Here is a 221,603-nt window from a genome sequence, read left to right on the forward strand (position 1 = left end):
AACCATAACACATACTCTCATCGTCTACCGCAATAATTACATAGGAGGAAGAGAATTAACGGCTCCTTTATAAGCCATTTAGCTGCAGGCATACGGGTTATATAGAGGCAGACAAGAGAAGATATAAAAAAAAATTATATTAAAATTAATCAACCGAAGAGGAATGGATTTCTACATGAGACGGCAACATTGCATCAGAAATTGCGCTGAGGCAGTTTTTTCTTCACCAATCACAAACAGTGCTGAAAGGTATGGCCATTCTAGTTGCATCACCATATCTACGTTTGTGATTCTTAGACTGACAGGTTAAATAAAGTTACAGAACAATGAATTGGATTTAAAAATTGCATTGCCCAATTACGCAAATTAGACAATGACAATTGACATGTTCTTCAAACATGGCTGCAACACCGCGTATATAATAGCTAATAAAAAACGGACCTTTTAAAACTCTTAATTGGTGAAGCAGACAGACATGTGCACTTTCTAATGGGCTGGCTGGAGGCCCACATGTACTGGCTATTGACAAGCCCATCAAAATCATTCCGCTTGATAAAAAAATAATTTGCTTGATTACCGGTTTTTTTGGCGATATGCGGGAGGAAAGTATTTTGTATAAAGAATGCCCGTCATTCAATTAAAATGATCGAAAAATCAATGCGTATGATGAGGGTGGTTATAATAAAATACAAAAAATGTTTACGTGTGAATAATGTTGACCCTGCGTTGTTGCCACTTTTACAATTTTTCAGTTAATCTAACTCGATGATACTAATGTTTCGGTCGAAATTGAAAAACCACATTGAGGAAGTCCGAAAAGGCCAATCTTAGATCGGCCACTGAAATCGTCGAATCACGTTCCGCTTGACATACCATCTTCTGCATTTAGACTGGTTGTTGTGACTGGAAACCATGACGCAAACCATTTCGGAATGGGTTAGGCCGAAAAAGTCTGGTTGGCATTGTTTCGTGTAATATCATAATTTCTTATTTCCTCTAGCGCATCACGGTTTATTATACCGATAATTAGAGGGTCAGTTAAATGACAGTTTAACTTTAATGATAAACGAATCTTTAGACTAGGTTTACTTAATTTATACAGTACAACCCTGATGTGGTAAGAAAAGAGAACCATGACAAATCAATGAGTCGAACAAAAATGGCAAGAAATCTTGAGTCTTGTTCAATTACGTCACATCCTCTTTGACAGATCGACAAATGTCACTTACAAAGTTTATTAGTATCTTTTCTAATGGTTTCCAATGTATAATTTTTGAAAGAATGTGTTAGACTAATAGGCCGTAAAGTCGTCCACCATTGAATCCAAAATCTACCTGAAAAATCTCGATGCAAAATATTGGGTTACCCAAAATGCACTTGTTCGTCTGCCCATCAAAACGGGATTGTTTGCCTTTGCCCAAATTGGCTACAAAAAACTTTCTGATGAGGGTGAGATTGGCTTATCTATTTGACGTGAAATTTCAGATATAACGGTACTAAGAAAGGGGCGATTTTGAACCGTTCCGCATAGCGGTACCACTTTAGATACCGAAGGACGCAATCAGTTCGCAACTCTTCTCTAATGGGTTCCTGGTTCCGTGGGAAAGTTTTTTTTCGCTCATCGTAATAATTAGAAAAGGGTTCGTATAGCGGATATTTTACCCTTCTAACGGTACCATAATGATTTGTGAGGGTTGCGAAATCGAAACCGGCTAATAATGATTCTTAAGGGTGTTTAATCGTTGGGCGTAAACACAACTTAAAAAAAATGTGTTTGATATTTGTATTTTAATAATAAAGTCAGTTTCTTCCTATTGTATAACTATAGCACGTACAACCAGTCCAGAGTTACCATTTACTGCATTGCTAAGTTTCTCCTAATCTGTCAAATGTTAAACAAATAGCTGGAGCATGGTTGGTTCGTAATTTGTGAATCACAATAACCTAACCTAACCCAACCTCAAATAATTTTATTAGGTTTTTTCAGTCCATCGATACCAAATAACTTCTCCAATACCCACAAAAATCGCAACAACCATTGCCAAACCATAAATCAACCACAATTTCCGTCCAATAAAGTAACCAGCAATATACGAGATATGTTGGTGGTTTTCATTCAGTTTGATGGGTTTCAGAATCAAATCAGCTTCACCCAACAACCCTAACCCAGTATTGATTTTATCATAGTAAACATTACCATAATTAATTACGAATGAATTTAATGAGGGCATTAAGGGCTCAACCAACTGGTAGTAGCACATTTCCTTTGAATGTCTAACCGTGTAGAGCGTAAAAGTGTTCTTCCTGCATATTATCGCCCTTGGGGTGCAATTAACCATTACGTCCCATTCGTAAGTGAATTCGTCCGGTCCGAATGGTACAGTTTCCATTCGTTTAACAATTTTGTGGTACTCCGGATGGTTCTTTAGGGCGTCTGTAGCTAGAGCTACTATACCGGGTCGGGCAAAAATTTGAGTAGTAGTTTTAGCAAAGTCGTTAAGGGTTTTGACACGTTCCAGTGAGAATTGAGCAGTATATCTAGAGAAAATTTGCAATCCCGCCAAAGTATTGGTAAAAAATGCCCCTACTAGAACTGTTGCATAGAAAATTCGGAAACACTTCAGTCGGTAGGTTCTGATTGGTTTGAATGTGAAAATCATTACAAAAACCAATGCAATTTCGCTTAAGGTTAATCGACTGAAAGTTTTAAAGTAGACGAAAACTGCGATAGAAAAAACAGTGACTAGAATCGCAACCATTCTAAGGTAAAATCTGGTTTGGTGGGTTGCGTAGCTTTTAGGTATTATAATAATGACGTCATCGCGCCAAAATGGATAGGTGTAGTCAACCTACAAACTCAAAATGCAAACTTTTATCAAAACTGTTTAAAAGTGACTCACCAGATGTCGTTTTAAGTTTAAAATTTGTGTGTTGACCACCATTTCTGCTTCTCCTCTGATCACTTGTCCTATGGCTCCTGTCATGTCATTTTCATCCCCGAAAGTGTGTCCATCTTTGGGGGTTGTAAACTCGTACGGTATTTGTAGATATTTAAACAGTAAAGTAATAATTTCAACATTAATTCCTGAGTACAAATCTCCATTTTTCACCACCATGGCGCTTTCAAACAACGTCAAGCAAAAGGTTTTGTTGGTCTGTTTGGTTTGTGGGGGAATTAATTGAAGTCTTGCATAATCAGGGTTGTTCACCAGTTTGGTTTGGTAAAATTTCGATACAGTCATTAAACCTGTTAAATTGTCAGTAGACAACACAGTGTAACTCCTCCATCTTTTAAGGTAATACGGTTCAGTTAAATTGACTATTAATACAGGAATTTGACAAAAACTGATCGCCTTTAACAGGTAATTAAATTCACCGTTTGTTATCGAGTTTGGAGTAGGTAAAATCAGTGCCAAACCTTGAGTTTTCAGTGTCAACTCCATGCAATTATTCACTGTGGTACGTGGAAGAGTTGTTGGTGCAATTTTAGCTGCTACAGAATTTTGAAAGCAAAAAATCAGCACTAGTGGTGTAAACATGTTGAAAGTGAATGCAACATCACCTTCTAAACCCGATAGTATATGAGATGTAATTACCACCAGACATAGGGATGTGACAAAACAGTTCGGATATATCAGTGTATTTCCTTCACAGGTTTCAGACAAACTAATAGAAAGTATCGATACATTGCCCCCTCCGTATGAAGCAGTTTAACACCCAAGTTAATTATGACAATTTATACCATAAATCATAGATTCTGTGAGTTTATGGTTTCAAAAGCAGCTGCAAACTGAAAAAATGATTAATTTTCAAGAACTGTATCGTACGAACGTTATTCTGAACTGTACTAAAATAAAAACACTAATTTAGGCATTTACTTATTTACTGAAAATACAACTTAAACAAAATTTCACTAATAAAAGCTAGAATCGACAAACTAATCCCCACAACATAGAATATCCATGGTAACTTTTCACCTGGTTTCGTCATACCGTATGGTTCAAAATCGTTTTTCAATTTCCCTTTCAAAGAGGGTGAGTTCTTAGTATAATTGGCCACCAAACCTCCTTCAATAATTCTGGAAAGAGCCTCGTTGAACTTGTCCAGAAATGGCGAACGATAACTCAAGACATAAGTACTTAAACTGGGAACTATAGCCTCTGGTACTATATCAAAACAGAACTCTTTATTTTGCAAGTAACTTCGTTCTTTAAAGTACTCGGCAGTACTATAATGGCAAATGATAGCGTGAACACTACAGTTTACGATTATTTTCCTTATGGTTCTACTGCTTTCTTGTTCACTTTGGGCTGTTTGGATACGTGACAAGATTAAACTTGACTCATCTAGGTTCTGCAATGACTGATTTAAAACTCCAATTATAGTGGGGATCGAGAATATTTTGTAGTCAGTTTGGGCGAACTGTTTGATGCTTTTCACACCCAAATTGCAGGAATGTAAAGCCGACGCTGATATAATTTGTATATTAAACAATGTGTAACCGTAAAAAGCAACGACCATCATACTCGCATAAATTATGCGGAAATACCTTCTTTGAAACTCTTTTATAGGCTTTCCAGTGCAAATTAGTACGAAAATTATCAGAGTTTCGATAAAGGACTTTTTGTTTTGTCCAGTTTTATTAATGTACACGTACAGAGACACGATGATTGTGGTAGAAAATACGGACGAATACTTGGTAAAGTAGAAGAGACGGGACGTCGTTTGTTTCACTGGAATTAGTACCACCAGGTCGTTTCTGTGGTAAGGGTAAGTGTATTCAACCTAAAAGAGAGTTTAGTTAAGTTAATTTTACTTTTAGTAAAATCTGTAGGACGCTACTGTACTGTCAGAAACGTCAAATAAAACACCCTCTAGAGTGACACTGAGATTTTTTTAAAAGAAAATCACTTTAATACAAAGTTATTCAAGTGAGTAACCATTATTCATTACTAATCATATTTTACAATTTTTTTGGTTTAAAAGTAACAAATTTACACCAAAAAGTTGACAAGCGTCAAAACAAAAGTCAATGAAATGACAAAGTGGTGCTGGATGGGTCAAAAACTCTTCTAATTTAACCAGAATATACTTACAACATTGTCCGTTATAATTTCGGTGCGAAAAGCTCTAGAGTTTAAAGCCATTTGAGCTTCTCCCCTAGCAACGGCACCGTAAACACCAGAATACTCCCCCACGACACTTCCGTAGGTCATTCCGTCACTTGGTGCTCTGTAAACGTACGGAAACCCAGTGCAACCAATCAAAATTTTCACAACAATAGCGTCTTTTCCATAAAACTCTTTCCCACTTTTGATGGCGTTGGCTGCTGGAAAAGCGGCCACCGTAAAGTAATCATTCTCGAATATCAGTTTATCTATGGAGTTTGAAAAGATTTGACTACAATTCAGATGGAGTTTTTGGATTTTGCGCAAGTCTCTACGGTCAATTGGTATGTAAGTTACTGGGTCTGCTTCTCCTGTCTCGTTGATAAACAGAAATGACACTATCGGAAGTAGGTTGTATCTGGTTAGACCTGTGGTCGAAGTTTTCATTCTGAAAAAGTTGATAACTTTTTCGAAATTGATCCGTGAAGCTCGGTTGTAGTTGGTGAAAAGGATTTTGTCACCAGTTCTAAAGCTGCCGCTACCATTTCCCATCAAATTAATGTGAAACTTGCTCTTTGACAAGAAAAACACTTTAGACTCTCGCGCTAAAGTACTAGCACGTAGTGGTCCAACAGGGAACCATGTAAAACCGCGTTTATTCGCTTCGAAATCGTTGTAATTATACACGGGGACATTCACTTTATAGATGGCCTGAAGTATAAAGTCAAACGGTTGATTACCATCTGGTTCGTGCAGAATCACCCAAGACCAAACAGGTTGAGACTGACTGAAATGCCTCAAACATGAATGAAAAGCTGACAAGTTGATACTTAAGGAACCGGGAAGGGCAAATTCTAATTTACAGTCAACTGACCCAACATAAAGTACAAACAACCCAAAAAGAATCATTGTTACTATGTGGAGCATAAAAGGCAGTTGGAAACATTTCGTGAGCAATATTTATTGAAATGTTGTGTTTTTCTAATACTCAGTCAATTTACAATAGTTAAATGGTAAATGGATGTTGAACAAAGAGGTCATATATTATAATTAATTGACGGAATAAAATAAGGTATTAGGTTAAATCCACATGTGCAGTATTTGCGTAAATTACAGAATGGTTTGTAGTTTTTTGACCAAACTGTGATGATAAATTGAGGCCCTTTAAAAAAATATATTTTGTAAAATATAGAATTCCACTTCCTTGCCGTTTTAATTATACAAAGGAATCCATATGCCACTTTGCGGTAATGATAGCTTCATAGACAATTCTCCACAATTGTCTATTCCATTAAAAGCAAAGTTCGCACGAAACGCCACCCAGTGGCGTATCCAGGTAAAAATTCACTGCAACAATGCACACAGTAGCTTCCACTCTTTTATTCTCAAACAATAGTAGAGTACGACACTGTCTATTAACAGGGAGTAGTAGTGAATCGAGCCGATATCGATTTGAAATTACGGTAATTTTGTATGAAAAGCCAATGCGCATTACTAATTAAATATTAACGATGCGCAATATCCAGAACGCGCGTTTTATATACAAACACAAAACCGATAAAAGAGTTCGCATATAATGAGAACTGTTTACTTAATAATTGTAAATTACCATTTATCAGTGTCGTCCTTTATTATTACGTCAAAACTGTCATTTGTCAAATATTCAGTTATTAAAATGCTGTCAAACAAAAATACAATGATCAGAATGTTAAACTTGACAGTTTTGGCTACGTTTGTTTTGAGTTTTGATGAAACGAGTCACGATGATGTATTTATACAAAATCTGAATGTGACCAACTGTCAAATTAGTCTTTTTTTCTCTAACGTTTAGCGCTTTTTGTCATATTTCTTCATTTTGTACGTGATTTCTTAAATGTATTTTCAGATATCAACCTAGGTCATTGACACTTGTTCATCATTAATTTATGGCTGACTTTTAATAGTTATTGCAAACAATCGGTTCGTATACTTTTAAGCAATAAGGCCTTTGTCTATTTGATTTACGTTGAGCATGCCTGGCAGACCAATTTTTTCCCTATAAAACTTTAATATGCCATTAATTCCTCCTCCTCATCTAAACTTCGCGTTCTATTCTAGTTTTACGATCTCATACAGGTGAACCTTTAGGAAAAAATTAAGAAAAAGAGGGTGAGAATCTACGGGGTTTTTTTGAGACACCTGCAGTCCTTTTTAGCCTTTTCTTAATACGAGTACGTTGTTTTGACTACTGTTTTGCCGGTTTTTCGGTCCCAATTACCGTCAAAATTAATACGTTCACCTGCTGATTGCGTCTGAACTTCACACAATGTCAATCTAGCTTTAAAGGATAAAAAAAGCTTGAAAGACATATGTTCTTAAGACAGTTTGGCATCAGGTGCCCTTTTTCCCATAACCCTTTCGGCCTAGATCCTTAATGAACCGAGAAGGAAAAAGGGTTCGCACAGATTGCCCATCGACCAAAAGATGCGCTTTTGTAGGGCTGCAGGTAAATTAGGGAAGATGAAAAAATAATGGGGTTAATTGGTTCGTCGTTGGTCTGCCACATGTGGAGCATTTGCCAAGGGGGCGATCAAATGTAAAAATGATTGTGTTTTTTTTGGTTCAAATCTTTAAATACTGTTACAGGAAATATGACACTGGCAGATGGTCATTGAGGGGCCCAGTTAAATGCACTAATGTTGTTGAGATCTAATAACAGAAAAAAAAAAATCTAGTAGGTAATACCAGGACCGCAATTTCTAGTCAATATTTAGCATTATAACTGGACATTTCGTGATTTGCGTCATTTTTACTTTACCTATAAAACGATCAACATATGCCATTAGGAAATGATATATGATTTCTTGCCTGAATTTACGATGGCTATTATATTGATTATCCATTAGACGGAAATGACCATTTCTAGCCGCGATAATGCACTAGCGAAACATCCAAGTGAAAAAATAATTTTATTTACTAGGTTGGTGTGCGTTTATTTACTTAAAATTTTACAAGAGTACTTTGTTGTTTTATAGCTTTATGGAACGGATTTTGTCACTTCTCGTTCACGACAGTTCAAAATAGGTTCAAAGCAAACAGCTAAACCACATAACTGTAAAAATATCACTCATTAACCTATAAAATACAATTCAGTTGTTTTTCACCAATTTCTAATCTTTTAAGATTATTTTTCTAGTTTTATAGCTTAATCGGATATATTTGGCAAATGTCACAACTGTCAAAATACTACTCATAAAGCTATAAAGTGCAATTCAGTTAATTTTTACACATGCACATGTTTTCATTCAAGTTGTTGTTTTATGAACTAAATTTTGACAATATGTGGAAACAGTAACTGTCAAACAAAATTAACGTCAAAAGAGAAACTATCGTATATCAAAACTAAAGACAGCTGTCATGTTTAATTTTGCTCAGGTTTCTAGGGGTATTTTTTTGGTGATATTGTTTCTGAAGGATTTATTCTGGGGGAAAAATATTAACCAGGCATATAATTGAGGTTTTTAGGTCTGACACTTCCTATTCGAAACCACACTTTTTGGGATAGTTTGAGTTCATGAGAAACGCTCTATACCTTTACAACCTGTGGTAGACAGTATACTAAAGTTTTGCATTCAACTTTGGTGTAGACAACAGTTTTCCAGACCGGTTTTCTCAGTTTTTTTCATAAAAACTGTCTTGACAAAAAAAACACAAGTTTTGGGCTACATTTTGAAGTTGAAACGAACTACCTAACTATCACAGGAACCAAGATAGGAGCTGTCAAATGGTGACATATTTAACAATCTTGTTCACTTGAACTACTCTATTTCCGATCAAATGTTTCGGTTATTTGTAAATTGGGAAATAAAATTGTGATTAGTTAAAACCAGGTCAAAATTATGGGCTATATTTTGACGTTTGAGCAAACTGTCAGGAACTGTCAACTAAGGACATCTGTCATATTTAAAAAAACAGAAGTGGCACATTCAACGGTGTGAATTTGCAGTGCTGCCAGTTGCACTTTTCCCCGCTTTACAATTCAAATAAATTTTTAACGAAAAATCGGCGTTTCGAGGTATTTGAAAATAGGACGGACAACCTACAATTTTCCCGTTTTAAATATTTACTCCTGTGCCAATCGCTGATAACAAAGTGGTTTTCCCCTTTTTGATGATTACTGGCCGCTAGTAATCATATAAAAAAAAAAGTTCTTAGAATTTTCCAACACTGAACGTATCTATATTTAATCGACTGTTATAAGTATAGTATAGAGATTAAGTTTGTAGCTCCCCTTTTATAAAAGCGACTATAAGGATGATGTTATCTTTTCCCACTGGAAGTACCGGAGGCGTTTTCGCAAAACGGACCGGAAGTTGCAGGCTATAAAGGCGACATAACATCCGGTATTTTGTGTATAATTTTTATTTCTCTGTCTCTGTTTCTAATAATCATTTATCTTGCTATCAGTGGTTGTCATGAAGCAACTTTCAAAATTTGTCTTTGTCACGTGATAAGTTGTTGTAAAATTCTTCTTTTTCAAAATATCAGACTGTTTTAGTATTACATTTCCTGATCAAACTATTGCTAGACAAAAACCTAATAAAATGCAATTTTACCTGGGCTCAAATTTTTTTCCCCCACATCTTGGCTTGAAAAAAATATATTTGAAACGAAAGGGTTAACGTTAGGCGGCCTGGTACTGAAAAGGAACCAGACAGCCGTATGTATATGCGTGTTTTTTTGAGCCTGGGAACCCGGCGAAAACGCCATCCGCCCTCGTTTAGGCGTTTTCTTTATGCCCATATAACTTATCGGGTTGAAATTTCTTAAGATAAAATTGTACAGGAACGTACTCGAATAATTTGGTTGACAAACCGATCCGTGTATTTATGACTCCATGTTAGGGATGTCAAATTAAATTGATTGCACCAATTAGGTTGGATGAATCAACTGGTTAAAACGGGCCTCAAATTATATAATGACGTGAGTTCGACCCTGTCAATCTACCCTTTGAAGCACTTGTTTCGTTGCAGCCGTCAGGGTCAGGGCCTTTTCGATGGTTCCCCTCTCCGCCCTCACTTTGCCACCCCCCACCATTGAAATGGGTAGGCAACCCAGACGGTCTCCACATTTGTATACACTTGCGACTAGGTAAATTCCTAGACATTTTTTGTTTATTGCGTAAAAGAGACTTTTTGGGTTCAGTGCACCCTACAAGGTTCCTAAGGATGATTGAAAATTAAGTTTTTTCTGAATTGTAGTCTAATGAAGTGCATTAGTTCAGTTTTATGTTTTACTTGCTCTCTTGTCACTGGTTTTCTTTGTTTTTCATTTAGTTATGTAAAACAATTTTGAAATTATTTGCATTTTTTGATTGTGATCGATTTGACAACGTCGCAAACTAATCTACCGGCTAGTTAAACAGAATAGGCGCGAACCGGCTCGGCTCAATGTATTTCTACTTGAGCCCAGGTCACTGGACTTTTCGAGGCCATTCTCCACATCTCCGAATCAACTTTACCATACTGAAAACCCCCGACGATTTTTCGGAGCCCTGGCGGAAGTTTAAAAAGGGCATAATAAACAACATTGTTGCGCCTTTTCGGATCGTGAGTCGTGAATACAAACAATGTTTGAGTTGAAAGGATTGAATAAAAATAGAAGTTTCTTGACAAGTGCCTTTTTTAACATTTTTTCCCCGAGGAACCAAATCTTGTACATTTAGTAACAATCCTGAAAGTTAACTTTCTAACTCTCCTCATGTTGACTGGACGAAGAGAAAACAATGATAAACCAATGCTTTAGACAAAGATGGCAAACAAGTGACATGTGTTTGTCTGCTTTTGACAATTATTAACAATCAGATAGCTTGATAAGGGATCATGTAAGCACACAGCGAATGACGTCACTTCCGCTCTCATGGTAGACTGACAGATGTCATTTATGAAACTTTTGGCCATTTTCGCCTTAACTGCAATAGTTCTCTATTTAACAACTTATTTATTTTAAATGAAACACCCTGTATACAGGTGTGGGAAACTAAAACTGACCAGAGGAAAAGCGTGTAACTAACAGAGGAACATAGATAATTACATGCACGAAACAAAGACAAAAAACCTAATAAAATATCTGGTAGGCAAAAACTTCAGGGCAATGTTGCCAGAAGCATATTAGCCTATTATTGGCACTAAGTTTTTAAACAAATTTACACAGAAACCGAACTAAACATTTATCGCAAGTGCGTTATCAAAATAAATACAAATTTCTCTGTCAGTTACATGGTTTATCTATGGCCAGTTTTAGTTTTACCACAGAGGTTTAAGACACTTCTGAATAGCACAACTTTAAAAACATAGTCCTAGAGGCATCTGGCAGTTAAAACAGTTCTGGGAAAGTTTCAGTAGCATTTAGGCGTCTACAAAACTTTTAAAATGTTCCTAGAGGCCTCGGATAATTTAAAACAGTTCTGGGAAAGTTTAAGACAGTTGTAGGAGAACACTGAAACTTTTTAGAAAATTCTCAATAGCATTTAGAGGTCTTTGGCACATTCAAAACGGTCATAGAGGCCTCTGACAATTTAAAATAAGTCTGGAAAGGTTTAAAACACTTTTAGAGGCCTCTGGCAGTTTGAAACTGTTCTGGGAAAGTTTTAGACAGTTGAAGAGAGCTCTGAAATTTTTTAGAAGATTCTCAATAACATTTAGAGGTCTATGGAACTTTCCAAATGGTCCTAGAGGCCTCTGACAAATTTAAAACAAATATGGGAAGGTTTTAGGCACTTTTAGAGGTCTCTGGCACTATTTAGAAGGTTCCCAATAGCATCTTCAGGTCTATGGAACTATCAAAATGGTCCTAAAGGCCTCTGGCAGTTTAAAACTGTTCTGGGAAAGTTTAAGATAGTTGAAGAGAGCTCTGAAATTTTTTAGAAGATTCTCAATAGCATTTAGAGGTCTTTGGCACCTTCAAAACGGTCATAGAGGCCTCTAACAAATTAAAATACGTCTGGAATGGTTTAAAACACTTTTAGAGGCCTCTGGCACTATTTAGAAGGTTCTCAATAGCATTTAGAGGTCTTTGGAACTTCCAAAACAGTCCTAGAGGCCTCTGACAATTTGAAACAGTTCTGGAAAAACTGTATACATGCTATACAAAAAAACAATAGATTAATTGTAATCATTTGGGCTATTTAATATCCTTAAGCTAGATTTTTTCACTGCGATGTAATGTTATCTGGCTCTAATTTAATGAAGCTACGTGGATGTCCCCCCGAAACTATACAAACCGGAGAAAATTTTAATTATAGCCCCGTTTTATTTTTAATTGGATGACAAAAAGACTCCTGAGGTTGACGGCTGCGAGACACTTTATGGCCCAATAAAACTTTTGTTTAGCAAATTCTGAGTCGATTTTTATTTCTTTTTCACAGGTAACCAGTTTAATAATTATTTATCGAAGGATTTACGATGCAGGAAATTAAAAACAAATGTATAGCCGCCGAGTGAAACACATATTTCAAATTTGCGTTATATAGCAATAATGTGGTAATCGGTGAGTGTTTTTATGCGAGATGATGATAATGGTTTGTGTCAACAGAACAAAAGTAGGACAATGCCAAACTGCTTAAAAATAATTGTAAATTTGACTAGGTTACTGTACATTCGGTTGGCATATGCTACAAACCCTTCTCACCAGCAAAAAAAAAACCGTAATTTATTTTAGTGCAACCCTTATCTAGTAGTTTTTCTAGTGTCCAAGATGGACGAAAAAAACGGCCCTTAGGATACCGGTAGGACAAGTTATCATACAATGCATCAGGCCTAACGGATTGCGCTTTATTCGCATTGATAGCAACAAGTTTCTCAGCTATGAATGCACTTTTATAACGAACTCTACGAAACAATGCAAACTTTTTAGCCCTTCCAGGTAACCTAATTCGCAGCCCGAAATTCCCAACCTTTTTTTTTAAACAGTTCTTAGGTGTCATTGTTGTTTTATTTGCATATCATCAAGGTACGAATTTAGTGCCGTACCAACAACCCTAAAAGGGTTTTATTCCCATCATTAAATGTTACGTAAATCGTTTCTTCTATCTCTAAATAATAATTAGAGATAGTTGGCTTGGTAAATAATATAGTTATTTGTTTTGTCATTGTTATTTTGCTGTAAATTTAGGCCACCGATACTGATAAAGTCTAAACTGCCATTGTGTCGAATATTAGCGTTACACAAGTGATTTTCGAAAAAGTCGACGCTTAGACGTTGCAAAGATAAGCGATAATCAAGGAATTATGTACCGAAAATAAGGTCAATAAACTCATAATTTGTTGGACTTTTTCCAAATCGATATCAATTTATTAACAAAATTATGATCTGTTCATTTAATGTACTGTGTATTTAGTATTAATATTATTAATTGCTAGTAAATAGTGCAAACAAAACCTATTAAAAATGGAGAAACTAAAATATTTCACAGTCACAACCACACAGTACCTACATAAACAAGGAAAAATTGTCAGGACATTTTCTCTAAAATAGCCAATAAAACCACAAATAACCAATAAAACCACAAATTCATTATCAATTTTTGTCGTTTGTTATAATAATTTATTCGGGGGTAATAAGTGCATTTAATTTTTCCGGAAAAATTCGGAAAAACGAGTTTCTAAGTAATTTGTTTTAACAAATAGCATGAGTGAGAGTGGTTTTAAAAATCATCCGAGTCGAAGACGAGTCAAAATGTCAAAACTTTATAGTACCAATACACAAGAACAAAAATATCACATGACATGCGGAGCTGATTAATATGTCAGTTATTCTCGTTTTTTTTTTAACTTTTGTAATGTTGATTGACATAATTGTATAAGTCAACATAGTCTAAGAATAATTCAGGTTGGCCTTGATAGAAAATGGAGGTCTAAATGCGAAATTTAAGCAAACCAGAGCACCTCTGGCACAGATCATTGAACCGGGTCCCATTTAAAAGCCAACCGAATGCAACATTGCCGGTTTCCGCTTCTATTTTTGCAGCTGTTTGTGTTTCTTGTGTATTTCCACGGTGTACACGTTGTTGCTATTTCACTTTCACTGGTGCGGATAGACGTGCGAAACCTATTAAAGTCACCCCCGCCCGCCCCTCTGTACGCACACACGGTCCTGTTTGAGTCCATATGACGACAAACTTCCACCCCGAAAACGGGAAAAAAGAGAAATTGCTGAAATTGATACCGTTACTAGAGGGGGTGGATTTTTTTGGGCCCTAAAAAATTTGGTAATTTAATATTTAGTTAGTGTCATTATTAATATAGTAAAAATCAAAGTAAAATGGGGATGACGTAACATTGTCCTTTTTGTTGAAAATTGTAGGGTTAAGGTTGAGGTATTCAAAGCTGTGTCAAAACAGAAACTCAATACCAAAATCTAACTTTACCTGGACAAACACTTTTTTGTAGACATCTAAAATTACACCCTTACCAGGGGTAGTTTCTGATGTGTTTTTGTTTTGTAATAATTATGATTCTATGCGTGTTTTATTTAATTTTTTTGGGAAAACTGTTAAATTATGGTTATTATTCGAAATTTGTGAACCCAAGTCAAACAATAACAAACACGCACAATCGAAAATTAAAATAATGACATAATCGAGAAAAAAGCCAGGCCCCCTTTTTAAAACGTGTAAAGTGCCTTCGGATATGTGGCCAATCCGAATGGAGGCTATCAAACCGCCAAATTTACTGCCCATGTTAATAAAAGGAATTATACGGAAAAAAACCCACCAAACAGGTCTTATAGGCCCATGCCAGCCAGTTTGAAATGGTCAAAAACCTCATCTCTTTAGCGCCTTAGGGATGCTGTTATGTTGAATTTATCGAAGAGGAAATTGTTAGTTTTTACTGAAAAGCGTTTAAAATGAAAACCCTTTGTTAGCCACTCACCTGTCTGTAGAAAATCTAGGTAAATTATATGGTATAGTGCAGGTGAACCAGATTATGCATGTAAATTCCAAACCGTTTCAAGGTGTCCTGATAGACAAATTCCATCAGCAGATGGTTGGTTCTAAAAGCTTCTTGATTAAATTTTTCTTACACACTTTCTGGTCATAATTGAAAACAGTATTACATTTCCTACCCTCAATATGTTGCAGGGACCCTTAATAGGGCATATACCATTTCCTATACCAAATGGCGCACCATTTGCCTATCGAAAAAGTGACGCTTGACCTAGATTCAGCGGTTCAAACGTAAATAATATTAAATTTTATATTGGTAGGGCCGAAAAAAGGGTTTCCTTTTTTTACCTATCTTTGGGTTTCGATTAAGGCAAATTTGACCCAGCCAACAACCCTTTTAAAGGTAAAGGGCCGTCTGGCATTTTAGAACAGCAGGTGGGGGTTCTTTTGTTTCTAGGTAGTACTACTGACACAGTCTCGAATTTTTTTGTTTCATCCTCAGTTGATCAGTTAAGCCAATAATGATGAGTAAAATTCGTTCGGTTAATCTTCTTTTCACCAGACAGTTATCACGTGACTGTCCGAATTGTCCACAATAGAGTGTCATCTGATGCAAATTTAATTTTCTGTTCAAACTAAGCATCTCAAATGTCCGTTTCCCCATTACATTATCTCGGACGAAGAAGTTTCATCTGTCAAAGTTAAAATTGAAAACATTTGGTTAAAAAAAAATAGTCACGTGACCTTAATGAATACAGTTTTGAAATTGGAAATTTTGTGGGGCATCAAATTAAATATGACAAAGTTCAAATTCAGTAAAACAGTCAGGTGGCCCTGAAAAAATTAAATTTGACACTGTCAAAGTTCAAATGTCAAGAAGATACAAAAATTGATGTTCCAAAAATAGTCAAAACAGTTACGTGATCGTAATAAATACAGATTTAAATTGGAAAATTATCTGGGACGTCAAATTGAAAAAAATTTAATTTAAAATTATTAAGCAGTCACGTGGTCCCAAGTAATGCAGTTTTGTACTTGAAAATGTTGCGGCACGACAAATTTAAACTGTCAAAATTCAAATCACGTGACCCTAGAAAAAAAATTGAATTTGCAAATGTCGAAGATCAAGTAATGGTAATGAGATAAAAGTGAGTTAAAATAGTAGTAACTAACTTAAGTTGTTAACAAATGTTTTAAAAATCTTCTCATTTGACAATTGACAACAGCCGGTGCAATAATATGCACCAGGTATTTTTACAATCCCATCCCTAATCACAAGTCAGAGGCACCGTTGACAATGACATTAACTGGTTTATAATGACAGTTACTTCTGTCAGTAATGGTAGGTCCATCAAATAAGGTCGAAACATTTTTTCTTGTAATTTGAACTATGTACCTAAAAAAGTGGCTAAATCTCGTTGAAACTAATTTGGCAACGCCGTCTAATTGAATCTAATTGTACTGTTTAAAATTAAAAAAATACGCCAACAAGGTGCATATTTGCTTGTCATTAATCTTAACTATATGGGCAAATTCCATTAGAATACCAAACAGTTTCAAGCCAATTTCAACTTTACATACATCCAATAATTCACGAATTAAATGTGAAAAATTATCATCTTGAAACATCTATTTAGTGTACATCAATACAATACAATTACATCATCAATTAAAGTTAACTAAAATAATAAGGAATGCTGTGACTTATATGGTAGTAAGCCAGTAGTAAACATCAACCTTCGATAGCTCAGTTGGTAGAGCGGTGGACTGTAGTGGAATAAAACGACGGACATCCATAGGTCGCTGGTTCAAATCCGGCTCGAAGGAGACTTTTTTTATTTTTTTTTTTGTATTGTAGGGTATTCATATTAACTTGCTCGTGTTTGAGTCGTTAGTCTACTAACGCCCATTAAAAACAATATTATGATATTTTTTTTAAAATTTTTGAAAACTATCAAAACGTGGAATTTAAACTACCCCATTAATTTCATACACGTTTATAGTGTTTATTTGGTTATGAATTTAGTATGCGTTACACAAAAGAGCAGGTAGAAATGTCCTTTTATTTAGACTTTTAGACGGGGTTATTGTTCCACCCCTGCTCTTTTCTCAGGGTTCAGGGTTAACGACCCCTTAGGCTAATCTTGTCCGCGTTGAATCCGCTCCACCTAAATTATACCCAGATAATCCAAATATTTAAGTCAAAATGCTATTTTTGAAAATTGACGCTATTCTTCTGTAACCAAACTAAAAATATTTTAAGGACTGAAAGGGTTAATAAGGTCAGTTTTAAGTGGAACCTTAACTGATAAAAACTGAAAGCTTTTTTATAAGCATTTGATAGGAAACATCAGGCTCTTTCTCCCTTATTGAGTCAGGACATAAAACAGACGGACATAATCACTTATTACCATCATAATACCCTTACTGTGTGTGGTTCTAACGCCTTTTTAACCTTTGTTAATAAGGATATTTGCAAATCATCTTCAGTAAAATACGTTTACGTTTAAAAATTTTAACTGTTGAGTGTTTCAAAGTTCAATGGCCATGATATCAATAACATGTTTATTAAAACAGAATGAATGATATTGCTAATTAAATGTCAAATGTTTAATCTGGAACTTATTTATTAAAGATATTTATACATAATGTAAAGATTCTATAAATTGCATTGAGTATACAAAAGTTTGCCCAGACGAAAAAATATTTTCGTATAGAGTCAAAGCAAATAACGAACCCAAAACGAAGAGGATGTATCTTGGGTTGATAAACAGAAGATAAAAATGATATCTGGCAAAAATGCACACGTAAAATACTTTGCCTGTCTCTGGTTTAAAATGTTGTTGACCTACCTGATATATCATTGAAAGAAATCCATTGGCGTAGTTTTGAAGTTTTTACGCACAACAAAATGTGCTTTACGTGAAAGAGTTAAAAAAATGAAGGTGGGCTTTATGGTGGTATTTCTATTACACAATGAAACTAAAGGGCTTTATGCATTCTGGTAAAAAAAATAAAGCCTGGCCAAAGGGCTCAAGCTACCGCATTCCCTTTTCAAGAAAGTTAAATGCCCGATTCGTTTTGGTTTTTATTCAACTTTATTGGTTGGCTGCCAATAAACAGACCGTTTAGGGGCTATTTACGGTTGTAAAATTGCGAAGGGCCTATTCGGTTATCGGTCGTCCCTACAATAACAATAAGGGTCTCGGAATTGGCGAACCCTTTCGGTGTTTTTTTTTTCACTGTCGTAAACTCAGGAAAAGGGTAAATTGCGTCTTGTTGCCAATAAATGCGTATTTTTTAAGGTTTTTTTTTATTATAAGGTTACTGGAAAAGGGTTAGGTTTACCCTTTTTTTTTGGTTGCGATGGACACAGTTTATTAGTCCCGACAAAGTACCAGCAGTTTTATGACCAACTAAAATTTGGTTTATGTTAGGTAAATTGCACTGTCAATATATCAGTCAAAATGACAGTCAAAACTAAAGGGGTTGTATGGTAAGATCACAAGGGTAGTAGTGTTTGTAATTTGTGATTGGTTAAGAAAGCAATATGCTGAAAGCTACTTTTTTGACCAATTACAAATTATTCACTATGCTGAATATGTAGATTAGCAGCAGTTAAAGTTAAATAAAATGTTGGCGTTAGTGTTTACCCCATTTCAAGACTTAGACAAATCTGACCAAAAGGTAGGTAGGGCTACTACAGCTTTAAGGTATAATTACAAATAGAAGAAACAATTGACATTCTAATATTAAGCCATATGGCTGCACTATCAATTATAATCAAAATGATGGTAAATCTTCATGGACGCATTTTTCGATGGAACTCAAAACTGCGGAACTGTGCTCGTCAACCGGATTGGTCCAAATTCGAGTCGCTAACATATTTGACAGATCAAATATCTTTTAACTTATTATTTGAAGCTCAAAATACATCCAGATAAATCCTTTGTGATTGCAAATGTACCAATTAAAAATGTCAGTCCGTCATTTCCATTCGGACTTGGGACGATTAGTCAAAAATTGCAGAATTTGGAGTTTCCGTTGAAAAATGTGTTTATGAGGACTTACATGGTTTGTGATTTCGGATCCAAACGCATCATGTTCCAAAAGTCACGTGACTTTCGTGTGAGTTTGTAATCATGTTGTCATGTGATTTTTTTCATGTGATTCGAAATCGTGAGTAGAATGAATACTGGAGCTGCATTTAAAATACAGGGTAAATCGATGAGAATTAAACAAATCTAGTAAACTAGCCGACTTACAAAATGGCAAGAATACAGCTGTGCTGTAGTACTAAAAGCTAATTTTTTCCAAGTTTATTAATAATTTAACTTTTTCTACTGTTATTCATAATATGTGATTAATAGCAAAGGATTATGTCCATTGTAGACAATCAAATTTTGTTTGTCACTGTTTTTTGATTAAAAATTAAAAAAAAAACTTGTGGTACAGAGTGGTCAAACAAAGGTTTGATGGCTGTATCTCAAAACTACAAAATAATGTCTTAGAAGGTTTCTTGTATGGTTGATCGTCCTTTTCAATAGCTTTAAAAAAAACAAAAGCATTACGAAATTTTCAGATTTAAAATATTGACTATGTAGTGTTTTAAGGTCAAAAGTGGCTTAAATCAAATCGACACCATAACGTGATTTAGTCTTAGTATGGAGATTAATGGCAAACAAAAATCACTCCTATTGGTGCCAAGGGTGGCTAAAATAAACTAAGTGGAGATTACAAAAAGTAAAAAGTCTAGATATGGAACTTTTTTCCACATTTGATTCTAACATTTTTCAAAATTTTGCATTTTTGAGATACAGACGCTTACCTCGCTAAATTGACCAACCTGTACAGCAGTAACACCAACACTCTATATGCAACAGTTACACTTTAAAATCACCATTAAAATTTGAAGGGATGCTGGGTAAATGGAACCAAAAAAAAAAATTGAACATCGATCAACAAGCCAGCAGGAACGCTACGAAGCAACGGGATGACTGTGTCGCTAGATCCTGCGGATCGCGAATGTGTCTTTGGTGCACGGTAGTACGTTCGCAAATTTTGCTTCGGGTTACCTCGGGATTTTGCACACGATCATCGTAGCAAGTCGTACCAACGCAAACATGAATGGTACCCCCGCGCCCACCCCCCTTTTCCGTAATTATTGTTGCGTATGGTCAGGGCAACGACAAAACCGATGATGTATCTATTCTGCGCCACGGCCAATGTCCTTAGGGTAGGTCGCTAACATAGCGGTATTTCGCGTGCGATTTTCGCGGAAGGAACTCGATCTCGGCCGGATCGCGATGTCTGCTGCGAACAGCTCACGTTGTGCCGTACCGGAATCATGTGAAACGCCACTTTAAATCAGTAAGTTTCCAACTAATTTGCACGTGCGAATCCAAACTTAATGACTACACTAACCTAAAGTACTCCACATTGAACATTGAAGAATCAAGTGTGTGTCAAGTCTGGATATCTCGGTGGCCAGTTAAAAAAAAAACTTTTTTGATGTTCTTTAGTAACTTTCCAAATTCTTTTTTTAGAACTTATTTTGCCATTACTTGCTTTGACTTTTACGTCAAAAGTCAAGTAATCTCAAGTCTGGAAAACTCGGTGATCAATCAGTAGCACGCCCTCTATTCTCCACAAAAAATGATGAAGATTCTGCTCTTAAAGTGATTTTTTATTAAAAGCAATTATTGAAGCATCTTTTATCTTAAAGTTGCTTCCCCTATACAGGGTGGTCCTCCGGGAACTGTATCGATCGATTATGTGCAAAGTAGGTACACATAAGAGAAATCTGAAAATTTGTTCAAAGTCGATATGGGTCGTTCATCTAAAATATTTTCAATATTCGGTTATACTATTCTACGACCAATTCTAAACATATTTCCTGTATCCGTTTTTGAAATATTCAATGTAAAAGTGGACATTTGCAATACTACCTAAAACAGTTTTGTAATTTTTGCATATCGTACATCGGTTTTTGGTCGGTTTTTGTGTTTAAAAACGTCAAACATAATGATACAGGGTAATCAAAAGTTGGATTCAAAAAAATAAATTTTAAAAAGTGCAAAAAGTGAAGTCTTTTAAATGGAGCACACCTTTTTCATAATTTTATCTTGTTCCTCGTCTAAAATTAAGTTTAAAACTTCTCTTCGCACTTTTTAAAATTGATTTTTGACCACCCAAAAATGTAATAATATATGGAAATTGGTACCTACTTCAGGTATAACCGGAAGTGCCTCCATCTTGAAAATATTTTTTTCTCAAAACAACAGAAAAATCGATTTTCGAAAATGTTTTATTTTGGTTATTTGAGGTTGTTCTAGCTCAAACGTACTACTTGATCTAAAGAACTTAGCAAATAGAGTGTTAGAGAATGACAAATTACTAACATGTTGGACACAATCACAAACTAAGACCAGTACTGTGATTTACGCAAATATTGCACATTAGTGGAAAAAAGACAAAACCAATCACCTAATGTAAACTGGTTGAAGGTCTCCCTTGTAAAAAAATGCATTATATTCAAATTTGTTTGCAAAAAACAAACCAATAACGACCCAATAAAAAAATTGACAACAAAAGAAAACAAAGTCCAACGGGAAATGGTATTTCTAGTCCCTTGACCTTTGGCTCGACACAAAATCTGCTACTTTATGTTTATATCCAGAGGCGTAACGTGATAATTCTGCACATTCAACATTACTCAAACAAATAAGTTTAACATTTAATTTATCACACTAACACCGGTGTAAATGTTCACTTTTAATGGAGTTGATGGTCGCCTTAACAACGTAATTTTCCTTTCAATATAATCGATTAATGTCGAAGGATATACGTGAACGTCTATGTGCAATGCGTGTGTAAACAATTGTGCAGTAAATACGCGTACGTGAAGACAACAATAATAGAGATAAGAGTTCAATAGATCTATTGAACAACGGTTAGAAAGTGAATTTTTGAAAAAAATTGCTTAACTAAATATTAATATTTAACAAATCACTTCTGCACTTTGTATTAAAGATTTAATTAAGAATTAGCTTTTTTTGTGAAGATGTCAGAAATTTTAAAAACCTGGACAAGGTCTTCAAAAGTTTACAACACTCTAAAGGAGCAACCTTGAGTAACTTTGGACAAAAGCTTCAGAAACTTGTGGTAAACCAATTGAGTGCTTTAGAATCTTCATCACTAAAGCGTACAGCTCTCTTTGATTAGGGCCTCAGAGAGAAAAAGCTCTCATAGAAACAAAGGTCTTTAGAACCATGGTAAATTTAGACTGCTCTTCTAAATGTCACTTTACACTTGATCATAAGTCACATGATTTCTGTTAGGTTTTGCTGTAGCTGTGTGAACTAGTGAACCAATGAGAAAGCGAGTATATTTAAGACCAATTAAATGCGTTTTATCGTTTCGTAACCTTTTCCAGTCATAATGCGTTGATAGTCTGTGACCTTTGGTGATGAAAATGCAGTCGCGATCAAATTTAAGTGTACTGAAACTCTCCGGGTTCGCCTTCAACTAATCCGAATTCAACATGGCATTAATCAAACATTAGATAAACCGTTTTCGACACCATATAAACGAGGTTTTAGAGCTTTGCTAAAGCACTAGAGGAAGCATCCTTCGAACTGTTTATTGTTTGATTAGCTCCATCCTTGATGCACCGAGACAAACAACCATATCTTCTGGATTTTTAAAAATTACAAGGATGCCAACCATCGCGCGAAATCATGATTGTACTTTAATATAGTTGCAAAACCAGTTTATAGCAAAATGTCGCGCAGATATCGTCTCTATGTTGAGTTGTCGTGATTATTTTTTTGTGATTTTCCAGTTATCCACCAGGTAACACACGTACTAATCACATGACCCAATTTTGCTGCCAGGACTTTCAGTGTCATTAATATTACAAAAAGAAACTTAGGTCCTTAATAATACGGTCTCCAAAAAATGCTCATCCACCCACTACTATCGTTTTGTGCGTGTCTAATACCAACTTAATAGGAATATACAATTAAAAACGGAAAAAAGGGGGCCAAATATTGCGTTCTTACGCACATTTCGCCCTCACTCACCACCCCTTATAAAACCGGACAGCCAATTTTAATAGTGCTGATTAGGATGATAAGAAACGGTTCACCCAGTTTGGTCCCCCTCATTTTTTTTGCCCGTTTTTACTATATTTAAACACGCAAAAAAGGAAAGTTTAGTCACTTTGATCCCTACGTGAAATCAAAAAAATATTTAGAAACATTTTTGAAGACTATATAGAAATTGCTTAGATTCATTTCAAAATTAAGTTATTCTTCTGTCCAAATTTTCAAAGTCACGAGATTGTTTCAATATTTTAGTACTACTACGACCACGTGACTTTTTTAAAATTTGATTTTTCTAGTTTATGTCAAGGTCACGTGATTTTCATTTGTAATTTTTTAGACGGTGTTTCAAGCTGATTTACACTGTTTCAGGTTTTTTGTTTGATTTCTAGTTTTTCTGAGTGAACTTAACTGTTTGAAAATGTTTTTAAATTTCAGGATATTTCAAGTTTGGATTTAGGTTTTGTCACAGTCACGTCATTGTGTCAAAATTTTAGTACTACATCACTAAATTTACAGTTTTCACGACCACGTGACTGAAGATTTTTGAATTTATCAAAATTAATGTTAACTTAAGAATTGTTTTTGATAATGATAATACTTAATCTGATCGATTTCCTCCAATAGGCTAAGAAATAATCCAAACTTGCCAATGTTTATTTATCGTATTATCTAAGCATTGAACTTTCATCGTGCCGGATTTACTCGACTCCATTAAAAAGAGGCACAATTCACGAATTCGGTGACTTTTAAAGCCCCCGAGATGAAAACATGCGAGGGTCCGAAAAATTGCTTGCCTGTACAAATTATGATTTATTTTTGATCGTTTACTAAAGTAAAAGGGTCATAAAATGATCTGAAATGTTTTTCCGTTAGTTGATACATACTGTATATTGCCTAAAAGTGAAAACCACGCCCATGGCGTGCGGGTGTAATCCACAAACTGGAAATTACGCCAACTTCTTGTTACAGGTGAATTATTGAGGGCATTTTTGCGTAGTAGGAAGGCAGTCGCAGGAATATTGTGATTATCGACGTAGGTCTCATTTATATTTCATAAATCGGTATAGGAAAGTACATTTTCCAGACGTTAAAAGGGTATTTTTTTGACGTCGATGCGGAGCAATTGGGGTTAATAGCTGTCGAGGGTTATTTTTAGAGTTTCAGGTATTTTTCAATGAAATTAGTTGACCAAGATTGGAAATAAGTAAAGTTATAATAAACTGTTTTCATTGATAGATTCGTTCGTCTGTACATACTTTCGATTTAAAGTGGGCAACCCTCGTAACGCAATAAGCAAATTAAACCCTAGAAAAAGGAAAAAGAAGAGCACACACACACGTGCCAATCAATAACCACGTGAAATACAAATTACTCCTATTTTGGGGCCGATTGCTACAAGCTTTTTAAAAGGTGTCCGTGGGCGGTTTGTATGTATCGTCCACTAGAATGATAATATTTTTGTATATTTTGTATTGATTTCTGGAAAATGGGCGAAAATTAACCACTTGCTTATTAGAAAAGATGGGGGAACTAAATTTACGTATGCCATTAGTGTCGTTATTTATTAAACACCATTGAAAGTGGCAGCATTATATATTTTGTTAATTACATACCACTCTAATAATTTTAGATCATTTTGTATAAAGTGTTAGTTACGTTTTTTGTCAAATTATTTTTTTTTTGTAAAAAAGAATTAGACTTCCTGTCATGTATCTGTCAAAATTACTACTATGTTGAACTCACTGAATTTTTGGTTGTTTAATTTACATTTGACAACAACTTTAATTATGAAACCATATACGGTCTGTTTAACCGTAACCAATCCAGGTAAATTATTATATTCATTGTTTTTATGCTAGGGGGCTGATTGGCTGGACGTGTAGACGTTGACAGCGTTGACATATCCAGTGACGTTACAAACCAAGAACTAGCAAGTGCTTAGATAGGTTGCAGATGTTCAGAAGCGGATTTATATAAGAATTAACTGCCAGACTTTATGTTACTTTTCTCTCTAGTATACTAAATATTGCAGAGTTACCAATCAAATCAATCACATTGCTCTGAGCAGTAATGTCACCTTCTTTAAAATTAATTATATTAAAGTAAAATTGCCGAATAACCTGGTAAATAATTGATGAGCTGCCAATTAATGCGCATTACTAATTTAGACCAGTTTTTTTCTTCCAACTGAACTGCACGCTGACCAGATTTTAATCCACTCGACTTCTCGCATAAATCTAAATTTTAACATTGTATTGTATAGTAATTTAAATTGCTAAACATCTCTGGCGCGCGCCTTTAAACTATTCAGAAAAGGGTTGAATACTGTGGCGGTCACTAAAATTGCTAATTTTTATATTGTTGTTATTATAGTGTGATGAGAGAAGCGTGTCAAGCATACTGAAGGGGGTAAAGTTGACCCTCAATTTTATCCTTAAGTGTGTCACTGAGAAATCTGTTATTGTTATCAGTAACATAAGGTCTGTTTGCAGAGGCAATCTCTGACTGGTTTCCAACTCAGAAACAGTAAATGTCAAGTTTCATTGGTTTGATTCTCACGTGACTATGACGTTTTTGGACTTGGGATGTAACAGATCTTCAAGGTTCTTTTTGTCACTCTCAGTTTTTGACAGTTAACAGATACACCGTTGCCAAATTAATCTAGATTCTTCCGTGACGTTCAATTATGAGTACGTTTAAAATAAATATTTCAACTTAATAGGGTGGGTTGGTAAAATTGCCAAATTACCGTCCGGTAAATAATTGATGAGCTTAAAGCTATTGCGCATTTGCCACACATCCGGACCGTGGAAAGTTCAGCCCCCGCAAGGATAAATCGCCAATAATGGAAGATTTGGAGAAGGGTTTCGGCGCATGCCGTTACACCCTTCGACATTTTGAAAACCAATTTTTTTCACCGTAATGCGTAGCAAACTATTTTTGTTTGTATTTTTGTCTGCCTTTTGAGGGCATCACTTTTAAATTATCGCCTCTAATAACCGTATAGGGAAATTAATATAATAAACCGCCGAACTCGAAAGAAGTCGAGGAATAATAATGAAGCTGCGAGGTCTTGTACCCCATCCTACGCTCGGATTTAATAACATTTGAATTTCCTTCTATCTACCTATCGGCTTTTTTTTATTGAACCGTGGAGCCCATAATTATTCAGGTTTGTTTATTAGACAGATCGGAATTTTTGGTTAAGAAACCCTTTTATAAATCACCCATTTAAGACCACTAAACCAATTATTAATAAATGCACCCTTGTTTGGTCAACGATTAAGGGGTCATCTCCCCAAAACAGTCAAATCACGTGGCAAAGTTCAAGGGTTGACCATGGTCATTTAAATTGTATATCGCGAATTTTTGCATAATGAAGGGCGCGTGACGCACATAAAAAATTACACAATCTCCAGGAAGGGGGTCGTTTTTAAGGGATGCTGTTCAATTCACACTATGTTAATAGTTAAGGGGTATTTTAATACGAAAAAAGGGTCAAGAGCGAGTGTAATACATTTTTTTCGTAGAATTAGTCCTTGATAGGCTTTACACAGTTATAAAGAATTTTTTAGTTTATTTCAGGAAACCGCACGCTATTGGCGTTTGCTTTCGTGTTTCACAATGTCCTTCTTTATGCATTTTTAATAGATAATCACTGAAAATGACTACGGAAATAGGGAGTTGTTTCACTGAACCAGCTCATTTCATCATAAGCAAAAAGCTAACTTAGTACAAAATTGTTTTTAAACTTTGTTCAAAGTTGGCAAGTGGTTGGCGGTTGATGACACTTGGACTAGCAAAATATAAGGTAATAAAGGGCAACAATGTTTCAATAGCACCCTAACAATTCCATTAGCTAAACATGGACGTTCAGTATTGACGCCATACGGACATGCTTTCGTCATTATCGCAAAATAATATAAAATGACCATTGTCCGATGTTCTAAAAAAGAAAAATAGAACAAACGGGGTCATATTATTCTAGCATTTAATTACTTACTTTTATCATTTATATTTGGTTCATTTATATTCAGAATAGGAATCTTTTTTTTTAAGCCATTATCAACTTGAATACTGTTTTTAATACATACAGGGTTAGCCACCCAAATCGTTCATTAAAAGTTTATTAGTATCCAATATTAATAGAAATTTGATGCATATACTATAACTTGCTTATTTTAATTGGAACACCCTGTATGTTATTGTATTTCTGAATAGACCTGATTTCTATCATTTGGTAATATTTTTAATTCATTTCAAAATCAGTAAAAAAATTGTCAAATTTTCTAATATGACCACGCAGTAGATCTAAAAAAGTTAAGACAAGAACATGCAAGCCGTTTTGCTCTAGCTTATTCAGATCAGGAGGTATGACACTTTAAAAACTAAAAATGTCATTTTTCAAACGTCAATATTTTGCAATCAAAATCAATAAAAAATATTTGAAATCGATAGGACTATTCAAAAATTCAATAATATAGAGGGTGTTCCATATAGAACGCATCGAATTAATCTTACTTCCAAAATTTGAAATTTCTATAAATATTTCGTCCTGATAAACTTTTAATAAACGGTTTAGTTGGCTAACCCTGTAGACTGTAGCCAATCCAGGTAAATTATTATATTCGTTTCCTTTATGCTAAAGCGCTGATAGGATCGATGTGTAGACGTTGACATATAAAGTGACATTACAGACAAAGAACTGAAAAGTGGCTAGATGGGAATTGTTGCAGAAATATTGTTAGTTGCAATTTTTTTGAGATTTGCCTGTGACGGGTCAGGTACACCAAAAAACTTATCCGAAGTACAGTATCATGCAAGTTCGATTTTCAAATTTACTTTGCTGATCCAATCGGAATTAGACGATCATTGTTTCGGATATACAGAGGATTTTTGGATATTAGCTGTCATTTAAGTTAACAAAAAACTGAAAACGGCCACTTACAGGGTTTTTTACGTAGATCCCATAAGCGTAGTAGCTTTTAGTCTAAAGGGTCTAATTTTGAAGTTGGTAACGGAAGTATGCTGATTTCAGTGACATAGTTTTGTATACTATTTTCTAAAATATTAATAAAAACTATATTTTCCTAACCTAACCTAACCTAACCCTCTATCTACTACTTTTTGCTCTGGTACTCCGTAAAACTTAAGGAAAGTGGCCAACCTGTACAGTAGTTGCGTAAATCAGTGGATAGAGTTATGATTTTGGTGGCTTTCAGCTGCTGCAATAAACTACCAGCATGGCCATTCTAGTTGCATCATTATATCTACGTTGGCAACATGACTGACAGATTAAATGACGTTACAGAACAATGAATTGGACTTAAAAGTTGCCTGGATGTGTCTTGCCATCAAAAGCCATAAGGTGACTCATTTAATTTGACGATGCAAATAAATTGGCTACATAATTTGTTGCTAAGCGACTGGTAGCATATAAAAAGGGAAACGGGAGACTCGTTCCGCAAGACTAAACGCGCCGGATCATCGCGGCGCAGACAAAAATGCAACCGCTACCAGTACTATATACGTATAATGGGTAAAGTTGCCCTAGACCTAAACACTGATGATGGGAGACGGAAAGCGCGATATCGCTAAAAAAAGACGAAAGTCGGCCTACGCACTCAACTTACGCACTATAACGCCCCACCATTCGGCTACCCCCATGAAACATTGCCAGATTTACCAAAAAAGAAAACACCATAATGTAGTGTATTTGGCAGGTTACAGCAGTTTTCTGTGTAAAAATTTGGTATAAATGTCTGGTTAATAATTTTAAATTAATCAATAAACTAGTTATCTGTGTTTGGTTATATTTAGGGATAATTACACTCTTGAAAGTAGTTAAAACCCATTAAGATAAACAAAACTACAGCGAAAGTTTGGCAACGTTGCCCTCGTACCGCGCCACCCCCCCGTCATGGTAGGCCATCGTTTTTCGAAACGTTTCGGACGTTTTGACGAAAAACTTATGCGTGCAGTGCAATAGTGCGTTGCGTGCGTCCGCGGAAGAAAAACGCATATTATTCGCCTTCCGTCGACTTTGACTTTTATTTTGCTGACTGTGTGAATCAGGCTTTAAATTCACCACAATCGACCAATAAAGAGACGCGGCTAGTTCGTTTTTCTATGGTACTTTTCAAATTTTTCTCTCAATTTATCGAGGAAACAAATGGATTTTGATTGTGCACTTTGATCGAGTCCGCAATTAAGTGCAATTTTTTTCGCAAATGTAAGTTTTTTTTAATTTTTTTATTTTGTTATCATTTTTGTTGGTTCAAAATTTTTTATTTTTAAGTGGAAAGAGATTTACAACTAGACCCTTACACGGTAGTAGAGCGGTTATTGCTCCCATTTTAAAGTCAAGCAGTATCATAAATCACTTGTCAAAATTCGCAAAGCAAATAGGCAAATTCTAGAAGCCCTTTTTACCCAAATTACGCCCCTTTTGTAGGCCTATTAGGACCGGCTATTGTTATTCTAAAACCTGCTGAGGTAGTGAAACCAATACCCATTAACCGTTCGCAATTTGACCATCACCTGGTTTTGACACCTTACCGGTACCCAAATTGGCTACTTTCTAATAAATTTATAATGTACAGGGTGGGCCAGTATCGTTGAAGGATAAAAAAGTTTTATATTAAAATTTGCGTAAAGGCACTGTGGGTGTGATTTGTCAAAAAAGAAGTACAATTTTGATTTTTTTTTCTTTAGATTTAAATATTGCTAGTAAAACATTTTGACAACACTGTAAGATTTGAGTCAGACTGAAATTTCTTGTTAAGTCCCCCAGGTCTTTTTAATGACTTCTTCAGCGAGTTTAACTGCAAATTGCTGTGGGTTTATATTTTTAGAAATCAGTGTTCTTCAAGAAGTTGCCAACTCTTGCTTTAGTTCTGAAGTTTATTATCTCAATCTCTAAAAGTGACCAAACAAAATGCCTAATTTTAGTAAAAAACCCATTCAGAGATTCCTTTCTGTCGATTTTATTATCTTTTAGACACAATAACCATCACCCACCCATAAAACATCCCTTTTCTAAGGTTGCGGAAAAGCCCTTAATACCTGGTGATAATACCGAAAAAGAAACGGTGATAAAAATCATCCGACCGCAAATTCTTGTTGTCCTTCTCTCACCCCGTAGATAAAGAGATGACGGGTCAGGTAAATTCCGCGGGGTAAAATAGAAAAGCGAGGGGCGGGGGGATGAACGTTTTTGGCCAATAGCGAGGGGCGTAGCCACCGAACGGGACACTTTCAAGGGGTTGTTTTTCGATTGACAGCGGATGCCGCGCATAGTAAAAAGATAGTTCTCTATAAGTGCGGTTCGTAGATGAGCAAAAAGGTTTTTGCGTGTTAGTTTTTTTTTTTAATTTCTGTTTGTCTAGTGATTTTTGTATTTTTTTTTTTTGGACTCAAAGGTTAGTGGTTTTTATGTAAATAAATTGAATCAAATTTAGTATAGGAAACTGTTGCGCTCCTACTAATAAAACAACTTAAAACTTTAGAATTGTTTCAATTGTGGTGTTAATTTGATTTCTTTAAGAAATTTCTTTTCTTATATAATAATATCTTTGTATCTATATTCTAAAAAAAACTTTGAAGATTTCTGGAAAGCCAATGTTGCCAAACTACACTTGTGATAAAAGTAAATTTAATTTATAAGGTTTTTGACAAAAACTTTGTTCCGCGAATAGCCACATCATTAGGGACACTAATTCGTATAGTCAATGCCAAACAACTTTTCCCGTTTACGCGATAAACAATCACAAACGAACAATTAATTATAACAAAATGGGATAGCACTAATAGGACTGGAAACGTTTTCGCAACAATCTACGTCTTTTTGTAAATTGAAAAAAAATTAGTTCTAATTAAAAAGCGATTTAGTTTTGGGTGATTGTTCTTCCTGCATGATAAAAACGATATCGGATCGCTGCTATTATTCTTAGGAGTAAATATTTTCAATAACTCTTGAACACAAACAACTGAATTTACCACATCCATGGCAGACCGCAAACAAATATTATTTGCTGAGGCAAAATTTGCACTCGGATTAAGGGTTTACTATCTTTATGAGATATTTAGGGTAAACTATGCCAAAACATGATTGAATTGTAAATTTAGCTATTTTGTAGAAAGAGTGTACCAGATACAAAATGGCCCAGTCGCAACAGTACTGCCTTAGATGGAACAACCACCGGACCAATTTACTGTCGGTATTTGATGAACTTTTACAAAATGAATCATTCACTGACGTCACTTTGGCCTGTGAGGGTGGTACCCCCATCAAGGCACACCGAATGGTGCTGGCAGCCTGTTCACCATATTTCCAAGTAGGTTTTTTTAGTACCAAAGTGATTTAGATACTAATGGGTGGTTTTCAGAATATTTTCACAGATTTGCCATGCAAACACCCTGTAGTGGTGCTTAAGGATGTAAAGTACTCAGAAATTAAGGCCATACTTGAATATATGTACCGGGGAGAGGTCAATGTGGCTCAAGATCAACTTGCAGCCTTGCTCAAAGTGGCCGAGGCCCTGAAAGTTAAAGGCTTAGTGGAGGAAAACCGGTATGTGATCTCTTAAACCCTTGCAATTTCATTGGTTCTGACATGGATTGGTTTTCAGGGCATGTAAAACAGAAAAAGAGGAACCGATGCCTTTAGACCATTCGCCATCTTCATTATCAAATAACTCGAATTCCCACATGAACCATAATACGGTGCATAGTAGCAGCAGTGGTGGATCCCCACCTCATTCTACCAACTCTATGTATAAGAATCCTTACAGTCCTTACGACCGTAAAAGTCAGGACAATCATAGAATGAATTTGCCTATATGGGCAGTACCTGGCCTACCTTTACCTCCTCACACTGCAGCTGTAAGTTTTTGTTATTTTTAAGTGAGGTTATTGTAATGTAACCAAAAAATTCTTTTTTCTTTAGCTTCCGAGCCAGAGTCATCCACATGCTGCCGTAACAGCAGCCGCGGCAATGTTAAGCAGCGCCTACGAAGCTGTCAACTCGGACATGTCCCCCTTAAAACGAAAAAAACTGAGCAGTCTGTTGATGCAAAGAGACACGCCAATTTTGAGGACGGTTTTAGGCCAAGGCCAATCAGAATCGCCTCAACCTGTCAGTTTAGTGTGCCATCCGGACAGTGCCGATATGTCCGCCAGTGAGGATAGGATTGTTAAGGTTAGTAATGTAAACAGATTGATTTTTTTTTGTACATGCACTCTGTGGCAACATTTCAAAAAATTTAATCTCACGTTCTTAGTTGGCCACCTGGTACATCCATTTTTAATCATATTTAACATTTTCAAAAATAATCTTTCATACCAATTTCTTGGTCAGTCTATAGAAATAAATTGATTTTTTGCAGCAGTTGAAGAATGAACCTTTAGAAGATGCGCAGTCACCCTACACGAACTTTACCGAAAGAATGAACGATGAAGAAGAAAAATCAAAACTGGCAATTCCGTCCTCCTCTCCCCAATCGTACACCCACGACATCCGGACCAGCGTCACTTCCGGCATAGCCACCTATGTGCCATCCCAGAAACCAGAATGGAAAAGATACAAACAATACACCAGAGAACACATAATGTCGGCTATTGAAGCAGTGAGAAACGGCATGTCAGCTCTACAAGCAGCTAGAAAGTATAATGTCCCATCGAGGACTCTGTACGACAAAGTGAAAAAAATGGGGATTACTACCAGCAGACCGTTTAAACGTGGCAGCAACGGACGATCCGCTTGTTTCCCGTACAGCTCCAACTCCCCCTTTGGTGGTCACGTGTCCGAAAACGAAGAGACAATGAACAACAACACCGCCATGTTGGAAGCCAGCACCTTTTTGCAACAGGCCTTGGATCGAGGTGGTGATGAACGGGAAGCATTGGCGGCCATGGCGGCGGCTGCAGCCGCCCACGCTGTGGCTTCCGGGCATTCAACCAGTCCCAATAATATGCAGGCGCGTAGTCCAAGCCCCAGTCCTACTATGTTGAAATATATGAGGCACAGCAGCCTCACGCCTTCACCAGCACCTGGTAGCGACCATCACAGCGACCAAACGAACGGGAGTTCGGAACGCGACCGAGAAGAGGACGAAGACCAAGTGGAAGACTTGTCCGTTAACCGAAAACATGACGTTATGGAGTCACGTGTCATTATGCCTCCAATGAATCAAGTGTCTGCCATCATAAAAAAAGAAGAAATGATGTCTGATAGCATTAAGGATATGAGAATCCTGGAAATGCGAGTGGAAGGTGATGGGAACTAGCTTCACTCTAAATAGGTAACTTTTGTGAATATTGATTTCAATCAACCGTGCAATATAAAATGATGGAATTCTGTGGTGGTTGACGACCCGTACTCACTTTTTAGCTTTAGGTTACTTAAAAAAAAACACATTTCTTGTCTAAAGAAACCGTATACGTAGTTGTATTAAGTTTCCAAAACGTAACTGAGTGCCTGTTTGTTGTAGTTTTTAAATCAAAGTTAATTGATCGCACTGTATGAGGACCAAATGCTCACCAAGTTTTGCTACAATAGTTCCTCTTTAGGAAACTGCAACTCATAAGACTGATAGATGTATATAATATGATTTTTATTTTATGAGACTGATGATTTTGTTTTTAAATGCATTATAATATGGAGAATGATGGGAGGAGATTAGGTCTGAATACTTTGACGAGATGTTATTATTATTATTACTATTATATTAACCGGATGGTGTTCAGTTTGTTAATTTTTATACTAAAAAAAAACCGTTGAATTCAAATTAAAACAGCGAGAGATGAGAGCGCCCTCTCTCGCTACAGTTATTAAGTTATCAGCTGTTTTACATGAAATTCAGGTACCAAAAGCTTTAATCTGGTTTTATGACTTTGACACTACTATATTATATAATTATTATTAATAAAAGCAATGATCGGCTTAAAGCCACTGCATTACAATGTTTGTACATAACATTTTTTGAGTAACAGTTAAAAAAAAAATACCAATGGAAATTTACTTTTTAAATATTTTTCGAACAGAAAATCTAGACAATGTATTATACAGAAATCTATTAATAAGAAAACAAAACTGTACATTTTAATATGAATGTGATTAAAAGTAAGAAATATAATTTTTTAAGTGGTAAAATACGGTTTTGGGGATAGATTTAGTAGAAAATGGTTTAAGCAACAAATATTGTTTAGGATATAGTTACTAGTTACAGACTAGACACTGAAAGTTGCTAATGCACTTAAACACACACTGGAACTAGTATGCATGTGGATGTGCTCAATTCTACAATAAATGCTCATCTAAACCAGATTTCAACAAAAATCAGACTGGATTGAATTGTTTTATAAGTACTATAATTAAAACAGCGGTATCGTGGACCAATGTAGATTATAATATGCAAGTTTGTGCCTTTTCACCTTTATAAAAAATATCTATACTATATTAAATGTTGGGAACATTCCAGTAGACGTATTAAATGTTGAAAAACACTGTTTGACTGCAATAATACATTTTTTTGATTGGACGCCTCTTTTTATTGGGTAGTTTATTAACTGTAACTTTTTGCCATTTAAGTTAAGACTGATTATTATATTATTATTTGTTATATATATTGTTGTCAAGTATTTTTAAAGCTTGTTATAATTTATAGAGAGATCTCTTCATTTACTAACCATCATATCTGTTTTTTTTTTTAACTTTCATTTTGTAAAGGAGTTTAAAAACGGTTTTATAATATATTAAGTTTCTATACATAAACTCCTCTAAAAACTACCTCATACACTAGTTTTAGTCGTTTTGTTTACCGATTTGTACATATACAGGGTGTTATACCTTTCAGACTATCCAGTAATTTTTCTTCTTTTATAGGTCGAATAATAATAACAAACCTTACTATTACATATTTGTGATTATTGCCAGTTACCCCCCCAGTTACTTTCAATAGTTTGTCATATTTTACCATATAACCCGAACCAGTTTAGTTATTTAACCAAAATGTAAACATTTATATACTTTACTGATAGTGTCCTTAAGGTTTTATGCACCATGCACAAGTATGTAAAGCATATTTTGCTGATGTAAGTGGATTATAATAAAAATCGTATATTTTAGTGTTTTTTTTTTGAATCTTACCAAAAATAAAGTTAGGGCTCGTCCACTAAAAAACATTTTTTGCGATAATTTATAGAATCACAACAAAATTCTATACCTATTTAAAAACGAAACATTTTGCTGCTAAAACCTTTAGCAAAAACCATACTTATTTGAGACACCATGTATAAGTGACTTAGAAAAATCCTGGTTTTTTATCTCTTCTCTTTATGACGAGTTGAGTGAGACAGACTATGTGTACGTACGTCTAATATGAATTCATCACACGTCAAAGACAGCAGTGACAGCACAGTTGTAGGTTATGTTCTGTAACTTGTCACAAAGATCCTGGTGGGATTTATTTATAAGCTTTTAATAAAATTACTAACGATGTAATATGTGATATTAAAATATAATCCGTAATAACAGAATAGCTAATAAAATTTAGTTTATTTACATTTTAATACTGCAGTGCATTTAAAATTTTAATTATTTTAAAACATTATAGCGCCACCTACCCGAACCATCTAGTACTCAAATTCCTCATATCTCCGCATCGACTTAAATCATTAAGTTAGCTCGTTATTTACAGATGGCGCTTCATCGGCAAATCATGTCACCCGGCACCGTGACGTCACCGATCATCCGATTTTCAAAGTGACACTTGATTCGCCAATAAATGTGAGCTGATTCTGGTTATTTAAAAATACGAAAAAAAGGAGTAGAAAAAGTGCCACAAATTGGGACACTAAAGACTAAAGTGCGTGGAAACGTCGCGGTGAAATGGCCGACAACGACGGCGATCTCAATCCCCCAGGGGATTACAATGTTATGCCAGATTTGGGCGAATTTGATGGTAAGAAAGTTTGTTTATATTATTTGTTTACTGTGATTTTTTGGTTGTTTATTATTCTGTTTGTACTTGTTTCATTCACTTACGTTTAACTTTACCCTACGTGTACAATAGTGGTCTGGAACAAGTTCTGATAGTATGTATAAGTCACTTTAGACTGAGGTCTTCCGGACATTATGAAGCCCTTTAATTTACCTTGTAATAGATTGTTTGAGAACTTAAATATTAAAATCTCTATCCTTCAAGGTCCATAGTTAAATCAGTTTGCTAAAATATGTGTGTTTGAATTGTAGAGATTTTAGCAAGAGACTTGTTTGAAGAAGGTCTTCTTCCAAACATGGAAGAACTCACCAGTCTACCCATGGATTTTGACTTGGATGGAATCCAACATGGGGCCTTCTTAGATCCAAACACTTTATCACCCAATGACAGTGCTTATCAGAGTGACTTTGCTGACAATTTCACAACATTCTCAACTGATGTATCCACCAATTACCAGCCAACTTTACAACCATCCCCAACCTATTTTCAACCTCCTGTTAAACTGGAGACCCAAGTGAAACTTCCTCAAGTTTCCAGTCAGCCTCAGACAGTTCTAATTTCTTCTGCTACAGTTCCACAAAGCAACTCCAGAGTAGTTTACACTACTCTACCCATTCAAACAAATCCGCCCATTATAGTGCGTCAGAGTGCAATCAGCAAGAAGAAGCAGAGCACCAAACAGACCAATAAATCTCCAGTAGTAGTGCAGAAAATTGGGGATCAAATTACGCCAGTAGTGCTACAGGTGCTTATTAGAAAACTTTAAACACCCAATTTGCTAATTTATTTGTTTAATTAAGGCAAAATTAATATCAACTGAAACAGTCACTCCAACTCAGACTGTTATGTACACAACCACCACATCACCATCAAACTTGCATACTTTGCTTAGCACACCCCAAATTTTTACAACAGCAACGTTGCCAGTTGTGGTTGATTCTGAAAATAAAGTAAGTTTGAAAATTCCTAACAGTTTTTACACCAATCGCAAACTACCATTACTAATCAAAATTTAGGTGGCAATAAATCGAATGCCTCAAGGAAAAGAGGTAAAAGTGAAAGAAGTTAAACGTAGCGCCCACAACGCGATTGAAAGGAAATATAGGACCAGCATAAATGATAAAATCATTGAACTGAAAAATATTGTGGTTGGGGAAGAGGCTAAAGTAAGACTTCTGTTATAAAACACTACAAAACTGCAATTCGTAAAACTTTTAGCTGAACAAATCGGCAATTTTGCGTAAAACAATCGATTACATTCGCTTTTTACAAAACTCCAACGCTCGCCTTAAAGATGAGAACATGGCTTTGAAAATGTCAGCTTCAAGCAACACTCTCAAAAGTCTCCTCACCAATACGATTAAGTACGGACCTGAAGATACTCCACCTCATTCTGATATTTCATCTGAACATTCGCTTCCTTCTAGTCCTGAATATGTGACAAACGTCAAAGATGAGAGTGACGATGAGGTCGGTTGTTAATTTCAAACTTTAATTACGGTGATAATGTTGATTGGTTTATCAGGTGGTACCAATATCTAGAGGAATGTTGGATCATTCCAGATTGACGTTGTGCATGTTTATGTTGGCTATGGTTGCCTTCAATCCTTTTGGTTTGGCTTTGAATAAAATTTCTTCTACAGACAGCAGCAGCATACCAGGAGGAAGAACCATTCTAGGATGTAATTTAAAAAAAAAAATTAACTTGTGATTAATTGTTTAAAGCTGTAAATTTTAGGGAGCGAGCAGCAAACTGTATCATTCTCTCCTTCATCTTTGGTGTTATGGTGTTTGAACATTTTCATTCTTTGCTTCTGTTTGATTAAATTGTTTGTTTACGGCGATCCAATTATATCACCCAAATCTAAAGAAGCCCAGAAATACTGGATACATCGTAAACAAGCTGATATTTACCTTCTGGAGGTTGTTCAAAAACGTTTAAGAAGAAGTAATAATATTAAAATAAAATTTTATAGGGTGATAAAGTGAGGGCAAAACAAGAGCTATTGCGGGCATTACAAGCCTACGGAATTACACTGCCTACCAGTCGGTTGGAGTTGTTTTTCTGTTTTTGTTGGCAATTGTTTCGACAATTATTGCACCGATTGTGGATCGGCCGTTATTTGTCTAGGCAAACTGGAGGTCTGTTTATTGATGGGTAAAACTGCTATAATTAGCTTTATTTAATTAGTAGACTTATTCCTGATATTTCAGAATAACGAGGTTCGAGTGTCAAACATCCTGCAAAGAACTCGCCCTGGTATTTAATGATTTGCACAAGGTGCAATTGATGCAAGGGCCCGAGGAAGCTTGTCATTTGTTTGGTTTGACCACGTCTTTAAACGCTCTTAATTTGGCCGAAGCAGCCAAAGTCCGTATCAAACCCATGGACATGATTGATATTTATATAGGCGTGGCTTTACGTATTAAAGCGAGTTTACCTGGATTTCTTCATATTGTTACCAAGTAATAAAATTAGTAAATATTTTACAACGTGTAGCCGGTCAAAGGTTGTGTGAAAAACAAAGTTTTCATTCAACATTTCCGTAAATCTTAGCACAGGGGCAATTTTTGATTGGTCAGAAAACCACAGCTTTCAGCTCGCCAATCAGAAACTACCAACTGTGCTGCAACTGCTGATTTTAACTGGCTTATTTTGGTATTTTTTTGCAGGTATTACTTGGGTTTGGCCAAACTAGCGTCAATAAACTCTTGCGATCCTATTCCCTTGAGATTAAAATGGTTGTTCACCCCTTACGGTTATAAATTTATATTATCCTTCAAATTTGTTAAACAGTATAAATCCAGGAATTTACCGTTCACTAAATTAGGTGATAATGTGGACCCTTTGATCCAGTTAATGAAGGTACTAGTTATACAGGGTGAGTGTATAAATGGTTAGTGATAAAAGCCTTCACTAACCATCCAAAACACTCTCCCTAGTATATTTGGATTTGTACTTTGACCAGTACACTTTAACTAGATCTACCATGAGCATCTTCTGGAAAAAGCCTTGTCAATTCTGGTGGCCCCCGGTCAAAAAAGCGAGCTCAACCAAGACAAAAAAACTGACTTAAACGACGCTCTTACTTATTTAGAATTGCTCAACGATAACACAACAGTGGACGCTATCACTGTCTTTAAAACTGGGGCTGTTTGTACGTACTGACCATATTTAACTAGCAAAAATTGATTAATTCATTTTCGGTAGCTTACAAAGACTACGTGGCCGAATGGTGGGGCACTTTCGTAGCTATAGCCTGCTACTGGCTACTGCAGGAAGAGGACAAAGCCGAAACTTTATACCGGAAATTGGAAAACATTCCGGAAGTTTTGAGTTCCTTGAACGATCCCTTGCCTAAAGCTGTTTTAGCCGCTTTTATGGCTAGACGAAACTATTTAACCGCTAACAACAATCAAAGTACGTCCAAAAAACGAATCCAATGGCAATGCGACTATGCTAGTCAGTTTTTGGCCGACAGCCTCACTTACAGCAGTTGCAAGCGCGAGGACAGCCTAATTTTGGTGAGAAAGTGTGTTATTTTATTAAATCTCAACATTGTCCGTTTTGTGTCCATTTATCTTGGTGCATTGTAGTTGCATTGTACGTTTTGATATGGAGTGCAGTGTTTCTTCAGTGCAAACAAGATTTTTGGAATTACCTGCCAATGATTTTTTTATTTAGGTTTGTAGTATTTGCATAAATTTTAGCACTGTTGGTATATAGTTGGTGACTGGTCAAGAAAGAGCAGCAAAGTGAACGCTGCTTTTTTTGACCACAAACTTCTTGAAGGCGGCTATAAGAATTTATAAAGTTACCATTCATATCTCGGAAACTAATGACGATAGATTTTTTCTAATTACGTCATCGTGTTTTACGTAAAAAAGTGCCTTAATAATGTCGTAGTTTCAAAACTCTCTTTGGCTTTGTTAAAGATGGTTTAAAATGCAGCCTCTGACGTTTTCCCAATTTTCCGGAAAACGGAGAAAGATAATTTAATTTGGAAAACGGAAATAAGTTTCACATAAAATTCTCTAAAACTTTCCCCATTTAACCGACTCTGTAGCTCTTACGGTTACAGAGATTCCAATACATGTAGAACCAATTTGGGACACACTGTATATAGGTGTGCTGAGATTTAGGCAAATGTACTAACATTGAGTTTTTTAATCTGATTGAACTTTTTGTGTAGTTATCACAATTGGTAATCTGCGATTGGTTGTTGGAAACCAAAACTTCTTTATGGGAGGACAGTGTAAGTGAATCTTCCAATTTACCGGCCTCCAATAGCTGCCTCACTTCCTTTAACAAGGATTTGGCTTCACTCAAATTGTTGGCTCAACATTTACCAGTGAGTGATACTTATTTTAATAAATACCTGTATACACCATGCTTTTTACTGTAGTTTGCACTGTCCCGTGTATTTTTATATGAAGCTACTCTACGATTAATGGCCGGTGCGGCCCCAGGTCGAACCCAGCAATTATTAGACCGAAGTTTGAGACACAGACACGGAAAAAGTTCGATTATTTGCGGAAAAGGTGAGATTACAAGAATCAAACCGAACTTCAGCTTTAACACTGTTTTAAAGGGGATAAAAACAACCAAGAAATGGGTAGTGATAGACAACACGCCACTGCACTATACATGGCTTGTAAACACCTTCCCGGTCAGTTACTCTCCACCCCTGGTGAGAGAGTGGGAATGTTGATGGAGGCGGCTAAAACGCTGGAACGTATTGGTGATCAAAAACAGCTGCAAGATTGTTATAAGTTGATGAAAACTTTGGGAACGAACGCTGTAATAACTAATTAAGTTTATTACTGAAACCTAGCTTCAGTGTTGTATATATTATTTTATTTAAATCACATTTTTTATAAATTTGTTTTCCACATAGACACTTTTTTTAAAAGTTATAAAAACAATGTTAATTGTAATATTATTTATTTTGAATTAATCAACTTTGCTGAAATAATCTGTTATGCGTTTCTTTGACTGACTTAATGTTTCGTGTTTTGTTTTGCTTTCCTCTACCACCACGACTTCTTCTAAAGGTGGATCAACTACATCTGGTTTTTTAACTGTAACATACTGGTCGATAATATCAAAAACGCTTTTAGGTTTGGAATCCGTTTTCTCTTCTACATCCATGTTTGATTGGTTTCCGTTTCCGTCCAACATGTCGAATATCCGGCCGATATCCGTTTTAGGTAATTTATCTTGGATGTTATGGCTCTTAGTTTTTTGAGTAGAAAGTCTGACGTAAACTCGTTTTTTAGGCGATTCCGGTTGACTTGAAGCTATCACATCCTCTGATGATGCTGTGGAAGATTGAGACGGAGTTTCATCCACCTCCATACTAGATTCTTCCTGGTTAGACTTTACAGTCTGTAATTTTGGCTAGAAATCACTTAATTAAACATTGGCAAGATGATAACCTGAACTAACCTTTTTCCTTGAAGCTGTGTTGAAAAAGTCACTTATAGTAGGCTGTTTTTTACTGTCGAAATACGCCTGTTGGATAAAAGAGTACAGCCGATCTTCTTCCAGATTTCTTATGCCAAATTGGCACAGAAACCTCCACAGTTGCACTACAAATCGCATTCAAAAATAAACTTTATGGTTATTGTTAGAGACAAACCTATAGTGATTTTGTTTTGTCCTAAGAATAAGTGAAGATTATAGAAACTATCCATCAACTCATCATCACCAAACGAAAAATAAACCAAGTCCCTACCACTTGCGCTGCAAGCCATCAGTTGGATTAAGGTTTTGAGTTGTTTGCTACCCTGAAAGGCACCACAACCCCAATTTCCTGTTGCCACGGGGGCCAAGTTGGTTTTTTCTCGGCTACTAAAGCCAACATAAGCCTGTAAGAGATGTTATGTAATAATGTTACTTGTTAATAAGACGGTAATGGTACCTTGTTTAGTTCGCGCAACATTAAAGATGAATGAAACTGATCTTTCGATTTACTGAAATGAGTCGCGTCTATGACGCAAATTGTTGTTTTTTTTCTGCCGTAAGGGTCGTAAGGAGTGGCGTCTTCATGGTCACCAGCCCACTCAAACGAGTCTCCATATCCTGTATACTTATTGTATCTTTCAGCTCCTGTAAAATGTTCATTTTTTTGTCTAAAATAATGTACTAAAACTCTCTCTTATACCAGTAATGATAACCGCTTCTCCATTCCCTAGTTGCTCTACAAATAATCGACTCACGATTAATTCCGGACATATCACAAATCTAATTTCTTCCTGAACACAACCGTAACGTAATACTCCACCGCCGATATTCCTACAATATGACAGACTTGCTGTTTTAAGTCCACTTAAAATTAACCAGTCCACATAAATAGCTACCTATTTGCAAAATCCACCTGCAAAAAACCGAGTCCATTGTCTTCAATGGTACCCTCGCTGGTAATATGTACCTTCGTGTTGCCTAAATTCGTTTCTAAATTGTCCCATCTGGGCATGTTTGCTCGCGGAATCATTTTCCGTTCAAAAGTTATTACACCCACGGGATCTAAAAAGAGGAATATTGTATTGTGAAAATTCTACTGGGTTGGGCCTTGTAAAATAACCGGCTACATAATAAACCAATAAAAAAGTTGAAATTAGGGTCCTATCGACCCAAATCCATTCAGAAACTGTAAACTCCATAAAACATGAAAATCTAGTTTAAGGTCAGGTAGACGCTAAAAGTATACTTTTGTCAGTAGTAAAAGAACGTTACTACAGTAAACTACTGAACTTATTTTTACTCTAAACATGCGGCAAAAGACGTTGTGCGTGATTTTTACTGTTTTACTTGTACAAAGTAGTGTATCACTGGAATTTGACTGGATAGACCAGCAAGTTAAAGACCAGTTAACAGAGGAAGTAACGACGAGTCGGTGTATTTGTGTTCCCTATTATCAGTGTAAAGATTCCTTTGAACTGGCCGGCAAAGACAATGTGAAAACAAAAAACCTTGTGAATTTGGATGAAAATTTCAATCGGTGCACCGGCTATTTGGAAGTGTGTTGTCGAGTGGAATGCGGCATGCAAGGAAACGTGTTTACATCCACTTTCGTAAACCGAGTGGCCCAAAATCGTATACTAGGAAACGTAGAATCGGCTGATTTTGCCGAATTTCCATGGATGTTGGGCATTAGGAAAGGAATGAAGTATCGGTGTGGTGGTTCTCTAATACATCCAAAGGTAAATATTTTTTTGCTATTTATAAACAACTTTACAATCATCAGTTTCAAAAATACATTTTTATTTCTAGGTCGCTTTAACAGCCGCTCATTGCGTATATTCCAAAGGTGAATATACGGTAAGAGCAGGCGAATGGCACTGGAACCACACCAAAGAACCGCTACCGCACCAAGACAGACAAGTAGAAAGCATCAAAATCCATCCCCAATTCAACTCTGAACAACTAAGCAACGACATCGCTCTTTTGGTGCTCAGTCATGCTTTTCTGCTAACTGACAATGTTGGAATTGTTTGCCTACCACCCAGACATCTACACTTGGACACCAAAAGATGTAAAACGTCAGGATGGGGTAAGAACTCCCCTAACGGGCAATACCAACCATTGCTGAAGAAACTTGAACTTCCGATAGTCCCAAGACAAAAGTGTGTGAATACTTTACGTAAAACGACCAGTTTGGGGCCCTGGTTTACTTTACATGAAAGTTTTATGTGCGCTGGTGGAGAACATTTGCGAGATACTTGTAGAGGCGACGGGGGAAGTCCCTTAATTTGTCCGGTTTTTGGACAAACTGGACGGTATGAACAGGTGGGGATTGTGTCATGGGGTATTAAGTGTGGGACTGTACCGAATGTACCAGGAGTGTATGTAAATGTATTGTTATTTTTAGACTGGATTGACTTGGAAATGATTAAGCTTAATTTAAATATTGAGGTTTATAAGTACAACTAAAGTTGCAGTGAGTAAACGGGCTGAAACAGACTTACCATTTTGTGTGACTCTCCTAAAGTAGTTACAAATACTCTTCAGTTTTTCACAAACGCATTGTTTGCGATTTGGTCTTTGAAATGCTGAGAATAAGCTAAAATTACACTTTTATTAGGCACACAAAATGCTGTTATTTATGGAAAAACAAACCTAACAAAATTCACGCCTGGGTAACTCATGGCCGTATTTTTCTTCCATGGAAACGTGCACAAAAAAGCGTTGGCCAAAAGACTGGATACTTGCAACTGAGACATGCTTAAAGACCTATTGTGATTTTGTTTTAATAGAGGTATACCACAGGGTAACAGCTCTGGCAGTCTTAAAGCCAAAGCAATGATTTTCGGCAATAAATGTGCAAAAAAATGAACTGACTCTTCTCTATCCATTTCCTGCAACTCATCTGACGGTAACGACTGTTCAGAAGAAATTAAACGGTCGTACCTCGCTTAAAAAATACTTTAAAGCATCAAACTTAGGAAGATTGCTGTTGTAACTATTGATGGCAGATTCAAACTCTTCAAATGTGTTTATAGGGTGTGATAAAGCTTCTCTAATCATTTTCCATCTTTCTTTAATTAAGTCCGAGTGGTTCTGGGCAAAATAAAGTAACAAAATTATGATAAATTACATCATAAGAAAAAATTACATATAATTTTTTTGTCACCAATTTATTGTAAACTTACTAAATTACGGACGTCATGCATATTTATACAGATAGTCATACAGACATAATAGTGCAAATCTTACCTCCTGGACACAAAACAAATTTTTGTCACTGTAAGGCATTCGAACATGATCATTGTCCCATAAAAAGACATCCTTAGACTTGTGCGGTCTTGGTGGACTATTTAATGAAACAGGCAAGTCGTGCAATACCCAATGATATTTGGAAGGTACCAAAGGGGTGACGGCAAACGACCAAGGGCCCTTTCCCTTACATAAATCGTTTAGACTGGTACCTCTCCACTTTTGAGTGTCAGTGCGATTTTCCGTAGCACTTTCTTCCATTGTTCGATTTCAGTTTTTCCTTAAAACAAATAAATATTAGACTGAATAGAACTGTTTACATGTTAATCACTGAATTATTACAATCACTATTACTAATGAATTAATTTAGTTTGTTTTTGTTTTGATTTAGTTTTTATAGGTTAGGTTGTTGCTGACATTGACGTAAAATTAATTCAACAGAAGAAAAGAACACATGTAAGCAACATAACCTCAGTGACTTTGAGGTTAGGTTAAATCTTGGTTGTTTTGATTTTTACCCTTTTTTATTTTTTTGATATTATGTATTATTTACAATGAAATAATGCTACAAAAGTAAAAATGGGTCTTAGTGAAACTGTGCTACTATTTTTTTATGTTGTGTCAATATTCCTTTTCACCTTTTTCCTGCAACACACCCTAACATTAACTGAGTGCTTCTATAATTTAATTAACAATAATGAGGATCTCCTAGTATTTGACTATATAGTGGGTAAGTAAACTGCTTTTTAGCATGCTTTTATTTAATACAACATAGTTGGAGGAGGATCAGCAGGTGCTATATTAGCCAACAGGCTGTCTAGTAATAATAAAAATAAAGTTCTCCTCTTGGAAGCTGGGAGAGACATTGCAGACTTTTTGCATGTACCGTCTATGGGGCTGTTGCTGCAGCCAACCTCGTACAATTGGGGATACAAAACTGAACCCCAAGTAAATGCTTGCAAAGCATTTAAGAATAATGTAAGACTTTTGGTTGCAAAATTAAACAATGTGTTTTGAGTGTTTGATTAGGTGTGTTTATGGCCTATGGGTAAGGTTTTGGGTGGTACTGGAATGCTGAATAACATGCTGTATGTACGTGGACATAAGGATGATTTTGATGAGTGGTTTAAAGACAATGAGGATTACAACTATTTGGATATTTTGAACTATTTTAAGAAGCTAGAGGCAAATTATGAAAACCAAACATATGGTTGCTGTTACACATTTTAAATTTCTGGTTAGTACAGCATGATATTTTAGAACTAAACAAACCAATATATGTGAGGGATTTGGTCTTTAAGACTGAGTTGCAAAATGTTGTACTGAATGCTGCTTCCAGTATGGGGTACAACACTTTTGATACTGACTTGAACTGTAATTTAGGTACTCAATTAGCTGGTTACCAAAATTGTGTCTTGCATGTTTAAGTTTGTATAGGTTTTAGCAAGCCAAAGGCCAACCTTTATAAAGGCCAAAGATGGACAGGGGCAAACTATATTAAAAAACATCCACATAGCAATTTAGAAGTGAAAACTAACAGTTTTGTGGATCAGGTATGAACTATTGAATTAAAGTGTTTAACTCTGTTTATTAGGTAGTTTTAGAGTCAAATTTTGAGGCAAAAGGTATAACCTACACATATTATGGTCATAAATACACAGCATTTGCAAATAAAGGAGTAATATTAGCTGCAGGAGTTATAGGGTCTCCTAAAATATTGATGCTTTCTGGTATAGGTCCTAAGGAACATTTAGCTTCTCTGGGTATTTCTACAGTTGCTGATCTTCCTGTAGGTGATAATCTGCAAGATCATGTAACTACAGGTGTGCAGTTTGTGATCTTACTGTACTCATTTTTAAGCTCTGTTGCTTTGAAGGGTTTGATCTAATATTACTTAACCACACACTAAATACTGGAATACAGTCTATGCTTTCAATTTCTTCAGTGTGGAGTTATTTTAGTCAGGGCTCTGGCCCTTGGACTACTACAGGATGTGATGCTATGGCCTTTTTCAAAATCAAACAAAACATTACAGAATTTCAGTCCAATAGGCCTGACATACAATTTATGGTGATGCCTGTAGGGATTACTGAAGATAAAGGTCATTATTTACGACACCTTATTGGTAAGACTTAAAACATTAAACCACCCTCAATTTTATTCAGAGATGTGTTTAGGAGTATCAGATATAATATGGACAAAATATTATTCCAAAATCAACCAAACAGCATTAACCATTTTACCGGTCCTCTTGCACCCAAATAGTAGGGGGTACATGCGGTTGCAGGGTAAAAACCCACATTTACCACCTTTAATTAACCCCCAATACCTGTCTGACTATAATGATGTGGATTTACTTATTAACGGAATTAAACTGGTTAAGGAGTTAGTGGAGACTGAAGAGTTTCGCGCTTTTGGTGCTCAATTTAACACTATACACTTCCCTGGTAACAAAATTCACTTTATCTGATGTGATTGTCTAGAACTAGTTTTATTCAGGGTGCGAACAGTATATGTTCAACACTAAACCATACTGGGAATGTTATCTGAAGTATGTAAGTTTTTCTGCTTACCACCCAGTGGGGACATGCAAAATAGGGTCTGCAAAAGACCCTACTACTGTAGTAGATTTCAATTTTAAGGTTTGTGGTTTTATAATAAGCATCTAAGCGAATCACAGCATTGTTCATAGTTTGTGATTGGTCAAGAAAAAGCTGTTTTTTGACACTCACACAGATGCTGGACATGCGGAATTACTTAACCACGAATGTATACATTTACAGGTGAAAGGAATGAACAAATTGTATGTTGTGGATGGTTCAGTGTTGCCAACTTTACCAAGTGGTAATTCAAACGGTCCTATATTAATGTTGGCTGAAATGGCTGCTGATTTGATTAGTAAAGAGGACTATTTAGGTGGCAAAAAGTGTTCAAAGTTTGATATACTAGTTCCTAGAGTCATATGTTAAAAAGTGTATTATTCAATATTATTTGATTTGTTATAAAGTTTCTTTTCAAATTAAGGCAAACAAAAATGCACTAAAAGTCTTTTAATAATAGATATATTAACATCATCAGGAATTTTATTTATGGGCATGACGCAGATACAGAGGCATTAACTGATGAGGACATAATATTTGTTTTATTATCACAGGGCCGGAATTATTCAAATTTAACGACGAAAATAATCAGTATTTTCCACTTAATTTATTTACACATAAAATAATCTCCTGTTACAACCCTTCATATATTAATATAGCTCTCCTTAACTTCTTAGTATTGGAATTCTAATTTTCACTAGGCAACCTGTTGATGATTTATTTACGCCTTGGGCACGCTGAATTTAGGCAGGCAAAGACCGAATTTGCTTTCGATTCCCGAGAAAATTGGTACCGATACCGAGTATCCTCCTATGTGGTCAGGATTCGATTGTGCTTTGTCTCCTGCTATTGACGGCACTTTGAATTCCGAACCCGAGGGTCGACTGCAAGTAAACCCCATGTAAAGTAATTTTTAGAGGTGTTTTAAACCAATTTACCTTCCACCAAAGTCAACATAGAGTACCCGTTGTAGGACTTCATAAGTTAGTAAAGTTACACCAAATTGTGGGGACGACCTGAATACACGAGCTGGAAACTTTTTGTTTAGTACCTTGTAAAAGTTTTTTCAAACTGAATGCTGACCAATTGATCCTTTCCAGAAAGCTCTAAATCCTTCTTCAGCGTAAATTTTTCTGGTTGCGTCCAGTACGCCACTGTACGTAGTTTGTCCCGCTCTGGCCACCACTTGTAAACGAGTTTTGATGACGTCAGCAGGGGTTACTAAAGAGGCCGCAGGTACACCAGCGATAGCTCCGGCAAGTAAAAGGGTTAAGGGATGATTGTAACCACTCTCATCCGCTAGACTGTTGATAAAATTGTTTTCAAAAAAGTTGATTAGGATTTTTTTTTTCTACGAACCTGGATTTAGTGTGCGCATACGCAGGAAAGTAAATAGCGCTGAATGGTACATCTCTGAGCAGACAAGCCCTGGCTCCTTTGTACAACCCGAACAACCCTAATTCCTTAACTACAGACCAGGCTCGGACTTTGGCGCCACCAGCAATTTCACCCGCTACTTGTAACCGAATTTTTACGATTTCCAACGGATTCGTAAAGATTACTTGTGACCCGCCAGCCTAAAGAACTCATTAACTGTCAGAAGTTATTGAGAAAAATGTTAAAAACTTACACACGATCCAGATAAAATTTCTCCATAAAGAGGAATGGCACCATTTTTGTCTGTAAATTTATCCCTAACAAAATCGTTGACCTATACAAACCACACAAGTTGAAAAAAATATTTTTTTAGGTAACGTTCAGAAACTTACAGTTAACTTAATGGCTTTTTCGGGTGCCACTCCCAATAATTGCGGCACCAGCCCTCGGTACAGACCGAACACGCCCTCGTGTCTGATAACTTTTTTGAAACAATCGAAACTGTTACGGTACATCAGTTCGCCGATAAAGGAACCGGTACGTTGGTTTTGCATTCGAGTTTTTACTAAATCGATCGGATATACTGCGGTGGCCCCAACAGCTACAAAAATGAGTTAAAACTATTATTTTAAGAAGTAATAAAGAAGAGTAAGAGACTGATTTTTTTAATGAATGCATTTGACCCAAGCTAGTGATTTGTACAAAAAAACTAAACATGAAAACAACTCATAGTAACTAACTAACTAACTAACACTTTAAGTGGCAGCAAAACCTTACACGTAATACGTTATTTCATCACCTGCACATGCAAAAATAACGTTGCTGTCCGTCAACGGACGGTGCCATATACTGATATGGCTCCGTTTTTCTGTGCAAGTGAGCGGAGATCCTTTTATTTTTATGGTTTCGATCCTATCCGTCTTTTTGACGGTACGGTCCGGAACGTGCCGTGACGTATCTTTACGGGCTATAACGTGTACGTTATACGCAACCCGCAAACAGGTTTCTGTCAATCAACGTTTTATGATTCATGTCATTTTTCTAACCAAACATGGAATATAATCAGATTTCAAATTGCACTTTAGATTTACAAAAGAGTTAGATTTACATTTGGCAAGGGAAGTTTATGGGCAAAACCCATATGAAGACCTTAAGAGATGGGAGAGCCATAGAGCTCTTTTCTTATTACTATATTATTTTCATTATTCAAGTGCATAAGCAGCAAATCATCCAAGTCGTCTTCATTTAACAGATGTCCTGACTTATAAAGTGTAAGATGAAATTTAAAACGAACTTAAAGTCAGTTTTAAGATAAACGCAAAATCTTTAAATACGTACGTCATCTTGATTATAACGTATTATGTCTGCCTGTCACTTAAAGTGTCTATTGAGTGAGCTCTTAAACTTCTAGAATGATTTCATTTGATTATTAAAAATTGTTTGTTTTTTCAAGACTTGAAATGAAATCTAGTTACACTGCATCCCAAAAACCCACACCTGTTTAGTTAGTGCTGATGTCAAATAATGAAAGTGTTACACACAACACCAACAAAACTCTTACTTACTTACCTCCGGCTACTGAACCTAACGTGAAACGATAACTACTCTCAAGTATTTGAATTAGTACACCCCTCTCCTCTGGACTCTAAAATTATGCAAAGGCAAAAAAACCTATCTTAACTTTCTGCTTTAATTCCATTCGTCGATTTGTATCAATTTTAAAGTTTTGACTAAAGAAAAACTTACTGAAACAGCGTGAATTTCCGCCAATCTGTTGGTAATCTGCTTAAAATACTGTTCAGGAGCGATGGCATAGAGATCATTGTACACGATACGCCTAAAAACAGGAAAAAATAATTTGTAAAGAGGTAATATTCAAAGCAGGTTCGTAGAACGAACCCTTCAGGAGGATAATCCTCTCTGTGCAAACATCTACGTTTTCCCCAACAAAAAGAGCAGCGTAAAAACACAAACAAGAACGCAATAGGTAAGTGAATTTCAAAATAAAGGTTAGGTGTAAGCCAAACTAAGAGCTAGGAAGTAAGAAAGTTGAACTGTACCCAGTTTGATGTAGGACGTCCACCAAATGGAAGAGTATGTCAACTTCCAAAGGCGTCATCTGGGACATGGCCTGTGCGGAATGCATAAACTCTTCCTTACTAACTTCCTGAGCACGATGACCGTTAGTCACGTTGAGGTAGATACGTTTCACTAACTCCATATTATTGAGCAGTGTATTGAAGGCTATAAAATAGGGAAAACTAACTCGTCTGCCTTGAGTTTCCCCTTGAACAGCCTGTCAAGAGCGCACAATCAAAAAACCAGTCAAAATATAAAAAAAAACGAGTTAATAATACCTCAATCAAATGAGATTGCACTTCTTTGGTGAGCAAGTGGCTCTTGATGCTGACCATGATGTCCTGAAAATCCAAAACAGAAATAAAACCAGAACCGTCTTTGTCGGCTCGCCTAAAACCTTCAATGGCGTACTCCTCGTGGAAATCGTGTAAGAATTGGCTGAACTCGTTGTACGAAACTAAACGCTGTTTATTTTTACCGAAGTATAATTGTAAGAAAGGGGAATCCATGTTGAAGGGGATGCGTTGGTGGAGTTCGGTTTTTTTCATTACCTCCACGAATTCCTCTAAAATTCACCACAATTTATTAAACTTGCTTGCTTGAACAAATGACTTAACATGCATTGACTCTGATGGTATATCAAAGCATTGTTCGTAGTTTCTGATTGGAATTGTGAAACTACAAACAGTGCTACAATTTAAGCAAATATTACCAGGAGCTTAAATTATGCTCAAAAATTATTAAGGTTTTAATCCCTTAGCCCTATAAAATTCAATATGTACCACCAAGGGCACTAAGACATTTGAAAACAAGGAAAATAATAATAAAGTTTGCAGCACAGGTAAAATTTGGCAACCAACACTGAAAAATGTCTCAAAAGTAAAAGTACAACATTGTGTTTGTTTGTACCGGTCAAAAGTAAAACTTGACCTAGTTGTGACCTTTCCAAGGTTACCTACAGAAGGTAAACAAAAAAAAACTTACGGAAGCTGACCATGCCATTGCCATTGGTGTCGAACAGCTGAAAAGCCGTTTTGTACAGGGCGTCCGGGAAACATAACAGACCTTCGAAAGCTTGAAATTCCGAATAGGAAATTAGGCCATCTTTGCTGGTGTCCACGATCCCCGTTAAAAGTCTTGCGGTGTCCTGGTTGTAGTCTTTCTCCTCCAGCAATCCCAGATAGTTGACGATAAAGTCATGGGCGGTCATAAACTTTTCGCCGTTTTTCTCTACGGTGGCGTATTTGTTGAACACATCGGACAGTTGGGCGGCATTGGCCCTTTTTAGGTATCCGCCACCCTGTAAATCACAGATTTACTTAAACAAAATCGAACCAGACACTTTCACAGACCTCTAGGATCGGTACGTTATTTGTGGCCATGTTACACTTGGAATGCGAGAGGAAAAAACTGACAAAAATCAAGTTCGGGTATTTTTTTGGGAAAAACAATTCGAAAATCGCGACCCGTGCGTTGCTTACATCACGTTATTTTCGTAGTTGGAGAGTTTAAAATAGCACTAAGGTTGTTCGCATAACGCTGAAAAATAAACTACGCCAGCAATGTATCGCGGATTGGGTAAAATGGGTGCAAACATAAGTGAACAGTATAAAATTGTAAAACGTCATTATTAGTTGAATCAAATGAAGGTGACAGAACGCACAAAAGGTGATAAAACCAAAAAGAAAACACAATACAGGTGAGTCAATGCTTTTTGTGTCATCATAGTATTTTGCTGTTTTTTCTAAAAAGTCTCTCAAAAATTCCAGTGTTATATGTGTATTGTAATAATTTTAGAGTTGGTTTGTTAATGATAACAATTCCGCAAATCCACATGTTAAACATTTGCGCAAATCTTAAGACAGTGGGTAGTTTGTGATTGGTCAAAAAAAAAACAGCTTTCAGCTGGCTGCCTTTTCTTGACCAATCACAAACGACGAACAGTGCTGTGGCTTTTTGAGAAAAAAGTTTTCATATGTTACAAATTAGAGAACATTACAGCTTAATATGATTAATGACAAATTACACTGTCCTTCATAAATTGAACAAATCTTGGATGTACTGTAGCTAGACAAGCAGAATTTATAACAAACTATCCACCGCCTAACATTTCATATAAATCTACCATCATTATAACAACTTTATTGTAACAATTAGACTGTAATTCTCACCGTATTTGCGCGTGACAATGGACTCATATTACGGCACCGTTAAAAGGATCAAACCCAACAAAATCACAGGACCAATTAAAAAAATGCAATTTTTACTGTTTTCCCTTACACACACACAACTTATCTGTCACGTTTTACATGCTTGGAAACAGTGTAAGTGCAAAACGAAAAAGTGAATCGCTGGAGGATTAAAATTCCCAGTTATCAATGATCGTCATTAAGGTTACGCAATGAATTTAACGTTCTTGTTTGCCACACGAAATTATTTTTAAATTTGCCATATCTATTTGCCACAATGTTTTGTTGTGCTTGCCTGTGATAATGTGATTAGAGTATTATTTGCTTAAAACCAATTTTGGTTAAAAAAAAAAAATTGTACAAATTGTAGAGTAGTAAATGGTATTTTAATTGTATCTAACCATCAACATCCATCTTTATTACAAACAGATTCAATTGAATTGAAATATACAGGGTGTTCAAAGCAAAAAAATTGTTTTGTTGTTCTCAAGCATTTTATAATAGAACTTTACTAAAATTTAAAGCTCTATTTGGCTTGAAGTTCTAAGGTTGCCATTAGAGATTATCGACCCCCTTTTTCTACACTACCACAGGTCTCAAGTAATTATCATTATTTAAATTTTTCTAACAGCCCTAAAGTTACTAATTTTAGCAATTCTCAGTATCTGAATTCTTGAAAAACTACAAATTGCCACCTTTACAGACATTTTGAACCTTTTTACTAGTTTTGTTGACAGGAGCCTTTCTTAAAATCTTGGACACTTTTATTATACTTTTAGGCTTACCTCTTGACATGACGCAGTCCAAACAGACAAAACCTTGTCCATTGTACTAATAAAGTGTTAAAGGGTTCCCACTACGCCAATTAAACTACAAAAAAATTATGTTTTTGTTAAAAAATCGGTTTACGTGTATTGACGTTGGAACGTGATTTTGGGTTTGGATAACCGAAGGCCGGAAAGACAAATTTTATTGTCTTTCGAATTGATTTTGAAGTAAAAAGTGTTTTTTGGTAAAAAAAAGTGTTTTTAATTTTTTTTAGTGACCTTTTTTTCTATTTTAGGTTATGTCAAATGTCAGGGTGGGGACGTAACGTCAACAGACGTCAACTGGATGCAGAATGGTTGCGTGACCGTCAAAACAAAAGCACACGTGACTATACTTATGTTAATGCTTTTGATATCACGTGACACGGATTCATCTAAGTGGTAGGCAACACACAATACATATGTATCACAACAGGGTGTTAAAACCGCCGATTTTTAAATTATGGTACTGATGATGGTTATTTTGATATTTTTAGTAGTACACCTGACTGAATTAAGTAAACTGTATTTTATTCACTTACTAGTTCTTCATTAAAAATAGTGTAAATGTATGATTGTATATACTTATGTAACCAGGCCGCGGTGGTGGTACACGAAAGTTTTCACTACATTTGCTATATTTTACAAATTGCATAATACTGGTAGTACTATTAAATGCAGCTAGATACAACGGCGGAAATCGAAAGTGCGCGTTTGCAACTGATAACTTTATAGGTTGCAGTATCGTTTGCCTTCGCCGTGTCTTACACCCGGTTTACCTCAATGCAAACTGTACAAAAATGTTTTTAACGTTTTTAACACTTAATTTATTATTATAAAGCTAAAATAAAAATGAGTTTGCGTTCAATTTTAGCTTGGATATGCGCGCTTTCTGTATTCGATTTAGTGGTACCGGAAACGATTATATCATCCGAAAGTACCTACAGCGAGCCGAATACACGGTCCCAAATGAAGATCCTGGTGGATATGTTTGATCAGCACCAATGGGGAAATCGGTTAGCAGACTTAAGCAATGAAAATTGCAGAAAAGACATGGAAACTTATGTAGGAAGCTTGGAAAGTAACACAACGTTATGGGCTGCTAAAAGTAAGTAAAACAGTTTTCTTTTCTGGTTTTAATATGTAAAACACGCCAACTTAGAAAGTGATTGTTGTATATATGTCTGTATAAATTTGCAAAAAAAGTTAATATAGGGCTCAAGGCTGAATGACTGGTGTTCTAGTAATGAGAGCTATAAGAGCAAGATGAAAAAATTGCATGTTATAATAGTAAATGCAATTTATTCGTCAAAATGGGTTTTTGCTTGTTTATACAATTTTCTGTATGAGAATGTTTTATGATACAAAAAGTAAATCAAATAAACTATCGGGGGTTAGTGGCTTAGTCGCTCATCGAATTTTATAACAAACAAAATCAATTTTTGGAAAGTATTGATTGAAACAGTTAATTTAGCTAAGATAGTGATGAAGCAAAAGTTACCTTAATTTTAATTGGTCACTTCCTTACTGGTTTTACCGGAAGTTACGCCACCTGCCAATTTTTATAGGCAAGTTTATTATCGTTAATTTGCAATTTTCAGTATTTTTAAAAAGTTTCTTATAATAATCGCCCACTCAGCTGAATTATTCCTACAATATTATCAATTAATTAATAGATTTAATTAAAAATTTCAAGTTATAACATAAAAACTGTATTGAAAATAATATAAGGAACCGTTTAATGCACGCATTGAGAATTCCTAGCCTCAGCAATTACGTAATGGTCAAGTGCTGGTTTACTTTTGCACCGTGAATCGTAATTATTTGCGCGATATATAGAAAGTAAGTTCAAACAGGTTTTTGAAGAAACGAAGAAATTAAGTTTATTAGGTAATTCCTATTATTTTGTGGGGTTGTCACACTTGTACTTTGAATACACTTAAAACCCTAAAAAATGGTATTTTTGTTCAAATGTTTGTCTAACAGTTATTTCTTTCAGTGTATGATGCATCAGGACGTTACAACGGCCATTTTTTCTTCGGTAACGATTTCTGGTTGGGATCCTCCAGTTTATGTTCGGAACTTCAGGACCCTAAAATCAACTCGGAAATTCCGCCATTTTTTGCGGGATATTTTGTCGCTAAAGTGGGAATCAACTTTACTGCCTCAGTAATATTTTAACAATTACACTAATAAATGCACTAAAATTGTTCTTTCAGGCCAGGGAAATATATTTAGGTCTTTGCCTACCAAAATCCTGCACCAACGAAGATGTCAGCAAAATGCTGATTAAGGAACCTGGCCAAATTTTTTTGGTGAACATTATCAACGTTCGGACAGTACCAGGCAGTTACCAGCTACTGCAGGATCCCAAGTTTCAAATAATCAGGTTTGTGTGCTTTGTATATGTTGAAACAAAAGTCAATTATGCAAATATTACAAGGATTTTGTCGAACATATGCATTTTAGCTCCATTTACATACTTAAATTCTATTTGCTTTGTAAGGTTGATTGTGACATCAAAGTGCAACTGAAACTTACAAGACACGCACTTAAGTACGCAAGAGATAATTTGGTTGGACTGTTTTATCTGTTTTAATTGAAAATTGCATTTCTTTGTATAGTCATCAACGAAAAGGTATAGAGAGAAATGCTTGGAACTAAATTTTTGATTTTGAAACTTTAGACTAGTTAGGAGGTGAACATACCACCTAACTCTTGAGCCAGAGGGAAGGGGAGGTTTTGACAGTCTCACATTCCGGTTTTTTGTTTATATCTCGGAAACTTTGTATTCTACCGACATGACCACTCTGTACAAAATAAAAGCTGATTAAATTTACTACGTTTCATTCAGTCAATTCGATATCTTTTATAGTTTTCGAGATATTCGCTCTTGAATATCTGTAAGCCTTTCTAGAGCGGATATTTTGAAAACTATTCAAGATACCAAAAAACTTATTCAGCTTTCATTTTGTTAGAGTGGTAATTTCAAAAATACTGACTGAAATGGCGTTTCATTGCATTTCTGACTTTGCTTAATTTTCAAAAGGATTCATCACAGTTTGAGTTAAGTAAGAGTAGTTAATTGAAAAATTCTATACGTCCCTGGATTTTATGGTAAATTTACCGTACCGTAACCCCAGATTTTACTATTTAGAGACAGTACTGACTAAAATTGTGTTTTACTAGATTTTAACTGACCCTTTTCCATTTTTGATGGTAATGATCATAGTTTCAGTACAGTAAGGTTTGTTTATGGAAAAAATACAGTACGTCTCTAGATTTTAAGGCCAATTTACTGGTTACTCAGCAAATTTCAGTGCCGTAATCCCCAGATTTCAAAAATACTAACTGAATTGACCTTTCATTGCAATTCTCCTCCAGATTTCGAAAAAAGTCAAAAATTGTGTTTATACGTTTTTTGATCATTTAGATTAATACCAACATTTTGTTTCCTGTACTAATTTTTTCTGTAACTACTGTAGTATTTCTGCTCTGATTACCATATCCATCATATTTGTGGCATCGGTGGTTGAAGTGTTAATCAAACGAAAATCAACCACAACAGACCTGGAAACTGAACATTCTGTGAGCAAAGAAAGGATAATTACCAAGGATGACAACCCTAAAAACAAAAACAGTAACACTGATAGCATGAGTGTTTGTAAAAGTTTTCAAATATTACTTTTAATAGGTTTCTTCTTAAAAGCTTTACTGGCTTTCTCTGTCATTTCCAACGGGAATAACATTCTAACCATCAATACTGGATCTAAGGATGTTATTAGTTGCTTACACGGTTTGAGGGTGTTATCCATAGGCTGGATTATTCTAGTACATTCTTACTTGCAAGTGTTTGGTGTGGCTCGAAACAAATACGTGCGCACTATTACAGAACGGAATTTTATGTACCAAACCATTGCAAACGGTACTTTTTCAGTGGATACGTTTTTCTTTATCAGGTTTGTTTGAAATATTAGATTTAAGTAAGTTTAACCGCCAATTTTCAGTGGTTTACTGATGACTTTGGGATTTTTTAAAAGCGAAACTCCATTAACCCAGAATTCGTCGGACAAGGCTCGGATACGTGGGTTTTGGAGTACTTGCGCTAAATTTGGCGTTATGCTTACTTACAGGTTTATGAGACTCACTCCAGTGTACTTATTTGTGCTCGGAGTCAATGAAATTGTTATGAGATATATTCACAAGTGAGTTTTAGTGTTAAATGGGTATTAAGCCAGAGTTAGTGGAGTTTTTTTAGTACTTCAGTGTTTACACCTGCGATTGTGGATCACGTGACTTGTGAGCAGTTTTGGTGGAGAAACGCCCTGTATATCAACAATTTCTACCCTAGAGCACAAATGTGTATGTTGTGGTCTTGGTATATAGCGAATGATACCCAGTTTTTTGTTGTTGCTTCTGTGATTCTGCTTGTGGCCATACGGTGAGATTTACCAAGTAAACAGGTAAACAAACGTAAAAGGTTGTGTTTTTAGAAGTGCTAAACACTTGAAATATGCTGGGATTTCTATCGTAGTTATTCTGGTTGCTTCCTGGCTTTCCACCTTTGTCATAGCCGTGAAATTTAACTACATTGCACGGGTGCAAGAGCCTTTTGCATTGTTTGATGAACTGTATGATAAGCCTTGGATGAGAATAGGGCCTTATTTAATTGGCATGATCATAGGTGTGTCAAACTTACTTTAAAATCAAGCTAAAATAAACAGAGTAAATCCTATAGGCTATACCCTATTCAAACTAAAAGGAAAGGTCATTCTTACGTTACCCGTAGTTGTGATTGGATGGACTCTATCCTTGACTTGTTTGGCAGCCTTAGTGTACGGTTTAGGTAAACAAGGACTGGTTGTACCAGCCTCAGCCTTCTACGTAAGACTTATTCAAAACGTAAGGAAAACTTAAATTACCATTAATCTATATAGGTTGCCTTAGGGCATACAGCTTGGGCTTTATCCCTAAGCTGGATTACCATAGCTTGCAGTAGCGGTTATGGTGGACCGTTTAACGCGTTTTTCAGTTGTAAGTTCTTCTTACCTTTAAGCAAACTTACCTACGTCGCTTACCTCGTCCATCCAGTTTTGATGTTTCTTACCAGTTTTTCGTTGGATGGACCGTTTCAGATTCACAATCTAATCACGGTATTGATTTACATTTACACGTAAATTACTCCAGTACCAATCACTTTACGGTTTTAGGTGGTAATGTTTTTTGGGAACGCAGTTTTGTCTTTCATCATTGCGTTTGTGGTTTCTTTGCTGTTTGAAGCGCCCGCCATAAATTTGATGAAACTGATTTTTTCAAGTCGTTAATGTTTTGTTTTTTTTATATTTAATATGAATACTCTTGGAAAAATTGTTTGGTTTTATTTTGTCTTGAGCTTACCTAGTCGTTCAGGCTTAGATAGCAACCAGGAGAAAAAATAGTTTCTGACAGCGCAAAAATTGGTATTAAAAGGAAAATGAGTGGTAAACTTTAGTTTGAAAATGCTCTCTAATATCTTAATTTTCATATTTCTACAGAGTGCTGGTTTTTCTAAAATTGAAGGTTAAATTGGGGCAATTTTAAGTTCAATAAAATGCCGCTTTAAAAACCCCATCAATATTTTCAATGACACTCAAAAAAAAATAAAAATTCCATATTAGATTTTTACATTTTTAAATTAGATTTCTACAATATCAAAAAAATTACACATTTTTTTGTTTTAATAAAGTCGTTTTCAAACCAATAATCACGTGACACCGTCAAATGATTGTTGCGTAACGTTATTTTTATAACGCTCTTTTTACTCTTTCCTGGTTTCAACAATCAAATTTAATAAAAATAGACTTACTGGACCATTTGCAGTCATTCTAGTTAAAACGTTGAAATGAAATGACACCTTTATCGCACAAAAACTAATTTAAATTAAGTTTAGACTGTGAAACTTTAAATAGAACGCACCAAAGTGAAAATCAGGGTCTAAACTTGCCGTAAATTAAACTGGAAAAATCAAAATATACTATATTTTATAAATAATGCCTTGAACATTGATTAGGTCAGAGAGTGCTCGGTATCATTATCTGACAGTTTGTCACATGATCATTCTGTTGCAAATGACAAATAAAATCACGTGTACTAGTGTCATTTGACCTAACAAACGACATTTTATTGAACTCCAAATTGCGCAACCTTTCTTTGTATCTTTTCAGAGTGTAATTACAGAGTGTTGTCTATTGCCTAAAAATAATACTCACATAGGAATAAGTAGCCTTCAAAATCTGTTCAAATAAAAGAAAATTTAAAAAACAATATCAATATTGAACTTTTATCCAAATTACCGCAATAACTGACTGCAAAGACATCACACCAAAACCACCAATTGTATAACAAAGAGGTTTCTGAGCTCTTCTCATTACCAACAGCATCATTGACTTAATTTGGGGCGATTGCTCGTGCCAATTGCTCTCCCAAATAGCCATGCTAATGTTTACACTCTAAAATTGGTTACGTTTACTACTATAATGCTATTTTATCGAAAAAACCTACTTCGAAAATTAGTTCATTTCCTGAGTGATAGTAGACAAACAATCGAATCATAACGGTTGTAATAAAAGTGAATACAGTTAAGAAGGAAATGAAGGTCATGTCATTCTGCAAATCGCAATTATTTACTAATATTGTATGTTTGTTTTATATGGTACTCACAGGCGAAGTTTGCACCAACAGAGCTGCAATCTGAAATGAACTTTGTAGAAAATCAAAAACCGTATAAGTACTCATACACTCATTGATCCCATCTACATATCTATAAAAGCTTTGTTTTACACAATTTTCTTAATCTTAAATGTTACTTTTTTACTGTATGATTTTTTTGTGTTTTTTGATGCACTCCCTAAACACAACAAAAGCACTGATATACTCATTGCAATTACTCTGCCTCATATATTCGACTTTGTAACGTCCAAAATTTCGGAGAACATGTTGCAACTTCTTCAACTGAGCAACTGGGTATCTATACATGTTGAACATTAAAATGTGAAGGTAAGTAACGTACAAAGCCCCAATTAGCAAGTCAAACAATTGTAAAACGTAGACAATCTAGAAATAAACATTTTACAAGATTGAAACTACCTTAAAGTACACTGTACCCAGTAATATTCCATTTTGTCAAAAGGAAACCAGGAGTCCACAATTAAAGGCCTTAAAGCCTGAGTGGTATTTCCAATTTGAATTATATCTGGTTTACTCATCATGGGGAACAAAACGTACTGGAATAAAGTAAGATACACAGGAGCAGCATACCAATTGGATATGCTGTCACTACTTTTAATGAATTTATCCTCAATTTCTCTAGTCTATGGAGATATAATGAATTAATCAAATACAATTGCCTGGAAACTCACTTTGTCGTCTTCCAGAAAATCATTGTGCTTTTCTTCATCAATAATGGACTGAATCAAGTCGTTCACCATTTTGTTAAACCTCATCACCAATTGTCTGACTGCTGTTGATGTAAAAACCATTACAACACATATATTGGCGCAAATTTCGTCCAATTTTAATTCATCAGCAGTGCATTGTAGGTACAATTCAATATATTCAGTGATTATAAAGCCACTAAACCAGAAATGTAGAAAAACTGAGTACCAGCGATACAAAGTTTGACGTAGATGGTTGTGTTGGAACATAAACTGCCAAGGAAACACGCCAATTATTGACGAGTAAATTATGGCTACACGAAGATTTTTGCATTGTGGATAAGCCTAAAAAAGTTTTTGATAGAAAATTGTCTGAAATGTTTCAGATACTACTTACAGCCATCCTGAATGTACCTGCTTGACTGACTGATATTATAATTAAAAACTGCAAAGATCGAACGATCGCCAAAAGTGTAATTTTTTATTTATTGCAGCCGTGATTGCAGGAATTCAATTATTTACCAACTAATAACAGAGTGTAGACAATTTGCAAACATGCACTAGTTATTGAATTCAGCTAATTTTAACCATATTTTATAAACAGAAGGACAAAATAAAATCTCAAAAAAGATGAAACACGATTTAATGCTACTGTGTCAATATAGACAAAAGAAGTAATAATATACAATTTGTACAAATGTTAAATTTATATAAAACAAACACACTTTAGATTATAATTATATAAAACTACAATTATTTTAGAAGTTTGAGTTTTAACACACACACACTCAGAATGAAATAAAAATAGTTCTTAAAATCGAAAGGTAGATGAAGCTTTAGCTAGTATATATTTGGTATTAAGAAGCTTTTTGTGAAGTCGTTTCGGACAGTACAAAATAAAAAAATACCTTTTTGGTGTCCTCTTTACACATGTCCTGAAAAAGCACTATATACACAAATGCACTGCACTAAGTAAGTACAATCGATTGAGCGTCCCTGTAGTACAGTTATTGAAGAATATTCACCTGAAATGAAACCAAATTTTATTTTTGTATTACTATTTTTAGTTAGCAAAACAAGTTAGTTGAGTAAGTTAACACTAAACCTACCAGAAAAACAATCAAACAAACAACAAAAACAATCCACGTGTGTTAAATGGCTGAAGCGGACACGGACATTGCCACGTTTTGTTCTGAGTACTCTTCATACTCCTCTTCACCACCTTCCGGTTCTTCATAGTCATCCAAACCTTCCTCTGTAGGATCTTCCTCACCCTCAATATCTCGATTGTTAGGTGGAGGAACAGGGGCAGAGGAGGGTTTGTTTAGATCCTAATTTAGAGTTAGTGTTTAGCTGGTTAGTAAAGGCAACCACACTGGGTACTCCTCTGTCTCAGGAAAAGTAGCAGTGACGACATTAGGTCTGTTCGTAGAGAGAATCTCCAACTAGTAATCAGAAAATTAAATACATTCATTGGCCACAAATCAGAAAACGTCATAGACAACTTGACATTTACTGTTTCTGAGTTGGAAACCAGTTAGGGATTGCCTCTGCAAACAGACCTATTAACTGTGACATGTGTGATATCAGATAACACATAGTCAAATTATGGTCGTAAAGCTCAGTAATAGAAAAGGAATGACAATTATTACGTCACTGCCACTAGTCCTGAGACGAACTTTACATACTTTTGGAGGTCTCCAACCACAACCGGGTAAGGGCAACCCATCAGGCCCTAAGGGACAAGGGGCGTCCAATCCAGGCACTCCCTGATCGCCCTTATCTCCTTTGTCTCCTTTTCTACCCCTTTTGCCTAGGGGCCCCTATACACAACCATTTTCAGAACGTTACCCTGATAAATTAACAAGAAAACTTACAGAATCGCCTTTGTATCCTTTATCACCTTTAGGACCCTGTAAATTTAATTTTTTAAATTTTTTGTTGTACAATGTATTAAAGACATGCTAATTTGTGAGGGAAGAAGCGTTAGTCTTGTGCGCTAAAATGTTAGTAGTACCTCAACACCAGGAATTCCGTCAGTTCCCTAAAAGAAAACAACTTGTTAGTGTTAACTAATGGGGTTATATAAATACTAACTTTGTAACAAACACACAACTGAATAAAAACATTGGTAATGTATACTCACTGGTAGTCCAGGATCTCCTCTTTCTCCTTTAGTACCAGGTTCTCCTTGTGCACCCTGACGTGCGCATTAAAGAACAATCATATAGGTCGTTACTAATTGTTCATCAATTTTACAGCAAAAAATCTATACATTTTAGTTAATAGCTACAAACATCTAGTTAGATGTTTTTGCTACTTCTGAGACTGTTTTTTTAAATATTTATAGATTTTTTGTTTAAATCATTATACTCACTTTCATACCATCCAAACCGGGCGGTCCCTGTGAAGAAAAATATCTAAGAAACAATGTGCGAAAGTGTGAGCCTGTAAAACTAGGATGAATGATGGATGGATGCCAAAATGCTCAACATTTTCACTTTCAACTCAATGTGTGTATCAAAACCATGCAGCGGTTTCATCTGAACACTTGTTGCGGGAAATTTATAAACTAGAAATTAAACGTTTTTAGAGTGAGGTTAGAGATGATAATAAGCAAATGGCAAAGTTCCGCACATGCACATACATTTATTTATGGATTTTTCTTTAATACAACTGGCTCTTATATGCTAAAATAATATTTCGAAATGTACATTCAGTTTGGTCATGAATATATCCGATAACTATTACAGCTGGTACTTTACAAAACTGGACGAAATCGTTTAAGTTTAATAACAATTCACTTTCCTTAGGTTGTATCAAAAACTATGGGAAACATGCTTCTTTACATCAATTACAGAAAGAATCAATTTTCCCCCATCAAATCCGTTTGTTCGGTTCACACAGTTTTACTTACAAGTTTTATTAATACTATAAAAATCAGTCACGTAGAATCGTTATTATTATTAGTTTTAACTCTAACTGTATATTAATTACAAATTCTAGCCTAGTATGAAACACCTAAAAATGTTAACTTTTATTATACATTTTTTTTTGTCGTAACGTGTCCAATAGTTAAAATACTGTACTCGGTTTATTTAAGTACAAGTACGGGACGCAAACTGTTAATGGCATTAAGTAAATGTAGTGACGTTGGTTTGGTAACTACAAATTTATACAACTGAACAAGTAATAAATACACTTACATTTACGGATAACAGTAACAATACCCAATATTGTTATGCAATTTTTACAGAATTGTGGTGTATGTGTTGTGTAGAGTAAGTTTAACAAAAAAAATCCCAGAAGATCCCGGTTTTACCAGCTTCTGTTACTGTCCTCCTAAAATATTCTCGTATTTCGGTCATGCATCTTGATATTGGCAGTCGGGGTTCAAACAATCACTTAACAAAATGTCAGGGCTGTATCACTCGCACAGTATAACGTATATAAGGTCCGTTTCGGATTATTTTTTTAATGTTAACTGGGGTTGTTAATATTTGTTAAGTCACTGCATTGGAAAACCCTGCTCTAGTCCAAGTTATAGTATAGTTTCCTTACCGTTTGGCCCGGTTTTCCGTAATCACCCTGCCTACCGCTTTCACCTCTCAAACCCATAGGACCCTTAAAAAAATACAAAATAAACAAAAATTATGATTTTTGCGTTAAAACACAGTTAATTTATTTAATCTGGCTCAGTCAAGTCGTTCAGTTGCAAGAATTGTTTTAAATTACCAGAAATCTCTAGGGCCATTTTTAAAGTGACAGCGATTTCTAAATGTTACTGACAACCTTCTAAAAAGTGTCACAAGCGTTTTAAACCGCTCCAGAGCTGTTTTACATTGTCAGAGGTCTCTAGGACCGTTTTGAATGTGCTCAAAGTCCTCTAAATGCTACTGAGAACTTTCTGAAAACTTCCAGAGCCTACTACAACTGTCTTAAACTTTACCAGGACTGTTTTAAATTGCCAGAGGCCTTTGGGACCATTTTGACAGTTTTATAGATCTCTAAATACTATTGAAAACACTCTAAAAGTGCCAGAAGCCTCTAACCTTAAATAAATAAACCAATTATTAGTGAATATTATTGGTAGTAACTATCTGGTAAATAATGTTTAAATTTGTACTTACAGGAAGACCCATTGGTCCGGCGTCACCTTTTGCACCTTTTTCTCCCTGAAAATTATTATGAAAAATTACGCAAGTAATGACAAAAGACCTAATTTAAAGAATTAAAAATGTGTACAAGATAAAGTTTTTTACTATCAAAAACTTACCGGTTCTCCTTTGATTCCATCCATACCCCTGTCGCCTTTAATTCCTGGAGGTCCTTGCAGTCCTGGCGTTCCGGCTGGACCTGGAGGTCCTGGAGGTCCCATCAGCTTAAAAATGATATTTAGACGTTGAGTTTAAAAGCAAACAATACACAAAAATCCTCATTACCGGTTCTCCAGCCGATATCACTTCTCCAGTGGCGTCACCCTGGAACAGTGTAAGAAAAGTACAAAAAGGATGTTGTTAACACTAAATTTGATTGTGACGTTTGAAGCAGGGTCTAAGTTGGAGTAAAAGGTGTAATTTACTTACTTGTCGTCTCCTGAGCTTTTTGTATTTCTGCATAAAAAAAAGGTTTTACTGCATTGAATGCCAAATTAAAGAAACACTTACCGATTCTCCTTTGTCGCCTTTTTCACCTTTTTGACCTGGATAACCCGGTGGTCCTGGCAGACCTGGAGGACCCATCAAACCAGGAGGACCAATGTCGCCATATTCACCTTTCTCTCCCTTAGGTCCTATCAGACCCTAAATTAAAACCCCGATTAGTCTTTATTGTTAGTTATTGTAAGGTTAACGTACAGGTAAACCCGGTGGTCCTTGTGGTCCCGGTTCTCCATTGACTCCACCTAATCCGGTTGGACCTGCAGGACCAACATCGCCCTTCGGACCTGACAAACACAATATCGCATGTCAGATACTTTTCAAAGACATCAAAAACCTGTTACCCAACAAATTAAACCGAGTAAGCATGAATTATTAGAATTTTAGTTAGTAGATCAACCGCAACCTGGTCAATGATGTGTTTTAGTTCTTTTTTTACCTGGAAGACCCATTAAACCCCAATCTCCCCGATCTCCTTTTTGACCAGGGACCCCTGGATCCCCCTTTTCTCCGGGGTCGCCTTTCGACAATGATCCGTCTTGACCCTAAGCAAACGACTACGTCAGGTTTTGTATATAGCTTCATATCAAAGTGCACTCAGGTCGTTTTCAGTGTGTCAAAGGACTTTTTTACGTCCATTAACACACCAACAACTTCCATATATTAGTGTGAACACTGTGTATAAAACAAAATAAAAAAGGTGGATTAATAACAACAAAAATAACATTTACACTATTATATACAAATAAGTACAAATTAAAGTGAAAACAACTCCACCACAGTAATAATTAAGCACAGCTATCTACAATAATTAGAACAACGTGTATATCTACAAAGTGGCGTGATAAATTAAATCGCGTTTTGCAATAAACGGTATATCATACACCCTCAAATTATGACTGCAAAACATAAAATTATATACAATGTGACTCTAGACAATAAATAATAAAATTATCAGCAGCTGATTTAAAACTTTTGCGTTCCTAAATAAATATACATTATTATAAAGAAGAAGCCAGCGTGTGTTTGTATAATATGCAAATGAAAGCAAAATAGCATATATTCGAAGCCCCGATGAAATTTTATACCGGAAGCGAAGCGAAGCACGAAAAGCAACATCTAAACCAAATAAAGGCCAATCATGCGCATTCTAATCAAGTAAACATGCTGAAGATATCCAAACCAATTCCCAAAATGATATGAAGCTATATGCAAATGAGGTATGTCAGTTTGTTAGGTTCGGAAGTTTTTTTGAACTGATCCAGTGATTAAATTGTGTTTGATGGCACTATTAAATTATTAATAAGAATTTTAGGTCTTTTTATAATGTAATTTATTAGCACTTCTCCGAATTTTAGTCAAACTGTGAACCAGTTCAAAAATCTTTAGTTGGGTCATAGAAAGAAAAACATGGGTCCAAGTACGTTACCCGTTTACCCCGTTTCCCTCGGGCGCCTTTGTCTCCGGGGGGTCCAGGCGGTCCCACCGGTCCCGATTCACCTTTCTCACCTTATTCGACAAAATCGCGGATAACAAACTGAAAAATGCGTGAAAAAAATGTGCAACCAATACCTCGCGGACCTGGTGGTCCCGGCGGTCCCTCGATCAACGACGTGGCGATATTATCCCCGGAGATTGTTGTCGTCAGGCCTCGTTCGCCCTTATCTCCTCTGTCGCCCTAAAATGAAACTCGCTGGATATATTTGCATTTCAAAGGGAGCAATTAGAGCGGGGAAAACGTTTCACGACCCCAGCTTTGGCTATACAGGGTAATTCAAATTCGACCCTCACCATTGGGATCTCAGAAACCATAAGAGATATGAGAAAGTTTAAATTGGGGCAAAGTTGCGCAATTTAAAGCTCAACCAAATGCTGTTTTAAAAATTTTGATTTTCCGAGTACTTCCGAAGATATCCGAAAAAAACTGAAAATTTGATTTTTTGTTTTTATTTATTTCTAACCTTATTTGAAGAGATATCCCAAAACTAAAAGCATCTTTTCATTGCCACTTTTTCTTAGCTATTCGATGATGGATTCAAATTTGCCACACGACGTTTCGTTTTCTGTCAGTCATCATCAACTTTCTTTTTTCTTATGGGAGCCATATTGGATTTTTAGACCATCAAATAGTACGTTTTATTCTGATTTTAGTGATGTATAATAACTTATGATTTGCTTCATAAATAACAAAATAATTCAATAAAAACTATTTTTACTTTAGTTATTGGCTTTGAGTTAATGGGCCGTTTTAAAAAATGTCATTATTTGACAGTACTTGTCAAACACGATAATTCGGACGATCATTAGAGCTTTTAGAGATTTTTACCTTAGTTAGCTTTGAGTTAATGAGACGTTTTATGAAGATTACTTGGTAGTACTTGTCACACGCAATTGGCCTGAACATACTTAGTCACAAAGGTGTACAGGTGACTTAAAGCTTAGGCCACTCGCTACGCTTGTGGACCTAGTTGTTCTTTTCGTGAATAAAAAATGGTTTAAGTCACTTGCTGTATAAATAACTATAAACTTGCACTTAACATTATAAAAAATTGAAATTTGGCAAAAAATGAAGTTCCTAAAATGATGATCTTTCTCTTGGAAACATAAATAAGCCTTTTAAGTTAGAGATAATGCTAACAAATCTCTTTTTCTGATTAACCGAAATAGTTCAGCAATGCTTGTATAATAATAACATTTTCTGCGGGGATTTCTTTTCTAGATACATTTTTGACTATGATTGACGCTCTAATGATCGTCCGAATTATCGTGTTTGACAAGTACTGTCAAATAATGACATTTTTTAAAACGGCCCATTAACTCAAAGCCAATAACTAAAGTAAAAATAGTTTTTATTGAATTATTTTGTTATTTATGAAGCAAATCATAAGTTATTATACATCACTAAAATCAGAATAAAACGTACTATTTGATGGTCTAAAAATCCAATATGGCTCCCATAAGAAAAAAGAAAGTTGATGATGACTGACAGAAAACGAAACGTCGTGTGGCAAATTTGAATCCATCATCGAATAGCTAAGAAAAAGTGGCAATGAAAAGATGCTTTTAGTTTTGGGATATCTCTTCAAATAAGGTTAGAAATAAATAAAAACAAAAAATCAAATTTTCAGTTTTTTTCGGATATCTTCGGAAGTACTCGGAAAATCAAAATTTTTAAAACAGCATTTGGTTGAGCTTTAAATTGCGCAACTTTGCCCCAATTTAAACTTTCTCATATCTCTTATGGTTTCTGAGATCCCAATGGTGAGGGTCGAATTTGAATTACCCTGTATAGGATACACACTAATTAAGTTTTTTTTTGGTAAGGAAAATTCACTTTACTGAATGTTTTAAGAATAGTTGTTGGTGTTCACCTTTAGTCCAGGTGCACCATCCATTCCAGGTCGACCTGGTGGGCCGATCGGCCCTGGATCTCCTTTTTCACCAGCTGGTCCGGGCTCGCCGGGCATTCCTTGTCGACCTTCGTGACCCGTTGATCCTTCAGGACCTATTGGTCCGGGAGGTCCCGGCGGTCCCGGTTCTCCTGGTTCACCCTAAACACAATATGATTTTCAATTAAGACTTTTGTATTTATTATTTAGCTGACAAACCTAGTTTTTTGTATTGTTTTTAAAATACTAATAATAAATTATGTATGTAGAAACATGCTTTGAAATTAACCCATTTATGTAATTAAACTTTTCTCAACCCTTTAAATTTTTTTGAAAAATAAAAAATTAATTTGAGGTCCTTTGGTATGAATATACCCTTTGCTGTGCATTAGAACCCTTCTGGGACAAAACAAAAATTTGCACTTTTGACCAAAAATTGCAGTTTTTATTTCAACTCCTATCAATTTCACTAACCTGCCATTAGAAAGAACTTGGAAACCCTACAAAATGAGCTAAAACTGGTACCTCTAGCTCTTTACGTTTCCAAGATATTAAATTTAAAAAAGTACCTAGTTTATTTCTGTTATATTTACCATTTACCTAAAAGATTAAACATCAGAAGCATTTCCTGAAACCCTTTGAAAAGTTTAAAAAAACAACTTAGATTTATCAGCTAAATAAAATAAACAATTAAAATTCAGCATTATAGTAAGAAGTCATGCGTTTTAAATACGACAAACACGCATGCAATATTCATGCTGACAGTATTTAGAAAAAATAAACTAAATTTATCACTCTATATATTAGTATTAAATACTTATCACTCTAAATATATCCCCTTGAAAACGAAAGCTTGTTATAATAGTCATGTTGGTTTTTTTTGCTTGGTGAAAGAAAAAAGTGAAAACAGGTTCTACAGAAAGTAAGAGAGAGTAAGCGGTGAAGCATGAGTACTAAAGTCTAACTCACTTTTAGCGTAATGATAGTTTCCCCGGTTATGTTATGGCCCCTTTCCTGAAGCCCCTAAAAAGGACACTAATCATAAATTAAACACAAAAACAACGAAAAACATAAACTACCAAAAGTGCAGTATAAAAAATGAGACACAGTTCCCACATCAATATAAACATGCCCTAGCTACAGAGACGTAAAAAAAATAGACTACATTAGACGTGTACACCAAATCTACGACACTGAGGTGTGCTGTCGTTACCTTGACAGCTACAATTTCAGCATAGCCCAAGCTTCCGCCACGTAAGGTCGTCACTGACCTTTTAAAGCCCTAAATAAAGAAAAACATATATTTTCGAAGACTTTTTGGTGTCAACAAGTATAGCCAAGCTAAACGATAGCTACAAACTAGAATAAGTAAAAAACTAAAGCTAAAACAGAATGCAACCAAAATTGTAAAATTCTAACTGAAATCGGTTTGAAAAGTTACTCACCCGTCCAGGCGGCTTTAAAAATCAAAAATTTTGAGAATAATAAGCCAAGTTTAAAGGGTAATTTTTGTGTTACAATTTGGAGAACATAAAAGCTACGATTTTACTTGATCAAACTAGTTTTAAGTCATACGACCAGGGTGAAGGCAAATAACTCGTAGTGTCATTGATTATTAAACAAAAACTAGTGACATTTTTACTGCATTTTTATTTAAAACTTACCTTTACTGCTTGCATTACGTCAATTCCGGCGCTTCCAGGCTGTCCCCGTTGACCTTTCTCTCCAGGTTCTCCCTTTTCCCCTTTTGGCCCGTCCAGTCCTATAGGACCCTATATAAAATATGAATTATTATTTCCCCTCAATGAAACCCTTACAAGATAAAGTGTTAGATGGGTCTCTTTAATATGAATTGTTAATATGGATGATCGGAGTATTTATACAGTCCCTAAGTTCATATAGGGCAAATGGAGTGACGTGTAGTGGTAAATTACAATTACACGAGTAATATACATAACTTATGGTTAATCAAACGTATGAACTTAGAGGCCGTAACCACACTAAATTATTCCTCGGTATATATACACGGAGGTTCAAATTAAGTTTTAATAGCAAGCGGCCTTTCGATTAATTACAAGGGTTGGTTAGCGCTAATTGCACACACTAATAATTTAAAAGTTAAATTTTTTATTTTCCTAATACACAACGGAATGACAGGACTTATTGTAGAAGTTGCTGAACGAGAGATAAATTGAGTATCAAGAACGATAATAACAAAAATGTTGTTTGATGTTCTGGCCCAATTAAAGGTAAAAAATCAACAGGCCGTTTTAAAAGCGTTTCCACCAATCTGCCCTTAAGGCCCTAATCCCACCACCGACAAGTGACTTTCCGCTTCCGCCACCAACAAAAAAAAGCGACAAAACAAATGAAAATCAACAGACCGGAAATCCCGGAAATCCACGAACCCCCGTCGGACCCTGCAACAGACATATTTCATTAAGTCCATTTTTCTTACTTTGTCCAGGATTTGTACGAATGATTTAATCCTCGCACGGCTAACACGATTAACGGTTCCAAAAAAACGGGATTATCTGGATACGAACAACCAAAGGCCCGAGCTTATAAACAAGCATAAACGGGACTTAACATGTAAAAGTATCCTCGTTTTGAACGTGTATAAATGGAGGCTGAAAGCCAGATTAAATTTCTAGTTGTGACTACTTTCTGGACAGGGCAGGCTTTGGGGGTGGTTAATACCGGCTTTAACTTTGAAATCAATGTACAAGCATGTTTTAGTAAAACAGTCACCTTTATGGAAATTGTAGCATTCAGATGCGACTTTTATACTTCAGAATTACATCGGTGGAGTATAGAGGTCGCTCCTGTATTAAAAAGGCACGATGACTCAATTTCTACAAAATGCTTACACAAAGATGAAATGATAAAATCATGCGGGATCCTCAAATATTAATTTGATCTACGGATTAAAGCACAACATATGAACGAGCAACGACTTCGAGGAAAGAGAGACTCCAAACCGCTCAAGACGTCCAAACTTTGGGGGGGACCGTGTGTTAAACTAAATCGGACAGATTTATTATCAACAGTCTGGGGTGAAATTTCCCCCCTTTCCAAGAGTTCGTATTAGTGCCTCAGTTTAACTTTCGTATTATAACTAACACCCAAAAAACCACGATGCCTCTTACCCTCAAGCCCACTTCTCCTTTTTGACCCTTGTCACCCTGTAATATTAATTGAGACCGGGGTTAATTATTTATGGCAGGAACCTGCTAATCTAGACTAAAGTAATTAATATTAAAATTATTTGTGCGGCTGACCATTTAGGCCGGAATGTGTATTAAGTATTTTTCGTCGTGATTTATAGATTAAACTGAGTGAACGCACCAAAAAATTACATAAAAAACTAGAACTAATGAAATGAGTGAGTTTAATGGACACTTCAACAGTCTTCCGTTCTTCTTTTATCAGTTTGTCGTTTTTTTTTGTAATTTCTGGACCATCAGGAAGCTCAATCATTTCATTCTTCCGCTCTTCTTTTGAAAAGTTTAGGCACTTAGTCAGCTCAATCACTTCAACCGTTTCTTCTACTTTTCTCTTGAAAATTTTCCAAATTTGACTCATTTCACATAACGTAGCTTAGTCTGAATATTTGTAGTACTGAAAAGAGTTTGTATTTTATTTATATATATTTTTTAGTAATTTACAGGACTTTGAAAATGCGTTAAAAATTCAAGTTAAAAGTTCAGTTTATAACTTAAAAGTCAAATTAGCAGAGTGCAATGTTGCCAAATAACACGTTTTATAGCACGATACGAAAACTTTCTTATTTCACTCGACAAAAAGTAATTTAATATCAATTTGACATGATGCCTTTAGTTTAGTTTTATTGTTAGAGACTTAAAAACTGATAGAAATAAAGACCACTTTATATGGTTCTAATTTACTTTACAAACTGGCAACTCAAAAGCAGACCTAGAAAGGCCCTGATGATAGAAGTAGCTCCTGGGGGTCTATTTTTGACCAAACGCAACTTTAGAAACGAATGAAAATTATACGCAAATTTGCGAAGAAGCTTGTGACAACACGCAACTCAAAAATCAAGTCAAGTCAAAAATTTACCCCCTGGCTAGCTAATTGGTTAAAAATCGTCTACGTCATATCTGCTGGGCGTATTATGTTATAATGCAATTAAATTTTTGTTGTTAGAATTAGTATTTCTAAAAATAAAAAAAAGTATTTCATATTTTTTTGTGTTCTACTAAAATGTGGAATGAGCCCATTAGCCAGCACAACCATTTCAACTCATTCTTCTATTCTTCTCTTGAAAATTTTGGGCTGTTTGGACTGAGCCAACTCAGTCATTTCAATACATTCGTCCGCTCTTCTACTTGTCAATTGAAAAATTTGAACAACTACAGCTAGTATATTTACTTTACCGCCCGTTGCCCTGAGACTCCTGACAGGCCGTAAAAATAATCAAAAGCCCTAGGGCGTAAAATATCTGTTTCAGCCATGGAAACCTAGGCGTAAATAAACATTACAGCGACATTTGTGCGTAAAATATTTTACTCCACGACCTCTCCAAAAATCCCTCTGTCTCAACTTAAAAAAATCACCCTGTAAAGTTTTTTAACTTCAACATAGTGTTGTTGAAGCTGTTCTCTCTCTAGAAAAATCTTGTTTAGCTACTTAAGAAAATTAAGAAGTTTTCGTCAATCTTGCTAGAGATGATTCAAGAAATGATGAAAGTATTGCCAACAGTGACCCAATTAACCTTTAATTATTTTCAAAATTTTCTTCCAGTCGGTATTCAAATAAAAATAGTTGTAACAATATTTTCACTTACAAAATCTGTAGTAGTAACAGAAATTAAACAACTGGGCAACACTGAGCACAATACAAACATTAGTACAGAAGTGAAAACGACAAGATTAATAATAAAACAAATAAATAAAAAAATAAAATAAAAATATGTACCGGAAAACCGTGCTTTCCTGCCGCACCCGGGGGGCCCTAAGAAAAAAACGAAACAAAATTAAAACTAAAAAAAAAAAACCAAAACAAGTTTGCGATTAATGGTTATTAGTTTTACCTGAGGTCCTGGTTCTCCTGGGTCTCCTTTTTTGCCCTTTTTTCCTCGTTTACCCTGAGGGCCGGGAGGCCCAGCCGGTCCTGGAGGACCTGCAAAAAAAAGGACACTCGTCAATACATTTACCGGAGAATCTGTAACAGTTTTCCTCAATCAAATCAAGTTTCCCAAAAGCACTGAACCGCCTAAGACGAATGCCTGACTCTAATTGAGCAATTGTCAAACATTGTACCATCTCTCCGTTAGAATTGCTTTAGCAAAACACAAACAAAGATAAATTGAATCGCACGTAGGAAAACGAGCGTTTATAAGACCCTCGAAAACGCTTTGTTCTATCCCCTCATAAACACGAAGGAAGCCGCGACCGGAGGGGAAAAACGATTCTCATCTCCTTTTCACTGACTGTGAAATTTCCATAAGGTGATTATTGTCTAATTTTGACCTCGTAACCTCGTATACGTTCTGAAACTATTAGTTTATTCGGATTGGCGTAAACGAAAGGGAAACGTGCATTAAGGGATGGTCGGATAACGATCGTTTGTTGCAACGAATGACATCCACTAGGGAGGAAAAGTCGGTCTGGGGGGAATTTATGGTAATCTATGGCTTGCAGCCAAAAGGAAACCGGGAAAATTGTCCTTTGAGTTTGTAAATTGAAGCAGTTCGATTTTATTGTAGATAACTATTTCAGCTACATTTAGTGTCTATCTGTAAGGTGATAATTCTTTCAGACGTGAAGCCCTTTTGTAAACAAACGAAATCCTTACTAATACGTCTCTGTCATCGTCTAATCGTTTATATTGTTTCCGCCTTTTCCTGTTCCTTTTCCGTACCCACATCCACACCGTAAAATGGAAAGGGAAAGCGGCCCTTATCTGCTGACTGAAACGATAATACAACAAATTTTATAACGCCCTTTTTTGATTTTTCCGGTTCGAATGGGAGTTTCTCTTTAACTGACATTTTATTGAGACCGGATAAATTTCGTAGAGGGTGCCCTATTGAAATTTCCTCTCGCCTGTCGATCCTAAACATCTGACCTGGTGAAAATGTTAAATGTCACTTGACTTTCTGGGATATCGATCTGATAAAATGCAATTTCCATCAAAGCCTTTGAAATAAATTAATTCGTTTCTAGTCAGCGAATCGTACAAAAACCCAACACAGAAAGAAGTAGAGCTCGAATCAGATGAGAAAAGGCCACCGCATCATCAATGACGCAGTTTTTAAAACTATTTCTTTCTCCTTCTACAGTTGCCGTCGCATTAGATATAATCAGAGGCGTCCTATTAAAATATTCCCGAAAATATATTGTTAAGCGGTCAAAAAGCCACTTGGCAACGTAGTACGGTTTTTACTTGGACACAATTAAAACAGATGCGGCAGCGGCCAGGGACATTTGGACCTTTTTATATGCTTTTACTAGCCGGCACTCTAAACGGTGTTGCCAAGTTTAAAAAAATGTAGTGGCGGACAGGGAGACTTAGGGGGTTAGGTTAGGTTCCGTTTTAGTCTGGTGTTTTGGTTGTATTGTTGATGGTCGCAGTTGAAGTTCACATAGTGTTATGAATAAAAAACGTTATTTTGTCAAAATGTCTTTCAAAAAGGTTGGAAAGAAAGGTGTTATCATATACAGCCAAGGCCGTGAAATCGTCAGTAACGTCTTACAATTTATGAAGAAAGAAGCAGAAGGAGTTTCCATTCCTTTGAAAAACTTGTTGTCTTTTATTTTCTTTATTAAAAACGACGAAAATGTTTCATTTTACTGATAAAATAATAGCACGCCACTGACTGGCTGCAACAACTTGGAAAGTAACGAGAGCAGCAATATTTAAAGCGAGACGTACAGAGATCGTGACATCATCGTTTGATGACGCCTGTGGCCTTTTCTTAGCTGATTCGAGCTCTAAATCTTGAAAGCTCGCAAAATTGAAATCTGGATTATGTTCCATTAATAATTCCCGAGAAGCGAAAGGCTTAACAAGGTTATAACGATGCGCTTACTGCCTGATTACTCTTCATCAGTCAGTTTGCCAAATTCATGGCAAAGAGGGTGAATATTAAACGTTTGCATAGGAGGGTAACTTTAGGTTATTGGAAAGTTTTAAAATCAAGATTAAATTGGTTTTAGTGGAATTAATTACATTTTAACCAGAATAAATTTGTATGTCAACTTGTGTTCTTGTGATGAATGAAATCGAATGCCAAAGCCTAGAAGGACTGCTAGAAGAAACTTGTGTTTGTAATATTGCCAGATGTTGCTTGTAGGTGCATCAAACTAGCACTTTTGCGGTAACAAACAAGTTCTAGCTGACTTTGCTTTTAAAACAGTCTTGTACTTAAAAGATTTATTATGCGTCCCCTTAAAACCGAACAAGCTGTGTTTTACGATAACACCTCGATAGATTTTATGGCTCTAAAACACACACACGGCTGTGTGTTAATGTCTTCATTTTCAGACAATTGGTTACTTTACATAGTTCGACCCACACCGTGTCTGGTACCCGACGAGATTTCCTCAAGGGATGGTGGGATTGGTACCGACGACGTCGCGCTTTTAATCCCCACGTGATGTTTGTGAAGGAATTAATGAGCTCTGGCAACGCCGCAAATAGACACCCAAAATATATATCTTTTATCTCTCCGCCCCGCTCTATTATGTGGTTTAAAGTGGGCCCCATAAAGGCCCATTAAATGGGGAAGATTAATACGGTTAAATTTTTGCTTCCGGCAATGTGTGCTTTTGACAAATATAGTGCGGAACGGCAACTTCCATGTTTTTTCTCTCATTTTCAACTATAAATTTACGGCAGAAGCTTACGTTTTACTGTAGAACAAATAGTCAGTTTACAAGTAACATTAGTATGCAGGAGGAGAAGAGGTTTCGTATTTCGTGGCTGCAGCTTTAAGGTCGATTACCGTAATTGTGTTCGGATCGAATTAGCCTCGATTCCTGAAAGGAATCCCTTCAATGGCCGACCCCAGGGAAATTCAATTTCTAATTTAGATTTCGTCCATAGAAAGCTTTTAACCACAAAAATCAAATGTTAACAGTGAAAGTATAATGACATAGTGATCTACATGTACAGTATTTGCGTAAATCTCAGCATGGTCAAAATATTTTAGTTTTTTTATTATTCTTATTAAAAAGTTTATCAACTACTGACGTAAAATTTAAAACGAAAATGCCCAAATAGCATGTATTATTGGCAACTGCGCTTGGGTGGTCCCGGACAAATTGGTAGGTTGGTAATTCGGTGTTATTACGAGAATCGAGTATTAATTTTCAAACACACCACTAACCCATTATCTAAACCTAATGACTGTATAATGGACAATCAAGAGGATATTAAAGCCTGTAAATAACTCGTATTAATTTTGAATGGATTTTTTAAAATTGAGTTGTTACGATCCCTTTTGCGCCAATAAAGTTCGAGCTGATCCGGGTATAATGTATAGTTTAACGTCGTAATTACAAAAAGGGCCGATTTATGATTCAGTTTCAGAACAATTAAATTCCATCCTCGGGGCGGTACTCGTATCAAATCCTTTAGTCTTGGCTGATTTAGTTTGCCCGCCCGTTTAAGAAGAGTTACAGCTTTGACTAATGGCCGACATCGGAGGGGATCGCTAATTGCCTCCCGGTCTTCGAAAGGTAATAAAAATCAAGCTAAACATTTATCTCGGCCTTAAATCTTGTCGCATTTACGCTTTGACCGATGACCCACGACCAACATCCAAGAAAAAGCGAGGTAATTTTTCATCTAACGATCTGAAGACTGAGGAACAAACGGGGATAAGCATTAAGGAACAATGATTGATCTTGTGTGTTCTCATACCTTGAAATTAAGAGCCACAAAAGTGCCGGCATCACTACCAATTGCAAGTAAGTAATCCCGGACTTATATTGGAAAGATTAAGTGTTCAGATAAGGAACAGATGGTACAGAAAATGTCGCCAAAAAGCACCGCAAAGATCTTTATTCACATTCTTATCCTTGCCAGACCGGGATTATACATTGAAATGCCGTGGCTTAGTTCACGTGAACGACCCCCATTCACACCACTATTTTATCAAACGTGCATCGAATCCACGCTAGAACCGCACAAATTCCAGTTTTTTGGATTAAATAAATTTCGTTGTGAAATTGCATTTAGTTGTTTGATATTTCAACGCGCAGCACAAGAATTTAATCCTAATGGCGTTAAATTGCCTGTGAAATTGGACTCCGACCGACAATATTGAAACAAAAAAGTTAATCGTAATGAACAGCCACTAAAACGTTCACTTGTCATTGTCAACATTTCTCCATATTCTGTTTTTGAGTTTCCAAATTGATATCCAAATAGGCAACATTGTTACTATAGGAAATCGACGATAAAAAGTCTTGATTGTCTTGTAACAGACTCTCTGGCAAGCTGACAGTATATTTCTCACATATTCATGGTTTTGTAAAACATTTAAATATGAAAATCTTGCGGTTTGCATATTAGACACAAATTGTGCACGGTAACGAGATAAGTCCTAACTGTATAAGCAGTAAAGTTTGAAGTTGCACCGTATCCAATTCCAAACCATATCCAATATCAGCTCAGATATAACAACGTCAGCTACGATATTATTACTTTCTTGAGACGATAGGGCCGTTTGTATTGCGGAAAGCTTTTAGCCGCAACACACTAAAATAACTTTGTCTATAAATTCCTATCAGGACTGGAAGTTGGAACTGCTCCGTGTGTCCCGAACGTGGCATGGAAAATGACTTACAATGGATAATTTACGTCTTGGAACGTGCTTATCTTGGAAATGACACCTTACCCGGAAATGCGGAGGAAAAAGTGGTTGAAACTAGGATTTCAACGAAAAATTGGCCCCATAAAAAAGTCTTGAATATTTGCTTTCTAGAATTACTTAATGACTCTTAGAATATTTAGCAATTTTTATTTTTATGGCAAATAAACTGGATGACATTTCAAAATCTCGCTTTTTCGAAACGAACTAGGCTTGTTTTATGTTTTTTTTGCTTAAGTAAAAAACTACACTGTAACTGTACAGGGAGTCCGGATTTGACAGGAAAACTCCTTTTTTCTGGTCAAATCTTCTTTCTTATTTTAAATGGAACTCATAATCGAATATAACTTTAAAAAATGTTTATTTTTAAATTTACTACGATGTAAGTATGTCTATAGTTATTCATAACATAAAATAATAAAGTTAGGTAAATTTTTGAGAAAACGGACATTTGCAAAAAACCAAGCAAACCACTGAATCACCTCAAAAACGTGCCTTGAGAATGTTTTTGTTTCACTTCGATATTTTAATAAAAAAGTTGTGATAAGTTTTCGAAATGGACAAAATTTGAAAAACGCCCTCTAGCTCCGCAAACTGTCAATATAGGTATGGTTTTTGCCATTCATCTCTCATTCAAAAACCGACTAGATATGTACACTAGTTTAATCCTATCTAGTCGGAAAATGGGGTTTTCCTGTCAAAACACTCTAAATCCGGAAACACTGTACTATACAGGGTGAAATAGGTGCGCGTAAAAATAAATAAATTTTCCTAAAAAAATTGAAATTTATTTATTTATTATTGAATAAAGGGTCGACATTTACAAGTTCAGAAAAGTTATAAAATTTTGGTTAATTGGGGACTACTTGAAAATGTAACTTTTTTTTGTGTATTATTTTATAACTTCTTTTTAACTGATTCACCCTGTATATCTAGTTTGCTCGTTGGATTTAAGTGCACATCTGCGAATTCCTATACATATTCAGTATGATTCGATTTATCTTGGACGAAAACCCGAGAGTGGGGTAATTAGAAAAATGAGAGGAAAATTAATGGCGACCCTCGTTTCGAGCCGAATCTATCCTGCTGATGAAAATTGCTAACAGGGAACAAATTGGCTCGCCATCTCTAATGCACCCCTTGTAATTACTTGGGGGGGGGAAGAGGAATCTCTGTCGCAATTTCTATATTACCAAATGATATGTGTGTGTGTGTGTTTTGGGGGTCTGTTCTGAAGATTATACGGTCTTTGCTGCATGTTAACAAAAGTGTGCAGCCACTTTTCTATTAGTTAAAATTCAAACAGTCTTCAGTGTATTGTACGTTGTAGCCGTTTCTCGAAGTCACAATTTGCCCTTCCTCGGGTGTTTATTTGATTTCCCCGAGTAAACACCAGCTTATTCGGCTTGCTTAAGCAAATAGGGATCGTCTGCCGAGATGTCACGCCGCACAAATATTTACTCGGGTCTTGACTGCGTGGAATTTAATCGAAATTTTAAATGAAAATTTTTGCATAACGTGTATGTGTATAGACACGCACACTTGAATTTCGAAGCTACTTTTGCTCCTGTATTTGCGTTTGATCAATCTGCCGATAGTGGCGTGTTTGTTTGACTTGTACAGATGGTTCAGTGGTGATTTTACTATGGGAATCACTTTTATGTCAAAAATGAGGAAGTCCAAACTATTTCAATAAAGACTTTTTCCAGTTCGTCAGTTAAAATAACTACTTACCTATACGAAACACAGTTAATGCCATGTAAATCTAATATTTATCATTCCCCGTTTAGTAAATTGTAATTTAGACAAGACTTAAAGATGCAACAGGAGAACCGGGGAATATTTATGTCTCATTGTTTGTTTGACAACAACGATATTTATGGGGCGTTCTTATTTACATGCATAGTACGCGGACATGGTCCCTTCCCATTGAATTATCATACTTGGTGAATAGAAATCGAAAAGTGGGGCTGGAAATCAGAGATAATGGTTTCGTCCAATCCGCACCTTCGAGCGATTCATCATAACAGCTAATTAACATAGGGGAGCATGAAATGGCAGTTGTTTTACGTAATTAGTCAAAAATACGACCAGGTGGTCTGCGGTCGCATTTTTGGGTAACCGTCTTCGCGCATCGGGTACCCGGGGGGTCGCCATCGCGAACCAAACAGCGAAAAAAAACCACTCGGAGCTGGTTTAATTTATAATAACCGCCGGTTTGCGGCCAACACCCAGAAAAAGAGACGTAAGTAAGCGGTTTTTTGGTATGAAACCAATTACTAACATAACTTATTTTGATGCCAGTCATTTGTCTATTTTGATGAGTTTATTACAATAATGTAATGTAATGAATAAAATATTTATTAAACTTAAGTCTGCATGTGTAGCATCTGTGTAATTTGTAGTTTGTGATTGGTCAGAAAAAGCAACAAGCTGAAAGCTGCTTACTAAGAGAGATTTACGCAAATGCTGTCAAAATATCAAGTCCACCAACTGTCAAGTAATGTTCATAAAACATTAATTCAAACTCCATTAAGATGTTCATTAGAATTGAAATGAATCTTTCTAAATGCAAAAATAAAGTCGTTATAAGCTGTCTAAATATGCAACAAAATTTAATAATTGAAAATATTATTATTACTTACTATTATAACTAACAAACAAAATGTAACTCTAATATCGACAATTCGTCCATCAAAAGCGACTATTCATGGGGCATGTACATAGAAAAAAACTGACATATACAAAGAGATATTTATCGTTAAAGGTTAAAATATTTTTTGACCTTTTTTGTCAGCTGGCAATCTTTTACATCTATTCATCATCATTGTTATAATATTAATGAATTACGATTCGTGACGCATCGAAATATAACAATATGGGCATTGAACAAATTAACCTTCGACTACGCGTATTCTGCATTAAATGATTAACGTAGACAAAAAGTGGCCTTTTCCTTGAATGTCAATAATTTCCAATCCCCGGAGATTGTAACGTAATTATATCCAATTTGCTTGGTTTTTCTAGCATATAAACTGCTTCGTTATTTAAGTAATTACGCAATTAAATATGTTAAATAAATAGCCTCTAGTGTTCTACACTATCTGTTTACAAATTAATGTAGAGTACCTAATTAATAATGAAAGGCAAAAGTTTATTTCGATATCGGATGGCGGGGCCGCAAACGGCCTGTATAACGAGAAATGCAAATGATCTCGCAATGGTGTTTAAAAACGGGGAAAAAAGACTAAAAAAACGTCGGATTTAATGGGAGTCCTCTGAAAAAAGTCACGATTTGTTATCGCGGATATAATTGCACCTGAATTGCTTCCAATTACATATAAAACGAAGCGCATTTATTTGATTGTTAAATTATGGCCAACAGGGATGCAGTTGTCACACCTTTTAATTATCCCCTGGAATATCTTAATTAATAGAAGGACAAAAACTACAAAGTTCTTAATTACTGACGATAAAAAGTAGTTCGGATATAATAAAAGTTTTACGGTCCCGACTTCATTAAAAGAAACGCGGTTCCATTCTCCATCGGAAATAAGTTAAAAGATTCTTATCGTCTTTAGAGAGTTTGCTCCGTTGTAACTAAAACATCAAGTTTCCAAATTCCGTCGTCCTTTTAAACTGTTACTTTCCGGCTGAAATTGCACTGAGCAGAAAACACTTTCCGGGGGTAGTTTCTAAATACAAACTTCATTAAAGTGAACGATTCAAAGTGCCGATATAACGGCCTTCGAGTTAAATTTATCGCTCGGTTTGAATAACGAACTTTGTAAAATAACCAAATCAAATACTTAACTGTCCGTTCTAATTACGCTTTGTACCGCTTTTATTTTTGTAACTACCGTCTTAATAGCCGTCTAGACAGATAATGCATACCTACATATTTTGTCATTTACTATGGTGAACCTGTTCGATACGATAAAACTCAACATACAATAAGAAAAAATACCAAAACTGTTTGTTTATGGTCTAGCTTACGTGTTTTTGCGATTTTTATACAAAATAATAATAACTTTGAAAATAAGGGTTTCAAAAATGCTATAACGTCACACACAACAAAGAAAGTATTAAAATCAAGTCATTTTAACAATATTTTTGTTTATTTCATTGAAGTATTCCAGATTCAGGAAATTGTTTGAATTTATTTTTTTAAATCATTGAATAATTTTAAAATTTCTTTTAGAACACTTTAGAAAAAGGATGAAAAATACTACAAAATGATAAAAAAATCTCCTCTCTAGCTCCTCACGTTACCGAGATATTGAATCTTAAAAAAGTACTTCAAAAACACCCCTAAAACCCCTCCATTCTTTAAATTTTTTTGAAAAATTTTAAAATGCTTTTTTTGTGCTTATTTTACCTAATTTAATGTCCTTCGGTATAAATATGCCCTTTGATGTGCATTGGAACTCTTATGGAGCAAAATAAAAATTTGCCAAAATTGCACTTTTTACCAAAAATGTCATTTTTTCAATTTTTGAAAGGTTTTAACTTTTTTATTTGAACTTCTATCAACACCGCCATTAGAAAGAGAATAAAAAATACTACAAAATAAGAAAAAAATACGCCAATGTAGATCTTCACGATACCGAGATATTGAATCTTAAAAAGTACCTAAAAAACTAAGTACAAATAAGAAAAATCTCAAAATTTGGCAAACGTGCGAGAAAGAAAGATACTAAAAAAGTCATTTAAAAAAAGTAAAATGTAAAATTATGAACACACACACTGAAATTGTTGTTATTAATAACTTTCTCTTCATATTTAACTTTCTTTCTAGAGTCCGTTGCTATTTGGGTATTTGAGAAAACGGAGAAGAAATTGTTTGTTCTTAAATAATTCTTAAGAAACACCATTCAGTCATTAACTGTGGTCGCAGATAGAAAACTCCGCCCTCTATACGAAAATCCGGAAACGTGTGATTGAAATGGGAAAGTTTGAAAAATTGTCACTCACCAAAACTTCCGACCGATATTGCTGTATCAGCCGGCGGAAGTTCGGAAAGTACTAAAATTAAATTTATGTGTTAATACTGGTTATTGGTTAGTTTTTCCCTTGCGGCAACATCTGTGACTGATGTTTGCCCCAGGCGAGTTCAGCTTTGTCGACGTTTTTGCCACTTAACTTTTATATTAAATCATTACTATTTGTTCGGGTCCTAGCCCAGTCCTGGCTTTTTCATTTCAAACATTCATCAGCCGGCTCGGTGTTGACATTGTTGAAATTCCACAAAGGCAATGTTTACAGCTCTGTGACTTGAAAAAATGTAATTCCACCGTATCCTATTAGTCGAAGATAAATGTTGCGGTATCAAAGAGCGTTCCTTATTGTGTCTCGTGCTAAATCATATTGGATGAGGCGTGAAAAGACGTGAAAGTCGCATTCAATTTATTGGTGGACTAGCTAGTTTCTGAGAAGTCTTGAAGCGGAACACGTTCGGTAAATCTTCTTAAACGAGAGCAATGGGACATTTTATTCTTAGATTTTTAGCGACTCATAGTTTTTAATAATTTCCCGGGTGCCTAACTTGATCAAAAGCGAGAGGAAAAATTATTTCCGCACCAAATATGTGCCCTAAAAACGATTTTCGTCGTTATATTCACCATTTATTCGAGCAATTAAGCCAATCTAACAGGCTCTTAGCGAGTCAGAGGCGCTGCTAATTGTAAAGGGAAACGTTCCAAAACGGAAAACCATTTTCGTACTTAGCAGGAAAACGGTTGAAAGGTCTTCCTTTCCACGTTTATGAAATTAGGATGCGATAATACGACCTAGGAAAGTTCTGGACTAATAACAATGGAAACGTTTCATCTCCACTCTCATTACGAGGGCAATCAGCCTCTGGGTGTTGTTTATTTAATTCGCTCGTAAATGCGGTAACACTTTTAAGTAAAATTGAATCGTCTGTCGAAATGGGGTTATTTATGAGGGGGACAAGGTCCCGAGAGCGACATTAAATCAGGTGTGAAATTAAACCGAATTTTAACACCCGCTTTATTGCCTCGAGCCCCCGCTTTATGATCTAGGCGGTTTCAAAGGATTCCTGGGGCAATATTTCTATTTTTAAGTCCAAACACGTTTAATAGGGAAGTCGTAAAAGCCAGTACACCACTTGATTCGCTCGGGATTTACGGTTTCTTCATGGTGAAGTAAAATGGGGTATTGTTACGAAACAATTTCCTATGATCAAATGCAACTTCCTAGAAGGCAATTTCATTTTAAATCTACAGGGAAAACAAAATTCAAATAATACATTTAGACAGACAAAAAGGCAAACAGTATACGTAACACTGTTTCATTGGAAATGTCGCATTTCCTTAACACAGCATCGAGCTTAAATCAATTTGGGGCATTTCGACTAGGTGCACCACAAAGAAATCGACGACTTTGAAACCAGCTTCAAAGCAAACTTACACAAACATTGCGGATTTGTTGCCCCCCCGCGTCTTACTTTCGGAATTTCAAATATATTCAGATAAAGGAAAACGGATCGATACTAGCGTATTTTTCGTAAACACGACCATTTCCTTTCCAGTATCGTTTGATGTAGGCACACACATGTGGAACAGTGTTACAGTCTCACAGAAAAACTGAATAATTCTAATTAAAAGAAAATAAGGAAAAATGCTAATTTTTTAAATTAAAAAAACACGTTAGCGAACGCGAGGCGCACAATAAACATTCGTTTTCCCAACGTATTTTCGGTTTTAATCTCTTGGACATGTACTCTTGGTTTGAATAACGAAAACCATAAATTAAAAAAGAGCGGAGGTGATGAAGTTTTCACTTGACATTCGGGGATATTTTATAAATATGTCAAGCGAGCGGTTTACTCGCCGCAACATGATAAATCGTTAGGCGGTGAAAAATTCATTAGTTTTGGCAAAAGCCAGCCATATTTCTGGAACCAAAAAGACAACAATGCTGCATATCGGCCATCTTTAACTATTTACGATCGACCTACAAAAGTCAATTGGTTCAGATCTAACATGCGAACTTTAACGATTTCCAGTGTTTTGTTTGATTGTGGAAGAAATTGACCAATCAGAATTTCAATGTGCGGAATGTTCAACAATTTAGATGAAAGTTTATTTTTGTGACGTGAAAATGTAAAAACACCAATCAAAAGGCACTCATGTATAGGGTGTCTCAAATTCGATGGTTTTACAGGAAATCTCCAAATAAATATTGTGAATCGAACGATGGTGCTGTTGTACCTTCCACAACAGCTACTCTCGTTTCTGAGCTACAGGGAAATTTTCAAAATATGCGATGACGTAATCTGCCAAAATCATAATTTGACCAACTGTCAAATTATGCCTTTTTACGTCACATTCGCTCTGCTCGTTCCATGGAGCGTAAAAACGAACAGCGGCAACTAAAAAGGAAGTATACTACAGTAATTAGTGTCTAGAAGCGTCCTGAAAAGCAAATGTCTTCTAGAAGCTTCATAAAAAATCTGAAAGGTTTTGAAACGTTGCCAAAGGCTCTATAACATTATGGCGGACAAGTTTTAGAAGCTTCTGCAAGATCTGGAAGGTTTGGGAACGTCACCGAAAGCTCTAAAACTTCTGACTAGTTCCAGAAGCTTCATCAAACATCTGAAAGGTTTTGAAATGTTTCAGAAGACTCTAGAACGTTCTGGCAAGTTCTAGAAGTTTCTATAAAGGTCTGAAAAGTTTTAGAACGTTGCCAAAGTATCTAGAACGTTCTGGCAAGTTCTAGACGCTTTCATAAAGATGTGGGAGGGTTTGGAACTATGCGAAAGGCTTTAGAACGTTCTGCAAGCTCTAGAAGCTTCTTCAAAGATTTGAAAGTTTTTGGAACCGTTCCAAAGGGGTCTATCACGTTCTGGAAAGCTAATTAGATAATTTCACCGTTTCTAAAGCAATTATAAAGATTTTAACTCTTCACTAATTAAAAACTATTGAGATGAGAAAAACTTCCTCCGTTAATAGCTTGTCTTATTACCTTATATTAGATTTACCCAGTTGGACATTTCTCGGTATTTTTCAGGTAAATTGTCTCCTTAATAGTTTAAAACTTTTTTTTTTGGGTACGCTTATGGTAAAGGTCGTTATTTGTTCTCCCCGGAATCGACAGCTGTAGTTCTGGGGGGGTTCACTGATTGCAGACGTGATAAGAAAGCGCAATGTCCGACGAAACTTCAAAGATAACGACAAAAAGCGTTATATTGTTAGGAACTTTATTTCGACAGCCCGTCCGCGCTCTTATATCGATTGATTCGAACAGAACTAAAAACGACTTTCTCAAACTGGATTTCCGATGAAAAGAAACGGCGAGAAAAAGAATTAATTCCCGCATTTCCTAAATAGTGAAATAAATTGCCTAATTATTCGATAGCGACATGCTTTTAAAGCGAACCCCGTAGGTGTGAAACGCTCTAATCGAACACGGAGCTCGACATGAAAATTCAATATAATTATGTTAATGAACCGGGCGCATCTTGAATAATAGACAAATTCGTCCATTATGGGCCTTATAAGGATAAGGGACTTAAATAAAAGGTAAATTAGTTTAGATAAAGCCATTGACGCCCCCAAAGCACTTCAATCTCTACGACAAAAGTGCACTTAAAGCTTAAATTATCGCTAATAAACGGAGATCGTACTCATGGGACTATCTTTATGATGGCCGCCAGAAAACTCGCTGTTAAGTAATTGACTTTGTAATATACGCAACGTTAAAGGCTTAATTTTTCAGTGTTGCTAAGTTTACCTACAAGTTTTACGTGCAAATGGTGGAGCATAGTTAGCAGAGACGCAAAAATCTAGTTCAATACTACACTCTACGTTTTCTAGACCCTCTAAAATGGAAACTTAACCACGTGACTGTACAACAACTTTTCTAACTTATACAAGCTGATACAAATTTGAGAGACAGAAAACTTAGGAACCGCAAGATTAAACAATCCTAAAACCAAATAGAGATGACATCACAAATTGCAATAGTCTGTGCCAATATAAGGTCCGTTCGTATAGCGAATCTCCATCTAGTAATCAGAGAAATAGATACGTCCATTGGCCACAAGTCAGAAAACGTCATAGTCACGTGAGCATACAACCAATGAAACTTGACATTTACTGTTTCTGAGTTGGAAACCAGTCAGAGATTGCCTCTGCGAACAAACCTATAAACGTTAATAACGATCGTTGGGTTGGTAGCAATGACCGATATTGTCAGATTGTCACCACTTGTCTTACATACTAGTTGTTATTGCACTTTTTACAAATATTTGATGTTTTCAAAATAAATCCAAAAAAATTTAAAGATTTTTGACAGTATTTAAGAAAGTTTTAAGATTTTTAGAGGCGTTCAGAAAAAACTCTTCTAAAGACGTTTGAAAACTTTTTTTTAAAACATTCGGAAGATTTAGAATACTTGTAGACATCTTTTTGAGGGGTGTTTTAAAGTATTTTAAAGCCTCTGGCAATTCCAAAAGGATTCTAGAGGTCTCTAACAATTACAAAATATTTATGGAAAGTGGAAGAGACTTGGAAAAGCCGCAGCCGAAAGGGAGATTCTTAAAGTTTATAGCAAATGGAAGTCTTAAAAAGTTTTGAGAGAACATTTTCAAAACTGGTCTAGAATGAACAAAATTCCAAATTTCTGCTCTAGAAAGCCCAGAATATACAACACATGCTTCAAATTTGTAGCTTTCTTAACAACTTCTGAAAAATGAAGTATTTTAAGTTATTCTTCGTTTCCGGTTATAAACTGGCAAAAATTAATGAACAGCCACAGGTTTATAATGTCAAACTTGCTGCAGGGAAATTTTACGGTCTCTCCAATTCAACGCTAAGAAACGAACGTATCATAAGGAAATATGGGAATGCAGAATGTTTCCATATTGCCGTTTTATTACCGGGTTAGCGATATTTCAAGGGCCTTATCCGGAGTCTTGAAATGTCGCAGACAACGTACGAACGCGATATAAACGTGGAACGCGTGCATATATCACGAGTTTTGAAGACACACAACTTTGAAATTTATAGATTTCAGCAAAAAGTACCAAACTTTATGTTTTTCGTTTTGTTATTAAGTGGAAATGCTAGCAGGTTTTCTAAAACTCACTCTATATCAAGCATATTAACGACCTTTCAAGAAGATATTTCAGGACAAAGTCTTAACAATAACGTTTAAATTTAGTATGTTATAGCTAGTAAAACTTGTTTTACTCTATACTGAATAAATTTATTACCTAGTATACCAGTCTTTTTAATTTGTAACGGACTATAAATCATCAGGCATCAAGTTTTAGACAGTTTATTTTTAGTGGTGTGAAACATTTCAAGTGGAAATATTCTATTCACGAATAGGAGCACCCATTAACCGACCGCAAAAATCGATAAACGTAATTAATTCACCTATTTTCAAGGTTTGCGATGTCACTTTTTCCCCATCCAATTAATACAGGCGTTAATGTAACTTCCATACATCAAACTCCCCCTGCACGCTTTTGAATTGGGCGGAAAAACGCCAGCGTTAAGCCAAACAGAATAAAGTCGTTCGTGGCCCTTCGGGAAATACTTCTTTTGACTCCGCAATTATCCCAAGAACCCTCAGGAATGTCAACGCCACAAAAGCCGAAGAATATAAAGTCGGTGGCTCTTAATGAAACACGCACTCCAAGCTTTATAGCTTTCGCTTTATTTTCTCGTGCTGCGACAATGGCGGATAAGCCACTTTGGATTTTTTTCTTCTGGGTATCCATCTTGAGGAAGTTCAGTCGTTCGTCTTGGCTCAAGTCGGGAAAAGGTGACGGGAAACATTAAAAGTTTGCAAACCACCAGTTTGTCACATTGTTACGCATTTCAACTTTAATAATCTCAGTTTCAGTCATGACTTTTTTTTTTATATTTAAAAAGAACAAAAAATGCTAAAATAAGCTAATACAGTTAGTTTCAATAGTAATATATTAAGTGCATGTAAAATTTTTTAAAAAGATTTTTGTGATTCCATCGTTGCCGCATCTATATGAAATCAGTGACAACAAAGGATTTTTGTGTGACAACCCTAGTAACTGATGCCATTTTTCGATTCTGTTGTTTAATCTAGACAATTTTTGTTTTTATCAGTTTTTCTCTAAATGTTGTCGTTTTCGAGATATTGACTGTTAAGGCAGCAGGCAAACGGTTAAAGATAGAGCAAAATGGTTTACATGTTCCTATCTTACTTTTTTCAGATCATATGATGATATTTTCAAAAAATTTCAGACTGTCAAAAAAGAAAATCGTTTTTTTTTCGCAGTATTTTCTGCAGTATTTTTCTCATTCAGGAAACCGAAAAGTTTGCAATAAACCAGATACATACTCAAGTATCTTATAGTAGTTGAATATGAAATTGGTCCGGCATGAAAATATTATTGGTTAGAGTCGAGTCGCGAGTTGAAATTGAAGAACTCTCGAAAGTTCAGGAGCCACTTGAGCCAACCCATATGCACGCCTTATTCGAGTGCACACGCCTAAAAAACTCAAACAGAAAAGGTAACGTTTAAGGGCTATTCAACTTGGACAGTTATTCTTTAGTAGCTATTTGCATATACTAAACGTCAGCCTAATTTACGTTAAAATATAAGCCAAATTGCTGGTCATTGCGTAACTGCACCCAAACTATAGTTGGTCAGTGCATTTTTTCTAAATATCTTTCTGTATTCAGTGGACAAATCAAACCGTACATTATAATGGCAAACATCACGTTTAAAAACAAAGAACCTGAATCCGGTCACGCATTCTCCACCCAGTCTCAGTTGATTATGTTATTATGTCTAATTTCAGGTTTTGCAAAGAAAAATGTCTTACCTGGGTGGTCATTACTGTTCAGCATGTTCATATTTCAATTAAGTAATTTTATTACAGAGACTGACTGTAAGCTCTATTAAACTAGCCTTTGCCAAACCACCCTGAAGCTTCAAGCGGATTAAATGTCCCAACAGAACTGTATTCCTGTTAATTGGCTATTGAACCTGATTTCAGCAAATACCCTCGTAAATTGCCTCCATAAATTGGTTTTATTCAGTTCGGTCCATCTCTAGATATACTTTTTTTCGAACTATTTAACGTTAAACCTGATTCATAGTATACACGCCTCCGTGATCTTCAAACTAGCAGCAAAACCTGTCAAATTTAAATAAATACCGTATTGACGACGCCATTTACACGACATAACATTAAAACAGTTTGTAGTACTGGGAAATAAAGCATGGTGGCGCCTCGGAAATTTACGACCCATACAATAAACGTATATTTTCCCGGTTGCCTTCCCAAAACGAAAAAATACAGACAAATAGTGTAACGCAATGTAAATAAATAAAATTTAGTGGCTTGTGTGGGCTTGTGTTATCCTTGTGTCTTGTATACTGGTCGATGTTATTAGCATAACGCGGTTCTGGACATGCATATCTGGGAGAGTAATCTTCCAGATTTATCAGCTCGAAATTACAAAAGACGAAAAAAATAGAGCTGAAACGGTAATAAAAATGTCTGAATGTGAAATATTTAATTCACTTTGTCAATGATGGGTGTGGCTACTAAGTGGGTGGGATGTACGAACAACTAGTTTAAGGAAAAGGAGAACAAATGAGAAAGTGAAGATCAAAATAGTAATTTGCGGAGGGAGTGGCTTATTAATGATGAAGGCGTGAGTTTGTAAGAAATTAGGGAGGGGCTATAAATGCTGGTTTTGTTTCTGTTTTAAAAAATGTTTGAATATCATTTTAAAAATGGTTGAGAGTTAAAAAAATTGATCAGTTAGATTTTAAAGCGAAGCTAGTTTTAAAGAAGAATTAAGGTTTATTAAAGTCAGAAAAGATATAAGTGGAAGAATACGTTAAAAATTATTGAGCTGGTTAAATGCCAAAAATGTTTAAAAGAAGACTAACCATTTTAAAGCCACACAAATTCTAAAGAAGAATTAGGTTTTTATTATCGTTAGAAAAGAAATGGGGAAGAGTTTGTTAAAAATGATTGAGCTGGTTAATTGTCCTGAAAAAAGACTGATTGATATCGATTTTATATCCAAACAATTTTTAAAGAAGAATTAAGTTCAATTGTAATCTAAAAAAGAGCGAAAAAATGTGTTGAAATGATTAGGTTGGCTTATTGCCTAAGAATTTTAAAATACTAGAGACTACTATTAGATTTTTAAGCTAAACAAATTTTGAAGAAGTTTTAAGGTTATGGTCAGAAAAGAAGAGCGAAAAACGTGTTGAAATGAATGAGCTGGCTATTTGCCTGGCTAATACTGTATTTTAGGCAGAAAACAAGTTTCAATCTAAATATGAAATCCCTGATTATCACAGGCACTAATTGAATTAAAATTCAAAACGACTGAATGTGAATATGACAAAAAAGATTAAAAAAACTGAACATTTGAATATTTCAAATATTAGCCAATAACTAAATGGAGTTTGGCAATAAGCTGGGCCAAATCAAAAGTCCTCTGCCCTGGCAATAGAGCCGGACTTTTAAATAAAATCGCAAAAATGTTAATTGAGTTTGGAAACTTCTTAATTAAAAACTTTTGCCAACGCTAACAACAGCCCCCAAACTCAAAGCGAGTAATTTAAGATTTTAAATTATTCTTTAGACGAAATTGTCGTGTAGTTTATAACGATTAATCAATAATAATGTCTTGTCCGGCATCCCTAATTCAAATTGATGGAATTAAGTGGTGGTAATAATCAACCACCTATAACGTAAGGGCTTTTAGAGCCTTGATTGAGATGCTGTCACGGCCAGGACGAAATTTGATATTCAAACCTGAATTTTCAACTAACAACTCGGTATACATTTTCTGGCCGGGTTTACGTCACACGTTTTGCATCTCTGTCACGCTTAATTAAAATGGACAAGAAACACGTGTGTACTCGTAGGGAAAAAATTAAACTGTCGTATTATTCAAGTGAAATTTCACAGAAGACGTTCTAAATAGAGTGCTCACCTCTGATCCTCGGTCGGGGACGTTGTCAAAAAAAATTAACCAAATTATTATTAGTCGCCTACACAAATATGTGTTTTATGTCGTGTGTGTCGGCTTATTGGAGAGTGTAAATGAAGGTTTTACATGTGCCTGCACGGTTTTATCCAAATTGGTTTTTCTCCGCTAAAAAACCAAAAAAAAATAACGGCTTTATGTTTTTTCAATTGGTACGTTTTGATCCAATAAAATCCGCTTCAGCAGTGTTCAAAACGAGATTTTTAATACAATACGTTGTTTACTAGTTTTAATTAGATTAATTCAGTTCAGTTGGTTTATGTTGTTTAAACGCCAATATTGTTTTAACAGAAATGTGTTTTTTTCATTAAGAGTGTAAAATAGTGCACGTGTGCCTAAATAAGAGTAGCTGTTTTAGGCTAAACGATTAATCGTAGAGCTACGAAAAACAAAACAGGTTAGAAGAAAATTCCCAAACAATCATGCTTTTCGTTGTAATAAAATGTTAACTTACTTGTTTTTTTCCTCATTCTCTCTTAATCGGTCTTTTACTTCATATTTGCAATTTCTTTTCCATCGTTTTATCAAGGATACACCATTTCCGACTAGCGCAGTAACCACAGCCAAAGAGAACTTTATCCATTATTTATTATTTTTAATTTTACAAATAGTTATCTTGTAGCTGAACTGTTTCATGAATAAAATTATGAATCTTTTACCCTCGTTTTGAATTGAAATTTGAGTTTTTGACAGTTATCACAAGATTTACTAAAATCTATATTGATTTACTTATAACCAGTTTTGCGCCTTTCCTCTTTCTATTCCAAATGTGTGGCCCATTCTAAATTTAGGATTAATCAAACAAATATTCTGAGAATAAATTACATTTTTGCAATAAAGAGTTCCTAAACGAATAGATGTAAATTCCAACATCCGGCTGTGTAAACGTCGCTCGACACCCTTTTTACATGATAATGTGACCGCTTTGAAACTCTTTCAAAAAATTGATTATGGAGGCAATTTTACCATAAACTTCACTGTCGCTTATCCCTATAAGATGGAGTATTTAACCCTGTTTGATGCGGGAAATTTCCAGAACGTGCCAATAACTGTGTAAATCATATTCAGATTATATGCCGCAGGCGGTTGTATCAGCTTCAAAGTGCTTAGATTTTGGATCCTTTGCCCCCCAAATAAGGGCATTTGAAGCAATTCCCTAAAGAATATTCCCCACTTTCCCTTTAGCCGGTGAAATTGATTTTCGTGGCGTTGACAGTATCGTTCATTTCCAGAATAGAAAATTCACCCACCTTTTCCATTGTTCATAAATCACCTGAAACGTCAAACTTTTTAGAATGATATTCTAGTTAGAAAAGGAGTTTTCAGCGTTTATGCAAAGTTGGGATTTATCGAACCGACGTTGTTATCAAACTCTCTTTTATTATCGATTTTTGAGGTCATCCGAGATGCTTATGGCTTCTGCTAGGAGCCCAAAGAAATTAATTGAGATAACAATGTTACAAGGTAAATACAGAGTTGGTACCGTGGTAAACTCAGGCACGCTGTATAAATTTACATTTGCGTGCGACTTATCTGGCAGTGTATGTTCGTTATGTGTACTTTTGTTTCTGGCTGGTAATTACAACGTAACTGAAATAAATAGGTACGTTAAACAGTTTCCCCGCCCTTCCGGTTCAACTTTGCTTTATTCCATAATTTCTTCGGGAGCTAATTAATGAACGACACTATTTAGCAGCCGGGGTACCAAAAGTTTTTACTCTCGGTTGTCGTTTCCATTACCGAGGAGCAAATAACCAAAGTTTGCAACTTCCCCACCATCATTTTGAGATAATTTGTCGACACAATGCGCTTTTCCTTTAGAACAAACACACACAATATAGTTTGAAAAGTTTGCAATTATTTACGGAAAATTTCAATATAATTTGATGCAAAAAGATATCTTTTATAATTAATAATGCTTTTGGATGTAATAATCTCTACCTATTATTTTTAACATTCCATATTTGTAAAAAATTATTTATTAAAATAACATTGGTATTCTGTCAGTTTTCATAGAAAAATAATATAACCTCAATAAAGTCAACAAACTATGCTGTAAGATAAAAAATGGGCGTGACTAATACTGTGATGGGAGTGGTCAAAAAATGGGCGTAAAGCAGGGGTCTTCACAATAATTTAGGGGAGTAGGTTAGACTGGATCAGTCTACGATTGGTGTAAAAAGGATGGAGTAGGCGGGGATTTCAGTGAAACCCCGCCCCCCATTCATATTCACTTATATCTAAATAGTTTCTCTGATTGTATCATCAGTTGAATGGTTATTTTCTTAATCTCTCTGTGGTATTATTCAGTTGATATTCCAAACACGTTCCGCTGCGTGTTTAATATTACTCGAGAGCATTAACATTAAGACTTCTGTTCATTACTTTTTATATACATATACATATAAAATGTGTTCATAACATTTCCATTTCGTAAATAAACAAGCCGCTCTCCTCTTAAAGAGAAACGAATTTATCCTCGACGTATCGGAATTTATCCGAAAGAACCGTTTATGTTAATGGCATTAAATTTAGAGCCTACTTATATACATATTTCGAAGATCTTCGATAGTTTATGCGACCCGAAGTGCAACTTTTCAATTTTAGGAGTTGTTTGTTTACGTCCTCTCTTGTTTTATGAGGTGCAAGCGTGGCAATGTAAACTGCGCGTGAAATATCACTAAAAACGCTCTGTGTATTTTTGGAATATTAACGGTCCGGATATTGCCTCTACTAAGTCGCACTTTTTCCAATCTAAATATTATTTTTCTGTAAATTGGTTCGTATCATTTTCGATCGTAAATAACCAAAGTGAAAATCGGTTATTTTAAGAGGAATTTCAATCGCTTCCAGATGTATTGTGAAAATTAATTGGGGTTGTATGCGAAAATTGAATTTCTAATGTTTCCGGCATGGAAATAGATAGAATACAGTTTTGTATAGATTGTATTGTATTATTACAGTGAATTGTGTAGAACTGTTGCATTTTTGTATTCGAATCCAAAATTTTGTTTTGTTACGTTGTTAGTTGTTATTAAGTATTCCAAAAAATACCCCCCCATCCTTTCAATTTTTTGAAAAATAAAAAAATTTAAAGTACCTGTGTGCATTGTAACCCTCCTGGAACAAAATAAAAAAATACCAAAATTGTACTTTTTGCAATAATGTAACTTTTTTATTTGAACTCTTATAGATTTCACTCAAACGTCATTAGAAAAAGGATGAAAAATACTAATGAGCTAAAACTGGCCTCTCTGGCTCTTCATGTTACCGAGATATTGAATTTCAAAAAGTAGTAAAAAAGACCCCTAATACCCCCAATCTTTTCAATTTTTTGAAAAATAAAAAAATTTTAAGTGTTGTTTTTTACTTATTTCACCTAATTTAAGGTTCTTAATATAATATAATAAGCCCTTTGCTTTGCATTGGAACCGTTTTGGAGCAAAAAAAAAATTGAAAATTTTGACCAAAAAATGCCATTTTTCCACTTTTTGAAAGGTTTAAAATGCTTATTTCACTTAATTTGAGGTCCTTTGGTATAAATATGACCTTTGCTGTGCATTGGAACCCCTCTGAGACAAAAAAAAATTTTGCCAAAATTGCACTTTTGCCCAAAAATGGCATGATTCAAATTTTTTAAAAGTTTACAGTGCTTATTTCACCTAATTTAAACTCATTTGGTAGAATTACGCATAGGAAACTATTTAGACAGTTGGTGTTGCTTTTTGCAGCCCCTGATGCAACACATTCTGGTTGTTTTTGTCTGTGTTTAAAACCGCCCTAAATAATAAGAGTTTGATTGGAACGCAGTGAGCCGAAAAGGCTCGTTTGGTCGCCCCTGATTGCCAGGTTTGTCTGCAGGGATTAAGTGCAGTCACGCATTCAGTCTATATTCCCTCTGGGTTGCCTCTGTTGTACGGCCGATGCCATTAATAATAATGTGCAACTGTTTATTTTACTTACTTTCGTGTTCATGGCGATATAAAGCGGATTTTCTCTACAGCTGATGATCGTTATTTACCTGAAACAAAACAGGAAAGTGTCATTTCGGTTACTGTTGTTTGAAGCTAATAAGAATAGTTTTTTTTTCCAATTTCTATATAAATCGTTCTATAAAATAAGTGGGAAACCAGACACTTTAACAGCTTCAGAATCATCACATTGAAAAATATAAAAGAAGTTTGATTTATTGTTTGTGAAACGTCTCAAGGGAGTTCCAGAGCGAATTAAAATTGTTTAGGGGTTGTATTTTCCACAGTTTGCCGAGGCGGTAATCACGAAAAGTCTGTTCCATTTATTTTCATTCTTTTATTTGTTACTACTCGGAAAACGTTTTAGGTCGTATTTTTTCCCAATTTAATTTCAATGAAGCGACTAGTCACTTGACGACTGTAAAAGGATATTTATGCAAAGCTGTTGGAATTCAATTCCGGCAGGACTTTGCGTCTTCATAAATTAAAAAACGGCGGAGACAGAGAGAGGAATTCCCAATAAGTTTAGCCGGATAATCGCAGAGTTTTTTTCTCTTAATTGCGTTTGGAAATCCTCCAAGAAAATTCCTTTCCAACGTATTGCTTTCACCGATACAAATCGAAGCTGTCAAGTGTCCGCTTAAATATAAAAAATGTGAGTGAACTCGTGTATGGAAAAATTGTGCATATCACAAGAATGCAGTTAATCAAAAAGGAAACGAATTCTACAAGAGAGCAAAAGAAGAAGCGGCACCGCAGCAAAATATTCACATTTCCTCGGTAGTTAATGGATCTCTCAACCTTCTGGGATTGTCAACGTATTTGTTATTCCTTAAAACGAATTTATTACCTTGTAAATATTCAGGAGGTGTTATTTACAGATTTGAAACATCTTGCAAAGGAGACGATGTGTTTTTAGAAGCTCGGCTCTTACTCTACCACTAATTAAAGTCATCGAATGTTGAGCGGTGTGAATAAAGCTGTCTGAATTGGTAGAGATAAAAACTAATTAAATCTCAGTTTCACTGGCTGGCGAAATAATAGCTACAATTGAAATATATTCCAGACGTAAAAATAACACCTTCACACAAATCAAGGCAAACTTTATAGTTATTGCAGACGAGTGCTTCCCACATTCGGTAGAGAAACCCACATTTACGCCACTAGAACTATATTATACAACTATCTCCATATACATGCTAAAGCAACTGATTAAACAGGTATGGAATTTGAAAGTTAAAAACAAGCTTTTCTATGGTCTGGTCTTTTTAAAACTTTAACGTACTTCTTAGCGTGCCAACACTAGCAATTTACAATGTTCCAGTTAATTTAGCAGATACTTGTCCGAAACTTTAGCCATCATCCCTCCAGCTTTAAACTTTAACCAAGTTTCCTTTTAGAATTAAGTTGTTGTTGGTGGTGTTCAGTACTTTTCTTTATGAATTATTTCATCCCCTTGTTTCACTACAATATTAAGGCTGTGTTCAACAATTTAAGCGTTAATTATGTGTCAGCGTCATATCTATTTCGTGGCATTTAATTCGTATGCGTGTTGCAAAGCGATTTCTCACTCGTGAGATTGATGACTTTAATTAAATACTTTAAATATTCAGATAAATCAATCATGTGCCCGGATATCGACTTCAACGAAGACACGAACCACTGATATCTATCGGTCTCGTGATTATCATGCTTTATAGGTAACTTCTGGGAAAAAATGTTTACTGCTCTTTTGGGTTTCCTGGGTACACCGTTAATACAAACTTTCGGTTATATTCGTGCTAATAAGAAATTAAAAATAATAGAAATTAAGTTCCTATCTTAATTATGGTATTTTCACTGATTATATGACATCCTGAGGCAAAAGTCAATAGTTTATTTCAGAGAGATAACTAACACATAACGGTATTCTAAAGTTCTTTTTTCTTATGTAATGTATTCAATTTGGTTAAATGGTTGATATGAATTAGAAAAGGAGCTAAAACAGAAATCCCTCCAACCAGCTCGAATTGAATCAAACCTTTGACCAAACCAATCGAAATTAGTGACCAATTCAAACGAACCGATTGAATTTTTTGGTCAAATTTGAGTTAAAATATTTTGAGAACGAATAGTTTTAGTTTTGGTCTAGGTTCAATATTAACGTCACAAAAATACATAAAATCAAAAAATTCTTCTTTTTCAAAATATCTCAAAAACCAAAAAGTTTTCTAAATGTCATTTTATTAAGGTCGTGATTACGCATTTTTTTTTTCATTTACATCCAACCGAATATGCAACTCTGTAACTGTTTTCAAGATCCCCATAGACTTGCCCAGATTTCTCCATTTTACTTCAATTTAGTCAGTTTGACCTATCGGAAAGCGTTCTTTTGGGTTTTATCACTTTCACAGATTACCACTGAAGAAAAGATGTTTGACAAGAGATTATTCATTTGACAAATACACTAATGGCATTTTCGATTGGCAAATTTGATTTCAACATATTTCAACTCAAATTTATTCAGCAGTTTAGATTGATACTAATACTGAACTTAAGATAAATATGACTGCTACACAAACCTGCTTTGGAATACCCACTGGTATGCTTAGAAAGTGTTTAAACATAACATTAGAAGGAATGTTAATGTAAATTGTAATTACAAGAAAACAATTACCGTTTTTGTGCGGGCTTTTCAGGCTGTAATTGCTAGTAAACGGCAACATGAAACGTCGATAAATCTTGAAAACTTATTAAATCCGAGTAAAGCCATACCAGTTAGCAAACTGTTGATTTATCGTCCATGACGAAGTTGTCGTCTACTGTTACTAAAACTACTACAACAACCTGCAAGGTTTAAAGCTGCGCAACCATATTTCTATTCCGATAAATTGATTGGACGCGTCAGTTGACAAAGATAAATCGAATGGCATAATATCGGCAATGCGATACGATTAATTGGGTTGCCTAATAGCTTATTGTCTGTCTGAACTCAAGACAGCTTCTAGTCTCCAAAGGAATAATGGTCAGTGACGTGCCTCCCTTTTTGGACTTGTCATAAAAAGCACACCCACGTTCCTTGTCTTGACAACCATTTACGCTACACGAGGATAATAGTTCCAAAGAAAGTACAGAAAGCAGATGGCACACTCACCAATCCCCATTCCGTGCAGTTTAATGGCAGTTGCTTATAGCATATATCTCTCTCTCCCACATTTTGTTTGATAAACAATATAGCTTCAGTGCTTTAAAGCCACTTGCGTCTGCCCAATTATTAAAATAAACAGCGAAACCCAATACACCAACAAACATCAGAGGTTAGCTTTGAATTTCAATGACGCAGAACCGGACTGGAGCCTTTATGATGATTCGGATTGCTGTTTTATTGATTTCGTCAACGTTTCGTGTCGGCACAGTAGCAAAAGCCCTTTTGCAATTTTAATCTAACTCCCTTCGTACTAACAAGAGGACTTTTTTAGTAAAAAAGGTTGCATTACCATTTCTATAACAAAATTAAATTTCTTCTTCCTCTCTACTCCTCTTAGACTTTCTGTAGTGCGCCCTTCTTGTCCAATCCAAGTCTTGTAAAATCTATGTTATCAATTGTTCGTACCTTTTTGCAATATTTTGCTGCACACCTACATTGATTTTTATCAAAAAAACACTTTGCATTATTAATCACGTTAATGGATGAACGATGATCTCACTGCACCCTTCTCCTGTTCACGGTAACGAGGATCAAATAACCAGGGAAGGTTTGACAGTTTCTGAACCCGATCACAAGATGCTCCCATAAATATGTAAAACGATACGGCCCTAAAGGCGAGTCTCCACGTTCATTGTCGTATAATATACACACGGAATGTACGACAGCGTATTCAGGTAGCTGTAAAAGGCATTACAAAGTTGCTCTTTTACGATGCTACACTTAAATATTTCCTTTGATTTATGCTGGCCTTAGCTACGATAAATCAGCGAGACTTGCATATAAACTGGAGTGATCTTCCTGGAAACTATACAGGGATAAATACAATCGATAAATGTCCATTTGGTGCAGGCAAGGAGATAAAGTTCTTTGTTTTACGATCTAACTTTGTTCTTTGCTACACTCGTCTAGTTTCTACTTGACGTTTCAATGGCAACTTGGCCGATTTTTCACTGACTGAAAATTCTTAAGCAACATTCCCACAAGCAAATAAAAATAGTAATTATTTACTGAAGCTATTTTTTAGCGTCTTCAGGATTAATGCAGACTGGATTTGTCGACGGATTTATTGGATTCTACAAGGGAATTAGGTTTTTTTGAAGGTTATTTAAGTGTTTTCATCCATCAAGTGGGTAGACGGGAGTTTCTTAAAAAAAACCAAGCGGATGAGCTTGATGTATTGGTTCAAAAACAAATTAGTGTTTTTTATTACCGAATTAGCGAGCTAGGGATATCAATATCCCAATCAATCTATACTTAGTCGGATTCAGAGAAGTTTTTTCAGTTTGACTATAATTACATAAAATGCACCGCACTGGTTGTTTATAAAGGAAGTCAGGACCAACGACATCGATAAAGTCTTATATCGATCGATGGGTTTCGTCGTGGGACACCCTGTATACTATAAATGAAAGATGTATACACAATGCTGATGTGAAAAATTTACAAAATCAGGTAATGTCAGGGAGAAAAATGGTGTCAAAATTTGAACTGTCAGGAAACACAGTTTGAAAGGACAGTCAGGGTCACAATCGCCTGTAAAACCCACTTGTAGAGAGAAAGTGACTGTTTTAAGCACATTTTTGGAATCCTCATTAAATTTCCTATCCAATATCCTGATAAAACACTTACAATTTCCTATAAATAAACTGAAAAAACCACCACAAAATCAGGTAAAGTCAATGAGAAAAATGATCTCAAATTTTGAACTGCCAAAAACATAGTTTGAAAAGACAGTCAGGATTACAATCGCCTGTAAAACCCACTTGGAGTGAAAAAATGACAGTTTCAAACACATTTTTGGAATCTTAATTAAAATTCTGTTGTATAAATCAACTTAGAGTTCTTCTGAAGTAAAATAAAAAAAATTTGAGACCTAAAAAAGTTTTGACAAAAAATTGGTCCATTAGTGCTTAATATACTCTGTGCATTGAAACTCAACATGTGAATGTTTTGAATAAACGTTGATTTATCTGAATATCACAGGGTGTTACGTTATTTTTCGTTGCTCAACATCATAATATCAGGTTTGTAGAATTATCCGTAACATCTTTAGACATTTAATACCCCCAGCTAATTGATTCGGTAATCGAGTTTTACGGTCATTTAAATATTCTTTTGCTTGGAATTATCTCCATAAATCAAGCACTTGAGCCATTCGAGCTAAACCGGAATTAATTACCGATTTTAAAACCTAACAACCGTTAAACAAGCCACAATAGTGTTGCAATATTTCAAGTTAACGTGTGTATATACGCCACATTTTTCTAAAGTGATAGATTGATGGAATCATTGCTGTAATTACGGAGAGGGCATTCAATTTTTGAATAACGTCATGCTAATAGATACAATAGAGCAAAACCGGGACAAAGTAGATTTGAAATATGAGGAGGTTATTCCGATGACCTAGTGCAGATGACACCTGGGTGGTCGAGGCATCTAAGGCCATCCAGACAGCTGCTTTGTTCAGCAGTCCCACTAAAAAGGAAGATAACATACAGAGGGACGTGTAATGAGATGCCAGATAAAGCCAATGGAACAATACGGGCATGAAGATAACGTTTGTCATGCATGATGAGGCCGTAAGTCGGTTAATGTGTATAATTTGTGAACGTGTTCACAAACGCACTATTTGCTTCAACTTTTTCTAATAACCATCACTCTTTAACCGTCAGAAGATAACAATGGTAGGAAACTGAAAGTTATTAATATGTACTTAGTCGTGGAATTTGAAGCTTACAAATTCCTTAGGAAATATTAATGCGAGGGAATTAATCGACGTTGTAAAATTTCTGCATTACTACTTTCCTTACCTTGACGATGGTAAAATTGTAAATGCACATTGCGCATAACTCATACGTTTACGCAAATGCATAAATATTGTTTTGTCTCTTAAAGCGATTTGTCTTGTATGTATACGAGCGGCTTTTAAAGTAATACAAGACAGGTGATGGCTGTTTATCGGGCGAAAATCCAGGAATAAGCGTAGGAATTTGGATGTTTTTTGTATGTCGAAAAAGTTATTGTCACGCGGAAGAACGTATCTCCAAAAACTCAGGAGACAATAAAAAATACTCTAGACGGTTGATAAGAAAAAAATTAAAATGCAGACAGCAGTGATCCAGCCGCATTTTTATTTTTAGAAGAACGGCGTGTTACTACGTAGCATCCCCATTTACTTGGATATAAAATATGTGAAAGGAATTCATAACACCCCCTAGAGTGTCCTAATAAAGTTAAAATGCACTCTCGACAGACACTGGCTTCGTTTCGTCGTTCTTTAAGGGTGGGCCCATATCCTCCGTCTTTTAATAGCAGCCCTCACTGGGACTTTTGTACCTGTTATAACGGCTTTACGTCCGTCGACCCCATCGGATGGATAAGTAGGGCCGAACAGGATTTCTGGGTGATTTATTATAAGCCTCCTTGGGGGCACAATTAAAATTTTCCAAACGGAAATTTGTGGTCCCTTAATTATTTTCTAAGGGCACGGTTGACGAACTGTAATAGGTTCGTCATTATAATGACATTTTTCTATGACTGTTTAATAATGTGCTTATTACTCACTAGTATTGTATAGATAATATCCGCGAGTAATGAGTCTTTACTCACTGGTTTAGTCCACCCACGGACACCACTAATATATAGCGAAAATCAAAGTACAATAGAGTGACATAATTGTTAAAAGGAACATAAATGTGCTGAATGAAACGTTTCCTTCTGTCCATATTCCACCTCCAAGTCCATAGTGTTATTCCTAAACCTTGATTTTCGTTTCTATTATATTATTTCGACATATTGTGACAAATGACATTTGGCTGTTAGTTACAGCTTTATTTTTGTTCTGTTCTAAACCTGGAAACTGTCAAATTCAATCCTATAGAGGTACCAAACCACGAAACATACTTAAAAAGTAACAAAATCAGTGCGACTGGTTGAATGCATTTTATACCTTTATCAGTGCATTTTTGGCATTGGTAACATCTGGTTGTCTGTTTCTGACTTAATTTTGTCTTTTTTTATATATGACAACCGTCAAATTCCTCTCCATAACGCTGTAAAACCCCAACACACTGTTAAATACTAGAAAAATCAGTATAAACAGTATCAAAGGTATTTTATAGCACCATGACATTAGACCGTCATTTACAATTCTGTTCTAAACCTGTACACAAGTACAAACAACGATCATACTTGAAAAGTAACAAAATCAGTGTGACTTTGATTGAATGCCTTTGATACCCTCATCAGTGCATTTTTGGCATTTGGTTGTCTGTTTCTGACTTAATTTTAGTCTATTTTTAAATATGACAACGGTCAAAATCCTCTCCATAAACCACAATAGTGTAGACAGTACCAAATGTGTTTTATACCTATTTAGGTGAGTGGAATTTTGACAGATATGACATTTGGCCGTCAGTTACAATTCTGTCCTAACCCCTTGGAAGTACAAAACGACGATCATATTGGAACCCTTTTGGAGCAAAAAAAATTGAAAATTTGAAAGTGAAAAATTTTGAAAATTGAAAATTGCACTTCAAATTTTGAAAGGTGGTAACTTTTTTATTTTAACTCTAATCAATTTTGCTAAAAATAATAAAAAAAAATGTCGTTTTTTTCTGAGGATAAACTGTAATAGAACTTAAAGGGGGACTATGTATGTACCTTTCATTAATTTCGTAGCCGAGGCACTTCAAAGGTAATATAGCAAAAGGTGGGTTCAGTAGCAAAAAGCTTGATCCTCGAAAGTCTTCTAGACAAACTCATTACCGGATTCGCGTCACGATTCCAACGGCTTTGGGCTATGTCTGTTTACCAAAGTTAAACGCTTTCGGAGAAACGAGAAGTCGTTTTTATTTGCACTCATCTTGACCGGATCTTAAGGCACAACTAACGAATTTTTCCCCAGCTAATAAGCTCGGACAACAACTTATTCACAGGTTCTATTTAGACCCTCACTGGCGTGGACAAAAGGCTTCCTTTACACAAGACAATTTACAGAAAATTGTGTCCATTTTCTTGTCGATACCCTCCGTATTGTATCCCCCATCTGCTTTATCTATCAAATTTGCTTTTTGCTACTCGGTTTGTCCCTCTAAAAATCGATATCGTCATCCCCCGGGACGATTCACTTTTAATCTGATTGATTAGTTCGCTTTGTTTGCTTGTCATTCCTGATTATCCCAGGGTTTTTTTTTATAAAATTCTGTTTTATCCTGGTCTCCAATTTTACGATCTTTTTACTGTCTACGGTTGTAAGAAACCGTGGAAAATTAATAATTTCCGGGCGAGGCAGCACATTCATAATACAGCGGTGTAATGCTCGGTTTATCATAATATAAGATTCCCCCGGTCGTATTAGCATAAAATGGTAAAATCGCCATATTCCGACGCGTCCGCCAGTAAACACTCTCCAAATTACCATATATCTCCAACTTTCATGAAGTTGGCGGCAATAAACTAATAAACACGTCGCAGTGGTACCAAAACGTGCAGGTGTAAGATGCAAATAAGGCGACAGGGTTCACTTCCCGATGTTTATGGAAATTTAACCCCAAATTACGTACTGAAATTTGGAAGTTTCGATTATGCTAATTAGATGCTAATCGCGTTCATTAAACTGTTTGTCAATTAGTTATTAACCTGTCTTTCTTCATTCTATTTTGTCAATTCAAAATCTTTTATTTGATTTGTGTTACCTGATTGATGTAAATGTGTCGTTTTAGCTACTAAACAATAACAATGAATGAAGCACTTGGTTGTGCTGGCTAAATGCCCAGAAATTCTGAAAAAAAACTGATTGGTTTCCAGAAGCCAAAATATATTGTGAAAAAGTAAGCGTCAGAAAGGAAGAGTGAAAGAACGTTTTTTTAAAAAGCTCAGAAATTTTTAAAGAATACTGAATCATCTTATTGCCAAACATGTTGACATATTTGAGCTAGTTAAATGTCCGAAATTTTTGAAAGAGTACTGACCGAACCATCTTATTAACAAACATGTTTTAAAGAATAATCAAGTTTTATTAGTGTCAGAAAAGAGCTTGAGCTGGCCTAGTGCCCAAAAATGTTGAAAGAAGACTAATTGATCGACCAAGATTTTAACTTTAATCTTAATTAATACATTTTCTTAATTAAAGTAAATCAACTCATTTATGGAAATAATTCCAACCAAAACAATATTTAAATGATTGGAGGTATTAAATGTCTAAAGATATTACGGAAAATTCTATACAAACTTGATATGATGTTGAGCAACCAAAAATAACGTAAAAAAGAAACTAATAATATAACTATGCTTCTTTCGTCTACTATTTTGACTGTAAATCTACTATTTTATAGTATTTCTGCCAAAGGTTGAGTTTTATCGCGGCAATAAACGTCACGAAATTAAATACATAATTATTACATAACATAAATTTTGTCTGGGTAAAACTCGTTACCTACTCTTTTTTGGTTGTTTTCAAATTTGAAAACGCTGCTAACATAATTAATATTAATAGAAAAGCATTCTCATTACGATAATGTAAAATTCGGTTTTTTACATAAATCGATCGTCGAACTAATCAAATATTTATTTTAACAATGTAGAAATGTGTGATAAATCTAGTAAACAAACATATGAATTGAGAATTTACACTTCACTTTATTTGCTTCTAGTATTGAGTGCTTTTAGGTGGTTAATCTAACAGTATTGACTTAGTTTAACGTTAAAATTATTTTTTTTAAAAATGAAGGTTAAACTGGTAAATTGTAATAAATAAAGCTTTCATCGTGAAAATATGCTTTCAGCTGCTAATAATCATAAATCAAACTTTTTTCTTTAAATATGCGCATTAAAGATTGTCAGGGAAAACTTAACTTAAGATAACATTGTTCGAAGAGGGCCGAGCCCTATGCAGACGTTCTTTATTTCAATGTATAAACGATTAAACTCAATCAGGTGTCATTTATCATAAGGTTGAACAATACGGCTTCCTGCTACCCCAAATTGCTTATAAATCCACGGTCGGTCGTGCGTAAAGTGATAGTCTATCATTAAATGGATCTTGCCCACATATTTTCAGATTCAATCGGTATAAGCGGGTAATTGTGGCGAAAGGGGGATAAACCCAAAACTGTCGATAAATGCCTGTATCGATACAGTAGCTCATTAATTGTTGCTACTTAATTCAAGAGGAGGAGGGGATTATTTTATGAAATTTAATTGGCGTGTGTATTACACAGATTCTGTTTCAAATTCAATTTCAAAAAAGTTGAGTTTAAATCCCATAAACGTGTTTGTTTAGTCTCCGTGGTGTTTGCCGTTACAGGCAATTAGTAATAATTAGGTTTCTGACATTTTTATAATAGCTCTTGCCTGTCAATCTTAAATTACTCTTTTTTAGAGGCTTCTGGCTCCTTTAAAACAGCTGTTAACAACTTCTAGCAATTTTAAAAGAGTCTTAGAAATTTTCAGAGGCCTTTGGTACATTCAAATCATTCTTAAAGCCTTCTGCCAATCTTAAATGATTCCTGGAAGTTTTCAGAGGCTTCTGGCATTCTTAGAGGCTTCTGTCAATTTTAAATGACTTTGAAAGGTCTCCTGACAGTGCAAAAGACTCTTAAAAGCTTCTGCCAATATTAAATGACTTTTGGACAATTCAGAAGCTTCTGGAGTTTTTAAAATAGCTGTTAGAGACCTGTTTCGATACCTACAGTAGCTCATTAATTGTTGATACTTAATTTAGAGGACAAGATTTTTTTATAAAGTTTAATTGGCCTGTGTATACACAGATTTTCTTTTCAAATTGAATTTCAAAAAAGTTGAGTAAACATGTTTGTTTGGTCCCTTTGGTGTTTGTCGTTATAAAAATCCAATTAGTATTGGTAGTTATAAGTGGATTAATAAAAATCGAGATAAAAATATGATAATTTTTTTTAATTTTGAACGTCTAAAAAAGAGGGAAGTACATCTAATGCTCCAATAACTCAAAAAGTCTAAAAAATTTGGGGTGAAAGTTGGTGTAAAGACTTAAAGCAGGTAAACAATAAATGTAGTTTTTGCTCATATTTTTAGCAAGCGTATATCCAATCACTTTGAGATTTAATTTTCCCCTGTTCGATAAATCGTCAATTTTCTCCGGGTAGTACTTTCAAAAGCAATTATTCTAAAATAGGCACACCTAACACAATTACAAGAGCCTATTACAATAAAGTACGGCTAATCTTTCCGAGGCTGACACGTTCAATTATTCCGAAACACTCTCCGGACTAATGGAGATCTTTCGCCGATAAAATTCTTTCGGGCACAATTCAAAAATTAAGTTTTGTTGTTGAATAGGGTCCTGAACAATTTCTTAATTAACGTTACAACCTCTCGACTGATAGATTGAGTAAATAACGTCGTATGGGGCTGAGTTTACGACAAGATGGGCCTAACTGATACCACGAATTAACAATATATGATAATGAAGTAGATAGTCTTAACTGGGTTTTATGGTGAATTTTATCTCGTTGGAATTTTATTGTTTTACTGCAATATTTTCTGATTTAGCTCTTGACTGTTATTGAACACTACCAAGTAATGAATAATGGTCCAGACGAAAACATTAGCTGGATGTCCCTTGTTTTAATCTCGCAAACGAGTCTGTAAAGTTTCATCCAGACAGCAAACCCTTGGATTAAGCCCTGTCAGCAGAAGCTTATCGCCAATGTAGAGGCAGCGCAGTTGCTAATCCAATAAAGACTAATGACGCTAAACAGGGGCGCATCTAATTTCCAGAATATTATATTTTTCAACCCCGAAAATAAAGGTATCACTTTCACCGATTCCAATTTAAATATCCATTTAACAAAAAAAAAAATCGAAGGGCAAATCCCTAAGCCAATCGGGCGATGAGCTAGATAAACCCGGTTTCGTGGTTGGCCAATTTTATTCAAACACTTTCCAGATAAATGTAATTTGGATAAAGAATCCACCGCAGTCTGAATCGGGATATATGGCGCGATTTATCATCCTTTGACAGACGACACGAATGTTGGGGAGATCTGGATATTTTGAGTGTTTTTTTTGCTCTCTCCTCTCTCTCTCACACTCTGCCATGATTAATAGAACCTCTCTGAATATGCTCTCGAGAAGAAAAAAATGCTTTTGATATTTCTTTTTCATGGAACAATCATTTATAAACGATTGTCCCGCAATGCAACATGAAAGTTCAAATTAACCCACATAGAATAATGACCACCATCCTGCTATGTCATTTGACAGATTTATGGTGAGTAGGTGTCATATTCCATTAACAATATATTCTGTCACATTCTATCCACAGTTTAGTTGACAGGTTGATCCTGTCAGAAAAGTCGTGGAGGAGTTATAATTTGTTTGCTTCAGAAGATTACGTTTAAACATTCTTAAGTAAAAACAGATTATTAATAACGGGTGTTCAATAATTGTTATGGTCAGGTCGCCTATGAATGGCAATTGTCACAAAAAGCGTATGTCTTAGATAACGTTACAAACAATTATTATATGACAGCTGTCATTTCAAACCATATACGAACTTATAACAATAACAATAACAATTATTGAACACCCGTTACTTTTATAATAATCTGACTCTAAAATAGGTTCTGGCGGCGTTGCCAATTTCACTCAAACTTATCTCAATTAAGCGTTGACAAAGGGTCCGAACTGATTGATCTTACCTCTGTCGGTAATATTCTTCTTACTTTGTTCCGAAAATGCCGTTTAAGCACGGACCATATACGAAACTTGAGGATGAATCGCCCAAAACCGGATTCGCCAATTTGCAAGTTCCCCGTCTCAAATGCCTTTGATTGTCGCATCCGGGATGCTTCCTCTTATATTATTCCCCTTGGAACGGTCGGGACTGGAGATTGCCGCTTTAATTGCCAGCCAGTCCGTCAAGTTGTGTGTTTCCCTTAAAATTCTCCAAAGCCGGTTTTGTTTTTATTCCTAAACTTTCGAATTTCTACACGCCTTTGAGTACTGGGTGACGTCATAATAAGGGCTCATTTCCCGAGAGCCGAAACCACTTTCGCGAGTAATTTAAAAACGCCTCGCTCGACACTTTTTTAGATAAGTTTTCATTCAACTGTTAAAACATCTTCGAATGGAATTGACAACCTTATTTCCAGTCTGAGTCGGGAGTCGAGACGAACAAAAAAACAGCTCTTTACCAGAGTAAAGCAATTTAGTTTCAGTTATGGCAGTTTAACGATAAAGCCTTTGAGAATGCAGACAGCCCAGACATTAAAATGTCTGCCATTAATAGATTTTGTATGGTTTGATCAGTTCCTGTTATTGAGAGCAAATTAGATGTAAAAAAATCAGTTTAGTTGAAGTTGACTTTTCAATTGATATCAAAAGTGCATAAATTTACTAATAATTTTAATGTAGTTTGTGACTCCGTTCGTTTTCTTCCTGCATAGAGTGAACTGATCGAGTATAACGTCACAATGACGTACTTTGACAGTTGGCCAAATTGAGATTTTGTTAAAATACATCATCGTGACGTCACATTTACACTGCACGCCCGATGGAGCATCAAATCGAATACGCCTTGTATGTATGGCAACTTGCAACGCTGAATCTGTCAAATTGTGGATGTTGTCATGGCAACGCAGAAAAAAAGGTGATAGAAAAAGAATTCGAGGAGATAAACGCTACTCATGGGCCGCATTCGTAAGTTGCAAGAAAAAGCAAAGGTACGTTCACAAGACGTCAGCCGCTTAGAAGCTAGGTAAGCAGTCATAGCAAGGTAAACGTGATTGCTTACTTGACTTCTAAGCCGCTAACGGCATGTAGCCATTGACAACAAAACAAAAATGAACATCTTGGGAAATCCTAAATGCAAGTTATTGACCAATCAGAGAAGGATTTAAATGGCGGTCGATTTGAATAATAATATTCTAGATTTAGTTTCAACTAATGATTTTGGGAATTTTTTAAAGGATAGTAATAATTTTTTTTATACAGCATTCCTAAAACAGGTTTCTAACTAGTCAGTTTCAGTATTGTTTACATCTTTAAGTCTTCCTTCCTAATAAATAAACACTAATTTTCATAATTTTCTAGATTAACAAACTATACATAATAATTTTGCTTTTCTTCAAACTTTTGATTGATTATCATTAATCTACAAACTCTGGTACCAAAACCCAATTAGGTAATTACTTTAATTAATCCCGAGGATGCTGCATGGCAAAAGTGAGTAAACAGAGATAATTAAATAGTGAGATTAATCCTGAATAATATGAAAATGTACTTTGAAAATAATTGGGTAAAACTACTGAGCTCGCGCTGTCTATATTTACTAAAAGTTGCTCGTTATAAAATCCAATTAGCCGCTTTTTTTTTAAATCGCGTTTTTAGTGAACAAGATTTGTTATAATAAATGCATGCATGACCATCGACCACATTATAGACGAAGACCCCAACAGCATCAAAATTCACGAAGCGCAAAACCACCGGAATAATCTCGACCCCGTTTTAGGATGGGGCTCTCGCTCTATGTGTGTTATCCTATATCTGCTCCGTGCAAATATCCACTTTGTTTACTTTTATATCCCTATGCCCCCCCAACCCACGCATACATTAAACGTGCATGCATAAAAGGGCTTTTTTTCCACCCATTTGGCTAATGCACCTAGCAGTTTTTGTTTCTCAAAAGACAAAACGTCATGAAGAAAAACTCGATGGAAAAACTTATCAAAGTTTCCATTCTCGGGTACGGGAAAGTTTTGAAATGCAAATGCGACCGAATCGAAAAAACGTGGAGAAGACATCCGGATCGTCTCATTGTTCCGAATTAAATCGGCTTTATGGCGGGAGTTTTTCCATTGAAAAAGTTATATTGTAGTTAACTGAATTTGCTCAATGCTTAAGCCACTCTCGAAGGACTTTTTTAAGATAGAACTGCTATTTCATTCTTCCATTTGGGGATCAACTTGACGACGTTATTGAACTTCGTTTCCTTCATATTAGCGGAAAAAGTTTTCTTTAGTTCGGTCTTGAATTGTAAGTGAATATTAATGGAAGAGAAGTTTTCTTTTCATTACTGTAGCTTGGCAGAATTATGGTATTAGTCAATTATTGGATTCATCAGCTAATATTGAGTTTGCACTAATAATACAGTAATTCAAATTTATTCTTTTGATTTCTTAATAATCAGTTGATATAATAGAGTTTAAATTATGGTTTTATATGACATTATAACAGTACATCAAAAGATCTAACCGCATAATGGCGGAATGGCCTTTATATATGAGACACTAAAGACGCCGGCTCCTTGTCACAAAAGTAACCCGATAGAGTCCGATTCCGGCTCATGAATTTTGAACATTCCGGTTTTCTCTTCGCTCGGCTTCACTATTCGGACGATTTCTGGTTACCAGTGCGTAATAAAAGTCCTTCCTTTTCATTCCCCTTACGGTATATAAAAAGACCTGTAAACAGAAGTGAGGAGGATAAATTTCCTGAGGAGTTAAAATTGTGTGTCACGAAAACGCGTTCGTGTTTAGGAAAAGTTTCGTTTGAGGTTTGAAATGTTTATCGCACTTTATTTTTGGATTGCCACGCTATTGTCGTGGTCTAAATACGAATATATCGAGAGGGTTTTGTTTTGCTTCATACGTTGGCATCGGTCAAACCAGATTTTTTACACGAAAAAATGTGTTAATTTTATCTTACAATGAAATTAAAATAATTAAAAGTGTCTGGGCCTCATCACAAAAATGAAAAGTGAACATGGAGGTACAACTTACAATGTACGCCCCATGGTACGTCAGAACCGTGGACATCCAGCTAGACTTGAAGTTCACCACCCCAACTGAAAGGATCAAACAGAGCGCAGTGAAGATATTCCAAAAACCGGAAAGCAGCAAAAATCAGTTACTGCGAGAGGCAGTGAACTAGGACCCGGAGCTAGAAGCACCCCACAAACGACCCCGATACCAGCTACTGGATAACGGGTAACTATTAGTAATAAGATTTTCTTTCTGTTTCAGATAGACGACAAATCAGGACCAACCAGCCAAGAAGAGGATCGCAAATTCCTCCAAGACCTTCCCCCCGGATTGCGAGAATTCATTCTCAACATCTGGGTAGAACCTTTCCGCAGCTAACCTGGTGCTAACTAGGCTCTGGCTGCACTCCTGGTACTTTTCCCTGCTAAAGGGGGCAACTTTTACTTTTATTTTACTAAAAAAAATCGATTTTCAGTTACTAAAGAGCGGGAAAATATGTTTCAGCATCTAAACTTCCGGTTTCGAGCGTTGTGTGTTTCCCATTCCAGGAAAAACTTGTTACAAGTTGCGGAAGTAAGCAGTAAGAACGTTCGCATTATTGTTTTACCATTCATCCATATAACAAGCAGTTTAACAAGCTAATTCTCCAGTTCTACAATATTCTAATTATTAGTTAAAACGGTGATAATTATTCTTATTCTAGAATTTATTCTAGTTTTAATATTCAATTGTATTCTTGATGTAAATAAGATGATATGATAACTAAACAACATCATGTTTTTTAATAACAAAGTACTGGACTTAAAAATCAAATAATAAAAATTCAGCCTTGTGCTTTTTAGTCCCAGCACTCATCAGATATGGTATAAACGTATGGTATGCCAATGGTGCTTTTTGTGAAGCCAACCCTGAATTGTTAATCAAATATTGGTTAGTCGCATCTTTTGATCGATTGTTGAATGAAAAAGTTGTCCCAGAAACTGCCAGTTCTAAAAAATTTCGTGCTTATATAGGGTGTTCCATTTAGCACTTTTCCCGGTTTCATTTTTAGTATCTATATTAAAGGCGTTCACTCTGTATATTACGGTGATTTAGTGCGCGTTCTAGATAAAATTAATTGCAATATTTGTTGTGTTGCAGATTTATAGTTATACAACAGAGACTAAAATGAATAATTGTAATTAATGCCTTCATTAAAAATGCATTATATGAGGGACGAGGGTTTAGTTAGTTTTGGCTAGTATTGATTTTATGAAATATTGCAAAATTATAATTGTATAACATTAAATTACATTATTTTTGTTACAGATTCGTATCCGATTGCAGGGTTCCCATAATGATAATCTATCCATGAGGAATAATTCCAGGTACACCAGGTGTGGGGAATAAAAACACCTGGTGTAATACCCATTTTACGAAATCGTTTTGCAAACTTTCGTCCCAGGACTTGTGGTGTAAAATAGGGTTTAAAGTTATTTTTAGAGCTATAAATTCAAGTCCTGGTAATCAATTCTCATAATGGAATTTTACTGTTAATTGATTTTTAATAATTTATTCCCTCTCGAGAGATGTACAATGCAAATCGATGAAAATGAATGCGTCATCAATATCGCAATTGACATGGATTGCCATTCTCTCTGTGTTGGAAAATGGACAAAGAGGGCCTTAACAATCGTTGGAACTCATGCATATCCCGCACAACATCGGCTTTCGAGAGTCAATAAACTTATAGGTTCATATATTTAATAGTCTTATATCTTATATGCTGGGGTGTTGTTGTTCGAATTGCGTCTATAGATAATGTTACCGTAAGCTTGTCCATGTTAGAAAATCTGAAATTATGATCCGAGTATATGCACATTTTTTGGGACAGCATCACAATCACACTTTCGTCTCTGTATAGTTCCGAACATGACACGCAATATTACGATATTGATGCATCGATTTACATAGCCATTTATATTAAAATTGTCCCGCATAAATTTGTTGAAATTTGCATACTCTCGTTGTTGGACTTATTGTATTTACGGTGAGTATTTTTAATATCCTTTTATGAAGCCGTACATGCAGACCACCCAAAATCTAGCCTTTTGCTCGCATTGAAACGTGATACCACTCTGGCAGTTAATTACTCCGCCAACCTTATGCTATAGTATAAAAGCTGAAGTCTTCAGGACAAGGCTATACCTATTCACTTTACACTAGGCAGATTAATCAAAACGACGTGTCTTTAGTTGACAAATAAAGAATCGATATGTGTTTAGCGGTAGCTTAATGCTAAAATTACAGGGAACGTTGGATTTAACATGAGATAACTTAATTGCTATCCAGAATATTTATGACTCTCGCTGATTTATGATACGAAGATATATTGGAATTAATTTCCGCCAGTGTACGAGTCGAGAAAGGACTTAACATTTTAAAATCAACCGTAAAAAAAGTTAGTAGTTGTGTACTGTCCATCAGGTAAATATTTTACCTTCATCTTCTTTGTTGGCCCAAGTTGAAACGACACGCACACACAATAGCAAGAGTGAGACGCAAACGGCGGTAATAAAGTGTCAGGACGCGACATAGGTAGGATTTGAAACAACTCGACTTGAAATTCCTGTTGTTTGGACAGATAAAGTGGCCGTGATTTTCAATTTGAGATCGTTTCGACGATCCATCATTCCTTTCAAGCTGGAACACATTACCAGACCAGGTTCAGTTTAATTTTCTTACTGATAACGTTTGTACGAGACTGGAGCAATTATAGAAATGCTTTAAGAAACATAAAAGCTCCCATAACAGTATCTAGATTTGAAGGTAAATCAACTGTTTTTAAGTTGGAATTTTTTTGCAGATCAAAGTGTTTGAAGGCTGATATCACATATACTTTAAAATTTCAAACAATTTCAGGAGCTTTTAGAACCAATTTGCTGTTCAATAAACTTGTAGCAACTTCATATTACTTTCAATAACTATTTGACAACAAAGCATATTGAGTGTAATACAGTTATTAACACAAAACCCATGTTCATAAGGTCGTTTTTTCCTTCCGACCAATCTATATTTGGAGTTTGATTTGCTTTACGATATTCTAGTTACCGGTAAAGGAAATTGACTCATATGGGCGCTGCTAAAGGCACTTTGGCATCACTAACCTGCATGCGAATGTATAACCAAATTATCTTCAAATAAATAAACCTATAACCTACTTTCTAAACAGCAGCTAGTTTTTGTGTAAACTCAGTCATTAAATGCCACCAATCATGGGATTAAACCTAGTCAAAACCAGCTGGTTACCACGGCAGCAGCTCATTTGAGTACATTTACGTCAGAAGAAGTGAATCAGTGTAAAACTAATTTTGAACGGTGGTGATAATTAAACTTTGATTTTTAATTAATCTGTACACTGCGTTTAAAAAATTCCGACGGAGAGCTTTTTGTTAGTATCTAAGTATCGATAATTTGACTGTGACATTTTGCACCTGATCTGTCACAGTCAAATCACAACTAAGCTTAGATAAAGTTTAAGGTGGGCGCAACTCGCCATAAAAGCTCAAATAATTGTACTGATGAACCATTTACTTCTTGCAAACCTGTCAGCCATTCTGTAACCGTAACAGAAAGTTGGCAACGCAGCAATGCTAGAGGCCCAAAAAATAGTGTCTTATATAATAATCTGTTACTGTCAAAGTGATGTTGCTGCCATAAAACCAAGTTTAATGTTAAGTCCACTTCTACAACACAGTCTTCCATCTATTTCAGTTTCAGGGCAGTAAGTAGTTTGTGATTGGTCGAAGAAAGCAGCTTTCAGCTTGCTGTTTTTTTGCCCAATCACAGACTACTACCAATGCTGTGATTTACGCAAATAATACGTCAAATCTGAAAATGTAATCAAATGGATAATTTCCAACAATGAACTCACCTGCTGGACAACTACATTCAGGTTCATCCCTCTGCATGTGTTGTTGATTTTTGGACGCTAAATCCCTGATAACTCGATTTCGAATCTCGTCTACCCTTTGAAGATTGCCCCCTAAGGGCGCGTTTTCAAATAATCTCTCTTCCAAATAGAAAACCCTCTGTTCCAAACTGTTTATCTTCGATTTGAAATTCGATTCGTTCCAACTGTTATATCCACTGGTAACGACACTCACTGCACAAAGGCAACACATCACAAAATTCAGTCCGATCGACGTTGATTTCTTCTCGTCGTAGTTTTTGTTGTTTTTTGCCATTTCGGCCCCTGTTAGGGGATCCGAATCCATTTTCAAACCGCGCTTCTGATGCAGTTTTTTTTTGCCAACAATATCGCTTGTTAGTCCGTCATCGTGGCCGAAAAAGGGTGTTTGTCCTTGTAATGACCGATTTTCATCCCCCTTTATACATGTTGGCAAATCGGTTTATCTAAAGGGAGAACACGCGAGATTTCGATGTTTTGTGGAGAAGCAGCCTTAGATCGCCCTACGTCAGCGCACCGTACCGTTCGCAAGTTAACTGAAAGCTCGACGCTGTGTATGATGGTAGAGCTTTCGAGGCTTTTTTGATAGAGACACCGGCCTTTATATAAGATAGAGAGGGACGGACGGAGCTTCGTAGCGGCGAAACAAGGATAGAGCGAGAAGAGCGCGCTCAAAATTGAGAAAAATTCTCGCCTCAATCAAGGCCAATTGAGTTACTTCAATGTCGGATTGTTATCTAATATAAGATTGTTTTGAATAGTGTAATTGGTGCATGCCTTACTTAATACAGGGTGGTTTAATGGAAACTAAACTCTTTTGTAGAATTAATCAAACTTTCATTTAGATTAATTATTAATAAGTATCATTATTGTCTCGTTTTATTTAAAAAAAAGATTATTTTTGAAAATCAGTAGCTTGTAGTGTTTTAGAGATATTTTAAATTGTTCGAAACTGAATCAATTCTGTATAATATTATTTGGCTCATTATGTAATAAACATATTGCTCTACCTTTTTGTCTCACCTTTCCAAAGTTACTTAAATAGGAAAGCATATTTAAAATAACTGAAAATATATCAAAAACATGACTAAACCAACGTTAAAAAATATAGGTGACAAATCAAACTTTACTTGGAACGCCACTTAACCTCATAATAGGGCGCGTATTACTCACCCTCGTTAATTGCCCTTTACAGTTTTTTTGTAGGGCTGAATCATATCGAATCGGAAGGGTAACGAGGAAATTATTAAGTCAATATAAGTCAGGTGGAAATCGCGTGACTAGCTATCCCGTTTACTTTGAAAGGTCCTGTCCGGTTTTTGAGGTAAAATTAGTTAACCCTTTTTGTCGTTGGTTCTAAATAGAACCGGAATTTACAACCGAATCAAAAGGAAATACGATTGAAGCATGGAACCTATCACAACTATACACTTCACACACATAATATGAATTGTAAATTAGATCTCTACAAACAAACAAGAACAGAGAGGGTCATTGTATCTCTAATAAAAGCTAATTGAGGGTCGAGTATACTCATATAGAACCACACGGTTACGCTATATCGAACGCTTGATCATTGGAAACGACAGCTTAAATTGTGAATTTCCTGCCGGGCTTTTCGGTTACCTCCGCATTGTTTAAAGTTTATTTATTAGTTGATTTAGTTCTGGTGCACTAAATCCTAGTTTGCAATTTTTGCAAAAATTACCAAGTTCCCAACGTAAAGTCCCATCCGGGAATATTTACTCGGCTATTTAAATTAAAGGCAACCTTGAATAAATACGGTTGAATTTCCTTGAAAATGGCGAAAAAAAAAGAAACTGCATATTTGCATCGGTTTTGCCCGAAACTGAATCAACAAGATAAAATTGCGTTATGCAATAATTTGACAGGAAACGGCTTGTTAAATCATTTACGTCCTTGATTTGAGTTCCCATATGCATACCTACACGTATGTAGTACACACATTAAAAAGGATCAGGAACAAATATTTTTTCTGTCAAACAAGAACGTTTGGAAAGGAAGTGAATTAAAAGGGTAACCATTACTTAGGTGACAAAAATATATTTGCAATTGTTGTATTTACTTTAAAGAGTTATTTTCCGCAAGTGAAGCTTCTAGTTGCTGACGGGAAACCTAAAGAATTTTAAGAATCATTGAAATAGCTGTAACACTTCGAAGATGGCAATTTTGGAAACTTTTGAGAATTCTTGACAAATGTCACGTGACGTATTGTCGTAAATTGACAGTCGTAACTTGTTTTAGGGTCACCCTGTATACATTAATTTATCATCAAAAAAATCGTAATCAAAAATAGATATTGACGTGTCCGATCGTTTTCCCAGAAAACAAATCCCTGAATTTTAATAGAATTTATGGGTGACTTTACGGACACAGTGTATACAAAAATAAGTCTTTCTATATAATAGCAACAGGAACTCGTGTTTTATTTAATAAATGTGCTAGAATTCAGCTAATTTACATTTAAATTTACCAACTCCCGACATTCATATCTAAGGCCATTATTGCCTTTTCTTCCCGTGAAATATTCAGCCTGCAAACTTCAAAAAGCTTATTTAAAGATAACGTCTCCAGCTTTTGCACCACTCTCCCGGGTTTTCTCTTAGATGTAATTTGTTTTTAAATTTTTCAAATGCAAATTTTCCGAGCGGAGAGTAAAAAAATCATCATCAACAAGAACCAAGGCAATATTTGTGCTAAGTGTACAAAAAAAAATTAAAATAGGTTAAAACAACGTTTAAATTTCTTCCTTAATTGAGTCTGAGTTTGCCTCCTACCGAAATAACAATACTGCGGCGTTTTTGGTGTTTTACAGTTCAAATATTTAAGTGCAAACAAATGTTGTAACCGCGTTACGTAAAGAAACTGATTGGAATCGCTAGGAAACAAGTTAATATAATATTTTTCTATACTTAAATAAAATTTGTTTACAATGGCAACCCTGTAATTTAGACCAAATTCCGAATTAAATGATATGAAAAAACTGGTTTACTTAAGCATAATACATTATTATATGGCCATCATGGCGTCCAGAAATTTCTTCAATTGGTTTCCTGTAGGTGCATTAAAAATTCCATATTTACCAAACTACAGTGTGGCTTGTTTTCCGGAGAATACAAATTTAGTAGAGGAGAGCCTTATGAAGGGTTAATAAAAGAAAAATCAAAAAATTTGACAATCCTGAACTGTGATTGGTCGATAACCCAAACTTTTGCTACTGGGTTTTGTCATTCATGGGTTACATCAAGAGCATTTCAGTTTCGTTATTTTGTTGACTTTTAGGTGGATTACACTTCTATTAAAGCCCTTTGTGGTAGTGGTTTACATATTATCTTAATATTGAGAAAATTCTTATTGTTCATAAATACTCTCTCTCTCTCTCTCCAATGGCGCTACAGTCCAAATTGAGCCTTGGCCTCCTTTATCTTCCGCCTCCAACACTGTCAATCCAACGCCGCTCTCCTCCAGGTTCTGACACCTATCAAGTTTTGCGCCTCTTCTGTCATCTTTTCCGTGGTCTCCCTTTTGGTCTTCTGCCCTGCATCCTACTATTGAGGGCCCTTTTTGGTAGTCTGTTATCCGGCATTCTTACTACGTGGCCTGCCCATCGTAGCCTCTGTAGTCTGACGAAATCTGAGATAAGTGCCTCCTTGAATAGTTGGTAGATTTCATGATTATATCTTCTTCTCTATATCTCATTTTTATTTAGTGGCCCAAAGATCCGTCTTAGTATTCTTCTTTCAAACACCTCCAGTTTATTCTGTTAGTTCTTAGCCATGACCCATGTCTCGCATCCATAGCATAGTATAGGCCTGATGATGGTTTTGTATATCCTGGTTTTTGATTTTCTGTGTATGATTTTGGAGGGGAATATATGGGACTTGTTTGCCGATATTATTCGATGTTGTATCTTCGATTCCTCTGATCTTCTCGTGTTGAGTTCAACACCTAAATATGTGAAGCTCTGGACAGCATCCACGTTATCCTCTACTCTGAGGTAGTTTTCGTTTCCTCTTGTTCTTGCCTGGGTTAGTGTTTTTGTCTTTTGTGGACAGGACTTGTTTCACCGTAAAAAGCTGATCAATTGTGGATTGTCCTTGCCTGAATCCTATTTGGTATTGGCCGATAATCTCTTCGGTAATGGGTACTCAATTCAGTATTATATTGACAAAATTTTTATTAACTTGTTAAATCGATAGCAAAAAGCTTCTTTCTGATCCCAACTGGGCAACACTTAATCTTGTGCTAAAAGCCTTTTGACTATCTCTTCCTGCTCAAAACGAAAATCTCTGTATAATATTGTCACTTTTCTATGCTTTATCAGGCCGGCAAAGAGCTTTTGTAGAGCATTTATTTTTTCCAGAAAAACATTCTATGGGACAATCATGGATAAAATAAATAAAACAAACAACACTTTTTAAAAATAGTTTTGTTTGGAAACTTTAACGTAGGAATAATGACAAGATTATAATAATTAGATAATTATTGTAAATAACGCTGCTAAAATATTCGGATGTGTGCATATAAGTATAATGAATTTGTACAATTGCATTTTATAAAGGCGTTAATAATTATTAATATTAATTAGTATTAATATAGGTTTAGATTTGAAAAATTATTGCTATCCTTTATCTATTATGCTAGAGTAGTACAATAATTGCGTTCCTTAACCTTACAAACTCCCAAATCAACGCAGGTTTGAGCAAGAAGGTAACAAAAGTTGGATAATTATTAGTTTTCTTTTTCAGTATTGGATTGTCCACATGTAAATTGCGCTAGGTGCTTTATTTTTAAAGGCAACAATATATTTAGAATAAGCTTTGTAAAATTAACACTTCAGCCTTTCTATTACGGTGATACAGGTTGGTTGAAGCATCATTGTATCATTCACTGTATAAAAAACGTTCCTTGTTTGGTTATTCGTTACATTATGTATTATTATATGAAGGCTGGTGGATTATCGTTATATATGTACAAAAATTAGAGTTGTTTTGTTTTAAAGGCATAATTATCATTGTTTTTAATTATTATTGGTGCTACTGTAACAATTTCAAAAGTGCTTTTATGTACAAATAGTGTCGCAAAACAAAGTTAGTATTAATAGTGAATATGACTTGTTACAGTGTAAATATATATATTTTATTATTAGTCGTAGATTCTACTGGTAAAATTGGTTCAAATACGCATTAATAAGTAACTGCCATGATCACAGGTTTTGCTCTATACGTGCTCGAGGCGATTATACTACATTACTTTATTATAAGAAAAAGTCACTAAATTCCACACTTTTAAAACAACAAAAATTGGAATATAACCACTTTTACCTGTACAATAATTAAATCATTTACAATATAATAAGGCGAAGGTGCTATATATTATAATAATACTTGGAATGCAAAAATTGTGCCAGTGTGTAATCAGCACGCATTTAAAAATCTTGTTATTTGAATAACAGGCATAAACTATTCGAATAAACAAAACCCAAGGACAACAACAATTTAGCGTTTAAAATATAATTCAGGTACAAAATAAGCTATACATAAACAATCCCTTTTTTAAAGGGAGGGTTAACGCCATGATGGTCATATAGTATATTATAAACTCTATAAAAATCACAGTAAAGTTGCTTACTACTTAAAAAAACACAAAGAAAGTGTTAAGTAGGTTAAAATTAAGAAATTTTGTTAGCTAACAACAAAAATTAATTAGAAGTAATAAACTAGGGGAGACATTTAAATTTGTATTTTTTTTTATTTACTGCTGATTGACTAATCTCATGTTGGAACTGAACACTTGTGCAGTATTACTGCAGCAAGCTGAAAGTTGCTTTTTTGACTAATCACAATGTTTTAAAACTCAAAAAAAAAACTAATTTAAATGTCTCATTTTTTAAAAGTGCATTTTATAGTAGAACTGACTAGAATCTTGCAAATATCTACAGTTAACTCTTTATTTAAGTTGATAAGCAGCTTCATCCATGTATCCGGAAGAAGCCATTTTTCCCACAAGGTAGATAAACAGGACATTTTCCTAAATATGTACAGTGCTTCAAGAGCTACCGCGTATTGCGAACTTTGCAAAAACTTCACTTAACTGAAATACACACAAGTCCTACTAGAGGCTGATATGTACGCCTTTACTGAGATTAAGCTATCCATGTTATTACACATAAAGAGGCACTCAACTTGCAACATTACCTACTCGTGTGCGTTAGTGAAACTTTTATAGTGATAAAAAAAGAAAACGAGAAAAACCGCGAACGCTGTAGGAAAAGTAATTCTGGCTATGACGTCGATGGTTTTCGCCACTCTGATTGGATGCGGCGGCTCTTTTTTCCTCACCTGCAACACAGGGGCCTATTCAAGATAGGTTTTATTAGTGTTAGTACTGTTAGTAAACCGTAGTCCAATTAATTTAATTAAATCGAGTGATAATCGTACCTCAGCAGCTGGACAGCCATTGTTGGTGTGGGTGCACGGATTTGGTCCACAATTTGGGCAATTTCCAATTTCGTTGGGGACGGCCGTTGAATCGCGTTTTTTATCACTCTGTGAAATAACAAGAGTTAATTAAAGCCTTTTATTACGCACACGGTTCTGAAAAAGTGGTTAGAAACTCTGAAAAAAACAAAAGTTAAGTTAACCAAACCTAAAGCTACTTATGGTGTACTAAAATTAATGGTAAAATGTAGCCTAAAAGCACGCCTTAAAGAACTTATATTCCACTTTTTCCTCACTTAAATATAAACTCTTAGATTGACGACTTTAAAGCTCTAAAACACACAACTCTTACATCAGGATGAATTAACAATGCAATTTTATTATCAATATGAAAACTACAAAACCTATAGTTTTAGACCTGAAAGAATCAACTAGCCAAAAGCTAATGATTAACGAATTTTACTAAATAAGTCGTAACATGCATTTTTCCAGTTTGAAACAGAAAAACTGATGATAGAGATTTAGCATTTAATTTTTTCCATAAAATACCGAAAAGTACTGTAACTTTCTAAGTAAAAAGATTATAAAATCCAACTAACTTTTCAGGAAACACGTAAGCGTTAGTAGGCCTATTTGGATTTGTTAATAACTTTTTTGCAATTTTGCCACTTACTGGACGTTGGTTAAAATTGGGATTTTCACAGAATGCCGAATAATATTCTTGCTGGGCAGTCTCCTAACAAATAAAAATCAAAATTAGCTTTTCATTAATTTTGGAGTGTTAGAGGGTTAGTTGCAGGTTTATTTCTTTCTGTTATGAATACTTTTGTATACATTATTTATTGGTTTTATAAATTACTATAATCATGCGTTTTTTTGGTTAGGTTTAGCTGCGCATGAGCAGGACGCATGCGCATGCATATGTTAGATAATATACTGGCCGTGCATGTTTCAAAAGCCAAAACTTTGCTGAGTAATCCAGCAACCATGCTTTTTTTGGCAACAGCAAAAAAAACACATTATAAATTACTTGACAGGCAGTTAGGAAAATGACCCTAAAGATACATTTTTATAGGCGAAAAGCATGTGTGGCTTAGTTTAGTACTGAACTACTGAAAATAATCGATAAGCATGGCTGTTAGTACATGATAAGCAAAGCTTTGTTAGGTTTTCGGTATTATAAAAGCGATCTGAGGCAAAATGCTCGCGATATGACACAATATCGTTATGCGTAGGCATTTTCAACGTTCAATCAGGCTTAGTTTAGGTAAAATAAGGCTAGGCTTACCAATGGACTGGCCAGTATAATGCCTATCCTGCTCAGCACAGCCGGCAAACGCTGTAAAAGGACAAGGAACGTTCTAAACAAATGCCAAACTAGCACAAATATTAGCGCTTAGAGTTTTCTTTTAGTTCTGACTATTCAAGTTTATTACCGAAGTGGAAATTTGCTCCCATAATTTAGATGGAGAGATATTACGTGACTTTAGAAATCCATGTTTCCTATTCGTGTTTTTCGAACTTCACCTACTGCAGCTACTTGCTCCATAATAAACTAGCTTTATAAGGACAAGTTTGATGAGTTAAAATAGCTTGAAAATTACCAAAAAAAGTGAGGAATTTAATTTAAATTGTTAGTTTTTGGCATCACGACACCTTGAAATTTCAAACTAAAAGCGTAGCAGTTTATTTTCATGCTGACGCTATCATGCCACAACAAGAAAGAAGAAAAGATCACTCGACAGAAACCAGGCCATTCTAGGCTGAACACCATGTAAAACTTTTGTCTTTACTTACGAAAGTGCAAGATACATGCCCGTTATTCACTGGAGAGTGTAATGATTGCTTTACGATATTTTCACGCACACTACCACACTCGTGCGTAATTTTTACCGTGTGCGTATCAATACATATTAATGCCGGTAACGAAATCAACTAACTCACCTGAGTAAAAGGGTTTTCCCCAGGTCTATAAACGACATTGTGCAACGGTCTTTTCCGTCCCACGTAATTCACACACACAAACTCTAGCAGGGATGCGTAAATAAAACACATGCACACCCCGTCCCATACATTCATCGCCGTTAGGTTGGACACCACAGGTAGGGTGGACCGGAAACCGTTGGAGGTGGTGAAAAAGTTGAGCATCGTAGTCACCCCTAGTGAAGAAAGCACAGTTTTTTACCACAGTTAAGTTTGGCCATTACAAATCAAAAGTTACCTATCATAACTCGGGCTGGCACTGCGTTCCACTCCAACCAGAATGTTATAAACGATGACGTCACCAATATTATACCCGGTATAAATACGGTGGTGAAGTAAAAGGCTCGATCCCTCGTGAATATTAAATGTACTCGAAGGCAGCTGTAGTTTCCTGGAAAAAAAAACATCGATATAGTGAGGATAAAGTGGGTTTAAATTATAAATTTGACGGCTAACGTGGTGAGAATACAATAATCCAGAAGGTTATTATACCTAATTCAATTGTTACCAACAAAAAGTATATTTATTTTAGGGCCTAGCGATAAATGGAACAACTTTTAGCTAAACGAGGCATGGCTTACAGTCAAGTCATTAATCAAAACTGCCGCACCGCTTTTTAGATTCTTTTCAGCATCCCAAAGGGCCTCGGAGATCAGTTAATTCTTGACAAATTAGGTTAGAAGGTTTAAAAGCCGCAAATAAAAGAAATTTTCACCGTTTGAGTTGATTTTTAAAGCCCTAAAGTACTCACCTCTCCAACTCTGTTGTATAGGACATATGAGTGTCTGATTGTTGATTAGATAAGCGTTGAGGGTCGTTAAGCTTGGAGATTTTCGTAGCACGTCCTCATCGTTTTTCCACACGTAGTTTATCGATGTAATTTCATACGATACTGAAAATAAGACTGACATTAGCAATTAAACAATCTGGCATAACTGAATAATGAATAAACTTTAATAATGAAATAATCTTCCGCTCTAAAAATTTGATAATTAAGTTAAAGCAAGATTTTTAATTGAGCAAATAAACGTCTGTAATATTTAAATTTAAATTTTAAAAAAGTGTAGAGTTGTTTACTAAAACTTTAATTGCATCATCAAGGTAAACATGATCAAACACAGTTCAGATTGGTTCCAAATTCTAACTTAAGTTATTCCAAGATTTCTAACCATGAAAGTTTCTTAACTCTCCAGGCAGTTTAAAAGAAATTGAGAAGAAACTTCTAAAACTGTTACAAAACATCTTAAATAAAACATTGATTTTTGTTTCAAAACTCTGCCCCCACATCACTCTACATAAAGAAGTGTCGCGACATAAATGAATATTTTTAACGCTACTTACTGCTTTCCATCGAAAATGTACATTTAGGGTCGTCGAATGGGAAAATGTTCAAACTCCCCTGACAGGACAATATTAAGTGCCTCCTGAAAATTAAACTTAATTAATAACATGACGAAAATTAGTTTATAAAGCCGCACAAGACAAAGACAATACGTACCTCATTAAATAATTGACACTTCCATTTCGATAAATCCTTAAACTGAAATGTACTGGTATCAAAGGATCTTTAAAGTCCCCGTGCATAATAAAATAAGTATCCGGTAACCAGATATCGTCATGATGATGGATCGCGTTCAAATAGTTGTACTCGCTTTGGTTCGAATACCGCAATCTGGGGTCGTACCACTGTTGCTGGAGCAGAAACTCAACTTCGTATTTCTGCAATAAAAAAACCATTAAAACTTATTTCGACAGACTTACTACGGGAAATGCATTACTAGGAGTTACGCATAAGGGTAAATTAATGGTAATCGAGTTAAGGAAAAGCCTGCAGAGTGTCTTTTGAATTTCGCCAAGTTTCAGGACCGGATTTTATTATTCTAGGCTAGGGCACTCACCAAACTCGATTCGTCCGGAGATGCTAAACTTAATAGGAGGACGCTAACGTTGACTGTAAGAGAACCTGAAAAGAAAATGTTTTTCAATTTTAATTTGTAAATTTTCTGAAAGGCAAATGTCGTTCAATCGCTTTTATTACAGAATTTTTTTATCACATAATTTCTCTTTTTTTTATTACTCTCTCCTATAACTACAAATACAAATAACATGACTTGGAGGTAACACTGAATATTGATCAAAACTAGAAATTTAACTTCCCCAAATCCTAAGGGAGACGTGCACAATTATTAAACAGGAAGCTGTGTTGCGGAGATATGATATCCCTTATTTATAAATTATCTTCTAGAACTCGTGGAAACTGGCAAAGTGGCTGTTTTGAGATGAATTTCAAATTTTAACGTAAGCCCCTTTGTCTTCTAGTATTTCATTGTAGTTAAGTGTCGTAATTCGCAATATCATGCATACACTAGCAAAACTAATTTGGGTTGAACGGCTATTGATAATTCTATAAAACGCTTTTACAACATGGCTATAATTTGATTTATCGGCTAAAATTAAATTTCCACGCGATAGCTATCGCCAACAAATTTCACGGAACATATACTAATATTTATGAGTTTTTCGCATGGATTTTTTGGGAAAAACTAATTAATCATTCAACAATCACACTAAAGCTCATCAAGTGCAAGAGGAATGATGCATTGCACGAACACTAGTGATACAACCCAAAATAATAAGTCTGAATTAATATTAGTTTAATTCAAACTTATTGAAATTGGAGTTAAAAAACAAAAACTAGAGCTAGCAGAGAAATAAATAAAAAAATGAAAATCACGGACCCCGCTGCTTTCCGCTCTGGGGGATGTTTCGGTCATCGAAATTTGCATCCTCAGGAGATCGTAGGCCGCAGCAGAAATCCGCATCTGCAACAGCAAGGCAAGGGCTTATTTCGCGGGCCCTTTCTGTAGGGATTTTTCAGTTTTGTTAAGCTACAAGCTAAACGATTTAGATTTTCGCTTATTAAGGCCAAAAATGTTATTAGTTGAACAAACCAAAAGCAACTTATACATAATGCATGAGATTAGCACAGTGAAACAACTATAAAAACTACTAATTTCCGATGTTTTCTCTCATGTCTCATATTCGACGAAGCAAAATGCAGAATAATACCACTTAACTACCTCATTATCATAGATACAAAGCAACCGTGAAGTAGTAGACTTACCTCTAACTGGCGGCAGTAATCTTTTGTCGTACCTTGTCGCTCTCAAGAGATTATCCAGGATTTCCTTGTCGGATTTACCCTCTTCAAAGCTGAAACGTGAAAACCGCACTGGATTATACTCATAATACGTCGCGATTTTCATATTTATAAAATCCAGAAACGACAATGGGTTGTCATCTGCATACATTGAACGTTCCGGTTTTGTTTCTGTATTTTTTTGGGGGTTTCAAAAAAAATTGACAACTTACATGTCGGACAGGGCCAGGGTTTGTCTTGTCACCAGTAAAATTGCAGCCGCCCTAAGGAACATCCAAGGCTGACCCATATTAAGACATCTGAAAAAGAAGGAAAATTAAAGTAAGATTTATGAAAAAAAGAAGCAAAAAACGCATTTAAATAGTAGAAAAGAAGAATCAGTAGTAATATTTAGAACACAAACAAAGACGTATTAGTCCATAGAAGAGGACAAACAAGACAAGAAAAATAAGTGATAAAATTCATTCAGTAAAAAATAGAAATGAAAATAAAACGTAGAATTATTTTACCGGACAATTTTCACAATAATTCTTGCAGGTTTCATATCCGGAAAATACTGTTAGGAAAATGGCTGAGTATGGATTTTTGTGTGTGGTTTCACCTTGGCGATTTCCATGGGATTTGCTGACTCATAAACCAGGCCACGGCTGTATCAAATGCATTTAAACTACCCAATTAAACGCTATGTATTTGCAGTATTATAATTTAAAATTTCTTCCATTACAACCTTCTTGAGCGAAGCCCTGGTAATTATATAGGACAGTATTGACCCTTTCAATGAACTTGGGAGTAACGTGAATAGACTCTATTGATTTGCTTTGTTCGCAACTGGCGAAATGGCCGTCAGTTCAAGGGTTTAAAAAATAATGATAAAACCGACCATTGGTCACGCAAATTACATTGGTTAAAGCCTGTTAATTGGATGAGAAGTTTGAAATTTTATACTACAAGTTACACATTCATTCAAAACCTTAAAAATGCACAAAGCTTGACTAAGATATTGACGATAAATACACAATGAGCTTTTAGTGAAACAAAAGAGTTTTTTCAACAGCTCTGTCAACAAGTAGTTTCAGCTCTGAAAAGGAAAATTACACGGACGAGGTTGCTTGTACACCTTTGAAAGAGTCATTTTTACTATGCCCTTTGGGCGTGCAACTTAGTGAAAACTGGTTTCCAGCCTTAAACCAGGCTTTTTGTTTATCTATTCGCATTGCAATTGCTTTAGTCCTAGAACCGTGGGATCATTGGTTTCCCGAATAATTGCACAAAATTCCCTTGGGTAGGAAGCCATGGGCATTTAATTAATATAAGCGACGACCGCATTTTCCAGTTGTAAATTCCAAATAAGTTATGATGATAAAACCAGCAAAATTTTAATATTTAGGCTACGAATATAAATGTGCTGAAAGTCGAGAGATTTTTTTTGAAAAATTACAAAAAGAGCTAATTTTGCTTGCTTTCAATAGTCACTTTAAACGCTTTTGACGTTGTCATGGTCGATAGTTTTGCCCCATTTTCAACCTTATAAACCAATTAAATTTTTAGTAAAATAAAATTAAACGTTCAAATTTGTTACTCTACAAACCACACATAGAGGATCATTTTATGTCAAGTTTTTTATGGATGAAATTGATGTGAAACCAAATAACATCTTAACGGTGATTGCCTGCATAATTATGGTTGATGGTAAGTAAAAATCGATCTTATTGACATTAACTTTAATTTTGTTTTATCTACTCTAAGGGTAATTCAACCTGTACAGCATTTGCGTAAATCACAGTTAGTAGTTTGTGATTAGATACATGTGGACTTACAATTAGCTTTATCTTGGAGTTAGCTTAACTAGTCAATGCAAAGTTTTACATGATATAGTAAAATTTAGGCTTTTATTGTGATATCAAAATTATTTTAACCTGAACAAGGTCAACAGAAACAAAAATTTGAATATTCGATCTGTTACTCTCTGATCCCAATCAAGCTTTTGGAAAACGTATGGTTGAGTCATTACATGGCACGTTACATTTCAATTAATTATTTAGGGCAAAATAGGCGTTTTTGGGTTTAAACCACAACCCTGAACAGATATAGCTTATTAAGGTTGGTAATTGAGAATGTACTTACTAAAAGCAATTAAAATGTATTGTCTGGTTGACCTAAATTTATAAAGAAAATGAAGTGGAGGTACAACTACAATATTTACTCAATTTAGCGACGTTTTTCCTATAAATACGGACGTTGATCGATTCAGGGGGTTATAACACTGAAGGTTACAAGAAAAATAGAGTATTTATAGGTATACATAGAAATGTAACGTGTCAATATAATAGGTGCATCGAGTCATCCTGGTACCATTATTAAACCAACATGGAAAGGACCTTGGCAAATTGTTGGTTAAAGTGTGCAATTCATATGTTACTTTTTTTCGTTTTCAGTAATCAATCTTGAAAACAAAAAGGCGAGTTCAAGCTGTAAGATATTATTCTGGAACGTGCCTCGGTTACTTACAACTAAAAACGAGCAAACATTTTAGTTTTTTGACAGAAACTCACCTTTTCAGAGAGGCATTTTGCCTATGCCTTGATGGGGGATCAATGTCGATCTCTCGGACATTCCTGAAGACGAAAAATCCGGGACATTTCAATCCGGCCACATTCGTAGGGCATTTTTTCACGCCCTCCACTTTGTTCCTAGTTTACTGCCATGCAATCTGCAAAGGAAAAACCGTTTGATATATTGTTTTCCATTCATAAACTGGCTGTCGAGTGTAAAATTAAATTGTCTTCAACTCTACACGCCTATTTAGGCTAAATATAGTCAACTAGGGTGAAGTAGGCCAGCAAATAATGGCCAATCGATTTTCGTCAATCAGACACGTGTTTCATCTTTTATACTTTATTACTTACTTGGACTTACAACTTTACAACCTACACTAATCTATCAATAATGCAGTGAACCTTTGACTTTCAGTTTACTTCCAAGAAGTTACAGGTAAATTGAGTTAAAATGGTCAATTACAACATAGTATTAGCTTTAATTGTAGTGTAGCTCTTTTAGGAAAAATCGGAATTATTTATTAAATATTAGTAGCAATATGTAGCTAGTACATGGTCACGTGATAATAAGTCGTTTTGCTGATGACACCCCCAACAAAAGATTGGATAATTATCATTATTTGACAATAGGTCACATGATCCCTCTATCAACCTGGTAAATTTGAGTGATCAAGAACTGTCAAAAGAATAACAAATACTACAAACGTCTCCCTCAAACGTCATTAGAAAAAGGATGAAAAATACTACAAAATGAGCCAAAACTGGCCTCTCTAGCTCTTCATGTTACCGAGATATTGAATTTCAAAAAGTAAAGTTCTTCTTTCATATTTTTCGAAAAATGAAAAATGAAAAATGCTTTTTTTGTACTTATTTTACTTAATTTAAGGTCCTTTAGTATAAAAATGACCTTTGCTGTGCATTGGAACCTTCCTGAGTGCGTATTCTTGAAACGAAGAAAGATAATTATCAAGAGAAATATTTGTAGAATGTGACAGGAACCCACCATTGTCAGCTTCTTCTGTCACATTCTATCAACACTTCTCTTGAAAATGAGCTGAGAATAGAGAATAGGCTGCCTGGAGCAAAATAAAAAATTGCCAAAATTGCACTTATATTTGCAAAAACGCCATTTTTTCAATTTTTAAATGATGATTTTATTTATCTGCAAACAGTCATGACACGTCTGAACCTCATTATCTCTTTACCTCACCAAAGTCATGTGATTCAATCTCTGTGGAGCATCATAGTCAACAACAAGGTTTTCTCATTTAATTTTGCCATTGCGTGACTCAGTAATGTCGCATAATTACTTACCAACATTATAATATTTGTATAGAATTGCTGGTGTATTATTAGAGCACACAAAGGCCATTTACCGTCTAACCTAAATAAGGTTAAAAAGGGCGAAGGTCTTTTTCCCTTGATTTTGCAAGCACAATGAAGTAACTTTATTTGTATTCGATCCTCCTCCTTTCTTATTGATTTAGTCCAGAATTACAAGTTGGAGTGGAGTATAAAAAATTTTAACAAAATCATTTACAGTAATCACCTTAAAATGCTTCAGGGTTTTCAAGCTTTAAATTTCCCTAACAATGTGTTCGTTAAAATTGAATTAGACGGGGCAAAACTAAAAGTGAAAACGAGCAGAATCTCATCAGTAATATGTTTTTGCAGGAAACCCTTTTTGGGTTCGGTTTCGTTCCGCTGAAACTGTTGTTTCCTTTTTGTTTTCAATTAGACAAAAACATCGTAAGGGATGGAAACAGCACGCAATATTAAAGGAATCGATGGGAACGCGATCGTTTTCACGGCCTCAAGGGGGTAGCAAATACTGATTTTGTACTGGAGATAAGCGTCCAGTACCGTAAACGAATTGGTCCGATAAGAAATTGGTTACGTAAAGGGATTAGTTTTTGGGGTGTAAAATTTGTAATTGTAAGTAAAAACGAGGGTAATTTTGTAATAGATTGTGATTCCTCAAATACTGCACATGTAGACTTATCTCACATTGACTTTTGACCTCAAAAGCGAGCCAGAAAAAAGTAGGTTAAATCGTTATTCCCTCTTTTTTACACTTTCTACGTAAACACGGGGTATCCAAATACACCGTTTGTCGCCTTTATAGCCTATTAACCGTATTAATAAAACGAGAGTTCTGAAAATAACATCAGCACAGCAATATCTTATTTAAAACGATTTTTTTCTGGATAAGCGAGAAAACTCATTTTCCACCCTGCGAGATTCAAATTTCATATTTTTTCCAGATCGTTAGGATTGTGTTCATCTGTAAATAACTTCAAGGTGTTTGGGTCTTTTTTCTTAAAGGGGGGAAATATTTATTAGCCCATGGCAACTCAAACAAATAGACGTAACGTAAATAAAGCAGTCCTGTTGGATCTATTGTTGTTAGATTTTGTGTTTATACGCGGCGAAAACGTTTCACTTATGCCAAGTTTACAAAGTTGTGCGTTTTATTGAGCTTTAGAGTATATTCTTGGCTTTAAAAATAGATTTTGCCGTGTTTGTTTGTCATTTTTTGTAGTTTTGCGAGTTATTTATTTAACACAATATTGTAGTGATAAATCACGGGGCGGTTGTAATAAAGAGACGACTAATGCGGAAAAACGTGCTATGCGGCTCTTAAAAGTTATTTATATTGCTTGCCAGACCTAAATAGAGCAAGGAAAAAGATGTAGTGCCTCCCCAAAAACCAACCTTTTTGGAGGTTAATGATAATGTCAGATCGTTGGAAGCTAAAAGTGGCTAATAGTCATGAATTTGTATGGTAGTAGTATTTTCTTCTTCATCATCAAACAATTAACATAAAAAGTAAATTTTCTGAACAAACAAGGTTATTACACGAGTCTTTTAACGTATTCATAGGAGTTGGGAAAGTGGTTGGTAAAAATAGAACGGAAAACACGACAAAGCTGTCCTTGATGATGGAGAGTATTGTTTCTAAAATCATCGTTCAAACTCATGGTAAGGGTGAATTTATAGCGAAAAAGGGGGTTGGATTTGCACTATTGCATCGATTTTGCTTTTGGGGTCACGCCATGTCCCGAAATTATGACCGGAATTTAGGATTAAGTATTTATAATGTTCCTGCCCTCAATTGCCCATTATTCAAATTCCTCTATGTTTATTACGCTGTATTGTTCGACTAAATTTCACCAGTTTATTGTTATGCCTTAGATTTGCATGTCAAGAAAATTATTAGATACCGTTAGGTAAATCGATACACAGATGAAATTACAAAAGGTCATAAGTCACGTGGGCAGCGATTGCGTAAATCTCAGCATTGTTCGTGATATATGATTGATAGATCTCAAACTACTGACTGTGTTGAGATTTACGAAAATGCTGCACATGTGGACTTAACATCAGTCTCTTTAAGAACTAGGAAGAGTGATTAATATTTAGGTTGGCAATAGTGGTCAAATGTGATTGGCCACTTGGCGGTATGATTTACACAGCAGATATCATAAATGAACAGGTTATGTCAAAAACCACTGGCTTGGCCACCATTTCAATTTTCAGGTTAATCACTGTCAATCTGTTTCTTTAGCATTCTAAAGTTTCTTGTTGCATCAAAGTTGTGTTTGACTCTATATAAACTCGTTTGGAAGTGTATTGATATCATAAAAATGTGTTAGTTAAACTTTCATTAAAACTCTAAATTAATGTGTCCTTATTTTTATACACTGGCACTATACTTTATAACCTAACCTAAACATCAGCAAATTGCCAATGTCAACCAAACTTGTAAATCAACTCTGAGGAATTTTTTGGGTAACTTTTGCTTGTGTATGTCAGGCTTCTTCATTTGCTCCTCCTAGTTTAGAGGCAAACTTGACATTTGATGACAAGAAATCAGGGTTGCCAACCTAATAATAGTATTTTTGGGTTAATACTCTGTTCAAAAGCACCATTTGCATCGCAGAACTCCAGCTTAAGCATGGTCCAGACTGTGATTTTTTCAACTGTATTCTACACAGTCTGAACCACACTTAAGCTTGGCTCAAAGCACGACAATGCAAATTTCAACACAGCTTTCAGCTTGCTTCTTTCGTTTGACCAATCACATAACTACCAACAATGCTGACCTTTACGCAAATGCTACACATGTAGACTTCAAGATTGTAGAGTATGTCAAACTTATTAACTCTACAAAGTTAATTCTCTAAATATGAGTGTTAGATAACAGAAAGTTAATCTGCGTGTTCCAGTTAAACTTTTGTTATACGTTATATAACAAAATAATTTCATCCAAATCGTATATGATATTTTCAGCAATTAATTGGCAATAACGGTCCATATTTAGACTCAATACGAATATATTTTGATAAATAGGTTTTTGGTATGACGTGCTCGGAATTCTACAGAGTACATTGTATAGAAAACGTGTATATGCGAACCATTATTCAAGTTTTCTATTGCTGTTTTCCGAAAAGGTAATGCAGCAGGATCGATTATTCATTTGGGTGGCATATACGAGCTTGCCAGCTTTAATATTATATAGAGATTATGTGTGCATAACTTATAATTCTGCACGAATATTATGTGACGGTAAAATCGATTTGCATAACAACTGCCTTTGATTTTCCAGTTATTTCATCGGTTATATCAGTAAATATTGCTATTAAAAATTACGAGATGTTGTTTGGGCCATTTCCTGAATAATAAAAGGCACTGAAGTGTATATAGAAAACGTTTATTACGAATGTAAATGCTTTTTATATGTTAATTTAGAACAAGTACAAAAACACTCTGTTAACAACTCTAAATAATATTTAGCAAATTGTTCGTACTGAAGGATAAGCTGTAAAGTTAATGGAACTGTTAATAATAGCTTTCCCAAGTAGTGACTAATTATCCAGAATTTACTGAAAGCTTTGTGGTTTATACAATTTGATACGGTTATCTCTCAGGTTTAATGAAGAGATTAATGATTTTGCCTTACTTCAATAAGCTGCTCAGTATTCGGCAAATATTTTTGGCTACGTTCCCCATTATACATAATTCCCATTCGGTCAAGGTAAGTTTTAAAAATAATTTATCTATTAATATGCCTCCAACTATTGTCATTCCCATGCAACTTTCTACTACTTGTTGGTAATGGAAAACTCCGGTAATCGCTTCAATGCATATCTTTACCCACTTTTGGTCCGGGAAAAACAAGGCCGTCTCGACGGCGCCAGACATCTCTAAAACCCTCAGGCAGAAAATATTGACCGCTTTGCTATTATTTCCTATGAATATTTGCCTACTTCTAAAGTCTTGCTTTAATAAGCTTTTTCCTTAACCAGTTTTACCAGCGTAAAATTGTGCAATGAGGAAATTGTCGGCGAAGTTTGGAGGCGGCGTAAACTTTTACAACCTAAGGAAAGCATCCCCAAAGTTATACAGGACGTGCATCAACTTAATTAACATGGTAATCCAAAATGTGTTTATCTTAGAAAGTAGAAGATTAAAAAATTATTAAATAAATAAAATGTTTGTATTTTTTTAAGTTTGTTCGTACTAGTTTAATTAAAAAACTTGACTTTTTCATTTTCAGACTTCTCTAAACAACTTCTCAACTTTAGCTAAACAACAAAATCTGTGACATTTTTCAAAAAGCATTAACCAAAAAACATAAATGTGATGGACTTGACATATTAAATATTTATGGAAAACAACGCAAAAACCTAAAATCCAATTTTGTGGTACCAAACATAAGGAAACATGTTTTATTTGGCAGCCGTATAATATGCATTAGTAAATTGCTGCTATGTTTGTTTTTTTTTCTAATACTTGTCACTTTTGTTTAATTATTTTAGGATAATACATTTTCCGCTTAAAAGTTTCTCTTAATTATCGTGTTGACTTTTTGGCTGTCCTGAAACTAGAGCCCTTCTCATTATAATGTCATCAAGGGCTCGTAAACTCGGTTCAAAGTCGCTGGAGCAAAGCCAAACCCCGGATCGGAAAGCAAGTTTACGTATTTACTATCTTGTCAATTTTCGCCAATATGTTACCGTCAAAATCTGCATAGATCCTAGATACGTCACTGCTATTCTTCAGAACGAAATTCCTATTAGATATGCACACACGGGCTCAGACAAGTCCTAACTTTACTTCCACGTAAGAAACAGATTTATTTTCTTTCGTCTTGCAAAACCATCAAATTTGGACTGGAAAAATAATATCCGTTGTATGTTGGTTAGCGCAGTTAGAAAGATAATCAAAAATTGTAATTACAGTCCGTCCCAGAGCTAGTTGCGGTGACGTGATAATTGTGACCTTTCCTATTACATGTAACTAGAGTGAGATTGAAATTTGACGTCATTAACGTACGTAATTTACAAATTTTTAAATTCGTGTCATCTGATCGACATATTTAAAAAAAGAACAGCTGTCACGTGACAAACTGTCAAATAACTAACAAATAGGGCTGCGAATAGTTTGGCCGCTAAAGGACTTTAAATTTCATGTTTTTCTTTGTATATTTTCATGAATATCTCGAAAATGGTTTGAGTTAGGGGTGTGAAATTTTTGCCAGGTATACCTTACACCCCGTTGGGAGACAACTTTTAGTAAATATGACATGGGTACCCCATTGATTTTTTTGAACAATTTTTTGATTTTGAAAATTATCTTTGACTACCTGGATAGCTTTAGGTTAACGGTAGAAATGTGATGTGGAGTGTCATTTGTCAAAATGTTATTTTTTAAGGGTGCCAGTTTTGCTTACCTAGTTTCAAAGGATTTACAGATTTTCTTGTATTGAACAGTGTTTAAACTTTTTTTTGATTTTTCAGTCACAACTTGCAATCAACTAGACGAAATAATAAAAAAAACATATTTCTTACTGCATCTACATACGTTTGTGTAAAAAATGAAAACCGCTAAGACATTTTAGGCTTTCTAGTATAGAGGGCGGTGGTATTCCCCATTTTGAAATTAGTTAAAAAGGTCACTTTGATTGAACAAAATCCAATATGGCCGCTGTTAGTATAGTACTCAAAAATTCCAAATTTGAGTCAAAATTTCGTGCACTTATGTAAGTGACAAAAGACAGAAAGCACAAAGGAGAAAGTCATATTCTTCAAAGTAAAAGTGTAAAAAACACGATCAAAAATTAATTAAATATTTAATATCTTGCTTATGGTAAATTAATAAAAATTCATAGCGCTACCCTACACACATTTGTTGCTTTTTCTTGACCAATCAGAAGGTACGAGTACCAATCTCAGCACAGTAGGTGGTTTGTGATTGGTCAAAAAAAGCAGCTTTCAGCTTGCTGTTTTTTTCTGACCAATCCCAAACTACCAACCACTGTGCTGTAATTTACGCAAATATTGCACATGGACTTACCTGAACAAAGACAGTAACACTCAAATAGTTAACTTAATCAAACACAGTGACTGCAAATATGTTATCTGAAAAGACTTTGACAGATTTAAATAACTCATCAATGCCTACATACAGGCTGTGTCAAACTTACCCATTAAGAGTGGAATTTTTGACTTTTTAGAAGAAAGATAAAACAGTAAACTTTATTACAATGGATTTTATGAATAGAATCTAAATAAAGTTATTTGAAAAGCTTCTTAATTTGCATGTTTTATTAAAGTAATTAGTCTAAATTTGAAGCGCGGAGAGTTGAAAATAACCATAATGCATTTCTTGTTTGCGTGTTCTTTGTATTATTATTGGCTTTGCGCAACAACACTGCAGCATTTTATTTATACTGTGATTGGCGGACTGGATAATAAACGCCCTCCTTGATTTTTGTGTACACGTTTTAATTTTCTTTTGCAAGAAATTAAAGTATAAAAAAGTTTTTGTGATTCAGAGGGTAAAAAATTGTTTTTATTAGAGTATGGGAAAAAAACTTACCGAAAATAATTTTGAAGTTACGTCACCGACGTGGCCGCATTAGATCCAAATAGAGAAAAAGGAAACTAAATAGTCACCGGGAAATTCACTCGAAACTACGCGAGTTTTGTTGCTAAACTGTCGAAAAGTGGAAACTCGCGCCTCGATTCGCGTTCAGGGCGCAGTTCCACGCGCGTCAGCGCGGTCAACTTTGATCCTGTCTCGACTGTCCCCGCTGTTTAACTAAAGTGCTGGAGAAGAGGGGAGACTTTTTGAATTTTTGGATTTAGCACTCGCTGACTTTTTTTTGGAATTGCACCCAAAGTGTTATTTTTGACCCGACAGCGACTATTTTTAGATAATCGCAAATAATCGTTGTTCGATTAGGTAGTACCTACACGGTGAATTTAGTATACAGGATGTTTAACAACTTAATGGCTAATTGAATAAATTAGTTCTTCCAATCCAAAAAGCGGGAAGGCCTATATCAAAGGGGCAGTGAAACGTATACCCTAAAAAAACTTCATTTTCCACTTGTATCAAACTTTTGACATTTTTAAAATACACAAACCAAAAGTCACGCAAATTTTGCTGAATTATACAAGAACCTTTATATTAATGATTCCTTTGTCTATAAATACGCATAATTTGCACTTATTGGCTTATTAATTGTACTGTTATTAATTTAGTCAATACACTCTACGTGACTTGGATCGATATAGACCAATCAATCATTACACAACAGGATTCACACCTAATTAAAACTGACGTACTGGCCTTCTCAACCTTTTCGAATGGACAACAATAAAAACTATACAAATTGTATCCATTTTTAATTTCAGTCGAGCTAATAGAAAAATCCATGATTTCGCAATAATCGAGTCTTGTGGTCAATATCTGTAGACGTTATTAAGGACCGTTTACAAAATGTATTGCCAAATTTTTAAAAAATGTAGTATTTAAATCTCTTGTTTTAAATTAAAACATTTTTTTAGACCCTTTCCGGAAAAAGTAAGGGATTAACAAGGTTACACGTACAACTACTTAAGTAAAAAACTTAAACTGCGTTAAACACGGCGATCCAAATTGAAAACAAAATCATATGTTTTATCATAAATCTTAGCATGTTCAGTAATTTTAATGGAAATTAATGATATTAAATAAAGACTATTTGTTTAATAATCCAATTCATATCTCTAGAGGTTTTCACCAGTTTGAGCATTAAAGAAAGGCCTTTTACAAAATGTATTAAAAATTTTTAAAATGTGCTTTGCAATTCTCTTGTAGTTCAAATTCAACAACTTCTTTATTTCTTTTCCGGAGGAAATACGGGATTAGAAAAAATCCACTTAAAACTACCAAATTTAAGTAAAAACCTAAACTGCCTTCATACAGGGTAAACCAAACAAAAATCATACGTTTTATCGTAAATCTTAGTGTTAGGTAATTTTAATAGAAAATAATGGGATCAGAGCATTAATTTCAAAATTTGAATGAGTTAGCAGAACTGTTATTGTGTTCGGATATGAACGCTGTAGATTTGTTTTTAAAGTGTCGATTAAATTTACCGAACAAAGATACATCGTTTATTTGTATTTTGTTTTAAATGTTTTTTTTTTTGGGTCACCCTGTTTAAGTTTTTTACTTAAATTGAGTAGTTTTACTTGTAACCTTGCTAATCCCGTACTTCTTCTATCTAAAGAAATTGTTGAATTCGAAACAGAAGAATAAAAATAAAAACACTATTTAAAAATTTTGCAATAAACCTGTCTCTTTTACTACACCTCAATCACACCCTGTATACTCGGATCTGTGGCAATTTTCAAAAAGATCATTTAGATCATCAGAAAGAGAAAGAAAATACCTTTTAATCCTCAAAAAATGATTAAAATCGAGTGAATCAATTTGAAGAAATAGCCGCTCAAAAAAGACCAAACATTTTGCTGTCCCATTCTTTTTGACGAGCAGTTTAGTTCAAATTAGGCACAATGCTGATCAAAATGATAAGGTAAGTCTCTATTATATTTTTGTTTAAATGAATTCAGTGTCACTTGATCTACTTCTAAATGTCCACTTGGGATAAAGCTTTAAACTTATTCAAGTGCTTTTTAAAACATATTTTTATTCATAACATCTGAATAATTAAGACAATTGGAACGTTTCATTAATATATTCGGCAGTGTCCTTGTTGGTTATTATGGTGATGTGATCGCCACTAACCAAATGCACTTGAGGTATTTGCTTCAAATACTGTAAAAAGTTCAATACATTTGACTTTACATTCTAAAATGTTTAGAGTAAAACTCACCAAAGTTAGTTCACAGTTGTCGTACTGACTGCAATCATTGGGCCTAATCAAATGATTCACACCGTTAATTAAATTGCCGTCAGGTTTATAGTTCAAAACGTCTTGTAACCGATTTCGAAGTATCAACAAACCATCTTCAAGAGCTTGTTTGTCTTCCTGGTCACCATCGAAAGTTTTAAGCAGATGAGCAACCCGTTGCTTCCAATTTGGTTCGCTTTGCAGTTTTTTCAGAACCTGGCAAATTTATTATATTAAGTTTTCATTATAAAAATTTGTAAATTCACTACAAACTTGTGAGTCATGGCTATTGAAAACTCTCGACAGTAGATTAACCTCAAAGTCATCCTCTTTACCCAACAATTGTATCGCAGACTGCAACGAAAGTGGGGCACCATCAATTAAATACAAGTACACCTTGGCATTGTACTCCTTATCCAGGATTTTCGCAATTTCAGTGGCCAAAATTCCACCCCAAGACACCCCGGCAATGTTGAAGGGTCCTTCTTGCCAAACTTCCCGAATTTTCTACACCGAAAAATCTTTTAATACCGGTTTGAGACTTGCAGAAATCCAAACTTACAGCAACAAACTTTTCAGCCAGTTCTCGTATTGTTAAAGGCTTATTTGGTAACACCGCACAGAAGGTGGGTAGTAACAGAGACCTGGCCAATTCCTGAATTTCGTTTTCGGTGTTCAAACCGGGAATTAAGAAAAGCGGAATCAATTCCCGGATTTCTTGCGGGCCCTCCGTGATCAACTGAATCAATTCCGGGTCGTCAGGTGCGTCTTTGATTTGTTCACTCAGTTGTTCCGGAGTAGGTGGCAACATTTGAGTTAACTCTACAAATGTTAGTTTCTTAGTCCGTAACATTATGTGCTAAGTGTATTTCCACTGACGTAGTGATTTTTCAAACCAGATAAAGCTGAATAAAAACAAAGTAACTTTTTCATCCCTTGCACGCTATTTTTTACCCTCTCCTAACTTGATTTGATCGTGGCAGGGGAACAAAAATATCGCTCCAATTAAAGCGACATAAAAAATTCAAACCCGACTACTAGAATGCAAATTTTTTACAATAAAAAACCAGGTCATATTTTGAATATTAATTCAATAGCAACGAAAATCACTTACTTTTAAACAGGGCCTGAGTGCTCTCCTGTTTGGAATCGCTAACTTTGTCGTTGTTAATGAAAACGTTGTTCACTTTAAGAGCCAAAATATTATCGAGACCGGATAGGGCTTCGGTAAAGTCCGAATCTTTGGGCCATTGCACGTTGTAAGTTGAATATCCAGAGTCGGCCCTTGCTTGACATATTCCGGCCGCTTCATTGACGAAACTCACAAACAAAGCCTTGGGTGCGGCGACCCTTAAGGCTGTATCGATGTATTGTAAGGTTTTCAGGTCGCTTGATTTCAAGGTTTTCGATTGTGGCAGAGCAAAAACTGAATGTAAAGGGCCTAAGATCTGGACATCGGCTAGTAGTTCGGCCGCCCCTTCTTTTGTATGGCTTTTAATGGGAGCGAAAATAATGTCACATTCATAGTAAGTTTGAAGAAGAGACAATCTTCTGTTAATGTGGTTTTGTATGGCTTTGTTGTCTGATGATACTACCACTTTTTTGGCACCCCTCAAAATCAACCATTCTGTTATGTCGGCCCAATAATCGGCACCTCCACCTGTCGACATTAAACAAAATCTAAATTCGAAATAACCCGTTTCTGCAATAATTTCAGAACTTGCCAAACACTAAATAGGAACTCTTCTGATCGCAAATGAACTGATTGGGCCTCTTCACATTCAACTTATTCAAGGGAACGTTTTCTATGTTAAGTAGAGCTTTACCAAGATTGGTTGCCTTCTTGATGTTGCTGTCAAACAATTATTAATTAAAAACCGAAAATTAAGGGATTACAAAGAAATAACTTACTTCAGAATTTCCCCTACTTTCTGGTGGTTATAGACTATCCTCCAGATTGGAGTGACCACGTGATTCTTCAGCCCTTCATCCACCAATTGCTTCACTTCTTCTTTTATGTCAATGGTTTCGTTCGCAAAGTCCAAATTGACAGCGAAAAATGACACGTTTCTTAGGAAACAGTACATGCCGATGGTGTTGTTTTCCTCCAGATCATACTTGCCTACGTATACCAAATTAGACTTAACATAAAATGAGAATTTAAGTCAATATCACCTATATGAAGGAAGCGTCCAAAATCAGCAATACAAGCCAAAGATGATTGCAGCAAAGAGCCAGACAGGGAGTTGAGAATGACGTCGGCCCCTTTACCTTCAGTGGCTACCAAAAGTGAGGGTTCAAAGCTGCAGTTGATTGAGCTCAAAATGTTTTCTTCTCTGATCTAATCAATTACCCAGGTTAATTTAGGTTGTCATATTTGTGCTAAATACGAACCTGACGGAATTTAGTCTTGATGTATTCCTTTTGCTTGTCATTGGCCACTGAAGTGTATACGGTGCACCCAAAAGATATAGCCACAGAAATTGCCGCCAATCCGATTGGAGAGCAACCAGAGTGGATTAAAACAGTCTCACCCCGTTTTAACTCTCCCTTATAGCATAGCGCGTAATAAGCCTGCAGTTTAAGTCACTAATAACTATTGCATCAATTTTGGAAACAAATACATACACTGGTGTAGGCGTAAGGAGCAGTTGCCGCATCTTCCAAACTCCAATTCTCCGGAATTGGCCAGTTTAAAACTGGATCCAGTTCCAGAGAGCAGGAATTCTTGTTCAGTGAAGCTAATCCCATGATTCTCTTACCATTTTGGGTGCCCGAATAGTCCAAATTACCTAAAATTTTTTGTAAATTTTCTTGTTTAATCATACTTTACATACAATTTACCTAGTTCCTGGACTTTTTCCGTAGCAGGATTAATCGTTTCATCTCTCAAGTTCAACCCGATATAATTTATACGTCTGTTCTTGTCTACCGAGTTGCTAAAATGACTGACTGAAATATCCCCCTTAAACTCGACGGGAATAGGTAGATAGGCGTTCAAAATACCACCCTTAATAACCGTCAGGACTAAGTCTTTTTGGTATAGTTGCTTCAGGTCAAAGTTGGTCTGTTTGTCAAGATTAATCAAGACGCGGACGTTATCCATTTGAGGATGGGATTTGAGTTCGCTAATAAAATTAGCAAATCCTTCCAGTGGAATTAGCGATGAAGTCAGGTAGACTCTCTGATTTGTGGACGAAGCGATTTCCAGCGCGTTAGACAGTTCGGACACCCATGAAACTGAGGAACGTTTCAAATCTTTCAAAGTGAGCACATCGCCTTTGACTTGGACTGCTATGACGTCATTTTGATTTACCTTCAGATGATTTGGCTGTAAGGTTTTATATGGTGTTGAATATATTCCACTTACCCTACGTAGGATTGAGTATTTTTGAGTGTTGTAGGTAAAACTGGCCACTTCAATAATACCCGGATAACTGAGAACGTTCTTGTCACTTTGAACAATGGCAAAAGCGTGACTGGATGAAAGAACTTTAGCTAAATCTTCTTTGATTGGGGCATTGTTGATGATTAGAAGCGGATAGGCGTTTTGAACTAAAACTTGTTTGGCATCCTTTGCCGTAACGACATTCGGCTGCAAAATCCAACAAAACATTAACATGTCATGTTCAGGTATTGAAATTTGGCACGCACATGAAGTCTAGTGTATTGGGTCAAAGCCGAATTTACATATTCCATTAACGGCTTGTCGCTGGCTATTTCCGTTATCATAACGTTGGTAATATATTGGTCCACGAAATTGTCCAGCATTAGTTGTAAGGCCACACAAATTCCACTTTCCATATTCTGCAATCCTAATTAGTTTACCAACAAAGTGTCACACTAATGCACCGAAACTTACAGAAATTTCGGTATTAGTCAACGGAATATATTCGAAAGAATTGGTATAAATTTTTTTGGGCGGTCGTTCCAAAGGCTCAGCCCTCATGCCAATCAGTTGTAATCCGTCTGTCGAAAGTATTTTGGTGGAGTAGTCGTAATCAACCTTAAGGTCAGTTTTTTCTTTTGGTAGCAGTTTTAAATCAATGCAAATTTTCTGGATGGTTTTTGGAACATAGATGTCTTGGTCTACTTCACCAGACTAAAATTATACACACAAATAAAATTGTTGATCTACTAATACTACTCTCGTTAGAATTTATGTCAAACCTCTACATTCTATAAAAACTTACCTGCAAAAGTTGTTGCTGAATCATAGCTTCTAGGAACATGGTCCATCGATCATTCCATTGTATAACGCCTTGAGACCCTTCTTCAGTTAAAATGATGTTCTTGATAGTTTTAAATAGTCCGGTGTATTTATGTCCCCGATGCTGGAACTCGCTGTATATGTCGCTGTTGCTAAGTTGTACGTTGTTATTGTTGACTTCTATGTTGCTGGATGTCAGCATAAACTGATCGGTGGGTTGGGGGAAAGTCATTTTTCCGGTCACTATGATGTCTTTGTTCGAAGTGATTTCGAATTCCCCCGAACCTTTTTGTACCATACCGTGAAGGGGTACCGAACCTATGTTGGATTGCTCTATAAGTACTTGATGATTTGGGATTTAAGAGAGATCTTACCAATTTTGGGAATTGTTAACATCTTGCGGAAATGCAAGTTTTCAAACACGATTTCCTTTCGTTCAGTAGTGATATTAGCTATTAATTGATAGGCTATACCCTAGACAAACCATTTTATGATCACTAACTGGCAAGGTTGTTGTAAGTAAACGACTTACTAAATAGAAACTGACAGGTAGAATAATGTTGTCATCCAGTTGATGACCCACGCATTCCCTAAACTCTTCACTATTTAAAGTGACTTGAATATCAGCTATACTGAACAAGGAGTGAAGTTTGTCTTCTAAACCAGTCCTCCAGACTTCACTGTGATTCCAATGAGCTAAAGGAGCCAAAGATCGTGTGCCTCTGCCTACTGGATATTCCAATCTTGGATACAAATTTCCTATAGACAAATCCATACCGGCCAAGTACATTCTAAAAATATTGAATTAGTTTTAGTTTTACAGGAAATTTCTTGAAGCTTACTTTCCGAAAGCTGTTAGCAAAAACTCGGTGCCACTCTTACAACCTCTTTGAGTCAGAGGTATGCTAATACACCCTGACTTCAATGAACGCTTCAATATGGCTTGCAACAAACCGTGAGGGGCAATTTCAATCAATATGGAGTCTTTAGGGATATATTTCAACCCTTCTTCAAATAAGACAGAGCTCAGCAAATTATTGGTATGGTATTCAGCTGAAGAGTACTGAGCCAACTCGGTGTTCCACTTGTCTTCCGGATTTGAGGTGGATATCCACTTGGACGACCTTTTTACAGGATTGGGAAGAACAGCTTTCAAGTATTCGAACAATAAAGGAGCTGCAGGTTTGATGTATTGACTGTGGTAGGCAATATTGCCTACGTTCACTAGTCTGGCAAAAACTCCTTGAGCTTGTAACTCAGCAACGAATTTTTGCATATCTTCACGAGGACCAGACAGAGTGCAACTGTCCGGACCGTTATGACAGGCAACCTCAATAGTTGGAGGCAGTTTGGACTTCATAGCGTTGTAACCCAATCCTGTATGGATTTTTGCGGTAGAGTTTTAAAATAAAATTGTAGTCTGGTGAACTCACCTACAGCTGCCATCATTCCTGTTATTAACTTCGCTTCTAATGAGGCTCTACCTCGTGAGTAGGCACACATAATCATTTGCTCGTGAGAAAGACATCCGTCCGCGTATGCACATCCCAATTCACCAACAGAGTGACCGATAATTCCATCTGGTACGATTCCAAGTGATGTAAGGACGTCAGTAAGAGCAATCTAAGATTATTGAAAGTTGTAAATTTGACCTTTAACTAGACATGGTTTCCTGTTAGATCAGAAGAATATATGGTTTTGAATTACATAATTACTAATTTATCGATTTGCAAGCTGAAACTATATAACGTCCAAATCAGAAAAGTTGATAAAAATTAAAATATTGAAATCACTTGAGGTCAACTTGTGTCACTAATATTCCGTTTTTTGGTTTAATTATCATAAATTGATTCCAAAAAGGAAATGTACCTAATTTACTATTTAACGGTTTTCAGGATCAAACGTTTTGTGTTGTTCACTTTCTGATTAGCAATTAAAATTCACACCTTATTTTGTATTTACCTGCATAGCGGCAATACCGATAAAACAATTAAAGATGTTTTCAAAAATGCCCTTGTCCTGAGAAGAAATGATTTGTTTCAAATCCGACCCTTTGGCCAGCAACATATTGTGCGATTTTTCTATTGAAGCCGCAAAAACTGGAATTTTCATCAAGTCCCCCAGCATTCCGTTCCACTGGGAACCCATTCCGGAGTAAACGAACCAAATGGGACGTTTGGTACCTTGATGGTACTGCAATAAGTTTGATTAGGTTTAGTTAAAAAAAAATTGATGGTTGGAACCTCGGTTTCTTGTTTAGGCTCGTCAACCCCTAATAAAGTGTACCCACGATAAAGATGTCCCAGAATTGGTTTGGCAAACAGATCCCTGGACATTTGGGCGTACTCCAAGTCATCACTTTTGGTTTTGTACTGCAAAATTTCAACCCTTAACTTTGTGGATGAAAAAAGGATTTTAAGTGATCTTACCTGCTCTAGTATATCATTGATGCCATCTTCAGTCCTCGTTGAGGCCACCAACAATCTAGGAATGTCGATAGACGGCTGAGGCTTGATTTTCGGATTAGCTTTCAGTAGTAAATGTCCATAGTAGGTGTCTATCCCTAGACCGTTGATAGCGGCATACGTTGGGTTCCAAGGCCTATAATGACCTCATTCAGCTTCTTATAATCTTACTTACCAGTCACTTACTTATTTTTGGTAAGAACTTGCAAACGCCCTTCAACCAAGCCTTTAATTTTTGGATTAGGGGTGTCATACTGGATTGTGGCTGGGATAACACCCTGCTCCATGGCAATCAGAACCTTGGCCACTGAAAACATGGCAGCCGAGGCTTCACTGTGACCTGTATTGGTTTTCACTGATCCTATCAAAAGTGGATTTTTACGATTCTTGCAGTAGACTTCATCGATGGCTGCTAGTTCTTTTTCATCAAATGGCTGAAACAATTCAATATTATTTGGTTGTTGGTGTATAATGTAAATTTGAGCGGACTTTATGGCCACAGCCGTAAGTTTCTACAAACTCAATGTCTTCAGGACGAACTGGCAAGTCTTGGTAGAATTTCTTCATAAAGTCCACCATATTGGGTACTGACAGGTTCTGGATGTTTCCTTCGTGGTTTCCATCAAACATGGTGGCTACATTGACAATGCTGGCGTATGACCTTTTAGCTTCAGACGCTTTCTGGATGTAGAGCACCACAATTCCATCAGATCTAGTGTAGCCGTTAGCTACCAGAAATCGATATTTGGATTCAAATAACTTTAGAATTTAAACAAACTAACCATTTACGTCAAAAGCCCTGGTACTACCATCAGGTGACAGTACTCCCATATCATTATACAACCATTGAAATTCCGCGTTCAGGGCCAAATTTGCGGTACCAACAATAACGGACTCGCACTGTCCTGTTTTGATCGCTTCATACGCAAGTCGTATTACTTCAAGTCCGCTAACCCAGTTTGAGTCATAGGCGACGCTAGGGCCTAAAAATATCTCATCAAAATTTAATTTACTATTTTTAAAGGAGTTACCATTTAAGTTAAGCCAATATGAAACCCTGTTGGGCATCATAGCCCTAGAATGACCAGTAACACCAAAACCTGACACAATAGATTCCAAAAACAAATTGTCGTTTTCACCAATGGATGATCCCATGAACACTCCGATTCTTTTTCCTTTAACTTCAGTTGGATTCACCCCTAAAATATATCAAAATTGCAAAGAGGGCTTAAGAGTTGCAGCAGTAAGTACCTGCGTCAATTAAAGCCTCAAAAGTTCTTTCCAGAATCAAACGCTGCATTGGGTCCATAAAAGTACATTGTTGCCGATGAATACCAAAATAGGAGTTGTCGAAATATTCGGTCGGAACCGTGCCCACTTTATTGCTCACCCCTCTTTCACCTAAAAGGTATTATTTAAAAAGTCTCAACTTTTCTGTGTTGTCCACAAAACAACCTTGTCTCCAACGAGTGCTGACCAAATTCTTATTCTCCAGAAGATTTTTCTGGAATTGTTCAATGTTGAGAGATTCCGGAAAATATCCACCGATACCCGAAATAACCACATCGTCTTTAATCAGCTCCATTTCTTTGGGAATCATCTTGACTGTAAATTTTGAAGGTGGTTATTATAGCAACAAAACTGACTGATTTAGATGTTGCTTGTTTTAAATCAGGCCAGAATTTTTTTCTATTCAATTTCATACAAAACTTACCTGTTGGTAATAAAGCAAAGTGGTACAGCGGTAAATTTTCACAAACTGTAAATGAAAAAAAAAACATACATTAAGCACTTTATATACCAAAACGCTAATCATATGAAATTAAATTCACTTTCTTGTCTTGTTTTGAGAAGCAAACATTAGAATACAATACAAAATTTTATTTAAAACAGTTCATGAACTCTATAGCCATATACAATAGCGTTTAACAAGTTTCATTTCCTTATTTTCGTCTGTAATTCGATTTTACGAATTGTAATTTGTTTTTTTAATAGACAAAGTTTATAAGTTTCTGTTTTAAAAGACATAATTTTAAGTTTTGCTATAGATTTTTTTCTTCTTTCTTTCTATTCCTAAAAGAATTATTTTAAGAAATTTCTGGAAACATTTTTTTTTTTCAGGCTTAACTTTCATACGGAACGCACTCCAAAATTGCATGTGATCAAAGGATCTAGTTCTGTCTCTTTCTTTTTTTCACTGATAGTACAGAGGGTGAGAGACAGATATAGCGAAAGTAGTCCCGCAATAACTGGCAACGTTGTTAAATCATTGATTTTTGTTGACAGTGCGATATGGCAACAGCGCGTTCATATGTTTATAAAATAAAACGTCAAAATAGATTCTTATTGAAATTTTTTATTGTTGTAAATGTTGAAAATTTTATTAAGTGCGTTAAAATGTGAGCTTTTTAGTCAATTTCCTCGGTAAAACTGGTGTAATCGTAAATTTGCGAAGTTACTAAGATTTACTTCAGCATATTAAAACGGTGAGTTTGCCTACAGGAGTTTTCAACCCCATACGCACTTTAGTTTTTGTTACAATCAATAAGCGTTCTTTTGCCTTATTTTTGATTGTAAACAGTGGTAGATTTAATATTTAGCAACTCTTTGATATTATAAATGTATATTTACTTAAAGAGTACAAAATCCTTGTTAAGATCCTATAGGTGTATTGGTGAACCAATTTTACTGTAGTTAAATAAAGATAATGGTAAATTTATAGCTTAAAAGCATTACTTTTTGATTAGAAAACAGTGTTAAGAGATAACATTCTTTCTAGGTTCATTTGATAATGGCTTATTTGGATGACCCATACTACACTATTAAAATTAATGTTTATGTACCTGGAGATATCAGTTTATTGGATTAGTGCTTAAACACATAGTGGCCATTGATCAAAGCTTTTCAGTCCAACAATATGCTATAATTTGAATTGTTATACATTTACAGTTAGAATTTTAATTTTCATCTGAATAAGTACTAAAAAATCCTTTAATATAACTCTTTTTTAAAAGTCTTAAGTAAAGACATTCTAGAAGAGAGAAGAAGTCTAAGAAAGTATTTAAAAAAAATTGAAAAAATAATGTTATACCTAATTATAATAGTTTTTTATTAAAATTGTAATTTGTTTTAGGGAATTTTCAATTTAGGTACTAATTCACTAAAACAAGCAATTTATAGTGGTCTGGTCCTCCAGATTCTAGTTGTGGGAAGAATTGTAAAAAATGCTGGTTTATTAGGTGTTGAATTTCTCAACAAGGCAATTAATACAGCTTCACAAAATTAAAAAAGTGGGCATATCCCTTAACTACATTAGACACTATGTATTATACAGTTTGTACAGTAACTTTTGCATTAAAAAAACTATGAAATGCTAAACATCAAACTATTTTTATACAGAAATGACGTAGTCCTCTGCAATGAATATTGTGCGCAAGCTACGCAATGCCGGAGGTTCCAACAACACCTCCGGCACCGAAGCCGACCCTTCTTCAACCCACACTCAACTGGGGCTGATGCACCTTAAAAAACTCTTTCTGGAATTCATGCACCCAGCCCAACCACTCAATGATCAAGAGAAGGACGACAAGTTGTACAACATGCTGCCTCTGTTTTGTAAGGTAGGTTTCAGGTGATTTGAGTTAGTAAGTTGGGTCAATCGTAGTGATTTGTAAGGTTTTTGGAGCGAGTCCTTCAGGTGACATGAACGAAAAATTCTGGGACATACTGGCGTTCTGCCACCAGGTGTCGTTGCTGATGGTGTCGGAAATTCGGAAACGCGCTTCTAATCAGAGCACTGAAGCGGCCAGTTCAGCTATCGCAACATTTTTGGAAATTGAAAATTGCGAAGAAAGCAGTAATGGGTGGATGCTTTTGTCTACTTTGAATCTTTTAGCGGCAGGAAATGCCACTTTAATACAAGTTAGTTTATTTTTGTTTGTTAAATTGTACAGGAGGGAAATGGATGTATTGAATTGCAGGTGATGGCTGAAGTGTCTGTTCCTTCCACTTTAGTCAAATGTTTGTATATATTTTTCGATTTACCGGAAATTTCAGATTCCAATACTAAAGACTGTAACAGCGACTTTACTCCTCATGAACGCAGAATTCTTTTACAAAAAATTTTTGTTCAGGTAATTGATTCGTTTAGATTTGTGTTTACCTTACCTTGATTTGGTTGAGCAGTTGCTAGTACGCTTGTGCAGTCATCGTATAGCGGCCGAGGAACTGGCTAAAAAAGACGACTTGACCTTGTTATTTTCCGCTATTACGTCCAGCTGTCCTTCCTATAATGTTATGTGGCGAAAAAGTGCTGCCGAAGTGCTTATGACTTTATCCAGACACGGTCTGACCCCTCCTGTGGTTGGATATATTCACAGTAATTTATTTGAGCATTTAATATTCTCAGCAGCTTACTCTTACCTTATTTGACAGATAAATCGTGTGTAACGCTGTGCATAGACAATATGAAAAAAGTACCTGAACTAGCCCCTTTGGAGCTCGTCGAGATGTTTGTAACGGTGTTTTGTTTCCTAAAAGATTCCAGTGACGTTTCTTCGACGCTACTGGACGATTTTCGTCAAGCCCACGGCTACCTTTTCTTATCCGAATTTCTTCTGAGGTATTGTTTGGCTATTAGTATGTTTTGGCATAATTAATAAGTTTTTTACAGAATGGAAAACGAAAAAACAGGCGAAGCTCAGGAATCCGTGCGAAACCTAATTCTGATGGTTACGTCACTGTGTACGTGCGGTTACTTGGAACTGAAACCATCGCAAGCATCCACGGGATCGTTGTTCCAAATGCCGGGGTTTATTTTACCTCAACCTTCGGGAAGAGGCACTAGCGTGCGTAATATTCAAGCGTTTCAAGTGCTTCAAAGTACTTTCTTAAAGTCAAACTCAACATTGATTTGTTCCACGATTTTGGACGCAATCTCCAGTATTTACCATTCGGACAATTCCAATTACTTTATACTAGAAAACCAGAACACGCTGAGTCAATTCACGGAGAAAATCCACCACAAACCAGTCGAAGTTCAGAAGAAACTCTTTGAACTGATGGAATTTTTGGTGTTCAACCTCAATTTTGTTCCCTGCAAAGAACTAATTTCAATGTCGCTTTTTTTGAAGTCACACAGTTTGAACCACGTTGAGTGCAGCATGTTTTGCATGAAAACTTTATTAAACATCCTGAAACACAATGTTATTTTCAAAGATGTTTACCGCGAAGTTGGTTTGCTGGAAGTTATAGTGACTTTGCTTAGTCGTTACGCCAGTTTTTTGGAAAATAAAAAATTGGGAGCTAGTAAAGGCATGCCACCAGGACAAGAAAAATTGGGAGGACTTGTGATTGAAGGCATTATTCTTTTGCTGAATGGCAATATTGCAAATGCCACTGTTCTAAGGGAGTGCGGTGGTGCTAAATGTGTTCATGGTCTTGTACAGTATTTAGATTGCAGGTAAGTTACTTTTAAATTTTGTTTGTTTATTGTACTTTAAGGTGTGACTTGTTTTGTTCATTTGATATTGCAAATTTCAAGAAGGATAGTTGTATTCTGATACAGTTAAATGCAAGTAGTACCAGCAGAAAGAAATCTCTGTCAGGTTTTTTACAATAATTATATTTAAATAATTTTTGTTTATTTTCATTTTTTGGTTCTATAAAAAATCCGTTTTATAATCCAGATACGCGGCTTTGGGGATAATAAAGGAATTGGTGTTAAGCAGTGGCGGAGACGATGATATGAGCCAATTATTAAATACTTTACACTCCACTGCTCGTAATGATTTGTGCCTGAAAATTGACATTCTTGAAGCGCTGAAGATATGTTTGAAGGAGAGTCATAGGACAAGGACGGTGTTTCGGAAGGTAATGATTATGGTTAAAAACTGATTTGTCTTTGCAGTTAATTTTAACTTTTTAACCAAGTAAATTTGTCATTTATCTCTCTGTTATAAGAAATTCATATTTTTCAGGCGAATGGATTTATTTACGTAACCAGCGTATTAGTAGCCTTGGAAGGACGTTTCAACAAACTGGAAACCGATCCTCAAGCATTCCACTTATTATGTTTGGTCTTTCAAACCATTTGCATCGCGATGCGATTCGAGCCGGCCAACGCTAAATTTTTCTACTACGAAGTGTGCCGGACTAGTTTTTGCGACACCCTCAAACTTTTAGGGTGTTTCTCTTCCGACACTATCGATAAAATCAGTGAGAGCGACTTTGAAGCCCCTGCCAATGACCATCACGATTTGTTTCATAATTTGTTCGTGGGTTCTCCAATCAGTTTCGAGTATGTTTTTGAATTATAAATGTAGCTGGAAGATTTATGTTTTTTGGTAGAATTCCTTCAGGTATTTCACCGCCACTGGCCTACACAACTATAGTGTACCGATTGATGTACGATTTGGCTTTGGATTTGTTTGATAGAGCCAATATGAATACTGCTTTGTATGCTATTAAGTCTCCGCCACTGTCCAGGGAGTCAAGTTTGAGTCAAGGGCAGGTAAGTGGTTAACTCGATGTTTGAAGTCGTTTAGGAACAATAATATTGCTTGCAGTTGGATAATGGGACGTTAAAAAATAAAAAAGCTAACGTAAACAGTTTGAATTTCAATCCTCCATCTCCAGAACCGATAATTGTTCATCCAGGTGTGGTGATTTGTATGTTTCAGCTGTTACCATGCATACAGGTTGTTGGTGTAATATTATTAAAAGTTATTTTTTTAACAAACTTGAAATTTTAGGATAAAGACTTTGAAACCCATTTAAGCCTTCAACTCTATTTAGCAGAAGTGATTAAGTCTCTAGTTCGAACTGAGCGAAACCAACAAGTAATGTGCGATAAAAATTTCGTCAGTCATCTTCTGGAAGTGGGTTCCGCACCTCTACAAAACGAATCTCACCCCTTGCACAGCCATTTACAGTATATGCTGGAAAGATTGGCTGCTCAAGCTTTAGAATCTATTGATTTGAGGACTTTTTTAAGGTTGTACCACACTCTATAAACAGTTTTTAAAACTAAAGGGCAAGTTCCAGGTTTGGAAATCCGTTGTGTTGCCTGCCATTAGGTTCAACAGAACCTGGAGGGGGGCCGGTACCTTTAACACGAGTAAAAACCATCGTATCTATGACAACACCTAAAGATTTTCGGGCTCAAGCTTCGTACACTTCACCACCTTTTGTGGAATTTGACATGTCTGCTGAAGGGTTTGGATGTCTTTATTTGCCCAGTATTGCGCCTCAATCACTGGCTGCTCCTAGTGTAGTTTCAGGGGTTGAAAGTAGCATTTGTGGCGGAATTGGTTCAGGTAAATTTTCTTTATTTTGTGGTTCTAACTAACTAGTAAATCATTTATATGGAATTTTCAGGAGATCGTCTGTTTCCTCCTCAAACTGGCCTCAGTTACTCTACCTGGATTTGCGTCGACAAATTTTCAGATCCGCGCAAGGATCCTCATTCTGTACATCTCTTAACATTGATTCGTAACTATAATGGAGGCAAAGAAGACGTCATTTGCTTGTCTATAGTACTATCAACTCGCGATAAAGCTATTTTGGTATCCACCCGGGAAACTAGAATTCCAAATAGTAATAAACCTTCTTGTTTAAGTGAATAGTCAATCATAATCTTTAAACATTGTAGGAGATTGGGAACCAGATGGGACGGGAGAGTACGGAGCCCGAGTTTGGTATCCGGACTTACTGAAAGAAGCCCAGTGGCATCATATCGTTGTGGTATTGAATCGGGCAGTATTGAAAAACTCTTCCCTGTCTTTGTATATTGACGGACAGCAAGTGCACTCGCAAAAAATGCACTATATTTCGCAAAATCCTGGAGGGCCTGCGGTTAATTTGAACTCGGCTGCTCACGTTTACGGTTACATTGGCAGCCCACCTGCTTGGAGAAAATTCTCCAGATTGTGTTGGAAACAAGGCCCTTGCCACTTGTTCGAAGAGGTTTTGACTCCCACCACGGTTTCTCAAATCTACCAATTGGGACCGCATTACATGGGCTCGTTTTTGGCTCCCACTTTAACCGCTTGGGATCCAGTTCAGTTGGTATCAGAAGAGAAAGTTGTGTTTGGTCTTAACGCTAAAGCAGTATCACACTTAACTCTAAATAAAATCCGGAAAGTTTATAGTCGGGTTGATAACAAATCTATTGGTATGGGAGTAGATTTTCAGTTGTTCCAGATGTTTAACGAAGTTGTACTGTTTATTTACAGCTAAGCAGCTTGGGATGTCCAGTCATGAAAGCGCTACACCTATTAGAATTTTACATAACTCAGCTGGACACTTGGCAGGGTCGGCTAGGACCTTAGGCGGTGTGGTAATAGGTTATTTAGGTAAGTTACTGTTATACTGTGTTTTTTCAAAGTGACATCATCATTAGGTATGATAGTCTATATAATTATGTAGCCAATGATGTGCAGATGTTTTTTGATTTGAAAAGTTGTAACTAGTCTGATTAAAACAGCTTGTAAAGCATTTTGGTTTTTAATTTAGGTGTTCGCGTGTTCTGTCCACGACCTGTGGCTGTAACAATTGACACAATCGGAGGTTGTTCAGTTCTCTTAGGACTAATTGCAATGGCCCAAGACCAAGAAAGTCTGTATGCAGGCGTCAAGGCTCTCGTTTGCGTCGTCCGCAGCAATAAAGTATCCCAAGCCGAAATGGATCGGCGCAGAAGCTATCAGACTCTGGCGATGTTGCTGAGACGTAAACGTCACTTGCTCAACTCGCATATTTTGCATTTGGCTTTTGGATTGGTTGGAACGGTAGATAGTGGTCGCGAGTCCTCCACAATTCCGAATAAAACTGCGTTCCAAGATCTGTTGTGCGATTTGGAGGTTTGGCACGAGGCACCCGGTGATTTGTTGCGTTCCCACTTGGAACACTTGCACGAATTGGTGTTTGAGTCCAATGAGAAAAAGCACAACACGTGGGTGATGAGAGATTTGGGATTGGTTGAGAAACTGTTGCATATTACTCCCGAAGTACGGCATGCAGCCACCAGACAGGTGTTGTTCTCACTTTTGAACACTTTATTGGGTGCCCAACCTAGACCTAATGATCTTCTGTTGTTTGGACAATTTATTACTTCGACTTTACCGCGCACATCCACATTAAATGAGAAAGTGATTGAATTAAGGGAAGGTGAGGCTGAATGTGAGCAAATACTGTTAAGAAATCGGTAAGTTAATTAGGTTTCATTCAAGTAAAAGTTAATAATGGTAAACTTTTGTGGTAGGTGTTTGGCGGTTTTGCATTCTTTGGTATTTTCGAGCCGCAATCAAGTAGGGGAGGAGATCACCAAAGTGTTAGGTTTTGATTGGCTAATGTCTTTTATGCAATCGAATATACATGCAACTAGTGTACTCTGGGCCTTCAGGATTCTGGTAGCCATTTGTTCAAGCCCATTTTTAATTCTAAAGTACGTAATATACTGTTGGTCACTAGCAAATTGTATAATCAATGTTTTGTAGATTCCGTGAAGGAACGAGTAACGGTGGTTGGTTAAAATACTCAGAACAAGTGACGCACAACAAAATGGCCGTGGTTCTAGGCTGCCCGCCCCATTCTCCTGTAGCAGGGAATGGCGAATATAAATCCGATGTACTCCACATTCCGGGCTTCCAGTACTTATCCTGGTTGTTGCCTACCCATTTAGATATACCAGAAGTCTATTTCTTGTTGACCGCCCTAATGATGGGACAACCGGCAAAACTGCTTCCCGCCGAGTCCAAATTTGACCTGGACACGGTTTGGGGTTTTCTATGGGGTAGTTCCCTGAACAATCAACCTATTAACAGTGTGGTACCGAGGATAACGTTGTGCGCCGAAGCAGTAGTGGTCTTGTTAGCTATGATGAGAGCGCTGATTCATAGTGATCCCTCCACGTTGCCAGATTGGCTCCAGGATCACACCACTTCGATAGTGCAGGTGAGTTTTTAATTTAAATCTATATTATTATTTTGTAGTTGAATAAATTTGTTAAAAACATTATCAAAGTCAGAAAAAATTTTAACTTTTCATAGTTGTATAAAAACGATATAAATTGTGATTTTCTGAAACTTAAGAATATAAACTGACAGTCGCTTTTGAAAGTGTTTACCATTTAGTTTGGCTTACTGACAATTGTTTTAGGTTTTGTTTCAATTATACCACAATATGCCAGAATTTATGCCCATTTTTATGTCATCGGAGGTACTTAGTGCCCTGGCGGGCACGCTATTTCCTCTACCGCCCCATACAATTGACGATAGTGCCGAAAGCAGTGGTTTATCAACCCCCGCGGGGGATGAAGCTCCTGACATTATGATTGTTTCAAGGTCAACTACTCCCCATCCTACTCAGTTCAATTTTATGTGACAGTTTAATTTGGTTTAGGTCTCCAACTGAAGACCAACCTTTAACCAGTCACCCTTCCAGGCAGTTTGTAATCGATTTTATTCGAGTTATTGTGGTGGACTCTTTAAGTTTGGCCACTACTGGTAAAGCTTCTCCGGTTATTGATTTAGTTTTGGACGCCTACCCGGCTAATTCGAGTAACGCCCAACAAGTGGCGTATCAAACAGAGGTAGGGTGACTTTTGCATACTGCAGAAACTCAATTTTTTGTAATTATGTGTGTGAAGGTTTTGGTAACACTGATGGATCATTTGTTGGCCGCGGATATGCTGGTTGGGGATCAAGCTGCCATTCCAGTTGTACCATTGGCTAATGCGCACATTCAACATGTTGCTCCTAATGTGTTTTACTTAACTGCCCGTATTGTTGATAAACTGTGGCAAGGAGCTCTTCACAGAGATCCTCATGAAGTTTTTGATTTTATCGGTGCGTGTTTCTTAGATTATAAAGTACAGTGGCCATACTAATAATATTTTAGTGAAACTAATTGGTCAAGCAAAACGCAGAACTGGAAACTTGTCGTTGGAATGTCTTTATCACTGCCTGAACCGCAGCATTTTGTATTTACTGTCTCGTAACACCGATTCAATTGCCGATCAAATGTCCGTGTTAGAAGCTTTACACAAATTAACTACCAACAGGTCAGTTTATAAAAATGTATGAAATTCCAGCAATAACTGAATTTATTACAGACTTATTATTTTTGGGGCGGGAAACCACGAATTGGATTTTGTTGGATGTTTGAGTTATTGTCTGTTACAATTAACTGCAGACATGAGAATCGCCTTAGAAACTAATACTGTCAGTTCAGTGCCACGAACAACGTGGCATGTCAATCCTGGCCAAGACTTAGAGTCACGTGATGAACTTTTAAACGCCCACCAGGGTAAGTTAATTTATTCTTTGCCTGCACCATTTTATTTTTTACTAAGTAATTGAATTGTTTTAGGTCGTAACCTTATGGCTACAGCCGCCATCCGAGTGTGGGAGGAACTATACGTTTGTAAGAAACCGGCCATCGAAGAAGTGTTTAAAGTCACTTTGCCTTTACCCAATCCAAATGCTAAATCACCGGACTTAGTCACAGTCCGAGAGCAAATCTACGACGCTGCAGTCAAATTGTGGCTAAATTATATCGACTCGGAACGAAAAGCTGCATACAAGGTTCCTCTTTCTCGTTAACAAAGCAAATTTACTGATTTTCTAGAGTAAATCATATTTCAGGTGCCTTGGGAGTTGCATAATCAGCTGCAGTCAAAAATTCATAAAGTCACTGGAGGTTTGACTCGTTTAGCAAGCCGCACTAAAGTCCGAAAAGAAGAAACTGCCCGAGTTCGAGTAAACATTAAGAAAAAACACGCTTTAGACTGGATGCTGAATCACGTGGCGATTATCTGTGATTTGGTGGAAATGAGGCGGCAGCAACACTTAAACACTACTCAACACACCCAAAGGTTGCTTTTGTCTAAAATTTGTAGTAGTGAGGAATTAACGTGAAATGGTACGGTGTAGGTATGTGCATCAAGAATGGCTCCAAACCGAAAACGAACTAACCAGGGAAAGAGGATTGTGGGGGCCCATTGAACCATGCCATTTGGACAAATGGATGTTGGACATGACCGAAGGTCCTCATAGAATGCGAAAGAAAACAATGAGGAACGACTTGTTTTACATCCACTATCCCTATCGTTTAGAGCACGAAAAAGGTGACTTTAAACCAGAAATTTTTAAACAAAAACTACAACTTAGTTTTATTTCAGGACTATTGAAGTATAAAGTAGCAACTAGTTATCATAGCAAAGAATACTTTCAAGCCCTCCAGCAGAGACAGCACCAAGGAGTTAGTGGCCTCACTCTGGAACCCACAACAGAAAGAACGGACAGTATAAGTGAGGAATTGTCGCCAATGCCATATGCAGCCCTTCCTCACCTAACCAGGTTAACGTCGGATCCGGAGGATCAACAAGAAGACGCGGACGCCGAAGAAGAGCAACCCACACCACCTCCGGACAATCAGACTTTGTTACGCCTCTTGGAACAAAACGAGAAAGTGTCTTACATGTTCAGGTTAGTTTAATTAGCATCGTTGTAGTTGTCTACTCCCAATCGAAAAGGATGTCACTGTAACAAAACAAAAATCTGTTATTATAGTGCACACAAATTAATTTCAGTGTCTTCTTCTTGCTTGTAGAGTGGCTCGTATTCAAGGTCTGGACACCACCGAAGGACTATTACTTTTTGGTCAAGAGCATTGCTACATAGTAGACGGCTTTACTTTACTAAAAAATCGAGAAATTCGCGATATCGACAGTGTTCCTCAGAACGCCAATGAGTACGAGCCGATTTTGCCCAATCCTGGATCTCCACGTAGATCCAGGAATATGCGTCAGTGTTCCAAGTTTTCTTATGATGATATTAGAGAAGTGCATAAAAGACGGTAAGTTATAAAAGAGGTTTAGCAAGCCGGACCAACTAATTACTCATAATAAAGGTATTTACTGCAACCCATGGCGTTGGAGGTGTTTTCTGGAGATGGCCGAAATTATTTACTTGCGTTCCCTAGAAAACAAAGGAACAAAGTGTACCAAAGGTTTATGACTACAGCTACAGGGATATCGGACAGCGCCCAACAGTCTGTGGCTGGTCAAAAACGTACAGCAAATGTAGAACAGGCCACCAGTATTTTGAGTAACTTAATTGGAGAAACTAGCGTTACTCAGAGGTAATTTTGTCCTAATCACACAGTTTCTTGAAATTAAGCAATTCGGTTTTAATAGATGGGTCCGAGGTGAAATCTCCAATTTCCAGTACTTGATGTATCTTAACACTTTAGCCGGTCGGTCCTACAATGATTTAATGCAGTATCCAGTTTTTCCTTGGATTTTAGCAGACTATGATACTGAAGAACTTGACTTGACGGACCCTAATACTTTCAGAGACTTTACTCGACCTATGGGAGCGCAGAGTCCTGAAAGACTGGAACAGTTCAAGAAAAGATTCAAGGTTACTATTCAATCAATTTGTTGCAGCAAAAAAATCTCAACAACTTACTATTTAGGAATGGGACGATCCCCATGGAGAAACTCCTCCCTATCACTATGGAACCCATTATTCCAGCGCAATGATAGTTTGTTCGTATTTGGTGCGCTTGGAACCATTCACACAGCATTTTCTCAGACTTCAAGGAGGCCACTTTGACTTGGCCGATCGGATGTTCCACTCTGTTAAAGAAGCTTGGACGTCTGCTTCCAAACACAATATGGCGGACGTTAAGGAACTGATACCGGAATTTTTCTATTTGCCCGAGTTTCTCGAGAACAGTAATCAGTTTGATTTAGGGGTGAAACAAAATGGAATCGGTGAGTAATTAATAAAGACCAAATAGGCTTTTTTATTATCGAATTGTTGGTAACAGCTTTAGGAGACGTCGTCTTGCCTCCTTGGGCTAAACAGGACCCGAGGGAATTTATAAGGGCGCACAGAGAAGCGTTGGAATGTGATTACGTGTCGCAGAATTTACATCATTGGATTGACTTGATTTTTGGCTATAAACAACAAGGCCCACCAGCTGTTGAGGCTGTGAATGTGTTTCATCATCTGTTTTATGAAGGAAACGTGGATATTTACAATATTGATGATCCTTTAAAAAAGGTAGGTTGTAATAGAACATAACACAATTATTTGAAAATCTCTTTCAGAACGCCACTATCGGCTTTATTAACAATTTTGGCCAAATTCCTAAACAACTATTTAAAAAACCACATCCGTGCAAAAAAATGGGTAACAATAATCGAGCCTCGGTAATAATGGATACCGGGTCACTAGTTCAGGCGTTTATACTGCCCCAACCAGACAAACTGTTCTTTCATCACCTGGACAACTTGAGACCGTCTTTGCAGGCTATAAAAGGTTGACTAACAATTTTTTTGCTAAATATTGATGTTAAACAATGATTTATTATAGAAGTCAAAGGTCCAGTGGGACAAATTCTCCAAGTGGACAAATCCGTGTTGGCTGTGGAACAAAATAAAGTACTGATGCCCCCTACTTTTGGAAAATATGTAGCGTGGGGTTTTGCCGACCATTCCATCCGCATCGGCAATTATGAAAGTGAAAAGGCCGTTTTTGTGTCTGAAAATGTTGAACAGAACAATGGCGAAATATTGGCATGTGTTTGTCCATCTCCTAAAGTTATTGTTACTGCTGGTACTGGTTCTGTAAGTGGCTGCTTATAGTTGCAAATTGTTTAAATTTTATCTCAGTTAACTAAACTTGTGAATTTAAGATGGTATCTATTGTGTGTAGGTGGTCACTGTTTGGGGTTATGAAGCTCGTAAAAAGTCAATGACAATAAAGCACCGATTGTACGCTCATACAGACGCGGTCACATGTCTAGCTGCTAGTCCGGCTTATAACGTTATAGTGTCGGGATCACGGGATTCTACAGCCATAATTTGGGACTTGTCAAGGGGAGTTTTCGTGCGACAGCTTCGAGGTAAGCAACTTGACTTAGATCTGGTAATTCTACTGATCTATAGTAAGTTAGCTCTAAATTTTTACAATCTCTCTAGGTCATGCTGGTCCAGTAGCGGCAGTGGCCGTTAACGAATTGACAGGGGACATAGCTACATGCGCAGCAACATGGCTGCACGTGTGGAGCATAAATGGATGTGCCCTGGCCGCTGTAAACACTTGTGTAGGTCGTGCAGATCGAATGCAGCAGATTTTATGTGTTGCATTTTCTCAAGCTCATGATTGGGATTCGATGAACGTTATCATAACTGGGTCGACAGATGGCGTTACTAGAGTAAGTCTTGCTGAAGTTCCATGAATCAGTCAAATAAAATTGTTAATTTAAAATAGATGTGGTCGTTGGACTACGTTCAAGTACCGGTCGAAGACGAGCAGAAGCCTAAAGAGAGTGATAGTGAGACTGATAAAATTAGCAATGAACCTGCAAAGACAGGGCCACATCATCGCCTTGTCAAGCAAATTCATGTGTCCCAGGACGGTTCTAGAAACTTGATGAAGTCAGGCTCAGAAAGTAGTCTTTCTGGAGAGCCTGTCCCTAAATCTAGCATAGTGAGTTTTATATTTTATTGAAGCAGAAATTTTATTTAATTTTTTAACTGCAACCAGGTGGAAATGATAGTGACGTGTGAAGGAAGTCCGAAAGAATGGCAAAGAGAACAGCAAGACGAAAAGGAAACGTGCAGTGACGGCGAAGATTCTACACCTCCAGTTCCACCGGTACGGCGAAGACGTTCGAGGGTACATGGAGGTTTCAGAAGCGAAGGTAAGGGTGTATGAAATGTTCACATTAAATTATTATTCATCACTTTTTATCTGTCATCAACCTTCTTTTAGGAGGCCATAGTGCTGAAAGCAACAGCTTAGATATCGACGACGCCTCAGGCCTGCGTACAAGCAAGTCTGACACAAGCCTGACCGATTCGTTTGTCATGGTGGACAGTCAGAAAAAAAATCGTAACCCACATAATGCTTTAAGACCTGGTAAATATTTGACCAATCCAATAAAAGCTTCATAACATTGAAAATAATTTTCAGGTTTTAAATGGCAGCGACAGCTAGTTTTCCGCAGCAAGTTGACAATGCATACCGCTTACGATCGGAAAGATAACACGGAACCGGCATCTATTTCCGCTTTGGCGGTCTCAAAGTAAGTCAATTGGACATTGTAAAATCTCTTCTGAAAATAGCGACGTTTTCATTTAAGGGACCACCGAGTAATTTACGTGGGTGATACAAGAGGACGCGTATTTTCTTGGTGCGTGTCAGATACTGCAGGTCGGACGGCTGACCACTGGCTAAAAGACGAAGGAGCTGAAAATTGTGCCAGTTGTTCCGTTAAATTTACAATTTATGAGAGACGACACCATTGCAGGAATTGCGGACAGGTGAGTGCGTTTTCTTAAACTTTTCCGGTATACATTTTGCTGCTTTAAGGTGTTTTGTTCCCGTTGTTCACGTTTCGAAAGCGAAATTTCGAGACTGCGTATCTTAAAGCCTGTTAGGGTGTGTCAGACTTGCTATGCCACTCTTAAAGGCGAGCATAAGTAAACCGTAAAATTATAGTTATTATAACGGCAATGCCTCTCTCTCTGTCTTTCTGGATTAATTGTCACAATATAGTGTATCACGTTTCTTTTGCGAGATGCCGAACCGTAGTAAGAGAAACTTGATTGTGTAGATGTACAAAATATTATACAAGAAAAAATAACATATATTTTGTAGCGACCCATGATATATTATTAATTATTGATTAATCGTATATTATATAAATAGTGTACAATAATTAGCACACATTGAAATACTCACAGAGCTATATTATGAAGTTTAACCGCCGTAGATAAGTTTTAATTCTTGTTTTTTTTTCTCTAATTATTTATTAATTTTTATTTACTTTACACTTTATTGGTCTAAATTTTATTTAAGGTGAGATATTTTTATTGTTTATCGCATGTTCTAATAAAAACAGGACATGTGGATATAATTTATGACGCTAAAATTATTAACAGTCTATGATTATGTAATTCCAAACTGTATCCATCCAATTACTTCATCCTTTATTATATAAGTGCAATATTTAGTCTGGTCTGAAAATTGATAGTTCAGTCAATTTTAAATTCAGTAATTTATTAGTTTAAACGTCTATATTGAAGTAAATTGTAAATTACCCTATTACGATAAGAAATCGTTTAATTCTGAACCGGATCGTCTATAAATTCTTTAAAGTCACTAGAGAAATGTTTCCTCTACATTAGCCGCTCAGAGTTGTTAGTCTTTCTATTGAGTTTTGTGATATACTGTATTATTACTTTTGGTAATTTTATTATTGTGTTGTTAATTTGTTTTAATATACTTTTATTATACCCACCTCATAATCTTTCAATTTTGACCTCATCACTAAATCCAACGACAGCACAACCAGGGGTTACCAGACAATTTTCCTTCGGTTGCAAACGACTTAAGTAAACCCCGAATCGCATTTTTCCTCCCATTTCTTTGGATAAAGTTTGTAACGGTTCCCTGGATATTTCCCCGGTCTGTTGGTCGATGCAAATCATCTGACATCTAGTGCAAAGTCCTGCAAACTAATATTTCACCTTAAGCAGTTCCTGTGCGAGGAAAAACTACTCTTACTTTAAACGGGACGTCGTTAAAAAGAATGATGGCCAAGTCGTTTTCCGCAAAAGGCTTCGCAAAATCGACTACAAAATTCGCCCTAAATCGCAACAGGACGGATTCGACTGAGTGACACAATACGTCTTCCTGTGGGATGCGCTCCCTTAACCACCGAACGGTCGCAAGGTTTACGAGCAGATATTCCGCTTTGTTTGCCAAGGACAGGAACGTTTGCTTTCCTTAAATCATCAAATAATCGTTTGTTGAGAGAACCCAGAATTTTATTATGACGTTTTATTAGTTTGTTTTTCGGCAAGGATTGCTGCTTAAAATCGATTTCGGGACTATATCAAAATCCCTGTGATGATTTTGGGCTCTAGCTGAATACGGCAGTAAGTTCCACTAATTATTGCAATCAGAAAATTAATTAACATTAAAATTTTAACAGGGTATAATTTTATTTGCTGTTCATCACCTCCTAACTTCATTAAATATTTCACTAAAAGCAGTTATTAAAGCGAAATTATATTTTAAATATCATGCAGATTTCCATTAATGCCTGGGATTTGCTTGGATTACTTTGTAAATTAGAAAAGTCGAGTTGTTGTTGCTGAATTATTTCTCAACGGAAAGGGTCCATTAATACGTAATTAGATTTTGAAGTTCTCAGTTTCTTAGTCTTGATTAAATGCATGAATTTAAAAAAATGTTTTTTTTTAAACAGCTTTACGGATCAAACTTAACTCAAAGGTTGTAGTATAAATCGTTAGTAACTGCTTTACCAAAACTTATTTTATATTATTAGTTGTAAACTTTACTCACCTACTTTTGAATTTCGCCCTGACACACTATCGGTAAAATCGCACTGTCTCAAAAGTCTTAGGCCTGGTTTTTCTAAGTGGTCACATAACCATTCGGCTACTTTATCCCCGCAATCGTAACATTGCACCCTATCTCTGCACACTTTACTGTTACAGTAATCGTCACTCTCTTCTGGTGGATCCAAAGGAAGTGTTATTTGACTATCTACAACTCATTAATTACTATAAAGGATTTGTGGGTATTTTAAAGGTTGTAATAACCATTTATTTGTAAACGTAAAGTCCGATTATGGAAATCTAATGTCGGTTTCAGGGTGCAAAGACTTTTAATATCTTTTTGCGAGACACAAGACCCTAAAGCGTTAACGATCATCCACCGTCTGTCATATTCTAAGCCAATATTGGTCAGTTTCCAGGATTGTTTTACTTGGAAAGGTCCGCCAGATTTTACTGGATACAAATAGATTTTCGCCAGACGTCCGGTAACATTCTGTAAAATTTAAATTTTAGGTAGTAATTCACATCGACCAATAGTTAAGTCTGTAAAATATTGAAAAGCGCAAATTCCGAATCTAAATAAACAATTACATTCCGTAGTCGAATTAATAATTTAACTATAGCCAGATTGAGGCACGCATCACCGATCCTTGTTTTTAAAATGAATAACATTCATCCTGAATAAATGTTTCATTTCGACCATTTTAATTTATTACCTGACTCGTTCCCATTGAAATACAATACGTAATACTAATTAAAACGAAAAACGTACCAATTTGTGCCCGGTCAGCGGTATCGACTGCTCCTCATTCGCTGACAGTATTTTATTCGTGACAACTGGAAGGTGCAGAAAACACTTGGAAATCATTTCCAAAAACTGATCAGCATCTTCAAAGGTGGACATATATCCGAACGAAACTCGCACCGAACCAGTTGGTCTCCCATCCACCAGATCCTGTTGGTCTCCACATACGTGCCCCGCCTAAAAAACAAGCGTGTAAATCCCAAGATCAGCATAAAACTTCTGAAACAACTAAAAATGACTAACTTGTCACCGTTAGCAGGAAACTTGTGGTCGTAAAACTGAAACGACAGTAAACACTACCCTCTTTTTTCTGATTCGGTTGGCATAAAAAGTTTTTAAAAGTCGAGCGCGGAGTCTAATAATGTATGTCCGGCAACTCACGGTGAATGTTCTTTTTAGTGTGCAGTTTACGACGTCTTTAAAGTCAAAATGAGGGGCAATAGAAACGTGTAAGTACCGCGAAAGCCGCTGGCTAAGAAAGTTGTTTTGCATCGGTAAGGGTTGCTGTAATTACCCACCATTGTTGGGAACCTATTACCGGCTTTATGGGGTTCAGTTTTAGTAAAGTCTGGTGTTTTTTTTTAGAGGCTATTTAAAAAAGTGTTTCCGTTCACATACAAATTTATTCTAGTATGTATTTGTTTACTTTAATATGAGGTCATATTGGAAAGTAATAAGATATTTTACAAGTCTCGTGCCACTCAGTTTGGCGTTTTATTCCTCAAAGGGTAGCGCGTACGTGCTGTTTTCGAAAGGGCCATAAATCGCTTCGTGTAATATGGGAGGATTTGGGGAAGGATGAGGACAAGAAAATGGATGCAAATCCGATAGACCCGTGCCTGACGTATATAAGTGAACGTTTGCTCTTTGGCATATTATATCCTCTCCCTTTTTTTGTAACTTGCCTGAAAATGTTTTCTCACTTCGGCCGGGCTTAAGTGCAGAAATCTTTGGCAAGCGCCCGGGTTACAAAAACATCCGGTTCTCAGTTGAATTCTATGTAAATTTGCCATATGCAACACCTGAAATTCTTGTTTTTCTAATTTTGAAAACACAGCTTTCATTTCTTACCTCAGCGTAACCCACATAATCGCCGTTACTTCTTTTCAAGTTGAAGTTCACGATTCCTCCTTGCGTTTTCATGCTTTGATAATCAAAGTCGTGGTACAATTCTGCTAAAGGTTGTCCATTTGAGTGTTTTAAAACAGACAGCTGGCCGTAAAGGTACTGAGATAAGGTGAAAGTGTGTTTAGACACTAGTGATGGAGTGATCTGAAGACGTTTGAAAGTCTCAAAACCTTGCACCAAACTCAAAATAGACAGAAAAGGTAATGTCCCGTCTTCAAACCTGATTTAAAGCCACTTATTTTTTGTATAGTTTAAGGGTGAGGTTGTTACCGTTCGTATAAGTTTCCCCTGGGTATCATAACGTTTTCAGATGATAAAGCCATCAGAACTGTGCCTCCGCCTAAATATTTTTTCTTGAGAACACCCTCACTGGTTTTTTTAACCAGTAAAGCCCCCAAACCCGTTGGGTAACCGAATATTTTATAGAAAGAGATTGCAATATAGTCCGGCTGGAAATTTCCTCCAAGATTTAAGTCGTTTGAAGAAGCGTAACAAGCTGCGTCAAGTAGGGTGTAGAAGTTCTGACGCTCTTTAGTGTTCAAAGCTCCTTTTTGCACCTCATCAATCCACTCTAAAGCGTATTTTGTCCCTAAAACACAAACATGAGAGCATATAACGTTAATTACAAGAATTTTCCATTTTGTTGCACCATACGACAACTAGTGAACTTTCTAATTAGATTCCGCTTTGAATTTAAAACTTTCAGTAATAAAAAGCTTGTTATCTGCATGACGTATCTCTCTAACATTCCCCTCTCATACGTATAAACTAACTTTAGATGCATTATAATCAACTCCGCGAAACTAAATAGCATTTCCCAGAGCGAGTATTTCAAAAAGTGTGTTGCCCCAAACAGAGTGGATTATTAAAAGTTTGAGCGGAACCGGAAGCGATTTGAAAAATGTCGTAATATTTCAACCTCCGACAACGAGAGAGGTTCTAATTGAATCTAATTTCTAATCTCGTCTTAGATAATTAATTTCGAAAACTTACTAAAACTAGATTACCTGAGAAATTACTCTGGGCCGGATATACAAAAAGGCAATTTTCTTCGGCTTTCTCGTGCCTCCCACGGTTTTTCGAACCGGGCACAACCGATAAAATATTAAGGGCTTCGGAAACTTTTAGCTCTCTAAAATCGGGGGCCAAACTTCTCATCCCTAACACGCTCGTATGATTGTCTTCCAAGTAAACGAGCGAGCCGCCTTTAAAATCGAAACTTTCCGCCACAATCTTTAGGGATTGGGTGGCGCCGGATGTAAATATTACCGAATATTGTTCGGTTGATGTATGAAAAAACTCCAGTATTCTAGAAAACGTATATTTTGGCAATCAGTGGTCAAATTTTGATAGAGTGCGGTAATTGCAAACGATGTTTAGATTCTTATTTAAAATGACCGTTAAAAAGTAGGAGTTTTGACGTAACTTTAATGGTCCAGTAACATTGCACAGTGGGCAATTGTGGGAAACTAACTCGACATAATGTTGAAACTTTCTTTGTTGCTTTGAAATTGTTCTAAAAGCTTTTGGAATCTTTCATACTACTTGAGGAGCATTTAGAAGGTTCTGGCCCGCTTTAGAAGCATTTGGAAATCTTAGAGGGTTCTAGAAATTGTTTGGAAACTATTAGACGGTTCCAAAGGCTTTTGGAAACTTCTATGTTGCTTCAGGAGCATTTGGAAGTTTCTGTAGTGTTTTAGAAGCTTCTGAAATTTGTTTAGACTACTTCAGGAGCATTCGGACGGTTTTTGGACAGTTCAAAAAGCATCTGAAGGTTCTGCACTGCTTTAGAAGCATTTGGAAACTTAAACGGTTCTAGAAATAATTGTTGGAACGGTTTAAACTGCTCTAGAAGCTATGGAAGCTCTTAGACTATTTAAAAAAAAAATTGAGAACCTCTGGACTAGTTGAGCAGCATTTGGAATCTACTATGCTGCTTCAGAAGCACTTGAAAGCTTCTAGACACTGTTTTGAAAGCTTATGAAGTTTCTATAGTGTTTTAGAAACTTATGAAATCTTTTTAGACTACTTCAGGAGCATTTGGAAAGTTTTGGGACAGTTCAAAAAGCATCTGAAAGTTTTGGACTGCTTTAGAAGCATTTGTAAACTTAGACGGTTCTCTAAATAATGGTTGGAACCGTTTAAACTGCTCTAGAAGCATACGGAAGCTCTTAGACTATTTAAAAAAATTTTGAGATCCTCTGGACTAGTTGAGCAGCATTTGGAAGCTACTATGCTGCTTCTGGAGCACTAGAAAGCTTTTAGACACTGTTTTGAAAGCTTTTGAACTTTGTATAGTGTTATAGAAGCTTCTGAAATCATTTTAGACTACTTCAGAAGCATTTGGAAGGTTTTTGGACAGTTTAAAAAGCATTTGAAGTTTATGGACTGCTTTAGAAGCATTTGAAAACTTAGACGGTTCTAGAAATAATTGTTGGAACCGTTTAAACTGCTCTAGAAGCATATGGAAGCTCTTAGACTATTTAAAAATTTTTTGAGAGCTTCTGGACTAGTAGAACAGCATTTGGAAGCTACTATGCTGCTTCAGGAGCACTTGAAAGCTTTTAGACATTGTTTTGAAAGTTTCTATACGGTTTTAGAAGCTTCTGAAATCTTATTAGACTACTTCAAGCATTTGGTTCTTGGAGTTCTGGACTACTTCAAAGTTTGAAAAAACAAAAATTGCGATATTTGAGTTTACCTTAAATACCTAATGACAATGAATTTAATAAATTTTGGTGCTATACAAAGTAATTGCACTTTTTGCTTGAAATACAGAAAAAAGTATACCACTTGGGAAAAAGTTAACATGTAAAATTTACATTGTAAATATCGTTTCCAATTATCCCACTTGACCTTAAACATAATGTTCAATTGATTTTCTTTTAGTGTTTATGTGTCATTTCAATCGAATCATATTTAACATTTTTTATCAAAATTTAAATACAACATTCTCCATTTTTTGTTCTTAACCCTTTTGCTATTGAGATCTTGAAAACAACTGCAGAAGCTTGAGAATTCACCTGTATCTCACGATATCAATGATGTCCTGCGTAACTTCACTGGTGATATTAAGTGCATGCGGATTTCCGTAAACGTTTTTGGAAAAATCTGCAAAAATATCTTCCATCTGCTTCTCGGAGTATAACGTGGCTCCGGCATGATCCAAGTAGCATACATCTAAAAGTAGAGAAAATAAGTTTTTTATTTGTGCAAGTAGTATTTTACAAGGCAGTAAACATGTTGTTGCAATGGTATACTGCTATTGCTAATATCGTAAAATATGCCCAAATTACATACCTTGAAGTCTTCGAAACTCCTTTTTGATATTTGCTGCTTGTTCTTTAGAGTACACACTCGTCTTGCTCATTTTACAACTTTTTAATGCACCTTATTGTACTAATTGGGTTGTACTAAACTGGATCACACACATATATATGTATATCATTATTATTCAAACATTTTATAGTGCATATTTTAGATTAATTGGTTGTAGACGTAGCATTGTTATTAAACATATTATCAAAGAAGCAGTAAAATGATTAGTTTAATGACGACGCAATCGTAATCTGTTTTTACGTAGTGCGTAGGGGAAAGTGGTGTAAATTCGGTGTTTACCTTTCAAAGGGGTTGCAATTTTATGACTAATTTAACCGGCTGCTTATGAATATTAAAACGTTCGAGACAGGAGCGCTCTAAAAAAAAGGACAATTTTGAGTCTGGTTTTTGCGCTCAAAATTTTAATTGATCCCATTTATATGCGGGATCATGCATAGGCAAAAACTGCATTATGCACGGGGTGTAGAAAGGGCAAAAATGTATTTTAGCGGTTTTGCTCTAAATATAGAGTGCGGCTGAACCGAGGTGTATTTAAGGATAAAAATGTTTAGCAAAACATCTCAAAGGAAAATATTTGTTTTTGTCAGATAATGGCCTGGAATATAATTTTGAAATTTACTCTCAGATAAGTTGAAACGAACGAACTGTTGTTGTTTGTATTTCCTAACATCTTAATCTTATAGCTAACAACATAAGATTTGTAAAACGTAGTACTGTTTGTAGGTTGAGTTATGAAAGCAACAGCAACAACGATTCATCTAGGAAAATTCAAAACCTCGGAACGACAAAGTTTTCCATTTTTCCTTGTGGGAAGGGGTGTCAAAGGGTATGTAAATCTTGTCGTATAAATTCGCCTCCCAGTTACGTAGCCGAGCTTGCGAAACGGATTGCGTTCCCCCCGAGCCCGAAATAAAGCAATTTGAAAAAGGCAAGAGACTTTTGCTCTCGCACTGCACTCACTAGTTCGATAAAGTATGTACGAACTAATCAAAAGTTGTGGGAAACATTTGCGTCAGTAACACCGAATGCGACTTCTTTTTCTCGTCACCGTCTTGAATATTTTACATCGAGAAAACCGAAACGGTTTATTTAAGTACCCGGCTCCTGAATAGGAAACGTGTTTGCAATAATTTGTCAAACAGATTTTATTGGCAAAAAGTGACAAGGGTCTATTTTATTAAAAATTTTTGGTATTTCAACTGTTCGTCAAAAAAATGGGATAGCAAAATTTTTGAGCGGTTGTTTCTTCAAATTGATCACTCTATTTTAATTTTTTTTTTTTGAAGGTAAAAAAGTATTTTCTTCCTCTTTCTGATGACCTAAATAATCTTTTTGAAAGTTTTCACAGATCCCAGTATACAGTCCAACTAACTGTCCAATTACGTCAGTCACGAGGTTTCATCATCTCCCTTCTTGTTGAAGAATTCTTATGTTTTGCAACTCCCTCAACAATGTATGTTTACCATTATTGTAATTTTTGTTAACTTTACTGAAACTAAAAAGTCGTTCATTTTCATACTGTGACATTACACCTATTATCAATCCTTACAACGTGTTAGTAGTGTATATATAACTTAGTTGGCATAACTTTAAACTCGACAAACTTGCACCAACTTTAGTGTAAATACGTTCAAAGAGAGCCGAAGACGAGTATTCCCTGTAAAACACACTCATTTTAGCGTATACATGGTATTGCAAAGTTTCAGTAAAACTTGATTTCTTGCTCGCTAACTTTAGAAGGTTGGTTGGTAATTTAGTAAGTTTTAAACTTGCCGGGCATTTGTTTTATGTTTTTGCCTAGCAATATACCGTAATCCAATTTGTGTAGGTCTGCTATGCTTTGATCGGGTGTGCGAGCAAAAGAAGTCGTGAAAAAAAAACATCCGGTAGACGGCAGTTTAAATATAAATAAGACACCAAAGGAAACGCTTATTAAAGAAGATCAAAGGAGAGTCAGAAAGGATTATCAGCAATTTTCTTTTATCTCCGTTGGATTGTCTGATGTTGCAAGGAAAATGGAAATTCGAGAAGGGGGTTAGTCAAACAAGTCTACAGTAGTGCTCCATTATGCAATGAAGATTTAAATTCGTCGTTAGGAATAGTATAAGTAATGAAGTTATTTGTTTAGTAAACAGCGTAGAAAAGTTTATGACGTTTTCTTATAAAGCTCACATAAGAAAATTCTTTAGTGTATGGGACAAAACTTTGTACTGAAACTTTAACGCTACAAAAGTTGGACCATTCTTGTTACCAATCAATAGTAACATTTATCTTTTCGAATTCCGCTCGCGTCCCAACATTGTTACATTCAATTTAAGTGTGTTCTCCTTAGGGAGACGAGTCCCGATATTTCGTGTGGCACGTATGCCATTGTTGTTTTTATTCTTATAAAATCGTTAAAACTGTTCGCGTCGTCGGGGAATTTGCATGGGAAACATGTAACCAACCGCAATTTCCAGACGTTTTGCCGAGTTTGCACGTAACGAGGCCAAGAAGACGGTCCACCCCCGCCTCCAACTTAAAACAGAAATGCACCCAATTTTTGGGCGACTTGCATGAATATAAAACGTGTTATCTCGTGCGGAATCCCATTACTTTTCTTAACAATGTGACTATGTTTCGTACCTTTGCACAGTTTAAGCGAACGCGTCTTTTTCAGTCACCAATGGAATTTTTAAATAAAAGACCAAAGTAGAAGCCAATTTTCTAACAATGCCGATTATTTTTGAAAAACCCTGTAAAAACAAGATTTCCAACTTGGACTTGTTGAATAAAAGCGAAATTGATCAAAAAGCTCGGAGTATAAAGAGTAAACAACAGACTTCCTGCTCTGTTTGTCGTGTAACCTCCTAGTAGGTATCTATCCAAACCAATATTTGTACTTAGAATAGTTTACAGTATAGCGCACACATAAGGAAATACAGTTCAAGCAAAGTGTCAAAAATACTGAACTAAGCGAAATTTGCAGTGGCATTCAATCACTCAATCAAACCGCAAATCCGACATCTACTAAATTATTGCAATTTTTCAGATCATTCTCATGGTATATAGACTGTTTCAGCCAATTGTGTCGCAACAGGACTGTAATTTATCGTTCGTTGGAATGCCGAAAATAGGTTACGTCCGAATTATCGAATATTCAGGAGGACGTTTATTAAAATGCACATATTTTTTGATGGGATTGCGTTATTTTCAGTGTTGCTTCAACGAGTTCTGTTTTTATCATTAATCTACACCATCCGAAAGCGTACGTGTAATGCTCAATTCATCAAATCGTTACATGTTTATGTTTTCTTTCCTCGTTCGATCACGTGTTAATTGATGTACTTTACAAGATAGCTTAATTCAAATCTGTGTTTTACGATATTTACCAACAGTTTTTTAAAACTCAAAAAATCCATTTTAATTTGTAAACCAAAAAGTTTGTCACAGTCAGAATCGCTTCAAGATTTGGTTTTATTTAACTTTCTGGTAAGTCGCCAGACCTTGTGAACGGCTTTAGGAGGTATAATGCAGAACAAATTTGTTTTAATCCTTTGGGAAGTTTTTCGATTAAATTCCCAATTACTATGGCAATGGCGAAATCGATCAGAGTCTGGTCGGAAATCCAGTTTATGTAACAGTACACTGTTGTAAGAAGACTACTGAGGATTTCCTGGACAGACCGCAGAGCTGACGTATCCATACTAGAAAAACTTATCATCCAAGTCAGATTGTCAACTAAAATAAAATCAGCAGGAGGAAAGATGACAATCTCGAAAAACTTAAGGTCCAAGGGAAGGTAGAGGGAACACGACCTAGAGGACGTTCTCCAAAACGATGGCTGAACCAGGTGAAGCAGTTTACAGGAAAATCGTTCCAAGACAGCATTAGAAGCACGTCAGATGAGATGAATGGAGGGAAACTGCTAGAAACACAACATGAGACTAACATAGAATCACGACGCTTCAAACATGAAGCTAACGACTAGAGAGAGATGTATGTTGTCTAAAGCTCAAATTGTACAATGATTATTCTTAGTGATTAACCGATTTTGGTACAGTAATCAAAATTTCTTAGACAGAACATTATCCTTTATAACTCCTCTGTGCACATCCACTAACCGATTCAATTGATTTGGTTTGGCAATGCAATGCAAAAATCAAGCAATCCTTCTGTTGTAGCATACACAACATAACACAAATTTAAACTCGAATCCCCTGAAACCTACCGCTATTTGTTTGCTGCAAGAAGTTGTTCAAACAATTGAACATTTTGACCTACACTAGTTTGTAAAAAGGGAAATAACGAAAAGAAAACAAATTGTTTTGGTTTCGCAACTCCGGTCGTAAATAAAAAAAGCATTCGAAACGTTGTTTAGCTAGACTTATTTCCAGCTTTTTTTCCCCGTTTGAGCTAGAAAGCCCCGGTTAAAAATAATTTTCCATTCGCTCTTAACAACTCCGGCGTTAGAGTCAGCTCGGAAAAGAGGAGAACGTTTAATTTAAGCGATTGTTAGCCAAAACCCATTTGCTGGCATTTCATTCAGTGTTTTCTTTAAATGGAATCGACGGAAAAAAGCGTTTTAATACTCGACCTGAGTTTTAGTTCCAAGTGTGGAATTTTTTTCGTCGTAAACATTATAACGAACGCTGAAAACTACTTTGAGTCAAAATAGAAAAGTTTGGAACAAAAGGCTTCGACAGTTGTCCCACGTGTATCCCTGAATAAATCTACATCAACAAAACCGTTCCGTTGTTACGGGAACCCCAGGGAATAAAAAACCCAAAACTTTACGAATGGATATCCGAATGGCAGTTTTCATCACGACGTCACTAAGTGGATCTATAAAGTGTTTTTCTATTCGCTAGTCGTGTGCTAATGGACATCAAATTATTAAAATTGGTGTTACTTTTCTACTCTATAATCCGAGCTATTGTCGTATTAATTCCCCGGAGACACATTGAGTGGCATTTGTGAGAAGGGCCGTGTAAATAGAACTAGACACGTGACGACATAGGGCCACACTAGCTCAAATCCCAGTTCGACAAAGCTCGTCTCCACCAAATGCATAATGAATAACCCGATTCCGGATCGTCGAGGTCGCATCAAAAATAAACAGGACACGAACAATTAACTAATTGAATACCGTTCGCAGACAAGTAAAAAGCACGTACGATGTCGTCTATTAAAATTCAGTTACTTTCCGGAGAGTTTCTGCGACATAATTCTACAAACGACATGACGGCGAAAGCAACACGTTAATCCGGAGGGTAAAAGTTGCTTAAAGCCCGGATCACGTCTGGTTTCTCGGTGAGATGCTATCTTAATGGCCCTTAATAGAAACTTCTACCTGAATCACAACTAACGATACTAGTTTCGATGTCCATAAGTTGTAGCCAAGTTTGCTTCAACATTTTGCTACTCGCATCAAAAAGGTAAATTAGGTTTTGCGGTTGCAATTTAAATTGGACTATTCCGGTCCTGGACTAACAAGAGTGTGATAAATGATAGTGTAGTATACAACTAGCCGGCATATCCTTCCTTTGCATTGTGGATCGCACACCAAACTGGGAAATGCATTAAACCGACATTTCATTGTCTTTTAATTTAATTTAAAACAAATAACGATAAAATAGGCATTTTTATACTAATTTATTGGAAGTTTTACTTGAGTCTCCAGTTATTTTTTATGCTTCATTATTATACAGATAGACAAAGGAAAGGAGTGTTATAACAAATTGAAGATTCTTTTTAAATTTGCTACTGATTTAACTTTACCTTTCTCTCTTTCCAGTATAAATTGTCGCGTATTTGACCCACAGTCAAAGTTTAAAGCGACCTGGTGCTAAAGTGAAATTGAATCGAGTGTAACTTGCGGGAAATCCAAGCAAATGTGTTTCGCCACTTATTTCGGGGGAAGTCACGGAGCATTCGCCGGACACCAAAACAAATTAAATTACATGCCCGAAGACGTGGTTTCCCGTGGGAAGTTACAGCCGATGGTCTACTGCGAGAAAAATAAGGCTTGTTTCTGTTTCTATCGCTCCGGATATTTTTCGATCCGCGGGGATGTTTGCTTTATAAGCTTTATATTGCCGAAAAAAACGGTTTTTGTTTTTCTTTGAGCCGTTAACGAACTATTATGTGTCGCTCTATACGAATACGGTAATTAAACGTACAAATCCGAGGATCCGTAATTTTAAAACAGCTCGAAGGCTTAAATTAATGAGATACTAAGCTTTTGGTACTCGATCTTCCAAAAAACATGAACAAGATACGTTTATTTCCCTGAAGGTAAATCCATTTTGAAATAGTCGCGATGCAAGTATTCAAGTGTCTACAATTTTTTGTTTACTCTGAAATTAATATTCATCGTGTGCTCTGTAGTCAGGAGAGTCTGAAGCGATAAAGCGGGCCATTTTGCAATTACCGACCCAAATGGCTGTAATTTGTGGTTTCTATAGTGGACAGCAAACGATTGTTCAAGCAGTTTGTCAACCAATCGATGAAACGTTTTTAGATGTTTCGAGTTTTCAGATAAACGGAATTTTGGTTAAGCTCTTCATTTGGATTTCGTCCGCATTCAGGAATTAGTTGGTAACTGAAAAATCGTGTGGGCTGAATATTTGGTCTATTCAAATTGGTCACCAATTACTGGTGATTACCGACTAAGACACTAATGGACGTTTATACATCGTCGAAATTAACGAATCACAAATTCAAGAATATTTTTCGTTTCTACCAATGGAAATAATGGAATTAATAGGAGTTATACATGTCTGTACAAAATTTTATAATTATGGAATAAAATTTTGGTTGGCTCCCTTTACAAAACAATTTTCTGATCTTGTAGTCTAGAAGTAATTTAGGACTTATTTACATGCAAAAACTTTCAATAAAGGATTTTTATAGTGTATCCCTACTCGGTTGAAGCTTCTCGTTTTTTTTCTCTTTAATCAATACGCCTCTTAGCTCTTTACCTTAGGGAAAAAGGCAGTCAGGTAAATTAGATTTAGCCCAATTTTAACTTCTAACCGAATCCGAGCCTCCAGTTTTCCAAGTTTCGGTCCAATGATAACAAGACGGTCTTTCGAGACCGGTCCTAAAATTTGGGTTAACTACAGAAAGAAAAGAAAGCTGATATTTCGTTTCTTATCACGTTTAAAATAATGTGAGGCTAATTTCAATTTAACGAAGCTTACCACGACAGTTTTGTTAAAATTCCGCAGCTGACAGGCGACTAATAAAATACCGGAACAACATAAAGAAACAGTAAAAAATGCCCGTCCTCTGGTTCATACACACCGAGCCCGCATTAACATCCCACGGGACGCCCTTCGGGGTTAGCATTTGTGCCTGTTACATACCAAGTAATTCAATTTGTCTCCGCTGTTTGACAACTGAATTCGTAAAAGCCTCCGGATGTCACCTCAACGCTGCATATTGGATGGAGAAAACACTCCAGTTTGTGTGTGTGTCCTGCAATGTCACAGTAAAGAATACGACCCAAATATATTTAAAAAGATGAGGGTAGAGAATGTGCAAACATATTTTTTACACACACCATTTTTCGTCTGCTCATTTGTTATAAAAGTGCTGATTTTCAGGTTTTCTTTTCGAAAGTGACTGTATTATATTCGTAGCTATACATATACAAAAACATAGTGACGTTTACATTAGTAGTCGTAGTCGTTGACTTTTGTCCCTACTAATGTAGTTGTGCATATTTTATGCCTCATCAAGCTTAGCGATCCCAACTGGCCACTAACTGTTAAATTATAAAGAGAATTAAGTTGCAGTATCGGATTATTTCCTACGAGTTTTCTTCATAAGCTTGCACACGCAAAATTAAGCCTTACTATGATTTTGAACAAAAAGTTTATTAAAAATACTGTTTGACTTTGATAAACCGCTTAAATAAAGCAAACAAAGATTGTAGACTCAAAATAAAACAATAGAAATTTCTAAAACATTTACCTATATTTTAATATTTAATTTGACTCTGTAGCGTTGAGTGAGTTTTATTACTTTGACAAACCTTTGAAACAATCTGCAATTTACCAAAAACTTTCTTGGGCTAACTTGATAATTGGATTTACTTGAAACAAGACTTAAATTTTCTATAAAGTTCAGTCAGAAGACTAAAAATCAAATCTTAATGTTTCTTTAAAAATAACTTATGTAATAATAAAACGCGTATAAACCAAACATTGTTGTACTTTCAAGACAACCGGAATATTATTATTAGTTTCGGATCTCTGGAAACCGGCATAAATTACAAACAACCTACAGTTTTCTTCCCGGTCGTGTTCCAAGTACTTAATACAAATGCGAGAAGTTTGTTTCGGTTTTCACTGAACTACAAACATCTATTTCGGAGTAAGAAATCTGGAAGTAATCAAGTTTTCCTCGGAAACTTTCCAGGCTCGTATATACTTTGGAATGTATGATTAATAATGTTGGCCGAGGCACTAGCACCGATTATTGTCGGTGATTTTAATGAGTATAATTTTCTAAACGTTTTCCAGTAAAATTTTCAGCCTGAAAATCAAGACAGAAACCCGGTAAAGTTTATTTACAAATCGTACGTTCCCTAATTTTCAGCCGGGATTTTAGTTGCGCTCTTGCCAACATTAACTTTAGAGTTTAACGTTCTGAAAAATCTATAAACTTTATTTTTGAACAAGCTCTTCTGTGAAACTCGAGCGTGTACATCCAAGCAAATTCATTAGTTTTTAGTCTAAAATTAGTTGATGTTAATAATACGGTTAACCATTGTTTTGAGTTATTCTAGCAATTTATCAACAGTACAATTTAAAAAAAAACAACACCTCGTTTGATTTTTTACCCTCAAATCCTGTAGATAGGTGGTTTTAGGAATGAAATTTTCCCTGATTCGCAAATATTCATTATTGAAGCCTGGATTGGAATTAGCCAGGATATAAAAAAATGCCTTTATCCCTGTTTGACTTGCCACAATTCGAAACAGGCTTTTATTCGAACCCGTGGATGACAACGAGGAGAAAAAAACAAAAAAAGTCCGTAACATCGGCGCTGCCCTAATCAAAACTGCCCTTCCTGTTTGTTAACCGCAACGTTTCTAATTAAGCTTAGGTCCAGGTTTAACATTAAACACCCCAATTAGCTTCAGGAGAAGACCATTTTCAACGGAAACGGTTGGAGGCTTCAACATCAATCACTCAAACGCGACGTTGCCGAACTTTGCGGTTTGGCGCCGTCGCCAATCAAATTCCGACCTCAACTCTAAACTTCGGCAGACAGTCTGGAACTGCAGTAAAGCGTGAAATGCCAAAGGGCTCGCACGAGGCCATCGCGATAGAGCCGACCCTCTATTTCGTATATAGAGCGCGACTTTTTACGTTTCGAAAAACTTTTTGCGGTTAGTGAATAACGGCTCTAATTAACGGTGCAATTATGTTTAGTTGGTTTCATTGTTGGACGAATTATTTTTCGGATTCGTTTTGTTAAACCGCGGTAAGTGCCACATGGAAAAATATTGATCTGCTTTAAAAGAACATGAATAAAACTTGTTTCTGCTGCCGGGGCTGTATTTAGCCTCGAGGCTTTTTTACGATCGTACATAATTTATTTTTAACGTTGCTTTTAAATATTGATTAAAGATAAGATAAACCACCATAGTCTGAAAAATTGTTTATCAAGGCAAGGCTCAGCTAGGTTTGAATATTTCTTTGAAATATGTATTTTTATATTTAATTAGCTGTTTTTAAACTTTATTTTTGCAAAACTCTTCGAACAAAAATATGTTTAAGGGGTTGTCTTAAATCACCAGAAAATATTACTGAATAAATTAATATATCATGACAAGAGTAAAAAAAAAATATTTGATATAATTTTAATGAAGCACTCTGTATATTTTATGATTGGTTAGATAGATATAGATCTTTTTCTTTTAATTTCAAAATTATATAATAAGTTGACAATAAATTGAGCTGTTTTCGCGTTAAAATATAAAAATTGTAATGTTATACTTTTTCGAAATTACAGTTACCTAACCTAACCATTAAATCCACACATGACACCATGACGTAATTTAACAAAACAATACATTAACCAACTGTCAAATTACGTCAACGTGACGTCAAATGTAACGTTCAGCCTCTTTGATTATTCATGACAACGGCGATTTTAAAAAACAGTAAAATTACAATTTTTACTTTCCGTTAACTCGAAAATGAGTCAATCGAGTATTTATCGTGTTTTACTTACATTTGATAATTTTGGATTATTGGATGCGTTCGAAAGTTCCGTACGGATCGAAAATAGATCACTATTCAGGCAGAAAGAGATGACAACATATTCGTAATTGTTATCTATCAGCAATCACAAATGTTACCCAAATCAACAAAGCCCCAAATCTGTTTCGAATTCACGAAAACAAAACTCAAAAATTTGGTAATTGACGTCTCCTGTTATTTTTTAGGATTGACTAGTCAATCCGAATCGTTAATACGCGTCGTTTATATCGAGGATTGTATAACAGTTTATAAGCGGATTCAATTTGCTCAATATAAACGTAGTCTATCTAATAATCCTAAAATATACGGAGTGGTTAATCAACTTTGTTTTTTTTTTCACCTTTGCTATGGTCTTTTATTGTATTTAATAACGTTTTCTGGCCATTTAGGAGAAGTCGTATTTTTTCCTATTTTTAAAAATAATATCACCACAAGCTGGCTAAATATACGGATCAACCCTGTACATACTTTTGTTTGACCATTTCAAATACTTTCCTTGATCTATACACGTAATAACCTAACTAGGATATATTCCGTAAATATTCCTAGCAAGTTACTTAGAAAGTCCTACCTTACGCTTTCCTAGGTCTGTCTTAGTTAATTGTGTCTTGTTCCCATTGATATTTGTTATCATGGCCATTTTTGGCATCCTTTTTAGTATATTAATCCAGTGCTACGCAGTTTGAGCTAAAATACCTTTTGGGTAAAAATAAATTAACTTTCAACTTATTATCAAGTTGTACGTTCCTCAAGTTCTAGATATAGAAGATTCAGAGATTCTTTAGTAAAAAAGCTGTAAAAGTGACGAGTTTTACAGGTATTTACAAAAATTACACAGTTTTACAAAAATTAAAACTAGGACTACAGTCAATTGTCGTTCAGATCATATTCAACTATAAAGAGATAAAAGTTTCTTTTAATCTGTGTCAATTTAGTTATCTCCTAAACGACACACCTTAAAGCTATACATATTTGAAGACGTATGATTAACATTAGCCATTCTAATTTTTCCGTTCGTAAAACTGTTTCGACTCAAATTAACTTCTTGGACGTTAACTCAAAAGCGGTTTTTCACTCTCGACTCTCACTTCAAAGCTCCGGATTTTCTACTCGAGACTCACTTTAATTTCGTTTCTTACTACGGGAAAATTTGAATTGCTAATTTACTGCACTTGAAGTTAATAGACTTTATCGTGATCTGACAATTACTAGCGGTTTGAATTTCTCCTCGATGAATGCTAATCAATAATTTAATTGCTGCCCTATTCTAGGTAGTGCAACCTTCCTACGTGCAGAAAAAGCTTAATTGCAATCAAATAAGTGGATACTCCAATAATTCAAGCAAATTGAGCGAGCACAATAACAAAAACAAATTTGTATATTTCGTATTATCTGTATGAGCTCAGGGATATTAATTATAGTCAGACGAATGGTCAATTATTTAATCAATGCCTTTGTTAAACAGATATGTATTTCAGGATGAACAGAAAATACAAACAACCTGTTGTTTAGGCTGTAATTGACTATTAAATTTCAGAAAAGTGAAAATGTTGTATAATATTAAATTTTAGACAAATAAAATCAACTGCAAACGATCTTTCGTGTAAAACTGAAAATGCACCCTCGACATTTTGTATCTATCTCGAGACATGAATCTTCCTCGTAATAGTCGTATACATGAACCTCGTCTTTTTCATATTTCATGTCTGTGAGTATAACTCAGACGGACGTATGAAGGAAAAGCTTTATTGGATTGAGTCTCGTACAGTTTCAAATGTGACGTATAAATTTGTAGGCCAAATGCAACCATATAAAACGCAGAGAGTGAAGGGAAAAAGAGGTAAATCATGAAAAATTTCAGATTTTTTGAACGATGCTGCCAAGAATAGCACGAAACGATTTGAGAACATTTCAAGTAATATTTTTCTCTATCTAGGTCTGAAAGCCAAAACTGTAGTTCTGTCAATATGTTTGTTAAAGTGGAAGTAAAACAAAGCGAAATTTATTTTTACTGCACTACAACTACCAATCAAAAATGTTTAACAGAGCATAACTATTGAAAGAAAAGACGTAAATCCGAGGGGTAGATCGCCGAGGTAATTTGGTGTACACACTCGAGGTAATTCGAGGTATTATGGCACTTTTCCATTATTACGAAGCATTGTGAGGTATTACAAGGCATTACGAGGTATTACGAGGCATTTACAAAGCATTATAAAAGCAAATATAACCAAATTGACTGAAAATTGAACAGAACAGCATAGGCAACATTATTATGGTAAAATCTTTGTTACATGGTATTGAGTTGAAACAATATTTATTACAAATTATTATAATAATTTACCAATTTTTCAACATTTAAACTACATTTTTAAGGTCACGTGACTGTTTTTGACAGGTGTCAACTGGCTTTTACAGTGTTGCAAGCTCAAAATTGTTTTATAAACGTCACGTAACGTGTATTTTACAATTTCAGCTTTTACAACTGTCTAAATTTAATATACCAAATGATCAACATTTAAATTACATTTTAAAGTCACGTGACTATTTTTGACAGGCGTCAGTTGGCTTGGACAGTGTTGCAATCTCTAAAATGGCATAGTCAAAGTCACGTAACTAATTTTGACAGATGTCAACTGGCCTTTACAGTGCTGCAAGAAAAACATTTGAAATTATCCTGAGGCAGTTTAAATAATTTAGGGCATTAAGGCATTTTGATGTATTTCAAGAAAGTTTGAGGCATTTTAGGCAGTTTTAAGGCATTATGACTATGAGGCATTTTGAGCAATAATAGAAGAAGCATTGTAAACTATTTTAAAGGAATTTGAAGGTATTTTATATGCAAAAAGACACTTTGGGGAAAAAAATTATCGGCGGTCTACCCCTCGCGTAAATCTCAGCATAGGGTAGTTGGTAGTGATTGGTCAGAAAAAAGCAGCTTATTACAGCTTGTTGCTTTTTCACTCATTCTAACTTGATCATTTTCCTATTAAATTTCCACCAAATATCGATTATCGAGTTTTTTTTTGTATCTTACAGCTTTGACGAGCACTTCCAAACTCTTAAGCTAAGCATTCGCGTTGACCTGTTAAGGCCCTTTTCACGAGATTAATAACCTCTATTATGGAAGTTTGTTGGATTTTTTTCTAAGTTTACTCGGAACTTATGCGAGGTAATTTTCGAGGTTCGTTAACTTTAAATATGGCTAATCTACTGTGGCAATTTGGAAAGTTAATGTTTGCTAATGGCAGTTGGGGGCAAAGAGTCCTTGTTAACCTTGAAAAGTAGATTGATGTTGGATTTTACGTAAAAGTTTTAATGCAATAGGTGCACTGTGACTGTATGTGACACCCAGAATTGCTATCAGTGACATTTACGAGAAAGATGCTATTTCCAGGAATCAAGGGACTGCAGGAATATCGCTGTCCGTTTCCTGCGAATTGGAACTGAAACTGTTTTCGGTTTCAGCTTTATCGACAAACTGTCAAAAATAATGTTTTGTATGCATGTTAAGCGAGAAACCGTGTAGTTTAATAGAAAATCACTCACATTTGACGACACTCTGACAGTAATTGACTAGTTTTCAGTCCTCGTTTTTTTTTGTATAATTTTGTAGGAATTTAAATCGAAAAGTTTAATAATGTTTGTTTCAGCGAGGTTTTAAACATATTGCATTAAAACTCCATGACTGTTGAAGTGCTCGCTAAATAGGGAAAATTGAAACTTTATCCAATTAAAACTTTTCATTACGGTCACTGAATATAGGCTTAAAATTGAAAGATGAGACATTATCGGATGTGTGTATGCGTGAAATGCCCAGATCTGAATATGAATTAGCTTTACGTCCTAAGTCTACAGGGTGTTCCAAAAATAGGCAAAAAATATGTTGGTAAGTATGGAAATATCAAAATTATCCAAGAGAAATTTGAGATAAGAAAAGACCAGATAATCTAATAGAGATATAATTTGATGGATTGATTTTTCTTTTTAATTTCTAATGTATTCATTAGTTATACCTTAAAGTATTTTGCATAATTTTTTTGTATTCAAACAATACAGGGTGAGTCAACGATAGAGTAAAGTTCATTATTTCATTAGGTTCAAAAAATACAAAAAAATGTTTAATACAAAAGTTTTAAAGAATATTGTGATAAGCAAAGTTTAAAATTATTTTTGGATATACAGGGTTCATAAAGACACAGTTCATAAAGGCGTGGCAGATAAAATATAATTTTTTTTTTATTGAGATTGTACATACATAGAGATAGCTTATAAATAGTGTATATTATTAATCTCTAAATGCTGTTATTACAATGGGCAGAAAGGCCACTAGGGCCGATAGCCTTTTCTTTTGGAGAATAAAGATTTTATATACAGGGTGTCCGGAAAATACGTGTACAACGTTTGACGACAGACTCCTGACGTCAAAATATGTCGATCTAAGCCGACTTAGTTATATCCAAAATTGTCTCGTTTAGCCGGTAGAGGGCGTCAAAAATTTGTAAAAATATTGTTTTTTTACTAAATTACGTGAAAACCTGCTAATCGATTTTAATGAATTTTAGTATGTAGTGTGTATGTGTGTGTGTGTGTTTTTGTTTTTAGTTGTTTTTGTGTATTTTTTTGCTTAAGTAATGTTTTTGGTTTACTTAGTTTCTTACAATAAATAATTTCAACTTTATTATACCTACTTTGATGTATGCAGGTAATTGTAAATTTATAGTATTAGTCTACATACTAAAATTCATTAAAATCCATTAGCAGGTTTTCACGTAATTTAGTAAAAAACCAATATTTTTACAAATTTTTGACGCCCTCTACCGGCTAAACGAGACAATTTTGGATATAACTAAGTCGGCTTAGATCGACATATTTTGACGTCAGGAGTCTGTCGTCAAACGTTGTACACGTATTTTCCGGACACCCTGTATATATAATTTTTTTCAAATGAAACCTCCTATATTTTAACACATTTTTAGATTCTCTAGAAAATTTTAAAATTTTTTTGTTAATAATGTCATATAACTAAACCTAATAGTATTTTTTAATATTTCAGTTTTTTCAGCAAAATTTTTTCGGCAAAGCAACATTACTAAGAATAAGTAGGCATTACTGGGCATTAAATTAGTATTATAGAATCTATTAATAAAACTGAAAAGGTCTAAATTACATAAAAAAAATTATCATACAATGTTTTTTTTTTGGTAAAGTTTGGTAATTTTGATGGAATCCGTGGGAAAACAAGGAAGAATTATGACATTGACAAATTAGTCAACCTTGACGCCCTCTAGTGCCCAAACCATCCAACCTATTAACCCCAGTTAGGGAATTTTTAGAAAGCTCATTTCATTGGCTATCCACTGACGTATAAAACTTTACCAAAAGTAGTGCATTTAATCGAGTTTTTGAGGATTAAACAAAAGGATACACCAAAAAAGTGATAAAAAAATTGGTCAAATTTGACGCCCTCTAGTAGCCAAACCGCCTAACCTGTCAACCTAAAAAGAGATATTTTTAAAAAGCTCATTTCATTGGCTATCCATTGACGTATAAAACTCTAATAAAAACTAATAAAAATTTTAATTAAAATTTGTTTTTCATTATTGAATGGTGAATTAACGTACACGGTTGTCAAATTTGTCGACATATCTTTCCCTGCCACTACACACTCATTTCTGCTGGTATAATAAATTAGAAAAAAAATAAAAACATAAATCGTGTCAACGTGGACCATTTCGTATGGCCACGTCACGCTAAGGCCATGTTTTATTTAGTTTTGACACAACTAAAAATAGGCGGCGCCTTCGTATCAAAGTTATTGAATTAGTCCGTGCTCCAATTTTCCAAGTTTGAATAAAACGACGGAATTTAATCGATAATAGCACCCTTAAAAGACTGAAATTTTCCCGATTATGTATTTGATTATTAATAACATTAATCTGTAGAATAATGTTTCCGTTTATTTATTCATAAAGCGTACAAAAGTTAAGATTTGTGTTTCTCTAAAATACAAAACAGGCGTTTTTTTTTGACGTCTGCACCGGGTTTTGCGACACTTTAATATTCTTGGTGAACGTTTCCTGAGTAAATGCTGTTTGAGCCCCGTTTTCCTTCGTAGTAAATGACACATTACGGAAATATTCTCCCGAGAAATTTTAGCGCATTATGTAGGAATGCCGTGGAAAGATTTTACTAAATTTCCAGTAAAACTTTGTTTCCTCCCCTACAATGCAAAGGGAAAGTTACATTAATCGTTTCACCAAGTTGACGTATCAGCCCTGGGGAGAGAGAGACAAAAGGTCACGACTTTCAATCAGTTTTGTCCACTTTTTATTGTTCTCTATATTTAACAAACAACAAAATGAATTACTAATCGTTTAGCTGGAAAGTGTCGGGTTACGCGACAGCGACAATAAAAAACTTAATTTCCTTTTAGAGGAATAAACGAGGGAAATGGAAAGGCACGTAATCAAATTATTTCAAAATTTTAATATTTAAACGAAAAAAGAACCGGAGTTTTGCCAAGTTTCTGACACTTTTCCGGACGACGAAATTCCTTGAATTACGTCCAAAATGGAAAAAATTAGCCTTGTAAGGGTTACGGGAAAGTCGATTAAAATGGCAAATATTCTAGATTTAATCAAGTCATAACAATACTAAAGAAATAGAGTTTTTCGTAATTCAGTCACATTTTCCAATCTGCTTCTTATCCGATTTGGTATGGATGACATTGTCGCTACCGCATCAGGATAAAATAAAATTCGATTTTTTTTTATTGGAGAAGTGAAGATCCCGTCTTTAACGAAAATAATCACCAAAATTGTAATATGTACTAGTTTTAGTAGAAAAGTAGTATTTCCGGTGAATGAAAATAAAACTGTTGTTGTAAAACAGTTTATTTTCAACCAGGTATGTAATAACGTTATTTCTTATGTGTAAACCAGGTGGATGAAAGATACCTGCTTTTGAAACACACTTGACTTTACTGTTGTAGTAAAAACATTTAAAAATAATAAACCGTCATTAGAAAAAGGATAAAAATACTACAAACCTTTTGGTGTGCGTTGGAACCTGAGACAAAATACAAATTTGTCAAAATTGCACTTTTGCACAAAATTAACTATTTTTAAGATTGACCAGGGCCATCAACTGATAAAAGACTAAGACGGCATTTATCCATCGCTTTTTCAGTGTCACACCTAGGAGGACACTTAATTTATCTGCTCGGATGTTAGGCAGGCCACACTAGGCAATAATTCAATTTTCGTTAACTTGGACAGATTAAGATGGATGTCGCGTCATATAATAGATTAGAGCTGAACTCATCCAGCTGCAACGGGACCATTTAAAACGGTCAATTTGCCTTTATAACGTTCGCATTGGATCTTACAGCAATGTTGTTTTTTCCGGGAAAAACCATTTAATTCGGAAAGTAAGGTGGTTGCCTGGAACATATTTTAATTTAACGGAAAGATAAAACACAATTTATCCGGACACTCCCTTTTTAATTTAATGAAGTGGCGATTCGCCCCCGGTTCCGGATGATAATTTAAGGGCCCCGTTTTTTGTAATCAGTTATAAGCCTCCGCAATTTATTGACACACATAAATTGCGTGAATTAGGGCTTGTTTTTGATTTATCTGGAATAAATTATTACTCATAAGAACAAGATCAGTAATGTTATATTTTCGTGGCGTAAATCACGAATTAAATTGCCAGCTTTGTTAATCTAAAACGAACCGTCGAATCCATTACCGTTCTACTCGGAACCAATTAGTTGAGCCATTTTCCAAAAACGGCTTTCCGGGATTATTAAAATAAAATTTCATTATTGTTTATGTTGCATATTTACACTTAGAAAGTTGAGGCGGAGTCATAAATTAGGCGCCGGATGTACGTACGATGAGAAGTTTTGGGTGAAATTTCGGGGTTATTTCCTCACTAAAATGACTGCAATTCCAATTTTTGATTGAATGGCATACACCTAATATATCGTGCAAATTTCTGGAATTTACTATCCTAACTTATATTGGATCAGGATTAAATCATCCAATCAGAACAAAACCGAATGTATCTACAGCACTAAGGCCATAAAACAGTTTTAAATAACCCAATAAATCCTCGCAGCAAAGTTCCATGAGCGGTTTTCATTGCAGGAAATCATTTATTGTCTCGTTTTGTTCTGGCTAGAGTACGGTCATTTGTTTTAGCTGGAATTATTAAGGCGGACAAATTATCAATTTGTATCTCGCCCACTATTCCAAAACGGAGAAGTAATTAGTTCGATCATGAAACAGTATTTGGTAGAAATTACAACCGCGAAAAAAAATTTGAATCAAACGCGTCCCGGTGGAAAATGTTTGTTTTCCCTCTTTGCTACATTTCCGCTGTAAGGGAACGTGACGTGAAAGTAAAACGTGTACAAAGCATTACCCTCTATATCTAACTGTAACCGCAGTCGCATACATTTCCCAGTCTTTGAATGGACCGTTCGTTACTTCTACCTTGTACGACAACTTCAATTTGTGTATACACGAAGCGATTTAAGTAGAATATATTAAATAGAGCCTTTTTGTCACTTTGTTCGGTGTTAATTTGATCCAAAGTTTAATTTGTTAAAAGCTTCATTCATGTTATATACAAATATCCAGAAAAGCCAATAAACCAGTCAATAGTTAGTAAAATTTAAAGGAAGTTTTGAGATACGGGTTCTGTAGAAAATATGTCAAAAATAGATTGTCAAAAATTTATAATTTTTTGATAAGTGTGGCACATCATTAGTTTTGGAAGGTCTGTGTGTGGATGTTGATGATGGTATCTAAAAAACGAAACGTCGGGGCTGAAAACTAAAACTATTTTCATGTGCAATGATTTTCCAAAATAATCAATAATAAAGTGGTAAAAATAGAAAAGAAATTTGACTTTTTCGGTTTTTGTCGGATATCTCCGAAAGTAATGAAAATTTTGGAATTTTTTTTTAACAAATTATTTAGCAATACAATGCGCAGCTATAGTTTCTGTATAACACTTGCCTAAGTCTCTAGAAGCAAAAAAACAGATACACTATTTGTTCATTATTTCATTCAGTTCATTATATATTATTTTTTCATTAGTAGCATAATTCCTATGATTAATACAAATATGATGTTAATATGTGAAAAATATATTATTTATGAAAAAAAAGTATTCTAAATTATATGAGTTGCGAAAGACACGACTTTACACTTGGTTGTAGGTAAAGTCAGTCACACGTGCTCTAAGGCATTTTACGCACTCATGGAATTACAACTTTTTCCATATCGTGCGTAAAATGTTTCTTACAGCACTAGTTATTTAAAATACTATTTCTGTTATAGATATCAAGTGTGGTTTTGAGGGGTGATTTCTTTACAAAATTTGATAATAAACAATACTAACACATTAACTTGCTTTTTCTTCTAAACATTTGAAAGCAAAAATTATTTTGTTGAATTTGTTATCTCATGTTTGACGACAGAAAAAGATTCTATAGGAGATAGGACATTGATTTGGAAGCTGGAATCCAGTTTAAACATTATTTTTAATATCCTATGCAAATTTGTCTTATCTAGAAAGCATTTTAGTGCACCGCTGTCAACCGATATTTGCTCATTATGACGACCAGGTCAATAAACGTGCATACCATGTAATTATGCGTTTCTGGCCAAACATTTGCATACAAATATGAACGTTTTCATAAAAGGGTAATGGAAAATTGCTGTTGGAGAGTGTAATTGTTCAAACGGAAAGCCACATTTATATTAACCAGTAAAAGTGCAAATTAATGTTTCAGTTCATATCGTAACTGTTAAAGATGATTTTTTCCAACTTTTTGTGTAGTATTTGTAAAATTTGAATAAGACCAGAGTAGTTGGCAAAAACCATAGTGACCCAAAGAGGAAACAGTATTAGTCGGACAAAAACCAGAAGAGCAAAATTATTAAAACAAGAAGTGACAGAAAAATATACCAAAAATTAAACAAACGTTCAAGCTGAAGGTTCTATTTTCATTTGAAAGATTGAAATCCACTTCTCATGATGATACTGAAATAGAAGATTAATCATAAACAATCTCGCTTTATTTGAATTCGAAGATAGGCATAACAATCCTGGCGAGAGACAATAACTGTGAGTGCCGGTTAATTGAGCCACCCTTCAAACCTGGTGCGAAATGAAAACGTGTTCAAGCAAACCTAATGTATATAATATAGATTTATGATCTTAAAGTCTGTACGGGCTTTCCTATAACGCCCTGTCACCTCTATTAATCTTTCATTGAGGCAACGTGGAGGAGTGTAGTGTTGCCGGATAAATTGCCATTTATCGTGTACGAATTCAAGTCGCGGACTTTCTCCGAAAGAAAACTCCGATTTGATGAAATATGACCGCGAGACTCGGAATAATAAAATACCGAGTTCAATAAAATGATAATTTTCGAGAGATTATTATTTATCGCCGACTGGTTATGATAAAACGCGTACGCACTGGTAAATTTTGAACAGATTTGATTTAATCAACAGAGCGGGTGCCGCTAAAATTGCAAAATCGACCGAGCATAGCATCTGTTTGCGCCAAATTAAGGCCGTTTAACTAACTATTTTGCATATTCAATTATCGTTGTTACAGTTCCGAAAGCAAACTTGCTCCGCGATTACTTATTTGCTAATTCCGAATTATGGCACCCACATAAAATTAGCTTTAAAACAAACTACTGTCTGGTGTTAATGAAGAAAAGTCAAACTTGAGTCCTTTATCAAGAAAACAAAGTTAAAATGTTACCTCTTCTTCGTGAAACACCCTGTATATCAAAAACTTAGCAGCTCAACTAACTAGTATTTAATTTTCTTCATCACCCTATACAGAAACAGAACTGTTTATCCCGAACATACTGTATATTTTTTATTTTTTTCAGTCAGCTTGTTTCCTTATTTAAATTAATACTTGAAAAATTCAACACGTCAATATTACACTATGCGTATAGCGTATACAGGAGCATAATTAATATAATATAGAGCTACAGCATATTCCTGACATAAAAATATACGAATATGCTGTAGCTCTATGTCTCATTACTTATGGTCCACTCTGTATGTATTTTGTTTTTTTTTTTAATACTTGATACGTCATGATATAAAACATCTGCAAAAACAGTATTTATGTTAAGTAAATTTCGTTTCACTGATAAAAGAATAGCACACATAATATGGGACCTACACGTGACTTAAAATGACAGTTCAAAGCTACTGCCTTAATTCGAGTCGCACATTTGTTAACTGGGGAATGGCCAAAAACCTCCCGAGATATTGACTTAAGCCACACTTCCTTATGTTAAAACAAACCAAAAAAAAAAATATTGATTAATTGGGGACTAGTTGAAAATTTCATTTTTTTGCACGCGCTTCTTTTCCACCCTGTATAGTACAATGGCGGTGCATTTAAGTCAGAGTTTTTTCCACCAACCAAAAGCCAATAAATTAAGCTCAATAATAGTCCAAACTCAATCAAAATCTGTCGTTTCGTTTAGAAATGGCAAATTTTCTAAAAATTATGTATAACTAACTAAACGATGTATAACTGTTGAATTAACTTTACATCATCCTTAATTTGATTTTTCTCACCCTTTATTAAACCAAAGTTGAACGTAAAATTGATCAGTCGACTCTAAAGAGTTGTAGGTATCTTTAAGAGTTTTCATCGTCGAAATTTATCTCCCCAATCAAACCTTTTCGCGCTTCATTTATCACTTCGGCTTTATCTCGCGCTCCATTTCGCTTCCTTTTTAAAATCGGCGCGTCAAGGAAGCTCGCGATTGCGGCTTCTTACAGGAAAAATCCTAATATTTACCCTTCTTCATGTAGGTCTATATTTTGTATCAAAGATAGATCTACATTGAAAAATATGAGGTTAATTTACCAGCAAGAGAAAATTTGTTACAAGCATTTTAGCTTTTAGTCTTTAGTTTTTAGTTATCTTTTATTTTCTTTTGCTTCGTTTTCTGAAAACGAGTCTAAGTGACTGTTCAGATTTGTTTCATATGGAAAAACTTCTACACTGTGTTTACTTAAACCACCCTTTTTCCGGTGTTACAACTGCGCAAAGAATAATAACATACTTACTACTCATAGTAGGGCTAAAGAGGAAACTCCTGAAAACCTGCTTTAGAAACGAATTCTTGAAGTTGGAGGAGGACCTGCAAATGGTACTTACCAAGTCCAAATCTAAAATTTACGTTTACTTTTAATGATCATCTACAAATGCTTGTAAACGATCCACAAATTTATTACAATCACATTGACTTGACAACACATTCGATCGAAAACAAGACCGTGATTGTATTTACTAAAAACGGAAATTGGATCCATGAATATCTTATTCCAGAATGGCAATATGTTCTTGAATCGGGCTTGGTGATAGTTTATGTATTCATTTCATGTTGCAGAATTTCCGATCGGGTTTTTAATGGTCCTAGACGGGTTAGAAAATATTTTCCACAGTTTCGTTCTGGAAACAGTGATAGATTCCCTCCCGGTCGCGTATTCATAGGGGTAGTTTTATGTCGTTGCAAATCTCGTAAAAATACACACACCCGCTTGTTTGTTGGACACGTATTCTTGTCACCTGCACAATGCCACACACATTTCAGCTAATAAATTTCAGGTGCGTGTCAGAGAAGATAAAACTTTAAACAAAGGCCCCAGGAAAAATGGCCCAAGAGTTATAGCTTGGGGTAAATCTTTCGACCTTTAGGTAAATTATTATTTAGGCTTGGAGCTCGCCCCTATTGGATTCTCATTTTTCGGGCTTAGCCTTTTATTGATACAAACAGTCCGGCTTTAAAGGGTGGATTGATCAAAAAGAATGTTACCATTCGATAGATTGAGACTGTAATTTATGGTAAGCAAAAAGGAAAAAAATTAACTACAAATCAGAAAGTTTTTGCTCGACTCTAAATTGCTTTTCCTTCGTTCAAAAAGATATTCGTTTCCAAGGTACAAAACCTTTTCTCGCAATAAAAACATCGTTAAGACCGTAAGCAGCTTACCCCCATATTTTTTGCGCTGTTTTATTGATAAAAACCCTTCCGAGGTTCGCGGGGGTAACATTAGAAAATAACCGTTTATTGTCGCATAAAACAGACTGCCCTAAACTTTTCAACAAAGACCTTCAAGAACTCATTGTACGCGCAAAGATATATGTATTGTTGTAAGAACTTGAAGGCGAGACATTAATTTCGGCAACAATGGAACGTTGCCAGAATGTGAGGGAAAATAGCTGATGGGGTTTTCGGAAATGGTCGCGTTGAATGGACGCCCGAAACCGAAGAAAATTGAAAAATGACGGCCTTTTTAATAAAAAAAAATTCTTAGTATTTTACTATGAAATAGTTCAATCAAATCAATACACCCCAAGTTCGTGGAATTATATCTAATATCTACAGTGTGTCCATAAAGTATGGAATAAATTCTATTCAAATTTAGGGAGTTATATTTAAATGCGCATTTTTTTAGAAAAAAATTAGATATACAGGGTGTCCCAAAATTGAGATATGACCTTCCAGTTGACATTTTCAAATAAGAATTTCTATTTTTTATTGCATTTATGGATTCTACGTAACATTCTGGGTTTATGTCGATATACAGCTTTTTACGAAAAAATAACTTCCATCGTACACATCGGGCTGGTGTTTAATAACAAATATCCAGAAAAGTCAATAAACAAGTCAGTAGTTAGTGAAATTGAAAGGGTGTTTTGAGATACGGCTTCTGTAGAAAATAAGTCAAAAAATGGACGTCCTGCGATTAACGAAGATGAAAAACTAAATATTTTATTATCTGTGGAAGAAAATCCACATATTAGCATTCGTCATGTTTCCCGCGTTATGATATCCCTTGTTACCTCAGCAGGATGGTGCATCCCCGCATTATGCAATAAACTAGACAATATCTAAACAAAGTAGCATTTTCCAACACATGGTTTGGAAGGCGCAGATCAATTGGATGGCCTCCAAGATTACCTGATCTCAACCCTTAGCATTTTTTGTGGAGCCATTTCAAAAATTTTGTTCATTAAACTAAACCTGAACCAATTGACGACTTGAAAATTAGAATTAGAAGAGAGTGTGCTAACTTTAGTCAAGAAACCATAAATATGGTCCAGCGTGAATTTATCGATCGTTAGGGATAATGCCAGGCACAATAAAGGTTTCAGTTTGAACATTTAAGTAACTAAATAATTATTGTTTTTTGTTATTAAACACTATTTTCAATAAAACATGTTATAATTTTTCAACTGTCATTTTCTCAAAAACAGCTGAATATCGACATAGGATATGCTACACGAAAAATCGATAATTGCAATAAAAAATGTCAACTCGAAGGTTATATCTCAATTTTGGGACACCCTGTATATTTATTTTTTTTCTCAAAAAATACGTATTTAAAATTTGTCTGAAAGATAATTCCCTGAATTGTAATCGAATTTATTCCATACTTTGTGGACACATTGTATATGCACTGAACAAGAGTTATGCCTAAGCTGGATTTTAAGTTGAACGCAGTTCTTGACAGTTAAGTTTCTGGAAAACTTTCCGGAAAGAGTTTGTTCGTGTCAGAGTATCTGGTTTATAAACCGTTATAGCGTCTGAGTTTAATTAAAAATACAAACAACAAAAACTCAGAACAACTCTACTTAGTATGAAACACCATAATAACTAGCGATAAAAAAAGCAACATTATAGGATTCATTCTAAGCGGTCTATGGTTTCGAATCAATTTAAATAGAAAAGTCGATTGCTCGGGGACGGAATTACCCTGTCCCTATCCCTACGATTTTAGTTCCGCAAATCCATTTTCCAAGGCGCAAATCCCTATTTTTATGCCGAGAAGTGACGATTTTCCAAGCCATATGACTTCATAGGATCGGGGGGCAGCAATACTCTTTTCGTTTGCGGCAACTGCATTTTTCGGTCCGAAAATATGCTCTTTGCGCCACCCCTCCTCCACCCGTCAAATCTCTGGAGATATTTTTATTAGGAGTCGAATGCTAAATGAAGCGAATCCACTTTCCTAGAATGGGATTCGCGTTTGACAGGTCGATTGGATTTTATTCCGCATTTTGAATGATATCTTTTGAGCGTCTAGTTTAGTCGCAATTTTTATTTAGTTACTTTTTTAAGAAACCATCTCATAGAATAAAGAAGAAACCAAACAAGTAAGTAACTAAATTTTCTAATAAAAGTGAGCTTTTAGTGAAACTTGATACAGTTTTCTAGATGTAACCTAAACCATATTCAAATACCAAAGCGGTTTGAACCGATTTTTAATTAATTAGAACAAATTCTAGTTCTAATTAATTAAAAATCTGAGGTTCTATTATTTTTTTTATTGAAAACATAAACTAAGTTTACTGGAGTAGAAAATTTACCTACGCTTCAATATTAATCCATGCAAGAATACACTAGGCTTGAACTCCCGAGTAGACAATGGGTTTAACATTATGTAAATTAGTTTCCAGTAAACTCTGCGAATAAATCGGCTAATTTATTAGCGACACAATGGGGTAAATTCGTGCATTTGTCCCTTTGTGTTCGCGTTTTGTTGTTCGGCCCAAAATTGCGCTCCGACTAGTAAACGGTTAGGATAGGTAAGGTCCGACGGTAATTGTTTGTTAACTTAATTTACAATCGAATTATCCGGTTCAAATCCATCCAAAAAAGGCAACAAACTAGGTGTGGAAAACATCGAAATAGCAGGTAGTTTCCAATCTTGGGCGGTTTCCAATATGTTCTGGAAAAGGGGAGCGCCCTAAGGCTAAAAGCACACGCAACGACAATGAAATTCATATCCTGGGGCTGTGGTTATATTTAATCTTCCTCGGCCTGAGCAAATTGAAATGAAGTGTCCATATAATGCAGATAAGTGAAAATATGGATTGGGCGGTAACTCTAATCAATAGAGGAGACCAAGGGAGCCGACATAAATTTCAAGGGTTAATTGGACGGTTTTGACCGAATGATGAAGGGCCACTAGTTCAAGTGTTATCAATGGTCTCAAATAGGTAGAAATTTTATTGATTCAGGAAATATTGTATCAACTTTCGATTACACAACAGAAAAATGTTGTTCACCAGCTAAGAAATAAAAAAAACAAATTATCCAGCATCAATAAACCTGATTATAAGGAATATTTCAAATTAAGTCGCTTATTAAAAAATTCTCTGGATGAACTAAAAATCCTCAATTTACCTCACAATTTTATTAAATTTCCTTTCTATGGCCCTTAAAAAGGTCTTAATAATAATCTCCAAAACGTGCTCGGTTTAATCTTTATTGATACAAATTTGCTGTGATCGAAGCGACTAAAACTCAAATCTTTCCCCGCAAAATTGAGGAGTTAATAAAGTTCAAATAGTTGTACAGTTCTTAAAGAAAATACCTCCGAGGGAGAATGATTTATTTGTCGTCTTCGCCCAATTTTAGTTGAAATTAAATATTATTCTTTATGTGTGATTTAATTAATTTCTTTAGATTGCTAACGGGTAAGTTAATCCTTAAATCCAAGCTTTTCAGGTATATAAATTGATTAATTTAACGAATTACTTCCAGTTGGTAGTAACCTGACGAAAGGTTTTTGTACTTAAAATAAAGTAACAAACAAGTGAATGCACATCGAGAGAGAAAGTAATTATAGGTGAAAAGAAGTCATCAACTATATCCAGTCCGATTACACGTTGGGGTCCCTAATTGGTTTTCATTATAAAATTAAATTTCCTGATGGAATGTTTCGGACGTTTTGGCATAGTGTCGAACAAAGTTTTGGGTCATCGATGATTTGTAACTTGTCAGAGTATCACATTGACGAAGGTCTCACCTCCGAATTCTCAAAAGTGTTGAGGAAAAATTGTAATACTCTATTAAACTTGATAGTGCTGGTGCTTGTTTAATATTAACTCTATATTATATACAAGGGCTTAAACTGGCAGCTTCTACTCTAATTAACAACATAATTGTTACTATCAGCTATTCACACTACGCGTTCATTAACTAAAAGATATAGCTAAACCATAATTGCTCATTAACTATACATGGCAGCTTCCAACATACTGCCACCTGCATAAGTTGTTAAGAGGAAATTACCTCAGATTTCAGCTCTCTTTGTTGCATATCCTTTAAAATGAAAATTCCAATTATTAAACCTAGAACGTGTTTAAGTTTTGAAGGGCTAGAAAATAGTTTTTCAGGCACAATCTACACGTTATCCATGCACAGCTCAAAACTGCCTGGATCGTTATAAATTTCCATCAATAAAGATTTAATGGAGCTGGCTGGCCCATTATTAATAAAACGGCTTTTTTAAAGCGTCCCTAAATTTAATAAATCGAGGCAAATGGGGCCATCTATAATGGAGAAGGAATTTTTATTTAGAGCATTTTTTCATACTGCTAGTATATAGTGACAGTAGGTCGTGTTTTGATTTCGTTTATCATTGTCTGAGTAAATAACTGCAAAACGTTTATTGCTTTTTTGATTAAACCAGACATTAGCTAATATTTTAACATTTTCACTAAATGGAAAGCAATTAGTTTGTTTTACCTACCAGGGCTAAGTAATGGTATGAATTTTGAATTTTGCACTTTTTACCAAAACTGTAATTTTTTGTATTTTTGATAGGTTGTAACTTTTTTATTTGAACTCCTATCAATTTTGCTAAACCGCTATTAGAAAAAAGATAAAAAATACTACAAAATGAGCCAAAACTCGCCTCTCTAGATCCTCACCAGGAGGCCAAAAAAAAATTTGAAAATTTTTCGTCGCTTGTTTTCTGACAGTCTGACAGCTCCAAAAGACTCAGTATGATGCACTACTTGCATTCTGACTGTAACCTTATTTGCCCTCTCTGAATTTGTATTTTTTAAATAATACGAATTTCTATTCGTGACAATATCAACATATCAAACCAAGCCACTTGACCTCACTCTAATGTATCCCAATATGCCTAGCACTAAACTATTAATTAACCAACATACAGCCCTACATAATATTCTAATTGTGCGTAATCCCTTTCCGAGACTATACCCCTTAACTTTTAGGGTTTGCAATTACATCAGGACCGAAAGGCCACATTAAAATCATCTGTAATATGAATTAAACATTCCATAACTAAATAACGTGAACCTTTGTGATGCTTATAAGCCCCTTTAATGTAAAGCTAATATTACATTATCCGTGTTAATGCGGTTATTGTTATTGGAACGTTTCCCAGTTTCACCAAATTGCAATTGGGTAATTTTTTCCAAAAATTAACCACATTGTCTTGGTGAAAGAGTATTTTAGCAGGCAATAAACAACAAGGAAATATGGGCATTGAAAGGCATTAATAAAGGCCGAAAAACACATCGAAACACAGGACTATAGACGCGGACAGAATTGATGGTCTATAATGCTTCCTAATTTACTGTTCGGAAACTTTCTAGCGGCTTAAAAATGAACGAAATTAAAATTAATGGCTTCGTTACCGAACCCAACGCTTTTCCACGCAGCTTCGATTGGATTTCCCGCAATCCACTTCATCGGAGCATAAAAGTTATTCGAAAAGGATTTTCCGAAATTGTTGCAAGCAAGTGACGGTTAATGTGTAAATTCAGAAATCTTAAGCAAAGTGAAAATAAAAGAAAATATTAAATGTTATTTCAATTAACGCCAGGAAAATCCTCTGGTTGATTTTTTAAGCTATTATTTTCCTTCAATTACCCTACAAGGTTCCACACTCCAGTCAATTTTCATTTCAATTATTTTTAACCTTAATCCCTAAATCGCTTTCTGAAAGTAAACCATATAGAGATAACAATAAAGTTAATTGTATCAGCATTATTCTAGCCATACCTGATTTGATATTACTACCATTGTTCTAGGTCTAACCATTCAAGATGTCGCCACCCATCATCATCATCATACCGCACCCTCTATTGACGTAATGTACCCGACCTGGATCATTCTGACGTTCGTTGTCGTAATAATATGGGGGAGGGCAAATGGGGGCAATAAACAATGCCCCGATCCGGCCGTCAACCCATCTTGTCACTGCTACGATTTTGAAAACGGGATCTATCTGGAATGTCCCGCAGCCACTGCCCAAACCCTCAAAAACCTTCTGGAATCCGTCAACGTATCGGTACAGTCGCTTTCGATCTACGAGCCCGACAAAGCTATGGTAATTTCCTATAAAAAATACTTAGTACAGCATTTACAGGTCTATAAAGATCATTACGTTTATCGTGACTTTGGGGGTACTTGAAAAGTTCAATTTCTTCATCCTCCTGCAAAAATACGTTACAATAAAAAATTTGTACGAAGTCGTTAGTCCTATTTAAGCATTTTATAATACTTTCGAATCCAGAAAAGACCTCTTGTAGTGAAAACTTTTGACCTAGTGCTCTACGCCTGTAATCACAAATGTTGATCTTAAAAGAATTTTTGTTACAGATAAAATTGCCAAAAAACCTCTTTCCCGAATCAGCAATAATCCGCCATATTCAAATATCGCAATCAAACCTGGAAGAGCTGCACGACGAATCGTTGCAACCGTTAAAGCCGTACCTGGAAAGTTTCAGTCTGGTATCGGCCAAACTGAAGGAAATTCCACAAAAGGCGTTCAAAGGTCTGGCCAAATTGATCGCCTTGGACTTGGAGGACAATCAGATAACCGAAATTCCCAGCTACACTTTTTACGGTTTGAAATTGAACAAGCTCAGCTTGAAAGCTAATAAATTACTCAGCGTAAGTAAGGGCACCTTTTAATTTCCTGCAATGCAATTCTCGAATTTCGATTTGCCTAGTTTACTGGACTCTTTAAGCAAAAAATATGATACTGAATTTAGTATTAATTTTTTTAAAATGCCATATCCATCTAAGTGGACATTCATTTCAGAATAGTTATTTGAAATTCAAAAAGAGTCAAGGGTAATTCAGAATAGTCATTTGAAATTCAGAAATTGTTAATTGCAATTCAGAAAGTATTCAGTTTAATTTTTAACCTAAATTTTCTTCCTTTTTTCATAACATCATTGTATTATAAAGTATATTAATGTATTAAAGTGCCTTGGAGCTTTGGTAATTTTATCCATGCACAAATTACCTACTACAATAATATAACCATACTTACAATTGTTGGACAATGATGAGGGTAGCTTTCTGAACGGGTTGGCATTCGCGATTATTATAGTTAAAGAATGATTTACTATTTCATTAATTTACGAACCAGGTGCTGGTTGCAGAATTCGGGACGACTACACTTTGTGGCACGAGACGGAGTCTTCTGACTGTCTTCTACCGTCTGCCTTTGAATGTTCTGAATTTCATTTAATGATTTCTGAATTTAAGGTGATTTTTTCCGAATTGCACTTGATGGTTTCTGAATTGCAGTTTCTTATTCTCTCTCTTAATACATTTATTTTATTAAGTTGTTGAATAAAACTGAGATAGTCATTCCCTAGCTCTATGTTTTCTCATGCAAACACTGAAACCATTAGAAGGTTGAATGTATAAAATAACAAACTGCATTTCGTAAAAAATAACAATGCAACCAAGCAGATAAAACTCCGTCCCTAACAGAAATAATTTATTTAAATGATTCCCTTAAACTAAACAAAAATCATAGTAAACTGCACTATGTATAGAACAGATTATTTAGAGAAAAAATATTTGATTTTTAGGCTACCGATTACTCGTTTGCCGGATTGGAAACAACACTGCTGGAACTGGACATATCCGAAAATAAACTGCGATCGTTCCCCATGAACGCGCTAAGACGTCTGGAACGACTCCGGCATTTACGTTTATCCTGGAACGAAATTAGTTCCATTTCCTTTGACACCTACTCGGAACTGAACTCTTTGCACTACTTGGACCTCAGCTTTAACTTCTTTCAAATCGTTAATGGAGAAACTTTCCAAGTATGTCCCTACATACAAACTTTGTCGTTGTATTACAACGCGATCGAGATGGTACAAGAGGAGACGTTCCACAAGTTGACTGAGCTGATCAATCTGGATTTAAGCCATAATAAAATTATAGTTCTGCATTCGAAAACGTTCAGACACAACCGGAAGCTGCGATCGATTGATTTAAGTCATAATCATTTGCATTACATAAGTGGAGTGTTTGCTTTCCTGCCTGGATTGAAAGAGCTGTTCCTGTCCGAGAATAATATATTGGAGATTCTGGATGACGCATTCACGAATTCCTCCAGTTTGTCGGTGATTTACGCTCAAGACAACGCTATAAGCCGTATAGAGCAAGGCGCGTTCGTAACGTTGGCCAGCTTGTCGCAACTCCATTTAAGTTCCAATTTCGTTCCTTACTTACCGAGAAACGTTTTCGTCCAGAATTACAATTTAACTTCATTAAGTCTCGACAGCAACCGGCTGGTCGATTTAGAGCCAGGTACGTTCGGGAAAACGTCAGCTTTGCGAGAGATAAGACTGCAAAACAATAAAATCCAATCTATACACAAAGGCATATTTGATCCGCTACCCGAATTGCTTGAGTTGCACTTGCAGCACAATGAAATAACTACAATTGAAGAGGGCGCTTTCAGCACTTTGCAATGTTTGCAACATATAAATTTGCAGGGAAACGTCATCAGGGACTTAGGGGATGTGTTTTTGCACAGTTCCACTAGTTTAGTGTCCTTTCAGTTGGATAACAACGCCCTCGTCTCCCTACACAATGACACCCTGAAAGGACAATCTAGTGTTCAAATTATGTGGTTAGGACACAACAAATTAACTCGAATTGAACGTTCGGTGTTCATAGACTTGGAGCAAGTGCAGAAACTTTTTCTAAACAACAACAGTATAGGTTTTTTGGAAGATAGAGCGTTCGAAGCCATGCGTTCCTTAAAGTTCCTAGATTTAAACGGCAATCACGTGAAGCAAATTACTTTAGAAACTTTCGCAGAGTTGCACGATTTAGAGGAGTTGAATTTGTCGCACAATCTGATAGAGAGGATCGAGGGCAGAGCACTAATAAATTTAAAAAAGTTGAGGATACTGGATTTGTCGTTTAATCCGCTGGAAATTTTACACGATTCGATTTTCCAAGAGGGATTGCCTATTAGAGTCCTGAGCCTAGTTAACTGTTCCATTGCCAAGATAGGACCGGATGCTTTTCGCGGTTTGAACAATTTGAACGACTTAAACTTAGCCGACAATAAATTGTCGGTTCACGATTTACGACATCTTGATATTCCCGGTTTAAGAGTTTTAAAGTTGTCCCGTAACAATTTGAGTGATCTGGATGAAGAAGCTTTAAACGGACTACCATCATTGCAAGTAATCACTTTAGACAAGTGTTCAATCTCTAGTCTACCGGTAGGGGTATTCTCAAAGAATAAGAATTTAATGAAAATTGACTTGAGTGACAACCACTTAACGGGACTAAAACCAGGAATTTTTGCTCAACTAAACATACTCAAAGAACTGAAACTGAAATTCAACAACATGTCCCAAATCCCTTACCAAGCCTTGTCAAACATATCAACCATGGAAACGCTGTCACTAGCTCACAACAGTTTTGTTATCCTGGAAGCCTACCAACTAAACGGCATGTCCAACTTAAGACACTTGGATTTGAGTTACAACTCCATTTCGGGATTAACCGGTTTCAGTTCGACCAATCTCAACCAATTGTTATCTGTTGATTTGAGCGGGAACAAGTTGACCACGTTGCCTGCCAATTTTTTCCATCAGAGTCATCTTTTAAGACGCGTGGACCTTTCGGAAAATCAATTCACTCACATTCCCAACGCCGCTTTATCCGAAATTACCTTGCCAGGAATGGGATGGCTCAATATATCCGGCAATCCAATAGTAAACATGCACGAAATTATTGGATCTGTACGCAGTTATCCGTCTTTAGAAGAGGTAAGTTTGAATTAGATTTGAGTAAATATTTTCTAGTTTCAATTGGGGTCTTCCATGATTAATTTCATATTTAAAAAGATTTAATTATTTATTTTTTAAAAATACTCACTTTAATTTTGATAGAATAGTATTAATAACCTATACAGGGTGTCCCACAACGGACACCTATAGATATAAGGAAAACTACTGAAAGGAAAGTTACAGGTTTGTAGAAATGTACAAAAGAAAAAATTATGCTTTAGTGAGACAGACCTTTAATTGGAAAAACTTTTTCCAAAACAAACAAAAGACTATCCTTCTTGTAAAATAAAGTTACAGCTAAGTAACTTGCTTATTACCAAGTTGACGTGGAATTTCAATAGTGTTAGCAGTTATGATCGAAAAGGCGTGCTCCAATTAGGAAAATACAAACTTCCGAGTAAACTCTAGTAATGATAGTAAACTCGTTTTTAAATTAATTATTTGTTTTATTTCATTTTCTAAGAGTTTATATTGAACTTTTCAATAGATGCATTTACAACACAGCGACTTGATAGTCGTAACGAGCAAGGAATTCGAATTATTCCCCTCATTGCTCCACCTGCACCTAAGCTACAATAAAATCCTGAAAATATCACCGGGAGCGTTCAGTACACTCCACCAACTAATCTCCCTGGATTTGGGAGTAAATCAAATAGAAATCATACCGCAGGAACGTTTATACGGCTTGAGTGGTCTGCGAATTCTAAATGTGACCCACAATCGTCTGAAGGACCTGGACGAATTCCCCGAAGATTTGAAATCGTTGCAGATATTGGACGTGTCCTTTAACAAAATTAGCCGGTGCGTGCTTTTTTAACGCTCTACCAATCATGTGATGTATAATCGATTGCAGGCTGAAAAGTACAACTTTCCACTACCTCATCAATTTAGCTGAATTGTACCTGCACGGCAACTGGATTTCCTTCGTGTACACGGACGCTTTCAGTCAATTGAAAAGACTGAAAATTCTGGATTTGAGCCGAAACTATTTGGAACAAATACCGTTGGCTGCTTTGAAACCTTTGGAAACACAAATTCGAAACATACGAACGCAAGGTGATTCATTATAAAATGTTACTTTCAAAAATGAGAAAATCATGGTTCATTATATTGATTGTAATGACATAGGATGTTCATCAAAGATTGTTTTATTTGTATAAATAGAACATCATTTTCTAAATTAAGATCATCTGATATGAAGACTAGTTTCCAGCTCAGAAACAGGAAATGTCAAGTTTCATTATTATACATATTTCTCTGATTACTAGTTGGAGATTCCCTTTGCAAAACTAATCTGACAGACATTTTTAATTTGTTTTGCCTTTTTCCAGACAATCCTCTAGCATGCACTTGCGAGTCTGAAGAGTTATGGGAATGGTTCAAAGATCATCGTAAGCAGATGAAACACCTTGAAAATCAACAGTTGAAATGTCAAAGTCCTGAAAACCTTCACGGTAAGGTTTTCGTCGAACTGGACCCTGAACAGTTCTGCAACCAACCCATCGTGGTTAAACTTGGTATTCAAGACATCCAACCGTTTTCCGTGATTGTTTCGTGGCAGGCACGCAACCATTCCGGCCTGTTCGGCTACCAGTTGACTTACTATCCGGTCGACAACCAGGCCGAGGTAAGTCTAATAAATTCGTTCGAGTTGGTTTATCCAACGTGGGACAAAATATATTTCATCGAGGAGAAAAAAAGACACGTCAGCTCAGTGTCTTAAATCCTTACAAATACAACCTATTTTAAAGGCTTATCCAGGGCCGTTCGGGAAACGTGCTCTTTTACGGAAAAACAATTCAATCCGAAAGGAATATAAGTCCGAAGCAATCGTGCTCTTGTAGATAAGGATTTCTTTTATTTCATCCCGGAGGATGGGCCCGACAAGCAAATATTTCAAGCGAGCGCAGGAATAACCTCCCGGAAGTTGTTTTTACTGAGGCTGTCGATTTTGCCGGTTTTATACCGTAAAAATGTCGTTTCAACTGGGTCAAGGATCTAGTTTATGCGATTTTACAGATTGAAAACGTTTTCTCTAAATCTGATATTTATATTAGATCGTCCTTTTTTGTTTTGTTTGTTTGTTTTCTTTATCAGACAACAGTGGTGGAACAGATTTATTTTACTACCTAACCTAACTTGTTTGATTGTAGATCAGGGGAAAAATTCTAGATCAGTTTGCAAGATCCCAGAAACTCACTGACCTTTTCCCAGGAACCAAATATAAAATCTGCATTCTGGCTTTGGGTAGCTGGATGTCGTCCAGACGACGCGCCACCACAGAATCCAAACTATCCAGGAAATCACCCAGAAGCAATCACACTGGCTTCCATAGTAACGATGGCTTCGAGATGCTTAAAACTGAAACTTTGCCCCTACTGATCGATTCGTCTACTAGCAAATGTTCTGAGGTGGTTGTGACAGGTTTGTCAACTGTTTCACCTCTAAAGTGCGTGTCGTTATCAGGTTGGTACACTTGGTGAACCTGATTTAAGTTCACTGCAAGACCACGCCATTGGCACTCAATCGATTTTAACTAGAAGACTGGGACTGATTGTGGGCTGCTGCTTGGGATTTGTCGTGTTCATTCTTTTAGTTTCAATACTGGGTTATCTCAAAGTAAGTTTAACAGGACTGGCAAAAGGACTGTATTATTACTGGGTGTGTTGCAGGTTAAAAAACAGAGGCGTGCGTTAAAACGCGACCAACCAACTGCCCCACCCGATTACATGTCTTATCGACACTTTTCGATTCAGAGCGGTGAACACGCAGATCGATCAGGACATCCACAATTTATCACCGATATCAGTAATAAAACATCGCTCAATTAGTTTGTTTCCCACTCTATTGTAAATAATACATTAACAAAACCCGAAACATCGATATATCACATATAGGCTAGAGCAATAAGAGCACTTTGAGTAAACTAGTGACAACACTGCCGGAAAAATCATTTGAGTTAGCTACTATTGGTTTTGTAAAAATTCAATAATCCACATAATAAAAGTAAATATATATGTTAACAAAACTAACAATTATTAGGTATGTACTACATATTAATATCTGGAATACACAGGGCAACTAGGTATTGAAACTTTTTTTATATAGACCAATTATTGCGTTAATTGTTGTTAATAAGTTTTATATATTAAAATGTACATACTTCCTTAGGAGACTAATAAAGGAGAAGTTAAGATATTTCGTTTTTCTTGTTCTGTCCGTTAGACGTGGAGAAGCGGATATCACGTGATTACTCTCTGAGTCTGTTAAGTAGTAGTAACGTGACTGTGTATCCATGCATCCATATTCAAGTGCATTTGCGTAAATCACAGAATTGTGATTGGTCAAGAAAAAGCAACAAGCTGATTTTTTTTATCAATCATAAACTACTCACAATGCTAAGATATACGCAAATACTGCATTATTTGTAGACTAAGAAGGACAGTAAGTGATAATAGAAGCTGTTTTAAGAAGATTAATTACGAAAATTTCATCATAACCAAAGAAGTTTCTAATTTAATTGACTGTTGATATCTCTGAGATAGGTTGCGATAACTATAAAACTTTGACTGTTGTTATAGTACATTTTTTAGCATAAAAGTCACTTTAAACGTTATCAGACCATAATTATTATTTAGTTTAGTACAGCATTTGCGTAAATCTGCTTACAGTATATTTGATTGGTAAAAAAAGCAGTTTTCAACCTGATGCTTTTTTTTAACAGACTTACACCCTAACTTCACTTTGAAGGAAACTAATGAAAGAAGTGAAAACATGTCAAAGACTCGTTCCATGTTACTTTTCTGGGGAGTTTCCTATTTAACAATGACGAGTTGGAACATGAAAAGCGAAACCAAAAGCAAGAATCGAGTAATGGCGTCATTAGGCAAAGTATTAATTCCTCAAAAGACGAATGTCAGCCGACGCGGGACCAAAAACCAGCAAAGAATAGTAATTTACCAGAACTCCCATTAAAGTCGAATTAAGATTCGCATCTAACAGACAATAGGGATCCTTCTTTGATACTTTTCTTTTGCATAAAAAATATCTCACGGGAAAACCAGAAATGTTCCGGTTGTGGTTCTAACCGGTTTAGAGGATTTTTTCGCGACAAATTAGAGGCATAGACAATAAAGTAAATTGTTTCCTGTTTCCTAAAAACAATGGTGATTCAGGACCGGAAAGTTCAGGACTCGTACGATTTAATTTATCTTAATGACAGAAATATGGAAAAGCGTCCCTAAAATTCCAGGCGTTCCAGAATTCGTTTTGTTCTAGGTTTTCACACAAACTTTGGCATTCCCTTGTATTGTGTTACTGGTTTTGACCAAAAACCAACCTACGTATTGGATTACATAATAAATGTTTAGTGACACGAAACTTTGGCAATTTAGACAAAAAAATTCATCGTGAATAGGCAAGGAAATTTTATAATATAAAAAAAGTTTTTCATATAATTTTAAGTTTACTACTTCCGTCAGTTTAATTTGTCCTTTCCACTGCTTCCGCGATATGACTTTGATGCATTTCGGCTTTTGAATATGCTCGCTATAATGGAAAACTTTCTGGCGCAGCTCCCATTCTTATCGCTTCAAGTTTCTAAACGTTGCCCGTTCTGAAATAGACGCTTCATTACCGTTATCTCCTGGATTTTTAACTTTACAAAAGTTTTTTTTTCCTACTCCTGTCACACGATATAATTAGTTTAGCAAACTTTGAGGAAAAATTCTCAGATTACACACAATCAATAAAATCGATAAACAAAATGGTTTACAATACACTCAGTTATACGGGTTTCCAAGGACTCGTTTTCTTCAGTTAAAATAACAGAAAAACTGTCACTTTTCTTCTATTTTTTTAAAGATGGCAGGTGTCCAGCAGGTGACAGCAAGAAATTTCATTTAAACCTTTTACCTGGGTATAATTTTCTTTAAAAAATTACAACTAACCGAGATATTGACCGAGAAATAAAGCAGTGCACGTAAGAAATAGAGCAGATGTTATAATTTGACTTGGTTCCTATGAAGGTTTGTTCAAATGTCAAAATGTAGCTTGTAATTTCAGCTTTCTTTTATCTCAAAACAATTTTTTTTCAAAATGACCGAAATACAGCAGTGCAATTACTGTACTAGAAATAGTGAAGGTGTCACAATTTGACAGCCACTAATTTGGTTCCTATGATAGTTAGGAGGTTTGTTTAAACGTCAAAATGTAGCTCGTAATTTTGGCATTATTTTACCTTGGCACAATTTTCTTTAAAAATCACAAATAACTGAGACATTTGATGTGAAATAGTATCACAACTTGACAGCTCCCAATTTAGTACTTGCGACAGCTAGGAGGCTCGTTCAAGTGTCAAAATGTAGCCCAAAACTTTCGCTTTTTTTCTTCAAGAGAAAGTTTTATACGAAAATACTCTAATACCTGAGAAAACCGGTTTAGAACAATGTTGTGCACTAAAAATTACTTACTTATTACCTTCCACAGATTTTTAAAGTATAGTGCGTTCCTGATTAACTAGAACTGTTTCAAAAAGGGTGGTTTCCCCAGTTAGTCCCCAGGTAAATATTCTTTCCTCAGAAGAAATCCCCCGGAAAAAATCTGTCCAAAGAAGAAAAATTGGCAACTCAAAGAAGACAACTATTGCAAATCAATGATCTAGACAAAGATGGAAATAAGCTCTGTAAGTGATCAAAACGGAGGTGACGTTAGTTTAATATATGGCCACGTGACCACTTCCACGAGTCTGATTACAGTCTTGTGATCCTGTCAAAAGACGTCTCATTGGGTTTGACACACTGACATATGTCACTTGTCACCTTTGTCTATAGCATTTACTTGCAATAGATCTCTCTTCTCATCAAAGGATTCCTATGATGAGTTTGAGATTTTCATACTTTCCAGCTAGTTAAAGAACTAATTTGTTTTTAATTTCGTTAAGGCATGTAGAAATAATGTGACATCACAATGACGTATTTTGTGTCGACTGTCAATTTACGTCACTATGACGTCACAGTTTGGGGCCTTTGTGACATTCCGTTTTTTTTGGCTCAAACAACCGAAACTAATTTTAAGACCAGCTTACGAAAAACGTGATATAGATTTTCTAAAGAGACAAAACAATCCGGGTAATTAAAGTAAATTCGGAATTCCGAAAGCAAAAGGAATCGTCAGCCTTTTTGATACAAAATCTTTAAGGGAAATTTAATAAAACAAATTTCGTTTCTAAACCTTTTAATGGGGCTCTTATAAATTGGGGACGGACGGCAATCCCTTTCAGGCACTTGTGCTCGTGTGACGTGAATATAGATGAAAGACATTACATAATCTCGCCCGTTCGTTTATCCTGGTTTACATTATGTCATTTTTATTAGTGTTTAGTCTTGTATGTAGTTTGCACTGACAGGAAATTGGATCATAAAACTACAAGACAAGTACAAAACATTTATTGGATTACAAAAATTATTTAGTGGTGGTTTCCAAATTGTCAGATTTTCCCATTTTACTCATTTTGTCTTTGATTTTTGTTACAGCTTCCTTCTGCTTCTCCTTGATTCTGTCAATAGTTTTTGGTATGATTTTGTCATTGTTGTTAGAGTTGACGTCATTTATTAACGAGGTTGGAGTGGTGGTAGATGACGTCACTAAAACCAGCACCGTACTTGATTTAGGTGATGGTGTTTCAGTGGTTGCCCCTAATAAATTTGAGTCGGCCAATCTGGACTTTAACTTTAGATCGGTTCGGTCCTGCAAATTCTCTCTCACTGCATTTGTTTTAAGCTGGGCTTTGGCATTAGCATTCCGGACTTTCTCCATCAATTCTTCCTGCTTACTTTTAAATTTCTCCATCAAATTAGGCTTGTCGTCGTGGAAATTCGCCCTGGATTTAAGCAGCGGCTTTCCCGACATTTTCGTCTTAAAATCTTTCAATCTGTCTTGAAGCTCTTTATAACTGAAAAAATATCAGGTTAAGATTATTATAGTTTTTAGAAAATATTACTTTCTTACGCAACAGAGTGGTGCTGAGTTGGGTTGAATGAAGCTTTAGGTTGGAGGTGGAGTTTCTTGTTTAACTCATACTTTTTAGGATCTAAAAGATTCACTTTCCTTCTTCTATTGGCTTTAGCGATTAACTCTTGCACCGTGTCACGTTTAACAATTCCAGAGGAAGCATCTAAAAACAAAAAAGTTAATAGAATTTTACAATTTACCAGAAAATCATTATTACCGTAACAGTTACATCCTGACTGGTCACATTTTAAAGTGCAACTAGAAGATTGATTTGGTTTTGCTGGCAAACACAGCCCATCTAAAATTAATTTCAACTTAAAATGTTTAAAGCTTTTTTAATTAGAAAACTCACCGAAATAACACACACTGATCACAACTAAAACGAGCAACAACCTCATTTTGCCACACTTTTTTATTGTTTGACCAGGGTATAATGAATGCAAATTGAAATTAGCAGTAATTAATAGTCTACATTGCATTTTATAGTTAAATTGCTGACTGTGCTTTGGCCTATAAAACAATTATAAACATGCTACTACACTGATTTGATTATTATTTGTATTATCTAGCATTAAAGAAAATAAATTAAATTTTCTTATTATTCTACAATCAGGTTGAGGTTTATGATATGATTATTATATTTTAAATAGCTAAAAAATTACAGTAATAAACGTATGAAGTAATGTAAGGTCTCAATTTGCTTCACAAAAATCATATAAAATTAAAAGAAATAACTTTCAATACATGTTAAGTGAAGATGACGCTAGTATGAAAAAAAAACTCGGTCATTAGGTAAAATTCCAACATTTTCAGGTCAGGATTAAACATTTTTGTAATCTAAACACATTGAAACTATACAACGTGCATACGAAACGTATAAGGAAACCCCCAGCAGTGTTGCCAGACTACACAAATTTACTTTTCAAAAAATCATTTGACGTCTGGTTTCAAAAAACCTTGCCGTAGGCAAACAACCGTTTCCCTTTTTCTTAAACTGTTAAATCTAATAGTCCAGCCGATTTACTTCTCGTAACTACGATAAACCTAGTCTAAGACCCACACGAGTGACTGGACTACATTAATCACCATCCGGCCAAACTCGGCCAGATCCGAGAGTGAGAGAAATGGGCACGTCTGCTTTCAAAAATCTTCACACAAACTCGTTTATACTGTGACCGCTATTATCAACCAGCTAGCCGGTCGCGTCACAGTCAAATCGTTCAAACGAAGAACAAGCGCGCGCCACGAAGAATCAGCAGGCCCAAAACAAATTCATTCTCGTTTTTGATCAGCGCTTAACTAAGACCGCGACTTTCATCGCATTCTGACGGTCAATGTCAAGTTTTTTTTTTGATTTAGTGAAGAAATAGCAGAAAAGTGGTGAAAAAATTCGCCATCAGTAAAGAACGTGAAAGGAGGAAAGAAGAATGAAGATCTTTGATAGTGTTGTGCTTATGATGTAGTTAGAGTGCGGTCTCTGATGATTTTCGAATGAGGTAGGTAAATGTTGGAAAAAAGATGACTTTGTTGCTTCACTGAATAAAAATTTCTTTAAATGTTGCATTTGGTGGCAAACCAAAATACACTCAAATGACGTATTTTTGACTGTTTTCAAAGTATTTTTTGTCAGAATTTGACAAGCTATAGCGTGATTATTATACTTTTTTGTCTGCACCTGACACCTGTCAATTTTTTTCTAGTTTTCTCTCTAAAAAACTAGGAAACTTAAAAATAAGTTGTTTGAGGAGATTTCCAAGCAAAGTTTCGCATAATACTCAAGGAGGACAATGTAATTAAATTTAAATGTCTAAAACGTGTGCTCCGTTATTAAAATTAGTTCTTTATGACCTGGCTTTAAGTTATTTGGGCTGGAAATTTTAAACTGTTTTGACGACATTTTAAAACAAACTTTCAACCGTGACGTTAACAATAAACAAACACTGACTTACCAAAATTTGGGTAATTTACATTCATCCGAGATCCGTGTCAATACTGAATTGTTAACCACAATTTCTCTCTCAACTATTACGAAAATGTTTTTAATTCTGAGAAAGTAAATCAGGTTTTTGTCCATATACACGGTGTGAACCGTTAAGGTTACACATACAGTGTGTGTAAACTTTCGTGCAACTTTTTCTCACACAGCTAGTTAATTGTTTATTAGTGCTTGCACTCTAAATGTAGGTTATATCCAGTTAACTGTACTAAAAGTTAGATATTATAAACATATTTAGTCTGTTAGATACTTTCATTATGTTGGATTAGATGAAGGAAGGTAAAAGTGCTCTCATTTGCTAGTGCAAATCTGATGCTGAAGATGTTTTAGGAAATTGTAATTAACGATACAATCGAGGTATAAAAGCGACTAGTCCGTTCTACTTTCTTAGTAAAAGCAGCTGTATGTTTGCGCCTTCACCATCAAAACGAGAACTAAAAGATGCTGTTGAGATGTTGAGAAGCCCTCCTCCTGACAGTCAGTCCAGTTATGCAGTATTACCGTTTGTGATTGGTCAAGAAAAAGCAGCAAGCTGAAAGCTGCTTTTTTTTTACCAATCAAACTATAAACATTCTTCAAGTAGCATTAATGTATGTCAATAAAATCTGTGAAAAAAATGTTACTGTGACGTCAAAATCACGTTTGGCATTACAACTTTCTGTTTACATTAGTTTATGCAACCAGGCTTACAAAACTGCCTTGACAGTCCTAGTAGTACTCGCCTTTTTTCACTATTTATATTATTATTTTGACATAATGGTTAAGTTAGTTAATAATTCATTTAGACCAAACCAAATACGTCACTGCATTTTTAGCGTTAGTACAAAAACAAATAAAAAATTAAATTTGTTGAATTTTTGTACTTGTAATTATTATAATTTTGAATCAATCAATACAACGGTAGTTTTCTTTATAAGTAAAATAACGGGTATTTTTTTACTGTACGTATATGTTTAAGATGCCATATTGAACTAGAAATTCAATCTACAATCGTACAAAATCATTTACTTTCACTAAATTAGTTGGAAAAAACCCGACAATTGAATGGGTTTATTAATATTTTAAATAATAATAATAATAATAATCTAATCAATATAAGAACTAATTATTCATTATTTTGTATATTTTCATACCGTTCAGTTGGGAGTTTCCAGTGATTTTGGTGAATTTAAGGTTAAGAAAACTCTATCAATCACTTTTTTAAGTTTAAATTTTATGTATACAGGGTCTGACAAGTACGGAGATTTGAAGGTCCGATAAATAGGGAAATGTATGCAATTTAACTCAAAGCAGAAAATTTGTGGTTTTGACAAGAAACCTGCAGGATTTGATAGCTAAATGAGACATTAGAGAGAATTACAGAGGCTTTCAGCATTTTCTCTATATTGTCAAGAAGTTTAAATTTTCAAGAAAACCGTGTATTATTAAACTTATTGGATAGGAGATCATTTTAGTGGCATATTTGGCATATTAACAAATTATCTGAGATTCTGTTTTTGCTTTCAAAGGCCTCTTTATGCAGTTAACAAGGCAAGAAGTAACAGGGTGCACCAAACTGCATTTTTTTTAAATTGCTCTAACTCCATTTTGACTGAGGGTAGCTCCGTTATTTGAGGAGCTACAAAAAGTGTAAATAATGAAAACTGTAGAAAATTTCATCCTCTACACTACAAGATTGTATTAACCAAATAAGCAAATATTTTAGAAATGTTTGGTTGATACATACAAAACATATAGCTACTTATTAAGAAATCCCTCCGTAACTATCAGGACAAGTTTTTACAACCTTCTGGATACACAAACTTAAAAATCATCCCCATTTCAACTTAACCACCCTGTATATACAGTGTGGAACAGCCAAATGGAATAAATTCGATAACGAATAAATGAGAGCGTATTGGGAAAAACGCTTGGACACGTCGATTTGTATTTTTAGATGCGCATTTATTAAAAAAAATAAAAATTATATAGGGTGTGTCATGTGACAGTGGCCGATACCAACTTTCTTATTTTAAATACAACCCCCTGTATATTATAATTTTTTTGGATTCTTCAGAAAATTCTAGACATAATTCATGTACAATGTCCCATACCTATGTTCAACTGTTTCGGAAATATTAAGTGTTTTCAGATGTATTACTAAAATTAATATTAAAAAAAGAAAATTATTTTCTTTCACAAATAATGTAAAAAAAAACAAAAAAACATTGAAATTAATGTAAGAGATGTTCAAAATGTTCGTGAAAATAAGTATTGAGTGTAATGTAGGGAATTTGTGAAATAAAATAATTTTTTTTTTTTAATGTTAATTGTTGTAATACATCTGAAAACACTTAATATTTCCGAAACAGTTGAAGATAGGTATGGGACATTGTACATGAATTATGTCTAGAATTTTCTGAAGAATCCAAAAAACTAATAATATACAGGGGGTTGTATTTAAAATAAGAAAGTTGGTATCGGCCAATGTCACATGACACACCCTATAAAATTTTTATTTTTTTTAATAAATGCGCAACTAAAAATACAAATCGACGTGTCCAAGCGTTTTTCCCAACACGCTCTCATTTATTCGTTATCGAATTTATTCCATTTGGCTGTTCCACACTGTATACATTGTTGGTATACAAGCAGTTAAGTTGACCATATATTCCAGGTGTCGTCAGCTGATATGGGTACCGCTACGTCGAGAGCTTCAACCTGCAGCAGGGGCCTTCCAGCAGTACCGAATACATTAGCAGTTCTTCGTTGTCGGTATACAGTGTGGTGCGCGACTAGTGACCGAAATAATATAAATTATTCGGGCGGGATTGGCGTGCGAATCAAAAATCGTAAGTAGGTTATCAAGTTCACGTTCAGTTTTTTCCAAAAAAAAAAATTGACGCAGTTTGAGGGTTTTTTTGGTTTTTTCTGCACAATTCAACGACCCCAGTTAAATTGTTTATTATATGCAAATATAAAACAGTTATAGCAGACCCACTCCTTTAATAACGAAAATTCCACCGACTGGCTTTTAAGAATAATCTAGAAGGAAACGTGTGTCACGGTCAAGGATTTTGTGTCAAGATCATTGCAAATTGCATGTTACTAGATGGTTCATGAATTTAGGTCAGTAATGTTGTTAAGGGTAAAATTTGCTTGAAACAAATAGATCGCAAGCAATTACAGACCTTAACAACATTAATATTTTGCACTCTTTAGGGCCGATTTAAGGGCATCCTAGAGTAGGTTTTAATTTGAATATGCACATTATCTGTCACAGTCAAATCCCAACTTAGTCTAGGTGAACTTTAGTGTGTCGTTAATTACGTCGGTGCAATCCGCCATTACTCTATTTGCCTTCAGTGTAAAGTTTTAAAAATTTAAATTTGACAACTCACACTGTATATCTTGCTCAATCTATTTAAGGCATGTCGAAACAATACGTGACCGCCACCAACATGACCGGAAACGGAAATTCCAATTTTGAGTGCAAATCGCCCCTGAACGGCAACACTGGAAAAATTATCACTTTCCCCATTTGTAACAAGTTCAAGAAAACTCATTTTCGTTCATTGTTTACCTTTAGATTATAACATTGATTAGTGAAGAATTATCACTATCGTAATATTGCAGTATTTGTATACAGAGTGGATAACGTCAATTATGAGCAATTTTCCTAATTAGATTTTCAATCCCTTTTCATTCAATGTTAGTATTTGTATAATTATACACATATTTACCGCATGATAACGGTATACGTTACAAAAATAATAAAACTAGTTCCGTCAATAAAAAAGTCCATTCAGGTGTGAGATAACGCACTATTACCCATATTACGCGAGCAATAACAATGTGAAACGTACTTTTTCAAAAAAGGTTCCCAAGCTCGAGTCGTCATTGTTTTCTCTATAAATACGCCCATGATGTCGTTTCTACGACAACTTCATGGAATGTGGAACGGTGTAATTTTAAAGTCAAAACAGACAAATACCGTTTCGCGGTGGTATCTAATCAGATACAAACGTCTTAACTACTTACGGAGAACGTAATTACGATCGAAATGAAAAACGGAAGAAATTAAATTATAATATATTCACGTCGGACATCAATCAAGCTATTAAGTTTTTATGGTTGGCTGGAATCGAACCTCACTCCGGCTCTTTTTAATGCCATACGGTATATACGAGGGGAATTCCGGTACCGTTAAAAGTTAAAACGAATTAAAAACACACCTCATAAGGTTAATTTATGTCAGGTTTACACCACACTATAACTTCAAACCTAAAACTGCGTCAATAAAACCAAAAAATATATTGGAATACTAATAAAACATTTTTTTTTCAGGTGATGAAGTGCCTAAAAACTCTAGTGGTATTCTCAGTGACTCTAGTGTATTCTCTATCTTTAGAGACAACCTCCACAAGGTATCTAGAAGGGTTGTCAACCCCAAACACGTTTAGCGATTTTGTACAGTTAGTTAGTTTAAACGGCTCTCTTGAGGTGGTAACCACCCCCCAATTTCACTCAAATACCTCACTTTTATTAGAGTCTAGTCTAGGAATCGAATCCAAAGAGGGTAGTTTAGATTTAAGGCGAGCCCGGAAAAGGGTTAAGGGTAAAATTAAAACTACCACACCAAAAACTATTAATAAAACAAAAACAAAATATGCGTTATCCACCTTGAAACCGATTACCATACAACTGACTAAACCCACAACTAAAAAACCACCTAAAACAAGCGCAAGAACCACCACTAAGAAACCACCTAAACTAAAAACACCATCTTCAAAAAAGAAATCCACCACTACACCACTAGCAGATTTAAAGCAAAATTGGTACGAAGATGGTGTTCCCTACCCTAATCCCATGCCTGAAATCACCTCCAGCTCCCCACCATTCTCCTTAAGTGAAACTAGTTCTCAAATTTTCTCTTCATCCACCACAGAAGAAGTAGCTTTAATTGAGGGTATCAATCCCGAAATTTACTCCAATTCCCCTTCCGAACCCTTACAAGGTGTCCCTCCCATTTTGCCTTTAAATGATGACTTGGAGTCTGTTTCTGTTGAATCATCCTCCTTCAACCCTATCAGCACTTTTAACCTAGACATGTTGCCAGCTGCAGATTTGACAAGAGATCCTGCAGGAAACCCTTGCCCTACAGTGCACATCTCTAGTGCCGTGTTGTCACCTTTACAAAGCAGGCAGGGATGTTCGGATTTGAGTCTGGTGCTGAACACCCACTACCATCAGAACCAGGACACCAGAAACCCGGCAATCAGTACTTATGACGCCACTTCATCAGATGTGGTGGAAACTGTCGCTGAAGATGCTGTGGTTGATGATGGTTTAGCAAATGCAGGCCCAGTTGCCGCTGATGCGGTTACCAACGCTGGTGGTACTGCAGCTTCCGGTGGTTCTGGTGGATCGGGTGGGGCTGGAGGCGATGGAGGAGGCAATGGAGGTTTCAAACTGCCCGATTTGAAACCCATGTTTGAAGCTTTAGGTTATGTGATGCAAGGGCTAGGTTGGTTGATGCAAAGATTGATGAACCCTTGGTTGTACATTATACCGGTCGTGCTCTTTTTTAAAGTTGGTTTCCTGGGTATACTTACCTTATTTCCTTGGTGGATTCCATTGGTTTTCTTGTATTTCAGTGTTAAAACTGAGGAACCTAAAAACACAGTCGAACACGTTAAGCATCATCACAGACCTGTGGTGGTAAAACATCCAAATGGGTGGTTCTGGGACCATCGCACCAAAACTTGGAGAGACGCGATACATCCGCACCGACATCGTAGCGATGACGATATTGGTGCGGATGATCAAATTGATGATAAAATTGGTGGGTTTGGCCAGAAACTATTTAGTCAGGAACACGAAGGAAAGTTTTGGTGGGGTAGGTGATTTTTTTATGATGGATCAAAATTTGCTGAAAATCGTGGGGTAGAATTTTGCATAGACTACACAGGGTGTCAAGAAGATAGAAGGCGTACTGTATATCTAGAAAATCAAATTATAAAGTCATAAAACGCATTATATTACCTTATTGTATAGATGGAGCAGTAGGACATTTCCTGTAAAACACTTAATAATGTATATTCGGTTTTTACTTGTAGGTATAGGGTGTTAATAATAATTGCAGGTTTTAATTACTTTTAAAGTTGTATAGAATGCTCTCTAGAACGAGAATACTCATTATATTGGCAACAATTTGACAACAATTACTAAAACTTAAATACTCATCTAGAATAAAATATTAAATTGTTGCCAACAATCTGCAACTTAAACTCTCTTAAAAGCATTAATTTTAAACATTAAAATCTATAACAAAAAAATTGGTGTTTTATTTGCCTCTTAAATTACTAACTAATCCAAAATAACCATCTTGATTGTAACATATTTTGTTGACAGGTCTACACCAGAGCCAATCAACATAACCGTGGAAAATTCCCCAGTGCCAGAACTTTCCAAAAACACCAGTGTGGACGTTTTGGACGTTCGCACCCCTCCAAAAGTCCAGAACCAAATCAGAGAAAAAATTTCCAGCAAATACCACCACGTGGGCGTTGCCATCCCCGTTGAAGACGACGTGGAAAAACTGTTGGAGGAGAGCACCAAAAAAATGTCGTTTTACAAGTTGGAACGTAGCAGTACAACCCCATCGTCCGGGTTGTCCACTTGGGTGTTGTTAAGCAACCACGACATTCCGACCACAACTAAAAAACCTTTTGTAGCGAAAAATAGCACTGAAAAACCGGTCAAAGTGTTTAAGCCTGTGTTTAAGCAACGTAGTACCACTCAAAAACCTACCCCCACCACCAGTAAAACCACTACAACAACTGTTAGGGTAAACACGTTTACTCCATCTTCGAAAAGTACCACCACAACCACAACCAGCAAACCAACTAAACTAACTAAAGTCAAAGCATCGTTACTAAAAGGAATTTCAACAAGCACAACAACTACAACAGAAGCTGTAACCAAAACAACCACGACAGAAGCTGCTTCTGCTCTACCTGTAGAAGCTAAAGATGGAGGCCAGGAGCTCACCGTTGAAACCACCCAGAAAACCAAAAAAACCCAAAAGAAAAAGAAGAAGAACAAAACTAGACGGCGTAAACCCAGCAAAGCTAGCAGTAAAGAAGGCGATGACAACAAACTCAAAGAAGCTGAATCACCAGGTACTCAATTGTACAGCTACCTTCGAAGTGAAATCATCCCCGTTACTGTGGGAATGAGCTTGGTAGGCCTTTTAGTAACCGCCGGTCTTGCAAGTTACTACCTTCAACCTTTCGCAGCCTTAAGGAGAAGTGACCCAGTGGACCGGAAAGACTCTGGAGGCGGTTACTACTATCAAGATTCTTCCTTTTCCAACTCAATGCCTGAAGAAGAAGCTATAGGAAAGGTCATTGCTGGTATGCCTGAGGATGTTCTTCAGGGTGGAGGCGGCTACAAGAACACCCGCCCTCAGAACGTTCGTTACCGTCACGTGGATAGAAGATCGCAAATATACATGAACCCCTACGGATCTGTTGAAGATGTTAAACTGCACGACGACGGTGAAGAGGATGAGAAAAAATTTGTAGTGGGGAGTGTCCCCCAGGAGGTGGTTACCCCTGC

At 35.7% G+C, this 221,603-nt stretch overlaps 18 protein-coding genes, 4 long non-coding RNA genes and 1 other non-coding gene across 73 annotated transcripts; 11 read left to right on the plus strand and 12 right to left on the minus strand.

Moving 5' to 3' along the window:
* Positions 1–1,880: 1,880 nt before the first annotated feature.
* LOC145730810 (uncharacterized) lies at positions 1,881–3,242 on the minus strand. The gene is made up of 2 exons (XM_081982237.1): positions 2,901–3,242; positions 1,881–2,849 (listed from the first exon to the last, which is right to left on the minus strand). Exons 1-2 carry the CDS (start codon positions 3,240–3,242, stop codon positions 1,974–1,976), a joined length of 1,218 nt encoding a protein of 405 aa, XP_081838363.1. The 3' UTR covers positions 1,881–1,973.
* Positions 3,243–3,263: 21 nt separating this feature from the next.
* On the plus strand, positions 3,264–3,778 carry LOC145730833 (uncharacterized). The gene is made up of 3 exons (XR_014178683.1): positions 3,264–3,362; positions 3,432–3,588; positions 3,655–3,778. It is a non-coding gene; the product is annotated as an uncharacterized LOC145730833 (long non-coding RNA).
* Positions 3,779–3,882: 104 nt separating this feature from the next.
* LOC145730791 (uncharacterized) lies at positions 3,883–6,548 on the minus strand. Its single transcript, XM_081982214.1, has 2 exons — positions 5,097–6,548; positions 3,883–4,785 (listed from the first exon to the last, which is right to left on the minus strand). Exons 1-2 carry the CDS (start codon positions 6,033–6,035, stop codon positions 3,883–3,885), a joined length of 1,842 nt encoding a protein of 613 aa, XP_081838340.1. The 5' UTR covers positions 6,036–6,548.
* A 10,221-nt stretch (positions 6,549–16,769) lies between these two features.
* Positions 16,770–16,860, plus strand: TRNAY-GUA (transfer RNA tyrosine (anticodon GUA)). Its single transcript is given in 2 exon segments — positions 16,770–16,806; positions 16,825–16,860. It is a non-coding gene; the product is annotated as a tRNA-Tyr (tRNA).
* Positions 16,861–20,259: 3,399 nt separating this feature from the next.
* LOC145730793 (uncharacterized) lies at positions 20,260–35,268 on the plus strand. Of its 2 annotated transcripts, none has more exons than XM_081982217.1 (6): positions 20,260–20,403; positions 31,280–31,477; positions 31,529–31,713; positions 31,772–32,024; positions 32,089–32,340; positions 32,528–35,268. In XM_081982217.1, exons 2-6 carry the CDS (start codon positions 31,301–31,303, stop codon positions 33,425–33,427), a joined length of 1,767 nt encoding a protein of 588 aa, XP_081838343.1. In that variant the 5' UTR covers positions 20,260–20,403; positions 31,280–31,300; the 3' UTR covers positions 33,428–35,268. The 2 variants fall into 2 exon arrangements, with proteins under 2 accessions (XP_081838343.1, XP_081838344.1); XM_081982218.1 differs by having other exon boundaries at positions 32,531–35,268.
* Positions 35,269–35,896: 628 nt separating this feature from the next.
* SREBP (Sterol regulatory element binding protein) lies at positions 35,897–41,118 on the plus strand. The gene is made up of 15 exons (XM_081982157.1): positions 35,897–36,103; positions 36,394–36,887; positions 36,943–37,092; positions 37,159–37,308; positions 37,361–37,612; positions 37,668–37,824; positions 37,881–38,065; positions 38,119–38,300; positions 38,357–38,608; positions 38,816–39,008; positions 39,126–39,300; positions 39,354–39,667; positions 40,336–40,494; positions 40,549–40,684; positions 40,735–41,118. Exons 1-15 carry the CDS (start codon positions 36,031–36,033, stop codon positions 40,956–40,958), a joined length of 3,096 nt encoding a protein of 1,031 aa, XP_081838283.1. The 5' UTR covers positions 35,897–36,030; the 3' UTR covers positions 40,959–41,118.
* On the minus strand, positions 41,071–45,259 carry Parg (Poly(ADP-ribose) glycohydrolase). 3 transcript variants are annotated; one of them, XM_081982201.1, is made up of 11 exons: positions 45,204–45,259; positions 44,862–45,141; positions 44,556–44,705; positions 44,265–44,503; positions 44,114–44,208; positions 42,506–42,671; positions 42,310–42,440; positions 42,067–42,254; positions 41,785–42,013; positions 41,592–41,734; positions 41,071–41,543 (listed from the first exon to the last, which is right to left on the minus strand). In XM_081982201.1, the coding sequence occupies exons 2-11, from the start codon at positions 45,120–45,122 to the stop codon at positions 41,097–41,099; spliced, it is 2,049 nt and encodes a 682-aa protein (XP_081838327.1). In that variant the 5' UTR covers positions 45,123–45,141; positions 45,204–45,259; the 3' UTR covers positions 41,071–41,096. The 3 variants fall into 3 exon arrangements, with proteins under 3 accessions (XP_081838327.1, XP_081838329.1, XP_081838326.1); XM_081982203.1 differs by having other exon boundaries at positions 41,881–42,013; positions 44,862–45,257; XM_081982200.1 differs by having other exon boundaries at positions 44,862–45,257.
* On the plus strand, positions 42,797–44,481 carry LOC145730817 (phenoloxidase-activating factor 2-like). The gene is made up of 2 exons (XM_081982245.1): positions 42,797–43,348; positions 43,419–44,481. The coding sequence occupies exons 1-2, from the start codon at positions 42,917–42,919 to the stop codon at positions 44,076–44,078; spliced, it is 1,092 nt and encodes a 363-aa protein (XP_081838371.1). The 5' UTR covers positions 42,797–42,916; the 3' UTR covers positions 44,079–44,481.
* Positions 45,260–45,321: 62 nt separating the features above from the next.
* On the plus strand, positions 45,322–47,935 carry LOC145730790 (glucose dehydrogenase [FAD, quinone]-like). Of its 5 annotated transcripts, none has more exons than XM_081982209.1 (10): positions 45,322–45,591; positions 45,643–45,839; positions 45,891–46,071; positions 46,122–46,244; positions 46,299–46,414; positions 46,456–46,684; positions 46,738–46,986; positions 47,027–47,308; positions 47,361–47,503; positions 47,645–47,935. In XM_081982209.1, exons 1-10 carry the CDS (start codon positions 45,441–45,443, stop codon positions 47,828–47,830), a joined length of 1,857 nt encoding a protein of 618 aa, XP_081838335.1. In that variant the 5' UTR covers positions 45,322–45,440; the 3' UTR covers positions 47,831–47,935. The 5 variants fall into 5 exon arrangements, with proteins under 5 accessions (XP_081838335.1, XP_081838339.1, XP_081838334.1 ...); XM_081982213.1 differs by having other exon boundaries at positions 45,323–45,591; positions 45,637–45,839; positions 46,807–46,986; XM_081982208.1 differs by having other exon boundaries at positions 45,327–45,591; positions 45,637–45,839.
* aralar1 (calcium-binding mitochondrial carrier protein aralar1) lies at positions 47,908–54,078 on the minus strand. The gene is made up of 12 exons (XM_081982204.1): positions 53,892–54,078; positions 51,902–52,217; positions 51,196–51,482; positions 50,899–51,134; positions 50,585–50,675; positions 50,408–50,483; positions 49,231–49,439; positions 49,092–49,172; positions 48,821–49,038; positions 48,545–48,765; positions 48,400–48,490; positions 47,908–48,345 (listed from the first exon to the last, which is right to left on the minus strand). Exons 1-12 carry the CDS (start codon positions 53,931–53,933, stop codon positions 48,183–48,185), a joined length of 2,031 nt encoding a protein of 676 aa, XP_081838330.1. The 5' UTR covers positions 53,934–54,078; the 3' UTR covers positions 47,908–48,182.
* Positions 54,079–54,169: 91 nt separating this feature from the next.
* Positions 54,170–59,279, plus strand: LOC145730785 (nose resistant to fluoxetine protein 6-like). Of its 3 annotated transcripts, XM_081982199.1 has the most exons (12): positions 54,170–54,314; positions 54,787–55,020; positions 55,912–56,081; positions 56,132–56,301; positions 57,398–57,552; positions 57,607–57,871; positions 57,920–58,117; positions 58,171–58,353; positions 58,406–58,596; positions 58,651–58,796; positions 58,850–59,065; positions 59,123–59,279. In XM_081982199.1, exons 2-12 carry the CDS (start codon positions 54,882–54,884, stop codon positions 59,234–59,236), a joined length of 1,947 nt encoding a protein of 648 aa, XP_081838325.1. In that variant the 5' UTR covers positions 54,170–54,314; positions 54,787–54,881; the 3' UTR covers positions 59,237–59,279. The 3 variants fall into 3 exon arrangements, with proteins under 3 accessions (XP_081838325.1, XP_081838324.1, XP_081838323.1); XM_081982198.1 differs by lacking the exon at positions 54,170–54,314 and having other exon boundaries at positions 54,427–55,020; positions 58,409–58,596; XM_081982197.1 differs by lacking the exon at positions 54,170–54,314 and having other exon boundaries at positions 54,433–55,020.
* On the minus strand, positions 59,273–61,811 carry LOC145730814 (odorant receptor 30a-like). The gene is made up of 7 exons (XM_081982242.1): positions 61,310–61,811; positions 61,055–61,261; positions 60,766–61,004; positions 60,612–60,711; positions 60,453–60,557; positions 60,245–60,400; positions 59,273–60,184 (listed from the first exon to the last, which is right to left on the minus strand). Exons 1-7 carry the CDS (start codon positions 61,592–61,594, stop codon positions 60,137–60,139), a joined length of 1,140 nt encoding a protein of 379 aa, XP_081838368.1. The 5' UTR covers positions 61,595–61,811; the 3' UTR covers positions 59,273–60,136.
* Positions 61,812–61,950: 139 nt separating this feature from the next.
* LOC145730782 (uncharacterized) lies at positions 61,951–117,665 on the minus strand. 28 transcript variants are annotated; one of them, XM_081982167.1, is made up of 27 exons: positions 117,064–117,665; positions 74,428–74,516; positions 74,313–74,348; positions 72,521–72,556; positions 71,756–71,791; positions 71,036–71,143; positions 70,817–70,828; positions 70,585–70,653; positions 70,341–70,394; positions 69,354–69,533; positions 67,555–67,660; positions 67,412–67,491; positions 66,422–66,527; positions 66,181–66,269; positions 65,992–66,126; positions 65,911–65,937; positions 65,767–65,805; positions 65,601–65,705; positions 65,455–65,499; positions 64,886–64,948; positions 63,702–63,728; positions 63,471–63,524; positions 63,342–63,368; positions 63,202–63,237; positions 63,013–63,147; positions 62,434–62,655; positions 61,951–62,349 (listed from the first exon to the last, which is right to left on the minus strand). In XM_081982167.1, the coding sequence occupies exons 1-26, from the start codon at positions 117,404–117,406 to the stop codon at positions 62,476–62,478; spliced, it is 2,217 nt and encodes a 738-aa protein (XP_081838293.1). In that variant the 5' UTR covers positions 117,407–117,665; the 3' UTR covers positions 61,951–62,349; positions 62,434–62,475. The 28 variants fall into 28 exon arrangements, with proteins under 28 accessions (XP_081838293.1, XP_081838292.1, XP_081838295.1 ...); XM_081982166.1 differs by having other exon boundaries at positions 65,767–65,811; XM_081982169.1 differs by lacking the exon at positions 63,342–63,368 and having other exon boundaries at positions 65,767–65,811.
* On the minus strand, positions 96,838–100,034 carry LOC145730830 (uncharacterized). Its single transcript, XR_014178679.1, has 3 exons — positions 99,877–100,034; positions 97,213–97,270; positions 96,838–97,158 (listed from the first exon to the last, which is right to left on the minus strand). It is a non-coding gene; the product is annotated as an uncharacterized LOC145730830 (long non-coding RNA).
* Positions 117,666–121,531: 3,866 nt separating the features above from the next.
* Positions 121,532–139,369, minus strand: pHCl-1 (pH-sensitive chloride channel 1). 12 transcript variants are annotated; one of them, XM_081981207.1, is made up of 15 exons: positions 139,143–139,369; positions 131,256–131,413; positions 128,916–129,002; positions 128,668–128,756; positions 128,282–128,365; positions 127,442–127,506; positions 127,042–127,262; positions 126,885–126,967; positions 126,295–126,435; positions 125,782–125,934; positions 125,505–125,719; positions 124,849–124,899; positions 124,234–124,296; positions 123,561–123,668; positions 121,532–123,461 (listed from the first exon to the last, which is right to left on the minus strand). In XM_081981207.1, exons 3-15 carry the CDS (start codon positions 128,990–128,992, stop codon positions 123,318–123,320), a joined length of 1,494 nt encoding a protein of 497 aa, XP_081837333.1. In that variant the 5' UTR covers positions 128,993–129,002; positions 131,256–131,413; positions 139,143–139,369; the 3' UTR covers positions 121,532–123,317. The 12 variants fall into 12 exon arrangements, with proteins under 12 accessions (XP_081837333.1, XP_081837332.1, XP_081837343.1 ...); XM_081981206.1 differs by having other exon boundaries at positions 121,532–123,476; XM_081981217.1 differs by lacking the exon at positions 128,282–128,365.
* LOC145730720 (uncharacterized) lies at positions 135,990–136,765 on the plus strand. The gene is made up of 2 exons (XR_014178669.1): positions 135,990–136,296; positions 136,568–136,765. It is a non-coding gene; the product is annotated as an uncharacterized LOC145730720 (long non-coding RNA).
* LOC145730719 (uncharacterized) lies at positions 136,914–138,932 on the minus strand. The gene is made up of 3 exons (XR_014178668.1): positions 138,748–138,932; positions 138,618–138,691; positions 136,914–137,434 (listed from the first exon to the last, which is right to left on the minus strand). It is a non-coding gene; the product is annotated as an uncharacterized LOC145730719 (long non-coding RNA).
* A 1,854-nt stretch (positions 139,370–141,223) lies between the features above and the next one.
* LOC145731193 (fatty acid synthase-like) lies at positions 141,224–149,881 on the minus strand. 2 transcript variants are annotated; one of them, XM_081982854.1, is made up of 29 exons: positions 149,837–149,881; positions 149,578–149,727; positions 149,374–149,523; positions 149,154–149,321; positions 148,905–149,105; positions 148,612–148,850; positions 148,309–148,556; positions 148,087–148,258; positions 147,901–148,029; positions 147,620–147,850; positions 147,091–147,280; positions 146,500–147,034; positions 146,190–146,448; positions 146,032–146,131; positions 145,641–145,975; positions 145,310–145,549; positions 145,102–145,254; positions 144,818–145,042; positions 144,292–144,763; positions 144,076–144,239; positions 143,842–144,021; positions 143,623–143,788; positions 143,359–143,569; positions 143,172–143,299; positions 142,562–143,107; positions 142,010–142,269; positions 141,721–141,954; positions 141,430–141,663; positions 141,224–141,371 (listed from the first exon to the last, which is right to left on the minus strand). In XM_081982854.1, the coding sequence occupies exons 2-29, from the start codon at positions 149,720–149,722 to the stop codon at positions 141,264–141,266; spliced, it is 6,423 nt and encodes a 2,140-aa protein (XP_081838980.1). In that variant the 5' UTR covers positions 149,723–149,727; positions 149,837–149,881; the 3' UTR covers positions 141,224–141,263. The 2 variants fall into 2 exon arrangements, with proteins under 2 accessions (XP_081838980.1, XP_081838979.1); XM_081982853.1 differs by having other exon boundaries at positions 144,292–145,042.
* A 554-nt stretch (positions 149,882–150,435) lies between these two features.
* bchs (WD repeat and FYVE domain containing 3 bchs) lies at positions 150,436–165,437 on the plus strand. The gene is made up of 43 exons (XM_081982858.1): positions 150,436–150,608; positions 151,522–151,742; positions 151,798–152,043; positions 152,103–152,255; positions 152,308–152,500; positions 152,557–152,743; positions 152,795–153,583; positions 153,810–153,993; positions 154,101–154,420; positions 154,471–154,633; positions 154,689–154,820; positions 154,875–155,116; positions 155,167–155,438; positions 155,500–155,718; positions 155,774–156,295; positions 156,357–156,476; positions 156,637–157,324; positions 157,382–157,564; positions 157,617–158,073; positions 158,278–158,462; positions 158,521–158,710; positions 158,768–158,966; positions 159,019–159,181; positions 159,233–159,426; positions 159,490–159,704; positions 159,765–159,994; positions 160,053–160,246; positions 160,301–160,607; positions 160,732–160,977; positions 161,032–161,262; positions 161,318–161,543; positions 161,599–161,899; positions 161,956–162,191; positions 162,239–162,449; positions 162,504–162,757; positions 162,846–163,035; positions 163,112–163,347; positions 163,404–163,622; positions 163,680–163,836; positions 163,908–164,054; positions 164,109–164,220; positions 164,278–164,458; positions 164,508–165,437. Exons 2-43 carry the CDS (start codon positions 151,542–151,544, stop codon positions 164,619–164,621), a joined length of 10,209 nt encoding a protein of 3,402 aa, XP_081838984.1. The 5' UTR covers positions 150,436–150,608; positions 151,522–151,541; the 3' UTR covers positions 164,622–165,437.
* Positions 160,596–171,959, minus strand: mal (molybdenum cofactor sulfurase). Of its 3 annotated transcripts, none has more exons than XM_081982855.1 (12): positions 171,738–171,957; positions 171,461–171,617; positions 169,445–169,746; positions 168,708–169,026; positions 168,381–168,657; positions 168,215–168,331; positions 167,277–167,486; positions 166,769–166,997; positions 166,509–166,712; positions 165,705–165,925; positions 165,439–165,655; positions 160,596–160,661 (listed from the first exon to the last, which is right to left on the minus strand). In XM_081982855.1, exons 1-11 carry the CDS (start codon positions 171,805–171,807, stop codon positions 165,440–165,442), a joined length of 2,322 nt encoding a protein of 773 aa, XP_081838981.1. In that variant the 5' UTR covers positions 171,808–171,957; the 3' UTR covers positions 160,596–160,661; position 165,439. The 3 variants fall into 3 exon arrangements, with proteins under 3 accessions (XP_081838981.1, XP_081838982.1, XP_081838983.1); XM_081982856.1 differs by lacking the exon at positions 160,596–160,661 and adding an exon at positions 164,788–165,157 and having other exon boundaries at positions 171,738–171,958; XM_081982857.1 differs by lacking the exon at positions 160,596–160,661 and having other exon boundaries at positions 165,479–165,648; positions 171,738–171,959.
* Positions 171,960–181,063: 9,104 nt separating this feature from the next.
* On the plus strand, positions 181,064–208,192 carry LOC145730179 (uncharacterized). The gene is made up of 10 exons (XM_081981237.1): positions 181,064–181,253; positions 200,963–201,261; positions 201,534–201,827; positions 202,763–204,973; positions 205,482–205,795; positions 205,848–206,050; positions 206,326–206,621; positions 207,148–207,405; positions 207,461–207,613; positions 207,667–208,192. The coding sequence occupies exons 2-10, from the start codon at positions 201,025–201,027 to the stop codon at positions 207,823–207,825; spliced, it is 4,125 nt and encodes a 1,374-aa protein (XP_081837363.1). The 5' UTR covers positions 181,064–181,253; positions 200,963–201,024; the 3' UTR covers positions 207,826–208,192.
* A 3,233-nt stretch (positions 208,193–211,425) lies between these two features.
* LOC145730180 (uncharacterized) lies at positions 211,426–212,514 on the minus strand. The gene is made up of 4 exons (XM_081981238.1): positions 212,358–212,514; positions 212,223–212,303; positions 212,003–212,168; positions 211,426–211,946 (listed from the first exon to the last, which is right to left on the minus strand). The coding sequence occupies exons 1-4, from the start codon at positions 212,482–212,484 to the stop codon at positions 211,457–211,459; spliced, it is 864 nt and encodes a 287-aa protein (XP_081837364.1). The 5' UTR covers positions 212,485–212,514; the 3' UTR covers positions 211,426–211,456.
* An 848-nt stretch (positions 212,515–213,362) lies between these two features.
* Positions 213,363–221,598, plus strand: LOC145730489 (uncharacterized; the record flags this gene model as incomplete). The annotated part of the gene is made up of 4 exons (XM_081981703.1): positions 213,363–213,501; positions 216,658–216,832; positions 218,328–218,407; positions 220,395–221,598. Coding segments are annotated over exons 3-4 (1,281 nt in total), but the record flags the coding sequence as incomplete, so codon positions are not given.
* Between the last annotated feature and the right edge of the window lie 5 nt (positions 221,599–221,603).

Source organism: Ips typographus, linkage group LG6 (genome assembly GCF_016097725.1).
Source record: "Ips typographus isolate SLU linkage group LG6, UJ_Ityp_2.0, whole genome shotgun sequence".
Classification (NCBI taxonomy): Eukaryota; Metazoa; Arthropoda; class Insecta; order Coleoptera; family Curculionidae; genus Ips; species Ips typographus.

Excerpts from the sequence above, each read along its gene's own strand:
- aralar1 (XM_081982204.1), bottom strand. The coding sequence starts at position 53,933 with ATGGACAAGGTTTTGTCTGTTTGGACTGCGTCATGTCAAGAG. Across the intron at positions 48,491-48,544 it reads TTTCTGGAAAGGATCAATTG|CTCGTGTATTCAGGTCGTCC; the intron begins GTCAGCATTCAG and ends AAAAGTTTCCAG. Across the intron at positions 48,346-48,399 it reads TATGTTGACTTTGGTGGAAG|TCGACCCTCGGGTTCGGAAT; the intron begins GTAAATTGGTTT and ends GTTTACTTGCAG.
- LOC145730179 (XM_081981237.1), top strand. The coding sequence starts at position 201,025 with ATGTACCCGACCTGGATCATTCTGACGTTCGTTGTCGTAATAATATGG. Across the intron at positions 206,051-206,325 it reads TCGAAACATACGAACGCAAG|ACAATCCTCTAGCATGCACT; the intron begins GTGATTCATTAT and ends GCCTTTTTCCAG. Across the intron at positions 207,406-207,460 it reads CTACTAGCAAATGTTCTGAG|GTTGGTACACTTGGTGAACC; the intron begins GTGGTTGTGACA and ends TGTCGTTATCAG.
- LOC145730810 (XM_081982237.1), bottom strand. The coding sequence starts at position 3,242 with ATGACTGTATCGAAATTTTACCAAACCAAACTGGTGAACAACCCTGAT. Across the intron at positions 2,850-2,900 it reads TAAACTTAAAACGACATCTG|GTTGACTACACCTATCCATT; the intron begins GTGAGTCACTTT and ends TTGAGTTTGTAG.
- LOC145730817 (XM_081982245.1), top strand. The coding sequence starts at position 42,917 with ATGCGGCAAAAGACGTTGTGCGTGATTTTTACTGTTTTACTTGTACAA. Across the intron at positions 43,349-43,418 it reads GTTCTCTAATACATCCAAAG|GTCGCTTTAACAGCCGCTCA; the intron begins GTAAATATTTTT and ends TTTTATTTCTAG.
- LOC145730791 (XM_081982214.1), bottom strand. The coding sequence starts at position 6,035 with ATGCTCCACATAGTAACAATGATTCTTTTTGGGTTGTTTGTACTTTAT. Across the intron at positions 4,786-5,096 it reads AAATTATAACGGACAATGTT|GTTGAATACACTTACCCTTA; the intron begins GTAAGTATATTC and ends ACTCTCTTTTAG.
- LOC145730180 (XM_081981238.1), bottom strand. The coding sequence starts at position 212,484 with ATGCAATGTAGACTATTAATTACTGCTAATTTCAATTTGCATTCATTA. Across the intron at positions 212,304-212,357 it reads GATCAGTGTGTGTTATTTCG|ATGGGCTGTGTTTGCCAGCA; the intron begins GTGAGTTTTCTA and ends AATTAATTTTAG. Across the intron at positions 212,169-212,222 it reads GTCAGGATGTAACTGTTACG|ATGCTTCCTCTGGAATTGTT; the intron begins GTAATAATGATT and ends TTTTGTTTTTAG.
- SREBP (XM_081982157.1), top strand. The coding sequence starts at position 36,031 with ATGGCCGACAACGACGGCGATCTCAATCCCCCAGGGGATTACAATGTT. Across the intron at positions 38,066-38,118 it reads CTGATATTTACCTTCTGGAG|GGTGATAAAGTGAGGGCAAA; the intron begins GTTGTTCAAAAA and ends AAAATTTTATAG. Across the intron at positions 40,495-40,548 it reads TGTTGGCTCAACATTTACCA|TTTGCACTGTCCCGTGTATT; the intron begins GTGAGTGATACT and ends TTTTTACTGTAG.
- LOC145731193 (XM_081982853.1), bottom strand. The coding sequence starts at position 149,722 with ATGATTCCCAAAGAAATGGAGCTGATTAAAGACGATGTGGTTATTTCG. Across the intron at positions 149,322-149,373 it reads TGAGGCTTTAATTGACGCAG|GGGTGAATCCAACTGAAGTT; the intron begins GTACTTACTGCT and ends GATATATTTTAG. Across the intron at positions 142,270-142,561 it reads CACTCAGGCCCTGTTTAAAA|AGTTAACTCAAATGTTGCCA; the intron begins GTAAGTGATTTT and ends TAACATTTGTAG.
- bchs (XM_081982858.1), top strand. The coding sequence starts at position 151,542 with ATGAATATTGTGCGCAAGCTACGCAATGCCGGAGGTTCCAACAACACC. Across the intron at positions 152,744-152,794 it reads TTATCCGAATTTCTTCTGAG|AATGGAAAACGAAAAAACAG; the intron begins GTATTGTTTGGC and ends AGTTTTTTACAG. Across the intron at positions 164,055-164,108 it reads ACATAATGCTTTAAGACCTG|GTTTTAAATGGCAGCGACAG; the intron begins GTAAATATTTGA and ends AATAATTTTCAG.
- LOC145730785 (XM_081982197.1), top strand. The coding sequence starts at position 54,765 with ATGAGTTTGCGTTCAATTTTAGCTTGGATATGCGCGCTTTCTGTATTC. Across the intron at positions 55,021-55,911 it reads AACGTTATGGGCTGCTAAAA|TGTATGATGCATCAGGACGT; the intron begins GTAAGTAAAACA and ends TATTTCTTTCAG. Across the intron at positions 57,872-57,919 it reads GATACGTTTTTCTTTATCAG|TGGTTTACTGATGACTTTGG; the intron begins GTTTGTTTGAAA and ends GCCAATTTTCAG.
- LOC145730814 (XM_081982242.1), bottom strand. The coding sequence starts at position 61,594 with ATGTTCCAACACAACCATCTACGTCAAACTTTGTATCGCTGGTACTCA. Across the intron at positions 61,262-61,309 it reads ATTTTCTGGAAGACGACAAA|ACTAGAGAAATTGAGGATAA; the intron begins GTGAGTTTCCAG and ends ATATCTCCATAG. Across the intron at positions 60,185-60,244 it reads CTTTGCAGTCAGTTATTGCG|ATTTTGAAGGCTACTTATTC; the intron begins GTAATTTGGATA and ends TTATTTGAACAG.
- LOC145730782 (XM_081982166.1), bottom strand. The coding sequence starts at position 117,406 with ATGGATTCGGATCCCCTAACAGGGGCCGAAATGGCAAAAAACAACAAA. Across the intron at positions 74,517-117,063 it reads TGAATGTAGTTGTCCAGCAG|GTCCTCCAGGACCGGCTGGG; the intron begins GTGAGTTCATTG and ends TTTTTTTTGCAG. Across the intron at positions 64,949-65,454 it reads CCGGACCAATGGGTCTTCCT|GGTCCTATGGGTTTGAGAGG; the intron begins GTAAGTACAAAT and ends TATTTTTTTAAG.
- LOC145730790 (XM_081982208.1), top strand. The coding sequence starts at position 45,441 with ATGGGTCTTAGTGAAACTGTGCTACTATTTTTTTATGTTGTGTCAATA. Across the intron at positions 46,245-46,298 it reads TGACTTGAACTGTAATTTAG|GTTTTAGCAAGCCAAAGGCC; the intron begins GTACTCAATTAG and ends AAGTTTGTATAG. Across the intron at positions 46,987-47,026 it reads TTATTTACGACACCTTATTG|AGATGTGTTTAGGAGTATCA; the intron begins GTAAGACTTAAA and ends AATTTTATTCAG.
- LOC145730793 (XM_081982217.1), top strand. The coding sequence starts at position 31,301 with ATGGCCCAGTCGCAACAGTACTGCCTTAGATGGAACAACCACCGGACC. Across the intron at positions 32,025-32,088 it reads TACCTCCTCACACTGCAGCT|CTTCCGAGCCAGAGTCATCC; the intron begins GTAAGTTTTTGT and ends TTTTTTCTTTAG. Across the intron at positions 32,341-32,527 it reads GTGAGGATAGGATTGTTAAG|CAGTTGAAGAATGAACCTTT; the intron begins GTTAGTAATGTA and ends GATTTTTTGCAG.
- pHCl-1 (XM_081981206.1), bottom strand. The coding sequence starts at position 128,992 with ATGGGTCAGCCTTGGATGTTCCTTAGGGCGGCTGCAATTTTACTGGTG. Across the intron at positions 124,900-125,504 it reads GGGAAAACCCTTTTACTCAG|CGTTTGCCGGCTGTGCTGAG; the intron begins GTGAGTTAGTTG and ends GTCCTTTTACAG. Across the intron at positions 123,669-124,233 it reads CCAATTTTAACCAACGTCCA|AGTGATAAAAAACGCGATTC; the intron begins GTAAGTGGCAAA and ends GTTATTTCACAG.
- mal (XM_081982855.1), bottom strand. The coding sequence starts at position 171,807 with ATGAGCAAGACGAGTGTGTACTCTAAAGAACAAGCAGCAAATATCAAA. Across the intron at positions 166,998-167,276 it reads CGCTGACCGGGCACAAATTG|AATGTTACCGGACGTCTGGC; the intron begins GTACGTTTTTCG and ends TAAATTTTACAG. Across the intron at positions 166,713-166,768 it reads TTTACGTTTACAAATAAATG|ATAGTCAAATAACACTTCCT; the intron begins GTTATTACAACC and ends AATGAGTTGTAG.
- Parg (XM_081982201.1), bottom strand. The coding sequence starts at position 45,122 with ATGGAAGAAAGTGCTACGGAAAATCGCACTGACACTCAAAAGTGGAGA. Across the intron at positions 44,706-44,861 it reads ATTTGTTTTGTGTCCAGGAG|AACCACTCGGACTTAATTAA; the intron begins GTAAGATTTGCA and ends TATTTTGCCCAG. Across the intron at positions 41,544-41,591 it reads ACACAGCTTCAAGGAAAAAG|CCAAAATTACAGACTGTAAA; the intron begins GTTAGTTCAGGT and ends AGTGATTTCTAG.